The 288,358-nt window shown below is 43.7% G+C and overlaps 1 protein-coding gene across 1 annotated transcript; it reads right to left on the minus strand.

Annotated features, from left to right (window-relative positions):
• Positions 1-10,418: 10,418 nt before the first annotated feature.
• TRABD2B (TraB domain containing 2B) lies at positions 10,419-137,824 on the minus strand (the record flags this gene model as incomplete). The annotated part of the gene is made up of 3 exons (XM_082484066.1): positions 137,667-137,824; positions 136,593-137,153; positions 10,419-10,610 (listed from the first exon to the last, which is right to left on the minus strand). Exons 1-3 carry the CDS (start codon positions 137,772-137,774, stop codon positions 10,419-10,421), a joined length of 861 nt encoding a protein of 286 aa, XP_082340192.1. The 5' UTR covers positions 137,775-137,824.
• Between the last annotated feature and the right edge of the window lie 150,534 nt (positions 137,825-288,358).

Below are 288,358 nucleotides of genomic sequence, written 5' to 3' on the forward strand. Positions count from 1 at the left end.
GTGTTTTCTGGAGTATTCCTTTTTCCCTGGAAAAAGTTCAGCCTAATCTAAGCTCAGCCCCAACAATCAGACCACAACCCAATGTAAGAAGGAGACAAAGGTATACATGGGGCACCGGCCACCAGAATAATAACCAGCTGTTACTGCTATGCCAGAAGGCACCATCCCACCCCGCTGAGATGCCACGCTCCCCTTCCTTCTGCTCACAACCAGACCTCAGACCGAAAGGCCTCCTTGAGCCAAGCAATAATCCCAAGCGGAGAGATCCTAAATGCAAGAGGGCCCACCTGTGCCTATAAACTATATCGAGGCAAAGTTCCTCGTGTTTATCAGTGATGATAGTCAGAAGTGCAAGCAAGGCCCCTGAATGGCACAAGTGTTTCTGCTTCGGTCACAAAGACATCATTTCCCTGAATTTTATTTTATTTATAGGTATGCTTTTATTTTAATAGGCTTTTTTTAAGACCGTAGGCTAAGATGGCCTTGCTTCCCCAGGGGTCTCACTAAAAGCCAAACTGCACCCGACTCACCAGTGTAACTTAAAAAGTTAAGCAGCAGTTAGGGACAAGCCACCTCATTCTTTCCAGCCCTGGAATCTTAGTGCATATGAATTTTGGATACTGCTGCAAAAGTGGCACATTACAAATTAGCAACAGTTTAGTTTATTAGTCCCCAAGTGGATTTATTTATGGCACAGAAAATATTGCTATAGGTTCCCTGAGACCGGGAATGTGACGTCACTGAAATTAAAAGGGATTTCATGTGGAAGGCTGTGCCAAAATGGACTTACTCCTATTGTGCTTTCAACATGTGGTATTGTTTTACCGTATACTTCTTCAGCTTGATGTCTTCATACCTTACAAAGATCTCCTGTTGCAGCAGCTGATGGTGGATTCTGCTGAGGTTACGGAGGGAGCCATGCATAAGGAGATCCTGGACTCTTCAGCTCTCCTTCCACTTCTCCAGGGAACAGGCCAATACACGCTTAAGACTCTCGGACAAAAATATGGTGGAACCACTTTTTGCTTCACACAGTTGCTTCTCGAGGCAAAAAGAGTAGACTCCTTCCTAAGTCATGTGGGCACACGTAGGAATTGCCCTCCACTCGGCTTCTCACTTGAGACCTCCATCCTTACGGAGACATCAGCACTGTCTGCCCTTCACAGCAAGGATTCAGGACTTCAGGTGCCCTCAATCGCTCGGAGACAACAGGGCTGCATAGGTTTGTTAGCAGTGAGGCAGATGGAAAGAGGTTTCCATCCAGGGACTTAGCTTGGACAACACTCCAAGCTACGTTAATTCATTCCCTTTTGTTAGAGCAATAGAAAAAAAAATCCCTTTTCCAGCTGGGTAAACGGAAGCACACAGCTCTGCACATGCAGCCCTACTCATTGTATCAAGGAAACCATGTTGTCTCTGCTGAAGCGGTATGTTCAGAGGCTGCCTCAACAAAGGTTAGCTCCCCTGAATCTTCTTAAATGAGGGAGCAGCCAGATTCTGATACCATTTTCCACAACACCACAACTAGCAGCTCCAACATCCGAGAGTCAGAACAGGGTCCTTCACCACCACGAAACAAGCGCCCAGTAACAGAATCGGCTCTGGACAGAGTCCGGAGCCCACCACACAGATGAACCTCCAAGGAGAGTTCCTGAGCATTGTGGAAAGAGGAAGGGGGAGCCAAGGAGCTTCATCCCACTTCGTCCCCACACTGCGATGCAGCACCCCGTTATTAATGCAGCCCTTTGCTATCAGTTAGATCAGGCCCATGCTTGCCTTGAAAGAAATAAGCCAATATATGAACTTTTGGTAGCTGATGCAGTTTGATGACATACCTTCTTTTCAAAGAATTGCCAAAGAATGACCCAAGAACTCAGCATCTCCGTCTCTGGGATAGAAAGTAACTGCTGCAGGATTCACATGTAACACCCTTTATTTTAATGTCTTCCCCCTGAGCTGCTAGTATAAGAGGTTATACCTATTAGCAAGACACTACTGTTTACCCCAGCTGCGGCTTGGCCCTTCGGCAACGCAGGTGTCACTTCCCCATCCGACTGAAGGAAAAAACTGCCACGCTCCAGAGCTAAGTGAGTCTTCCAAGGCCACACACCGAGCAGACAGCAGCGCCAGGACTAGAAATCAGGAATCCCGAGAGCCCGACCACAAACACAATCCGCCGAGACCACAGCCGCCTGACACAGCCAATGCCCACTCTCACGGACTGTAATAAAATAAGTAAAAAAGCAGAGTTTGGTTTTAGCGCTGGCTGGCCTCACTGGACCGGCTCCCAGCTCCTGGGGAGGGAGCGGAGAGGACATCAGTGCTTGCAGGGGACGGAGGGAAGGTTCCATCCCCGGGTGATGGCAGCCCCATTTTGCCCCACGCCCATCACTACCTGTGCAGACTGAGCCCATGCGGCGAGCCTGTGCATGGACCCAGTGGCAGGAGAAACACAGGGATGGGTTGTGATGGGAGACCATCAAGATTTGGGTCCCTTCGTAGGCTTTCCTGCAGGGGTGGTATGTGTATGAGGCTGGCTGGTGTGAATTCCTGTTGCTGAAGATGTTTTGGGGCTTCCCGAATGCGTCCCTGCCCCTGGCTTCCCATCAAGGAGGGAGAAGGTACCGAGCAGAATGGGAAGGTGGGGGTTGTACTCCTTCCTTCACACTCTCTCCTCGGTGAGGGTGAAGCTGATGTCATTCTGGCTTTCTCCTGAGGAAACAAAACCTCCTCAGAGCTTCCTCACCCACTGCTGAACTGCAGAAGAGTTAAAGGAAGAATGACTTTAAGAGCAGAAAGCGGCTTGCACTGTGTGTGCCAGGGCTTGGGCAGCGTAGCAAGGCTTGGTTCATCTCCGCGGACAGATTTCAGGGACATGATCTTGATCTCTCTCAAAGATTTCAGACCAAGTCATGGCGAAGTTCACACAACCTGTTACCTTCTGCCTGGGACGGCAGACGACAAGACTTGACTGAAATGTTGGGCTTCATCCTCTCCCACATGAGTCAACTGGATGCACTGAATTCAACAGAGTTGCCTCAGTACATGTCCTCACCATTAGTCTCCTTTGGTTTTGAAACAACTTTTGGCATTATTTAGTACATCTGTTTCTAGTGCCCAAGGCCAAGATGCTGATTACCAAATTGCTAATTTTCATTACTACCTGGCATGTAGAAAACAAAACCAGCTACATGTGCCATTACCACAAGGAGAAAAAAAAAACATCAAAACTAAACAACAAAACCGAGAACGCTGCGTTGGAAGAGAAATCAAGTCTCCCTCTAACAAAACAGTTTCTGCGGCATTCTTCCCTTCCTGTGTTTGTGTTTCTCTTTTTCCTCAGGGCTATAAAATTTAGCATACTAGGAATCGTGGATTGCTTTATGGAGCAAACGGTTGGGTTTGCTGGAAGAATTTGGCTTGAAAGGGGTACTTCATTCTGATGGCTACCTGGCTACCCTAACTAGTTTGACTCCTGCAATTTATTAATCTCTCTCTTCCCAGAACACATGCAGGTTAAAAGCAGCAAACCTAATTCCTCTGCAAATTTGTGCCTGAACACGTAGTTCTCTCTGTTGAGAGAAATATGAAAATAAAGCTCTGCAACCTTTGGCACCTGCCAAGGAACATCAACTCTTGACCTTTTCTGAATTATTTTGAACCAACACTCTCTGTCTCTCCCCCACCTCCAGATTTTGACTTCTTCGTTGCTTCAGAAATTGGAAGCTGGCCTCTTTTCTTTCTAGCTTTTCATTGGCTAAGAAGAAGAAATTTCTCATCCAAAAACCTGCAGTGTCCTGTTTTGCCTCACTGAAGCGGGTAGATTCACACGCCCTGGAAAAATCAGAAATTTCTCGCAACTGGATAAGCGACACGATGTGGGAGCCTGCCTTCAGCCGACCTGGTTTTGGCCCTTCCTTCCACTCACACTTCCAGTCTGTCTTGATTATGAACCGATCCCAAAAAATCCGTGCTGTTTGCTCTCCCAGTCACTGAAACTGCAGAACCGAGACCTACCTCCGTCTGCCTCCTCAGCTCCGCTCTTCACCTCTGTTGTGGCAGTGAGTGGAGCAAAAGGGATGGGGAATGGCAGACCATTGTTTCAAAACATATGGGATTTGGGTTTCTTTTGTAACCAGACATAGACCAAATGGATTTGAATGATAATTCCTGCTCCAAGCATGTTGTTTTTTCCAGCTTTTAAAATCTGTTCACCTGGAGGGCTTTTTCTTCAGAGATGTCAGCATCATTTTATTGTTTGTTATTCCTCCACAGTCCAAGGAAGCAGCATTTCTACTCAGCTGGAGACCAAGCACGAAGCCTGTCTTCATTCCAAATTGAGAACAAAAAAGGCAAGTTTTCAAAACTTCTCCTGGAGCAAAACTTGGGGAATAAAACAACGAACAATGCATTTTGAACCTGCTGAAGCATTTCATTTCAGTAACAGCAAAATTGTTTCCTTTTCCTTTGACAGACTAACAACATCTATTTCTATTTCTAATTCTGGAATATAATAGATGAAGATATTTTATACCAAAATGAAAAAATCAATCAAATCAATAAAGCTAAGCCATATCAAAGCATTAGTGAAATGAAATACAAAGTCATTCACTTGCCATCAAAATCAACACAGGCCAGTGAATCATACTCAATGTCAACGAATTTGCCTTATTTTTAAGAAAAATTGTTCAGTCAGAATTTAGTTGATCAGTTCTCAGAACTTCTCAGATTCCACTGGTGTTGACCTAGTTGTGCCTTAACGCAATAATGTTAGCATTAATCTTCTTTAAGACTGCAAAACTACATGGAGGGTTTATAAGCAGGACAAGTCCTGTTGGAAGAGGCAATATTCACTACAGCAGCTTCAGTACTTCGAAAAAATAAGCAAAGCATTTGGGCACCCTCAGCGATCGTTCCTCCTTCCTCTCAGACTTCCAGATTTAAGGTCAGAGGTGATTATTAGATGATTTGGTCCAACCTCCCCTCAGATGCTTAACCTGAAATAACATAAATATAAAATATCACAAGCTCTAAGCCTGATTGCATTGTTTTGTTTTGAGGCCAACCTCCTACCTCCAACCTCCACAGAAGGGGGGGTCCCCTTCCAGGAAGGTGTTAGGTTGAATATGAAAATCACACCCACTCTAAAACTCATCAGGAGATTGAGAACCCAGCCATGCCTTTGGTGACCTGTCTCAGAGCAGGTAATCACATCAGCTGTCAGAAACAGTGTCCTATTTTTAATAAGAGTTTCAACAGCATCTGTTTCCTGCTGCTGGTGCTAGTTATGTCGTTCTTGGGTACAGACAAGGGTCACTTGGTACCTAGTACTTGTACCTGGTCATTGAATCAAGGTACCTCCTCACCTCCAACTCTGCACACTGAACAGATGGAGCTCTTCATGACTCACAGTGTAAGAAATTTTCCCGAGTTTCAGATTATTGTTTTTGCGTGGCTCCTTTTTGCCATCTTCAAATGTTCAACCTCCTTTTTTCAACAGGGATGAGGGATGTCCGAAAATCCTTCAAGTGAAATTCAGATCTCCAAGTAAGGCCAGTCACCAGTGCACACGCCTTGTGCTAGACCTCGGCATAAAGGGCGGTTTCGTCTCTGGAGCAGGACTTTGACAACCCTGCAGTAATAATATCCTATAGGACCCTCAGTGCCCATTCCATAGACATTATGAATTAATTATTCCTCTGAACTGGAAGGCATAATTAGTTATATATTAAGTAGCACATAAGCTTTCTGGTCCAAACCTTGCTATTCTAACCAAGGTGGTGACTGAGGTTCATCACAGCGCAGTCGGTCAACAACATTGCTCATTATCTACAACATTAGGCTTCGTTTCACCTCCTCTCCCAGCCAGGAGTTTCACTAGAGAGCAGACTGGGGATGTTAACTAAGTAGTTAGTATTGAGTTGAACGGGTCTACCCAGATGATGGAAGAATGACAGAATCAGTCATCAAACAGGCAAAATTCCCACTGGTGGCATAAAAATGTCAGGACTATATCATACTGTAAATGTCACTCGTTTCTGCCAGCATATTTTTATTTGCATTGTTTCTAGTATAAATACTCTTTTCTAAAAATGTCAGCGAGAAATGCCAGTTAGTTTCTGACGATGATGACAAAGAGAAGCTACATGGGAAGCTAAGTACTAGAGTTTCCCAGAAAATCGTAGGGGATTTTTCTAATGGAAAATATTGCACTTTTGTTGAAAAATCCCTAATCCTTTGGCCACCCACCAAAGTCTCTTGGAATGAACAATATTAGGTTTGGCCAATGGGCTTTCAATACAGATCCAACTTCTCACAGAAAACAGTCACATTCGGGTAAAAAGAGAAAACCCCAAGAAGTTATATTGCCAAGAACTCAGCTGTCCACCATAAAAGTTTTGATAGCATTTTTTAAATGAGCTGTATCGAATATGTCACCGGTATTGACATTAGAGTCAATGAACTCACTCCACCATAAAGCATTTAGCACCGAGAACACCAGGGATCTTCTCTGATCTATAATTCAGCCTGGCATTCTGCTGATGAGGATTTTCCAGGGAAAGCTGTAATCTACACTGCTTTGCTCTAACATTGCTGATTTATATATATGTGTGTGTGCGCACGTAGATATATGTTTATATATAGTGAAGTGTTTGATTTTCTTTATTTTTTATAAAGAAGTGTCCCAGAAACTGTTTAACGTGGTTATAATTTTTCATTGAGGATTTCCCTGCTTTTATAAGTAACTATATATGAGATTAGCACTTTAGAGAATAAAAGTAAGCTTTATGCAGAGCTGGATCATCCTCAGTCACTTCAAAGTCTTAACTATGAAGTTTCCAGTACTTCCTACCCTTGGTAATTACAGATACAAACATAGATTCACATAACTTTAAAGAAATAATTTTATTCTTATCCCATATTGTCTTCTTTTGACAAATTTAAACATGTTTCTGATGACTTTTTAACTGCCAAGCCTGATTTTCTACCTATATTGACTACAAATGAGTGCAGCATTAGCCACTTACCGTGGATTCACACCACTAAAAGTGAGCTATACTATCTGTGCTCCTATATAGTTTTCACACAGCAGGAAGTAAAGGTTATATCAAGTCCCACAATGATGTATATGTCATATGATGTCTGTGGTGTGTGGTATGCCAACCTAAAAAAAGAGTTTACATAAACTGAATATTGCTTGTCACATTCATGGAAATCCAAATGTAGAAAGCAAATTATTTAAGACATAACGTTTTTTTTTCAGGGATACACTCTAAAACTGGGCAGAAGGTAAAAGACTTCAAGCTGTATTTACAAAGTACTTGATCTCTAAGATCTTTCTTTTTGCCCTTTTCCATTAGGGCTGAGAGTAGTTGACAGTAATATAGCCTAAAGATCAGGTGGGCAGAAGCAGAGCCAGAACAAGCCCTTCATGGTCCCAGAAACCCCATATAACTCATCCTTACAAGTTTTGGCATCATGTAAGGAGCTATTCTGGAAACAAGCTCTTGCAAGGTATAATCCAATGTGTGAACGTATCTCAGCCCGTGTGAGGAAAACAACTGCTCCTAGATTTTACCCAGGCATGGGTCTGAAAGCCAACAGAGAGGGATTATACTTGAAAACCCTCCCTGCCTCTCAAAATCCCCAGTGTTGTCTTTGAAATTTCGCCATTTTTTTGGAAACAGGCACACGACTCTGTGCAGCTCAGTCTCAGTAGCACCTCCTAAAGCACCTCAGCCCCTAGGAAAAGCATGCTTCACTTTCCAAAAACACCCCGCCTACTTTATTTCAGGTTCCGAATCTGGCAATGAAAAAGGGATGCCTACGCGTCCTAGGGCGAGGTGGAGGCACTGCACCCTCGCTGCGGAGTTGCCGTGCAGGGAGGAAAGCCTCCAGCAGACGGGACCACTCCCCGCGTTGAGGTTCCTCTCCCTCCCCGCCGAGCGGAGCTGACCCCACGTGAAACCTAAACACAGCTGAACTTCCCACCAAGGAAAGGTAACCCTGACAAGGTGAGAGCTTAAATTGCCCCTCCTGGTAAAGCCGCGCTGTCCACACCTGACGATTAGGCTGGAGGCACGTTGCGATGCCGTATTCCCTCGGCTTGCACGGCTGCCAGGCTTTGACAGAACCTTGCTCCAAAACCAACTCTTCATCAAAGATGTCTTACATTCAGCTGAAATCAAAGAGCCTGAACAGATGTCTCTAAATATATTTCCTCCTTGTAATGATGGCGAATAAAAGCGGTGTCCTCTAACACGTTCTGTACAGCATCTGTAACGCTACTGCCGCAAAGGGAAATCAAAAGAAATGGGGTAGGATGTTATGTATGCTGTGTGCTCTGAGAATTTTTTAAACTCCCTTAGCCTCCGTAATGAAAACCACACCGTCTGAAAGCGAAACACTGCTGATTGTTAACTGTAGGTCTGGTGGAAATAAAGCGAGGGACACAGGGAAAGGGAATTTCACGTAAATCTAATTTCTTCTGTGTCAAACAGCGCTACTGTATTTCCTTCCATCTACAAGGATACCCTATGAAATGTGGATGAATGTTATTACAGTCTGCAATAAGCAGAGTTCAAAGCAGGGAAAATTTGGTTCAGATTTGGATTCGGCAGTTCAGAAGTTTCTTCACACTTGCTTCAAACAACCCAGAAAAAAAAATCTCAGGCTTTCAATTGCCAATCTTATATAAAAACTTTTACACGAATCAGGCTGCTATGCAAAGTAGCTAGGATTTAAGCAAATATTTATATATTTTGCTTTTTCAGCAGAACCAAACCGGATTAGTTTGTGGGTAGGATACTGACTGGGATGAAAGAGAGCTCCAACACAGTTCCCAGCTCTGTCTGTGACGCCCTGGGTGACTTTGCACAAGTTACTGCGTCTCTTTGTCCTCCATCCCCCTTTTTTTTTGTAAAACAAAGAGCCCACTTTTCCTGCACCCTTTCTTTTTCTTAACTAGACAGGAGGAGCCTGTGACACACGAGCGAGCGGCAGAAACCCCGGGGAGATGGTGGGCTGGAAGCTCTGATCTCTGCTGGGATCTCATGGTGCTATTGTGAGGGACATTAATAACAGAAGCAGCATAAGAAGAGCTCCTCATAATAATTTCCACACAATTCTGACTCTCCTAGGAGATAAGTGAAGGGCAAAGCTAACGTTCACTATGCCGAACTGAACGTCCAAATTAAAGTTTGAAATGGACTTTTAGTTCCTGAAATAGGGGGTTTCTGGCCCATCTCTAACAGATGATGCTCCCGTCCATCCATGATGCTGTCCGCTGCTCTGGACAGCAAGGCTGCTTCCACACACCGCGACTTTGGGCTCCTTGTTCTCCTTGTCTCATCTCCTCCCTGATGCCTACTGGCAAAGTCCAAACAAACACCCCAAAAGGTGCAGTAACAAAACTCAAAGCCAAATGCCGAAGCACCTTCTGGAGCACCCTTCCTCTTAATGTCCCCGTCAGCTTTCCAGCTTTCCCCCACACAGTTCTGGCACCAAAAGTAAAACATAAGCTGGTAGACATCTCCCCACCGAGAAGAAACTGCTGGTGCCTCCGTATCCCTGAGCAACTTTGGCTGAAAGATAGGAGGTTTTGGAGCCAGCCTCCCGTCCTTGCTCCCAGACCTGCAGGTCCCAACAGCCCTGTCAGCTGTGGCTCCCAGGAGACGTCTGCTCCCCCTATGCCCCAAAGCCCTCACCTTGGACACTGGACCTACTCACTGCCCAAGTTCCCTCCAGGGACCGTTAATTTTTCTTTCAGTTATTATTTTCTTTGTCAGATGGTTGGAATAAAGACCCCCAACACACATGTAGACCTGATCAGTCCTGAAGGGACTTGGGAGCTCCCTGCTCAGTCTTGAAGGGACCAACATATCCCGTTACAAAGTCCCAGACTAAATTCACTCCCAACAAAAAGTCATCTCCCTTTGGACGGGTAAAGTCTACCTCTTGAAATGTCCACATGTTGTCTCAGCAACTCTCCTTTATGGGTGTTTACATTGGATAAGAAGTGGAACACAAAGCAACATTCAGATGAAGAAAGTGCTCAGAAGTAGTAAAATACTGCGTTATCTATTTTTTTTAGCTGAATAAATTGAGCTTGCTTTGCATTATTGCTGGCTGTCTTAGCCCAGCTCCGAAAGTGAGAGAGAAAGAGAAAGGGAATCTTTAAAGGCAACTCCCGGGAGGACACTAATATTTTTAATAGTTTGTGGGTTATGAAACAAATCTGTGTTAGCAGTATTATATATCTCAGCCTGAACCACTGGGGTGTTTCCAGGCTCTTTAATGAAACTAAAGCACTAACACAGCATTGCCAAGAAAGCAGATTTATTCACAAAGAAATGTTTGCTAGCAGAAATGAAAGCGTAGGCATGAGCGGGGCTGTAGCATACTAATGCACAGTCTTGTCACTCACATTGCCCCTTATCGCACCCGCTTAACTCCGTTGTTACTGCTGGATCACAGGTCGCACGTTTTCCCCCTTTTCCTGCCATCCAGTCTTGCCTTTTCCCTGGTTTTTGGAGCCCATTGCACAGCAACGCATCCATACGGGCCGAGACCTGCGCTAACAGCAAAACTTGATCTATAGCCGAGGCGAACTGAACATAAAAAGAAAAAACATACACAAACACTAGGGACTTTTTTTTTTTTTTCATTTTACAGTGTGAAATAGGACCCAAACTAATCAATGGAGCTCAGTGGGAGTGCATAATTATTAATAGGCCCTACATGGGGCCTCAGAAAATATGCAGTTCTCTTGGAAGTTTAAAAGGTCAGTGTGAATAACTAAAACATACTTTTCTTGGTAGTTATTATGCAGTAAAAAAATAATTCATAAGGAAATCAGTTTAGGAAAAAAAAAAAAAATTCTCACGTTCTAGCAGGGTGGTTTAGGAGTGGTTCCTATGTCTTCCATGTATCTTTTCTGGCAGGTTAATGGACCATGTTTTATTCTCTGCCTTACTTCCTAAAGCTCACAAAGCCCAGTCCTTTTTCACTGTTTGCTATTACAGAACTCGAGTGCACGCTGCCCGGTGGAGAGCAAGAATGAAAAATGCTGTGCCCCTTGGAACAACCCACACCGGTGGAGAGCAAGGCCAGATGAAACACCTCTGCGCGGTGCTAATGGTTTGCCTTCTTTACTAATTACACAGCAGCCTGAGGGGTCCAGTTATGTACATGCTACTCTTCAGACTGGTTTCTGGCGACTTGTAAAACAGAGGACACGATGGGCACCATTAAGGGCTCAGACCTTTGAAGAAGCTCTACATGATCTCTAAGCATCGGCAGATGCTTCAGTGAAAAAAGCCCAACAAGCCCTGCGTCCTCCTCATAAGAGCCCAGTTGTGTTTAATGCTGAAACCAAAGAACTTATGCTCTTTCAGGAAACCTTGGGAGGTTGTGAAGAGGCAGCAGGAGATGCTGGCAGCGCTCCTGGGACACACATCAGGCACGCGAAGTGACTGGTATGAGAAAAGTCCCCCTCCACCGGAGCACAGTCAGGTTTCTAGCCAATGGACTTTCCACCCAGAGCGCATGGTAAAGTGGGGAGAGGAGTGAAGACCTAATGCAGAGCACACTGCTGTGTGCCAAGCGTTGTTAGGAAGACATTGCCCTCATCTGAGCTTCACAAGGACACATCAGCCACTATATGTAATGTGGAGAAGCTGCCTGAGGCTCAATTTGTTGCAAGTAGATGGATGATGATGCCTAAGAAGAGATCCCACACTGAATAGTTTAAACATGCAGGGAGGCAGCGACTACGGCAAAGATCTTGATGGAAGCAATAGCTGCATGAGGCAGAACCCGGGCAAGAACCACCTGGAGCCAAGCCAACGCTGCAGAGTATTCTCCAGGACCATGCAGCCCAGCTGAAAATCACCCCTGGGAGAAAGACCAGCATGGATCTTACAGCGCGTGGGGGCCAGGCCCAGCCTCAGGACAGGGATAGCTTTCTCCCTCCCTTCTCAAATGAATTACCTTCAGGCACCCTCGTGCCTTTTTCTGGATTCAGTTCCAACATCCACTTGAGTGATGTTGGAATAGAAGGTACAAAATTCAGCACAGGTGAATTCTGAATTTGTATGAATTTCAAACAGCAGGAGGAATGGCACCAGCCTGAGGGGACTGCCGAAGGACAAAATCCTCGTTTACCCTTACCTCAGACCAAGGAACGAAAGCTGAGCTGTGCCATGTCTCAGAGAGCTGCCACCAGGTGTGGACATGAAACGGGCGGAGAGCTGAACACAATGCCACAATGCAGAGGTGGAGCACAGTGCCAGGGCGGGCTGGGAGGCCGAGCAAATAAGATGTTTTAACTCTTAGACCTCAGGGGAAAGAGCCGTCAAGCAATATTTAATGCAAACGTGGCCTCCAGCTGGGGTGAGTTGGACACTGTCAGAAGGTAGGTGGGGACAGGGACGATGTCTGCGTATCTGTCTATAAATGTGCCTCTGGCCACTGGAAGCTGAACTAGCCGGATGCTTGCCCAGACCGGGTTTGATAATTTTTTATCTCATGTTTCCGTTGTCATCTCCTCTGTCGGGCAGCGTCAGGAGGTGCGTACAGCAAACGCTGTGACTCGGTACAGACATACCCACTAACTGGCCGGGTTTCAATCTGAGCGCTTTTCTCAGGAGTGAAGTCATTTTATTACTATGCTCTCTACCCAGGCACGTGCAGCATCTGGTTAATATATTGCTGGGTCGTTCCTCGCTCTCCAAGCGCTCCAGCCCTGCCACATTGCACAACACACAAAAGGCGAACTTTCCAACACTTCGCTCGGGTACCTGTTCCAGGCACTCACAGACCTGGTTAGGAGTATTTTCCAAGGAGCCAGCCTGCATTTTCCCATGCTTAGTTTAGTTATTGGAATGTCTGCCATTTATATGTGTTCTCCTTGGCTCCTGCACAGGTCAGCTACTATAAATCAGCGGAGTATCGCTGACTGTAACGGAGCTACAGTAACTTACAACAGCTGAGTATCTGGTTTATGAATGCCATTCCCGAAGCTCCATGTTAAATACAGCCCAAGGCCGGGGCATTTAAACAAAATGAAGAGGTTATGAAAGGCACATAAGCGTCTTCCAGTTCAATATTGTTTGTCCTAGATACTTACTAGGTGATGAAAGGATAAACACACAGACCCCAGGCACGGTGATGTCAGACTTTGGTTTCGCCAGTGATATTTTCTCTGTAAAAGGAGCGCACGTGAAACAAATGAAGAAACAGGTGAGAGCGAAGGTTTGGCTGCCAAACTTGGCCATAGATAAAACACGATGAAGGTATTAACCCTGTGGACTGGAACGTGAGTGGAAGAATACCTGGGGAGGGAAAGGAAATCCCCGTGGCCATCGAGAGCCCTGCCTAAGTACCTGCGGGCAGCTAATGAGGAGGCGTGCAAGAAAACTCACTTCTGAAGCCACATCAGGCATGATCCTTAATGCCCTGATCCCATCTGGTGGGGCGCGGAATTTACTTCTGGAATTCCGTTTGCTATGCTTTTCCCCGATCTTGCTCTTCTGCAATTCTGTGTGGACACAGAACTGCCTCCAAGTGGGGCTGCACACACCTACATCACAGGAGCTTCATGTTCTTCATGCAAAAGCCTTTTTCTCCAGCGACAACAGAAAGTAAAAAGGAACAGATTGCCTCCCACTGAAATGGAAACCACGTGGAAACCGTCTCCATCTGATGGAGTTTTGGTAGGCTTTTGGTTTTGCTTTGGAGGGGGCGGGGTGTTTTTGAGAAACTGGAAATTTGGATTTCTTGAAACTAAGTAATTCTGCTGAGACGAAAACACTTTCCACTTTGGGGCAGGAGCACCCATCCTACTTGCTGCACCTTTTTACACTTGCTACAGCCACAAGCGCGAAGGGCTGAGCTTTCAAACGCTGGGTCACAACTGCAGCATGGGCCACCACGTGCACAAGCAGCCACCAAGGCCAGCCAGAGCAGGGCGGCTCTCGGCACAGACACAGAACCGCAGCCAGGACCGGTATAAGGCCACACCGCGGATTTGTGTGCGGGTTCCCTGACCCGGGAAAGCACTCATCACCGGGACGCCCTCCATCCGCCAGACCTTCACCACCCCACCAAGCCCGACCCGACATCACCACTCAGAGAACGTTCTCCTGAAGACGAGATCTACAAAAGCGTAAAACCCACTACCTGCAACAGCGCGATCTGAAATCAGCCACAGGATTGGACACAGCTAACCTGAGCCGGGAGAGACCCCAGCCGGCATCTCTGCCCATCCGCGCACTGCAGGAGTGACCTTTCTGCTCCAGGTGCCTCTCTCTGCCCACGGATTACAGAGGGAAACCAAATGACCGGCTTAGACCAGACATCTAACTGGAGCGAGTGGGGCAACTCCCGTGGGAACTGGAAATACCGTGCTAACTTTCCTCAAACGCAGTGAGAAACTCTCTTCCCACAGAACTTACTATATATTAATTAGGCAGCAAGTTGACATATCTCTGGCTAGCACACGTTAAAACAACTCCACAAGTATTTACCAGCTGAGGTCTAGGAAGACGGGCACCAGAAAGAAAGCGAAAAGATTACAAAAAAAAAAAAAAATTCAGCTAAGTGGGGCTGTGGCAATTTGCCCTACCAAGCCCAGCCGCGCTGAGCAGAAGCTCCTCCTCTCTTCTCCCCCCGGGGCAGGGTTTCCCACCACTCACAAAGGTGCAAAGGGCAAACTGTGCCAACCGGTTCCAGCCTAAAATAATGCCAAATAGGGAGAAGAGACCCGACAGCTTGTGATCGAGAAGGAAAACGTTGACACGCGTGGTTAAAATCCCTTCCATCTTGCAATCCTTTGGTTATTCTGGTAGCTGACATTTTGGGAGCTAAGAAAGGGAGCAGGAGAGCATTCCTCACTGGAATCAAACAGAAACAAAATCAGCTGTTTCTTGCGTATTAAAGTAACACCACCAGCGATTTCACTTCCTAACTTACTATTTCTGTCATTGTCATAATATACAGAAAGCATTTGGCAAACTTTGCTTACGAAATTCCCAGAAAAGAAAAGGCCAAAGCCACGAACATTCTCCTACGTTTTAATAAGGATAAGTATAAAAGGCTCTCTTTTCTAAATCAGATGACTTTGCTTTAAAAGGCAAGCGAGAGTCTAATTTAGAACCACTTATTTTCAGGCATCAATGAAAACTCCTAAAATAATCTTCTGGTTATTATATACAATCTCCTCTATCCCCCTTCTTTTTCTTCCTTATTTACAAAAAGGACTTTAAAGATGGTGAAAAATTAAGAGTATTTATTGCCAGATCAAGTATAAGCAATACAAGCCCAGAAGATGTCTCTGTATTTAAGTGCTTGGCAAAGGAATTGGGTTTCTGCGTGGCTTGGGCATGCTACCTAGAGACGCATTTTCTACTGGGGTTTCCCAGCCCTGCTGGCACAGCCGCGTTTCTGGAGTCACCAACCTGAAGCCTCAGTGCAGGCACAGTGGGATGAGACGGGAACAATGCTGCTGCGGCACAGACGGAGAGGGCAGGGATGCCGGCAGTGAGCGCACAGCCGCAGCCTGGCCTCCACCCTATCATAAACACTGCCATCCCCTGGATATTTAAAAGCTCCGTCCCTTGAGACATTTGAACAGTTGCGCATTATTTTTGCAAAGAGGGTGATAAATTATAAAGGCTGATGGATTTACTACATCAAGGTAGCAGCAAGTGATTTCCCCCAGAGCAGCTGCTCCGCTGAAACGCCGGCAGAGCCAGAAGAAAGGCACACATCTTCAGAAGGCGGCAGAGTACCAGGGGCTCCTTTTCCAGAGCTGTTTCAGTCTCCTGATGACTGTATAATAGAGGTAGAACCCAAGTCATCTGCTTTCCTATTTTACGCAAGGTGACTAAGAAAGTCTTATTTGGTTTGAATAGATTTCAAAAGTGTGCCTATATATATTTTTATATATATATATATATATATGAATAAGCCTCTTTCATAAGAAAGACTTCATGAATATTTCATGGTTTTCCCCTCGGGTTTGTAAGTATCTGGTTTGCATGCTTTACTAAGTACAATTTACTGCCACCTGGGCGCAGGAACAGAAGATTTCCAGTGGATTCTGCTGCGTACATCAGTAGCCGCAATGTAAGGAGCACTACGATGCCAACAGCTCCACCATCCTCTCCGATAGTATCAGAGCCTTCTTCAGATTTTGGTGGAGCAACCAGGTGATGAAACGACCTCCCAAAACTGTGCAGCCCCCTTACCTACAAGTCAGTGTCGCCCAGTGGGTCTTTCTTTCCCTGGTTGGCTTTTAAAGAATGTTTTCTTTACCCCTGGTGCTTGCAAGATGCTGTTCAAAGGGAAAGAAAAGTACAAGGTGACCCATGGAAATCATCTCTCATCACATCCCACCACTTGCCACATATTTTTTAAAAAACGTAAGCTTGGATAGACTGGCCAGTTTGCCGTCACGTCTCCCCCTTGCAACAGCTGACAGTCAGACGTTCTCGCTTACTTTAGGGTTTGATTTATCGACTGCAATTAGGCTAAAAAGGATATTTTAAAGAATACAAAGGAAATCTATGATTACTCATAAATTGGAAGCAAAAATAGAGACGGGAAAAATTATTTCTTTATCCAAATTGCCCGACATGAACTCGTTTGTGTTTTCATCTCTGTGAACCTGTCGGAGGGCTCTCCCTACCCCCGTAAGGGGTGCTCGTCTTCTTGTGCATCTCATCAAGATGAATCAACTTCAGCTCAAACCACCACGAACTGCAGTTTCTGGTAATCACTGCTCACACTGGAAACATCCTCAACTCTAAGTGTTTAATTCAAAATGCTATCAGAAGTTTGGTGGTTTTGACGGGGCTTGGAATCTGCTGAAGGTCTCGAGTGCAATGCCCAAGATCAGCCCAAAAAGTATGACATGGACCACCATGAAAATGAGCATTCAGCATCACAGAGCCATCTGCTAAGAAATGCTGTGACCAAATACCGCAGCCAGCCCTGGAGGGACATGAATCCAAGCCGAAAGCTGGGATGGGACCACTCCAGCTTCCACCGGTTCATTGGCTGTATCTCAATCCCCACCTGAACCAGGCAGCCCACTCCACTCTCTCTCAGCAGTACAGGACATCATACGTGAACAAAAAGGTGTTTTCGTGCTATCAATGTTTGATTTATTTTGAGGGAGCAGATGAATCCAACGTAGCCATCTTCTTTGGGGGAATTCAGAGCACATTCCAGCAGGGCAACAATGACTACAAGCACCGTCCCATGGCCTTAACATGCTCCACCTGCCTAAGTGCTTGGCAAAGGCTGAGGCTGAAATGCGAAAGGGTTTCAGTGCATAAAGGCCTTCTAAAAATGAGGTTGGGTTTAAGTAGCCAGGCAAAACCCTCGCATATAATAAGGGGCATGAGAAAGGTTATGCCTACTTCACGGAGCAGATTCCAGCACACAGATCCCTTTTCTTGGCCACCAAAGATGCAGAACTCTGTGCAGTTTGGTGTTTATTTATACGAAAATAGCCTTCATTTTTGTTCCATGCCTTGGGGCTGTGCAAACTGCGATAGGAGAGGCATGGTTCCAGCAGTGATAAGCAGCAGACAAGGGGCAGTGTTTTGTCCAGCATCTGTTATCACACCCTTCCCAACCTAAACAGAGCAAATTAAAATTAGCAAGATATTAAAGAATTAACACTGTAAGCATTTATGACCAACGTCAATCATTCACTCTCTCCTGGAGCATGCAGCAGGGCGAACAAGTAATGCTGTGCTCCAGAGATTAATGGTACATGACTGAAGTCCTGATTGCTGTGGGCTGTTTAGTGGTGAAGCACATTTGCCCTCAGCCAGGCAAAAGGAAGTAATGAGCTGAAATAAAGAAACGGGAAATATGAGTTGGATAGGAGGGGAAAACATCCTAACAAGCTGCCAGGGGAAGTGCTGGTTCATCGCTCAGGTCATTTCAAATTGGACTGGATAACGCATTGGAAAGCATCCTAGTTTCTGGGAGACTGTGCACTGAGTGTGAAGGATGAAGGGGCAGAGCCGGTACGTTTCTGCCTCTTTGACTGGGTGTCTTCCATCACATGCTCTGCAAATAGAATCATAGAATCACATGGTTGTGTTGGAAGGAACCTTTAAAGGTGATCTAGTCCAACCTCCCCCGCGATGAGCAGGGACATCTTCAACTAGATCGGTTTGCTCAGAGTTCCATCCAACCTGACCATGAATGTTTCCAGGGATGGGGCACCTACCACGTCTCTGGGCAACCTGTGCCAGTGTTTCACCACCCTCATTGTAAAAAACATCTTCCTTCTATGTAGTGTAAATCTACCCTCTTTTAGTTTAAAACCATTGTCCTATTGCGACAGGCCCTACTAAAAAGTCTGTCCCCATCTTTCTTATAAGCCCCCTTTAAGTACTGAAAGGCTGCAATAAGGTCTCCCTGGAGCCTTCTCTTCTCCAGGCTGAAAATAGCTGATGGTTCAAATCAAGCCCGGGCTTACCTTCCACCTGCAACACAGAGTAATTACTGAGGAAAATAACAAATACGCTCGCTATCCGTACCCGGTATTAACCTCCCCGGGTAGCCTTCCCCTCCTCCCCTTCGCTGCAGCATTTCACAGTCCTCCAGAGCAATACAAACTAACCCCCTAGAGCATGCGCTGGCCACGGACTGGCAATACCAATGACCAGTAACGAGCTCTCGGTCACTGGTGTCCATGCGAACAACCTTGAGACAACACAAAAGAGCTACTCAAGGCTTCTGCACAGGCTCAGCTGCCCCTAAGATTTTTCTCTCCGAACTGCTCAACCTCCTTGCAATACCCAAACGAGAGCTGGGACCCCACGGGGAGCCAGCGCAGTTATTAATGGTGTTATGAGCCTCGCAGAAGTGTAATTCCTTGGACAGGTATTCAGGGATCACACATATTTTCTACTTGGAGGTCGTCTGGCAATCAGGAAAAAAAAAGTTGGGGGGTCTGCTATTTTACATCCCTTTTCCCCCACGGAGAACAAGGAGGTAATAGCCAGGCAAGGTAAGGCCCCCTCAGCCTCCGCAGGCAACGAGAACTCATTTATTTCCATGCTGATAGAGGGAACGGTGGTGATTTGGGAATGAAACTCAGCCAGCCTGTTACATTACATGGCCTTTTCAAACAGGAGCGATACTGCTTTCACGTCTGACATGCATCATTAAAAAGCAATCACTTCAAGCAAGGCTCGTTTTATTTATCACAAAAAGAAAAGGAATGGGAAAAAGTGAGAGATAATCATCACTCAACCCTTTCCCTGCTGAAAAGCGCAAGCCTGTGTCCAACAAGCACGACCACCCATCTCGAAAAGGTTTTGCAAGATTTACACTCGGCCAGCGATTTAAGAAACAGCCATCCCTGTGCCTTGCACACACATTCAGAGCGATAGTCCTGAGAGCCTGATATCCTATCTTGGAGAGTAATAAAAATCAGATGCTTCTCCATAATAGATAATGATATAAAAGTGTGTCTACTGAGAGTGCTCTGTCCTACCTGTAGACAGTTAGGATTTGGCTTATATCCTGGACAAAGAGCGTTTGCACCACATACAATGTCATGTAAGTGAGCAGAGCTACGTGGATGTCCGACTTCCCTCACACTTTCCCACGTTCCCGGAATATATTTTTAACACTACAATCTTGTGGACATAGCCTGGAAATGCCAAAGCCCTCAGCAACATTCACCTTTCTGGCAACATTTTGCAATTTTGGCAGGAGCGGGAAGCCTGGAGGCTGGCAATGCGGTGGGGTTTCTGGGGAGAAAAAAGTCTTGGCTACCTCAGAAAGTGTTCTTTATGTTAATATGATACATGAATTGTATTCCTGCTCACACGAGAGGCATAAATTAATGTAGCATCAAGGAAAAACTCCCTAATATGAGAGCCTGAAGATAATTTTTCCATGATCAGTTAGGAATTTTGGTCTAATCTGCCTTTGCAGATTGAGCGGATATTTTGGCAGCAGCTATGCAGTGTAAGCGTTGCAAACCTGGGTGCACGGAATGAAAAGATCCCTCCCTGTTCAGCCCGTTTCCAGTGCTGCTCCCTCCCCTTCGCTGCCCGAAGCCTGGGACCCGAGTCCCGGGAGCCCTAAGGCACCCACAGCCCACGCTTACAGAGAGCGGCACAGCAGTGCCTACGGGGGACTGCCAGGAGCTTCCCGAGGAGTTCAGCAATGTCTCATTGATTTCCGTTTGTTTCCAGACGTGAAACTAGATGATCAACGACGGGAATCAATTTTCTAGGTGCTGAACCCACTTTGCAAGCAAGAAATCTGCCTTTCATCACAGAGATAAAAATGAGCAAACTGGAAATCCCAGCACAAGGGTCGATCTCAACCACGAGATTGAAAACATCCTCCTTAGTATCGCTCCCATAAAAGTTCCAATCCTGCTTTGCACATTGAATTAACTCTGAGGTACGTCCATCACCTTCACCGGAGAGATTCCCAGTCTAAAGCTGAAAGCAAAGCGTCCAGCAGGAGGGTGATGCTGAGGTCTGGTGCTGCTCTCAGCTGTAACAGTAGCAGGGTCCTAAATTCAATGGCTTAGTCTGACCTATTCAAATAGTATTTTCTCTGCCCAAATAACCGATCCTTAATGAAGCCATTTATGTCAGGAAATTAAATTATAAAGGAATGTTAGTCACCTGGGTGTTGCCACACGGCTGTAATGCATGTCTGCATTACAGACGCGAGACTCATAAATTGTATACAACACACTGAATGGAGGTCTTTCGCCTGTATAATTAAGTGGCAACTACTTTCATATTAAAGATATTACACATACACAGAGGCACAAACAAAATGTCATATTCTCCATTTCCTGTGTATAAATCCCTGCTCACAGCAAAGTCGAAAAGCGTGGGGTAGGAGCAAGGGGGTTACGATATCAAGGGAAAAGGTTTGGGACAGAAAAGCGACCTACAACTTCACACCCACAGCTTTCGGGGCTGGAGGTGAGAGGCAGACACCAATCCAGAGGTACAAGCCGTTGTGACCACAGTTTCAGCTCTGAGTCTTCAGCGAGTCAGGGCAAAGCAGGCTGCTCAACATCTCCGAACAACAAACCATCCATTGCCCAGTACAGACCAGCACATTAACGGAGAAGGCAGAGCCCAAGGCCAGGTTATGCTCCCTTTCAAAAACCTGTGGCCAAAGACACAGTAACTGCAGGACAAGAGAAGGCAAAGAGCCACCAATGTTCATGTCACGTTTGACACCGAGCTGGCTGCTACAAGGAGAGCTCAGGGTACACATGGCTCACCCGGGAAACACATACGCGCACCATCTTCACTAAAATAGAGAAGGCAGATCTGCAGGTCATATCCCCAAAAAACCTGGCTGTGCACTACAGAGCTTCAGAGTGGCTCTGCAAACACATCTTGACTTCAGACTGGGGTAGTTACGAAATACATAGACCCACACAGACAATTCCTGAGCGCACCCACCTACGCTGCCAGGCGGGAGCGGGTTTCAGTCGTGGGTAGATGACTCTAGCTTGGCTCTGCATGAACACAACATGGGCACAGGGGATTAGCTATCCAGACCCCATCTCCACTCAGCAAAAAGCAAACGCACCCTCAACGTGTCTTGGATATGTGGACTATACGTGCCTCCATTTCAACAGCTCCGAAATGGCTGAAGTCAGGTGAGATATGGTCCCCTTTCACAGAATCACAGAATGGTCAGGGTCGGAAGGGACCTCTGGAGATCATCTAGTCCAACCCCCCGCCAGAGCAGGGTCACCTACAGCAGTTGCACAGGACGGCGTCCAGGCAGGTTTGGAATGTCTCCAGAGTGGGAGACTCCATCACCTCTCTGGGCAGCCTGTGCCAGTGCTCTGCCACCCTCAAAGTAAAGAAGTCCCTCCTCATGTTAGGATGGAACTTCCTATATTCAAGTTTGTGCCCGTTACCTCTTGTAACCTTTCTCCCCACCTTTAAGCCTATGCTACAGCAAGGCTTCCAGGCACCTCTGTGACCAGCAAACCCTGAACCCTGGGCTGTCCCCCCTTCGGCACACTCAGGGACCTGCTCTTCACCCTGCAAACAGCCACAGCTGTTGCTAATCCCCCGGAGGATACACCCTCACTTAGCAGCCAGTCATCAGCTTAACCATCGCACCTTAACCCCAGCAAACGCGGCAGCACCGGGCTCCAGGCGTCCCAGGAAAGACAGTTCTGGTGCAAAAAAAGTTTACGAGACACAGGACTGCACCAACGCATTCTCCTTCCCCAATGCTCTGCTGGCACACGGAGCTAATGCTTAATTATTGTGAGTGATTTATTAACTTATAAAGTCAGATTAAATGGGCATTTGGAGCTGAGCAGCTGAGAGGCTTTGAAAGGGGAAAGTGATTCATGCTATTTATCCAGCTGAGACAAAAGTCACGTGGTGTGAACCCACAATACTAACTTCTCTGGATTACAAGTAATGCATTTCTAGGAAAAGGACGTCATTAGCAATCTGGCAGATGTATCGATTAGGAAGAATGCCTGGTTCACACAGCCGTGCTGTCCACATCAGTTCCTAAACACAGCAGAGGAGATAACTTAAGAATCTGTGTTTTCTCTAAGGCAGTTTTGCTTTTACTCACTGGTTGCACAGGGTCTGTAAGGGGCTTCACACCCGCTCGGGCAGAACCAAAGCTCCAGTGGCTTCCAGACCAGATCACCATCACCACGTGACCACATCCATGCCCAAAACACAGTTCCTATCACCACGTAGTTTCTCCCTAGTTCAATAAGCAACCTAACAGCCATAACCTGGATAAAGGTCTACCCTCTTCCAAAAGGAAACTTGGGAAATTAAAAGCAGGGAACGTGACAGGAAGCAATATTTACATGTTCTTGTCTGCCACCTGGTTATTTTGTTTTCTGTGATGCTTCTTAGTTTGGGCAAGACCTGCATCACCTGATGTGTTAAACGGCCGTTTTCTTAACTTCTCCCTGCGAGCAGGTTAGATTGCAGTACTGGCAGGATACACTCTTGATATACAGTTGTACAGAAAAACAAATGGTGCTCTTCAGATTCCTTTTTTTTTTTTCTCCCCAGCTTAACTGTATGTATGGAAGCTTATCAAATAAAGAAAGAAAAGAGAGGGGAAAAAAAAAAAAAGTAAATTCTCAAGCTGACCTTGGGCCCGTGGTGGAAGTGATCCTGCAGTGATATGAAAGACACAGATGAAAGGATTTAATGTCACAGATTTATGAAGGTGGTGTTTCTTAGGCCAGGTGTTCCCTATTCCCCGCCTGCCTCTCCCCTTTTCCACTTGACCCCTCATCATCCTCCTGCGCAAGGAAGGAGGCACGGGGCAAAAGACCGGCATCAGCCAAGCAAGCACCTGCTTCTAACTAACCTCTTCCCAGGGTTGGGGGGGAAGAAAGTGCGCATCTAGAAAAGGTTTCCCTCGCTATGACTGAAGGGTAGGGCTTTGACAGGGGCAGGACCATGATCCCAAAGCAAAGAGGTGATTTGGGAGTGGCTTTGATTGAGAGGCTGCTTTTGCAGAGAGTTTGTTATACTGCGTGTGGGATGGGGGTCCGGGAAGAAAGGACAGCGAGGTGGGGTAAGGCAGCTCTCTTGCGATGTTTGAAAAGTCATGACATATAGGGCCCAGAGGTGCGCAGCGGCGTGCAAGGGTGGTGGATGTATAGCATCATCTCAGGAGCAGAGGCAGAAGATACTGCGATTCACAGACAGCACACTGTTTTTTCAATCTGAGGGTGGAAACAGGTGAGAATGAAAAGAGCGTTTTGGTTGACCCTCGGCTGGCTTTGGAGAAGATTTATGGGGGAGCCTCAGTGAAATTAAAACATATGCAAAATTTTCATTCGGGTGAAACTACACTTTTTGTTCAAGTGTGAAATAAAGTACTTCAGTGTTGAAAGTTTTCCTTTTCTAACCTTGCTTAAATTAAAACTCTTCCTAAATTACTAATTTCCAACTGGAAACAAAAACTGGAAGGAGTTTGTCTTGAAACGGTTGAAACGAGTGTTTGGGGTTCCCCCCCCCGCCTTTTCTGTATTTTTTTTTCTCCATGGAGCACAGGATGTCCTTTGACCACCAGGTGAGCTTTTATAGCTCAATTGTCTCACCTGCCTAAAAACGGTGGGTTTGTAACCGCTGACTCGGAGATGTGATGCTGAACAGAGAAAAGAGCTTGCTGCCCCTGGCGCGGGGACGACGCTCACCTCCCCACCCGCCCCATCCGGCACAATTAGGCTCCTGTATTAACGGCACGCAGCGAAGCGTCACGGCAAGCAACGTATCCAACCCCCTTTTACTACTCAGCTGCTTTTACAGCTTGTTTTTATCTTTGCCGGCAGACAGAGCCCAGCTTGAGAGCAGGGCACGTACTCGCGCTTCTGGCTGCGCGCAGAGCTTTCCTAACCACTTCATCAACACGCCCTCAGATTGGCTTAAACCGGGAGTAAATTTCTATTCCTCCCGGTTGGCCGGCGAATGAGCAAAGGTAGCCAAGCTCCCCTTTTCCTCCTGGCCCACCGATTCCCCGTCTGCCGCCAGCACGGAGCAGCGCCGCGCGCCGGGGGTGAAAGGCTGCACGGTGCGAAGGCGGTTGGAAACGCAGGTTGCTGGCTCCTGGCATGGTCCAAAATTCACGGCACAATCAAGCCCATAGAGAGTCCCCTAGCAAATCGCTGGAGCTATTTTTTTTTTTTATGAGACACTTTAGCCAACCCTCTTTTCATATCCTTTACGAGGCTGCCTTCAGCCCTAGTCATAGTAAAAACTCCGAGTTATGGAAATCATAAGAAAGAAATTATGTATGGAAAAATCATTAGGTTATAAATTGGTTCCACTGTTCAAAACATGTAGGAAATGGGGCATATAAAACTCAGATGGTGTTGCAGACTTTGATACAAGGTTCATTATTACACCGTGACACAAGTGAAATATGTGCTAACATACTGCCAGCTAATTTGCCTTTATTTACAATGCAGACCCATCACCGGGCAACTTCATAAATTTCATCCACCGGGGTGATTTCTCTGATCGAAGGTGGCAGCCTGCACAGAAGCGCGCACAGGGAAAAGCGCGCGCCTTATATCTTCAGGGCCGCGCAGTTCTGAATGCGTCCCCCCACCTGGTGCAAAAATGATAGCGATCTCCCTGTTTTCTCCTAATCTTTTTCAGATCCTCATCCCCTTACTAGACTACAGAAATGCTGTTGCCCTGTTACGCACGTGTTGTTTGTGTCTGTGTTTTTTAAAGACCTAATTGAGGCACGGAGGACAGGAGTGGTTTTGACAAAACGGTCTTTGTTAGAAAATACCAGTTGGTTAAAATTGGAAAATTTCCACGGAAATGCATTCGTTTCCATTAAAACTTTCATCATAAAATATTCTGCAGCCAACAAGGGAATTTCAACAGTCACTGGCCAATGCCTGATGCTGTCCCCTGGGAAAAGGGACATCTAAGGAGAGCCTCTTAATTGTGGTGTCTACCCCTGGGAAAAAAGGAAAACCAAGGGATTAAACTTAGCCACGGTTGTGATTTAGATCCGGTAAGAAGGGGAACAACCTGGGAAGACAAGAAACCGACAGAGCTGACGCAAGGTATCAACTGGCTGTCCAGTTTTCTTTAGAAAATCTCCTGTTTTAATTAAACAGTTTAAAAATAAAATCATAGTCATTATGAAAATATTTCTTTACTGGAAAAATTCAGGAAATATTTTTTTTAAGATTCAAATGGTCTGTTTCCATACTTCCACTGAGAAGTTTGGTTTCTTCCTGCAAAATTACTTTCTTTAAAATAGACTCTACTTTCTATTAAATTATAAGGGGTTGAAATCTGAATGAAGTGCTTTGAATATATTGAAAATGTTTCAAATGACCCAAAACAATTCTGCTTTTTTTGTTCCAACACGGAACAAAATTTCTTTTGCTTGCTTCCCAAAACCTCAACAAATTGGAAAATCCATTTGCCATGTCGTTCTACTCACAGCAAGGATGTCAAGAGGTCTCGTTTATTAATGCCTCGATGGTGTCTGAATTGAAGAAGTGCTGTCAAAATGGAAAGCATTATGAACCTCTTCAAATTTCCAGTTTGGTTTTGCAGAACGAGGGAGCCTGGTTCTTGGTTGGGGCCAAGATCTCAATGCTGCCATCGTCAGGGAGTGCTCCTGTTAATAAACAATGGACCACCATCCAAACTTCTCTCTGCCTACCAAAGCTAACCCCTAATTTTGAAGATACTGAATTTGTCGATTCTCAGGTTACAATTCTCCTGCCTGTGATGGTCTTTTTTTTTTTTTTTTTTTTCTCCCCCAGGCACGCTGACAGACTGGAGGGCTTTACATCGTGCTGTGCGTATCTTCTTTCACATCTTTCACCGTCGTTTTAAATGAAATCACGTACTGAGTGAGACGGAGGAGGGGAGGCAGCGCAGGGCAGTCGAGGAAACCCTGCTAGCCTCAGATGACGCTGGGGGGGATACGGCGGACCTGGATGGGAAACGATTTTTCACTGAGGTCCTATAGTGAAGGACTGAGAAAACCGTTACTTACAGTCTGTAAATCGGTGGGGTAAGTCTTTAAGATCCGCAAGCTTACACGAGCTAAAGGGCCTCCATGTCAGATTAAAGATATAAAATAGCAGCTGGAGATATGTGGGATCGGAGTTTGGGGGATTTTTGCTCACTAGGGGACTCGAGGCCCCACTCACACAAAGAAGCCAAGATGCCCGGCTACTATGGATGTACAAATAAAGCATCCTGCGGTGCTAATGCCACATGAAGGGCTTCCCTAAAGCAAAGGTGCTTCTCACCACCTCTTCTCATCCGCTGACTGTCTTGCTTGCCACGGCCCGAGGCTCGCAGCCGGCTCGCTCCCCAAGCCAGCGCACAGCCTGCAGCATTCGGCGCTGGATGGGGAGATGGCTGTTGGTCTGTGCTTACAGACTGGGTTTGTACCTACTGAGGACAACCCCCCAGGTGAAACAGCTCCCTTGCCATTCTGAACGAGTGCTCAGCACAGTCCCACCTCAGGCCCCACCAGTAACTATTCCACTCCCATGCCCATACTGGTGCTCCCATGCCCATACTGGTGCTCCCATACCCATACTGGTACCTGGCTACTGCTGCCAGGAATACTGGGGGTATTTTCCACGGGGCACATTTCACCAAATGGGCAATTCTCCAGAAAGGGTTCATCAATTCCCTGCAATTCGGGTACTTCCTAAGGCCCTGCAGTAGATGCGCAGATGACACAGCTCCAGAGCGATGGTCAGGAGCGAGCGAGAACTATTTGCTTGATGGGGCACTTCCCACCCACGCAGGGGCTTCCTCGGCGCACAGTGGACCTCCCGCAGCCCGTCTGCAGGCAGCCAGCGGGCAGCCTGTCCGGGCATGCCTGAGAAGGCACTAAACCACTTAAACATCACACAAACACAACGCAGGACCCCGGAGAGGATGCTGCAGCAGCCCGAAGGCTGTGCTCGCAGCCCAGCGCGCCGGAGGAGAGCCCCAGCTCGCCCTTCTGCTCGGCCCCAGCACGTCACTGGCACCACCACGGCTGATTGACCTGGTTTTGCAGGCTGATCGCGGGCGCCGGTGGGTTTCAAGACACGAAGTGCATCCTTTGCACCACAACCGGAGCAAACAAAGGTCTCGCACGCTGCCACCGGTCCCTAATCCCTCCTTCGCCTGCTTGTTTTTAGAATTGTACAAGTCTAGCAAGTTTTGCTGTGAGCACATGGCCCCGAATTCATACGATTCCCCTTTATTTTTAACTTAGCTTTTACAGCACCATTTAAATTATAATTTTTTTTTAAATAAGGAAATTGCATCTTTAACGGAAATTAATCTCCCAGTCCCCCTCAATAAACCTTTTGAAGCTCTGTATGACTATGACAGAGGTAGGTATTTTTAGAAGGACCGTGTGGTAATTTTCTCTACAGCATTCAATAATTTACAATATCATAGCCAAAGGTAAAGATTTCCCTTAAGTGTAATTTGGCATTAATCGGGCTTTCACAGGCATATTCATTGCAGACAGGGCACCAGCCTAGAACACAACTTTACCCTAAGGATGGCTGGGGAGCTGCTGAGCCGAATAATACTGCCTTATGCAAATTCACAGCGAAGTGAAGCCTGGACAAAGGCCCCCATCTCGGATGCCGCGAGCTCTCACCACGGGCCAACATCTCCCTCCGGGTGTGACCAGGCAACCCGGGGAGATGTGTGCTGGCAAGGAAGAGCCACGCGCTCAGCCCAAGCTGACACTGTCACTGAGAGCATCCTTCCTGGTAGAGAGGCACGGGGAGGAACCGGTCCGCAGCGCAGCAAATGCAGCTGGGGTATAGCGAGCCAAAATGATCTGCGATACACAGATTTATGAGTTTTTTTAATGATGCCTCCTGGACCCTCCCTTCTTTTCCCATATTATTAAAGGATTTTATTTTGCAGTAAGACTGAGAGGGCTTAAACATAACCGTTGCAAGGCTGTGCACTGGATCGTGGTAAGAACAAAATTCTATATATGGTATGAAAGAAATGCAAGGCAGAAGATAGCTGTTTTACAGACTGCTCCTAAAATGCGCGTTCTACACATGAATGAACACGCTTCTTTCCCAGATTGTCTCTCTAAAGGTGAATTCTCCTCAGTACTTTAAAGAAAAGCCATCTGAATCACAACACTATGCTCACAAGGGAATAATTAACTATTTTGTTATCTGGGCATTATGTCGTGGCAGCTTTTGTTAAAAAAGTTGAATTCAATATAGATGTATACAAGCAATGCACAAAATTAGCCTTTTTTTTCCCATGTGTCAGTTCTTGTCTATGATATCTGGAGTTTCTCTTTTGAGTTTTAAAGAAATCATTTATTTACAAGTTAAAGAATGAATTTTAAATAGCACCAGAAAGTCTGATAAAGGGACAAAAAGTCCAACGAAACTCCTTGTTTAATAAAGCAACAAACATCACTGTAAAGAGAGGAGGCTGAAGCCGACTCGTACCACCTGATCCGTTATTCCCACGTACTGCGTTAGCAGTTCTGCATGCAGTGGTGGCTATCACTAAAAATTGCCAGAACAGCGAATTGTGTGGGAAATGTCAACATCTTGGAGCCTGCGTTCCCAGGAACCAAAATTTCTCAAGAACAGCAGTTCTGGAAGTTTTTTTGTTAGAACTGTGTATAGGATTACAGGCTGTTACAACATCCAATAAAATATTACTAGTAGAGAAATACAGTAGAAGCACATAGAAAAAAATTAAAAAGGAATAATTGGTTAAACTTGGTATTTTAAAATGAATTTTTGTTTTGTTTTTTTTTTCAGAACCAAAGGTCACAATTTTCACAATGAAAATTTCCAGACTGGCTTTTCTCCGTCTGAGAAATCTTGTCAAAATGGGCACAGAACGGAGGACAAAAACTTGGGTTTAACTCAAACAAACAAACAAAAAAGCAGATAAACATGAAAAAATACTCAGCGTTTGGCTCCGTCCGAGCTGCCGGGAGACACGCTGCTGTTTATCGCAGACACATCCGGACCCACCGAGCCGTGATCCCGCGTGCCCCCTGCGCACTCAGCCCTTTCCCAACCACAGAGAGCATCTTACACCAGCCAATATCCGCCCGCTTTCATTTTACACGCATATAACTTAATACGTGATTACACCGGGCTTGAAACTAACGACTCCTGGACCCAGAAGACGTTGGATGGTGACTGGCAAGCGTCCAGGCAGAAAACATGGGAAGAGGGGACTCCTGAACCTGCGACAGCGGGCGCGTGTGTGGTGGAAAACGCTCCCAGCTCTCCTGCCCCCATCTGCTCAGCATCTCATCACAAAGGCTGTCGGTATAATAACTTTATTATGGACCTTCTGGGGAAAGCGAGCTCCCAGCAAGGGGTTTTGCTACAGCAGACAGGAAACTCATTTGCTCCCCGCTAGAGTAAAGCCCTTTATAATTAATGCTGGGTAAATAAAGTGCTCATCTGTAAACACTTTTAATTAGAAATTGGTTAAAGCTAAACCCCCGTGACCGCATTGGCCGGGGGGATTAGACGCACGTCAAGCTTTGCCCGATCAGCAAATAAGAAGCCCTTTAGTATCCTCAATTCCTGTGCTGTGGGACCTCTTTCAGCTCCTATCGCACGTCACTGGGCTGCTCCCGCCCGCTCTCCAGGCTCAATAGAGGATCAATATTTGTCTGTACTTTCTGAGCAAAAAGCCTCCTTGACACAGGCAGCATCTGTGTTTGAACAGTTACTTGCTAACACATAGCAGACTTTCACCAAAGAGATCTCCAGCCCGGCAGGTCAAGCCGGAGCGAGGGTCACCGAGCACCGGCGGCGATTTCTGTGTTTGCTTAGGGTGATGCTCAGAGCGCAGCTACCAGAAAGGGCTCGTGTGAACGCTGCTCAGTGCTCCCTGGGCAGAATATACGTTTCAGAAAACCAGTACACGGCTAGGAAAAAAATAAATAAACCCCCCTAACTACCTATATTACTATTTTCTATCCCTGTAGACGACCTGTGCCTGACGTCTCTAGCCTCCTGGTAATATCGAAGGTTTTCCATCAGCGTGCCCGATAGCGTGCTATAGGATTTCAGGGAGAAGGGACTTTCTCTTCTGCCTGTGGCCACCCCATGTAGTACCAAGTGTCACTTGTGTCGAGGGACAAAAGCAGCAGCATACAGGGATCAGAGAAGCACTTCCAGCAGAGATGGTTCTTGCTCTGATCAGATGGTGCCAGCCCGACACAGTGTGTGCGTTTCAATGGTTTGTCTCCATTATGGAAAAGGAACATGTGGGCTCTGTTGGAAATGGCACTGGAGGCACAAACCTGCCCTCCCAAGACAGCCAGCACAGCACCGACCAGCGGAAACGTGTCCTCTCCTCTCCACCTGTAGGACCATCGGTTGTCCCTGCTGTACCCTAGCTCTGCTCCCTAGACCAAAGTCGTTCCTCGTGGAGGGAAACTCCTGTCCGTGGCTTTATTCAGCTGTATTGCTGCTGACCTCTATCTGACAGCTGAACCACCAAATGCAAGTCAACACCACGCTTTATTAGATCCTCCCCTTGCCTCTGCTGCCCAGGGCCCAGCAATGGTTTGAACTGCAGGAGAGCCGACAGGTCCTGAGTGCCGCGAAACGTGAGGTCCCAGCGTGGCATAAGCGAGCACACACAGGAATAACACCCAGGGGGTCACTTTTAGAGACGGGGAAACTGAAGCGCAGGAGGTCAGGGTGACATGCCTATACCTGGCCAGCATAGGAAACCCCTTCTTCTGAGCCCCAGCCCCATGCTGCCCTGGGTAACACTCTCACATGTCTCCCATTTTCTTTGTTCAACCTTATTAGACTCTTACTTAAAAAAAAGAAGAACCTTTTTGAGCATAAGATGGGGTTTCTGCAGTACAAACACCTCCTCTTTCCCTGAAGGCCCACTGACTGAAGTCACCAAGCTGTAGGTTGAAGCGCAGCTGGGCATGGGTAAGCAAGACATCAGGACAGCGTTCACGGAGAAGAGCATGGCCAAAGCATGCCATATGGGAGAGGCAACCTTGCCTGCTGGATAATTCCTGGTCCACAACTCCCCAAACCTGTTTTTTTTTCCTATTCCCAGCTCTTTCATGGACTTTGTACATGTTTACTTGACTTCTCTTTTCCCCTTCCACGTTTTCTTTCTGTGATGGTGGTTTAACTCCTGTCCCCGGAGGGCAGGGGTGGTCCCCATGGCTGTGCTCACTTATTCCCTTCCAGCTGCAGCTGCTCCAGCCCAGAGATGACCTCCTTGCAGATGCACAGCCATGCTGCTGGAGGTGGTGCTGGCACTGGCCAGACCAGATGTGCCTTAGAGCGCTCCCAAAGCCATTGCTCTCCAAATGCGCGGAGCTAGCACATGTCCACTATGTGAAAGGTAACACAACTTACTTGGACAAAGATGGACTCAGATGCTCAAGGGAGCACGTAGAGGGGTTGTAACTTCAAAGCTGTCCCTGCTTTCACTGATGGATTGGACCAGAGACCTCTGGCGATGCCTTCCAATCTGAACTCTGCTGCGACGCTGAGGGGATTTCCACCTATTCCTTACACATGGATCCTCTCCAGCTACCCTGGCTGCAGCCCAAGGAGACTCAAGCTCAAGCCTTTGCTTTGTTGGTAGCTGAAAAGCAGCTCTCTCCCCCCATAACCACACACTTCAGAGAGAGAAGTTGCTCCAAGGGAAGTCTGTCCTGATATAACTTGTCTTGTCACCATCATCACCTGAGCTTTTGCTTTCTCCCACGTCCAGCTGGAGTCAAGGTCCAGCTCTAGCAACAGCCAGACTTATTAATGATGCCTTAGAAAATAAAGCCAAATCTACTTTATAGATCCCCAGCTGGCTTCTGATCAGAAGGCACTTGGTGGCAGCACATCAAATACACCCACGTGCAGTATAGCTGTCTGGACAGACATCCCTCCCACCCAGTTATCCATTAGGAGTCAGGAAGTGGTGTTGGCTACGGGTATCCTGTAGTTTAGAAAGATTTTTGGAGACGTGGAATATGCCAGTCTTCCACCAGATACCCCAGCACAGTTCCCAATAAATTTTTGCAAGACAAGCAGCCTGGCTACCAGTGCAAAAGAGCCTGAGATGTCAATCCCGCCTCACTCCCCATCAACACTGAGGTTAGATCCCCCCCTGGGTCTAAGCTTCCTCTGTCTTTGGAACAATAAACTTCCTGGAGTATTAGCTTCAGACATTCCCAAATTCAGCCTAACATCGTCTGCCCTCCCTAAGTGGCCTGAATGTAAATGGGCATGTGTGACACGCAGCTGCTGGAGCGACCTTCATCTGGGAGGTGGAGCCCACCACCACATGTAGGACCAAGAGTCCATCCAGGCACGACGCCCCCAGCTTCTTACAGAGCTCCAGTAATGCAGGATTTGGCTCTTCATTTGGAAATGCCCTAAAACAACCTCCTAAGTGGAGGCGGCAGCCATGGACACGGCTTTCTCCAGGGATGGCTTCAAGTCCTCCTCCCAGCCAGAAGTGAGATTTGGGGTTTTAACCACCCATGGCTGCAGTAAAGTAGCTGGGATGCTTGCAGTTTCTGCACTCCTATCCCCTAGCAGGAAATATTTTAATTTTTATTTCAAATGCATAAACTATCCCCTGATGAAGAAAGGCAACAGAGAAATTTTCACACGGGCAAGAGCCCCGCTCCAAAGATATTTGGTCCCTTAATTTATGACATACTCTCCAGATGTATTATTAATATGGCTATTATTCATTCTTTTAAAAATCTTTTTGTATTCCCAGTCCAGGAAAATAACTGAGGGTTGGCCCCCTCAGGCCTGCTGGTGAACAAAAGGGAACAGTGCCCGTTCGGATTACCTAAACCCAGCAAGAAAGCTTTGATTTAATACCCCAGGCCTGAAGCTCCCAGCCTCCGCTCCGCTGCCCTGGGATACAGTGTCATCCCTGCTCCCTGCTGGAGGGATTGGGGGCTTAATGGGATTTAGGGCTGAAAATCCAAGCTCAGCCTGAGGTGTCTGCAACACAGGACATTGCAGAGGGAAGGGGGAGAGAGCCGGATTTGTTCTTTCACTCCTCTTTCATCCGGACCCGCCTCATTTCTCTTGCCTGGGTGTGGGAGGGGAGAAGGTAGAGTTATAGTGTCCGATATTAGTGTCATTATTATCCTAATTGCCTAATTATATATCATACATGCTTAAATTATAATAATACATTTAATAGCAATTAGGAAAAAATAATTAGTCTGTTTGCTAAAGAAAACGGGAGCCTGGACGCAGTGACAGAGGAGTTCTCTGCCAGTCGTGTATTCCCCTAGTCCCGCCCCAGGAAGGTGAGCCATGGAAAAGGAGGTAGACCAGTGGAAAATGAGGATGTGGTCACTCACAGTAGGAACCGAGTGCCTTCAACGATTAAGCCGACGTGGGTCGTCACTTCAAGAATTGCTGAGACTGAACCCTGTAAACTGCTGGGTCATTGCTCCCAGATGAGTGCTGAGCTGCTATGCCAGTCCCATTTGGACTCACTCTGACGTACTCTGTCTTAATTCTGGCCCTGCTTGCAGGGAACGGATTCAAAACAAACCCTTCTGTTTCAGGACTTCAGATGTCTCCAGGATCAAGAAGGATCTCCTCCCCCATACATACACACACAATTGCCTAGTGGTTGTTTTTGTCCTAGACCTTCTGTAGAAGCTGTAACGGTGGAAGAGGAGAGCTTGAGCAGCCTAGACCAGTGCTGCAGGCTGAGTACAGAAAACTGATGCCTGACCAGTGTGCACAGTTTAAGTGTTCAGATACAATGACGTCCCTCTACCTCACCCCAGTCAAATTGCCTGGAACAGTCTGGTAGGCTTATCTAGGTGTGTATCACCTAAACAGTCTTCTGCTGTTGTGGGAACCATCACAGAGCACTGGCACAGGCTGCCCAGGGAGGTTGTGGAGTCCCCTTCCCTGGAGATTTTCAAGACCCACCTGGATGCAGTCCTGAGTAATGTGCTTTGGGCAATCCTGCTTTAGCAGGGGAGTTGGACTAGATGATCTCTAGAGGTCCCTTCCAACTCTGATAATTCTGTGATTCTGTGATCACCATGATGTCTGCTGGCAGCGCACAGTATAGTCTCCTGGGATATGTAATGCAGAGATATCTTGAGGTCTAACATGGAATCGCAGAAAATAAGCCAGTTCTTGACAGATGCATGCCTAATTTCCCCTGAAAAATCTCCACTGGTGGAAGCTCAACATCGTGCTCAATCTCTCCGCCCTACCAGAAAAGACCTCACTAAGGTCAAACCTGACTCGCCTTGGCTGTACCTAAAACCGAGTACTTCAAGTCTTGTTGAGCAGCAACAATAAATTTGCCTCCTGTCTTTTTTTGGTTGGTTGGTTTGGTTTGGTTTTTTTCCAGGGATTTCCACATCTGAAAATGGACAAACTCAGAAAGAGGTTTATCTGGACAAAACACTCCAAGAGGCAATTGCTGTCTTCTCCTTGCTCTGTGTCCCTCACCCCAGCCCAGGGCGTGAAGTGGATACAGGCTCGAAGGAGCTCATCTGTTCACCCCACCTCCGCATCTCCATCTCCCCATATGGTATGCTGCTCCTGACCTGAAGCATTTCTTGGTTCTCCGAAATTCCCATCTTCTTTTGCGCTTTGCTCCCCGGCCAGACCTGTGCTGCAGTATTACAGGAATAGTGTGATGAGCTGCCAAGAGCTGTAACAAGGGACTCATATAAACTTTCCCTCTCAGCCAGGAATAATACCCCAGGACTAGGAGTCCACTTGAATTGCAGGCGGGAGGAGGGAAGGAATGGGGAACCTATTCGCTTGTTTTGCTGTTTAAACAAAAACGTGCTCTCCTAGCTATATGCGCGCCCTGCTTAGCAAGTTTAGGAGTATTAACCGCCTTTGTTGGAAAAGCTGACAGCACAACCCTGCAAGGCATTCCTGAGCATGTGAAGTGTGCAAGACAGGGATCTGGAAATGTGCGTGTGTGTCTTTGCGTCTGTATGTGAAGAGATGCCCTTTGGGAACTTCTTTGAAGACACAAGCACAACTTTGGATTCCCTCCCATTTTCCCTTGAGAACAGCTCAAGGTGGAAGGGGTGGCTCAGCAGCATCCACAGAGCAAAATGCCTCTCTTTGAGTCTTCTGATATTTCCATCTTGCCTTCCCCGTTGTCTGTGTTCACTTCTCTCTTTTGCCTCCCCTTCTTTCCAAGACGGAGCATTTTGGAGGCTCTGTTCCAGCTGGAACAATGTTCATCTGAGCTCCATGGTTTCTCGACCAGGCAGAAGCCAGGTCCAAGAGGACTTAGGGCTTTCCTCTAAGCCATTACCAAAGCGTTAATATTACCACCCAGAAACTCTTAGATCCACTTTTTGCTGCTGGATGCTCGTTAGGCCTGTAACCTTCACTCCTTGGGGAAGCAATGGCTTCACACCAGCACACCAGCTGGCCGCCCCATTAAGTTCAGGTTCGTTGTTGTATTCTCTCCCCAGAGGAGAGAATACGGAGGGCATCAGCATCTCGCTCAGGCAGTTTAATGTATCAACATTTCATGGTGGTCATGAGAGCAGGGAATCTGCAGGATCATTACTATTCCGCAGAGGTAGGCATGTGGAAACAGAACCATCTAAATATATACAAATAAATATATACACACTCAGACCCCAAATCTCAAGTGTCCTAGAGTCTTGGCATTCCTTTAAAGAGATTTATTTCATCCATAAAATTCCCTGCAAGCTTGTGTTCTTGTAAAGCTGTAGTACAGACTGTCAAGTCCTTTCTACATGATTAAGGAAGGAAATCTACCCATGTCATCCAAGGGCAGTCAGTAGAGGCAGGCAGAACCTCATGAGTTCACCTGGCTTTGTCCAAGAGAAGCCTCTGGCATGGCTGATGGTGCAAGGACGCTCCTCCTGGCCATGGCACAACCTGTCAGGACACAAAGCTGGGAGAGGAAGAGGCATGTCTCCTTCCTTGCAATAAACCAAGCACGCCAATCACACCATGCCACTCCTAAGGAAAGTACCAATGTAACAAGTTCCAGTAGTTTTCAACTAGAGATCTCAATTTACTGAGCAAAAGAAGGGAAAGACCATCAGGCTTTATATTAGGTGGGGAAACCGAGGCAGAAATTTGCACAAAGCTTCACAGAAGCAAGCACAAGCATTAGGGAATCCTCACTTTTTGGCTTCATGGTCCGGGAAATCTGTGCACTGGGACACACATTGAATCATTCGCCTGCCCCCATGCAAACCCCTCCGGGCTGCTCTCATTAAAATGGCTTTTTTTTTTTTTTTTTTTTTGTGAGACAGAAAGCTGGGCTTGGCTCGGGGGTAAAGCAGCTGGGTTTTTACTTCTGGCTCCGCCACACATTTCTTGTGCGACCTACTCTTGCTACTACTGCCCACACAGCCAAGAATGCAAAGTAATCAGTGCCAGTCACGTAGGCTTAGTTTCACGAGAGAGGAAAACAAAGTGGTAAGTACAACAATGCTCTGTAGTGGAAAAGCCCCATAAAGACCTGCTCTTGATCATAGCAGGATTTGGCCCGGCCGGGTTGTTATCCTGCTTCCAGCAATTGCAGCTTCCAGATGCTACAGGAGAAGGTGTCAACGCCTCAGTCTGCTATGAGTGGTGTGATTTCTTCCTGACCTCAACCATTGTGAGCTTACGCCCGAAGCACGGGAACTGGTGGCCCATGTGATTTTATTTTCACTAGTGTAACTGCAGATGGTATTGCCTTGCTAAAAAATAATTGACCACAATATGAGAAATGTGTTGAAAGCCAAAGGTTAACATGGCTAAAATGTGTCAAATTCAATTACCTGGGACAGAAAGAACCATTGCTACAGGAAGAAAAGGTGAGTTGCTTATGAAAGCGATGGATAGTGGTTTTCTGCTCTCTCTCCGTTCTTTCTTTTGGGGTTTCATTGCTTTCAGGTGGTGTAATTTGACTAGCAGCTGCTGGGAAAGCCAACCTGGGATACTCGGAGACACTTCAGGATGAAGTCGTCTAATATTTTTTACTGTCAGGAGTGGTCTGAGCTTTCTGTTGCAGATGTAGCTTCCAAGTCAGGAAGTTCTCAAAATGCCTGTCTGCCCCAACCGGCCAGAAACACGTGGGAAAAGATCACTGCACGTAGATGGTGAATATCTACCACCAGCTCCTGTCTGATGGCTGGGTGGGATCGGACCCAGTTCTTTTGGGTTAACACCATGATAGGGGCAACACATCCATTTCTGAGAAGCAGCTCTGAATTAATGAGACATGGTTTGCTCAAGGGGCAGGGTGGGCTCACGGCTAGAGAAGAAGTGAGGCCGAATAATGAATGTGCACGACACAGCACTTGTGTTTTGTGGCAAACAGCTTTACTTGCTTCTCTCCTGGAACCTCAGAAGGATGCTCTGAGGCACAGAAATAGAGCAGAAAAACCATCGCGTTCACTGGTACAGGCTGCCCATTGCTCCTGAACATTCATCTCAGGGTGATGAATGTTAAAAGAGAAAAAAAGGGAATGTTTCAGGAACTGACCAAGGAAATGAAGGAATTAAAAGGGGAAAAACCTCAGATAGAAAAACACACTCCGTGCAACTTCAGAGGATTATATCATGCACTGTCTAAGCCAAATTCAGCCTGGGCTGGTTCACTGCCATCGAGGATTTGTATGGCCCAATAACAGCGCCTGTAATCAATCCATCTCACCATAAAATCCATCCCAAATGCTGCAAAAATACCTTGTGTCGTTCACTTTGAGTTCCCTTATCTGTCACTTCATCATTTCCCCTGCTCATAGGGGAACAGGGTTCCCCTTCAAATCCATTAGCCATGTGGCGAGGGTGCCTGGGCTGCGTCTGCGCTGGGGCATTTTTGTATGTATTGGCTGATGTGGAGGGACTGTATTTCTGTTTCTTCAGCTATATGAACCATACCCAGAATCAAATGCTCCATCAAAATCCTAAATTCACTTCGAACCATTAGGAAATTTCTTTCCTGGCCTTGTTAGTGGTGGCCTTGTTTCAACCCAAAGAGCAGATTTTTGATTGAAACAAAGACGGCACTTATGCAACTTCAGCATTGTGGGGAGCATTCCTCGGCAAATACCAGCACTCTTTTTTTCCCCATTTTGTTTTCGTTTCAAACGTGTCTTTCTCCTTCCTTCCCCCTTCACAAGGGAGAGGCTCACAAGGTCTGCAGAGATGTAGCACACTGGAAACCACTGCAGCCCTTCTGGTTACAAAACAACAATCAAAATAAAATAAAATAAAATAAACCCTGGAATGGATGTGGCTAACCAGCCGCTGAAACCTGAGGTTGTGCTTGACTGAGCCACGACAGAAAAAAGACCCCCAGCTACTGAGCTAAACAGCTCCATATCCACCCTGCCTTTCTCCAGCATCCTTGTCCCACATCCCCATTCACAAAAAAAAAAAACCCACGAGCAGCAGATCATTAGCCCAGGGGCTGTTTGCTTTCATTGGGGTTTCCTTTTGCTCGTAAAGCCCTAGCCCGCAGCATTAAGGGGTTCTCTGCAGCGTTGTGGTTACTTCTCCTCACAGCCATCTGTGGATGGAGCAAGGCTTTGCCAGCCTGCGTGCACACGCGAGCGCTCCCATCCCAGCTGTAGACAACGTCCATATGGCCCAGCCCTAGATGAGGTTCCTATACCACCGGTTTCAAGCTGAAAAGAAAGTCTGTCTGAACACCTAAAGGATGCACTGGGTATGGACACGCATTGTCCAAACCTCTAAGGGGCCACCCCAGTGACTCTGTACCCGGAGGGACAAATCCACTGCAAGCAACTGTGTCCCCAGCCAGGATCCACATACAAGCACTTCGTCTTGCGGAGTAACAACTTCTCGACTCCAGTTAAGTTGCAAATAATTAAAGGGCAATCAGGGGGAGCTGAAAGCACTCGTATGTCAGGAGAGGGAAGTCACTCAGATTTCCAGGCTAAAGTCTCATCTTAGGGAGGCAATGAACATCCTCACCTCCTGTGGACTCACTGTCCAAGTGAATCCTACTTATGAGGAGTAAAGCCCACAGAACAGGGCCCAGGGAAAGTTGATCAAATAGATGGTTTTTGGTTGTGCATTTGTATGTATGGCCGCGATCTCTCAGATGGAAGACAGGCTGGGACTTTATTAGAGTCACTGATGTTTGTGAGGAGAAAATCTGGCTCCATCAGCAGCCATGCTACCTCCACGACACCATCCCGGCACCACACGTTTCTCCATTTCATTTGGGTTTCATGAGCTTTTGCACCATTTCTATTACCTATGAACATCTGTGGGTCTCCTGGGAAGACTTTAGTACTCCAGACTTCCCTGGCTTTAACATTTATTACAAAGGACAGCAAAGCACTGATCCTGCCACAGTGATGAGATTCATCTTGAGACTCGGTGCAACTCCCACCAGCACGCAAGAGACCCTCTCAGCACTTTTCAGTGTTCCAGACAAGCACACCTCTACCAAGTCCATCTTCCCACACAAGGGCCTGCAGCTCCCATGGTGGCTTGTTTCAGGTATGGACCTCCAGTCACGCTCACTCTTGCCAATATCATTTTCTACTGGGATAAAGACTATAGCAGCAGCCTCTCCCTCTCTACCCAAGACGGATTTCATTAAGAGTCCTTCTACTGGCCATGGGTCTTGCAAGTCCCTCTGAATTATAAAAAAGAGATGTTTCAACAGACAATAAGTGAAAGTGAATCAGATTTGGAGAAGAAAGTGCATTCTTCAAGAGTGTAATAAAACATACATTGACCAGGGATTTCGTTTATATGGGGAACTATTGTGCCTTGGGTTGGAAGTCTTGTGAACACTTACTACAGCCTACAGGGCATTACTTACGTGTCGTAAACCTCAGCGCTTCTCAATAAACAGCCTGTGCACGTGTGTAACCATGTAAATAATCGTACGCATAACTGCATACAGAATGTAGGTTGGATACTTAAACATAGTCTTACAAGTCCATAGAACAATAGGTTCAACCAGATGGTGGTGTAGTCCCGCAGGAGAACCTAATGCACTAACGCAGAACTTCTGGCAGAAGCAGCACCATTCTAAGAGGAGGATAAATCTCTTACATTTAGGCATGATGCCTAGGCATTAACTTTCCTTTCTTAAGTGAATAGCTTAAGTAATATTTATTTTGTGAGGTAATCTTCTTGTTTCCTCTCCCAAACCTAGGTCTAGCGCTGCTATTGTCATTACATTCTCCCGGACTGCCTCCTCCAGTGTGTTGTCCTCCTTCATTCAGAGGTCCTGGACATGGTGGTAGCCTGCAAAGCCCTATGATCACCCATAAAATTTGCACTGTTTGGCCTTGCAGAGCCTGAAGATGTCCCTTCCAACCATACCATGGATTTGTCGTCTTCTCGCTAACGCCTGTTGAGAGCATGTGAGAAGAAACTCAGGTCCCTTTCCACCCAATTTCAGAAGGTGGAACATCTCAGGAACATCTCCTTGGGTCAGGCAGTCATAGCTTCAGCTTATTTACGCCTTTCCTTTGATCACTTGCACGAGGGGAAAGACCCCAGCTTGTGCCACCTGAGTGGCAAGGAGGTTGCACAATGTATAGATAGTATGGCTGGTTTCCACTTCATAGTCTCTGAGCTATTCAGAGGTACATGAATTTTAATAAAGCCTATTTTATGTCATCTCCTGCCCAAATCTACTCAACGAATTTTGTCATTCTAAGGAAAAATTACAAGTAACATCTCGCAAGGAGTTTTCGCAAATGCAATCTCTTGATCTAAGCTTTTATATAGTTTCTAGTAAATAAGAAACAATTTTCTGCTTATATGTCTGATGTCTAGAAATTTGAGAAACTGTGAACATGGCTATGTCGTATGGATCTATTTAAATTAATAACACTTAAAAACTTAAATAAATTTAGAATATTCACTGAAGTGTTTCAATGGAAAAAGTAAAATAATTTAAAACATTTTACTACAACGGTTTCAGAATAAATTATTATATATTTTTATTTCTCAGACTGACACATCTTAATAACATGTTGAGTTTTCAAAACAGTCTGCAATTGTTTTTGTCGGAAGTCAAGGAAAAACTTGTGGTCCAAAAATAGTGTTTGAATTAAAGCTATTCTTGGTTAATTTCACCCAGGATATGAAAAAAGATTTTCCTCTGGAGTTCACCCCCAAACTATTTGATTTTCAGCACTGGTAGCAATCCAACAAGAAATTAATTGCCTTAGTTCCAGCTAATTCAACTCATGGGAGGCAATACAAAAAAGATCAAATTCTAGTTCTAAATTCAGGTCTAAAAATAACTTTCTCCAAAATTTCAAAGATCCCAGTGAAAAAAAAAACTGTTATACATTCTAAAGATAAAGCATTTCCAAGGAAGAAAAATGCCATTTCAGAAATCAAGTATTATATCTGCCATCAGCCCCGTTTGTGCAACTAACTAGACTCAGAGATGCTCAGAGAACCTCAGCATCCATTTAACAGTCATAAAGCTAAAGTAAAGAAAAAAAACCACTTTTTTTTTTAGCCTCTCATGCATACCTGTAGCCAGGCTCTGCATGGCCTTGAAGGCTTTTATTGCTAATACTAATCATACCAAGTGCCAGTGGATCACAAATTAGCAATAGACATAGTGCAATGAAGGTGTTGCACATATATTAAATCTGCTAAATCTTCTCTCCAAATCATTTTACGTAGGCTATCCTATAACATAATTGGTGAGGTAATAATAAAACAGGTGACAAGTTCTGGACAGTGTTTTAGACAATAAGACATGTTTTCTGGTGATGGATGCCCTACCGAGCATGATCGAGGGGATGGCTGGGATGTGGTATCGCTGCAGTCTCACCGAGCTCATTTTCGAAGGACCACAATATTATTTTACTGGGTTTTAGTGATCCCTTGCGCAGACTTACGCCGATCAAACTGAACTCTGTAAACTCCCCTTCTGGTGCAGCTCAGTGCTACAGCATGTGCTCCAGAAAATTAATGTCTCATTCTTTGATACGCACCTACTGGGAGGTATTCGGCATTGGTAAAGTTTGGAAACACATGTGCCCTAATAGACTCTCTGCGGCCCCGTTCAGCAGCCACAAAGCTGCTGAATTTCACATCACATTATTTGCAAACATGGAAAAAGGGTCTCCTGCCAACCTTCCTAGTGTTCCCTGTAAAACACGTCCGATTTTCACTTATGGCATTGCAGTCTGCTGACAATAATCAACACCTCCACCACAGTGCAGAGGAGCACCCGTGTAAATGTGCATCAGGCCCCCAGGCTTTGCTGAACTGAACGGAGAAGCCGTCCTGTCCTTCCAGACACGGTATTGTCATAACTCCCCTCCCAGCAGCAAACTGTGCCTGGACTTACTCCAGCCCTGCAGAACAGCACAAGACCCTTAGCTCATTCTTTGCTGCTTAAAACATCCAAATCCATCGCAATTCCTTAACCAAAATTAATTGTAAGTTTCCAGTTCTTAAATCCTTGGAACCTTCAGGCTGTCCCACACCTTTTCCCAGTGCTGTATTGAAGTATGTAATAAACTAAACACATCTATGCAGAAACTGGAGAAAGGAAAGTTCACAATGCAGTCAAACTCTGGGATGTCTTTTATTTTGCCTGTTAGGACTGCTTTCCCAGTATCACGCACATCAGTAACTCCGGATGACTCCTATAGACGTGAAAGTGATCTCCAACATTTGAGAAGAAGGGATGGATACACACTGCCTCTCTGCACTTGCTCCTGGTACCACTCATCTCCATCTACTTGGGACATCCCACAGCCACCGATGGCACCTGCTCTGGACCAAGTCTCCGTCCAGTGTCATCAGGGCTGGCAGAAACAGGGCTGGTGAGTTATGCCAGCCAACAGAGGATCTGACTCTTCTTTGAACTGTATCTTAATTGTGTATTGGAAGTACAAAGTGTTTCAAAAGAAAATCAGGGATTATAGGTTGAGCTTTGGAAGGGGCTGGTACGGCAGCCATAATCAATCTCATACCACGTAGTCATCGAAACAGCATTTTTTCGCAGACAATGTAGTAAAATTTAAGAAGCTCTCTGTCTTCAGTCTGTCTCTGAATGCAAGTGCGGTTCATAATGCCTATGCACACTTCAGCTTTTGTTTAGGCCCTTGACATCTGCTTGCTCAAAAATAGCTTTGGCACAGACTTCCCCAACAGCAAATCTACTTACACTTAAGAAAACATGTTGTTTGTTGTTATGGTGCATTACAAGTATAATTCAGAAATATTCACATGGAAAAAAGAGAATGATTTAGTTCTGGTTTTCTGGCATCTAGTCTCTCCCCCCCCCCCCTCCCCTTTTTTTTTTTTTTAACCACAACATTTTTCTAAGAAGGTTTATCTTGATGGAGAACCCTATATACAGATACACACATACAGAGCCTGCATGTTGCAGGCATGCAAAAACAGTTACTAACTGTAGCATCTTTTTTAAGAAGATTTTTTTTCTTTAACCCCTGCACAAAAAGCATACATTAGCAAACAAGGAAAGTTAACATCAAGGAGTAAAACAAGAAAGGCCAGAGAAACTCCGCAGTAATTTTCTTTTGACATTTACGCTTTAATAGATTCCAGAGCCTCATAATTTCTAAGCAGTCTGAAACGGCCATTTGACAGATTTTCACCCCGATGAAAAAGTCATAGACTTCAGAGAAAAAATGCCAAATAAAAACAAACAACCTTCCCCACACACAACAGAGTGCCCCTGCAGCCTGCAAAATAAAGACTGAGCACACCAAATCCGACTCACAACCACCTACAGGCTCGTTCGGTGAAGAGGAAAAACTGGGCAGGAGCTTTGATCCTCTGCTCTTAATGGCATCCATTCCCCGACCGCCCGTGGCTCTGAGGTGAGGGGCTCTGTAGTGCTGCCCACGTCCATGCCTGTACGGGTGCAAGGACATCACCCGGTTCACGCTGGACCCTCAAAGCCAAGGCACACTCCAGCGTACAGGCACTATGGAGGGCAGGTGGCACCGGCAGAATGCGTTAGAACACTTCAAGCCAGGCATAAACGGCGGTGCTTTGTGGGTGTAGGCCAAGTCTCGTCTTATATACCCATGCCATGTTCATGCATTAGGCTCCGCTGCCTTGCTACCGGACAGTGAAAACTCGTATTGGGGTAAATCAGCACCAGCCAGCACTTAACTGGAGAGGCGCTGAGCAGTTTGAGGTCCAGAGCCTGGCAGCGGAGATCTGCAAGCTCTCAGGCTTTCAGGGCAAAACTCAGCTTCTCCCTGCTCGAGGCCGGATGGTCTCCACAGAAACCAGAAATGATGCCAACCCTCTCAAGACAGTTTGAGTCTGGATGCCCATTCATTTCTGTCGCAGTGAATTGCTGACAGCCTGTTCAGTGACTTAAATGACTTCTTAATGAGCATAAACCTCCCCATTTTTGGCCTTCCTTCCCTTTCACTTACTCCACACTCCCCTTGGCAGAGCAGCTCAGCAAGAGGGGCACAGAGAAACTCAGAGTCACGACGGACTTTTAAGAACTTCAGCACTGGCCGGCACTTGTGCCCTCTGAACAACCCTTGGATAACTACCGGGGCACGGTGCCCGTCCTCTGCCAAATGACTTGCAATGATTTCTTGGGATCTCAGGGAGGCATTTTACATTAATCCTGACTGTGCCACATCTGCACTCTGGATTAAGAGAGGCTTTTATCTTCCAGAGCTGTCAATCTGGTATTTTTCCATGCTCAATGAATTCACTTTTTCTGTAAACAACAAAAAAAAAAAAAAAAACAAAGAAAGAAGATGACAAACTACAAGGCGATTTAAGTCTTGAAATTTCTGGCTGCTTTTCCTTTCCTAGTGAGGAATCAAGACATACTGCTACAGCTTCATTCAGCAAGGTCTTATGGAAATCTCATTTTGATACTGAAATGATCTTTCCAAATGTATGTTTTGCTCATTGAAGAATTCACCCTCATTTATCTCTCCTATTGGACAGAAAAGGAACAATAAATTATTCCAGCCCCGAAAGCAAATAGCCAGTGACAAAGGAAAAATAAAAGGAGCAGATTGCCACTTGCTTTTCACTTATCTGCCTCAACATTTCAAAAAATCTTCTTATTATGTAATATATGTCTGGCTCAGCTTTGGATGGGGGCCTACTGTGGCTGCATCTCTATGGCAATGGCAATGAGAGATGGCAGCCAGAACTGCACAGCCTCAAATCACCCTGCTTTTCTTGTAATTTCGCTGACAAGGTGTGGGTTTCTCCTGCCACAAGATGTGATAACAGTAATGGTATTAGGTGATCCATTCTGTTTTTCAAGTGTTGGTTAAAGCTGGAGTTGTCTTTCCTTTGGATGAAGCTGGTAATCAAAGCTTCAAATAAAAATCCAGGGGGTACTTCAAAACTTCATTAGAAATAAAGCTGGCATAAGCAATGCCAGCTGGGGGCTAAAAAAGCTTTTTCAGGCTATCGGTCAGACAAATGGACTTGCAGAGGGTGGTATAAGTACCACAAAAAAAAAAAAATATAAAAACACGATTTTTGTTTTGCAAATATTTTTTCAGCAAGCACAGAGGATACTCTTCATGTAGGCGCACGGGCTGACATACCCTGCGAGGGGGTATGATGTGATTTGGCAGTGGAGATGAAAAAAGACAGCAGCAGAAGGGAAATCAGGACAAGGGATTTGTAATAGAGACTGGCAAGTTCCAGGGATTCAATTTTTAATGACATAATTTTAAGGAAATTCCACACTGGATATCATAAGATCACAGAAATGTTGGTTGGAAGCGATCTCTTAAAGTCTTCAGTCCAACCTTCCACTCATAGCAAGACTATTGCTGACAGTAGGTCAGGTCAGCCAACACTTTGTCTAGCCAAGTCTTGAAAGCCTCCAAGGACAGAGATACCATGACGGCTTGGGTAACCAGGAGCGCTTCCAGTGCTGCTCCACCCGCCTCGCGAAAAATTTTTCCTTATGTCTAATTTAAACCTCCCAAGCTGCAATTTTTTATTGCTCAGTGTTTCATCATGTGGCCATTCCTTAGAATTTGACACCGACATCTTTGTAACTGCACTTCAATTAGCTGCAGGAGGCTGTTCGATCACCCCTGTACCTCCTCTCCACCAGTCTAGAACAGCCTGCATCCCTCACCTGTCTCCAAAAAAAACGTGCTCGAGGCTCTTGACTATCTTGGCTGCAAATGCAGATGGCTCTGAGCAGCACCCCAGTGTGACAGCCCTTGGGTGGAGCTTGGTATGGCCACACTGATCTTCTCTTCAACCCCTTTTCAACCTAGCTAACTCTGCGTCCCAGGTACCTTCCTACAGCGATAGGCTCCACTGCTTACTGAATTACATCTTACATGGAAAAGACAATTCTCTTCATTATTTTTCAATCCAGTCTCGCTTTCCCTGAATATTCTTAGGGTTTGGAGCAAGAAGACTGACCAGACGTTTACCAACCTTCACCCCAGCATATATATTGCACTGTGTTTCATCATGGCTTCCCTTGCTCATCTAAGATAGCAGTAAAATAAACATTTATTTAAGGCAAAGGTCTGAAACACCTCAGCTTTTTGGTTTGGGTTTTTTTTTTTTTGTTTTGTTTTTAATTCATTGTGTCCTCTTGATATTAAGCAGAAACAGCAGATTACTCATGATCTCGGAGGGAAGATGCCACCCCCGAAAACCAGGCTGACTCAGTGGCTCAGCGCTGACTCAGAGGGAGAAAACCCTCCTCACAAACCTCACCATCCCTTCCTCTGGCACCCTGGATTCTCCCTGGCAATCCCCCACGCAAAGACTGATCATGCCCGAGCTTGATTAGCTGGTGAGATAAGGCGAGCGCACAGCCCAAGCAGTGATGGCTCTAGGCCAGGGAGAAGTCACACGTGCTGGCAAAACCAACTCAGGGGATTGCAAGAGAAATGGAAGAGTAACAGAGTACGTTATTCCTTAAGAATAGCAAAAGCAAGGGTCTACTGCAAAGACAAGTCAAGGTTCCTCCTTAAAGCTGTGTAGTGATTCCAGGTAATAATTTTATTTAGGAATGAAATCTCTGTTTTTGACTTTTCACATAAGTGGAAGAACAGAGCAGCAAACAAGGAGAAAGGAGTGCGGGGTCCCGGTCTGGGCTCTCCCACTGACTCACAGAGCAAACTTCTGCAAGTCCCTAACTATGGTTTCTCCTAATACTAGCTCCTTATTTAGCAGTCTCCATACTCTTTAGAGAACATTGCTTACCATGTACTTATCTGGTATCCTCTGCAGTGAGTCCTGATCTCATTTCAGTACTTGATACCGCTGTTAGTCAAAGTAATTCTCAGGATGGCAGTATTTTCACACTATTTGTAAATGCTGAAGATTTGTCCGTGTCCTGTCCTTCTTATGTGTTTGGGACTAATTGCTTTTCGGATGAAAAGAGGAAACACTGCATTCATTATTTTTTCTATTATGCTTGCGAATATTCAAATTAAAGTTCTGGGTTTGATTGTCTATCATATTCCCAATGACCTTCAAGGGCCAAGTAATTCAGCTGAGTCTTTCATGCACTGAGGATACCCTGAGTTAGCTGCACAGGGATCGACAACAGTGGGACTGATTGTATCTGATTTCAACTATCTGATAGTTAGCTGCCTTATCTCTCCAGTTTGGCTCTTTCCATCATCCTGAGTCAAGAGAGATGGGAGCATCCGGAGACAGAGGGCCAGGGCCGGCAATCTGAGGCAGCTGAGCTGAACTGCCCTCCGAACGCGTCCCTGTTGACCTCTGATAAAAAAGTGAGCCTAAAGGATGAGATACCAAATCCTGAGGTTGCTAACGTAGGATGAGATGAAAATCGCCACATCGGTCTGATTCAAAGCCTAATGAAATAAGTGAAGAAATTCCTGTCAAATGCCAGGAATCGGGTTCCACCCTGCAGTAGGATTATTAGCCAGTACACGGAACTGTCTCTGGGTCTGCTCCAAAGCCCACTGGAGTCAACAGCGTCTCACTAACCCATGTTAACAGGCACTGGATTAGGGCTTTGCTGGCATATCAATAGCATACTAGCGCAATATCTTTTACATTAAACATGTCTGGGTTTGTTTGTTCCAAGTTCAAGACACAGCGAACAAAATAACTTTACCCTTTAGAAAATTAACCCAAAGTCCCGTAGCCTGAGCAGGGTCTGGCTCTTTTTTTTCTTTTCTCTTTTACCAAATAACCACTACCAGTGCTGCGGAATGGAATTTATTTGGAAGACAATTGCTCAAAATCAAATTAATTATTCTTACTCTCTTTACTTACGAAAGCATACGCTTAAAAGTAATTCTAAGCAGTTTGGATTTCACTAGTGATGGAGAGGCACTGGGAAGTGAGGACTCTTTTCTGCTATGTTGTTACACAGCAAATGTGATTTATTCCTTTGCCATCATTTCTTATTTTAATGTCATGGTATTTTTCTGAGGAAGACATCTTTTTCTTTTCATCAACAGATAATAAGGAGAAAACCACTGTGTTTAATGTGGTGTAGAATTGTTTGATTTAAACAATAGACTCTTTTCCTAGTTCTACATTCAGAAAATATTTATTGGGAAAAGGACAGTAGCTAAGCGAGTGAGTTATAGAAGCCATAGTTGAGCTGAAGATGAGTTTATTGCTTTTCCTATTGGGTAAAACCAAGCGTATAATGTCGCTTTTGTTACACTACTTTCCCAGTCCCTATGTTTATCTTACACATGGTCCCACATTCAGAAACAAATGGGCTTTCATAACTAAGGCAATTACGGGCTGTCAGCTGAGCTGCCATAGCAGGCTGCGTGCACGCTCTTAGCACAATTGGGAACCAGGGTGTGTTGGTTCAAAATCATTTCTGGCGGTCAGACCTTCCTGGTGGTAACGTGGGTACCACGGCTCAGTGTATTGGTGGCTAGTGGGTCCTTTTTAACTGCACACATGGTCTGCTGGGCTCCTCCAAAGCAACAGGCTTCAGCAGATACTCCAGTATCTCCCACTGCTTTGTGTAGCACGACCTACCTACCAAGACTTTCATGACTCTTAGCTTTCCAGCTGTCAAATGAACCTGTCCAGTACAGTGACATAAACCTGCCGTGATCCTCCCCATCACCAGGAAGCAGGAGAGGTCGGCGGTGGAGGAGAGGTGACCGACAAGCTTGAGTTTCTGCAGCACCAGTCACCCACACACACCCTTCCTCGCTGGGTCCAGCAGCAAAATGTGCAATGAAAACTGCCACCTCTCCCACACAGAGGGACGTGGGGGAATTTAATGGCTGTTACTGGTTGATCAAAGGCTCTCAGTGAGGCTGACTCAGTGCCGAGTGAAGTCAATGGAAAGCCCTCCCATAGACTTCAGTGGGCTGTGGATGAGACGGTATATTCATAGACTATTATTATTGTAATTGATTTATATGAATGCCATGTGTGCTAAAACAATACAAAAGAGCAGAGCATTCAAAAAATAAATAAATCTTAATTACATCTTTTCCAAGTAACATGTCACAAATTTCTGGTAATCTGAAAAACTGCTGGTCCAGATGTCCACTCTCTCCCTCTCCCTTGTGTCAGTCTCACTCTATACAATATTTAGGGTGCAACTACAGGGAAATTATTGCATTATTCACAGTCCCTCTCCACAAATGTATCTTTTTCGCTTTACTTCCCTTTTCTCTCAGTGCTATTTTTTTTTTCCTGAATCACTGGAATAATTTAATAAAGACAGCAAAGAAGCCAGATGTTTCTGTTGTAAAGACAAGCTGAGTACCTGTAAGTCATGGAGGGGGCTTAATAAACATGAAGTGCCTATTCTTTAAAACGTTCCAGAGTTTTGCATTCAATTTTCATTTCGAAATCTGCCAGAGCTCTTCAAAGATTTTGTTACTTTTCAACATCATAATGTTCCTATCAAAGCAGGAACTCATCAAATCCATTCAGTAACAAAGCTACTAATCCCAACCTTTTCTTCCAAGACTTTTTTTTTCCATGTAATTTCATAGCATCAGGATGTCCTGCCACAGTTTAAGAAAGCAAGCCAAAAATTCCATGGGATATAGCTTTTTCTAAGTATGCTTTACCCCGGCTTGCCAGTTACAAAAGGATCAATTGATTTCTAGCCATTGAAAAATAAAATAAAATTAAAAAAAAAAAAAAAAACCAGAACCAACACATAATTCTAAAAACAGTCACCTTTTTAGGGATCTGTAAGAACTTTGCCAGACCAGCATATTCGTAGAATAGCAAAAACACATGGAACTTCAGTATAATAAAGATGAATAAATAGCAGCTTCATGACAGATACTGTTGAATGGCTTGAACCTTCCCCTGCATTGCTGGCCAACCAGCGGATACTAAGAATATTTTGCTGTCTGCACTGCTTTGGATGCGTATCGCCCAACTAAAGAATCCAACAGTTGCTTCCAATTCAAGTTGTGCTTCCTAGGACAAATATCTGTATTTTCATTGCAGGCACTGCAAGGTCTATATCTAACCTTATCACACGTCGTTACGCATAGGATGAAAGTTAACAAAGACAGAAAGACTTCACAACATTTAGCTTCACACACCTGTGCATTATGTGTGCACTACAAGTCAGCCTCAAGCTAACTGCTGCCCCGAAGGACATCACCAGCTTTAGTTTTCTGTCACTTAAAACAAAAATGACCCTATACCACCACCCGCACCAAATTCCTGACCAACAGCCTGCACTCTCCCTTAATCAATAAGACACCCGTAATTGATGTTACTCATCCTACAGACACCAGTTCCACCACCACCTTTCAGGGAGACATCCTGGGTCCTTTAGGTGAGAGTAATTCTCCTGCCCATCCCTCAGGACCACAGCCTGGGAGGGTGTCCTCATCTATTGGAACACTCTGTAGGTCTTATGGGTCTTCACATCCAGCTAAGATCAAAGCCTTCCACTTTTTCCAGCAAAGTATCTGTAACACATCGCCTTCCTTTCCATCCAGACACTTAAAAACACTGTCTCTCTTTACCCGTTTGAGTCCTCGTGTCACCTTTTTCCCTGAGCTTGAGATACACAGTGATTTTGGGCACATATCCCTCCAGACTCTTGCTACAAATCCCATCATTTTGATGATCTCGCCCATACCTCTGTTTTGCTCTTTTTTCCTCTTTGGCTACCAAACCCAAACTATTTGTCTTCACTACTTCAAGGACAACCTCTTTCTATTGATAATCTCTCATTTGGTATCAAAGGCCAACAGCATCCTGGTCTGTATCAGGAATGGTGTGGTGAGCAGGACTAGAGAAGTGATCATCCCCCTGTACTCGGCACTGGTGAGACCCCACCTTGAGTTCTGCATTCAGTTTTGGGCCCCTCACTACAAGAAGGACATTGAGGTGTTGGAGCATGTCCAGAGAAGGGCTACAAAGCTGGTGAGGGGTCTGGAGGAAAAATCTTATGAGGAACAACTGAGGGAACTGGGGTTGTTTAGCCTGGAGAAGAGGAGGCTGATGGGAGACCTTATCACCCTCTACAACTACCTGAAAGGAGGTTGTAGAGAGGTGGGGGCTGACCTCTTCTCCCTGGTGAAAAGTAATAGGACGAGAGGAAATGGGTTCAAGTTATGTCAGGGGAGGTTTAGATTGGATATTAGGAAACATTTTTTCACTGAAAGAGTTATTAAACATTGGAAGAGGCTGTCCGGGGAGGTGGTGGATTCGCCATCCCTGGGGGTGTTTAAAAAAAGGGTAGATGTGGTACTTAGGGACATGGTTTAGAAGTGGCTTTTGTCAGGGTAGGTTAATGGTTGGACTTGATGATCTTAAAGGTCCCTTCCAACCTCAGCAATTCTATGATTCTATAATTCTATGATTCAAGTAACTAATCACAAATTAATAAATAATGAAAAGCGTGTGCAGGCAGTTTATAAATTAACCTGTGGCATGGCTTGCATTCCCATAAATTGCCCACTGAACAGTTATGAGGAGACTTAATGTCGTTACAAAACAATATTTTTTGTAATGAATAATTTGACCAGCTTAAGACAACAGCTACGTCTGGGCATTTATTACATCAAATGCACTCATTTAGAAAGCAGACATCCAAAACCACTTCATAATTTGCAATATGGCAGAGAAGAGTTAGTGGTTATCCACCCAAACAAAACAATTTCTTTTAGCAAAAGGAGGAAATTATTGGAATGGAGAACTTGGAGAGTTCTTATGCATTGATAATGCATATTAGTTTCATATTTCTTAAATACACAAAGTGAAAAAATATGATCATATACTACAAAAATTCAGTCCTATGCAGTAAAGTTCAGAAAATGAAGTATCTGGTTTTTAAAGACACATCCCGGATATTTGAGGATTTTGTTAACTTAGACTGTCAACTCCAATGCTTGATTATGGACAAGACAAGTTTTACAGGACCACTACCTATCTGTAAGTTTCAATATATTCTTAAATTCTTTTTTGATGTACATTAAAAAAAAAAAAATCTTAAAGCATACTGCAATGATTTTAAGTGGATTTGAACAATAAAAGAAGAATGTTTACTGCCTGCCTGGGAAGCGTACCATTGTGTCTTCAAAAGGAAAAACACAAAACGCTGAGCAAAAAGCAGTAAGAGAATACTACCCGAGAGTGATAAATGCCTGGTATTTTAACTTTCTTGGCTGTGAGGTGTGACTGAACACAGCAAGGAAAAAGCAAGAGGGGACCATCTGGAAAGAAATACTGACATGACAGTAGAATGAAATTGAATGAGATGATAGAATAGAAACAGCTTTTCTAGACTTGATCTGAGCAATACTTCATGGACTGTAAGATAAATATGCAAAACGGCTGCAAATTTTCTAAGAAGCAGAACTAGCAAAAATATTTAAAATATTAACATCCAGCATGTTGTTGCATTTTTTAAAACCAGGTATTATCAGTTCTAAGAAGCCAGGGTAAATATTTACGGTGCAAAACAATGTTTGTTTAATCAGTTCTAGGAATTTTTAAAACCCAAAAATTTGAAGTAACTCTGCTAGGAAGGAAGGATAGAGGCCATTCAGTAACTCTGACCTATCAGCTCTTCAGGGAATCATCCTGCTGTATTCCCAGATTGCCAGAAAACATTATGAGAAACTGCGCCCTAAATATTCGGGTGGATCTGGGTGGAAACACGAAGGGAAACACACATTCCATCAATGGGAATACGTGTTTGGGATCCTGAGAGTGCTCATATTTTAATTATTAACCCAAACTTTCACTGCCAATGTTAGCTATGAGGTTGTCCTACCTGCACAGTGACTTTAGTGAAACACCATGTAGGATAAGAAAGTGCTCATGGGCAATAAGGGTGGGCAAACCTTGCTCGGAGACCATGGACTCCCTAAGCAGGGCTTATTTGGGGGGTTTTAGCTTGTAGAGCAGCTAAGCCATTTGGATCTTGGCCATGACTGCCTCAACAATTCGTTAACACAAATAAACAGTAATAGTGAGGTACACGGCAATGATTTCAACCAGCACCTTGTGAGCTTGGTAGCACCACCCCAGATTTTAGAAATATCGGTGATGCTACTTCCTCCGACAAGCACAGTAACCTCCCCTGCTCTTCTTTCAAATACACTCCGTCCTGTAGACCTCGGCCCTTGTGGAAGTCCAGGAGAGATTTTTCCCTTTATCTGACTGAGCCTGGATCGGGCCTCAACTTGGCACGGGAAACACCGCGGGCACACACAAAAAATGTACGTTAGGGAAGAATCCTGACTTGTTTTCTTAAAGAAGAAAACTCTGCAGAGCAGAAGTCAGGAAATAATGCGCTCATGGGTGGTTTCCTTCTCCAAAGCAGCTCGTACGCTGCAGCTGAGACAACATGAACGGCGGCACTGGAGTGGAGCTTCCCCAGATCCCTCAAATGGGGTTTCGCAGCACTAAGAGAGTTGCAGCCGGAGGTAAACGTGTTTTTTTGAGGTGCGTCCGCTGAAGGTGGAGGAAATCAGGACTCTTCTTCATAAGCTGGAGCTGATTTTCTCAATGGGATGTGCTACTGCTTGCTCTCTGCCTTTAGAAGTGATAAGTCTGCTTTTCAGTAGGCTATTTGACGTATTTTCATTCCCTGTGGTTTCCTCACAGAAACCAGACACAAAGCCGGTGATGGATAGCCCCACACCAGAAGGCCATTTCAGCAGCCTCTGCAGCAATGCCGTACGGAGAGGAGGACACTTGGCCCATGAAGTCAAACATAGAGCTGAAGATTGATCTCTTCTGGAATTCCTGCCTGATGCACTGACCATTAAGTTATGCAAACATGCTAATTCGCAACGCAGAATAAAGCAACTGCCTCCTGCCTTTCCAGGAATGTTTAATTTGGGGCCCAGCAGGGAGAAGACTTTCTGTTAACATGAACATTTTGTTAGTTTTAGCAACAGGGAATGTAAACTACAATGGAAAAAGTAATGAATGACTATTGAGAAGGAAGCTCAAGGTTAAAATTTGTGTCCTCCAATAAATCAAAGTGTGTCTGAGGGGTTAGCAATGCAGGCACATGGACTTTAAGGATTATTTTATTCTTTTGCCAAAGTCCGAAGTGTGCCAGGAGGATTATTTGTGGTCCACTGTGCCCTAAGCCCAGATCTCCAAAGTAAGCAGGAACTCTTAGAGAACAGGTATTAGGCACCTAAATATCTCAGAAGATCTGAGCCTCTGCTCACAACTCACTATGGCATTGTACCTATTGGCAGGTACTGTACAAACCCAGACAGAAAACAATATCTGCTCAGACAATCTGATACTTTAAATAAAGAGTGGATGAAAGGACGTGTTTGTACTTCCTTGGGGCAGCACTCAGACTGCTGAAGGTGGGCCAAGATGATGCAGGCATTTCCAAAGGTCATACGGAGAGACTCTGGCAGACCTTGGAAAAAGATATTTAATCACCATTTTCCTTACACTCATTCCTCTCCCTGGTTCAATGTCTCCAGCACTCGGTCCACTTAAAAAGGTCCTGTCCCTGAAAACATCGGGTGTATCGTATGATCACAGCTCTTATCCTGGCATCTAATTTGATCCTCAAAGAGGAACAGTGCCAGGCAGAACACAGCAGGAGGAGGGACACTGACATCCACACAACAGAGCTAGCAGGACATCTCATCACACCTTCAGCTTTCAATGAGGACAACCCACTCCCCACCTTGCACACTTCTCGAATCTACAGCGCCATGAACTCTTCAGTCACCTGATGATTTTCCAGTGTGCCTCCAGTGCCCCCAGAATCCTTTCATTTCCCAGGACCAAGCTGCAACAAAGAGCTCATCCATCCCGCTCTCTGGATCAGACCCTCCGCTGTTTTCTCCAGCTGCAGAGGCCAAGTGTCGATCCCTGCCCGAAAAGCCGGACTTGGTCCTATTCTTCACTCTCTTTGCCTCCACCCAGGAGCACGCTGTCAGCACAGCCCACAGCGCTCTGCTTACACAACACAACTGAGGTAAGAGGGGGTTTCCCTTCTTCCCTCTTCCAGAATTGTCAAGCGCTTTCTGCTAGATCAAAAGAGAAGCAAATTAGTCAATCACACCAGTGGCACGGCACGGCAGCTTCCCAGAACGGTTGTGTGTGCGCTGCCAGCTAACCGCAGGTGTAGCCTACTTCTACAAGCAGAGCTATCCATCATCCCTGACATAAACCGTCAAACTTGGACAGAGGGGCCCCTCCAGCCCAGCGCTGTTGTCTCTGGAGCAGAAAAGCCACAGTAGGCGTGATGCCCCATCACCACATTTGTTGGCTTAGCCCTGGCCATGCCACGGAGAGCAGGCTGGAGCACACAGCAGTCACCGGTGGGTGCCCAGTGCGGTTTGGACACCCTCTCCTGCAGCAACAGGGGTAGAAAGCACAGCAATCCCCCAGCTCGACGTTACCACACATAGGCTGTGCTAGGCAACCTTCCTGAATGGGGCTTGGCATCCTTGCCCCCTTTCCCATCATATCTGGACTTCTGGCTTTATCGGGAGTGATGACAACCATGCTGCCCTTTGGGCAGCGATGAAGCCGGTGAGTCCCAGCTCTGCCGCTGCTGCCGCTCAAGCTCCGTGATCACGTGTCAGCCAGGGCACAAATTCCACACGCCTGTGTAGACCCCTTGTCTCCTTTTAAAGCTTCACGGGCTTGATAAGTTGGTTTTGGTTGAACTTTATAAATCATTTTGTTATTTCTCTTCCGAGTGGGTGAACACAGAAATAAAGTGATGTGAGAGGCAGGAAATTCTTCTGGTTTATGTCTTTGGTGTTCAGCTGGATGTGTAAAGTGGGTGAGAAGGAACTTAATCACGGTGGTTTTGAGGTTTTCAGACTATGGGGAACAGACTAAACTGCTTCCTGACCCTGATTTACATTAAGAATTGAATCTGATGGTACAAATACCTCTGTAGTGATGAACCTCCTCTGTAACTACACCAACAATCAGCTTGGCATCTTCTCCTCTCCTTTCCCCAACTGCTTTTATAGCAACGACACAGTAACAAAACAGACATCTTTTTTTAATAAACAGACCTAACTCCTTGTTATTACATGATAACCGGCCCCAGGATGTTATCAAAACAGAGCCACACGTGTTGCTAGCAGCAGGCACACCGTCTCCAGCCCTGAGCTCCAGCACTGTCAGACAGCCTTCTTCGGAGGTAGCAAAGAGCACGAAATCACTTCTGATCAGCCCGTGTCCCCAGCTCACATCGGCATGCCTAAAAATAAACAAGTTGCGGCCTGACAAGTAATTATATGTCATTGGCGCCCAGCACTGTTCTCCCAGGGCGGAGGCAGGAGGCCAAGGCGAGGGGATCTGCTACCACTCCATCCTCCCGCAGGTTCCCAGCAGTGAGGCAGGAGCCAGTGGAGAGGAGGGGGATGCCACGCTACACCAAAGTGGAGCCCTAATTCTCCGCTTGCACTCAGCACGAGTTAAAACAACTGTCAGTCATCTTCACCGGCTGTTGAAAGAGCGGCGTTGTTGCACTGAGGCCAAGCGAGCCCCTGAAATTGCGCTCTGATGAGGATCTGCTCCTGCTCATCCTGAACCTTGTGCCTGCCAGGACACTTAAGAGACCAGCTTGCAGTGACAACCTGGTCTAGTGGGAGGTGTCCCTGCCTATGGCAGGGGGGTTGGAACTCAATGATCTTCAAGGTCCCTTCCAACCTAAACCATTCTATGATTCTATGCCTAAAGCAGCTATGCAAGAAAAATAACCCCCTGTGGTCCCCGGTTCTTTTCCCGGCAGTTCAGGCCAGTGCTGCTGATGGACGCCGAGGTGGTTGCTTTCTGCAGAGTACGGCTCAGGTGGCCGAGTTCACGTCTCGAGAGCCGAGCAGCATAAAAAATGAGAAGTCTCCTACAAAAAGGCCTCTGCTGCATGACACCGACTGCTCTCGGCCAAGAATTATTGTGAGTGGAAAGCTCAAGTGGAGTTTGGTTCAAGCTTAATGAATTATGTTCATTTTCCAGCACATTGTTTTGGCTGATAAATCACAGCTTCATGCACCATTAGCATGTAATGATTGGAATATTTAATCAAAGGCCAGCTTTTTGTATCGTTTACCTTTGAGAAACCAGATTTGCTCGCTGGAACAGTTTTGAACCATTATGCACGCTTATCAGCAAAAATCTTTGCTTTATGTCAAGTGTTGCAATATTTTAAGCCCTTACAGCCAAGCAAGGATTGGGGAAAATGAGTGGCTCTCTCAGCATGACAAAGGCAAAAGGATTTGTGATGTTATTTGAAAGGATTTCAGGAAAATCAAAGAAAAATTACAAGGAGAACAAACAGTTCTGCATTTACAATCAATTATTATAAATGCTCATTTGTTTTGGGTTTGGATCTCCAAGTAAAATCAAGACCCTTTTGTTCTAGATTCTGTAAGACGTTGTTCTGAAGACAGAGTGTATTTTTCTAGTTGTTTGTTTTGCTCAGAGGATGCCTCCCTGGCAGTAGCCACCTCTCCACCCCAGCGTCACCTCTTTCAGCCCTGAAGTCCGCACTACAAGGCTGCCCTCGACACAAACAGGAGCTCTCTAGCCAGAAAGTGGTTTGGTGCCTGACAAGAAATCCTGTCCGCGTCTGAGTGATCAGGATGGATCAAATGGGGAGGGGTTCAGCCGCTCTGCAGCACGGTCCATCGGCAGGGACCCTAAACTCAGCCCTGCTCGAGAGCGAGCTCTCAGTGGAGAGAGAGCATCTTCTCATGCCCTCTTTAATTCACCCTGTAGGCAGCCATGAAAGAGCTGGTAAGAAGGTTCTCTGTACTTGGAACATACTATTCTCTTGTATCTATTTACACTTGAAAAAGGGGAGGAAAAAAACTCACTTGTTTCTGCCTCGTGCTTTCAAAACCCTGAGGAAAAACTGTTTGGAAATGGTTTGTCAACAAAAGTATAGAGCTATCAAAAGCTAAAAATTAAAAACACCTCCTACAGAAGGGTGAATCAAAGGTATGTAAAACTGAATACAAATTTGAACTTAAACAGGGTTTCATAACTCCCTCCTGAGTACAATTTGTGCTCCTGGACAGGAATGAAGTCTCATATTTCCAGAGCAGTGGGTGCTTTTGTTTGCTTCTTGAAATGCTTGGTTAAACAGCAGTGTAGAGCTGTAAAAATAGGTTTATTTTAATGTGCTTTATGGGTCTGATTGTTAACAGAAAAGGCCCGAGGGTTGTGTGAGTCTGTGCTTGTGCACTTCTGCACTAAACTTTTATGTGTGTGATCTCCCACACTGTGTAAATGGTGTATGTGGCCACATGAACCACTTGTTGTGCCCCAAACCAGCTTCTGTTCAGGCACAGCAACAGCAGCCACAGTGTCAGTGTGGTGGCCATTGATATCCACGTGCTTGTGGATCTCCACCTTCCAAAACTCAGGCACTAAGGGACCTAGAAGCACGGGCGAGGTTGTACACGTGCAGAACATAAAGGTACAACTGAAACAACATTGGGCAAGGAAAGGGTAAATGTTTCTACCTGTCATTCCCCTTGTAAGTGCTATTTTCCTTGATCTTGTCTTCCCCTGATTGCTGAATAGCCCCCTCTCTCCAATTTTTTCTGTCTTTAAACCTACGATGAGAACCCCAGATGTGAACTCCCAAACTTTTGGGGTTTCCAAATCCATGTACAGATCCAGCCTGGATCCAATTAAGTCAGATCTTCTGCTGTGAGTCAAAACAAGAAAGACAGTACTCGGGTTTCTGATGACAGCAGTGCTGTTAATCTGGCCCTGGACCCAATTTCTCTGCTTCAGTCCACTCTGCTTATGAACATTTGCCTTCCAAGGCAGATGCGAAGACATTTCTTTCCAAATGAAGAAAAGGAGATGAAGCCCATTTGAAACAGCAGAAATTGCAATACCAGGCCATATAGCTTCGGCAAGTTGCATGCTGCAACTTGCAAATGTGTCATCCCCAGTGGGTCTGTTGGTCTGGGTGGGTCTCCAAACTACCACATGTGGCTCCAGAGGCATCAACAGAATAGTCAAAATAGAATCAACAGAATAGTCCATCTCATGCTTTCGTGATACTTTACATTAATGTTACTATGCTTAGCACAGTAAACAGATTTGTGCTTGGCACACAGAGGAGAAATAAAAATACAGTAAACTTCATTTCTCCTACGGTGACAGTTCTCCGGATCACCCAAGTTGAGTTTTCTGGAAAGCTAAGTACTTTCTACCATAGCTGTTCTTGTTGGACTAGAAGATGGCAACGTCTTTCTTTTCATATTCAGAGAAAAAGGAATAGAATTAGTTTGCTAAAAGCTTCCAGTTCCTAGAGGGCTGGCATGCTGATATGCTTTCCAGACCTTGGCACAGTCTCCTTATACTTTCCCTGGAAAATGTTTGCACCCTGACAAAATCTCCTGGTTTTGACTCCTGGTAGCAGGGCTTGACTAGAACCCAGAAGCCACCTACAGACAAGAGACTTCTGACTTGTGCTCCACGCCCAAAGAGCTGTGGAAATCCACAAACATCCATGTCCTACATCTCTGGAGTTTCTGATCACAGAGTCTAGGAGACGCTCTTTAAATTGTCTCCCCAGTCCCCTTGAGGGGCCAATCATCATCTTTGCCTATCTGATCAGTTGGTTCTTTCTCCCAAATCCCCTATCAAGGATACCGCAGGCAGAAGCTAGACGGAAAGCAGATGACGATGCAGCCTCACATGCAATATGATAGGCAAAATGAGCATTTTACTGAATCTGGCAATCTCTCTCTTTATTGGATTTGACAACAGTTTTATTGTGAAGGTTCTTCAGGGACATGACAAAGGTTTTCTTCACAGTCAGAGATGGGGAGCCCATCCTTCATGATAGCCAGGGAATGAGAGACTTCAGTTCAAACTTGCTTGACTCAAAGTTGTTATCAGAAAAGCCCTACAAGTTGTATGTTGCCTTCTGAACTTGTGCAGGATGGACAGATCTCTCCTTCTGACTGATCAAAAATTTCATCCTGAACGGAAGTATTTTTTCCCAGAGCTTTACCAAGACCGATATACTTCTCCCAAAAGCTTCCATGTCAAAGAATGAGTATTATCCAGCAACATCAATGAAAACATTCTTTTCAGCAAGTTCCCTCCCATCTCTCTGACGTTATGTGCATTTCACTCCCATATTCCTATGAGAAAAGCAATGAGGTTTTCATCTCACTTTGTGGGTGGACTGGGGAGCTCGGGCAGATTGCTCTGTGACCTGCTTGGTGGCCATGGCAAAGAATTTGTGTCCTGACTTCACATCACTCGCTCCGAGTCCTTAGATGTACTCATTCTCTAGGGAACTTCAGCCTGAAACGTCTAACCACAGACCTGGAAATGATTTTAAATATATTATAACAAATGTTGTTAATCACACCCACTCTCTTATAGTATGGCCTGTAAAACAAGAATAGAGAGTGAAGAGGACTTCCTACTTCCCATATACTGGCAGCAAATGCATTTCCTGTGTTAGAGAGCTATACATTTCACTGGGAAGGGATGCTCTCTAGTGGTTAGAGTATGAGACTGGAAAAATGAGATCTTAAAATTTTCACTTCCTGTCTCTCCTATCTGTTCTGCATACGAGGAGGCAACTCGTCCCATCTCACTCTGCTCTGGTTTCCCTACGCGTCGGTGGCTCACAGCAAACCCTCTGCCATATGGGGAAGGCTTAAATGATGATTGGAGGGGAGGTTTTAGGTTAAAGCTAAGCAGTGTCACCAAGTCGCATTAGGTGAGAGGGAAGATGGGAAAACGTGAAAAGTGGTATGAGGAAGAGAGAAGGGTCTGAAATGCTCCTGTCAGGCCTTCCCCACCTTTTATTTTAAGTCACAGAAACTGTTCTTTAACTTGACTGCTCCTTATCTTTACCTAAGGCGTCACAGATTTTTATATAATTAAAATTGCCTTGACAATTGCCAAGGATTTACAATGTGGAATGTTTCAATTTTTCTTATATTATGTCTTGGCATCAAAGAATCTGCACTCGTTTCCTAAGTATGGGATAAAGATGATTTCTAGTGGGAGACAAATGAATCAAGACCTTGACACCCCTATTTTTTTTCTTTCTCTCTCTTTTTCTTTTCCTTTCCTTCTTTTTTTAAATACATCTGGTTATTATTGAACAGAGGCTTTCATGTTTTAATGATAAATTGTCTTCTCCCGCTGTAACAATGTCCCCAGACGGCTTGTCTTGGCTGAAATGTCTTCTAAGAGCATCTGCTTTTGATCTATAGGGGTTTTAAATCTTTGGATCTAATCTCTTAGCCTGACTGACTTGAAAGCTGATTTCCACAAAAGCAGAGTGTGAAACTTGTAGAAACCCTTTAGTGGAATCACTTGAAATTGTTTAAAAGACTGTATTGACAATACTGAGTATGTCCTCATGACTCTTCTTCTGCACGTTTACATACATACACATGTATATAAAAAATATAAGAAAGAGACATAAGAAAGGAATTTCTTTTAACAAATGCTTCAGTGGTATATCCATGTAATCTGCATATGTTGTGGCTTAATACTCTAATAAAGAAGGACTGGAAGCTTTCCAGAGCACAATATTTATGCCATGTATATCAATTAAGATAATTGCCAATTATATTGATATGTCAATTAAAGTCAAGTGACTTTTAAAAGAGTTATGCCTGCTATTAATTTAGTTATATGCATACACTGTAAGTGTATTTATAAGGGTTGATCTTAAATTTCTCAATGTTGTTCACATCCAGTACATCCAACACATAATCACCATGTTCATTTTGCTCTTTCTGGTCCCCTTTAGGCTGCAGCTCACCAAGTGCTACAAAGACAGAGAAGACAAAATTCAGCACAGCGCTCTCTCCCTTGGTGGCATGGTGTTGGCACACTGTCTGCCTTCACTTGAAGCATGCCGAGTAGATTTTGATTTCACCCCAGCACAAATGAAAATAGGAGCTGGCTAGTATATGTCTGAGATTTCTGTGGCTAAGTAGAAACCACTGTGGTCAAATGAAAGAGAACCTCATAATACTGCAATATATATGTATATATATACACACACATTTGTGTGTGCTTGTGTGCGTGTATGATAAATATCCTCCAAGACTTCATTTGTCTATCAAACCCTACGCAGTATATTGTAACGCATTAACAACAGTGACAGACAGACCTTAAAGGGCTGAGAGTTTAGGTTTTGCTGGGATTAAACTGAAGTTAGGACAAATTCAGCATAGTTCGAGCAGAACAGCTCTTCTGCATGAATTTTCTGGTTAGAATATAATGGAAGCCAGACCCCAACCTCCCTGGCTTGAGGTTTGCAAAACCAAATCATAACAACTGATGAGGTTTTGCTAAACCAAAGCACCCCCTGTTTTCTCATCACAAAGATGAGATAAAAGGGGAATCTTTATTCAATCTTTTACTCCTTGCACCTCAGCAGCGGTGCTGAAATAGAACCAAATGAAGATATATCTTCATTATTTCCCATTTAGAGCCTGCATTTCCAAAGCAATAATCTTGCTAGTCAGCTTTGAAAGCCCCAGAACGCGGCCTCTCCCAGGCCATCCGTAGATTTCCCCAAAGTTCAGGGCTGAAAATGAATTTTCAGAGGCTCCACCAAAACATCTAACTATTTCTGTGGCTGACTGGGCCAGAGGCATGACGGAAACAACCATTTCATAACCTTTCAGCACTGCCGCTTCTATCCAAACCCAAACTGCAAAGCAGGGATGGGACGCAAGAAGCAATCAAAAACAACATTGGAAAAACACGAATCCATCCTAGTAGTAAGGCTCATCTTGGCTTTGGGTTTGGTCCCAGGCATGAGGAAATATTCAGGGAAAGTGGAGTTATTTCCTTAGATTCATTTGCCCATTTCTCATTAGCAAAGCATTTTGATACTCTGCAATCCAATGCCTAGCCATGGTTTCTGACTCTTTGAAAGAAAATCGAGTGAATTATTTCTAGGATGTTATAAAACTGGACTGATAGAATAAATATGTGGGATGGAAATAGGCAAGAAGCCTTAATCTGAGCCAAGAGGCTCACTTACTCTAGGAAATGAGCCCTATGTAGCACAGAATTTTTCTCTCTCTTGCAAGATGATCGTCAAGTGATAAGATTCTCCCTGGACTTGAGTGTTAATTGAAACATCTTGCATTAAGTGAATATTTTATGGGGAACTTACCAAACCGAACCATTATCTACAAGTTCTTCTGTTGTCACAATTGTTGTTGTTGCTTTGACCCAAAAAAAGTAATGTCTGAGCTAACTGGGGAGCCAAGAGTTCAATTCAGGATCCCTTCCCCAGGAGCACTTTCTATCATTTTTGCATCAGCTGCTACTAAAGGGTTTAGTTTGTGGGGTGATGAAGGAACCAATATGAAGAAAGTCCAGCCACCAAACAGAAAAGACAATACAACCCAGCCTTCCTGAGCGAGTTTCTGGCAGAGACATTAGGAACTGTGATGTGCTGTTGCTTTGTTCCACTCAACTCTAATCAAAGGGGAGATTCAACTGCACGTGACCCTAAACTTGCTCTAAATTAAAATTTGAGCCACTGAGTTATCTGTTTAATTGCTTTGCTGTGAACGCTGCTAAGTTTATCTGATTGTAAATCTCCACGTCACTTAGGGTATCATGTACAACATTTTTGATGGTGTGTGCAGAGCATTTGCTCTTAAATACTGCAGCAGAGAAGAGGCCCAAGCGTCTAAGATTACCCTGGTGGCAGACAGCACACACAGAGGCAAAGAATGAGGAGACGGGATGCAAGGAGGCTCCCTGGGATGCAGGGACAGCAGAGGATGAGACGCTTAGTGTCTCCCCTGAACAAAACCATTGCAAGGAAATGTCTGGGAAGTCTGTCCGTGGCATGGGGGAGGAATAGCCCAGTGCCTTCCTTACTCTGCCAGATGAGTTTAGGACCATCTCTAGTCCTTCCACCGTAAGGACAGGTCAAGCAGAGCGGGCGTCCACAGCCACGTGGCACGAGGGGTCTCTGGCTGCTGCATGGGGTCAGCGTGGGGCACCCATGGCCGCAGCAGGGAGCGCAGAGCCGAGCAGCCGGCCACAGCTGGCAGCACGCTTATCCCCTCTGTGCTGCGGTATCACTCTGCAGATTTGCTAACTCTCCTGTTGAGTGCAGTTACGCATTAGAGCTGCTAATACGCAGTGATTTTGCCTTAAGCTTGAAAGCACCAGAGGTTAAACAGATTTTGATATAAGAGCCTACAAGGAACACTCTATTTAAAAAGCCTATGCATCACTGGCTACAACTGAAAGGATGATGAGTGGTAGGAGGAGATGAAAGGTGGTTCAGACATGGGTACGATGACAACAGTAAAGGGAAATTAAATACACTGCAGGGAAATAGAAGTCATAATCATCTTGGGTTTGCAGCTCATGAACAGTGAAAAGCTTATGTGATGAAACAGCAGGTAGAAGTGCCTTGAGACTCAAGTTTTAAGGCCCCAAGAGTTTAAACTTGACATTCAAACCTTTTAAAGTTTTATGAGGGCATCCAATAATTCCTCCTGCTCAGCCCCCACCTCCCCGCCTGATGTGCTGGTTGTTTGATTTACACACCTTCCTGAACGTACAATGAATTCCAGGGAAAGCATGCAGAAACCATTGTAGGTCTGTAATTAAATAGCCTACACGCAGCTTAACCTCTCCGATAATGAATGTCCAGCCGCAATTCAAAAGGCCACTGCACCTCTGGCTGGTGAAAACTGACACAGTCCCGCCAAAGACTACAGGATCTGAGACAGTTTATCCAGAGAAGCACAACATGGCCATTCCCAAAATGTGCTGTCTGCTGGATGCAGGCAGGAAAATCTTGCTAATCCACACAGGGCTAATTTATACAACTGAGCATCCTCCCATGAAAATTACTAGCCCAACAACACACTCTCCACCAGCAAAGATTTCACAGCAGAGAACGACAGCTATTTCACTTGCACTGCCACCCTCCACCGGTTCCTCTGCCGTGCAAGTACACGAGCTGCCCACCAGAAGCCACCTGAAATGCAAAATGACAACAGAAGCTTTACTGACCGCATCAGATTAACCAACAGTACAACAGATCCTATACTTAAAATATCTTTGTGCTAATTTTATACATGTTCTAATTATACTAATGGCTTTTCTAATTACAGCATGCTAATTATACTGAAATTAGACATGATTATGTTCATTATCTAGTTCTGCATTAATGCCACTTTTATTAGATATATATCTCTTTTTTAGTCTTAAATAAAACTGATGATTTTTTAAAAAATTATTGAAAGCAATGAGTTCCTTTCCTTTCCTCTTCCCCACCTTACCCATGATTTCCTGTGTCGTAACTTCAGAAAATACAGATGGTCAGTGCTTTCAGTCATGGCCATTACCTTGAGATCCTCAGTAGGATGAGCACAGCTTGAGAGACCTAGCAGCTACATATAGAACACTTCAAGCAGCTTCAGGACTGGCAATAAACCCCACACGCATGTCCCGTTCCTTCCCTACTGCCATCACGCACAGGGCCAGGCCAGGCAGACTCTGGGAGATGCTTCCAATCTATCAAACATTTGGAGACTCTCTGGTAACATGCAGCCTAGAGTGCCACAGAACACAAGTGTCTGTGAACTCTGGAGAACGTGACCGCAATCACAAGAGACAAAATCCAGTCTTCAGAGAAGACGTGGTCAGCTGCTGTGCGTCAAATCGTGAACAAAGACTCAAAGGCCAATGTTGTGCTTGAGGCATTATGGAAAAGAGAAGCAGTCTATGTCAAGATCCCACTCATTCCACAAAAATAAAGGGAAGGTCGCTTTGTTCCTGGTGTGCAAAAGGACAGTTCATCCCTTGGACCATTCTTGACATTTGGGTGAACACGAAGACGGGCAGCATATCTCACCTGTTATGGGTTCCTAGCACACGGGGTTAGGGAGAGAAATCCAAGCTCCAGAAGGGGACAAAGGAGTGTTTTGTAACAGATCATTTTTGAAAAATGGGGTAGTTTGCAATAGTACATATGGATTATTAGGTAGAAAGAGAAGTGAAGTGCACATTGGACCCGAGTTCCTAACACGCTTCCACAGATGTTGCAGCAGTGTACAGTCAACGTTATCAGACACATCCCAGCATAAGACCTTGGTTGTGTTTTGGCAACACTTTGCCAACTTTTAACAAATCATACTGGATTTTTTTTGTGCAAGTGTTTTTCCCAGACAACTTGAAGTTCTCATTCAGTGCTCTTCATAGACTAATTTCCTTCGTCCTGTCTAACTGTCCTCCCTTTGGATCTACTTTCTCAGTAGCTCTCCAGTAACTTTTAACTCTCTAGGCCAGTTTCCCTCAAAATGCTGGGTGAGTAAGGCCACTAACTGCTACATCTTTCATGAACAGAAATAACCAAACAGAGAAGAAAAAAATCTGCCAAAAATCACTAAAGAAACAGCATGGCTGCAGCACAAAATTAACCCTTACTACACACTGAGAATCCAGCCAAAAATAACTTCCAGTAGAAACTGGGTCACAGTGGGTCAAACCTTCAAAGAACAACTTGATACAGACCTAAAAGGTGACAAGGATTCTGCTCAGCATCTACAAACATAGTCCTGTATGGCTGTGTGTGGATACACCATGCCCAGGGGAGAGATCTTAACAACCTATAATAGCCACACGGCTCCAAATATCAGGTCTAATTCTGTATGACCCATTGAAATGACACTTTTTTTTTTTTTTTTTCAGATGTATCCTTGTCATGGCTCCAGGTACTCAGGATGTCCCTATAAACCTACTTCTGATATCTCAGCTGCCTAACAGGCTTCCTGCACCTATGAGACGCGGGTTTTGCCTTCCAGTGTCAACACACTCTTAATGTGCCCACAAGCTCAAGTGCTTCCAGCATGCGAACTAGGAGAAAGTCAACAAACAATAAGAGCCACCCTTCTGCTCTTCCAAGTGTGAGCCAACTCTGATGCTATACACAAAGTTTCCTTGTTCTTATTCTTCTAATTCCTGCACATCTGATTGCAACATATGGCCAGTTTCAGCAATTGACAACATATTTCCTTTTCTATTTTATTTACGTCACGGCTTTCTGGAGCCACAGATCGCTTCAACCTAGCAAATGACAATTGAGAAGCGGTGGCATGCCCTCTGCGTTTAACAACAAAAAACAACAGCAACAGCAGAAACTCAGCTTCTCTCACCCACAAATTTCCATCACTTCATGCTGGATGGCTGCTGTGTTGTTTCATTCTGGTTTTGATGATCCCCTTTTCACTCATGATCTGGCCAAGATATAGCCAGGCAGATACTGGGAGCATCTGAAAGAGATTACCACTGTCTGCTGCTCTATGAGAGGCTCCAGATAACTGACAGACAGGGCAGAGGAAAGGGGCTGAAAAGATACACCGCTCATTAATAGCCTGAATACTCACAGGGCTGTATATTTAAACCAAGCTGTGTTAAAATTTGGTATTCACTCCCCAACGGACCTATCCCTAAAACTCCTCAATGAGAGGTCCAACCTAAACTCCAACTGCAATTATTATCATAATTTCCTATCTCTCATATTATACTTTCCTCAGCATATTATACTTTCCTCAGTAGATCTCACAGCACTTTTACAAAGAAAGTCGGTGTTTTTTTCCCCATCGTAGAGGAGAGGTGATTGACCCAGGGCCACCAGAACACACCAGGGGCAAGACTGCAAACACAACCCAGGTCTACTGGGACACTCATTAAATGTGACCTGGGACATCTCACACACTGAGAAGGAGGTTCGCCAACTGGCTGCCGCCCTTCACAAGACCGCAAGTACGTATTTTGTAGACAGACATGCACATCACACATCTGCGGGATCACCAGCAGCACCAAGAGAAGCTCTCCAGGAGCAAACTCCTGCAGGACAAACTGGAGACCTGAGGGAACTGAATTTTTTCTAACTGGGACAATTTGCAAGCACAGGATGGAATACTCTTCCCGCTGGTAACCAACTCGATCCCATTGGCCTTAATCATATGTTTCATGTCCCTCCAAACAACAGGCAAAACCCAGTTGTAGTGGCCTGGGGACCCAGCAGAGGAAGAGAATGTTAATCCCATCTAACTGGAAAAGTAATCTTCCTGAAAAATTGACAAAGAAAAATTTAAAAAATCTTAGTGCAATGATTGCTTGGGCATGTTGTGTTCCCTTTTTCTCCAGAGACTAAATTCCTCGCTTAAATCTTCCCCAGAGCACCAGGGTGGTGGTTGTTTCATGAGGCTCTCCGGCCAGCGAGCCTGAGGAGAGGTTTCTGTAGCTGGGAGCTCGACCCACAGAGGTTAACCAAACTACAGCTCCAAAGGGGATATTATATAAATGTACCCAAATTGAAACATTACCCTTTTTTTTTTCCCTTTTTCTTGAAACATCCTCCTTTTCAGGATTTTTAAGACAAACCAACTCCCCCTCCCACCCCCAGCTTTCAAGAAGCAGACCCTCTCCCACAATAAAATAAAAAAAAAAAAAACCAACAACCGAAAGCGTGTTTAGCTTTGCCATTTTCGAGGCCTCTCGCCGGCTCTGGGGACAGAGGGCAGCCGCCGCGCACCGCCTCCGGAGCATCAGCCACAGCTATGCTGGCCCGAGCCCAGGCCGGGGAAGCCAAAGCTGCCGCTCCTCCGAGCTTCCCTTCCCATCCAGCGCTGCCCACGTGCGCGGGGTGAGGAATGCAGCAGCTCTGTGGACTCTTAGTGTGGGTTGCCCGCACTGGTTTGGCACACCATTCGGGCAGCATACCTACACATGAACCCTTTTTTTTTTTTTTTTTTTTTTTTTTTCTTTTTCTCTTTTTCATAATTCAGGGAAAAAATATAGAAAATTTTATTTGACAGAGCAGCAAGCTTTAACATTGCGGGAGCTTTATTTTTCTTACTCCCATAATTTTCCCCTGCTGTGGCAGTAGGTGGAGGGAAAGGCAGGAGAAAGTTACTTTTCGAATTGCAGCGAGGTCTTTCCAGATTCCATCACTCCGTTTGTTCCCCCGGCATCCTCAAAATAAGACAGTGTGCAAAGGCTTTGCCTTGCAGGAAGGACTTCAACTGGATTTGCTAATAAGAGCTATGGAAGTTTTTTAGATGGGGATAAAAAGTGATTTTTCAATTGTCCTTGACTTTTTTTTTTCTCTTTAGGCCGCGATAGGAAAACCTTACTCATTCTCAAGAAATTCACTGGGACTTGTTGAGATATAAAAGACTGCATGATAAGCGTCAGGCCTCTGTTCGTAAAGTAGAAAAAGAAATAAAAAGCAATTCGTTGCAGAAATGTATTGGAATAATCTCATCCCAAAATCTTGGGGACTCTTTTCCCCATGTGATAGTGCCTGCGTTTTTGTTTTCTGTTTGGAGAGCACCATGTCAGGGATTTTCCAGATCCCGTTCCAGGGAAGAAGATTTTGTCAGGGAAGTCTAGAATTCCATGGAATTTTAGGAGCTGCCAATGATTTCTTGCCAGAATCTTTTAAAAAAGATTTTGTGATTTTTTTTTTTTGCTTGCTTTTCTGTCAGACGGAATTTCCTACTTTTTCCTCCCAGTATTTTTTCCATCACCTAAAAGACAGATGTGTTTTTTCACAATATTTTTTTTTAAATGTCTTTCTCTCTCCGAAAGAAACAGTCTGATTTTTTCTACCAGCTGCAATAAGGATAGCCCACATCAAACTTTCAGAGTTCAAATATCAGCTGACATTGTTGAAATCCAAAGCCATTTTTCAACAGGATAAATCTTCATTGATTTTAGATGTGCAACAGTAAGTCAGATATAAAGCCGTATTGAGAAACTTCCTGCCTTTAAGGTCTTGTTGGTCAGGTATATTAGTTCTACACCATTCAAAACTGAAGAAACTACCTTCTCTAGTATTTCGGGGCTTTTTTTCAGAGTCAGCTCATAACACTGTATTACATAAACCGCCACTATTCCCTTTCACCTTGGACAACTTCATATTTTGGCTGAGACGCATTCCAGGTAACTATTGCTGCCTAGTACGTAGCTGTTAAATCTAAAGGGGATATCTACGTTATTCCCAGGTTCACTGGAGAAAGACAGACCTTGCCAGAAATGATTCAGGCCAAGGGTGGTCTCAGACACCCATCTCTGGATGAAAGAAACTCCACCAGGAGATGTGTATTTCTCTCCCTTTATTATAGCAGAAAAAAAAAAAAACAAACCACAAACCAACTGTGACTAGAGAGACTCCACCTTTCTACAGCTCAAGTTAAGACAGATGTATCTACAAGTGTCACTCCTACTAAAGCTGCTGGAAAGTCCCCACGGAGGAACAGAGAGAGAAGCAGCAAAATTTCTACCCATGGAGATTTTCAGAGCTGAACTGGGCAAGGCTCTGAGCAGCCCTGCCTGAAGTGGGGTGTTGGACTGGAGATCTGCAGAGCTTCCTGCCAACCTAAATTATTCCATGCATTTATAAAAGAAGCTTTACAGGAGCTGGCATTAGAGAGAGATGTGCACAAAGTGCCCCATCAAAACATTTTCCAAACCACATAAAACAGGTATCGTTACACAATTCGCAGAAGAGCGCATGAGTTGCCAGGTCAGGCTCTTCCAGGTAGTCAATCAAATTCATTATCCTCTTCCTGCAGTGGCCGGTGGCAGAAGCTTCAGGGAGAAGTGTGTGGAGCCCCACAATAAATGGCTTTAGAATAACACGACCAAAGGAGAAATTCCTTCCTAATCCCAGGCAGCCAGTAATGGGTTGATGCCCTGAAGCATACGGGTTATTATCCTCATTAGATTTACACCTATGCAGCGTCACTGGGGATGTTCTCATCGCCCATGCCAAGGACATGTTTTCTTGGCACACATCTGAGGTGATACAGAGCTTGCTCAGGCCTTTGCTACTCAAGCTAAGCTACTACATGCCAATAAAATCTTTATACCACACCGTCTTGCGTTAGGCAATATATATTTATACAGTCTGTGTGGTAACAGTAAGGATTTTTTTTTTTTTTAAAGGCAGAAGTATGTAATAAATGACATCCCTTCAAACATACACAGACTTTACATTTCAGCACCTTCTGCCTTACAGTCCTCCTACAACCTCAGCTCCTATATTTTGTTATGAAATTTATGGGTTTATGCATACCAAAATTGTGTGTGTGTGGACTGTTACCGCCAGGGTGGTCTTGGAGAAAAGAAGCAAATAAGATGCTCAAATTTGATTACAGGATATAATAAAAGTCAAGACTTCTTCCAGCTCATTCTCATATAGTCCCTTGGAAGAAGAAGAAGAAAGAAGTCTTTCCATTTTTTTTTTTCCTTTTTCTATAAAGGAACTGCTTTCTCCCCATCCAACAGAGCTGGCAGCGATAGCCAATTTTCCTGTGTTTGAACCTTTGAGTATGCACTTCAGAACCTCACGTGGTGAAAACTAACCCCAGAATACCCACGAGACAGCTGAAAAACCCATTTCAAGGGCAATGCTTTGATTTCTTCACATACACAAAATTGGACTTCTTTTTTTTTTTTTTTTTTTTCAGTCAGGGAAAATCTCCAGTCTCTGAGTGAAGGGAAAACTGCAGCGATTACTCCTGCCTTTAGATGGCTGGATAAATATTTACCCTATAAGACCATATATTAAGGAATGAGCTTTTTCTTTTTTTTCCTCCCCAAAATACTGTTTCACTGTCTCAGCAACTGTGAATGGTCCTGGTGTCTCTCCCAGTGTGGGCGGCCATTTTGCTGATGCATCATCTCGCCTTTGCTGGAACGGGATTAGAGACCAACACCATTAACATCAGTGGCAAAATTCCCAGGCGTTGCTTCACTGTGCCCTAAATCTTGTGTTGTTGCTTATGTCTGAGAAAAATAAACACAGAGCGGTCAAAATAAGCCACTAGTACAAAATAAGAACTTTCTGCACCCACCTTGCCCTTTTTTTTCATGGTTATAAATGACCAACCAAGGGGCCAGGCTGTCATGTCTGAGACTTCACCAATGTTGGTTGTGTAGGACCTAACACACAAGGGGCGTCCCAGGCCAGCTACTGAGCCTGTCCATCGCCCTCCCTCCTTCACATCACCTTTGGAGTTAATCCAGGAAACTCCTCTCCCCATTCAAAACAAGTACATCTATATAGAAAGAAGCATTTCAGAGCCATTATTTAGCAGATTCTCTAATTCTCTTAGTCCCTGGAGGAGCGGACTTTTAATATCACTTTGCATAGGGAGGGTCAGATCGTCATAACTTCACTGATGTTACATAGTATTTTGCCCCACAAGAAGTCCCACTGGACTGAGTAACAAACCCATCTGGTCCAAGGAGAACAGAAGCAAAAAATGGAACTGGCAAATCACACTGGTTGGCTTCCCCCAAGATTTTTACCAAATCCAAAAAAAGTTGTCCATCGCGACAAAACTCTTTTGCGATAGTATTGTCTGGCTGCTGCTGAAATAAATAATGAGATAGAAAACATGCAATATCTATAAGAAAAATGCAAAGCAGTGAATTGAGCATTGTTTTCTTGGGGAAGATTGCTGTGTGAAAAAAAAAAAAAAAAGCCTATGTATTGGTGACAGCTTGAACTAATTTAGATAAAAATACAAACTTTTGAAAAGCAAAATCCAAAGAGGAAATACAAATTTGCAGGGAAAAAAATATACAGTGGATACTGCCATTTCTGCAAGTTTTTGAAAAGGAAACTAAAGTTTAATTGAAATGTTGTACAATTAATTTCATGGTATTTACTTCTTCCATAAGAAATTCCTTGACACTAGTGGACACAACATCATACAACATTGTTCTGAGAGGTCATTTCCACAGCAGTCTTTACTGGTAAGAACTATTGCTGGTGCATAATATATGATGAATCATGAAAAAAAGAAACCTGAAAGAAATAACAAATTGTTTTATCACAGAACTGTCACTACAATGCTAAAGTAGTGCCAAGAACAGCATTTGCTGCTGATGAAATTATTATTTCTATTACGAGAGAAGATATACATTGTGCATGGAAAAGCAAATTCTTCCATTTCTAGGCTATTTAACCTGGGAATTATGTTTTCCTATACTAAAAGCTTTATTTAGAAAGCACTATGGATTTCAGCGCAGCCTCTCTCTTTTTCATTCATTCAAGCAGCAGTGATGTTGGGTGACAGAATGGCATATATATCGGTTACTGGAATGACAGGGAGGGAATTCTACCCAAGCTTGCTTTCACTTTTCTTTTCTCCAATATACTTTGCATTCTTGCATTGAGCAGAAAGGTTGTAAGCACTGTGAGACAGACAGAGCATTTTCCCTTTTTCTGGCCAACAAAGTTCCTGCAATATGTGTTGTCCTCAGCATAACATCTTTTGCTCATTAAGGAAACCTGGGTTTTCTCAAGGTGATTCTTCCTCCTCTCCTTGCGTCCACTCCCCCTACCCGCCTCAACCCCAGCTCCATTCATCAAATGAGGGAAAAATGAAGCAACTTTGGTTTACCATTAAGTGCCACAGGTCTCCAGTAAGAATATAGTATAGCTACTATGTTCAGTAAGAGGGAGTGAGAGAGAGAGAGACGACAGAGCGATCCCGTTCCTTCCAAGCACAACAAACATGACGTTGAGAAATGCGGTTGGAGTAACTCTGGATAAGCCTCACCTCTGCTCGGCAGCCAGCTCCCCATAATTTCTGGATAACAAATACAGCGTTGGATTAATAGATAAGGCAGGAGGTTTCTCATCCCTTTCATCTGAACTCTTCCCTCCAGCTGCTAAGCCAGCGTTTTGGCCTCTAGACCTTGCGTCAGAACGAGTCGTTGATCAGCCCAAAGTACACGCAACATCCCAAAAGAATTAAATCAAAGACACAGACTCCACCCATCTCTAAAAAGGGCAGTCACCCGCAACACGCCGGGGACACGACATCTTCAAAATGAGGGAATCTAAAATAGGAAATTTTGGGGGCAATCCACCATCGCGGACTCCTATGCGCTTGGAACAGATGGCGAGACAAGCTGGTTTTGAACCCCTCACACCTCGCCTGATGCCACCTCCCAGCAAGTTCACTACAACTGAATATAGAGAAGGTTATGTACTTACCTAGAGACCCTTCTCCACTTGCTATCAGCACCCTTCCACCTAATATTGTGCTTCTGCCTGCATTTTATGCCCTCCACGCATGGTATTTAAAACTAAAATAAAATTATTAGGTGGCTACAGTCGTCCCACAGAATTGGTTTTCAGAGAAGACATCTAAAGCCCCATGTACCATAATGCAGGGAACACAGAAAAGCTTTATAGGCCTTCCCCTGCCCCCACAGGAGCTGAGGATCTTTGAGCGTCCCTGCATCTGTCAAGAGTGATGTTTATTTCCTCCGTGGAACAAGCTATCTTTATGAAATGAAATGACTGCCCTTCATATATTAAAATAACACCTCCTTAGGAGAGGCTTCGATGGGCATTGCCTACAGCCCACTTCATAAAGGGAACATTTACACTGCAGAAAACTTAAAAGTCAGCTCAGGATTGGAGCAAGACCAATTGGGAAGCATGGGAGCAGGACATTTTGTCTTTGCTATGAAATTACGTACCAAGCAAAGGCTGGGTTTGGGTTGTTTATCGTCAGGGATTTTCAAACCGACTTTTGCATGTTCCAAAGCCTCGTTGCTAGAAACAAAGAAAGCTTAAATGTGGATTTTTAATAGTACTGTTAAATTTAATAGACATTTTGTGCAGCTTTGCGCTGAAATTGTTTAATGCTTTATATACATGGCTGGCTTCATACCCTGGTGCTTTGACTTCATGCTAAACTATGTAAACCTTCTGCTGGAAACACAACTACTTTTGTATCCAGGAAGCAGGGCTTTGAAGCATAATGTGTAAAAGTGAGTGGGATTTCAACACACGATACTTAAATGCCATTCTTCACCCCATATGGACAATGTATTTCTTGTCAGTGCAATGAGGTTTGCAGAGAAAACAAGCAGAAAACGTCTTTAGATATTAGTCAGCTAGTAAAAGCCTGAACTTTGGAGCACTGCATTAGGTAATCAGCTGTATAAAACGAAAGCATTTGGGTGCCTTTCTAAAACCCTCACCATACATCATAAATTTTTTCCCCAATGTATTCAGAGTGAAACACCTACTTTTTCAAATGCCCCTTCTATCGCTCGCTCTTTCGACTTGGTGTCCTGCCACTGAACACTCTATTTGCCCACGTATAGAGTCATAGAATCACAGAATCATTTAGGTTGGAAAAGACCTTTAAGATCATCGAGTCCAACTGTTAACCTAGCACTGCCACGTCCACCACTAAACCATGTTCCTAAGCACCACATCTACACGTCTTTTAAATACCTCCAGGGAAGGAGGGATGCTACCAACTCATAAACTAAACGAGAGTAGCCTGGTTTTCCAACTCCTTTTTAAAATCACTTATAAAATATGGATTAGAGTTGCAATTGAGGGGCTGCACACTAGGGTACGAGAAACTTCATTTTAATTCTTGGCTTTGCCAAATAATGCTTCAGTAACCTAAGCAACCTTAGCTTCAACGTTGAACTTAGCTTTCAATCTGTCCTTCATTTGAGTGGTAAACTGGACTAGATGATCTCCAGAGGTGCCCTCCAACCTAAATTATTCTATCATTTTATGATTAGACTGTGCCTACTGGTATACCAGGAGGATTACACTTCCCTGCTGCCATAACCATTGCTGAGGAGAAATAGTAGGGTGACTGAGAGGAGTTTGCACTTCATGATGACAGAATCCATAGAAATAGACGTCCAAATTTCTCACTCTTCCCTTCTTGATTTTCCCTATGCACGTAACTGAAACTTCAAACACCACACAGTTTTGCTGAAGTATTTTTGACCTCAGTGAAGCAATAAAGACTGAATATCTCATGAGCAATATACACTGCAAGTAAGTAGTACCCTCTGAGTATCCGGACTTTTTAAGACAGTCTCAAAATATGACATCAACGCACTGATCAATTGCTTGACTGTGACAAAAAAAAAATGTTCCTCAGGATTTTCCCATCCTCTTTTGCAGATTCAAGGACCTTTGATATAGCAGGGCTGAGTTGTGGTCCCACAGACCTTCCTCTTTGCTGCTTGTGAGTATTTGCTAGGAAAGAATCGGTGAGCACATGAGGAGTACAAAAACACAGGAGAGAATTGTGAATTTCTTCAATGCAGCACTAGTAATCATTGTATCAGCAAAAGAGCACTTTATCATGGTAATGATCTGTTCGAGACCTATTACCCAATGCACAGCACGTAATCTCTTCAAAAGACGATAGCCTCCATCGTTAGTGAAAAACTGGGGACTGGTAGATCCTCCCTTAGCTACAGGCATGAATGCAAGCCCCCTAAATTGAAATTGCTTACTCAAAAGCTGTTTACACATACAGACAGCACAAAAACTTATGCGATAAGACGAAGAGTATGGCTGGGTGGTAAAAATCCTTATGCCTCATACCAATCATCCACTTGCGAAGCATCCTCTTGATGTGATGAGAGCTTTGTGCTCTACACACACTGCTGGAATTGCCCACACTATTTCTAAAATATATGTTATTAAATCACTCTTAATACTCTTAGTGTCATGATAGCATCTGAGAAATCTTCCTCCACTTCCATCAAGTGACAAGACAAACACTTAGCCCTGGTAAGTCACTCATTCTTCCCTTAGTGAATGGGACAGTCCTTTTAGAAATTTTATTTTCCCTTCTTATATGTGGAGATACTAAAAAATACACATTTATAAAGTGAATATGCGCTTTTCTGAAGTATACCTTGTCCCATCCAGAACAAGACACATCTTTACATATTCCCTAACTTTTTAGGGAAAAAAAAAAACAAAACAAACAAACCAAGCAAACGGAAAACAACAGCATTCCTCAAAGCGATTTCTTAGCTAATTCTTTGAAGGATAGAAAGTAGAAAAGCTGTATATGAGAGCTGTTATCACGTTTCAGCTCCTCCACCTGCAAGGGAAACTCTGGCAAAGAGTTCTCGTAGGTACAAATGTCTCATCAAATAGTCATGAATTCATATGGAGTGCAGTAAGCACTTTGCCATTGCTTTCATTTGGGAGCATTCAGCTCCTGGAACGACAGGCAGCAGCACCACGCTGACAGATCAGCAGACAAATGGAAGGAAAGGTGTCTGGTTCTTCAGACTTGCTGTAAGAGACACAATGGACTGTTTCTGCACCGTGAGCTTGCAGAACCCCATCACCTAACTGCTTTCCATCCATTCCACTAAAATCATATAAATGTTCCTACCTACCCACTCATACTTTAATCTTCACCTTATAGCCATAGGATTACTTACACACAATATCTGTACAAGGACAGGGTAAGAGCTTGCAAGATACTTCTGAATTTCCTGGTATGAAATGTGGAAAAAAACAGTATTATGATGCTGTAGCTTATAGAGAACATTTAACCTAGAAAGTTCAGAGAGCACTGAACTTGCAGACCCATAAATCAAGGCTTTTTAGTTCATGAGTTCCAAGAAATTCCAAAAGCAAGTGTAGGATAAAAAGTATATATACACATCCAAGAAGAGGCTTTCAGGAAAATTCATTTTGTCAGAACATAGGCATCTAGCATGGGTTTTCACAAAGCCAAAGCAGCCCACCCTAGCTCTTAGGAAACACAGGGATGTTGAACTAGTCCACATCCTTCTTCTCAGCTCTCCCAGCCATGATGCTCACTCCCCATTCCACCTGGCCCGTGACAACAGCATGCATTTAGTAGTGGTTTTGGCAGTGTTAGGATGATGGTTGGACTTGATGATCTTCAAGGTCCCTTCCAACCTAGATGATTCTATGATTCTGTGTACTCCTTTTATATTTTACTTAACGTATAAATTTAAGCCAAGAATCACCTTTTCACTGAATACCATGAAATCTATGTCTTCTGTCGAAACTTCTACATTCCTATGCCTAAAAGAATTAACCAATTCCCTTGTGATTCCTATCTTACACTCCTATCTTACACCTATATGTCCACCTGTTTCCATCCATCGCACAGAATATACCATTCTTCTTCTATTTCAGTGTTGGAAATTTGATTTCTTCTGAAATCCATTCCAGCAAGTTTGGCAAGGAGAATCGAAGCTAGATTTCACAGGCTGACCATGTGCGTTCAAGGGTTTCAAAGCTTCAGTTTCCTGCTTATAGGAGAAACATTTTCTTTTTAACTCGCTCTCAGGAATGCCAGAGAAAGCCAGGGCTATCTGACATTTTTTGGCTTGCTGTAACTAATACTTCATGGTCTGATGATAAACATAATAGGGCCGTAAGCTGGGTATTGTGTCGAAATTGTGTGTAAGGCATTAATTGTTGGGAGCTGGAATTGAAATCAGATGGCCCACTTCAGACTGACATAACCCAATGGGTTGTTCTTCACACCTGAGTGGCAAATAAATCAGTGTCAACCTCAGAGTATGTGACATTGTGCTGCTTATTACGGCACTGGCGCAAACGGATTGGAAAAAAAATACACACACATGTGGGCACGCACACATACATAAATACATGGAAATTATTCAGGCTCTGTGTTGCTGCAGCAAATACATGGAAATTATTCAGGCTCTGTGTTGCTGCAGCTGCTAAGCTTTTACATTAGGGACTATTTTAAAACTCTTTAAAAAGAAACATTTTGTCTCAGCTTTAATGTGACTGAGCAATTGCACTTTCCTTGTGTGCCAACTCGCTTTTCCTTTCTCGGGACGTCTCCCTGAGCTAAGAAGAGCATGTCCAAACCCTGCTGTACAACTCAGAAGCTTTACTAACGCAACCAGAACAATACCACCCTGTCAAATGTCAGAGCCTTTATGCAAGTGCTTCACTAGGACAACTAAGGAAATTAGTACTGGCTGGAGCCAACTGGTCTGTGCATAGCTTGGGGATGAAGGAAGCAAAAGTTAGAGGAGTGAAAGGGAGCAGGGAGAGAGAGAATTGTTGCTGAAAATTACTCTTGGTAGAAACAGGATTGCTACAACAGACTTTCAGTGTTAGAAAAGGCATCGTTAACTGGAACATACTTTTGAAAGCAAAGAAACTCGGGCAATTAAGATGGTTGTAGTAGTTCAAATGGTGTGTGGGAGGAGGTATCATTTGATTGACGTTAATTGCTTCTATTAGTGCTGTGTGTACTATACTTCAGCCAGGCACCAATAGAGACATACAATCCACGGATTAAGCAGAGGACAGTGGCTCTTTTGTAGCTCTTGGAGTGCATGTGGAGCTGAATGACAGTCCTTGAAGCATGGAGCTGAACTGCAAAGAAATCCCAATGGAGCTTAACATCACAGGTGGAAATATGCTCCTAAAAAGTCTTGCCACCTGCTCTAATCGCCGAGTTTAAATGTTTCAAGGCTTTTGCATCTGTACGCAACCCCTCTCTTAGATGTAGTCATAAAGAAAGGTCCATCTGAGCCTCTCTGGCCTGTTGGTCACCTTAGTAAATGTCTCCCAGCCAAAGACTCATGAAGACTGTAAGTGGTTGGCTTCCCTTCCTTCATGACTCCCCAGCCTCATTAACCATATATCCTCTAAATGCAGATGGCCAGAGGAGCAACATTTCTCACAGCTGCAGCACGAAGCCCAAATTCACATCTCAGAAGATACTTGGAGCACTATGCTACCCCAGAAGAAATAAATCAATTCTTGTCTTTTCTTCCTCCCCTGATAATATGGCTCAGAAATCTCCTAAACCCAGAAACAGCCTCCCTGCCCACATTCCACACCCGGATGAGAAGATCTAACAGTGGGAGAAAAAGTCAGCTACGATGTGGCTTAGACACGATGTCTAATTTTTAGATAACTAAAATTAGATGAGATAAATCAGTCTCTCATCATTTTCCCATCAAAACAATAGCGGTATTAGCACTTGGCCTGTGAGAGCGTTCTGATGAAAACATTGTGAAATGCTCAGATGCATTGTCACAGCAAGACACGGAAGGATCTTAGATGTTCTTCAGGGAACAGACCTGTAATTGCAGGAGTTGAAGAAAGACCTTGACAAAGATACCCAATAGGTCATCCCAAGGTGGGTGAATAGTTGATTATTTTTTTTTTTAACTCATTGTCAACACTAATGCGAAATAGTGGTCTAGGTTGCCTTGAGAAGACTTTATTTTTTCCTTCCAGTTTTCTTAGTTTTAGTTAAGTAAAAGTTTTTGTTTCTGGATTCTCAAACTCAAGTGTCTCACTTCACCTCTCAGAGATTTTCCATCACCTAAACAAAACCCTTTTAAAGACAAGTAGGTATAGACAACTTTTCAACAAATTTCAAAATTAATTTTATGTTGAAATAAGAAATCTAAATGTTTCTTTCAGAAAAGATTAAAACAGTGCCTTTTGCCAGGAGTGGAGCGTGCGAGGGGAGAGCAGGGATGTCACCACTTGGCACAGATTTCCAAACACTCTCAATTAACTCAAAAACGTTTTTTCCCAGGAAACAATCTTTTTGCCCCCATACATGTGGCCTCTATCAGGGGGCAGGGGGACCCCAGGTCTGATTCTGCTTCTCTGCAGGGGGAGAGCCCTGTGCTGGACAAATCATCCTTATGCCACAGAGGTGGTTTTAACTGCCTGTCCCATAACACTTACAGACAATCATAAAAAGGGAAGTGTAATCCTTGCAATTACATTTGAGGAGCGGTTTTACTGAATATTAAACAGCTTTAAACATCAAAGTATTGACTGAAGTGGAAAAATAGTATCTTTACTACCAGCCCTTTCCCCTTGCTAAAAGAGGACGCAAGGAGGAAGGGAGAGCATGGGTTTTATCGGGGATGTCAGGAACAATTTATAGGAGTTCAGTGACCTGCACTTTGAACTGGACTCTCCACCTATGGTCTGTAGCATCCTATAAAAAGATATGCCGTTATCTCCATTGCTGCAGCCAGCCATCCCGACAGGAAGGGCAGGCTGCCTGCAATGCTTGAGGAAACACTTGGACTATTAAAGGCAGACAAAGGTCCTCCTTTTTATTTTTTATTTTATGTGCAGTTTGCTGCACAGGATTTCTTTACAGTATCTCAGGAATAGCAGTTTGGGCCTTTTGAAAGTCAGCTCTAGCTGTAAAAGCTATCCAGAGGAAAACCTGAAAAGGATTGTCAGCACTGATGCAAAGATTTATTTTGGTCTTTGTAGATGAGAGCAGAAAACCACCATGGTCAATCTTCGCAGCCGTAACCTGCTTCAGGTCCTGAACCACAGAAAGCATCTAACCCACACCTCCCATAGGCCTTTAGGCAAGAAGGCTGCTTAAAGCATGCAGACCACTGGAAAGGATGCAGCGTGGCAGCAAGGGCCAGTGCGTCTGAGCCGCGGTGGGATCCCGGGGCACGCGCATCCCTTACCCAGCGCTCTTCATCTCAGAGAGATGCCCAGAGAAATGCTGCCTCTGCCTGCTGCTGAGCCAGCCCGGCAGCCGCTCCTTCCCCCAGCTCTCTGACATATGCAATACGTCCTGTGGCTCACGGCCATGTAGAAAATTTGGGGATCCCGCAGGAAGGCTGCCCACTCGTATCTCTAACCCTGATCTAAGCCCTGTGCAACACTGCGATCAGTAACAGGGTCATCCGTTCAACTGGCAATACATCATCATTGTGGCTAGATCATGACACACTCTTGCAAGATCAAGACTCCTCCTGTACATGATTACTATTTATTTATAGCATGAGATAAAAATTTACAGTACACAGGGAGGCTAGAGCTGAGACCAGGATAGGAACTGCAAAAAGATCCTATCACTGAGAATAGTCAGGTTTGCATAAGGAACAGTTTTATATGAGAAAATAGCGATACAAGAACGTTTCTCAGAAGTATGCTGATATTGGCAAAACTTCTAGCAAGGAAAATTATCAAAACCTTTGATTTCAGCAAAGCCAAAGTCCTTTATTCAACTGCCTTATGGACAAGAAGAGAGTGGGACAGAGAGAGAGGCGACTCACTCTTAAACAATTTGACGTCACGGAAATGGAGCTGACAGGTTCACTTCCAAACTTCCTGAACGCATTCTTCCAATTTTTTGTTTCACTGGAAATTTAGACATTTCAGTTTTCACTCTGACTAGCGAGGAGAAGCCTGGCTCCACGGTGCTCCCAGTGGGAGAGCGGTCAGACCCCTTTGGCAACCTTCATCTGCAACGCCCATACGTGAGTGAGACCGCCGTCAGGGAGCAGATCAAAGCGGCTCATCCCCGCGAGTCCAACCCCTCATCCCAGACCAGCCGCAGCCTCTCTCCGGGGAATGATGGCAACCTCCAGATGAAGAGAACATGCCAGGTGAGCTCAGCAACCAGCCTGCACCTCTCTGCAGACTGGTGGTAGGAGCTGAAGCACCGGCCACGGTCTGGATGCTCTGAACTGCGCATGCGCTCACCCCGGCATTTCTTTGCCTATAGCAAATGTATGCTTGGCTCGAGGAGGAAATCATTCAGCATGTTTCATATGGCTTTTGCTGTTTAGTTCTCCATTCCCACTATAAAACCCATGATAAAAGAACATAAATAACCAAACTGGAAACAGCTTCTCTAGAAATCATCCAGAATGTTTCTGAGCCATAAATATTCTGTCACTGCTGATTTAATTTCTAGTACTCAGGAAAATGCAATTACGAGAGACAAATGGTGATGAATGCTGAAACCAAGGGTATGTTTTCGACAATGGGAGACAGGACTGGCTCTCTGTGAGTTGCCGTCAGAGCCATGCCAATAGCCATCCATGTTCTAGCACTGACAGCTTTCAAAACGCCACGATCGCGCTGAATGCTACAATCGTCTAAAAGAAATAAATTAATGCAACTGCTCTACTCAGTCACTGCGTTGCCCACTTCAACAGGCAGATGTCAGAAGCCCAAATGCTGGGACAACATTTATAAAGAATCTCATCAGTTAATTTGGTGAGAATAAAAGTAGGCAGGATAGCTCTGATTCACAAAAGCACCCACGTTTGGGTTTCCCCTTGAACTTAGCACGTGCCTAAATACCACACTGAATGAAGACAATCATCTCACACAACCTGAACCACTCACGAGATCTCAGAACTGCAGCAAAGACACACTACCATTTACCTGTCCCAAATGGGAGAAGCTGGTGATCATGAGGAACCCCACACCGCCCTCCTCCTCTGAGGCCCAGCTCCAACAACAGGAAAACACCTTCACGTGGTGGAGGATGCTGTGCAAGACCTTGGGGGCTTTGCTGCAGCCATATCCACAATGCAGCAACCTCACTGCCCACCTTCTGGGTGAATGGTTCAATTTGCACGACACTATCTTTTGGGTTTTAGATCAGCAAACTGACTCTCTAATGAAAATACAAAGGATGGGGGAAAAATGGTGACATTTCAAACCGACTCTTTAAGCTAAAAAGCTTTCTCCTAGCATTTCTCCCTGGGATATCCCAGAGAGCTAACAGCATCTTGGACTGCATCAAAAGAAGCGTGGCCAGCAGGGCAAGGGAGGGGATTCTGCCCCTCTACTCTGCTCTGGTGAGACCCAACCTGGAGTACTCCATTCAGCTCTGGAGCCCCCAACATAAGAAGGGCATGGACCTGTTGGAGCAGGTCCAGAGGAGGGCCATGAAGATGATCAGAGGGCTGGAGCACCTCTCCTGTGAAGACAGGCTGAGAGAGTCGGGATTGTTCAGCCTGGAAAAGAGAAGGCTCCGGGGAGACTGTAAAGTGGCTTTCCAGTACCTAAAGGGGGCCTACAGGAAAGATGGGGAGGGACTCTTTATCAGGGCATGTAGCAAAAGGACAAGGGGTAATGGTTTTAAACTGGAAGAAGGTAGATTTAGATTAGATATTAGGAAGAAATTTTTCACTCTGAGGGTAGTGAGGCACTGGAACAGGTTGCCCAGAGAAGCTGTGGATGCCCCATCCCTGGAGGTGTTCAAGGCCAGGCTGGATGGGGCTTTGAGCAACCTGGTCTAGTGGGAGGTGTCCCTGCCCATGGCAGGGGGTTGGAACTCGATGATCTTTAAGGTCTCTTCCAACTCTAACCGTTCTACAATTCTGTGTCTCACTGAGTATTTACCATGTCACTTCTTTCCTGTCAGATACCTTCCACTGTGTATTTAAGCCATGCAAAACACCTTACTATGTTAAACCGAAACTCCGGGCTCTGTGTTCGCCCAGAGATCGCGTTCCTTGCCTCACGTGAGCCTGTAACCAGCACAGCTCACTGAACGCGGACTGCACAGTAAATACTCATTAACGGTGCAGAGTGCTGATAAAACCCCTCCTTCCCACAACACCTGGCTGCTGCGCGGTAGCTGCAGGGGAACGTCAGGCACTTCGGTTAGAGACTCATCCCAGCACCCATCTATCTCCCCTTAGGGGACGGAGCTGCTAATTATTGGGCAAATAACCAGACTCTGCTCTTTTGTGTTCCTGTGCACTGAACTACAATACAAACCCCTTACAGGGTCTGATCCAAACACCAATCTGATTTTGTGGGCTGTGAATCAGGCCTGTTGCAAACAAATCCCCACACTCCTCCAAGAAGACAACTGCACGAAGGGCAGGCAACTGCAGGGAGAGCCTCCCTGCACAGCTTCAGGTAGGTGGGAACCCAGAGAGAAACCCTCCACGTGGACGTTTCAAGCCTTGCAGGTGTCTTCTCTCCTGGGGCTCAGCCAGTGCCATGGCTTGCCCCATGACAGAGGACCCACCTGGTGCAGCACCAAATGGGACAAGGAGGGACAAAGGAGAATGTGATTTTTAGCCGTCTTTTTCTGAGTGGCGACCACCCAGAGGAGGAACCTCCATTTCACCTCCTAATCCCAGTTTCTGGTGGGAAAGAGGCTGAGAAACCAGAGCTGTGTGGGAGCCAGGGAGCTTGTGAGGGAGCTTGAGGTGGGAGAGTGCCGGGAAGTGTCATGTTTGACGGGTGGATCGTGTCCAGCCTTAGGCAGAGGAGCTGGCTGAGATCATAGTCTCAGGGCCACCACAGAAGGATGGAGCTCACCCTGTGGTCCCTCAGGAGGATTCACTCGCATCGCAGCTGTCCCTGCTGTGGGACCAGCTACCTTGGGCTGTGCTGCAACATCCAGCACCAGGAACCCAAAAACCCCCTTTTCTTCAGCCTTCGTTGTGACGGCCTTCAGGCTGGTACACAACAGAAACCCCAGGGAGGTCAGAGGACCTCAGGAAATTTGGGGGAAAATGTTCTGCCGGGACCCCACACACTCCGTCTTTCCCCTAGATTAATTCAATCTGCCTCAGCTTCCAGCCAAATCAAGATATGGGCTCATCTTGCTAAATATAGCTCTCAAGTAATTTCCTGCATATTGGGACCGAGTCATTTGGCAACTGCTAGATAATGTGTAACAAAAACACGGGGCAGCGGCGGACGCCTGTGGCTGCCCATAAACCATTAGCGGCAAGGTCAGCCGCCTCCGACCCTGATTGTGTAACCCCGAGCATTACCATTCCTCGGTTTATTTTCCCTTCCTCTCAGGAGGACGGTAGAAATCTTAGGAACAGGGAAAGGGCATCCAGCACGATCCGCCTGCCATTTCCCAGCAATCTTCTTAATCCTACTCCTTTCCGTAAGACTGCTCTTTTCCCAAGCCCCTCCTCGAAAGAGAGACGGAGGTGTCCCTTGAACTTAGAAAGTATCGCCTTAAAGTATCATCTTAAAGTCTTAGTATAATGTCTTTACATTGCCTGCCATTCCCCAGTAACTTATTCCATATGCTTAAGTACACTTTGAGCATAATATGTCTGCCTTATTCCCATCTAGCTTCTCAGGGTTTTCAGACTATCCTCCGATTCCTGAACCCCTTGCCAATGTGAGTCATCTGCCCTTCAGGAATTTCTAAGTCCTCTTAAGTATATAAAGATTAAAAAAAAAGAAGAATCAGAGTCTACATCCGTGGAGTTAACTATTCTGTCTTCCACGGTGACTGAAAGGGAAAGAGTGTAAAAGAAAAAGTCACTTAGAAAATGGTCGCTTTCCATGGCACGTCCTCCTGGTGTCTGGAAATCATCACTCCAAGGACTGCCTGAACTGGAGGTCGCATCAGGACTAGGAGCTGCTCACAGACTTACCTTCCACGAAAGTGTCTACTCCCCTCTCAAATCCATCTGTACTCTTGGCCTCCACAATATCCTGTAGCAACAAGCTATTTAATTACGTGATACGTGCCACAGTTCTGCAGTCCCTTCTCACTAGGTGAGATTAACATCCTTTAAGCGTTCCTCACGGAGACTGTCTATCACCTCATTATCCCAGACAACCGCTTCCAAAAGCAATAACGTGTGTCTGTGGTCCAGCGGCCCCTGGTCGGAGCAATGTTCCTTACGAGGACAGACCGAGAGCCAGACGCCTTAAAAGCATCACCTAGGGATACTGCACCCCATCAGTAGCCAGCCTAGTCCCCTGGCTAGTGCCTGACTCCCGGTGATGCCAGCACTTCCAGAGAAACACTGCGAGCGGTAAGCAGTTCGAGTATCCTTCTCAGAGGAAAAGAGCATTAACCCTGACGAGTCAGAGGTGAATTTATGCAGTGAAGCAGAACTGTTGACAAAACTGGATATTCTTGTTATCCGTGGAAATATCACAGGTTTGGGGGATTTGCATTTGTTTATTTTTAATTCCTGCTAAGTTCCGGATCTCAAAGGCACCTTGAAGCAATGAGATCCCCTTTTTAATTATGTACCCTGTGAAGAAGCACTCTTTTATTAGCAATTCTTTCATCACCTTTCCATTTTAATCAAACGTCCCCTTCTCCTTGCATTATAAGGCAGAGCAAATACAAGTTTCGGATCTCCAAAGTACGTATTTTCTTCTGCTTACTCATTCCAGCTCTTACAACTTACCCTAGGAGGTCAGCAGCCATTGCTGTTCTGCAGCTTTGCCCTGGGCTGTTTCAACAATAATTTCCAGATTCATTTCCTGGCGACTGTTGCTTTTAGCCCACATTTCCTACGCCGGCTGCCACATAGCTGTATAGCCCTGCCTCCCTTACACTGCATGTTTGCCACCTGCGGCTTTGCTTATCTCAGGGATCTGAGACACTTCAAACATAGTCGCACTTACTATTTGCTCTGTCTCCACCTGAAGATGGGAATGGGCTTTTGTTCCATTCACAGACTGTGCAGATACTCATATGAATATTATGCACAGGACCAGAAGGGGTCCAGTGATGCGACCCAGTATAAATGTACGCTTAACGACTTCCACCACGGGCAAGTCAGGTTTACCAACTCTCAGCCACCTGAGCTGGGCAACTCTACGTGTTGGACCACCTATTCTTCCGATTTATCACTGCAACCTCCAAGGGAGGCTAACTCTGGTCAAATTCGGTCAAATTAATCAACCTGACTTGTACCAACTGAAACTGTATCAAATGATATCAAACTGAAACTCTGTTATTCGTTAAGGTCACTAATTTACCACGTTAAGAGCTGTTATGCCGAAACAGTGATGGATGAGATTCAGGAAGCACTGGAAGATGGTTTGGAGGAAATATTCACATCTTCAGTTGCGGATTTCGGCCTAAGCAATCCTGCTGGGATTAGGGCCATATCTAGCCGTATGAAACCATCAGACTTCGCACGGTTTCCAGCTGGAGACGTAACTCATTCCAGGCCAACTGCAGGTCAAGCTCATTCCACCATTCATGCGTCCAAATGGACTCGGGTTTGCTGAGAGGTTCATGGGACCCTGAGGAACCTTGCCTGAGATTCATATTTGCAAGAGAGGATTTCCCTGCTGGAATGCACCTAAAATGTCCTTATTAACTAGTGAAATGAGAAGTGAATGTCTCCTCATTTCCTGACCACGCCGATTTTTCTTTTCCTACAGTTGTTTTGGCTATTCTTGTCTAATTTTGGATAGGGAAGCCCTTTTTGTGCAACATAAGCACCTTTCCAGTAGAAGTAAATCAAGGCTACATCCCTCCCACCAAGTGTCAAAATAAAGTGCAGGGAAACTGGTGTTTGTGCTTTTCAAAGTCCACATTTTTCTCATTAATTTCACAGAAGTTGAGCAACAAACTCCCCTAGTAGCTTTAAAAAAAAATCACATCCCACTTATCGTAGCTATCTAGCAATCTTGCGATCACTAAATTACACCTGGCACAAACACAGATGAGCAAAGGAGGAGCTAGGCAATGTATTGTCAATGAAATATTTCAGTGAAAAGGAGCATTTCTCACCAAAAATGCATACATCGTGAAAAAGTTACTGTGACAATTAAAATCAGTAATGCAAAACACATTTTCTAAAAAAAAAGGTTCAGGTTTTCATCTTTAGAAATCAGATTATTTTAAAAGAAAAGAACGTAGAAGACCTTTTTTTAACTGAAAATATAAATTGAAAACCAAAACAATTCCCCCATTTAAATAGCAACATTTTAGAGTAAATAAAAATGATACAAAATCTTCCACAATAAGTGAATGAGCATTTTTTGGTCCTCTGCACTCCTGGCAAAGATGGCATCAACTTTTGTCATTTTCAAGATTAAGTGTAGAAGTTTTCCCTTCCGCTTCCCTCTGATTGCTTCTTCACATGGACATGATACATTTTGCATACGCAATTTTCAAGTGCTGTACACCAGCTAAGGCTTTCCCCGCAACATGGGATAACAGTGACAAAAATTTTACCCTTCAACAGATTGTGATACTATATTAAGGTACTTTGAGATTTTTAATAATACATAACTCTGAAAAACCCTCTCCTCAAACCAGGTTCTTTGCCATTTTCCCCTGTGAGATGCTGAGTTCTGTAGTCTGAGCGTCCCTGTCTGATCTTGGGGAGTTACACTGCTGCAACACACTGCTGTATTTTTATTGCACATAACTACAATGTGTCAGTTACCACTGGGTAAAAACACACCCCGTTATGCCAGTGAAGACACAGCAAAAAATACTGTCATACCACTTTTAGGGTGAGAAATTAGAAAGGGCCTGAGAAGACTGAGTTTGCAACCCCACCCTCAAAAACTTGGAAAGAGTTCAGATACTACAAAGATGGGGCCAGACAGACTTTCCTTCGATATTTCAATAAACAAAATTCCCAGGCCAAATCCCTGGTCTTAAACAAATGAAAGAGAATAAAAATTCCCCTTCAGTGTTTCGGTGGAGCATTGTTTTTCAATGAACACTGTCTTTCAGTGAATGGCAAAACTGCTTCAGTAAACTTGGAGGGATTCCTCTCCAGATACACAGCCCAGCCCAGACATCGAGCTTGGCTTGAAACTACTTCTTATACTCTTCCTGCAGGGAGGGATTGAGGAGTTTGACAGTACTAATGCAGAACCAGAAGGTCTGAGGAGCTCGAGGACATGAAAACCACCTTAAGCCGAAAAGGACTCTGGAAAGGTATTGCTAAACGGTTCTGGGGCGTTATAAAACTTCTCGTATGAATTCAACAGAGATTACTCATCAGGCTTCTCTGCTGAATTCCTTTTTGTTGCTTAAGTCAATGTGAAGTTACCAGGCACTGTTTTCCACCGCCAGCAGCACAGCGAACCTCTCCTTCTGTAGCACTTGGTCGGCTCGCTCTTCAGGAAATTCTACCGCTGTTGTAGAGTGTTTATTTAGCAGTTTGAGAAAGGAGATCGAAAGACACAACAGCGAAAGGAAAAAGGGGCAAGGCAAGGCAACGGCTGCAAATTAAAAGCTGGCAACAAAGTCATGAAGGCAGAGCAGGTGAATGTCTTTCTCACAAAGAATGTCCCAAGAGAGGCTACAGATCTGGGGGCTGGTCCTCCAGGAGCCCCTTGGGATGCCTAAAATAAATGCCCAGCTTTTGGAACTGTTGGTCCAACTCCCCCAATGCAGAGATTACGTGACAGTCCATCGATGGAGGCTGAATGACTGGCAGAGACCCATCAGAGGCAGCAGAAGTCAATTAAGTCTCTGCTTACACACAGCCTTTCTGAGCCAAGCTAAATTTTTATAACCCCAAACGTTCTGTTTCAAATTCTAAACTCACACTTTCACATCCCTTCCAGTAGAAAATATGCGAATTAAACACATGTGTAACAGGCAGACAGACACACACGCTCACTCAGAGCACCTTAGGAGACCCTGACTGTTACCATGGGGGGCGGCTGCGTTGTTTTTTTCTGGGAGGAGGAGGCGTGTTTTGATTTTTACAGTGAGCAAGTAGAAGGACTTGATGTGACGGGCTGTGTTGCGTAGCTGAAAGCCCAACGGGAAAGGAACGGGTCACCGCCCTTTAAAAAAGCCAGAGGTCAAATCAATGCAAGGACTCTTCCGATCCCCAGGAGTTAAGCAGGGTTGCAACCATCCCATCGGGGTTCTCCAGGGCCCCATCCCGCGCTACTGCCATAGCTCACGTTTCGCCTTTTCTAGGCATCGCTTCGCATTTCTTCCTATTAACTCCTGGGGGTTGGCCCCAGCACAGAAATGTGGGGATCCACCTGGTAATAGCTGCCCTCAGAAAAGTTCAGGCTCTTTTTCCGTAAGCAGGCAAATGTTCAAATACTTACCCAAAAATACAGGTACAATCTGGCAGTGCAGCTCACAGGAAACACCCCTCACGTGGGAGTTTCAGCACTTGCTGTTTCTAGAGGTGCCAGAAATACTAGGGGCGGAGGGAGTGCTTTTCTAATAGTATTTGGAATATTTCTCACATCATTACGAATGTAGCTGGGAGAATAATTTATAATGAATCATTTTATTTTAATTAATTTCCCTGTTTATTCCTTGGGTGACTAACACACACCCTCAACTGCCTTACCTGTACTTAAAATTTCTTCCTTAGTAATTAGGGCCAGGAATAATGGGGGAGAGGCTTGATGACAGGCAGTTTTGGGGTTCATTTTATCTTTGAAAGTTGAGATTTTTCAATGGGTACATCTTGTGACTCACATACTGCGATTCTGCGCCGTGATGAAATGATTGTCACATTTTGGCTTGAATTTCAACACCAGCAGGTGTCCCTTTGAATCTGGAAGTGGTCATCCACAAGCATCTTGCAACTGTCACAAATTTTGCTATTTTAACAAAGAGACTTGCCGGTAATCACAGTGCACCCAAAAGTGGTTCACGCACTCAGAAGAGTTCGACTGTAACAAGAGGACACGTACCTTTTACAGTCTCACAAAAGCAATGCATAAAAGAAAAAGAGATTTCCTCATAGATGTGGTTTGTTTCACTGCGTGTGTTTATGAAGGAGGCAGTTTCACACCAAGAAACAGGGATCTGAAGACATCCACGGCCAATTCTTCCTTCATGAAACTTGGCGACGACAAGCAGATTTCAGTAAGTTGAAATACCTGCCCCGTATCTATGCAATGTAAGGACAAGCCCCTTACGGGTGAGGGGTTCAAGGCCTCTCATTACAAGCTGTTTTCCTTAAAAAAAAAATCAGCCCTGATCATCTGTTGTCATCGGAGTGCTTGGCTCTGCTTTCTGCTTCAAGAGAACAGGCTCAGCCCTGTCGCAGCCTTCTGAATGTTTCACCAGGGTGGTGACAAGCCTTTGTGCAGTTTTCTCAGAAGAGGACCATGATACTTGAACCATATGTCATCACTTGAAGCCCACATGAGTTGTAGGACTTCCTCTCTGTGTTAAGTGGAAGATATATTCTTTAGCAAAGTCTTTTATCTGCCTGAATGCAATTCAGCCAGCCTGAATTTCTTCTAAATGCCTTCCATCTGCTTTCGATTTGACTCTAGCAGGCTTTCAAGGTAGATATATTCTTCTGTTTCGTTTAATTATTTCATCCATGCAGAGATTCCTTGCTGTGCCTGGTTTACTCTGCCCGCTCTTCATTTCGGGTACAAGCTGAGTACCCAATTTTCTGAGTTTCATAAATCTGACTAGTCTCTACCCATCTCACTGTGTTCAACAGATTCTTATGTGCAGCGCATACCTTGTCTGTATGAAGCTGACTCCCAGAAGACAGCATTTCAGCAAGCTACAAAGAACAATTTGGAGGCACCACAATTTGCCAGAAGGTAATTATTTCTGAGTCTGCATACACTGTAGGAGAGTACTGTGGGTTTCTTTCTAACCTATGGAAACACAAGAATTGACAGATAATATCACCACAGTGGTGCCTCTAAACCCAGTATCTTGTCACAGGCAGCATCAGCTGCTTCAGAGGAAAAAGTGAGGATTTCTATAGCGCTCAGTTAACAACCAAAACTATAATTCTCCAACAGTCCACTGACTGCCTTCCTCCAAACCCAGGTCACAAGCATGGTGCCACAAAAGCCCATGGATGCTTTAGTCTAGCAAAAAGGAGAAGATACTTTTTTTTCCCCCAAAGAATTTAAATCAAAGTTTGATGCTTTGAACTCATCCTTCAAATCCTATCCCAGCACTGTGGATTTAAATGTTTTCCATGAAGTAAGACACTATTTTTGTTCAAGCTCTCTGCACGTCTTCCATATGCAACAAATCCATCCTTCTTTTCCATCACGTTAGTCCTACCTATGATAGCTTTCTGTGCTGGGCATTCAGCTCAACTTTGCGCATTTTCAACTCACTAAATGAGATCTGCCAGCTGGTATAAATGGAAAACACACTGGAACCCTTGGATCTCTGCCCATATACATTAGTTTGGGGTTTTTTTTTAATTCAGGAGGAAAACTGGATGAGACCATGACATCATAAAGGGTGCACTGCGTGAAAGAGATTCTCAAAACAGAGACAAAGTTTTTCCTGGAAAAACAGAGGAGAACACTTGATGTGGAGGAAAAAGGATCAAGAGATGCCCTACATAATAGAAAGTTTCCTGTGAGGCTGAGGTTCAAGAGAGATGGCAAACAGTTGTAATGGATGAAGAGTGATCACTAAAGAAAAATATGGTTTGCCCATAGGTGTTCATGGGCAACTTCTGTTCATAAGCATCTAAGGAGAAGACCTAGCCAAAAACGAAGGTGCCCCAAAGACAGCTATAGCCAAAGATTGTCACTAAACAACACAGGCATCAGAAATCTAGCCTGGCAAGTGGGACTGAAAAAAAAAACAGTTTCTTAATCAACATTTTTATCCCCCTGCCACAAAATGTAAGCCAAACTACTTAGTTAGAAAAACATGGCTTATTGCAATCTAAGTAATTTTTATTTCTTTATATACCACAAGATGTAAACTAATCTAGTTAGAGAAACATGGTTTCACTGCATTCTGAGTAATAGCCCCTGCTTGTCTACACCCTGATAGGTTTTTGTGATGCTTTTACCACTTTCTCTGCAAGCCTCATGGGTTTCACATAGCCTGAAAACCTCTTGGCCACTCCCTTCTGGAGACCACTTGGATTTCAGAGCATATGTTGGGGGTGGCATGAAAAACCCTCAATGCGCTGCAGTGGAAAAACAATTTGTAACAACATTTCCTGAAGCAATAGGTTCCAACCCATTGAAACTCTATTTACCATATGCTTGAAAGACTCCAGGAACAACAGAAAGTCGTGCATGGATGCCTCTGTGCAAACGCAAGTCAAGTAAAAATAGAACCGTCTGACCACCATCCAGCTGCACTTGAGGAGGCCATTTTTAGCTTTTCTGAGTACCTAATCACTCCTCAAAGCTCATAATTTTATACCTAGGAAAGAGTTGCTCTTACCCCATGGGAAGACAATGGAAAACATTAGGGCAAGTTCCCAGCTGATTTCCGTGGGGCTTGCAGGCACATACACCAGCAGAGGAACTGCTCCTGAGCACTCAGGGCAGAAGAGTGAAGTCTGCACAGAGAAGGTACACACACAAAAATGCAGACATACTGCAGCGCCATATGCCAAGCGGGTAAACATCCCCACCCATCAACCTCCCACATCCGTGCAAGTGTCTGGCGGGGCAGGTCAGGTTCCCCTTGCTGAAGCAACCTCACAAGTGCTTGAGCGCTGTACGTATTTTCCATACACAGACTCAAGCGTCTGTTTGGTTTCCGCAAGTTTGTCCCCAGAAGAAGGGGAAAGTTGACTTCCAAAAGCTCTCATTTTGTTGTCATTCGTAAGACAGCAACTCAAGTGAGTTTCCTGAAACCAAAACCTTCTAGGAGAGAGATGCGGCCAATGTCTACACAGCCAACTGCCCACTAACGTTTACCAACACCTAGAGTCTCTGGTCAGACAGTTTTGTTTTGCAAACGTTGCCCATAGAGGTCACAGCTTAGACAAGTCAGAATTTCTGTTTGGTTAGGATGAGTATTAGGGAGCATTTAACCTTTTTTTGGTTTGGAAAGTGCATTAAAAACATGAAGGAATGGATTCATGAAAGGATTTACTATTGGGCTAGCTCTGCCCTCCTGGAAATTACTGATAAAACTGCCAGTGCTGGTTAATAAGTTGTGTTTGGGTTTGGGGTTTTTTTAAACCAATACAAGTACTTCAGTGAGATTTTTTAAAAATATTTCTTAGTTGAGTACCCAGAAGCAAAGGCGAAGGGAGAGAGCTAACCACTGCCTAGAAAGCGGTTATAGAGAAGATGGAATTGCGCTCTTTTCAGAGGTGCATGGAAAAAATGACAAAAGGCAATGGAGACAAACAGCACCAGGTAGGTTGGAACTGGATATCAGGAAACAAAAATGTTCATAGGGAGAATGGTCCAGCACTGGAACAGGGGTCCAGAGAAGTCCTTGTCAAATTCCTCCTTGCAGATTTCCAAACCCCAGCTGGACCAGGCTCTGAGCAACCGGACCTGACTTTGAAGTCAGCCCTGCTTTGAGCAAGATGTTGGATTGGAGACCTCCAGAATGCTCCTCCAACTCGACCCATGGACCAGGAGAAAAATACTCATATTTTTTATATTGTCATTGTAAATGTTCTTCACACCTTCCCTCTCAACCTCTTCCCTTCAACCTCTCTGGGTGTGTTGGTCTTATTTCTGGGGAAAAACAAAACAAAACACCCAATTGCACTTTCAATTAGTATTTTTAAGGCATATGTCCAAGATTCTAATATTCATGTGTATTTCACCACATTCTGCCAATGAAAGTTTTCATTTACTCAGAAAACTGTTTCAATATTTTAAAAGTAAATATTGCCAAATCTGAATAACTCATAGGATATGGACCCACTGGTTGTAGATACCGTTGTCGAATGCAGGTCACATCACTAGTGCTCGAAGGTTTTTCCATCTGATGCCCATTTAAAGGATTCCAGGAAATAAGCTGCTGTGCATACACATCCATGCCACAATTTATACCAATTAGCATCTGTGCCTGGAGTCTTGACAGTAGGGCTAGCTGAAATGTTTTTAATCAAAATATGTTTGACAAAAAGTGGGGAGTTTGTCAAAAATTAACACTTCATGGGATTAACATAAATCGTTTGCATCAGAATTGTCCAATCCATCAAAAAAGGGACTGAAACCAGAATATTTATTGTAAAGGAAAAGGGGGGAGAAGTGTGTAGAATGGAAGCTTTTTAGTATGTACCACATAAAATGTATACACAGAACACACCCAACATATATTTTTTGCTTCTTAATAAATAAAACTATCTTCTTCCATGAGTATAACTACTTTTATTTCAGTTTTCTGTGAAAAAAATTGTATTCTTGGCCCAGTCCACCCTAACGGAAAGGCTGAGGGGAGAGATACGTGGGAAAAGAAAGGCCTCTTTTCAGAGGTGACCTTCCAGGTAAGAACTGAAGCTTCTTATACCGTTGCCAATGAGTTGCTTGATCTATGAATAACGAATGAGAGAACATGAATGTCTAAGGCTGCATGGTGAGTTAGCACCTCTGGACAGTTTGAATTCCCCATAAATATAAAGATTAAGGCAGTTTTTGAAAGAAAGTGTGGTAACATTTACTTGTATGTGCCCAAATGAATGGAGAAGCCAAAGAACCCCTGGACTCAAACACAGAAATCTCCTGGTTCATCACAGGCACCCCCTCGCACTCAATGTATAACAACATTTATTCAGAAAGGTCCACCAAACTTGACTCCACATAACTCTACACACCACAAGCCACAAAACACTTCCACGTAATCTATAACAACTTAAAATCTTTAATTTGAAAAACCAAAAGCCACAAAAAATACAATGTGCTACAGGCAGAAAGAAGAAACCCTAAGCCCCTGCAAGAACAGGTAATTTGTTAGGCGATAATGCCTGCTGGTCAGAGAAAGTGGCCCATTCCCCATGCTACTTAGGAAACACACAAAAACAGAAGGAAAAGAATGGCTTCTGTCAGTCTAACGTAGGGAAAAATTCTTCCTGACCCTAAATCAGACAGTGGTTTCACCCTGAGCGCATGAGTGAGACACAGCCACGAGGCACCTGAGCGTTTTTATAACTCCAAAGGGAGCAATGGATGGGGTCACGTCTATTCTCTTATCTCCAGGGATTCTAGAGAAAGAGGGGAAAAAAAAACAAGACCAACAAAACATTCAAGGTTAGAAGGGAAGACGAAAAATAATAAATAACAAATAAATAAAATCCTCTCCTTCATAAGCAGCTAGTAGAACCAAAACGCATCAGACAAGGGCAGGTCCCATGAGCCTGCAGTCCCATCCCCGAGAGGAACCGTTAACTGATGCTGACGAAAGTGAGACCCACATGCCCTGGCCTACCCACCCATCCTAGTGGAGTTAGGGAGCACTTGCCTTCACAACCAGCTGCCTAGCACCTCTACTTGAATTTGCAGTTTCTCAGGTAGTGACTACAATGAGAAATGAATACATAATCAGACTAGTTTCTGAAAAAGAAAGAAGAAAGGTGTGGGAACCTAAAAGCCTAAGGTGTTTTACTTGTCTTCAAGTAGGTTCTTGCTCCTCTGCTGGAAGTGGAGAAGAAAAAAAGTGGGTGTAATCTCTGTTGCTAAGGGCAAAGTCATGTACAGTCAAGGTGGATAAATGTTGAAAGGTTTGGTCTGGATAAGCACTCAGGAGTTGGGATGCTTATCTACATCTTAGCTTATCTGGAACACTTCGATCAGCAGCACTGAGCCAGGAATCATGCCACAGAGTGATCTTTGGGCTCTTCTCAGAAGGTTCCCAGCACTGACTCTTCACTATCCTGACCAAGTCAGGGATGTCCAGAGATGAGATGCTCTGAGAACAACCCAAGGCTCCTGCATCCTCATCCCTCTGTGAACCAAGGAGAAGGTTGCTTGTGTGGCAGAACAAGATATATATAGTTTGGAGAGTGAAGGGGATTTTCATCAAATCCAAGAGAAGATTCTGTTCAAGTTTGGGCAGGAGATTCAGAAATGTTCAGATTTTTATCTAATTGATTTGCATGCCCCTGTTTATAAGGATATTCCAGACGTGGAACTACAGACTGTTTATTATTGCTTGCACAACTGTCATTTTCAGACAGCTTAAATTCCACCCAAAGTTCCTGGGGGTGAAATTCACTTCCCATACCATTAGCTGCCTAAAACTTAGGCGCCTAGTCTAAACTCTTTGGCTAGGCTCCACTGACAGCCAGCGGAGAGAGGCTGGCACCTCCAGGGAGCGATTCATCCCACGTATCTCAGACACCTATCTTCCGTGGAGATGAATCACCCACCAGCAGGGCCTGTCCCTCCCCAGCGACTGAGGAGAGAGGCTGGGGGACTTGCTAAGACTAGCCCCGCTGTCTGGAGCCCCAGACAAATGCCCTCGTGCTCCCACCGAAGCAGGCAAGCGTTGTACTCGGTTTCCCAATAAGCCACGGGAAGAACCAAGTGGGAAGCGCTTTATCATAAAGACCTTTAGCTGTCTAACTCCAAAGGGAAAGCAGCGCACCTAAGGAGGAATAAGAGGCTTAAATCAACTTGTGGATTTGGGCCTAAGTGACTTTCCCCAAGCTTTCGTACTAATTTAAAACACTACTTTCCCCCTCATGCTTATGATTTTCCCCTGGCTGTGGTCCCCTTTGAAGATTCTCTCCTGAATCTTTTACTGAAAACATCTATAAACTCCTGGATAACAAAAAAAAAAAAAATATATTATAAAGAGAGAAACAGAAATTAGCATGAAGGAAAGTCTCCAGCAGCACTCACGAGGCATCCTGCTGCACAACGTCTTGCCAACAAAGCAGACAAAGCTGTGAGGCCTTTCCCAGCCACAGGCTGGAGGAGCAATCGCTCGCACCAACTTTCAGTCCGCTGCCCCTGAGTCCGTGAGTCCCACCTAGTGACCCAGAGAAGAAAGCCACCCTGCCCTCTGCGCTCAGCCCCCCGCAGCGCTCCTCCCCATCACATCCCATTTAACTCAGCACAGTAGCCTGTAAGAATTTCTGGGTTTATTCTTATGTTCCTTGCTGAGAACGAAACATTTTTATTGACATGGAAAGATTGCGCCATGTGCATAATTGCTGCATACAACAAGATGGAAACCACAAGCAATAAAATACTCCATGGGCGATGACTCGTGTTTACAGTAAATAGGAACGATGCTGCCAGATGTCAGCAGCACCAAATCATGTGTTGCTTATCCCAGGTCTCCAGAAGAAGGAAATAAAACCCCACCATGGATATTTTTATTTCTGGCGAGGGGATGACTGCTGGGTTGATTGCATCTCTAAAGCTCTGGGTAAGTGGCAGAGACAGGAACTTATTTTTGTTTCAAGAATTCTTGTACATTATAGTGGGAAAATGACTTTAATAGTTTTTCAAATCCCAAAATTCAGAAATACCATGTTCCTTTGTCTAGATCTGCTAGTGTGCTGAGCCTGCACTGAAGCCCAGGGGAGCAATTGAATGCAGAACATTTGTTCCATATGCCACCCCTCCCCCAGACCACAAAACAGCTCCCAAAAACCTATAGTTTGAGACTCTGGTGAGACACCAAATGTCACAAATGCAACTTGCCAGGAGAAGGAAGTAGAGAAGATCAAAGGCATCGCTGCTGTCCCTGCAACCAGGGTACATCCTCTTTCTAGCAAAGTCTTTCAAATCAAGGCTGCAGTCTTTCCAAACACTCTGCTATAGCTCGAAAAGAAGCGACGGGCTCAATTCCTGAGTAAGGCCCACCAGTTACACAGAAGGTTGGACCAGAGAGCTCTTTATGTATTATAAAACCTATGAATTTGTGCAGCTCCAGCCCCTCCTTTAGGACCCACAGGATGGATTTTAGGACGACATTCCTGAAAAGAGTCTAGCTATTTTGAAACACTCACTTTAGGATGCCTTAGAAGTCCTGATTTGAAAGAAGAGCCTGAAAAATAAAAATTCAGGAGTTCTCTAAAAAGGATTCAAGTTGTTCATTGCAGCTAAAGCAGCCAGTACAACTGGCCGGGTCTGGCAGGTTTTGCCTCAACTGCCTAAGCCTGAGCATCCAATTTTCAGTCTCCCTGCTCTAGTCTGCTATCCTTTGTATGCCTGGTATTAAAAATAAATCCCAAACCCTATTTTTCAGACTGCAATGTCACAATCTACAAAACACAGTTGTCTCTGGGTATGTCTAGATGGAATTCACCAGCAGATGCGGTCTAGCACTTCCTTTATGCTCCAAATTGGCTAGAAATAAGCCAGCTCCAAAACAAATGCTGGCTGTGAGTACATAGCTGGGCATACCATGCTGAAAGCCATCACGCACTGTCTCAAGCTCACAGTGGAGTTAATGTGCCTATACAATGTCTGTTCAGGATCAATGCAGGCAGAAGAGCCCGCATCTGTTATGCAGCGACAAAGTGAATTTGCCTGCATCTAGACATACCCCAGTGACACCAAATATCTGAGTGGAAATTTTAAAACATTAAATTCTCTCAGGACCAAAATTGTTTGTCTTAAATGAACAGCATCCAATTAAACCAGTTGGATTTGATCCTTAACGTCAGTATCAGAGATAGCTGCATTTGGAAATCAGGCAATTAGGGAAAGAAAAAGATATAGCAAATATACCAGAAATGGGATGTCTGTAGACCATCATTTTTTAACTAGACTGATAGCCCACTGACTGCAAAATCTATGCCTGTCCATCACAGGGTTCAAACTGTCCTCTGAGCCTTCCCTGTCAATTCACATAACTCCTGGTAATGGTTTCTTGGCAGCTTCACCCTGGAAACTAATAAGCAGGCAAATTACAGTGTCTTGGACTTATTTCAGAAATACAAGTACCTGATCTCATTCAATAATGCATGACGCTAACAGTCCTTCTTGCAGATGTGATTATCCTGGTAATGATGTATTGTGGAGACCACAATCTGGCATATGACCTCATCCTTATCTGCAGCTGCAAAGTACTACTGGATTCAAGGTTTAGGCTACAAGTGGCCTCAATTCAAATATGTCCAGTACTCTGAGACTCTCAGTCCTAAATCCCTCAAAAGACCAGACGGTGACCTGCTGTCTGAGCCAAATTCTCACCTAGTGTAAGTAAGCAGGAAAAACATAAATTTCCAAATTGCCTTTTTTTTTTAATTTATTTTTCCTATCCACAACACTGAAACTAAAATATTTCCAAATCTACCAGTCCCAGCAGACTAGCATGTTTCATTAGGAATTGTTGTCTGTATAAGAATAACATTATCCTGTCAAATCTAAGTGGTTTTACTTAGGTTGAATACACTGAGTGCAACTTTTCTAACTCAAAACTCTCCTGAAATTTTCATTTCACTGCATCTTCCACCTCCTTGGCAAGTATTTTGACTTCCTGCTCTTATTAAGAAAGTTACTTAGAAATACTGATATTCCCTGTCCAAGGAAAAAAAAAAACAAAACAAAAAAACAACCAGTTGCGAAGCAGTGCAGTGTAAAGCACCCATAACTAGCCAAAATTTGTTTGGTGGGTAGGACATAGCGCACTGGAAGAGTCATGACCCTGATGCTCACACCCAGAGAAGCCCTTCTAAACATCCTTGCTCTGCAGCTTTTTTCCGGCTCAAGATTAGGCCTGTGTCCATTACACGATTCCCTGCACACACGTGTTCCCACCGCACGACCCCTGGATGCCTCGAGTCAATACCCCACATCACGTGGCTCAAACCTTTGGCTTATTCCAGTGCAATAATCTGTTTTTCTGCTACTTCCTACAGACCTAGAAACTCGTCTTCTGTTTGTTCACAATGTTCAGAAAAAAATGGCCTCCTAGTTGTCACTTTGTTCACTCAGGTCTGAGGAGCACCTGTTATCCATCAGAAAAAAACTTCTCATATCACTGGCAGCCTTTCCCTCTTTGCAAATGTCTCTCTCCATAAACAAACACCCTGGTCTCGGTTTCATACTGCCAGAAAACATGTTGTTTTTTCTCCTGTACACAGTATTTGCCTTGTATTCCACTGACCTTCACTGACTGTCCTGTCTAACCACAATTTTGATACAATGGGGTTTTCTCCACACGTCTGTGGCTTCGGGGCGACATTTTAGCACACTTACGAGCTCCAAGTTGGTTACAGCAAAACCTCAGTTACTCCAGATCTCAAATACCTATAGCACTCTGCTACTCTAAGGAGACTTGTGTTCCCTCAAGGTCAGCTAACAACATTGGGCATTCCCTCAATTAGCCCAGACCTTGGCAGAGCAAGATATTTATTGGTCCTAATGCACACAGATGAAGTTCACAGGGATGGCAGTTTACCTCTAAAGGCACCCGAGTTTACCTCTAGTAAAGGAACCTTTCTCCTTGAAAGTCGGCTGCCTGTATTTTTCCACCTTCAAGAAAATTCTCCACGCCATCAGCTGCTCTCATCCTGCCTTTGCCTGCCTGAGGTCCCCTTAAGAAGCCACCCCATAGCTTCTAATGCCTGCAAAATCTAGACAAGCATCATAGGTGCAAATTTGAAAACAAGGGTGTGATTAACCATTCAGTTCCCAAGAGAAAAGGTGGATCATCTTTTCATCTCTTCAAAATCAAGACTGGCCAAGTCTCTGGAAAATATGCTTCGGCCACCCAACCGCTATGGGTTTCACCACTGAAGTAATGAGCTGCCACTCTCAATGACCTGTGATAAACAAGGGATTGGACTTGTTGATTAATGGTACTTTGAGCTGAATGTAGAAACCTTCCCACACACAAAGACCTGTAACCAGAGCTCCTCACACCTCCAAATATCCCTGCCCAGCCAGAAGAGTACTGCTCTTAATGGCAAAACCTTTCCTGCAAGTTCCAGCTGATCTACATCTCATTCACCTGCATCCCCATCACTTCCTTTTAGCACTAGCTAATTAATACAGTCCTGAACATCAGTCAGTGCCACAGCAAGTTCTTTCTCCTACATTTTCCCCCTTTATCTCAGTGTCCTTAACTCCCCATCTTTCTCTATCTCACTGCGTATTTTATGCCTGCTCATCCACACATAAATGCTCCTTCTTTTCCCTTCTTCCTGTAAAGATATATGTGCGTGTGCATCCAGAGCCAAACCAGTCCAATTTGGTCTTCCGAATGTTCAGCAGAAGCCATTTACTCAAGGGAAACTCCTACAATAATGCAAGAGCTGACTCCTGTCGTGCTTTGATTCCTCTGCCTCAGCCAACTGCAGTAAGATTTTCATAACCCCTCCTCAATCAATAATGGCATGTTTATTGTTCACGATGGGAAAGATAAATTGCCAGGGCACACAGGGTTCTTCTGGGGGCTTTTCCAAGAATAAAAATACAAATCCTTACCTAAATTACAATTAAATGAACAACAGCACTCTCTGGCTGTATGTCCAGGGCACAGCACGCACCAAGGATGTGCTGCATCCATGGCTCAGGTTCAGGTCCCCTGAACAGGCTCAGCCCTCACAGCAGCCTGCACAGGACAGGCTCACAGCTCCAAACGGCACAGGGGGGATGAGCCACTTTCTGCCTTGTGCCTGAGCTGCTCTGCTTGGAAATCCGCTCCTGTCACTCATAACCAGGAACAGCCTCGGCCAAGAGGAGGCAGCCTGGACACTGGGGACACCGGTCAGGGGTGTGAGCTTCAGGCTGGATGTGCCCCATGTGGTCATCCCAGACAGAAATAACTCTTACTTTTGAGCACCAGAACAGCTGGCTTTGAGGAGAATTCAAAGGTGGCTCCTCATGGAAGATGCCCCTAATTTAATAGTTGTAGCTTTTCTAAAATGTCTGTCCCCTGAAGGCAGACTATCAGCCAAAGGATGCTGTATTTCTGTCCTCTCGCCAGCTCCCCGAGGAGGATCCATCCCTCCACAAGAATTCTGTCTGCCCAAAATCCCACCGAACAAGGCAGCGGCCTGTTCTGCCCATCACTCACAGCCGGCGGGGAAGCCCGGAGTCACTCCCGAGGCTTGTGTCAATAAGCACCGGCAGAATGTCCTCTCTGTTTCCCTTTAGCACAATAAACTATGCCTCCCCCCTCCCCTCATCTCTTTCCTCCGCATCCAGACACGCGCACCACAGGGATGGACCCCTGCTCCCCCTCACTGCCCCCAGAGTCCCCCCCCCATTTTCCTGTCTCCACTCCTGAGGAAGCGTCTCTTACATATGGGGGCAGTACGCAAGTGGCTTTGACTAATTTTGCATGGGCAACAGATAACGGTGGTATGAAATTCCAGCAATATCCTGGTGAGGGCCAGCAAAGGACCCCTGTGACTGCTGAATATAAGATGCTGTGAGCCCTTGCTCACAGACCCCAAAGGTAGCTACAGAGACAGCGAAGGAACAACACATTAACCCAGAAATATTTATTTCACATCCAGGAAAACATCTGTTTAAAAAAAAAAAAAAATTAAAATTAAACATCTTAGTCTTGGAGTAAGGATTTATAAAGTACTGAAAAGAAATCTAGGTTTTAGACCAGGATGTGAAAAAGACATTAGAGTCTCAAACTAAATTTTTGCAACAGCTTTTATAGCTAACATCCTCTTTACCTAAATCAAGTCATGCCCTACAGCCTACACAGTTCAAGCACATATACCTACTTCTCTTTCTAATACATAATTTTTTAACCTATTTGCTACTATCAGTATGTTCCAGATTTTACCCAGTATGGCAGTAATTGCAGAGATTACCTCTGTAGCAGAAAGCCAAGTATTAGGAAGCAATTTTTGGAGAAAGCAAGCAGAGTATCTTTCTTCCTTAGCCCTCTTGTTAACGTAACAAGAATAACTATAACTAATAGCAATTAAGCCCCATACAGGTGTTCCTCTTCAACGAAGATGCAAACAGCCTGCCTGTGAGGAAAGTGCACTTAAACCCTCACCTGGGCTGAATGACTCATCCAGAGGAAGTATAAAAATGAATGGCTGTGGCTTGCCTGGGCTTTGGGGGTCAGGCTCAGCTGGGGAAAGAAAAAAAAAAAAAAAAAAGGTAAGTACTCACTTCTGGGATGTGTTTTAGATGATAGCTTTGTGTGAGTGTTGGCTGGGGACTGGCTTTGGGGATAGTTTCTTTGTTAGCTTTGCTAATTAGATGAAATATTTTTTCTTCTTTATTTATCTTACTCTTTCTCTAGTTATTCTCTTGTATGCCTTATTCTACCTGTTGAACAGAGGTTTCTTAGCTAGCTCTCTACCCTGAGTGTGCATCTACAGACCTGACAAATTATAGAGGAAAGGTATGGAGGGCTAATGGGAGGAAGTTAGCCTTAAGGCTCCTGAGATAGTATTGGGGTGAAGCTTTGTTAAGTCCTAAACTTGGATTAGGTGTATAAAGGAGCCAATAGGACTCCATAGAACTACAGCAAGAAACCTAAGGCAAGAACCAAGACTCTTCTGAGCTCAGAAGTTCTCTGCATGTTGTTGAGGGCATGGAGGAAGCAGCTGTGAGAAATTACTGTCTGTAGAGCTGCTCCTCTGGTTCTTTCTTCCTTGTTCTACACTTAATCCTATCTGACTTAAAAAGAAGATTCAAAGCTCCCTTCCTACTGATGAAGCTTCTTGGATGAAAGGTGGGGCAGAAACCCATAGCAGATGAAGCTTGCCAAGGTTGATGCTTGTCTTGATCTCAGATCAAATGGAACTGGGCTATTTTTTTGTAGCAAACAAGCAGCTGGCTATAATGTGCAACAAACAGTGATGTTCAGGGCTTTCCCTGCCCAAGTGACATGGTCGCTGTACTCTTCCTGCTCTTGGAGTACAAGGCTGTCTCTTACACTGAGTACCAAATCCTTGCTCTCCAGGATTCTTCATGTGCTTTCTTCTGAAAGGGAAAAAGTAGGATGAAAGGGACTAGGTCCTTGGTGCTGAGTGTCTTTACAGTAACCTGCAGAGATTATTCTTTTCCCCAATATTTACAGCGTATTTATGTCCCCTTCTTTCTTGCTTAAATGTAAGGCAACTTAAAGCAGGATATTAGCCCCAAGGCTTATGAGCTGTGAACTGAGGGTGCCAGCAGTGAAGTGGTGACTAGGGAGTGCCTGCTGCTATGGCCGCATCCCAGTGCAGAGGAGACTACAGCACCCTCGGCTTCCCTAATAACTATTCCCTACCCAGCTCTTCTCCAACACACTAGTGAGGCACCGTATGACTTGCCTCAGCTTAGTTTTGTCAGGGCTGCAGGATTCGCCATGGCTCAAGACAACCTCAGCTGGACCATTACTCTTTCTCCTCAGCTCTGGTCTTGACGAACCACTCACCATCGGGTCACGAGAGGTCACCTTGGTGGCCCTGTGAGACAGGCTGGCCTGCCCACTGGGTAGCCCAGTGGTCTCATCACACAATAAAGCACTTGCTGCTCTTAAGGTACTGCTAGATGAAGAGCTTGGCTGATGGAGCTGCAATTTAATACTCTACTGCTATTGAGGGCAAGGGGCTTGTTTGCTACTATAAACCCGTCAGGCAGTTTAAATTGGTGGCCCTTCTGGAAGCTACATCCTTCCTAATGACCTCAGACAACCTACTCTAAAGTTTTTTTTATATACCTTTCTACACTGGGTACAAATTGTACCTTTTATACAATAGGAAGTCTCCTGAATAAAATCATATTCTGTAGCTGACCTCAAGTGTCAGCCAGCTTGAGATCAGAAGGGATTAGTGAATTGAGGCTTGCACCTTCTTGTTTGGTGTCTTCCATAAAGGATTTTTCAGTAAGCTAATGAAGCCTGTAACAAAAACAGAATTTAAAGAAAAAAAAATATCTGCAGCTCCTTCCAAATTTCAGCTGAGTAATGAGCACAGGAATAATTTAGTTCTCTAAAGCTAAGGGAGATGCAACGTAAAACTTGACATACCAAACATGGAAGCTAATGGTACTGGACAATGGATATCTAACACTAACAAACTCAAAGGAACATTTTGCCAGTAAATATAAAATAAAAGTAACATGAAAAATAGCTATGGAAACTAGACCATATATAAAGCTTAAAAATGAAATTGGACTTTAATTGGGCTGTCCAAAACTTGCACTTGCTTTCTGAAGTGCAACCTTATGCCCACTGGAAGTTTTATAACCCTCCACAGTGAGAAATAAAAGGAGATATTTTGACTTGTGACACACAGTGTCTGGAACTACAATCTCAAGTAACAGCCCTGCCCATTTACACTGCATTTTTTTAAAATCCATGGATCACAAAGCATTTTAATGTTCCTAACTAACACCACGTGCATCAACACAGAGTAGCACAACTCGCCTCTGATGTAGGCGGTATTATTCCCATCAGACAGGTGAGTAAACAAAGTCACAAAGAATTAAGTGTTAGGGTCCGAAAGGAAGTCTGTGGCTGAGCTGGGAACAGAACTTGTCCCCTGATACAATCCTCTTCCTTAACCGCAGGGTAATCCTTCCCTGACCCATGCATGCAACAGTAGATCACAAATGGGATATTTTTTCCTATCCAAAACATAAGCGTTTTCAATTTTTTCTCTTCTCCCACATCTCCCCGTGATAGCAGGCTGAGCCTCCTCTTTCAACAGGCACAACTGTTTTGTGGCACATAGTTAAAGCCTGACAAGGTGAAAAGGGAAACTGAGCACAACTGGCCCAAGGTTACATGGCCTATTCATGGCAGAGAGCAGCTGGATTTCTTCCCTCAGAACAATATTTCACCCACTGGCTTGCACAGCACTGACTGTCCCAGGACAGATGTATTTAGATGGTCCCTCGCTGCAACAGGAATCTTAGTTTTCTATAATGGTATAGCTCTGTAACATGCAAGGAAAAAAACCCAAACATCTAAATAATCCTAGTGCAGAAATGCCTGTCGGGCTTTCTGCAATCTTAGGAACAGTAGCATGAGGTTGTCCCTTAAGCTTATGTGTGACACCTCCTTTTAGTTCCTGCAGCTTCATCTCTGGGAAGTGGAGGAAGCACCTGTGACACCAACGCACACAAGAAACGGCTCGAAGCCTTTGATCACTGATGAAGTTCTTAGTCAAACCCTGTTTTTACTGTAGATTACCCAGAGAATGAGACCCATCCTATTATTTTTGGCAGTTGCTATGTATGGTTGTGATCCACACACTGCGTTTCCGATTTTATTTTATTTTTTTTCCTCTTTCCCACCACTCCAACCTCCAAAACAACATGACCTGTGATACAAAAGACTACATCAAAATCCCTTGAACTTTCAAGAAGAAGAAGGACCAGTCCTGCTTACCTGGTCAGAGGACAGCTTTTCAGCACAAAGGTGCCTCCATGCTTCTCTGGAGACTACTTGGTTCCTCTGAGCCTTTTCCAACCAGAGGCAGTGCAACTCTGACAATATCAAGAAGGGGATGCTAATACCAGGCCACCACCTTCAGTATAACAGGCAACGGAGCGATGGAGGCTTTTAGCCCTCCAGCAAAGCCATGTCTGCACCCAGCTGTACTACACAAGCTGATTCTCAAGCTGAGCCAAGTCATCACTGGCAGATACGGGGAACTGGATTTATAAGGATAAGTGATCTGATCCATTATGACAAACCTTTTATGTTCTTTGGCAAATCTTGTGAAAAGACTTTCTTAAAAAAAAAAAAAAAAAATAATAAATGTGGGTATTAAAAACCAAACCCCAGTAAATTGTACTTAAGAGCAATTCTCGGCTACGAAGCTCATTCATCCCTCAGATTACTGGGAGATTTAAGAAAGTGAAACAGTTGTTATCACTTGGTCTGTGGGATTTTGCTGGCTTTTGCAGGCTGATCACTGTATTTAAGGTAGAGCTGCTGTGTCAGAGTCCCTGTGGGCCAAGAACAATATATTCCAATTATTGACATCCCAAATGTATCTTTTTTGAGGGATAGGATATCTCAACTAGCTTCAGAGAGAGAAGAGGCACAGGATCCTGAAGGGCTTAGCAAATCTAGCAGGCATTGCACTGCAGAGGCACTTGGGTGGAAGTGATTGGAAGCTGTGATCTCCTTGCCTGCAGTCTCCCCACAAAATGGAGGTATAAATACCATCCATAACAATTCAGAGTGTTCCTCGGCAAGCAGGCAAAATTTGGAAGAGTTGAAATGACTTGCCCTGGTCAGCCAGCACACCAAGGACAATGATGAACCGCTGAACTGCTGATGAAACAGCCAAGTCCCAAGCCAGCACCTGATACAGTAGACCCACAATACTTCCATACAAAACAGTATAACATACAAAGTAAGGTCCTCCTTGTTTCAATGTTGGGATCTCTGAAAAAGAACTAAGATTCTGTCACCAAAATCAAATTTACTTAGTGGAGCCCACTTCCATTTTGCATTGAACCTTGATTCAGCAGAAACTCATTTTTATAAGGTTTGAGAGAGAGTTTTTATCTTTTCTCTTGCTTCAGCATGGATTCCGCTCACTCCCTGTTTTGATGGAGATAATTTTATCTTAGCTCATTCTGAGGGCCAGCCTGTTCATGTTCCCCATACATTTATTAAGCTTATTGAAAGATTCACAGTTTTTTGAATGCAGATACATTCTGAGTTATCTTAGAGGTTAATCAGCAGATCTTTTAATTGTAACTCACCAGGTTTTGTGTGCCCACCACCTCTTTGCAAGTTTCTTAACAAATTGGAGTATTATCCCTAACGCTTACAGAAATCACCTATGATAACAGAACAGCTTCTAATGTTGTCCTGTTTTATATGCTGTCCTCCAAAAACTCGCTTGTCTAGCAGGCTCCTTACAACAATTGTTCTTCCTCAGTACTTAACAGCTGGCACTGACCTTTCTTCTTAATGCAGAAACATTAAGTACCAAAATACTTCAGAAAACAAACATCAGCCCCAAGCCCATCCTAGTAATGCCCAGAAGCTCTTGAAATACATCTCAGAACATGAAGCCAAGCCAAATATTGGGCTCCCCATCCTGGATGTGCTTTTAAATTGCACAGAACAAAAGCCTTTAATTTATATTTGAGCTTAAAAGTCTAAGAGCAACAATAAATTAAGCAAATAAACCTGTTGCCCAGGATCAAATAAGCTCTGAGAGTGCCTAACTGGGAACATGACTGGCAGTTAATCTTCTAATGATCAGTAGAAAATAGGCCACTGAAACTGCCCCCTCTCAGAAGAGGCTTTCTTTAGCTTCTTTTCTTCTGCCATTTTTCTTTGCCAAATCACTTACTGAGCCTCATTTTCTCATGTTGTGAGGTCACTCCAGCTCTGCTCCTCACACTGAGTTACCTCTGTGGAGGAGTCATGATCCGAACTCCCAGCTTTGCATGAACCATCTGCCCCCTTGCAAACACCCAGCCAAGCAAGATTCCCAGCTGTGCTCACATGCTGAAGGAGGAAAACAAAGAATGGGATAAATAGCTTCTTTTGTAGATCTGTTTTTCTAGTTTCCTTCAGCATGTGTGTTTCTCTGTGTACATACGCAATCAAGCTGTAGCTGTTAGTAACTGACTTCTGAATTTCATGTCATCCAAAGCTGAAACCTGGCAGAGCCTGACATACCTTAGGGATACGAAATGCAGAACGTAGAAAGAACCTGCAGATTTGAAGCAACTCATCTGCCCTGTCAGCTGTTTCTTAAATACAAACCCTGAGGCAAGATCATACTTTTACTCACGTACCCGTGATAACCTAACCTCTTAAAAGTAGAGTCTGTCAGTATAGGTGCAATACTACGTACTGCCTGTGTCATGAAATCCAGTTACTCTGCAGTCTTATACAGCAACTTCTCTTTATCCTTTATCTAGGGATAAACCGGCTCTTAAAAAGAGCTCTTAGTCTAAATACTAAGGCAAAACGATAAGTACTAGTAAATGCTGTGCCATAGGAGAGAACTGAGAGTAGCCCCTAATTGTCCAGGTTGTCTGAAACAGCTTAGCGTCAGGGAGGTGGGTTCACAGAGGTACGAGTGTAAGGAAAGATATTTCTGAACAGAGCATATAGAGAAACCAGTTTAGCACAGGCACATATGCAAAGGAACTTTCACCAAAAAAAAAATCCTTTCTGAAGCATTTGTGCCTTGTAATTAGTCCCCCTTATTAATTTTGCAATGCCCTGGCCAAGTGTTGACAGCACTTAGGAAAAATGGCCAGCTTCCTCTGGTCCAAGCAATGCCATTTAAACACACAGTAACTCCTCTGTGCATGTAGGATGGGGATAGCCAGTAGCTGAAATGCAGAGAAGTATCTGCTCAGTGCCATAACCAGCTTTGTTTCCCAAAGGTAAGTTATCTTAAAATGCATGGTGGAAAAAAAAAGAAAAAGAGGACAAGCCAATATTGAGCTAAAGCATATAGGTTTTCCATGGAAAGACATGGAGTAACTGGTAACTGCCTTTTCACGTTCAGATGCTGATCTGTGGTTACTGCAGAGGTTAAGAGGGTACCAATGAGGAGGGACCCAAGAGCAGCAATGTTCCCTGCCCTACATAAGGACTTAGATAGTGGAAGCACTGTTCAAGCATATGCAAAAAATGTTATGCACAGTTGGTCTTTCTGTCCCTTTTCAGGAATGGCTCACTAATCAGATTAGAGGTGTCCCCACTGTGATTGGTTACCAATTACACACCACTAATAACAGGAGAAATTAAACATTTCCTGACTGAGCTCCACATGCAAAAACTGTTCTCTTAAACATAGCTCACAAGTCACAGAAATCAGACTTACTTTCTTTTTTAGATCTTAAGCAGGTCAGGAAAATAGGGCTGAAGCCGCCCGTAAACATTCTTTTCAGCCAGCAGTTGACCCAGAAGACCCTACTAAGGATATCTAAATAGTGGGTAAGGGCAGGTCAGTTCAGATCACATACAAACTCACCTCAATTTGTGCTTAAAGTGCTGAAAGAAGTGCAGAAATCAACTTAATTCCCCCTTTCCTGACAGCAACGGTCAGTATCTGAATGCTACAGACCAAGGCAATGTTTTTCTTAACTTTTATAAGCAGAGCAATGTCCTGGTTCAGAGCTTGTGCAGTACTTCCCAAGGGGCTTCTCTGGTCCCAAGGAGGACAGTACATGGTCAGAGGCTTGAATCTCAAACCTCACACTTCTAGCTACAAAATTCTCATGGGTGTGAAATCCCTCAGTGCCTCTGACATACAGTTCCCACTAAAACCTACTAGTTTGACCAAAGAGAATAAAGCTACAACACGTCTAGACATGGTTTGTTTTCCTCCTATTCAGGCATACCTGAAGCCAAAATCCCAGGAGAGCATTTTGGGAGGGTGCAGAGGACATGAATTTGGGAAGGTACGATTCTAAAAAGGCCCATTTCCCAGCTATACACTGATGATGTCTTTTGTAACAACTGCTGGAACATTTTTAGGCTTTGGCTGTTTTTTCCTCAGGGTGCTAATCTGTAGGGGTTGCACAGTACTGGCACCTCTCACTGCTGATCGCTTCTTATTTAACAGCAGGGATTAAAAAAAAAAGGCAGAATACTACTTGCTTCAAAAGAAACCCATACAAGAAGGAAAGTATCTCTCTTGCCTACATACGCATGTTCACAGTTTATTCAGATTAACAAACTATTCACAAATCTCCCCCCTCTGTCTCCAACTATTAGTGCAATGGTATTACCTATACTTCTCCACATCTAACACAGGAGTTTAAAAACCCAGACAAATATAATTCCAGAAGCCATACATCATTCCTACATATATGAAGCAGAGATTAACCCAAATCTCATTCTCTCCATGTAATAACCTTCTGCTCTGGTTTTTTATTTGGGTAACCCAATGCTGTGGATTACATATGGGAATTTATACCAGGACTTGAGAAGAGGCACAGAAATATGTGGCATGGCAAGCTCTTTCCCCATGGTGTGAGATGGACAAAGTGAGGCTGAGAGCACACAACCTGTAACGAGAACACAGAAACCCTTGTCCTGAAAAAGACAGCTAGATCTGTTGGATGCCTGTTTTGAGAAGTATCTTCTGTCCTTCACAACCTCTGTCCTGTCCAACTCAGTGGCTCTACATCAAGCAAAGACTGGATCTCAATGAAGTCCTCAATAACAGCATGAAGAAACAGCATCATCATTAGATGACAGTAGTTTATGTGCTATATGATGCACCTTGGTGGGACTGGACATGTCACAGGTCAACCAGTCAAGTGCAGGGAAGGCTGAATCATAGCTCTGCAGCATTGGCTATTCTCTCCTTCAGGCCTGTAGTGAGTACAGGGCAGTATCTGAATTGGAGCATCCCTGCAGGAGCTCTAAGTAATGCCAGGTCCCTCACAAGAGCCCAGGCAGCTGCAGATTACAGGAAAATTAAAACATCACTCCCTTTTATTCAATTAACCTATAAGTGACATGAGTTTGCCCCCTTCCCCTCTTTAGCCCTGGGCAGCAAAAGCTGTCTCTGTGTCTGCACAAGCAGGCCATTGTCAGTAAGTGCCTCCTGTTCTCCATGCAGATACGGAGCACTGGTAGCTGCAAGGGATGGTGGTTCCTACCTCACATAAATGAGTTGTCAGCAGGACCTCACTTCTTTACCTCAAATCAAGCATCCGTGCAAACCCAGCAGTTTATCATTAAATCAATCTCAACCAAAGCAGTACATTCAAAACTTTCTGAAATTATTCCCGTTTTGATATCCTTCTCCTTTTAACTTCCTTTCATGTTTATGAAATGGAAGGGGGTGGATGAATTCTTCCATAGCCCATCTCCAGATTCCTCCTTACCCCTGTGGGATGACAAGATGCTGTCTCTCCTCTCAGCAGAAAGGGGCAATCAAGAAGTGTCTCAAGTCACTGTGTTACTCTTCTGTCAGTTCCCCTGTGTCTACAGCCACTGTTTTAGGAACATCCAGTGGTCTGCCTGTTGGCTATCTCCAGGTCCAGTCAAACGGCATGCAAACACAGACAGGAGCTTTTAAGGCCATTCTCAGGCTTCTCTTTTTGGAGGTGTTTGTACCTTCTGGTTTTTGGAAGACACGAAAAGTTCAGCCCAGGCACACACAGAGAAATTCCAACAGGGTCTAGGTTTAGTTTTGCTTTCCAAGCCTAGATGACTCTTCCTGAATGACAAAAATAGAATAATCCTGTCTCAATTTTGAGAGCACTGGCCAGGTAATAGGAGAACCAGGAGCGCATTTCAGGAGGGTATTAATCTTTACCTGCTGACTGCAAGCTACAAACCAAGATGCTCAGAGAAAACTGCTGCTCTCTAATGGCTACTGAGGGACACACCAAGCTCAACCTCCACCCCTCGTGTCTCCTCTCCCAATGACTGGGAAAGGCCCTGCCTACAGCTGGTTTGCACGCCGCTGGGAGAGTGCAGAGACCTGGAGAGAGCTGGCGGTCTGCACGGCGCTGCCTCTGTTTGCAGGAGAGAGGCTGTGTTCAGGATGCTTATCTAGGCAATGACTTTCTGTGAGCCCAACACATCATAAGTTTTCTCCTAACGCTACCAACATCAAGCCAAGAGAGAGCTGAGCTGTGTTTCCCCTGCCCGGAGAGGGAAAGAAAATAACCCAGAGGTTAAATTTGACCTAGTCTCTGATGGACTAGAGAACTGGTCCTTGCTGTCCCCAGTCCCAGATTAAAGCCCTATCCACTACACCACTCTTCCCCTCTGGTGCGCCTGCTTTTCAGCTAGCTGGAAAGAAGGGGATTTTTGTCCTGCACAACTCCAAGAAGCCCCTCAGAGCCTTCGCCCCACCTTCCCCATGTGTAGTCAGTGTACTCAAGCCTTGCAGGTCGGTTCCTGAATTTGGCCCTTTATGAATAGATCACTATGCGGGCTGCTCCCAGACGTACACAGCCAGTTGTATGTGGGGGAGAATCGTAGGCAAGGGCAGGAATGCTTGTTTGGCAGCCTTTCCTGGTCTCCGAGTGTCTGATGACTTCTCTCTTTTTTTGGGGGTGGGGTTTTTTTTGGTTTTTTTTTGGTTTTTTTTGTCTCTGCCACCTCATTTTTAAGCCGGGTTTTGATCTTCTCTGCCAGTGTAAATCAGGAGAGTCGCTCCAGACTGACATCAAGTGGGCATGAGCGTGCTTCAGAGTGCTGCTGTCTAACTGTCTGGACACGGTGCAGCAGATGGGAGTTGGGATAGGTGACCGCACATCTCTACCTGCTGTCTTAGCCCTGGATCAGCTGGGGCCTGTTCGGTGTCTGTTTAGCCAGCAGTCAGCTGAGAAAAGACAGGTCAATGATGAAGAAAAGAAAATGCTAAGCAGCCCTGCTATTTATATACAATCTTCATACTCTCACCCACTCTTTCCATATATATTATATCTTGCTTCGGCAATTAAAACACATTACTTAAGGAGAAGATAATATTTCAAGCTGAAGAGTAAATTGGAAAGCTGTGTTTTTCATTTACATGAGTTAAACGCACAAGGGACAGCTGGAATGGCAGTTACAATTAGACTACCCATTAGGATGCATTAGATGACATTAACCCAAGACCTCTCAGGTCCACCGCAAAGCTGGCGGGCTGCAAGGCAGTTTTAAAAGCAACCTAGAGCTTTAAAGTGACACTCATGTTCAGTGCAAACATTGAAAGGGATTTTTTTTCCTCATCGTGACATGGCACACGATCAGTGTTGCTGCTTCCAGACTACAGGGGCTTGGCACTTCTTTTAAAGCCTTTATAAGGCTGAAATCAAATGCTGCAATAACCCTTTCACAACTGCAAAAGTATTCCAGAAATGCTATGCAAAATGCCTCAGCAAGCACAGCCAGACGAGGGTGTGACCAATCAGACACCCTTCCCAAATACTGCTTATTCATCTTTCCCATGCACGGTCGTTAAAACTGGAAATTATCCATCTTCCTGGTAAAGAAAGAAAAAAAAATACTGAGGTATCAAGCCACTGAAGAGCTACAGAAGCACTACTGCTTTTGCAATATCTACCACGGCTACTTATCGAGGCTGTGATTTTTCTCCTGGGATCAAACTTCATGAGTCACCAAAGACAGACCATGAAACACCATTCAAATATTAAGAGACTCATAGAAAGCTTGAAATGAACTTATAACTGCAGAGCCCCTGCAACTCTGCGTACCTCCTGAGATTTCACTCGCGTTATTTATTCTCTGGATTATTAACTAAAAAAAGAGTGGTGTGCGGAAAAATGAAGCCACTAGCTTGTACAGGGCTAGAGATCTACAGGGATTAAGAAGACATTTTAAAATACCAACCTTTTTCCAAGTGTCTCCTTAGTTATGAGAGGAGACTTGCCAATGGGAGATCATGGATGCTTTAAGGGAAAACAATCATTCACAACCAGATGTGCTGCTGAGACGTGTTTGAAGTCCCAGAGACCCTACCCAATCTCACTTGCATCAAACTACCTGATCCTCTTGAAATGACTAGCGAGCTCCTGTTTGTAAAGCTACAGAAAATCAGTCATAGCTTTTCACAAAAATGCTGAGTTGTCCATGTCAAGAAAATTATAGAAAGTCAGGCTATGGGCAGGAGGGGGAGAGGGTTAGAAAAAGAGAGCATTGTTTATGGAACATGAAAAGCTCCAGCGACACAATATATGGAATTCGGAGGGAAACAGGCCCTCCTTTCTTTCTGTACAATTCAAATAATTCCAATGGCAGGCTGGATATTCCCCGAAACGAGTTAGAAAAGCACAGGGCTGTCAAAGCAATTTAGAAAGGGAAAGTTGAAGTAAACATGGTGACTTTTTTTTTTTTTAAGCCTTAATGCTTGGAAGACCTGAATGTTACCCTAAATAGTGTATGCTTTTCATAGAATAGAAAGCAGTATTAGCTGTATATCCAGCCCAGTGCAAGGAGACTACGTGGGTATTTAAGGAAAATGGGTGGAAGTACCCCTAGATACGGTCTCAGTTCAAGCATGATACTCAACACACACACCTAGCTCTAACCTTTTTTAGGCAGTCTTAAATTAAGGCAAAAAAAATCTTTATGAAGTCCGGCTACTGACTTGGAGTCGTCATCTTCTGTAATGACACTCTTACTTCCCCGAGATGCTCTAGAAATCAGAACAGCAGACAGATATTTTTTATTGCTCTCATATGTTCATGAAGATGGGGATTGCCCATTAAGAGCAAAATATCCTGAATTCATAGTTTCCATAGCTCCTTCTTGCTACTGTTGTGCTTCCTTATTCAAGGTGAAAGTAGGAACTAACCCTTGAATTTGAGGGACTCTTTGGACCTGTTGACTGATTTCTCCAGGGAAAACCTCTTTCAGGCTTGTGCAAAGCACATGAAGGACTTTATTCTCCTTTGTTATGGAAAGGTGGTTTCCAGCATTTTGTATGATTCAGTTTTCACTGAGAAAAGGAGAGGTAACAGAAATGACTATTAGTTCAGGACTATTTCTACTTCCTTACCTGTCCTTTTGATTTATATATACACACATATAAAATTGTGATTTGATTATGGTATGATATGATTTTGAATAATTGGATCTAATCATGTAAGACTGAAATTACAAGGCCTCTATTCAGCTGGGTCTAGAGCAATTATATCCAGTAAAATTCCTTGGTGATATACTTTATTATTCTAAGGGCTTCTGTGCTTTAAAATACCACTTTCATGGAAGAGTTTCTATCAAACAGAAGAAAAGCTGCACACTGCCAATTCTGGGAGATAGTGGAGTCAAAGTCTTGCTCACTTACCATTTGAAAGACTTATTGCCTGGTGAGCAATCTTACCAGGACTCACTTGTTTAAATTATCTACATTAATGGATGACCTGAAACCTAAAGAAGTCAGTCTGGCTTTCCCTTGCATAAAGCTTACTCTAATTCACTCCTGACTTGTGTGTTTGAAGGGAATAGGGCTTAGTTTTTTGCTTTTCTGACACTGACTAGCATGGCTTTTGACTGAGAAGCAAAGAATCGCACCAACAAACTGCATTCATGCAGTCTGAGCTGCCCTCATTACTTCTACATTATTTCTACAGAATGGGGACAGTGGGAGTGTAAACTGAAGTACGGGAATCTAGGAACTAACCAATTTTTTTTTTTTAACTTTTAATAGAAAATCTCCTTTGATAGTTTTACTTACACTCAGGCAGACAACATGCTGCTATTGTTTTTGGGGGAGTGGTAAGTCCACTTCAGAACAGATTTCCTTACTCGTTTCCATCAGAACAGGACCTAAAGTATTTCTAGCTTTTAATTAGCAGGTTGGCAGCCTCCCTCATAACTCTCTCACAAATAACTCTGGATGTTAAGGCTTAGTATAAATCAATCTGACATGGTTGCGATGCGCTCTGTAGAGCTCCTGACAGCCACGAGGTGTCTCTACGAACTGTCCCACAAAGGGTGTGAGTCTTGGTTAACAAACAAGACAAAACTGAAGTTCAATCTCAGCAGAAGCCTGTTTGTTTGTCTGTAGATGTAAAAAAAATTCTTTAATAAATTACTCCTAAAAGAGAGAGCATGATCTTGTGCATCATGACAGCTCTATCCAAATAACTGAGCAGTACTAATACCAGAGAAAATATATTTACGGAGTCAAAGAATGGTAAAACAAGGGACTACATCTGGAAGTAGTAAAGAAAAACCTTAAATATGTTAGGAAAAAGTTCCAACAGTGGAAGTCACTTAGACAAAGGAATACGTTGCTAGTTGAGAATGCATGAGGCAACACTAGAAAGAGGTGCTTCAGAGATGAATTTTGAATTTTATCATAACAACACTATTTGGCTGTGTCATCAAGAGCATTAAAACCCATGCTGGTTCTCACAACTTGAAATCTCATAATCTGAAACCTACATCTGCATTTGGGCAGCAGCAAAGCATACAGTAAGTGCTTTCTGCACAGAGCAAGTGATTAGGACCTAGAATACTGTTGAAAACTAGGAAACAGAGCCTATTTCAGGGAGACGTCATTGTCCCAATAGTCGCTGTGTCCAAGAAATTAGCCAACACGGACTTTTACTGAATGGCTCTTTTACACCTTACTCTGCACTTACCAGTCAAATACAACTATGCATAACTGAAACAGAACAGGGAACAGATACGGAAATTGGTTTAAAACCAATTAGCAAAGACAAATCAGCATTGCAAGCAGAAGGCTAAACTTTTGACTCAAGAGCTGACTAAGCAGCTATTCTCCTAAGTGACAGAAGACACTTCTTGGCAGCAAAGAAAAAGATGAGGGACTGAAAGTCCAAACCATGATCACCTCTTCAATCTGTCTCTCCAAGTGAAAGGGTAAGTTGGTTGTCTGTGGTCAAAGAGTAAAGGCAAGAGATCTGGGTCATGTGAGCTACAAAGAATGAAGTCCTGGAGCTCCAAGAGATGCAAGATCTGTATTTATACTTCAGCCTATGTGGCTTCCACGTATGTGATTTTTATTTCTGAAATGAACTTTAAGCTACGACAACATAAGAGAGACCTCCCTGCTGAAATGTTGAGGTGAAACTGCCATGTCCTGCCTCCCATTTTGATCCAAAACTACTTCAAGAACAATGACTGCTCACAGCATGACACTACTAAGTGTGAGCAGAGACAGTGTGATCTGAGCCACTGGAAATCAGATGAACATGTATTAAGTCTCCTATGGTCAAGCTGGACCACAGGAGTTGTGTTAGAAAGCTCCCATTAAGGAAGTACCTGAGGACTTTCTCCTCCATTAACATATTCATCCAAAGCTGCTAAGAGACTTCCACCTCTTTTGCTTTCCACAGTTCAGCAGGGAACAACAATTGTATCTCAAGAAAAGAAGTTAAGAATTCAATCTTTTCTATCTTTAATGTGTTGTTATGAACTAACAGCACAAAAATGTCCATTCAAGTCAGTCACCAGACTGTTGTTTTACTGATGAGACTCCTGGGTTTTTCTAGCTTCACTTTAAATTTGAAATTGAGACACTTGAAGGAACTTGGTTTTTTTCCTCAAAATACAGATAATTACATGAGCACTGTTTCTATTTAAAAAAAGCATTTTACAAAAATAAATAGCTCTAATATCTTGCCCATCTTGCATGCAGAGAACTGAAACACAAAGGCCCACATCGGGATTGTCTCTGAGGCCCCAGACAAGTCTTGCCTCCTGCTAATACAGCTCGTCTGCAAGCACAGCCCTTGATAAGCTTGGAGTCGTGCACGTAGAGCTCATGGGATCCAGGTGGCCTAGCATGCTCCATGGATCACATGAGGTATATCCTACATAAGGAGAATGAGCAGGAGAAGAAAAAGCCATGGGCTACTGCTCTTTCAGAGTCTCATATACCCACCAAGTCTTTGACTCATCCCACAACGTTTTTAGATGCATGAAGTTTCATTTTCCTGGACTCTGCATACTGTTACTGATTACCCGTTCTGCAGGTTACATCCAGCTGCTGCTGTAGCAGCTTTGCAGTTACGACACTGCACCCTGGGCAGAGCAGCCACAGGGGTGACAGGAGTCTGGTGTAATTGTCCCTGTTTTCCGTTGCCTCTGCCTTGCAGCATTGTCCATTGCATTCCACTCCTAAATCGTGGGCTGCCACAAGAGTCCTCGCCTTGACCTTGCAGCTCTCCACTGCAGTCTCAATGGTCCTATTTTGCTGTAGATTGAGTGGAGGTACCGCTGGATGAGTAGGTACCAGCATTGTATAAGGCATAGGTAACAACCCAGAAGGGAACCACAGAGCCTTAGTGGGACTCATTGTCCACACCAAATACTAACCCCCCTGTAGTGCTGAAGGCTCCCAAGAGAGGGCCAAAGTTTGAAGCAAACAGCTTTTCTTTACAGGACTAAGGGACTGGTTTGGTTTTATGTTGTCTAGAATGAGCCTGGTCTCATTTTTTCAGGGTTGGAAATGGCTTATGCATGTTTACATGTTGATCAAGAACTCTCACTCTGTCTGTAAATTAGGGTTCAAATCTGGTAAGGGCCAATGAGCAACCTGGTCTAGTAGGAGGTATCCCTGCCTATGGCGGGGGGTTGGAACTTGATGATCGTCAAGGTCCCTTCCAACCTAAACCATTCTATGATTCTAACTCAGGATATTAAAAAGTGACAACAGGTAAACTGAAGCACTGCTGGATAATTCTTTACACCCTGTGGCCTGAATTAAGTGTGAATCAACGGCACCTCTTGCATTTGGACAAGCTGCAGTAACCCAAGTTAGCCTAAAACATCTCCTTCACTTCAATCCTCTGTGTCTTACACTTGGACAACCCTTTCCTCTTCATAGTCTCCTCATAGAGTTCCATGACTTACACTACAAATGCACAAGGCAGATGGGGGTCAACATTACTCATTCCTTACAAACTAGGGGTCCTGTTCAGGGGTGCCTGCCAAACTGGCGAAGGAACCCAGTCAGCCTTGAGGCAGATGAGTTCTCATGAAGAGGAGGACTAGACAAACAAGACCAAGGACATACTCTTCCATTGATCCCAAATGTGGCGAGGAATTCAAAGGGCTTCTGACAAGAGGAAAGGCACGTTTGCTGAAATAAAAACAGTATTTTCACTGTTTTGATAAGCACGATGGATGATAAAAGGTCTTGGAAGGCTTTTACTTCATACTGGAGTGCTGCTAAAGCCAGCATGGCAAGAGACTATAACCCTGTAAACATATGTTGTGTATTAGATTCTGATCTGGCAGCTTGCCTTAATTTTGTTTTTTTAAGGCTCCAGCGAGTTCCAAATACACTTCCATGTTTGTGTTCCAGCAAATGAGCGAAAGGCAGAATGCTTGAGCGACAGGGACCCTGGAATGCACTGGACTATAAATTAGCAAAAAAAAGAAAGCCGCCATTAGTGTTGGCACACCAGGCAGAGGATGACAAAAATATCAGTAAATTCTTTTTTGAGTCCTTTTCTCCCGGTTTTTTGTTTTTCCAGTGTGCTCTTCACAGCTGCTGAGAACTGTAACAACTTTAGTCTCCTCTATTTTAAGTATCAACATCAACAGAGGTGACAAGGAAACACATTTCTAGACAATTTTAATACTCCCAACTCCCCACCAAAAAAGCACCCCACAGAGCACGCTCTCAATAGCAATTAGGCTGGGTCTCTGTAGGCACAGACGGAGAAATTCTTTTGAGAGGCGTTTTAGACTGCTCAGGATTGAGAGTTCCGGTTCATATAAACAAATACTGTTACAAGAGGCAAAGTTGATATGGATTTATGCAAGGAATGTATAGACTGAATAAGCAATTTGATAATTAATGGAGTTGACAGGCACTTTCTAATAGTACACAAGTATGTGCAGACTGAATGGTTTCATGTACATGCTGATCCAAAGACAGTATTATTATTTTTAACCCATTTTATACCTAATCACTCAGATGAAGGAAACATGCATTTTTTTTCCTCTTGGGTATTAATCTTGACCTCCCAAAGCCTGATTATTGGGAAATAAATCCTTTGCACTTAGTACTATTGCAGACAACAAACCCGCAGATGTCTTGTACAGGATGATTTTTTTCACAAAGATTGTCTGAAGAATGAACTTTTGATTACTTTCTAGGCATTGATTACTTCTTTTATGTCCCACAGCTTAAATGCAGCAGTTTTGCTCTTAACAAAGAACTGCGAGGTTAGCTGCATGAGTTTGGGGAATTTCTGAAGAGACCTTCTTGGCTAATACAGTTTCTTTTATTACTGGCTTCCAAGCAAGCCAAACCACTGCTCCTACAAGCCCAGCTGCAGAAACTAAAGACGCTTAGTAAGGTCTTGAGCAAAGCACTGTCCCACCTGGCAGGAGAACATGAGAATTCATTGTGCATGGAAGATACTGTGACATTTTGAACTGCACGGGGAGAAAGGAGTAGTGTTGTAACTGCTCCCACACAGGAAGGAGATACTCAATGTTTTCTCAGTCTGGAGCAGGTTGAGAGATGAAGTCTTGATATGCTTCACAACTTCACCCCTCTTATGATCAGGAAATAGGCATCTAACCACATTTGTTTTATGGCCTCATACCCTAGACAATATAAAAATGTTCTAAAGGTTGCCCCCACGATAACCACCTACGGAAATAAGATTTGGTCAGTCTTTCCTTACCCGTGCCCACCCCCTCCTTTAGCAAGGAAACAAAAAGCCGGACCAAACTGCCCACTTTCTAGGGCCTACGACCTCCGTTAAGGCACTGAGAGAACGGAAAGGGCTATATGGAAGCACGTTGTCTCCAGTCATATTCAAGCTGTAGGTAATTGCAAAATAACCTCAGTTATTACAAAATAACCTCAGTTCTCCAGCAAGAGGTAGATGAATACACCTAGAGGTAACGGTTGATGAATGGTTTTAAACTGAAAGAGGGTAGATTTAGATCAGATATTAGGAACAAATTATTTACTGTGAGGGTGGTAAGACACTGGCACAGGTTGCCCAGAGAAGTTGTGGATGCCCCATCCCTGGAGGTGCTCAAGGCCAGGTTGGATGGGGCTTTGAGCAACCCGGTCTAGTGGAAGGTGTCCCTGCCCACAGCAGGGGGTTGGAACTAGATGATCTTTAAGGTCCCTTCCAACCTAACCCATTCTGTGATTCTATGAACAGCCATATGGAGTTAGATCTGAGGTGTTTCAGGCCCATTATTCTGTCCAGCCAATAGCTACAAGCAGATGCCTGGGGAATAATATATTAAACATATCCCCTATTAAAAGCCTTGTAGATGGGGCACAATTCCGCCATCCTGTTGGGAATCCAGCAGCAGGTCAACTTGCTACGACTAATCAAATATCAAATGACACACTGCTGTGTGCTAACTGCCTCCTACCCCAACCCCAGCTGCAGCTGCCTTTGAAGAAAGGTGCAATGCCTTCTGCATGGATGTACATGCCGAATAAAGTCTTTTAAAGCATGTGAGAATGAAAGCTGTCATCAAAATGTACTGAGCAATTACGGGTTGAAGGTTGAACTATTATTACTTCATGCCCTCCCATTCCCCTCCCCTCCAGGGTGGGAAGAAGGGGGGAGGATTATTCATTTGTATTCGAGCACTTCATTAATGTTTATAAGAGAATCCAAACACGCAAGCAAAACAAGGACGAAACACTCGCGCCAGACGTGTGATGCGATAAATGTCACTGGAGCAAATATTTAGATCTGTTTACAGAGAGGCCTATTAAGTCCTTTTTGAAAAGCTGTGCAGTGTTGTGGCTTGGTCTCTGCCTAGCAGCTCCAGCGTAAACAAATGGAAGATGGCTAAGTCGCTCTCTCTCATTTTGTTATGACATCTGGAAACCTAAGGAGGTTGGGAGAAGCCAACTGGCTGCCCTACTGCGATGTCTAGCAACAGGGTCTGCTTGTTGAATGATGGCAGGACATGCAAAGTGGAACTGCTGAGTTCTCCAGCCAGTGCCAAAATCAGTAGATTTTCAACACAATAATCAATCCCTCAACAAAAGTTGTTGCAACACAAAAGCCTTTGGTTCATTGCTAATGATGCAATGCTATGCTCTCTGCCATTTTTAAAGATCATTTGGGTTTGAGAAAATCAGTCTCATTAGGGATTAAAATAGAGTTCAAAGTTGGGTGGAGCTGCTCTGTTCACCAGGGAATGGGGATGTGTCCCATAATCCCTCGCCTGAAGAACTATAGGTTATGGAGTTTGCAATCAGCCTAGGTGTCTCCTTCGCATGACAAGTCCCTCCACATACAAGTACTCCTTTTTCTAAAAGTATTAAATAAATTGAAAGGGATAAGTGAAATGTATAGATGGATAAATCATAGTCTCAGCCCCAGATGTAATAACATATTTGGGATATTTCGGCTCCTGAAGTCATGCCACAGTTTCCAACATGTTATGTAAATCCTACAGATATAAAATTGTCCTATATGTATACACTAATGATCAGGGTTCCTTTTCTAGACGATCAGCTTGCTTCCTTCCTGTTCGGAAGGACTGGTGCTCAGACCATACAGAGGTACAGGACTCTGTACAGTGATCTCAAGCAGTGCTGGCCGAACCAGGAAAGGGAAGGCTAAATCAAAACACTTTCAGTTTGAAACCCTCCTTCTGATTTAGTATGTTTAGTTCACTTTTTTCATGGCATCAAGAATTCAACATGAAACCACAAGTAACTCCACTCAGTCTGCTTTTTAATCCCATCTAAGTGACAATTAAATTAGAAGAATAATGATTAACTTTTTTTTCTTCCTAATTCTCTTAATGAATTATTTGGCTACACAAACCTCTTTTCTACATAAACCAGGGGAAAGACACCTTGCCCAATTTTGAGGACCACAGGGATACAGGTTTGGGTTCCAGGTTCAAGGACTGCATAATTGTTTAATTTGTTTTAACGGGAACTGCACTGAACTTTACCACAGAGAACGGGTACCAAGTCTTTTGGGGATTCTCCTATTGGTATCTTCAAAGCTGTACTCTCAGGTCTAAGGCATCTCGACAAAACACACCCCTTCTTTCCCTGACTGATAGAGATGATGGATTACTAGACGTGACGGTTGCTAGGCTTGTTTTTTTCTTAAGGAATGTAAGAAGGGTCTGATACTTTGGTGTGTTGGAAAAACAGGAAAATGCATGTGACCGCCCAATGAAACAGTAAATAAACGTTGTTTGTCCCTACTGTATAACAGGGATCAATCTTTTCAGACTTAAACTTCCAAGAGGAATTTTTTTTTCTTTCTGACTTTTCTTTTTTAATTAGTTCCCCTGACTAATTCTTGCAGAAAATGCGACAGCTTAGTGGCTTGGTCTCAAACCGCGGTCCCTTCCATGACGCCACAGTCAGCTGTACTCTCTGCTCTTGGTGTGTTTTACTACCCTTAATACATTCGGCTCGTTAGGAGTGCCAGGACTTGAAACCTTGTCAGTAGCATGCCCAACATCCACTGGGAAGAGAGAGGAATCCCTTCGCCTATTTTTGTTTAGCTACCTCCTGCTCCTCCGCTTTAGAGCTAACCCTTGGGGTTATTTATGTTGCATGACCTTGAGATAAATGGCATTTGGCAGGCTGCCGGATGACTTTGTGTTTCAAATCAAACGTTCTCAGTTTCTCCCACTAACAATGGGAATAATTCCTGACTGCCTTTTCGGGGGTATTTCTTCCCATCTCATTGCCTGCCATGGAGTTCTTTGGTAACTACGTCAGGGTTGGTGAACTTTAGCTTGACTTTCTTGTTAGATGCAACTACCAAGTGGTGTGTGTGGTTTTCTTCTGTGGTTTGGTGTGTGTATGTGTTTTCTCTTTGTCCCAGAGTGTCTGCACTGCTGGTATTAGAGCTACAATTGTTCTATATAAAGCAAAGATCCCTTGAATGATCTGCCAAAGGCTTTATCTCTGAACAATCTTTGTCTGTACTTGCTTTGCCGTTAACCAGTTTTGACTCTTCTCCGTAATGGCTGGAGTTGCTTTGCCTTAACTGATATATATCAAAGAGAACTGCTAAAATTAACTGCTCATGAACTGTGTCCAGGATGTTAGATTAACTCATCTAGAATCCTTCAGTGAACAAACTGATTTACGATGTGTTATGACATTGTTACTTGATGTGTTGCACAACAACTCAATTTTAAAAAATGAAGAGTGCTCCATTAATAAGAGATAAATCTTTCCAGTGTAATTCAAATGAATCTGCAACAGCTTTAGAGAGAGCATGATAAGGGATCTTGTGTGGGTTTTGGTGATTGTGTTTTGCATTCCTAGGGATATCTTCCACTGGGATCTCTTTGTCAGTAATGACAAAATCCATCCCAAATATGCCAAAATATGACACCTTTTGGGAGATTACAGCTCTTTGTACCTCCCAAGACACAAAAGGGTACTACTACAAGTGATTCTCAACAACTAATACTTTCAGGTTGGAGAATGCACATCAAGTGCACCCAACTACGCTTTCTTTCAACTTCAGAGCCATAATTTGCTGAGGTCCCTACACGGCGCGTCCCTTACAAGTTTATCCAGCCATAGTTAACACACAGCAAGTGCTCAAAGCAGTCAGTTTCTTTCTCAGAAAAAAACACACCGTTATACTTGAGATATAAATAAAGTATTTTTTTTTAAAGCAAGCATTATTCCATTACTGGAACATGAACCAGTGTAAATGCTGACCTTAAATTATTAAGTTTCTAGAGCGTGTTTCAGATGCATACATGTTAAAGGCTCAGGTCTCTCCGGATACCCAGCTTCAACAAAAATGCCTTTGAAAGTGAACTTGAATTATATACTGTACAGTATGTCTCATTTCACAGCCAAGCCACTTGAGTTAATAAAGAAAATCCTCCCTGGCCTCACACAATTAGCTGGGTAAAAAGCTAGTCAGCACAAGTCTGCATACAGCGACAAACCAATCCATGGTCTCATGCCTGCGAATGCTTCCTGCCTTGACCCTCTGAACTTCATCTTGCCACCAGAAGACTTGGATTAATTCAGGATGGTATAACCTGGTCTCATGGCCTGATGCTCACACTCTTAAGCAAAGAAAATACCTCCCTGGTGTTCTGCAAATGGAAAGGAGAAATGCTGAAGGAACTCAACTTCAGTTTGCTTGCAGCAATCTACCAATCGAGCATGCCAGTTGTTTGAAGGCCAGGCCATATTACAGTTGTTTTGGCCATAGCTTGGTACTAGAAACTTGAGTTTGATTCTATGTCTTAGTGAGTTATTTTTCAGCAAGCAAATAATGAGCTTTTTTGAAAATGGTCTTTCTAGCTTTTTCCTGTATTAATCAGGAAAAAGAAGTCATTATGAAAAAGAAGGGGTCTCTTACCAAAAGAATAATTTTGAGACCTTTTAGCATACTTGCACCTCTCTTGCTCCTGTGATATCCCGAAAATAAAGAATTACCTGAGCTTGAAAACAAACTACATGTTAGCATCCCAGTTGGCTCCCAGTATGTCAGAACCAGCCCTTCACATGGTGCAAGGCTTAGCTCTTTTCCAATTAATAGTTCTGTGATGATTTTACCAGTGCTTTAGAACCAATGGGACACACTGGGATGTGTCCCATCACACTCCACCGCTGGAATAACATTAATCTTGATGACAATTTCTAAAATTGTAAATCAATCACACGCCAGAAATAGAAAGACCTTCAAAAAGTTGGGCATGTTTCTTAAATCACCCTTTTGCCCTCTCCCCCTCTGCCGACTCTGCAAACTCCTATACTGTGAGCATTTTGTCTCCCATTTAAATAAATATTCCCCATCACTATTATGCTGTCACCTGTAATAGGAAAAGCCTGCAAGAAATCAAAGGAAGGCAAAATTTGTGCGGTGGCAGAAAGTGTACAGAGAATAATCAGTCTTCATTGTGATTGTTAACAAAAGTGAGGGAGCCTAATGGAGACCTTGGATTTAATACAGTCTCTAAAATATTGAGGGGTTACTTTCAAGACATAGAAACTCCTACTTTAAAGAAATATTTTCCCTGTGTTCCTCGTAAGTTGACTTTTATTAAAATGGAAAGAGGTTTGAAAGTAACTTGCAGGTTTCTGTTTCCTTTTTCTCATTCCTTGGCTCACAAAGGGAGCCTGATGAATACTGCTTTGCTCTATGAAGGCAGCTTCTTCTCTGTTTTATGTATTGGGGATATCTGTGTCTCCCGACAGGTGCCCCAATACAAGAGTTAGGGTAGAAGAAGCAAGTTTGAGGCAATCTGGGGAAAACGTAAAGCATCTAGTGTGATTTCCTTAATTTTGTGGTTACAGCTAACATGTTGGCTATGACCGAATTGCTAGCTTTGTTCCATGCCCATCTCGGTGAACTCTGTGATTCTGCAGGGATACCCAAGCATGAAGAACCTCTGGACTGGAATTTATTTGGAAGGTTTCATAACTTCCATGTTAACTGAGCCTAAGAAAAGAAGAAAACAGAACACTTTCTTTTTCTTTTTTTTACAATCCTTTCTCTATTTGCCAACAGGAGTTTCTGGGAATGGTCCAGTGTTATCTCTGGCTTCAAGGGATACTCTGGAATGAGAACAACATATAGGATTTGATTCATACCAATGGTCTTTCACATCTAACACCGCTACCCACTGGCATGGGCTGCAATCCTGATTTTGAAGAAGTCAGTAATAAAACTCCCTTTTGACATCTGCAAGACTCTTCAGCCCTCAGTGTTATTGCACTGCCTGGACAGAGGTGATCAGCAGTGGTCCACTGATAATAAATCTAATTACAGTATTTCAGGGATGATGATTTCTTCAGGCATAACTGGCCTATGGGAGTCTATGTACGATGAGAAATGGGGTGTCTAGGCCTATGGTAAATGACCCTCAGAGTGGAAAATCTAGGGTCTTTGATCTCACTCAAACTAAAAATACTTTTGCTAATGAGCCTCCTCAAGTCATACAACATCTATCCCAAAATGCTGAACACATGGCTTTAATTTACAGTTTTTAGCAACTTTCATTTATATTGTGCTAGAAGTCCTGAAATGACTTGCAGCAGAAGCTCTAAAAATTGGAAATCCAAATGGTAAGGACTGCTGTTGGAATAATTAGTGATAAAAGTAGCAGTCATCTGTGGTAATTCCTGCTTGAGCTTCTGACACAGGTATTAACCGTGTCAATTCTAATTCTCTGTGCACTTAAATGACAACTAGATCCAATAAACAATAACAATGACACAAGGCAGCTATAACATTCTCCACAAAAAACAAATCCACGGAGATGAATGAGATGCCGTAACTACTAGCTGTTGCAACAGATACAACCAGTCATGCATTTTAGTTGCACGTCTGTTCCCTCTCTGCAGAGAGCATAGCCTTGTTCCAGTTCCCATCCAAGAACTGAGATACTAAGGTCAAACACTGATATCTGCAGCTTTCAGCTCTGCAGGCACCAGTTTAATTGTTGGTGTCTCAAGCAAGCTGGAAACCATAATGCTTTATGGGTTATAGAAAGAACATTAGGTTCACAAATTGCTGCAATGTTCAGAAAAATGTCTTAGTGACTGCACCCTATAAATAATTTGAGAGGTTCAGAAAGATATTGAAGTTTTGTGATCAACCTGCAGTGCTTTCTGCAGATTTTAAGTCTAGTAGCATCTAGAATCTGAATTGCTTGTCATCTCGAAAGAGAGATTTGGGAGAGTATGTGGACACAAGACAGATATGTTTCCCTGCAAAATGGGGCTCTTCTAACGCTGACTCTTGAAAGTTAAAAAAATGAAGTTTCCAAAACACTGGTCATTGCTCAAAGTCTCCTTTTTTGTGCTTCCCTAAACACTGCGCTCTGGGGAAGTCATTTTACAGCCCCTCACCCAGGCATGCAGGGAACCCCCTAATAGGACCAAAAAGATGAAAGAAATCACACCCATTTCATATAGCTCAAGCAATAACTCTGTGATTTCTTCTGCCTTGTACCTGTCTCATCAACTCCTAATGACAGCGAAGAGATTAATAAGCGTTTGCAGTGTAACGCCTAGCACCGGGGAAACCTGTTATTTTACAGTACGTCCCTCTGAAGTTCCCAAATATGCTTTGCAGGAGCCCTGCCGCTGATCTCCATCTCCGCAGGAGGGCAGGGTGAATGAGTGCCCTTGCTTAAGATCATTTCTGGCCTTTTCAATACAGGAACCTCTGACTAGCCTGAATGATGTGGGCTGGCTTTATAACGCGGATTGCTACTCACTAGGGAGCTGAGGGGAGGCTGTTAAAGACTTTCTGAGGACTGTAGGTTGCACTATACTTGAAGTTGAGGTTTTTAAGGTCAATGGTTCGTTCTGTTTATAAGCAAAGCACTCTGGGCCCAGGGCAGGATCCTGACTGCTGTTGCAACAGCATCAGAAACTGACAGCTGACAACAAACAGAGAGCAAATCATGGCTGTGGAAATACCGTTTACTAAAGAAGGCGGTATTTTGCACTTAGTGGGTAAGCAGCTTGAAGGTGGCAAACTGCTCCAGGGGAGATCCCACAAGGATTTGAAAGCAGCGTTAATGCCTGAGTACGGGGATGGATTGGGTCATCTGTCCCTCTTCTGATCCCCTTCCCCGAAGAAGAGCTTGGGGAGTGCATCTCCTCCAGGGAGCAAAGCCCACGCCTGGGTGCTCCCCATGCCCCTCGCCCTGCAGCGGGACCAGGGCTCCCCGCCGCTGGGACCAGGCATCTCCAGAGCCAGAGAGACCCTGCTCTGACCTCAACTCACCTCTCGCCACACACACACAGAAAAAAAATGCCACAATTCTGCAATTCGACTTCTATATATCGGCAATATTCAGCTGCCTCAAACACAGTAGGGACCCCCTAGAGTGCCAGGCTTGTTTGCCACTCTTTTCTGGGGATTTATTCCTTTCAAAGTTCACCTTACAAAGGTGCAGTTCCTGCCTATAACCGGTCACAAGCAGCACCCATAATTCTGCAAACAGTTCGACCAGCAGAATCCTCTTCAGATCTGCTCGTGGGTGGCAGGTACACCTGCCTTGGGCTTGGATCTTACCACGGGAGGCGTGAAGGATCAGAGGGAAAGGAAGGGCTCATATCTAACTTGTTCTAAAAACACTTCTTGCAGTTATATACACAATAAATACAATAGATCAATTGCCAGCTGCCCCTCGAGCCATCATTAACTGACTGGGGCTTTTTTCTTAATAGGCATCAAATGCCAGTGTGGGCCTTTCAAGGGGGCTGTGGTGAAGAAGCACACAGTAACTGGCTGTAAAGAGCAACACGTACAGTTAGTTACAGCTATAAAACGTCAGCTGCTGATCCTTTCAGGTGTTACTGTGACTACTGTAGTTTTAATACCTGCATAGTTTCACCCTCAGCAGTTCCCCTGGTAAAGACGTAAAGCAGCTCCACTAGTATTCAAAGGGAATTAAATGGAAGGATTTCTATTGCTGCTGCATGAATTTCTACCCCAAGGTTAATTTTACTGGGGGAATTTTTTTACCCTGGGGTGTGGGGGGGGGGGTGGGGGGTGAAGGAGGTGATAGTTTAATTAAAGCCAGAAAGCTGAAAAAGATGTGCGGTATGTATAGCTATGTATAAGCAAAACTTTTAACAACGTTTCTTTCAACAATATTCAGCAGCCAAAACAGACGATACTAAGCTATTTTTGATGACTCTTGCCCTTTTCATGAAGCCTGATTTTTTTTAAAAGCAAAAAGGTACAAGTTCTATTAGACAAAACCCACTTTTCCTATTATAAAAAATAAAATTAAAAAACCAAAAATCAATAATACTGCCTCAAATAAACTACACAGACCATCAAGAGTCAACTAGCTCCGAAACGGAGCCCTTTAATCCGGTTCAGAAAACTTTGAGCCTGGATCTTTCGTTAGTATAAACAGGCAAATTTCCCTTGAAGTCAGCTATACCGGTCCCTGTCAGCTCTGAGGGTCCCAACTTTGTGATGACAGAAATGTTTAATTTTTCAGGTGGACAGGGGAGATGGAATAGCAAGTCCAGGCCATGGCCCTGTCTATGTATTACTGTGTTGTGCTGTTTTGCCACCGAAGGTCCAGCTCCAAGACTGCAGATCTGTCAGTGACCAAACGTGATGGACCACCCATCGGCCTTTTATTAACCAGCACTTGTTCCCCCTCTAATCCTATCACTAGAGTAATCAAAGCTGCCATGTCCCAGGGTTTGATGGAACAGCAGGACCTGGGAAATGAAGACTGATTTTGTTAACAAAGTCATTCCTGCCCCTTGAATGCTGTCTCATTGGTAGGAAGCAGGGAGACAAAGTTTATTTGTGCAGAGAATGAGGCGGCAAAGAAATGAAAGGGGAAGAATGGTGAAGTGTGAAGTTTAATCTGGCACGGTCTAAGGTTTCTTTCTTTGAGGCCGTCTCTGATCCAATCAACACCGGTTTGATATTTAACATCTCCCCCTGCAGTTGGAAATGATACAGGCCGGAGAAGACCGGAGTCAGGGCTCTGCAAGCCTGGACCAGCGGAGGCAGAGGAAAGGGGGTGCCGGCAGCTCCTGACGGCTTCCCCCACTGACAGGTCAGGACGGAGTCTGGCCCCGACACAAAATTCCCCTCACAAACCTTGGGATTCAGGGCGTCTGGCACAGGCTGAATGCAGATTCTCCCTGAAGGGAGCGAGCTCGGGATGGGATGGGAGAGGGGGATGTTATTTCTAACTTGGAGGCAGGGATATCAGCGCTGTCTCTGTCTGGGGATCCTGCTGAAAGATGGGATTAAAAACACGAGCGAGAGCTACCGTCCACCTCCCCAGGGCAGAGCAGTTGGGGTAGAGGAGTAAGACCTTCCCCTTGCCGACCACACAGGCTTTTCATGGCGGGGGGGGGGGGTAGGGGGGATGCTGCCCAAGGGTCCCACCACAGCCCTGGGTGATCAGGGTGGACACAGACAGACCCGAGCAGCTGTAGGAGTCACCGTCACCATACTCCTTGCTCCAACAACAGCCTGGGGAGAGCTTTTCACCACAGGTTTGGGTCAGGGGCACAAAGAGGAGGGAAAGCTTAACCCTTTGCCGAGCTGGCCCTCGGAGGACGCATGGACAAGTCTTCATGGCCTGTCATGGCACCGGCTGCAGTGCCTCTGCCAGGACCCCAACAAGAGAAAGCCCTGAACACCATCTGCCCCTCACCAGCTCTTCTCAGTCCTGGCCCACTTGATTTGGCACTTTTCTGGCCCCTGTGCAAATAAACATCTGTGCTGCCAGACAGAAAAGTTGTCTGCTTCCCCTTCTTTGCGAGCCTCTCGGCTCCTTCTGTCCCACCTCCAGTGAAAATCCGGAAATTTCATACACCGAGGAGCGGTGAAATTTCAACCTGACCCAAACCTGACCTGAGTTCCCCCCTCTTGCCAGGCTCCCAACCCGGCCTTTTGCTGCGATTCGGATGCCTTGCCACCAGCAACACAATACCAAGGACCCAGACGTTGAGTGAGCAGAGTCCCCAGGGGCAGCGAGGATGCTCGCTCCTCCACCAGCCACGCGGGAAAGCCACCGGTCCGCAGGAAAGGAGGGCGATCCCAGCGGTGCCGGTTTGGGAGAGCGGCACCAAACCCGGAGCGGAGATTTCAGAGGGAGCGGAGCATCAGACTACAAAGTTTCGGGGTTTACAATAGAAAACAATGCGCTGTGCTCTACCTGCCAGAGCTGGCTCTCCAGGAAGCAGCTAATTATATGAGCCACCTTAATCTTTTCATCCGGCTAAGACAATCAACATTTCAAAGCCACGCACAGAACGTTTTCAAAGATCATTCCTGGTCAAAAATGCAAGTGTATCCGCTTTCTTTCAGAGCAGATCAAAACCAAGTACCACACCAGGACCACTCCTAGATTTCCTCCTCCTCGCGGTATCAGATTAACCGATTTGGTGCATGTAGTCAGATTAAATATTTGCAGTAGCACAAAGCTGCCTTTGAGGGGAAGAAGTTAAAAAAAAAAAAAAAAGCTTTTTTTCTTTTCTAATTTGCTTAGGGCAAAAAAACTGGACTTTGGGGACGGGGGAAACAAAAGCATTGACATGATTCAGCACGGCACAGTTTCAAAACTTGAATTCCGAACGGAGAAATTACGTGCAGTATTCCCGTAACAGTAATGCTGAAAACAGGTAAAAACTGTTGATGCCCTTAGCAGATTTGGGACTGTAATTTATCACAGATGTTCTCATCAAACTGTGCAAACACGCCACAAGACAAAAGCTGCTCAATTTCTGATTTCCATTTTGGTGTGTTTTAATTATGTGTTGCTTAAGGAAGGCTCCAAGACCTGAAATTGGGAGGCAAAACCTAGCAATAGTAATCCACTCCACTAAATTAGCACAGTAATACAGCAAGCAGTAGGACTGCCAGACAGTGTGATAACATTACAAATTACTATTGTTAAACAACTAGCCAGGTGTCAGGATGCATGAAATCTAGAGGAAGCAAGAAAATAAATATCTGGTTTGTTTTGTTTAATTTTGTCTCATGTTGTTCTGGTGGCCTTGTTCCCAGAAAAAGCTTCTATCTAGGAAAAATCCTCCTGAACACTGATCTATTTTAGCAGCAATGTCAATTCTCTGTAATAATTAAAATGTAATGTATTTTTTTAATCAGCACAAACTTTTTGCATAAATGATTGCCCTTTACGTGCCAATTACAGTAATACCTTTGCTGGGTTTTTTTGGACTATTATTATTATTGTAGCAAAACGAAGGGGAAATTTTTGTTTCTATTTAAAATTTAGAGAATAAGAGAAAAACAGAATTATCGTAAGAGCAGCAGAGTTTTGTACTCTGTCCCTTTTCCTTCCTCTGTTGCGCGCTCGCTCGCTCTCTCTAAAAAGAAAAAAATGTAATATGATTCACATTTAAAAGGCTTCCAAGTGGTACACTTTTAACCAAGTGCTTGATTCTAACTGCCATTTTTGACCTAATAAAGCCAAATGCTATTGGATGCCTGGAATGGTTAATTATTTTTACCCCACCTTAAAGAAGGGGTTCAACAGAGAGGATAGGCACTTAAACCTTTCAAACAGAACAGAGTAAAACGAATTCCTTGTTGTGCGTCTGTGTTAATGAATGCGAAGTTCCTGAGGGGCTTTCTTTTAATTATTTTTGTTGACAAACAAGAAAATCCCTCCAAAAGTGTATGCAACCAATCTTCTCCTCTGAAGGCTGTATGCAGAGTTAGACTTCTAGTTGAAATATCAGATGAACCAAATGTTTGTGAAAGACAGACTTTTTCCCCTTAAAACAGTTCCCACTAGACTTCAGGGGAGAAGGGAGTGAAGGCACTCTAAGGACATTTTTATCACACCAAAGATCAGTTCTTTAATCCTTATTCCCACAACTCCAAGAATTTTTTTGCTCAAACTAGGACAGCAAGACAGAGCTGGAAATTGGCTGATCCAAAACTAATGATGAAAAGCAGGTTAAAAACGAAATATCATTGCCGTAACTGACACCATCTTAAATTTCCCCTCGATTATTTGTTTTCTTCCACACACATTCATTTCCTGAATTTCTAGTAAATCTGATTTCATATAAACAGTTTCACAAAGCAAAGTCAATAGCTGTGACTGTGTTCCTGATTAATCCACTGAAATGAAATAGATTGCATGGCTTAGTACTTGGTTGTTTCAGGCTAAATCCACTGAAAGAATTCTGGAGTCCAGTTACACCAATAACTTTTGTTTCTTAATCTACATCCTTTTCTTTTTGCTGAACTTTACCTGTTCTAAAATAAAAAGAAGTCCATGCAGATTGAGCCTTAATTTCTCCCACTACATGATGGCAACATGAGCTGGTTTGTTTTGACCTGGAGTGACTACTAAAGAGACGACTGACAGCTTGCACGTACTTAAATCTATTTGAACAATATTGAAATTTCTTTTTTCATTGTTCAAGTTTCATCCTCTTCCTGACAAGTACCACAGAGCTGCTTCACTTGAAAAACAAGCAAACAAACAAACAAAAAAAATCAGCGCACTTTTTACCCAGCTCCAGGACAGGATGGGAGGCGTGGAAGTTTCCCTCGCAAGTGGCAAGGCAGAGGACACACACATTCACACCCCAGACATTTGCCTCTCAAATGAATGATACACATGATAAACGCGCAGCACTGGCTGTGCACGTTGCAGGTTTTTTTGCAGGCAGTGTGGATCGGCGCGATAGAGAACAGGCAGCCCGACGCAAAGGCTGCTGGAGCCCACGAGCAACCCATCCCGCTGCAACAGCGTTGGGGTTCGCGCCCATAAAACCCACCAACACGCACGGAGAATGGCCCCCACCTCCTGGGATAAGCCACGAGGCCCAGGAGCCTCCTTACCTGGGAGAAGTTGAGCCCGTTCAGCGGGTGACACTGCTCCTCCACCCTCTCCACCGCGCCCGTCGTCTTCTTCATCCTCTCGGCCTCCTGGGCGAGGTAGAGATCGAGCACCGGCACCCCTCTGGAGCGGATGTCCGTCTCCGTCAAGGAGTTCACCATGAGCATCACCCAGACAGGCCTCTTGCGCTCCCAGTTGCCGGCGATGGCGTTGAAGAGGTAGTCAGCATAGAGCCCTTTGCCCCGCTGGTCCGGGGTCATCCAGTGGGGCAGCATCAGCTTGATGTAGTCCAGGTGGCGTTTGAGGCGGCGGTAGAGCTCCCGGGGCAGCACGTCCTGCAGGTTCTCCCCGTGGGGCAGCATCTGGCAGCTGGCCAGCCCGGAGATGGTGTAGGGGTCGGTGAGGTCCAGCTCGAAGTAGACGCTGGAGCTGGCGTGGAAAGCGGCCTTGGAGTTGTCCGGGATGAAGTCCCACACCCGCGTGTAGGGCACGTGGATGGTGCCGAAGAGGTAGGCGGGGGGGTCGCGGCGGATGGTCCAGAGGAAGGAGTTGAGCTCTCCTTGCTGCGGGGGAGGACAAGTGGGTGCCGGTCAGTGGCGGAGGGACGGAGGAGCAGGAGGGGAACACCACCCTCGGGGGGGGTCCCTCTCCCCCATCTCCCCTGGGAACAAGCAGAGCCCACGGGTGCCAAGGCGCCCGCGTGGGGCAGAGTCCCGCGGTGACCCCCACGAGCACTCACCCACCCGCCGCATCCCTCGGGGGACCCGCACCAGGGGGGGTGTGGGGGGGTGGAACGGGACACGGGACACGCGGGGCAGCGCCACACCTGCGGGGACACGCGCGTCCGCGTGGGCCGCGCGCACACGCACGGAGGAGGAAAGGGGGGGGGTGTCCCTCCCCTCCCGCGTCCCGTCCCCGTGTTCCCCGTCCCGTTCCTCCCCCCCTCCCCCCCCCCCCCCCCCAAAAACCTCCGCGCCCCGGCGGCTCCCGCGGAGCGGCGCGGTGAGCCGCGCATCCCCGAGCGGCCGCGCCCCCCCCCGGCCCGGCCCGGCCCGGCCCGGCCCGGCCCGGCTCACCGAGCGGGGCAGGTCGCACTGCCCCGTGTCCATCTGCTCCCGCCGGGCCGCGGCGTCGGGCAGGAACCCCCCGAAGACGAAGCAGATCAGCGTCAGGTTGAGTTGCATCCCGCTTCCTCTCGCTCTCCTCTCTCTCCTTCCCAGATGAGCCTTTTTGGATTTCTAGGATCTTTTTTTTTTTTTTTTTTTCCTTTTTTTCCTCCCTCCCTCCCCCTCCTCCTGCTCTTCCCCCTTTTTTTTTTTTAAAGCCTTTTTTTTTTTTTTTTTTTTTTTTTTATTCAAACAAACTTTGCCAGTCCCATCTGCATCTGACAAGTGCAGGGGGAAGGACTGGCCGCCCCCTCCCTCCCATGCTCCCCCCCCCTCCCGCCCTTTCCCACCCCCACCCCCTCTGGCTCCGGGCTTGTCAGAGGCGCTGGATGCTTTGGGGAGGACGGTTCTCATCGGCAGACTCCGCCATGCTTTGATTTTGCAGACCGGAGAAGCTCCTTTCCCGCCCCGCCGGTTCGGGAGGCGGTTGTTGCAGAGGAGGAGGGGGGGGGGAGGGGGGGAAGCGGTGTGGGAGGAATAGCCCGACAATAAAGTTTAAAAATCAGATTTTTTTTTTGCCTTTTTTGGTGTTTTTTTTTTTTCTTAAATTCGGCGGCGGAGAGGGGCAGCCGTGGCGCCCCCCGGGGAAGGCGGGCGCTGCTCGCCGCACGCCGCACCGGGGGAAGGCCAAACTCGGGCTGCGGCGGGGAAAGTTTGGCGCAGCCGCCCCGGCCCGCCCGCGCCTCCCGCCGCCGTTGCCCGGGGCCGCCGCCAGGGGGCGATGGTGGCCCGCCCCGGCCCGGCCCGGCCCGGCCGCGCGGCGGCGGCGGAGGCAGAGGCTGAGGGGCGGCGGCGTTCCCGCCTCGCTCGCCGTCCCTCAGCCGCGCCGGCACCTGCGTGGCGCTTCCCTCACTCGAAACAAAGCATAAAATGGGAAAGTTTCGACATTCCCGCACTCAAAAAGACACAAAATCACTCAGGCGGCGCTTGTCCCCGGCGGGAACTGAAAGCAGCCGGCTCCTGAGGGGATGCCCCGAGGCGCCCCCCCCCCCCCTTCAGCCCTCCGCCGACTGACCCCGCTCGGCTCCCAGGCGTGAGGCGACATGTCCTCGCAGGCGCCGCCTTCCTCCGGCCCCTCCGAAACCAGGCGCAGCGAGGCCTCGCTGAGCCCCGGGGTGGAGGGCAGGTCAAGGACGTGGGCCCTGCGTGGCGCTGGCAGCGCCATACCCCGTTGCCTCAGCTATCCTGGGCCGGTATGGCCGCCCCAGGGGGGTCCCCCCATCTCCTCGGCCTCACAGGAGGACGGAAGGAAACCTCTCTCCGTGTGTTTTCACAATGTGCATCCGTCCCGCTGGCGTCGTTCGCTATCCAGCTTCCACTCGGACCCAGAAGCCTCAGGTGAAAGCATCTTCCACCAAGGAGACCGGCGCTGGTTCCTACTGACGGAGGCACATCCAGGAGCCCTGAGGGTCTGGAGCTTTCTCCGGAGGTTGTTGCAGCAGCCAACATTCCGTGGCTCCAGCAGCTGCAGCTCCGGCCTCCTCCCCAGTGCCCAGCGCTGGTGAAGCTGTGGGGTTTCAGAGGAGAGGACGGGCGGACAACGCCTGTCGCTGCCACTTGTGGGGATTCCTGACTATCGATCCACTCCGGGCAGGGATGGGGGTCGGGGTGCTGGGCATCGCCCCTTCTCCCTGTGGGACACCACCCCCAGCCCCTGTTTCTGCCATGGTGTACTTTCTTTTGAATAATTTCAAAGACCCCAGTGGATTTCAGTCTCTGCGTCTCTTACGCCTGTAATAAGGAACTCTGGCTGACCCACTGACTCTCCCAAAAGCTGTCCCGTGTCAAAGCTGGAAGCGTAAGAACCCAGCTTCTCCTTTTGCTGTGAATGAAGCTGAAGGTGTCTTCTGCTCCCGCCAGAGACAGCAGATGAGATTCAATCTTTTGTACGTTACAGATCATAGAATAATTTAGGTTGGTGGACCCGGGTGTCTCTGCCGGCCGGCCTGCTGTATGCAGAGCATGCAGCAAAGTGGTCTGGACCCTCACTTTCCCGCCACCTCCACGGCTGCAAACCCTTTCCAAAATTGGGAAGTTCCTCACTGTATCGAGAGGAATCAAAGCTACCAAAGTATTCTTGGTGAAATACAGTAATTACTAGTATGAGGCGGGGTCCTTGCTCTGCCGGAACTCAAGAGTGGAGCCAGCAGGGGTCTTGCCAAGGATGATGGCAGGCTCCAGCCTAGCTGGCTATCAACATGGCTTCCCGACAGCCCCGTGGAGACCAAGGGGGACACCGCTTGCTGTGGTTACCAATGAATAAATGCAGCTACACGGGCTGCTGAAGGGACTTGCAAACCACCATGTGCGCATCCCACAGGCTCTGCTCCTGGTCTCCAGAGGCAGGAGAGCATTCTAACTGTGGCGTCAGGACCAGCGGCTCCTTTCTAAGTGGAGGCTCTCATCCTCTTCTCTCTCTCCTCCCAGATCTTCCAGCCAGGTAAAAATCATGGAAAGGAGCAGGGGATTGGGTTTTCTCATGGTGTTTCTAGTTTCTGCAAATAAATACTTAACTTTCTGGATCTACCCTGAGGTTTAAGGTTCGTATGAGGGAAAGACACAGAGGGACAGAAAGAAGCAGAAAGTTTTTTAGCCCACGGGGTATCCCATCATTGCGGCACAGGACGGTCCAGTAAGACAACCGAGTCATGGCCGCACCAGGTGCTGGTGGCCTGGAGTCACCCATGGCCCCATGCTGTTGGGACATGGGGTGGTGGCAGCAGGCGGGCGGGCGCTGATGTGTAGGCAGCGAGCTCTCACGTGCCCTCCCCGCCCGGTCTGCCCGTGGGGTATGTGACACCAGGGCCTCTCAACTTGCTGCCCCGGCTTTGCCGGTGTGACAACACCACCCCGCGAGAACAGGGAGGGCAGGGCCCGGCCGCACATGCCCACACCACCTCTCACTCTCCAGCAGCCCCACCTGTCTCCCAAACGTGCCTCAGCACTCGCTGCCAGCCCACCCACAAGCGTGCGTGGTGCCAGACGGTCACTGTAGGTGGCTGTGCCCCTACCTGAAATGAAGTATGGAGCAGGAAGGGTTGTGCAGCCCATGCCCCAGCAGATGTGATACCACAAGGGCTAATTTCAATCACAATACTGTATCCGGTTGTTTTTCCCTGAGCTGACACAAATCAGTTAAAAGCAACAGGGTTTGTGCTGTTGTGACACTGTAGCATGGGGGTCTGCTGCATTTGTTCACAGCTGGACCAAACTGTGTCCTTGTGCTCAGCAAGCTCCACTTCCAAAGTGACGTGGCTGCGCGCGCCTGCCTGCCTGAGTGGCTTTGACTTGGTCCACCCTTTTTCTAGCTCCTTCCCAAATCTCTTCCAAAGTAGTAAAAGAACAGAGAGGCCTTATCAGAAGGCTGGTGGGGACATCTCCAGTGACGTGACCCAACATCTCACACACTGGAAAAGACGTCTGGGAGGTCTATAAGGAGATGTGAGGCCCTATTTGGTCATGGGTGCCGTGTTGTGAGGTAGGGTGGTTACCCTCATCAATGGCATACATATCAAAGCACCTAGGGCGAGAATAAACAAACATCTTTGGCACTGTGCTGGCTTCCATTAGCCAAAAGGCAGGTGTGTGTGTGTGGGTATAGCAAGTTTTCCAGCCGTTTCCCTGAACTCAGCCCTGATGTTGCAAGAACTGCCTAGCTGTGAAAACACAGCCTCGCCTTGATTTATGCCGCTTGTGGGTAAGATGACTAAGAAGAAGAAGGGGAAAAAAAAAAAAGAAAAAGAGCAGAACAGGAACAGAAATCCCAGTGGGAGCACGATGCGGGTGTGTACCGATTTGGTGGGACGGTCAGGTTGGGGAAACTGCAGCCAGAGCTTCAGGCAGTAGGAAGAGGAGACCACAAACCACATGATATGTATCATGATGTTCCACCTAAGATACAAAGGCATGCCACAAGCTTTTATGAAGACAACTCTTTGGTAACAGCAAGGGAAATTAATTCTTTTGTGTAATTGTAACATTTTTTTCTCCTTCAGATGAGTTCCATATGTCTTCGTGATTTTTTTCCTTTAAACACAGCAGTTTAGAATGAATCTTAAGTAACGTTTAGCCTGCTTCTAAAGTAAATATTTACAAAAACATTAAATAATGGTTCTGATCTTTGGAAAATGTATATTGCTCCCTACCTGCTACTGTTTTGTGCCTATTTGGAGTAATAGAGAAGCTCTGTAGTAAACCCCAAGGCTGTAAAAGCAGTGTAACAATGTGATTAGCAGTAATCAGATGGGAAATACTGACTATTAAAAACTGTGAAGAGATAAGAGGGATAAACTGCAAAGGGAAGGTTACGTTATTTTGTTTTAACAAATTTCAAGAAATCTAATGGGGGAATAGGCTTTTAATCTTACAAAAGCTGTATTGTTTTTTGCAAGCATAATAGTGTTAGCTGATATTTATGTCATGTATCGTCTTCAAAGAGCTTTACTAAATAAATATTAATCATTTCACCAGCCACTTAAAGGCAACCACTTCAGGGGTGCAGTGAGGCAACAACTTAACAAGTAAGTTGTACTAAGACAGGAAGTGAAGACAGACAGATTCAATAAGGAGTCCATGTGGGTACAAAAAAATATTTGTGGAGGCTTTAACAATATCTTTAATCAGGCAAAACAAAACCCCATGGAATAGAGGGCAGATTTCTTTGTTAATGAGAAGTTGGCATTGGAACTTGTAATTACAGCATGTTTCCAACAGGTAAAGAAGATTACTAGATCTGAGAGGAAACAGCTTGTGAGGGATCAGTATTTGCATGCAGGGAAGCGTAACACTTTTTTACCAGAAAATGCTCCTTACAGGGCAACTACCCTTTCGTCTCTTCCTCTCCTCTCACCTTCTTCCCAGGAAAAATACCATATTGTTGGCCTGTGCTGTATCAGTATTTCACCGTTTCTGCTGTGGTGTACTTTTTTTTGAAGAATTTCAAAGACCCCAGTGGATTTCAGTCTCTGTGTCTCTTATGCTTTTTCTGTAATAAGGAACTCTGGCTGACCCACTGACTCTCCCACAAGCTGTCCTATGTCAAAACTGGAAGAATGAGAACCCAGCTTCTCCTTTTGCCATGAATGAAGCTGAAGGTGTCTTCTGCTCCTGCCAGAGATGGTAGATGAGATTCAGTCTTTTGTATGTCACATATCACAGAATAATTAAGGTTGGAAGGGACTCGGAATCATAGAATCGTCTAGGTTGGAAGGGACCTTTAAGATCATTGAGTCCAACCATTAACCTAACACTGCCAAAACCACCACTAAGCCATGTCCCTAAGCACCACGTCTACCCGTCTTTTGAATACCTCCAGGGATGGCAAATCCACCACTTCGCTGAGCAACCTGTTCTAATGTTTGATAACCCTTTCAGTGGAGAAATTTTTCTTAGTATCCATCCTAAACCTCCCCTGGCACAACTTGAGGCCATTTCCTTTTGTCCTGTCACCTGTTACTTGGGAGAAGAGACTGACCCCCCACCTTGCTACAACCTCCTTTCAGGTAGTTGTGGAGAGCGATAAGGTCTCCCCTCAGCCTCCTTTTCTCCAGACTAAGCAACCCCAGTTCCCTCAGCCGCTCCTCATAAGACTTGTTCTCCAGCCCCCTCACCAGCTTCATTGCCCTTCTCTGGACACACTCCAGCACCTCAACGTCTTGCTTGTAGTGAGGGGCCCAAAACTGAACACAGTATTCGAGGTGGAGCCTCACCAGTGAAGTGACTTCATGAGGTCTCTCGTCCAACCACCTTCACTCTGAGCACGGTTAACTTCGATCTGAGATCAGGTTGCTCAGGTCCAATTAAGGATCCTAATTAGATTTCTTTCTTACGCACAGGTCGCATTATATGTAGCTCTCCTGGACGCAGAAAGTAATAAGCCTAAAGCAGTTGCACTGCTAGCTATTATGCTATGACTTGTTATTTGCCATGACACCCGTGCTGTGATGTGTCTAGCAAATACAGATCTTCCTGCAGAAAATTGATTTTGATGTTAGCAGTTGTATTCACATATAACATCATTGTTCAGCTGTGCAATTCATGATTTGAAACGCAGTTGTCAGAGGAACAAGCCTCTACTACTTAAGGCTGTCACACTGAAACTGCTGAATTATCCCAACTGTTTTAACATTTCACATCTTTTTTTCCTGTGTGTTGCAACCGATATGATGTAGTCACCGTAGTCACTCTTATATTTCCTTCCCTGTTTGTCCTCAGGTCCAATTCAGTAGTTTTTTGTCTCAGCGTTCCAGAAACAACCGATCTAGTTCTTGAAGAAAATCCACTCTCAAACCTAACATCCTCCCTTCTAAGGACTAGGTATGAATTTCGCAGACCAACCAGCATTAATAGCTTGTATTACATTTTGCAAAGTCTCACCTTGTGCTGTGGCCTCTGCAATGACAGACCACATCCTGCCTGAGACTAGGCGTGTAAATATGCTGAAGAAATCCTTTCCCAGTGTCAGACTCTGGTATGCGTTCTCCCTCTGTATAAAGTTTAGTCTGCGCTTGTGTATGTATATAATATTACATATGCACACACCTAGAAAGGTGTATGTATCTGTGTGTGTGTGTTTATATATATTAATGTGTTTATATATATATATATATACACACACATACACACACACAAAATGATGGGACAGAGGAGTACTATTAATGCTCCATTATATGCTTTTCAGTTCTTTTTCCCATCCTCTCAAAGATATTTTGAATCTGAGCCCATGGAGGCAGAAGCCTGTCCTTCTCTGCTGTCCTTCTACAACAAGTATGGTGGATCCTGTCTTTTCAACATCTCCTGTCTGCAACTTAAGCAGAACATTACTGTTCCATTCCTAAAGCATATTAAATCAGAGCGATGGTGAAAAAAAGGTCTGAAAGCAACTCATCAACCTGAACAGGAGTAATCTCCCTGATGTATAGCAAAGGCTGTAGCTGTATAGCACAGTATATTATCTCCTTGAGGCCTAATAAGCAAAGAATTTTCTTCCTGTTCAGTATGGTTCATTGTGCAGTTCCAGAAGCTCCACTTAATTTCATAAACAGTTCAAACCTCTTTCATGTTTGGAGAATGACTGGGAGTTCAGCTGCTCAAGAGTCCTTTAAATGTTCCACTCTTTATTGTCATTCACTATGTTTTCTTTTCCTGGTTTCTAGATTGCCATTGGTTTCTGCAACCTTGGTATCATATTATGTTCAGTGGCATTTATTAATGAGAAGCCTGAGAGGAGTTTTTTAAGTGGGATTGAGTCTTTATTATAAAACAGCTAAACCAGCTCTCCAAGACAGCACTTCTGAAAGAGGAGTCTATGCATGACTGTCTTTCTCCTGACCTGGAGCAGAATATTCCAAGCAAATGCAATAACTTGGTGCATATGTATGAAACAGCTGATTTACCAACAGCATTCCTGTTCCAGGGGCTTTGAACATGCATAATGGACATGCAAATGTGCCAATATTTTGCTAATTTGGTTTAAAAACTGCTGCTTTTTTTTCTTTTGGAGATGGTAGAATATGGCTTACATTTGTTGCATGTGTATGGGCCTGCTCCTTATTAAACTTATGGTCCTTTTTTCCAGTAACCACTTCAGTGCTGTGAATCAACACAACTGGTTCAGAAAAACACCATCTGTCGATTGGATAAACAAAAGTCTAGTTAGCTGGAAGTTTAATAGATCACAAAGCCTCACCAAGTCCATTTTTATGTTAATAAATTCCACCATGGAATATTTTCTGATGTCACATGGCAAAACTGCCCTAAATAAATAGCAGCTGAAGCATTTTCCATTATTTATCTTAGTATTTTGTTAGCTTAACAATAGAAACTGGCCAGTATCTGAACTTCCTTGATCTTGAAGTGCCATATGGGTCTATATGTTGGGTTTCATGAATCTTAGACAAGTAGGTTTAGAAGGGATCTCATCTAGCCTGACTAGAGTTGGGTCAGATGGGCCTCCACTATGCCAACCAGATGTCCATCTCAGGAGTGGGGGCTGGGGTTAGCACTCAGTAATAGCCACTGACCTCATTTCATCTATCCTGTGCCCAAATTATTCTTTTACTTATGATTCCTGGGTGGTGCTATAGTGTGAGATGTCTCATCTACCACCTGTGCTTGGAAAGACCTCCTCCGAAAGTCAGCTCTTTCTTTCCCTGCCAATCTAGTCTGTTCTTAAAAATTTGCCCCGGTGGAGATTTCATGCATCAGCAAGTATAGCTCAGGTGGTTCCTTCGTGTCCTGTCCCCATTTTCTTGAGCAAAAGATTGGGCCTACAGGTGGATTCTAGGAAAGTTCTTCCAACAATAGACATTTAACCTTTCTGAGCTATGGAGTTAGTCAGAGATGGTCTAGTTGATCTCCCCATGAAGGTAATTAGACTCTTGAGCTGCCAAGTTTCACTAAGAAGCTTTCATGTCTTCTGAGAAGGGTCATTCAGACTCCCTGCTGTTTCAAATCAAGCACAGGCAACACTTCCAAGGCTATATTTAAGTCCAAGATCCTTCCTGAGCAAGACTATGGTCAAGACTGTACCAGTTTACCAGTTAGTATAGAAAGGAGTGATATTGACTGGCTGCCTTTTGTGTGGCCACCAGATCCCTTTTTGGTTCTGGTCATCTGCATACATTTTTAATAGCAGTCCAGAACAAAATGTACTCTTGCTGCTCTGGACCTGTATGCAAATGAGACCTTCCAAGTCATCCTAAGTCCATTAAAAAGGGGGAAAAACAGATTTGCCTAAGAAGTTATAAAATTAGAGAGGAGATTGCTAGACTAAGGAGGAGAACTCAGCTCTAGGCAGCACTCCTAGTGGTGCTGAGAGACCCTGAGGCTGGAAGGTAACTCCAGCACTACAGCAATGCTTTTGCAGCATTGTCACAGGGAATGGTATTCTCTCTCAATGTCAAGACAGGCTTTGGCAATGTTTCCTGCTAAATGGGGTACTGGGGCTGCTGCAGCCAGTGTGCGCTCCCCTCTCTGTACATAGCCTTCTAGGGCACCTGCTGCAGGAGAAATAAGGCTGCCTCCCTTTACGAGAAAACCTGGTATCCCTTGTCCTCTCCCATGGGAAGAAAATGACAGGGAGCTTTTTTGATACCTGTAATTTTCTTGAAACACTGCCAATTCTCTGCCCAAATGCGAAACGTGATTTTGCCCTATGTTTAGGAAGCCTCAGGTGAGGAGCAGGACATACGCATGTTGTACACCCACACACAGTGTGTAGTCCTACTTATTTCTTTCTGTTCCCTGGAAACAACTTCTCTTGGTTTGAGTAAAACATGTAAATATACTTAATCATGAGGAAGAAGCTTTAACATTTCAGATCATACTAATCTTCCTCTTTCCTTCCTCCTGTGTAACTCAGAGTGGCTTATATATTTGAGATCCAGCTGTGCATGCTTGGATCTGTGATACTCAGATTGTGCTTTGAAGCTACTCCTGCCCTGAAATCACACTGTGTATATCCATTACAAGCTGTAGGGAAGAATTAATCAAATAAAACCTGATGCTACGCTATGCTAAAGCACATCACAACTTACCTATCTCTTCTTACATTTCTTCTGATTATTGCAGAACTGTAAAGCTCTTCTTTTGTTTCTTTGAAGCAAATTTACAATAGCCTCAGTAATCCTATTGCACTTGAGAAAATGTAAACCTTTCACACTATTGCAAGTCCCTAAAACGCCTACAAGGGCTCCTCTGCTGAGCTCTGTCCTTACAGGTATCAAATGTTAGTTGTGAACTGGAAGACGGTTTGTGGCCGGGTCATCTTTTATCTATGTTGTAGGATCCCAATATCAGTTTATTACAGAATTTACTATTCTCAGGAGTTTTTTCAGTGCACTCTTTTTTCTAAAACATTTTCAGCAGATAAAGAGAAAATACAGTCTGTTTTGAAAGTATGTTTATAGTGTACCTTTGGTCCCAATTTGTGTCTAATCACTATTAGTCTGCCTGCATGAGGAGTTAGGCTAGTCTCTCCTGGTGCTAGCATTGGTCATGTGGAGAGCACCAAGAAAGCAGGGAAAAAAGAACAGAACATGAACAATGTCATAATTTGGCAAGAAGAATGAGCTTTCCCCACTTTTTCAGAAACTAGCCTTGCTTTCATATGGAATTAGATCTTGCAGGCAATGTAAAATCTGAGCTTTCTGAACATATCCTTTTGTTGAATCTCTATCTATAAATGCCCAGCCCTATGATGATAGCTGTTCTATAAACGTGAAACAAAAGGATGGATTATGTATGTATTTTTGTCAAGAGCAGAGAAATATAGCCACAATAAACCCAGAAGTTTGCAGGGTGAAGTAAAAAAAGAGACTTTCTTTTCGGAAGCAAAAAGTTACGACTATTTGAATCTCACTGGGATGATGTTCATTGGGATCATCAGTCATACTTTTTGTTGTTGTTGCTAACTTACACGTACACACAGAAACTGCCTTTCATGGATGAAAAATGTCTTGCTTATTCACAAGCCCTGTAGAAATAAACATCATTTTATATATATGTACTGCTGGCAGTGAGGATTTTATTTTTCATGCCATGTGCCAAGCTTTCATTAGTCAAAGTGTGAAAAACCCCATTTGCTGTGTTTCAGAGAGTTCATGTTGGCAGCATTTAGAGAGCAATTCACTGATCTTTCAGTCACTGGAAAAGGGATCACCCTGGGAGGTGGCCAGCCACCTGGGACTCAGGGGTTGTGCTTTAATCCTCGGTTTTGTAACCCACCCTTTTCTTGACTTTGGGCAAACCGCTTCATTTGTCCGCATCTTGGATCTCCAATGACAAGGATCAGGCTTTCAAGTCATAAATTTGTTCAGTAGTATAAACTTAATATATCTCAGATACTAATATGGTTGTAGTCACATGGTTAGACTCTTCAAGCTAAATAAGCCTGATAAATGGAGGCAAGTCTCGGTCTGAACATAAGCTTTGGAGAAGCTCCAGAACACAAGCAGCATGAATCCTTGATTTCACTCTACACCATCACACAAAACCAAGCACACTTTCCTGCACACTTGGATCTCTCCCCCCGGTGAAGTCCAGGTCCTGGTCTCTTCATCCCAAGCCTACCTCATTTTGGGGCTGATACAGGGAGATAAGATCCCTGCAGTGTCCTCTCTAAATGAGGTCGCTGTGGAGACAGTAAAGGATCATGGAATAAGTACAGCTGCCCTGGGAATGGCATTAGCTTAATGGATTTAACTCCATGAAGCTGTGTATGTACCCATAAATACGTAAACCGAACATGAATTTGAGGTCCCGTTCCTACCTGTGCTGGTGAACTGTCTCTACTGCCCCTATTCCTCTGGGTAAAATAGGAAGACCATAAAAGCCAACATGAGTAAGATCAAACCCTCTGCTTATTCAGATGGAAAGTATTGCTGAAGTCCCCAGGGTTACATGAACTAAACCTAGGAGTTTGCTTTCTGTCTTAGAAGTAGTGTTGCCAAGTTCTGGACAGAATTTACAGAACAAATCTCTTGGCATCGTAATTCATTGCAAAGGAGACTTAAGTTTATCAACTGAATTATAGATGATGGAGCCTTATATCAATTATTTAATTGTCCCTTTTGGCTTCTTCTTGTATTCCTTCTCTGCCCTCATCAAGATGCCCAACGAAAGACTTAAATCCATTTTCACCCTCTTTAAAGGCACTGACGATAAAGCAACTGTAATATTATTCTTTCTGAGTAGTAAATTTATAGCAGGCAATAACAAATCCATGAGAATTTATATGGCCTTTTGCCAAAGAAACCAAGGATTTGAATCCATATGCTGAAAAATATACGCATATCTATTCCGCTGTTTAAGGAGCTGTGGGAAATCCATTTTTTTTAGTGAAATGAGAGAAAAGTACCCCATATCACCTATGACCCTCCTTTTAAATCCTGAGTGTCATCAGAAGGTTAAAGCTTTATTAAGACTTTCTCATGCATTCAGCTCCCTGACATATCTAAGGGGACGAAGGTATGAGAAGAATGAAGGCATCACAGCATCAAACAGCCAAGCTTCCCATTATCCATGTACGGGACAATGTGACTGGAGGCCCAGTGTCAGTGTCTGCCCACTGAGATAAGGACTAGAAGCCTTACCAGATCCTCCCCTGAAGGAGCCATGGAAGATGGTAAGATACTCCCTTTGAACTGAAGCAACATATATCAGCGTTCCTAAAACCATGCTGGACCTGGTCTCCTGCAACCTCTGTTCATTATCTTTCGCTAGTTTTCTCTTAGCTCCCCACAAAAAGCAATGTGTTATCCTTCCAGTAAGCTGCATGTTCACTGGCTAACCACTCTGCTGGATTTCTTTTACTCCTCCTATTCTCCTCAGTTGCTTCTCTTGTGCTTTGGTAGGAGGATAAATGAGACATCAATATTAAACCAAGCCAGAGTCCACTGAGATTTCCTCCTCCAGTCTGGGATTGGAATGACTGGCTACCACAGTGTCTTTTTTTCTTGTATTGCTCGGTCAGCTCAGGTCTCCATGGCTCAGTGGTTAAGGAAACCTACCAGACCTCTAGATGGGTATTTCTCAGGCTCCTTACTAGCAGTGCACAGTTGTGGATGATATCTCCTGCAGAGTTTGCTTTAATAGTTTTGGTAAATCTCACCATGTCCTCACCAGTCTTCATTTGGCTATGCATGTGGAAGTCTTCAGACATGTCTGCTAGCCGTGTTTTCAATCAACACGATTCAGTTTTAAATTATAGCTCCAAGAGCATTTCAGGCTGTGCTGACAAGCCTGGTCCTTTAAAAAAAAAAAAAAACTAAAACAAAAACAAAACAAAAACCAAAAAACAAGCTCTAAACCAATGTGCTTTGGGGAGAAGGGAGGGAAAGTGACATCCATTCTGGGAATGAAGAAGCAAGAATAACAAAATCTGGCACCCTGGTCTGTGTTTGCTCTAATGATGCATCTCCATGTGCTTTGTGTCCTATGGTAACACTGCCCTTTCCATGCCACGTCGTGGATCGTCAGATGAGGAAGCTTGGCCCAAAATAAACGCCAGGCTGCTTTTCATCTCAGGGATTTGTTTGTGCCAAGCGAACAAAGTGACTTCTTTGTGGCTGTTTGCATTTGTTGTTCCAAGTTGTCTGAGCACTAGGTTATAAATACACACCACCGATTGATAGCCTCAATATGTCCAGTCGGACAAGCTTTGCGTGCTGGCAAGAAAAGGATTTGGCTTGCCTTAATTATTTTTGTTTTAATACTTTTTTAGATGTTTGATATAAATCAAAGATACTGTAAATACAACTCAGGAGGAGGGGGTTCCTTCCTTACCAATTTTGCAGACTGGGTTTCTGACCAATAATTTTACCTAAACTTTCTGTTTCATGTTTGTATTCTTTACAGGCATGTCTGTAAAGGGATGCTGCCAAGTTAGGTATGTAATTTAACAGCATCAACATTTTGAGATTGCTTTTAACGCCGAAATAAAATTAAGTCAGAATTTTATCAACTCTTAGAGTAGATGCAAGGTATGAGAGGAACGTGAAAAGCTGAGTTGTTCTGAGCTCTGCCTTAAGAGTGCCAATGGTAAGCCAAGACCCCGCCGTCCTGGGCCCGTGACAAGGAGGCGCGTTAATCAGTGGTGACTCTGAGCAGACTGAGCTAAACCCGGAGTCTTGGGGACTGTTAGCCAAATCCTGACTACTTCACTGGAGAATGTTCAACCTTCTAGACTTGACTTTTTTCTGTGCCCACCCCTGGCCCCCACCACTGAAAAACAATGCTGGTGAAAAATGCCTCTTTGGGAATTTAATTTGTATGGAAAACATTTTATTTTTGTAGCCAAATCTTCCAGTCTGTGTAGGTTTTCCATTTGCTTTCAGCAAAGGCTATTTTTCACTATTTTTCTCATCCAAAATTCTTATTAAGAAGCTGAATGCTTTTACCAAAAATGGGTATCTTTTCCTTTCCCTTCCCCTTCACCCCCTTCTCCATTCATAACATCCCCTAGACCTTGAAAACAAGCTAATTGAAAGAAAGCACATTTCTTTTAAAAATTTCCCATGGAAATGATTTTGTTGTGGTTAATGTCTGCTTTGTCTCTCTTCTGTCTGGGGCTGGAAGAAAATTCCTCGAAAACATTATCAGCCAGTGCATCTCTACAACGCAAGTGAGGTTCTAAACATCTCATTTATTCATTTATATGATAATTCAGTAACCATAATTGTGGTCACTGGCTTATTTGCAATACATATACTGAAATAGTTGTGCAAAGGCATTTGAAAATTGGATCCCTGTTCAAAGATCTCACAGCTTCAGACACATTTCAGGAAGAATGCAGCGGTATGCTGTGTTGTATGTATACATGCATACTGACTTTTAAATTAATATGCACATATATATATATAAATACATATGGTTGGAAGCGAAAGATGATGAGATGAGCTTTCTGTGCCTGATTTTAGCTTTGCTTTGAAACAAGCGTTTCCAGGGTCACCTGGAAACAATGTCCACCCAGAGCAGGAGGCAAATGGACCCAGGTCAGTTTTATGCAGTGGTTAATCAGTTTCTCTGCCTCGTGCTGGTGCAAAAAGAGAATATGGTGCCCTGTACATGCATGACAGCATGGGAAGGTCCGTGCTGTATCTGCGTGGACTGAACTGGCCAGCTTCAGTCTGCTCCAGACATTCTGATAGACAGTGAATGAGCCTTCGCAGAGTCTGATCCACGTGTAAAAAGCATGAAAGAAAAGAGACGTGTGGATCTGTGTCCCTTTGTAAATCCGGTTTGCAGAAATGGGCTTCTTACTTGCACTTATTCCTGTGTGTGTAAGTTAGGAGGCGTGTAATATAAATTGAAGCCTAATTTTTTCTTTGAAGCCATTAACACCCACCCACAAGCAACAGGAAACAGACTTCAACGTTAATTAGTACCAACACATTCAAAATTCACCCTATACTTGCCTTCAAGTGCAGCAAAGCAGCTTCAAAGCTAAAAGCTTCTTCACTTTCTAAGTAATAATGAGGTATTAATGAGGCAATTAGGGGCTTGTAAACATGGTGTCAAAGAGATATGAACTAATCACCAGCAACAGGAAAAAGACAGATCCCTCTGACTTCAGTGCTCTGCACTCTCCCTAGCCCCCTGAGGCATTCTGGGCTTGTAAACTAATCCGCAAAAATGTTCTAGATTAATTCAAAACACTATCCTCTTTTTAATTCCCTGACTGTCTTCAGGCTTGTTTCTGAATAGATGCTCTGTGTGAAGGCTTTTAAATACTCACTTTTGTTATTGCAATAAAACCCAGATTGAAGTTCTCTTGCACTAAGCTGTCAATTTATATTTGGCTCCCTTCTTAGATACATATGAAATACTTCTAAATCATTTGTTAGAATATTTCTTCCAGTTTATTTCCTTGTAGGCTATTTAATTAAAAAAATAAAACGTGTAATTTAATTAGAACTAACGAACACTTTTTTTTTTTTCTTGAATGTAAAATGTTAGTGTTGAAAATGAACGCTTAAACACACCAGTTAAATCTTGGGGTGATGCAGATAGGACAGGGACAAACGTTTTCCCCCACAGATGTTTTAGCTGGAGTGTTGGATCTTATCGCACTAATTTGCTGCAAGATGTTATGAGAATCGCTTCTATGATTCTTGTTTCTTTGCAGCAATGCAGTTCAGATCTGATCTAGCCGGTGCCTGAAATCAACCTGTCATGCTGCTTTCTGTTGCTAAAGGAAAAATCACAGCAGATTTATCCATAGCAAGATATTAGATGTGGTCCCACCTTCATAATGCATTTTGTTGTTCCTATTAGAAAACATGATTCCAAAGAACTTTTTATATTCTAAGTAGAAGTAGAGAAAAAGAAGAGCAATAGAAAAATGTCTCGGATATTCAGGAGATGCTAGGCGGCGAGGCTTTAGGAAAAGCACCAACTGAAGAATTTCCTAAGTTGGGAGTAAACATATCCATACCAGCATCCCTGATACATACACTCCAAATCTTCATGTGACAGTTGAAATTCTGACCTTGCTCCTTCCTTCGAATTATGTCCACAGATGGTATTGCTCCACAACTGAGAGTACTACTGATTTGAGAGAGGATTTTTGGATATGGCCTGTTGTCTCCTGGAGATTAGGGTGAAACTCCATATCCTTTCTCTGCGTGATTTCATTACAGTCAGCTCTCTAGGGGTGAAAAGTGAGTTCACTAAACCAACTTATTGTGAAAAAATATTTTGAAACATAACACATTGTGGTTTGATCCTGCGTTCTCACAGGTATATGTTGGAAATCACTTGGTTGAAGTCAGTAACATGTGTGTTAAGCTCTCAGAAGTGAAAACAGAACAGAGGCCCTAATAGTTTTTCCTACATCAGGAATTTGATCTAATCCACAGGAAAATTGTACATGAGTTCAACAGTCCAGCACTTTGCCTAGGAGTGTGCAGTTGATTATAACTCTGGAATTGCCCCTCAACAGACCAGTTAAAAATGGTCTCCAAACATTTCTGAGAATTCTTACAGAGATGGTGGTGGTGAATCATGTCTGCAAATGTGAAAGCCAGTACTGGTCTCTCCAGAAATTCAGCTTATTGTTTGAACTTTCAGCAGTATTTTATTCTAGACATGAAGGACCTCCCATAGCAGCTGGTTATGCAGGTTATACATGAACTTTATGTGTTGCAGTAGAGATTCGTGAGTGTCCAATACTATCACAAATGGCTCTCCTTTAGAGCTTAGCCACCAGAACTTCATTGAGTGTCTCCTTCATCTAAGCCCATTTAATTTGTGGCTGATTTAGAAAACTTTGGTATTTATTAAAACCTCTGGACTATGAAGAATCAGACACACCCTGTGGTCCTGTGCAGTCTAATAATGTCTCTCCTCTCCATATTAATGCTTACAAAGCTTCAGCCTGTGCATGGATACAACTGATTCTTTTTTCTGGACATAAGATTTTGTTACGGCATCACTGGCAAAGCAAAGCAGCTCTTGGCAATCCCATTGTGTTTGTGGTGGCAGGCTTTGGGGAAGATACCACCCATTCCATGTTGCATGTAAATTCCCAGACCACAAGCACGCACGCTCCTGGCTTTCACCCAGAGCTTTGTGCCTGGGAGCTCATAGCCACGTGAAGATTTTGGTGTGTGGTTGTAGGGCTAGGAAGGTTGACATTTGGGTAAAGATTTCCCTAGCTCTCAGTAAGAAAACACACATAGGCCAGTGTCACGAACTTTCCAGCATTTCTTTCCCTAAGCATAAGAGCCAGTATCTCTGGTCATGTTAGGAAGAGACCATAGCTACAGGCATCAGCTGCAAACACATCTTGGGTGGTTCCTTCAAAGCAGACAAAGAGCCTGAAACCTCTGACTCCTACTAAAGGAGTTTGGGACTGGTGACCCTAAATGCAGCTGGTCAGTAAATCACAGCATCCCAGAGAGGAGGAGAGCCCTGGCAGCCTGCCGTGAGTGCATGAAGCAGACACCGAGGTGCGGGGGCAGCTAGAGCATCCCCATTTCAATGTGTGAGACGCAGCAGACCTGCCTTGTTAGCTCAGGGCTCTCTAGTGCTGGGGACATTACCTTTCCTTCACCCCTTTCCTTCCTCTCCCCTTGCGTTAATCCTACATAACTCTCTCTGCTCTTTCCATCTGGGTGGGGATCTTAAAGACCCCTACAGTTCTTCAGGGCCTCTCCTGTTTGTGTGTAATAATACAGGATGGCTGGACCATTAACACCTTCTCTGAGCACAGCATGTTGGAGTTGCAACACTTTCCGGCCTGGGCTCCTTTGCCAAAGGGTATTGTGTGTGTGCATACTCAACTCTTCTTTTAAAATCCCAAATAGGGTTTTCTTTTCTCTTTTTCTTCCAGTCTGTGTGTGTGTTTGCCATTGGTATCCATGGGACTTTTCCTCTAGTGGTTCCTTTAGAGGTAACAGAGTCTGGGGTTGGTTTTGTTTGTTGTTCCCTTTCCCTCCTCCTCCCCACCGTACCACAGTTTCTGGGAGGATGGTGACCGAGAAGGAGAGGCTGAATGAGTCTGCAGAATAGTAGGCAAATGTGGATCCCTTTGCTTTGAGGTCATTAGTTCAAACAGAGATGAAGTAAGTGACATCTGCAGGGTTTTGCCATCTGAGAGCTGGTAGCTGGGTTTCCGTCACAAAAACACAACGCAGGCAGGTTACTAGGGATTTATGACTGAGTTGGATTCTCTGGGATATAATAAGGTTAGTCGCCACTGAAACCTTTTCCAAGACTGAGACATTGCTAGTATCTGTCATGTATGTACTTTTGGGGATCTAATAAGGGCCAGCTCAAATCACAGCTGTGCCTCCTGGGTTGTCCTGCAGCTGCCTTTTGGAAACTCTCAAGGTCAAGGTGCAATAGCTTTGCAGAGAAGGTCTAAGGCAAGTAAAGAAAATTATGTTTCATCTATTTACCCCAAGAATACAGCTTCATGTGTTCACACATAGGTATTGGAAACGTATAAACAAAGCTGATTAAGATCTGTGATATTATGGAAATGGAGACCCAGAGATAGATGGCCAAGAATGATCCGTAAGCGCAGGTGAGGTTGATCTGAAATCCAAGTAAGCCGTGAGGAAAAAGCATTCTGAGGAGGAGGTATCGCTACAACAGCAGAGGTGTTTGCTACCTCCCTTCATGATGATCCCCAGCCAGTTAGCCACAGCAAAACTGGGGGGAGGAACTTCAGATTGGCAAGGATATGTCTTTTGGTTAGTGACAACACAGCTTTGTTGCTAAGTAGATGGGCATGTCTTTGTAAGAATCAAAACCTGCCTACATGCCTCTAGCTTTCTGAGGCAAAATCTTGCTCCCTCAAAGCTCGGGGTCTTTCTCTTCACTTGGGTGGCTGCAGGAGTTCTGTCTCCTCCCTTAAATAAGGACGGTGATACAAGTCACCATCTGGGATAGGCCAAAAGCGTCTGTAATATAACACTAGCAAGAGAGAGCAGTTGCCATGAGTCATCTAGGAACCTGCACTGCAAAGTGGTGGAGATGACGTGCCCAGAGAGAGGTAAAAATTTTGTTAGTGACTCGGGAACAGCAGCATAGTCTTCTGTTGAAAGGCAGCATGTGCCATCTGTCCTGATGCACAGGAGTGGCAGTTCCCAGCAGGGTGAATCTGCACAGTACACCTCAGGCCAGTAACCCTTCACCTGAAGAGAGCCTGCCCTAAATCACACGGATGGATATTTGAGCTGTGAACCTGGAGCACTGGTTGGCTGTGAGGTTAGAAACAAGCTAAAGTGCAGAATGCCATCAATGACTCTTCTGTGGGTGAAGAGTCTCTCAAGGATCTCTTCATGTGGCAGAATGGTCACCTGAAACGCAGCGAGAAATGACCAGGCTGTTCTCTTTAGCATCAGTCAAGAGCTTTGTTCCCTCTCTGCCCCGGGCTCCCGCAGTCGCTGTCACTAAACGGCTTGAGTTTTCCACGCTGCAGTTCCCTGGCATGGGAACGGGTTAACACTCTGTTTAGCCGTTTTTTTTTAGACTACAAGCTTTGTGTATGCATATGCTGTGAGAGATTTGTCAGAGTGTTTCCTGGAATGGGGTGCTGATTAGCCTGGGCCTCTTGAGAACTCGTAATGGTAATCAATATAATGATTGTAATAACTAATGATAACAAAGTCAAGAATGGCAACAAAAAGCTTCAGAGTACAGTGTCTTTTGATTTTGAGGCTTTTGAAGGGGAGCAGAAAAGAATGATTTGGGGACATAATAAGGGAACCCCCTCCCTTTCACAGATTTCCTCCTGGGAAAAATATTTTATTGAGAGAGGGTATGTTAGCCAAAGCAAGACATAAATATTTTACTTATTAGAGCACAGGCTGTTTCTCTTCTCCTTGGCTCCGTTGCCAAGGCTGGCCTCAGACAGAAATTTGCAGTGTCCGTTTCTGTACTGTGTGGTGGGGGAGCTGGGGGGCATGGAGACCCAGGCCGTGGATCGAAAGCCTACCAAAAAAAAAAGAACAAAAAAAGCCCTTCTTGCAGCAATTGTCTTGCTCATAAAATGTGACATTTGTATGGCAGCTGCCAAGTCCCTGTTTTTGTCTTCATAAACAGGGCTTTGGAGCAAAGATGTGGAAAGCTCAGTGTAGATTGAATTGGGCAAATGGACCAGGTCTCAGCAGCCAACTTGACAACAAAACCAATTACCCTGCAAGGGCAGAACACATACTGCCACCTTTCCAATACACACCACCCTGTGTGAGTTCTCTGATGTCTAATAGGACTTAGGCTGAGCATGTTTTCTCTCCCTGGGAGAGCTAATAAGATTTTATCCCCCTCTACCTGTCTATTTCCACAAGATGTGGAGAAATGTAACATCACAGCTCTCCATCTCCATTGTGCTTCATTGAATCAGGCAATGCTTCAGAAAGGAGATAGAGGAAGGCAGACATGCTCAGGCAGCTGAACTCATGTAACGACTGAAATCATAGGTGGATTTCCCTCCCATTAGAGTTGCTCGATCACTTTTTAAATCTATCAAGGTAAGTAAACTCTGTATCCAGTCTCTGGCTCAGAATGTCCTTACACTGCAGATTGTGGGAACCTGAGTGGCAGTGGGCAGTTGCTGAGAGAAGCAGGACTGTATTTCTGTCTTATGCTCCCTCCTTTAGCATGAGCAAGTGTCTGGTTCTGATGGATCTTTGGCCTGACCCAGGGTGACAGCTCTTGCGTTCTTATACCCAGTTTCTTAAGGATCCCGTCTGCACTGGCAGTTTATAGCAGATGCCCAGGGAAAAGTATAAAGACAAGGCAGATGATATCCATACTTCCCCAAGGCGTTCTCTCTCAGCTTCTGGGAAATTGTGGTTCAGAGGCTTTAAGCCAGAAGTGGTATCTGTCGTGTTTTAATACCTCTGCAATTGATTTTTCTTCCATGGTTTCGTCTAACTAACTTTTGATCCCATTTAAATGGCTGCCACGTGGCAGAGAGCTCCACGGTTTAACTGCCTGTGGAATTGTGTAAAGACCTGTCTCCCCTTTTCTGCTCTGTACCCACCTCCAGCTCATTCCAGCTGATGTCCTGCAGCTCTCAGAACCTGCCAAGGTATTGTGCATCCCTCATCACTCACTCAATGACTCAAAATCTCCCTGTAGTTTTATAGACCTTGAGCATATCTGTCATCTTTTCTACCTTCAAGCATCTTAGTCCATTCTCACACGGAAGTTCTCCAGCCATTCTCTCCCATACCTATTCCAATTTTACTATGTCCTTTGATGTTCAGTGAAAAGCTGGATGAAAACTGCCTGTTTCCCAGGGCCAAGCCAAGGATTGTTTGGCTTGTAACACCACTTAGAGCAATTTAGGGTTTGTTCCATGCTTAAATTCCTACTGGTGAGCTGAAAGAGGGCAAGAAAAGGTGATCCAGAACCAGATGTGGCTGGTTCCTGCTCTATTCTATCAGGTTAACTCTCCAGCTGCACTGTCTGGAATGAGAGCAGGTTCAGTTCAATTGGAAGTGGAGAAAGTTTGTCTGTGAGTTGGCAGATTAATTTTGCTTTACACCATAGAAACAGATATGGTAGTAGAAATCATTGCCAGTCGGTGCGCATTCTCTCTAGCTCTATTTGCCAATGACAAGATACAGCAAAAGCCAACTTTGTTCTTGCCTAGTGATCACATTATGAATCTGCGTAACCACGTAGTCATTCCCTGATCTGTGAATACTTTTCACGTTGAATATCTGTTGGTGAAAGTTCGGAGGTGACTGGTTTCTTTTTAACCCCTGGAAACTGCTCTCAAAACCCTTTTTGCAAATGCTGCATTTTACAGTTCTCTTTCTTTCCACCCAGGGAATTCAATCTGGGCACAGGGGTATCTGCTAGGGGCTTGCAAAAGGTTATGCTCCAAAGCTAAGCATGTGTTTTTATGAAACGCATGAATAGCTTTGACCACACTGAGGGAAAATCCACTCTGTAAAACTTAAGCCATTGCAGGGCAAGCTGCAAAGCTGGAAATGTTGTGCTGTCAAGAAAAGACAGTTCCTTCAGTCTTCCAAGGTGAAATCCTAGCCTTCATCTAACCATATGAAGCTGGTGGCAAATTTCCCAGATTTCAACAGGCCAGGGTTTCTCCTACAGTTGTTAAGGACTGCAGGGACTGTAATGGACTGGACAGTGTTAACTCTGATGTCATCCAGGCAGTGGGATTTTTCCTAGTGTTTTCGGTATGTGGGTCCAGGAACTTGCTATTGAATTAGAATCTGTCTAGGAGGAGCGCTGGTAATTGCAGAAACAAATCCCAGGGGTTGCCATTTAATCTACAAGCTCAGTTTTGTTTCAATTAGCTGTAAAGTTGGCAATGAGCACAAATGGGGAACCATGAAACGAAAGCTCCTCCAGTGAACACTATATCCACAAACTCTTCAAATCGCTCACTCTCATTAGAGAGCCAAGGGAGGGGAGAAAATAAAACCACAAACAGTGAGATCCAATTATGATCTTTCTCCTTTGTTCTTCCACCATCTGGAAATGGCTGTTTTATGTTCCAGAAAAGGGACATGTTCTAGACCTGGTTGTGCAGTCACTCTGCAGTGATGTCGTCTGTCTGGATTGAGAGAGAGAGTGCTGAGGTTTCGTTTACATGGGACAGAGGTCCTCTCCCATTTCTTTGCCCAGGATTTCTGTGCCCATTCAGGCATAATGACAGATCGTGCTGTTTCCACGTGTAGAATCAGCTTCAAAATAGAACTTAAGCCAGTTAATATTGTGTCCAGATTCCTCCACAGAGCGGAGCCTAACCTCAGCATATTTGAAGATGTAGGATCTGAGAGCTTTTCCCCAGTGGCATTTACTTGTTGAGCCAAACTGAATGTTTAATAAAAATGGAAACTTATCACCCGCTTTCTCTGCTCATAACTCCTTCTGGGCTGTCACATGCTAATGTCCCTAATGTCAGTGTGAGCCTGGCAGACAGAGAACAGTCAGACTGTGCTCAGAGCCCTGTGTTTGGAAGCGACCATCCTTGCTATAGTTCCGCTTTCAAGAAGTATCTCTGTTTTGCAAATAGAAGGGTCAACTTGCTCATTTCACCAAGCCCCGAGCTTGGGCTTCATTAAACATAGAACTTTTCAAGTCAAGTAGGATTCATGTAAATACCTACTGAAAGCTAAAAATGCTGCTTCTCTGGCAGCTTTCACCTGACTTTGTTTCAAGAAAAAGTTACGTTTATATCTCAAGCATCCAGTCCTTTGAGCAGGACTAAATATATTCCCAGTTAATATAATAACTTGTATTTTCTGAGTTCTCGCATAGAGATTTTCATCAGTACATCTCAAAGGACATTTTGCAGATGAGGGGAAAAAGAGGACACAGAACTAAAGTGAATTGTCTGAGGTGACAGAGCAAGCCAATGTCAGAGCTGCAATCAGGATTCCTGACTCCTGGGAAGTGTTCTATCCACTAGACAAAGCTCTCTGTTACTGCTGCTGAAGATGATGATAACATTTTCATTAGGCAATTCAAAAAGAACAATCATTCTATTCAGCATTATACAGCAAGAGAATGTATATCCAAAACAGAGCCAAGGTCTGGCTGTTAATTCCTTGTTCCCAACCCACTGGATGTTGCTGCCTTATGAAGACACCTTTATTAATTTCCCTAACAGGAAAAGCAATAAAACCATCCTAATCATCAAAGATGTTGCTATTACAGTTCCCAAAGCTATCTCCATCATATTATCTTTCCTTTTCCTCCAGGCAGATCCTAGTGGAACCCATAGAAGTTTTGTGGCACGAGTTGGACTAGAGACCTCCAAAGGTGCTGTCCAGTCTAAGTTATTCTATGGTTTTACAGGCTATGGGTCATCAAATCAGCCTTTGTGAGAAAGGTCCTGTGCCAGAAAATACTTGTTTGGGAATACTGAAGTCTGTAGGGGCGAGGTTTATCTTTGAACAATGTGACTGCCAGAAACTTGGCTAGAAACAGTTCACCAGTATGGCTTTTTTTAATGTTTATCCCAGGTTCCTTTGCAATCATAAGCACCTTTTTTTTTTTTTTTTTATTCCATTTGCAGGCTGTTTACCCAGTGCAAAAGTGGTGGGTGAGCTCATGTCATTCCCACACCAGGTTTTTTTCAGAATGAGAAAACTGTGTGTTACCTCATGTTCCTGTGGCTTTGACCGAAGCAGCAGTCTCTGACAGATGTTAGTTCAGAGATCACAGGGTACAGAGTGACTAAAAAAACGTGGTTCGGGGTAGATTTACCATGTAGTATCTCAGATGTAGCAATAAGAATTTGGGGGTAAGGAACAAATGGCAGGAGTTGAAAGACTGCTAATAAATAGTAGACCTTTCACGTGCCCTCACCTATTAATGCAGATAATGCTTAGAGAGAAATAAAGAAACACAGAGAATTCCCAGAGTTTTGTTTCAATTGATTATAAGCTCTTATAGCTTCCATGGTATCTTATCTTTACCAGGACATTAAAGACAACCTAGTCTCTAACACTTTCTCCTTGCTGCATTCCTGTGTAGGAACGCTGTGATACCCTGCCCATTTTATAAATGAAACACTGCAGGGTTGAGGGACTGCCTCAGGGTCATGCAGGGAACCAGTCTTAGAGCGGTGAATTAAACAAAGGTCTCCCAAATCCTGATGAGTGCCTTAACCACTTTTGCCTCCCAACCTAGCATGCTTCAGCACACAGAGCAAACTTTAATTTGATGCTGAGATAGACATATGCACCTCAGGCACTGTATGAAGTGGAGCGTGGGAGTCCTTTCAGAAGTCTTTCTCTGGTGAGTAGTTACTCTTTCAGTCTCACTGACTTCCAAAAGTTGCTGGTGTCAAGAGTGGCTCAGCATTGGCCTTTCTCCATAAGCAGTCTCACGGTCAAGAGGACTATTGAAGTGAAAATGCTCTGGAGTGTAAGTCACAGGATCCGAATCTGGCCCAAGGAAAGAGAGAAAGAGTGTCAGCGCTTGTCAGGGAAACTCATCTGAACACCTCTAGCAATTTAAGGAAAGTCCTACAGACATGCCAGCAAAGCATTTCACTGGTCTCCATTAAATAGTTATCACAGATCCTGCTTGCAAGCAGATCCTTTTCTTAATATATAAAGCAGTACGGCCACAGCCATTATGTATTAAAAAAAATAATCTGTGAGTTCAGGAGCACTTGAGCAAAGCAATAAATTCTCCTTTGAACCATTAAAATTTTTGTTAGGCAACATCATAGTGCGAACACCGCCTTGTCTTCCGACAGTGGATTAGTCCCCCAAGCCCTCCTGTGCTCTTCAGGTCACTAATGAGCTATTCAGCCCTCAGTAAATAAACTGTGTGGCAGCCTTCACCCAGGAACCTCCATGCCCCTTTCAGACACATAAATACCTTTATTCTCATTTTATAAGTGTGATAACACAGGTCAAGCTGGAAATAGGATTCTAGTTTCATTAATCTAATTGGACAGCAAGGTGGATTAAAGGATTAAACTAATAAATGGAGATAACAGACTTTTCAGCTGTTTCGGACTGGCAGAGCAAGTTCATTCTAACGTAGCTTAACCCTGTAAGCCACATTTTCACCACCTTGCACCCCTCTGAGCTGATGGTTCTCTAACATCCTGCAATGCCATCTCAGGATAGCTCTGCTAATTCCCGTGCCAAAATATTAGCTGCCATCCTTTACCCTCTGTAAGTTATTGGTTCTGAGCCAAGAATCTGTCAGCATAAGAGAAGCAAAATCAGATGGTGCGAACCTGATTACAGTCCGTTGCTGTCTCACCCAGCCCTCCCACTGGTCGTTTCTCAGCAGACTCAGTGCTCCGCCAGATTGTTCTCCTGCCAGTTCATCAGTCGATGACATTAATAAATGGTGATAAAGATAAGTTCCATCTTATCCTGAAGGCCTGCAGGTGATGGAAAAGATCCCTGCAAAAAGAAAGAGATGCAAGAGGTGGTCTTGGCTTGGGGCTTTTTTGCTAGAGCAAAGGTAGGCAAGACCTCACTGGGATGCAGTATGCTCCACAGATTCAGAAGGAGTGAGGAAGGCTGTGATGTGTGATCTCGGTAAAATCCCTCTGTCTCTGATTTTTCTCTAATGCTGCTACCTACATCCAGTAAAAGAAGACTGTCACACACCACACGGCTTGCCATTTCCCTTTGGAGGTCTTTGCTACAGCAGAAAGCGGGATCTGGAGCAGACCCTTGTACCTTTTTCACTTTTCCACATGCAAGTGCCCTTGGTAAACATGGCTTTGGCAAAACCTGACCAAAGTTATTTACATACCATCACATTTACACAGGATTTTAAGGTCTTAATCCTTTGAGTGGACTCCCCGTGTGTTAAAGTTTCTGAGATGCTCCCAGGCTAAAACGTAATGGGGTCTTTGAATTACACAAGCAACATCACACAGTTCCTCTCTAAAACAGGACTGTGCTTCCCTTTACTGGTGACTGAGGTGAAGGAGTAAATAACGTTGCTGAAAACCTGGCTTTTCATGACAAGCTTTTTGGTATATGGATGGTCTCTTTATAGGACACAAGTTGTACTAAGTTAACCATACAATTTCCATAGAACCCCTTCCTCCTTCTACCCTCTCTAATGTCTTCTGGATAAAATTAATTTCACCTCCCACGTTGGCCTTTATCTTCTGTTCCTAGGAGGATTCTTAGCCTCACACTGCCCTTTCTGACTGAATGTTCATCCTTGTGCACAAGAGTCAACATTTTCACCCATGGACCAATTTCATCTGAGCTCCTGGAGCAAAGAAAGTGCCTTGTAGCATTCTTCCTTTCTGCATATCCAGCCACTGGGGCTGGGAATTTGAGAGGAAAGATGGTGTTCCTGCATCACATGATATACAGCTCCACATTCATTCTGTTCGTATGTTGGGCCAGTGGCCAATCCTTCTCATAACTGCCTGATCTTGTAAGCCAGAGAGTCTTGGAGCTGTCTCATTTCTGGGTGGGACCAGATATTGAAGATACCAGCCAAGGTGTCATGTCCTAATGCCAGACCACAGGCGTAGAGTAAGGCTTAATTTAGTGCGATTGTCATCACAGAGCCGACAGACTAGGAATAGCTCTGCTTGCAGGCAACACATGGGAAGCTTCCTCTGAATCCATACGGGAAATATTCTCCCAGGCGGGACCCATTTCAGCCAAGCCATTTCTAATGAGCCTCAGGAAAAGGCTGTGGTCAAAGGCAGAACCTCCACTAGCTCACCATAAGATTGGGGAGGTCTAGGCACAGACAGCAGAAAGACTTTTCCTCCCAGCTGGCAGAGACATCGCCACAAATTTCCCTACAGCTCCTGGAGCAGAGTTGAGAACGGGAGTCAGAATATGGCGGATGTGAACTCTCTCTGGGGCTTTGGCAGAAAAGACATGCTACTTTGTCAAATTATCAGAATTTGTGGTGGAAATGACCTATTAAACCTCTTTGCTCTTCCCACTGTCGTCACCCTGGGTTCTTCCTTTCATAGATCTGTTAATGCTTTGTCAAAAGGCAGAAACACAGCTCTGACATAAAAAGCTGCTGTTTACAGTTGACGGAAAGCTTACATTAGACTGGGCCACCTGAACCCCCTCACCCAACATAAACAGAATCTATCAACACTGCTTAAGCCATTAACCCTGACAACTGAGGCTTTCCAGGGAAAGCCCTTATCAAAAGGGGGCTGCAAATGAAACCCGACGAGAAAAATTCCCGTTGCCCCAAATGTATTCAAATAACTTCCATGAGAAGATGCGGATGAGCCTTGTTAGGCTCACCCTAATCCCTTTGACAAGCCCGGGATTCCTTCAGGTTGGAACACAAATCCTCCAGGAATTTCAGTCTTCAGCTTCCTCTGCTCTATATTGCGATGGCAGTTATAATTTTTTAAAGATCATTATCTGATCAACGTGGGATAGGAATGTTTGGGGTTGAGTGTCTGAGTCATTAATGGAGAGAGGCCCTTCCATACCCAGTGAAGTCTGTTCAGAGAAAGCTCCTGAGAGCTCCCCACGAGGTTTGTGACCCCTCGCTTGTACGTGCCTGGACTCCAATAATTTCATGGAGGTGGCTTGGAAAGGGCTGTCTGAGGGAACCCACATGGAGAGTATCTCCTGAAACTCTTCCTTCTCATGAGTATTTACAGCATAGGGTGAGGTGAAGGGAAGAAGCCTGTAAAGAAATCTTCACATGGGCTTTCCAAATGTGATCAAACTCCTATTACCTCAAACATTTGGCCCCTGTTTCTAAGACAGAAGACTTCTGGAAAGAAGCATTTTCCAGCACAGTGCTGACTTTCCATCTCTAAATTGAGACTCTGGAAAAAGCTGAAAATTAGAGACAACAAATAAAGAGTAACAGGATTTTTTTTCAACTTTGTGATTAGTTTTTAATTGTATCCACACAGGGTTTCCCAAGGATTCAAGGGAAACAAGGTATTTTCAGATTCCAAATGCAGAAATCTTTTTCCTCTTCATTCCCTCCACTGTTTTGAGCAGGAAACAAAAGTGAGTCATAAATAAAGGGAAACAGTAGATCATAGAGCCAATATTGCAAACACTTGTTTAGATGCATGTAGAATTGCTTTCTGAGCTATATATCTCACTGGTTTTCCCAAAGGAAATCTAGCACACATCTACCTCCACCTGCTGGAAGAAGATTAAAAATGTTAATGATTCTGATTTTCAGATTTGAGACTGAAGATCTTCTAAGTATTTTTATGATGCTCAAAGAGGGGGGAAGATAACTTCTTATAGCGAAGGGAAACTATACCAAGGCCACAGTTGCTAGATTTAGCAAGTCTTCAGTACATGGTAATAGTTAAACATTTAGCATTGTAGGGCAGGGGGAGACTTGTTTTTGTACTGAGTACATTTTTGACTGACTTTTCTCCACGTATTTTATATTTAGGGAACAGTATTGGCCTCACTGGACAGTGGTGGAAATCCAATGGAATTTAGCTAAAGGCAGAACCAGGCCATCGGTATGTGAACTGTGCAAGGCAACTGAGCCTTTTCCTCTCTGCAGATGGTAAATTCACAGTAATTCAGGACAGAAATAGTCTCATTTTAATGGTTTCACTGCTGGCTGCAAAAATGCAATATGTAATCTTTTTGATCTAGGTCTGAAAACCAAAAAATTTCCCTTTTGTAGTTTTAAAGAAGGTTGGCATTTTCCGGCATTTTTTCTAACTTTTATGGTAGTTGTAAAGAATATCAGATCAGTCATGAGGAAGGATTCTTCATGATAGTATGCTAGCCTGGACTTTGGAAGATTCAGTTTTGAGTCCTTATTTCACCACTGATTTCCCTTGTGGTGGCGGCGGTGGCTGTAAGCATTTTGTGAGATCAGTGACACTTTTAGCAGAAATATCTTTTTCTCCCAAATTTTCCACAGGCATTTGAGCTAAAGATGCAGAATGGCAGAGAGAGATAATCCAGATGATGATGGAAATAGTCTCAAAAGAAATTTGCTAGTGCTGTCCCCAAAATTAGGATTTTACAACTCCAAGAACGTGTTTTTAACCTTCTGGATTGGTTTTGAATCAGGCGAGAAAGGCAGGCAGACTGGAATACCTAAATTGGTAATTATGGGGACTATCACTGGATTCTTTGACTGTATGTCTTTTATCTTGAGAATAAACCTTTGTTGGTAACCCCAGCGATAAGAAAATATGGACCCGAGGGAGAAGGGGAAGGGGCTGGCAGTACAGCAGAGCTGCCAAGTATCATTTTCAAATCTTATCTCTGCCCTCAGAAGCTAGACTTTTCCATGCGCATTACCAATGGAATGCTACATTTTTGCACAAAGCATCCATGGGTCGTTCACATCTTCTTTCCTCATCCCAGGAGGACACATGGAGAAACCAGAAATCTGACAGACCCTCCTAAATCTAAGGACTCTCCCACCAGATGGCTGGTCCGCAAAGCGCATCGTCCCACCACAGACGCTGAGCAATTCAGAAGGCGTGACAATGGAATGTTGATATTTTATTGCTGCCACATCCCACTCCACTATTTTCTTCCCAACCAGTTAAACATCGCATCTGTCAAAGCTCAGCTTAGGTAACCTTGAGTATCCATTTAAAACTGAGGCTTAAAAATAGTAGAAAGTATGCGTACTTTTTCTTTTTTTTTCCCTTTTTTCTTGCAAGTCTCCAGAGAATCTTACACACCAAAGTGTGTTTTCTATTATAGTTTACATCAACAAGCTGATCTTGGGGACTTCTGTCTGTGTGTGTCTCTGTTACTGATGTGTGTGTGTGTGTGTGTGTGTGTGTGTGTGTGTGTGTGTGTGTGTGTGAGTCTATCATGGCCCTTGTTTCCTCTGGAGAAAGGAGACAGTAAAACCCACTTGAAAATTTATACACACAGTGTCAGGAGCCCAGTTCATTCATCTGAAGACGCTCCTGCTGTGTTGGGTAAAATGCCCAGAAATATTCAGAGCTGTGTTAACCACAATTCTCCGCTTCCACGTTGTGTCTGATGCCATATTTGGAAGCTGTGATTCCTTTGCTCTATGCGGCTGACTCAGAATTTGCATTTACTTGATACCAGCATTGATTTCCCGTCCCTTTGGGTAGCTGTAATGGATGGAGTGGCCACAAAAAGTTCAGCAGGACAAGTAGAGAGAGTTAGTGAGCTCAGTGGAGCGGTATTAAATGTCAGCCAGTGGCTGCTCAGATGTCAGTGATGCCGATTCAAATGCTGGAGTCTGGCAGACGCGTGACCCATGGGTTGCAATGCGTTGTTAAAGAAATGAAACCTACCCGAGTTATTCATACTCACTGTGACATATTGCTATTGGCAGCCTCACGCTGGGTCTACCCTAATCACTTGCCAGCATAAGTTAAGAATGTGATTTCACTTCTAATGATACTTCTAGACTAGCAAAAGACTTCTTTGAGGGAGTGGCCTACTTTCCCAACCCTCTCTGCCTCATAGCCTCTTCGTGTAGCCAAGAGCCACGAGACTCAAAGTAGATCCTTCAGAAAACAGGATTGCTTCTCAGCGAGAGACAGTGGCTCCCTTCAGAGTCCCACTGGGGAGTATCTTAAAGTAACCCATCTTTTTCAGACTCAGCTGTCCCTGCTGGCTCATTTCCTGCCACAGCTAGGAATTTGGACTACCCAGCAGCTCTCACATGGAAAGCCACACTTGGACTGCTTACACTCTAGAAGCATCTTGAGTCATAGGATACTATCCTTGTCCTGAGAAGGGACTAGCAGAAAGCTTTTACCCATTTTGGGGGAGGATTATTTCATTCAGGGTAGAAGTTGTAAGGCACGCTGTTGCCGATGCTGAAGATAGTTTGCCATCATGACATTTTCCAGGGTAGGCTAAGTGATTAACAGAGATGAAAGCTGCAACTTTGGCTGCCATTGAAGCACTGGTGCTTGTGGGAAACTACCACATAGCTCCTACCATTTTGTCTGCTTTCAGCATTTCTGCAGGTTTGTGTGTGCGGCATGTAATGCAGAAGCCAAAGGTGCTGGGAGAGAGAGGTCACACGTAATTTTTGTTGCATTACGAGAACGCTCAGAAGCCCTTGTCCTGGAGAAAAGCAAACTCTGCTGGTGCTTTGTGATAAAGGCAGTGTACATAAAGGCAGTCCCTGCTCAAGAGTGAGATGAGAGACAACAACAGATACAGCTGATGAAGTAATCTTTCATTGTTTCCTCATGAAAAGGCACCAGTCTCAGTCTGTCAGCCTATTATCAAAGCTTTTACATGCATTGCAGCTTTGAAGGAAATCAACAAGTTGCCTCTATGGCTTCATGGGAACGCCCTCCCTAGCATGATGGCAACACACTGAAAAGACACAGTCCATCTTTGGTGGGTTATGAAGGCAAAGACCTGTGCCACAGAATATGGAGAAGGGTGCAAATGGAACGTTAAAAGTCAGAAAACTATGTTTAAAGCAGAAAGACAGAGGAGGGCACTAAGGGAACACAAAGAGAAGGGCTACATGTTTAAAAAGTATGTGCTAAGAAAAGAATTGTATCTGTCAGACTGCTACCCATAGGGCTTTCACTCTAGGACAAATTTGGAGGTTCAGTTTCAAGCCATGTTTTTCCTGCTGCCTTTTTGTACCACAAAACTATGCATAAGTTGTACTCTTCACGCAAGTGTCTTCCTCCAACATCCATAACCCATATTTCATTTAGTAAAATGTTAAACAGGTTGCCATGGCAATCTGCCTCCAGATCCCATTCTGGGTTTCAAAATAAATGGGAAAACCTATGAACATGTCATAACATTTTCAGACTCACCCAGGATTGGAAAGAACCTCCAGGAAAGAAATCCTGAAACAAAGGGAAAAGCAACATTTTATCACTCTTGGCAGAGAGAAGTTCAGTTGTACAATAGCATGTTGGGGTTTGTTTGGGGTTGTTTTTTGGTTTTGTTTTGCTTTTCTTTATCTCTCCCAAAGAAGCAGTGTGATAAAGTAGAGAGCAAGAGACAAGGAAAATGTCACAAACATATGCTGGAGATGCAGAAAACCTTCTGGAGCAGATGGTCTTGAAAGCTTCTCACTACATTTTGCATAAGCTTCAAAACTGCTAGATGTTCTGCTGCATTCACCCTTCTATATAAAATATAAACCACTTTTGTTTTAATTAATGAAAAAATATTTCCGTCCCACACTTAAATAAGCCTAACCAGCCATCCTATAATGTGTGATAAAATTCAGGCTCTGCTGTACTATGCAGATGCAAATGTTTGCAGCCATGCTGATGAATGTCTCTCCAGATAGTCTTCAAGAGCAGTGTCTAGAATTGAAGAATGAGCCCAGTGCACTTCTGACTCTCATAATTGAAGCATTACATAGAGATTCTCTTCTTTCTAGAAGGGGGCAGCAGGACAGCCAGCAAATAACCTTTTTTCTTCTGTAACTCTGCACAGGGCTTTAGATCAAAGGTTGTACAGGTAGAAAATGTTGTATGGGAAGAAGTAACCATCAGAAGAGGGAGCAAAGTGTCTGAAAGCTGTTGGGAACTGCCTCTTCCATCCAGTTGTCAAATTTCCAGCTTTTTGTCTCACTTTATCTTTGCAATGAAGTTCAATGGACTCTTTCTCTTTTTTTACTGTTCCTGTACAGCTTCAGATTATGAGGATGAAGCTAAGCTGAGTCATTGACAGCTAACAGAAGAAATTGTATTTCCATCAATATCTGTAAAGGTCATAAGGCATAAAAATTCATGTGTGTTTCCTGCAGAATAGTCAGGACTTCCAAGGAGTCTGCATTATAGATCCTTCCAAACCTGAGCACACTGCATCAAATAGTAGCCAAGCTTTGAAAATAGCTCTTCCCTGAGAGGGAAACTTGTTCTTACGTGAAGAGCAAAGATAAAGTATGCCACACTGGCAGTCCTCATATGGTTTAAGAATTCAACTTCAATAACAGATGAATGTCTCAGTTCTGAAAAACACCACCGAACTGAGAGAGAAATGGGTCTTTTCAGAGTGCAGTTTATCCCATCCTTACAAAGACGTCCAAAATAGCTCAGGAAAGTCACAGCTATAAGTACTCATTTCATCTTGTGGAAACAGTGCAGTTAAGTATCTTCCATTTTTTGTATTTTTTCTCTGTAGTTCTCTGCAGTTGGAAGAGGTGGATCTTATTCTCGGTATTCTTCATCATTGTTAAGTATTCAAATACCACTACAAGTCTGATTCAATGTTTTAGGTGAAGACAGCAAAAGAGATGTTTTAACAACCTAACTGCTGAGCAATCGCAATCTTTGTTTCAGTCCTTTAAAGAAAAAAAAAAAAAGACATTCATCAAATGACATTCATCAAAAAGGAACAAACTTTCTATGTGAAGATTTGCACACCCTAACCTCAGCCAGCCACATCCTGATTCTGCAGTAGATGTAGCTCCCTGGCCTTGAAATCAAAGAGATTGCTCCACTGTAATTAGGGACAACTGGGAAGAGTAGTTGATCTTGGTGGTTTGTGCAGCAGTGCAAGCCTTCCGTCCTTGTTCTTCTATTCCCTGTGGAAGTCCGGATGGTCATCAACAGGGCTGAGGTGCCTGGGTGTCACCTGAGCTTTCTCACTTGTAGCAGTCTTTTGAAATCAACATAGCCATGCCATTTAAACCAGCTAGCATTCTTGCCCAAACGGTTGATAAGCAAAATATTCTCTTACCTTATCTTATAATATATTTACTAATGTATTATTTGTGGTTGATTTGCTGTCATGCCTAAACTGCTCAAGGAAGAACTATGGACAAAAGACCTGTATTTTAAAGTTGTGCCCCATAAAGGAAAGCCTGGGTGATCCTTTCCAAATAGCAGCTGGGAAAGCAGGGCCAGAAAATGGCTGTCAGGTTCCTGTTAGCTGAGAGCAGGGCTTGTCCTCTCTGACTCTTTAATTCCAGTCCACCAGAGTAATACTACAGAGAAATGTCTTATTCCAGAAGCTGTTCGTGCATTTAATGAGAGGCAACCACAGTCCCAGTAGCCAGGGCTGCCTTTCTTGAGGTGATACCCTGGCAGGTTTCCCACGGTAGTTCAGTAGCTTGGCTATTTCTTTTCTAAATTTACAAGCAATCTCCTGTTACATAGAGGGGCCAGCTTCTGGGATATCAAGTGGTTTTTCAGGTGTTGTATTACAGTGGGCTGGAAGCTTTTATTCACCAGGCTATGCATGTAACCAGCGTATGTTCAAATGACTGTGTCTCCAGTGTTTCTTTCCGCTCTAATTCATTGCTCAGCTTTGCATCTTCCATTGCCCCCATTTCTACTTCAGGTTCCCATCTATTAAAAAAAAAAAAAAAAAAGGTGTTTGTGGGGAAATAAGGCTTAGCTCCAAGAAGTGACATCCCACTTAATCACAAGTCCCATGAGCTCCTCAAAGGGACAGTGTTGCAGGAGGTTTTAAAACTGATGGCACGTCCAATTTCCAATTTATGACAAGGAAACTCAAAGTGTAAATGTAGTTCACAGGACCGTGGACCAGTGTCTGGTCCACGGTGATGAAGAGATTCTGACTCTAAAATGTTTAGGACTGGTTTTGTGTTGTGAGTATCTGTCTAACTGCTTAGTTGAATTAAACAAAACATCTGAAAATGATCAGTCCGCCCCCCCCCAGGTCACTGTTTCACAAAAGAAGACGCTGACTTACCAAAGATTATAATATATACACATGTGTTTTATCTCTGCAAGATGTTTTCAAGAGGTTGAATAAGCCAGTCTATGTGCTGACGTGAACTGTAAGCAGAAGATCAGCTTGAAATATTAGGCCAATAATATGGATAATATACATCCAGTTGCACTGCAATCCATCTCACTAGGTGACTCGGGTCGTGGTTTTGCCAACTGAAGTTAAAGTGCACCATCTGGGAAAATCCCACATTTCACATGTTCTTGCTTTGTTTTCTCATTGCTTTGGAGTTCTTTTGTAACTCCAAACTTTGACAAAGCTGCAGCACCACTGTCTTTGAGAGGAAGACATTAACTGGGCTTTATCCCAGCTTGGTCATTCCAGTGCTATCTAAGGGTCAAGAACAGCTGCAGAAAGCAAGCTCTCCCTGGAGTTGTGTCTCTACACGGGTGGCAGAGATTCCTCTGCTGTGAGGGTCAGCTGGCTATTGCAGCGTGTGGTTTGTATTTACCAAGGCATTGTTTAGAAGAAGACAATTTGTTTCAGGGACAGGGAACTGCTGGAGCGAGTCCAGCGAAGGGCAACTAAGATGATTAAGGGATTGGAGCATCTCCCTTATGAGGAAAGGCTGGAAGAGCTGGGACTCTTTAGCCTGGAGAAGAGAAGGCTGAGGGGAGACCTTATTATGGCGTACAAGTATCTAAAGGGTGGGTTGAAGGAGGATGGAGCCAGGCTCTTCTCCATGGTTCCCAGTGACAGGACGAGGGGTAATGGGCACAAGTTGGAACATAGGAAGTTCTTTTCAAATACACGGAAAAACTTCTTTACGGTTCAGGTGACAGAGAACTGGAACAGGCTGCCCAGGGAGGTTGTGGAGTTCCCTTCTCTGGAGGTTTTCAAGACCCGCCTGGATGCAGTCCTGAGTAATGTGCTCTGGGCAATCCTGCTTTAGCAGGGGAGTTGGACTAGATGATCTCTAGAGGTCCCTTCCAACTCTGAAAACTCCATGATTCCGTGATTCAAAGGCCAGTTCGTTTGAGACATGTAAGGGTTCCACTCCGCAGGTCCTGTTGGTACTGTTCACTGTTCCTGTCATCCTGCTTTCATTCTGCCACAGGGATGCAGGGTGAATACCGTGCCCCCACACTATCCTCATTCTAGTTTACAAGAAAGATCAGATAAATCAGTGTAGACTGGACTTCATCCTTGGGAACTCTTGAAGATAAGGCTAATTGTGCATTACATTATTTTTTTTCACATGAGTTCATGACAGCAGGCCTGTGAAATAGTTCATGATCTGACATCCACTTTCAGTATATCTATGGTACAGAGAAAAATGAAGTGTTATACCCATGACCTCTAACAAGGTAGATAATTCAGATAAAACTTGTAGTGAGCAGAAAAATCTCATTTGTCATAATTCTGGCACAGCCAGAGACTCCATAGCAGCAGAGAGGCTGATGGGTACAACATGAACGCATTTAAAATCTAATAAATTGCAGCAAGGAAATAGTTGAGTCATGTGTAATTTCCCCCCCTTTACTGTCGGGAACAGTCTTTATTTCTTAAGCGTATCTTGTTAATGTGACGTTCAGCAACCAGTTGCAGAAGGGACTTTTAGTTTGACCGGAAAAGCAGGGAGTGTTGTGGCACCTTTCCTTGGGTTACCATTGCTCAAGCTTTCAAGCTACTCTTGATTTCTAGCAAAGCTCACTGCAGAAATAGAGAAGGTATTTTTGACAAAACTATAGGCTATTTGCAGCCACTTAATGGTCGTTGGTCTGCAGTCAACACTGAGCTGATTGATTGAATTAAAGGTGATTATTCCTCTAATGGATTTAGTGTAAATCTTGTGTGGACAGTCTTACATAAATAAGTTTCTGGTAATACCAATTTAAAATAGTTAGGAAAATCTTTAAGATCAACAAAAGTAATTTTTAATTTAACTAAATACTCATTATATGTGGTTTTCTGCTCATTTAATAAGTCAGCTTAAGAACTTAAATGAAACTCAAGTGATTTCTGTATGGACAGGTTCCATTCAAGGCAGGGAGGGAGCATTACCTGCTGGAAAAATCCACAAAACCGCTTTGCTTTGTGCTCTCCACAAAGGAGAGTTTTGGAAAAGGCAAGACACTTCTTAGCATCATCATTGTAAAATATTTATCTCATTGAAATACACTGCTCCTTCTGTTAAGACTTCTGTCCAGAACATTTTGGGACATATGCAACCAGAGCAGGTCCTGGGAAAGTCACTCTGCAGTAACTCAACAAGCTGCTCCAGCTTCTTAGTCAGGGCTTTTCCTGGATTGTTTGTCCTTAGAAAGGTCTGACAGTCAAACTGAGAGGTGGTCTCTCCTCAGCTTGGACTATATCATCTGTTCTTTAGTGAGCATCTTTAGAGAAGCGGGATACTTCCCCTACTGAGATGATTGTATTTCAATGTTTTACACTGATAGACTGGGAAGCAAAACAGTCCTTATATCTTCCGTGGTGCCAGTGGAAAGTCCAGCTGGAACTTCATGGGAAAATACTGTATGTGAAGGAGTTTCCTAGCTCAGTTTTGGAAACACAGGTGAAGCTACAGGTTGAATCTTACCAGTTTTATAACTTACTGGGGTGAAGAATAACCACTGATGCCAACTATGTTACTGCAGGACCAGGAGGACTTGGCCAGCATGAAGTCTTTATTGTACTATGTATAATGTACAGTGACTGAACACAGACCCCGATCAGCCACTTCTTTTCAGGTACCATGAAAATGGGGGACATGCCTGACTAAACCATACAGAGACAAGTATGGGAAGAAAATAGATCTGTCCAAAGCCAGAGAGAAGGCCAATTACAGAAGTAAGGTTAGAACTGCAAGTCACCAAATTCCCACCTCAGTGTCGTAGTCCCTAGGACTGACCCCCTCATTCTCAGCCAGCATGAAATAGCATACACCTTTTGTGACCTGTCATAGACAGGCAGGGATAAGGAATAAACACACCAAGGATTCCCCTGTATTAAAATTGACCTAGGATAAAAATATGTTGAAAGGGTGTATGCTATTTATGTTGGTATGTTTCAGCACTGGTGTCATCCATGGATTTGGTTGGCAGGAGGAACTTTTTTCCCTTTGGACACAGTAATATTTGGGAGTCCTGTATGTTCATGAAATAGCCATGAGTGCTATTGTCAAAAGTAAAAGACGACTGTAATAGGTATTACTTGTATGGGCTCAAGGAGGATGTTCTGTAGCAGATGCTAATGAAGCCCCATCTCTGATGGCAATGGTGAAGGGGGGAGCGCCCTAAGCCTGTTCATCTCTCTGTCACTCAGAATTAATGGTAATGCAAACAGCATTGCCTAAACTGCGACAATCCCTTTTCCATGAATTTGTCCAATCACTTCCTGAACCTGTCCATATTCAGGTGAGATCCCTTCTGCTCCAGTCTGGGCTTCTGTCCTGTCCCCAGTGATGAATTTTCTGATGTTGCATCACTCTGCTCTTCTGCAGGGACACCAAGTTTCATTTCCCAGAGCTGCCACAGCATTAGCCTGTGAGGAAAAAAACGTTTTTACAAAGGGAGGAGAAAGAGTAAGAAACTTGAACGGGAGAAGCAATGAGATGATTTAACAACCAGCAGCTTTTTCCTATTTGGTATCCCAAAATTTTAGGAGTAGATGAAAACCACAGCATGCAGGTGATCAAATGGAGTACTTTCGCTCCTAAATCAGTGTAGGGAAGAGGGACTAGCTGGCATTTGTCACGCCCGCCAATTTGGTTGAAGTGGAATTTGAACCACGCTGCTGGAGATATTAGACAATTTTCTTTCATCTGGTTGTGGGTCGTGTCACATGGTCACCATATGTGTTGTTCCCCGGCACGCACACACACACCTCTCACTCTACACAGCTGTCAAAACAAACATCAGCTGCCTTTTTTCAATCCAGGAGAATTTCAGCTCTGGAAGCAGTGGAGACCCGTAGGCTTTTCTAACAGGATTTCACATTGTAGATTATCTTTAATCCAATTCATCTCTGACTGATACAGTTTTTGGAAGCCTGTGGCCCATCTGTAGAGTTTGCTAGATGGAAACTTCTGTCAGCTGTGCTGAAACCGCTTTCTCTACTGGGCTGTAATAACAAGGAAAATCCTGTAATGATCTTCCTCAACCATTGAAGGGCTTTGTTGTGGTCGTGAACAAATCTGAATTTACGGCAAGTGCATTAGATTGTATACAAGGAATGGATTTTACTTGACCTCTTGAAGTCTTGCATATTAAATTGGGCTTTTCTCAGTTCTTCTATAAATGAATGCCAGAAAAATACATATTTTTTTTTTTGAAGTATTGCTCAGCCTTAGGATTGCACCAAAGATCTGGGAAGTCCAAGGCAAAATGTTCTGTCACAATGCAAAACAATGGAGATCTTTCCAATCCCTCAGGACAGAGAAGCCATCACAAACTGCTGTGTTGTCCTAATATCTCTAGGAAAGGGACCAGTGCCACAGCACAGCATTGAGAAAAGGACTGGGATGCTGGAAGATGCTGTTCTGATTCAGGCCACTGTGGGATTTAAAATGCAACAAATGCTTTCTCTCTCTCTTTTTTTTTTTTTTTCTTTTTTTTTTCTTCCCTTTCCTTTTGAGGTAACAGCCAGCTCCCTCAGAAAGAAACCTGACCCAAGAAGTAAAAATACTCTGGCTGGAAGTTTCCAGTCATACTGCAGCCAAAGCAAGGGGAGTAGCTAGGGCTGATGGACGAGGTAAGATGCTGCTGGGCAGAAACAAGTAATCTGTGCTTTAGTGTGGTGGTGACAGAGGCTCTACTTTTAGTCTTAGTGCACTGCTGAGTTCAGGAGCAGGGTTTCTTTGGGGTTTGCTTCATTCCTTACTGGTGTCTCCAGACTCAGATAGAGGATTCCTCCGACCTGCTGTGGGCCTGTGAGCAAAACCACAGTGGTTACAGGAGTGCCGGGAGAAAGGAGATTTAAGCAGGGCCAGTAAATGACGCATCCCCCTCTGCCTGAAACCCCACCTCCTGTTTTCCAGCAGGGAGGAGACAGGGAAGACAGAAGCGTTTGTCCTGAGATGCTGCAATGTCTTTCAGATCCTCTAAATGCCAGAATTTCCCTTACATTTTTTCCCCCTGTTGTCATTTAACGTTGCCTGTTCCATCCCTAGCGACAATCCCCATGAAAACACCCATGCTTCCAAATGCTTCTTGTTCCTCTATAGCCATGTTTCCATGCCGTCCTTATCACCACAAAGTTTTAGACTTCTGGTAGTAGAGGTGACTTGTGTCTATGACACTGTTCGTTCTCTTCATCTTCTTATGGGGGTAGATTAGCTGAAAGCAGTGGACTGCTTGTTTTGATAGGGTTTTATCATACAAATGATGTATGTGCTTTGTGTGTGTGGGAGGGTGTATGTGCTGATCTAAGTTTGTTTTAGAAGAGGCCCTCAGTTCATAACAACCCAAAACTGCTGACCTCCAAGATACGGTGTGTAATCGATGGATTTCCTCAGGGTTTGAAAGGGATGAGGAGTAACTGGTCCTATTAAGCTTTTTCCTTGACAGCAGGGCTGAACTTGTGCTGCGGGATTTTGTATTACTACTGCTGTTTGTCTAAAAGTGAAGCCCACAAACCTGAGACAAGTTCTAGTAGTAGCTGTAGCACTTAGACCAGCTCTAGTACTGTGCAAGGTGCCATACAAACCCATGCCAAGCAGATATAACTGTGCCCAATGCACTGGAAAAATGATAGCGACACCTACCTTTTTATCAGTTTATTGTTTTTTGACTTCTGAGATTTTCCTGCCAGTCATGATCATATTTATACTTAAATCTTAGTTTTCATTAGAATGAAATAAGATAGCAATGGGTAAAAACAGCTAACATTTTTAAAGGAAAATGTGTTTTGAAAAAGTGTTCTGCCATAGAAAAAAAATACTGGAATATCTTAACAGTCACACGGTAAGGAGAGAATAATGGCATAAACTTATTCGGTAGTTTATTATAGAACTGTGCTAACAACATAAGAATTCAATTTCTAGCAATCACAACATTTAGACTGCAAAAGACACTCGGTGTGCTTAATCATCCTACTCCTTACAATCCCAGGGACTACGGGAGCCTTCCAGAGGGTAAAAGTTTTCCCTATAGAGAAATTCACAGCCAAGGTAGGCAATTACATTTATACAGGAGGAGAAGAAGCTCAGAGACATTAAAGGTGAGACATCTGAAAGCGCTCAAACAATGCCCCCTTTGAAACATTCTTTGACACCATCAGAGTTAGGACAAGTAACATACCCTTTGAAGATACCACTTAAAAAGCTTTCCAAAATCTGTCAGTAATTTGAACCTCTTCTGCCCTATCTCAGACCACAGAATCCACTCGTTCCCTCTCTGGCAGTGTCAGCAACATATGAGCTACTTTCTGTCTCCCATTCACATGGCCGTGACCCGCAGCACTACGGTCAATGTGCAGTTACTGCACTGTAACGAGCCCACTAAGTGCTTTTTCAGAGCAATGTTTAGGATTCTCCGCATGGCCCGGGAGATGTCTCATCCCTTTGACAGCAGAGGGTAGTGGGAGAGTCCAGGGTGGTGGCTGGAGGATGGTGGGGCTCAGCCCTGCTGACACAGAGGCCACCAGCTGGCAGCCGTTGGGAACTAACATCATTGACTTTTGTGTAATTACCCCTTCGTTCCAGGGATATCTCCGAGCTGGAATGGCATGAGAAGCCTTCTTCCCCCAGCTGCCTCCCTCCCCCAGCCCATCCAAGGAGGGTTCCGCATTCTTTGGTTGCTAAAGTGGTGTGGGTATCTGTGTGTGCGTGTATTACTGTGCTAACAGATACATCAGGAAAGGAACCTCCTGTTAAGTTAAAATGCAACCAAGAGAAGCTTCCCTGCAAGTTCGCATATGTTTTCCTTAAGATAAGACTTTAGAGGGATAATATCATTCCCCGCAAAAAGATTTTTCAGCTCCCATGACACCTGAAGCAAACAAATGTCTTGTGGCCCAGCACTGATAGATGCAACATTAAAAGCAATATGATACCCTCTCCAAGGCTAAAAGGCAAGAGCCTTCTCACATGCTGTACCAGGGGACTCGTGATGAGGGAGTTTTGTTCTTCCAGCCCTGGGATTCATTCTGCTCTCTTCCATTAATGTGAGAGTGAAGGGAGTTGCGCTACTGAGAACATGAAGAGAATGAAGCTTTCTGTTGTGACAAGATGTGGAGGAATGGGAGATGAAAAATGTTCCCTGAAAGAATTGAAAATCTCCTTTAGACACAGAGAAATCGCTTCCATGTCAGCCTTCTGCTCCTGTTCCCCTCATTGAATGATATTAGTTCCCCACATCCATTTATCTCGTCTTCATCTTAGCCTTTCCGCCACTCCATGCTCCCAAGGTTGACTTGTTGCTCTTCTGTGGGAGGAGCGCCTCAGCCATAGATTCTTCTCCAGCCTCAGCTCATATCACTACTGCATGTAGAGATGTGGTCTCATGCCAATTCATCTATTTCCTTCTATATATGATGTGCCTGAAAATGGCCTCCAACTCCTAAATCATTGCTTGTGTACTCTGCTGCCTAGGCTGCTCTTGTTACTATCACCACGAAGAACTTGTGTTCTGCTTTCCTGAGCTTTCCATTACTTGATGTCTCTGTGACCCTTTTTATTGGTTGTCTAGGCTCAAAGGATCATTGCATGATCGGTACTCTCAGAGAACCCCCACAACTCTTTCTGCATTGCAGGGTCTGTTCAGAGCACCATTCATGGGAGAAGCAATACCTCTCTGAAAGGGTGACATCTTATATATTTAATTAAATAATGGAAGTCCTTGCCTTGTGAAGCAATAGAAGTGAGAAGTTTATATGAGGGTCAAAATATCAGGTAAATTCATAGAAGAAAAATCCATCAAGTTCTTTTAAAACCAAAGACACTATCACTGGCTCCAGAATTGCCTGAATTTATGATTTCTGAAATTTGGAGAAGCAGGGCTGTCTTTGTGTTGGTCCTAGACTACCTTGTAGCTCTCTGCACCTGGATGCCCTGGGAGAGAGCATATGCTGGTAGATTGGCCTTAGGTCTTGCTGGCTCCAGATGTTATTGTATCCACCTGAAGTTTCCGTTGCATAACCCTGCCCAAATCCATCTCTCAGTCTCTTTACTCCACTAACTTTCGGTCTCCTGTACCAGTCTGTTGCAAGAACCTTCTTCCCTACAGTCTCCTTCCAGCTTTCTGTTTTCCTTCTCACTCCCATCTCTCCCCCACGCCGTGCTTAATAGCTGGGGGAGAAAACAATTACTTATCATGTAAATCTGCAAAACCTCTTAGGGTTCAAGACAATTTGCATAACAGAGGCCGTGCGCCTTGAAGCAATAGCGGTCCCTCCGGGCGAGCTCACGGAGGAAGTTACTCGTTTTGCCGTTCAGTCAGTTTGCCCAATGACTTCACATTTCAATCCACAGTTTGCTAACCTCTCCTTTGGAAATGCTGATGAAAAATCTCGTGGAGTTCAGTTGAAGGTTTCTGGATTGTAGTCCCTGCAGGTGACTTTTACTTTTCAGTCTGTTCGGCTACTCCTTTTCCCCGGGGGCTGTATTCCTCCCTGCCCACCACCCGGTTGCGCAACAGGCTGCGGTTATTTACAGGCTCCCTTTGCGTTGACTCACTCGGTGGCTGGATTCAGGGTGAGGTGCAGGACGCTCCTCGGTGTTTGCCGGGGAACCCTACCCTTCACTGCAACTGCAATGCCGCCGAGGGAGGGCTGATAAAATCACTGCATTGTTCTTCCCTGGGATCCCTAAGGATAGTGTTTTGGGGAGGAGCTCTTGAGGGTATCTTTTACTAGTGAGCAAAGCAATAAAAGAGCTATGGAAGCTTCTGCCTAAAACTCAAATTCAAGCTTGCCCCCCCCCCCCCCCCCCCCCACACTTTATTGTGGAGGCAGTTAAACATTTCCTTTTGGTTTCTTGCTGTTCGTGATGCTGGAGGGATAGGAAGACGGGGGTCGATCAGTTGGTCAGTTAAATATACACTTGAGCCCTTTTTATCCCCTTGTGTTATCTTTTTTGCTTTCCTTTTTTGCTGAAGTTGGGACAGGAGGTTTCTGGAACCTTTTTCTCCTCTTTTGTCTCAGTGTACAGGCTGGACCTCTAAAGTTTTCTCATAGCAGCTAATACCTCTTGATGTATATTCAACCCTACAAACTTCTAAAAGTTCACCAGTTCTTAGTGGATATTCAGTTATATTTCTTCTTACAAATACAGTTCATTTCCCTTCAGATGGTTAAAAAAATCATGCTAATACTGACTTCAGTAACTACATTTATGTCATCTTTCACCTGAAGAATCTTGCAGGCAGAGTTCAGGATGCAGGTATCTGCTGATAGTGTGTATGTTAGATCTATCAGAAAGTCTACCAGAAATTCAGCTGCTGTAACTATCCTAAACATATAAGAGGTGTAATATGGAATTAGGTGATTATTTTGACAGTAGCCAGTTCATAGCAAGGATCTGGAACACCTTGCTGGAGGAAGTTATGTTTGCTAAACACCTAAAGGGGTTAAAAGGATGACTGGACAAGTCTATGGGGAAAAATCTGTCAAGGGCTATTAAATACAACACAACCAAATCTGGCTCAGGAAGCCCTTGGAGGCTGGCGGGTTTTCAGAAGAAGCGTTGCCATATATTTTCTCTGTTCTTGTTCTTTCCCCAAGACATTCATTGTTCCCATTTGTCTTCTCCTTATAAGTGTCATCAGCCCATCCCTAAAAAAACCTAAGAGCAATACTTGACAAAAGGGGTTTAAAGAAAAAGAAACTGAGGAGAAATCAAACAATTATAGAGATAATAAATGGAAGAACGGGAAAAAATATTATCTAAAAAAAAAAAACTAAGAACAGGGGTGTGGAGAGGGACACTGAAGGGGACACTCCTTATGCAGCACCAGTGACTCCCTGAAGTTGTCCAAGGAGCCATGGCAGCAAACTAGGGCTGGAGACGAGTGGGACTTGGCAGAGAACACTGGTCTGACAAGGCAGCTCTTCTCATGTCCATCCTGCTGAGCTCATCTTCCTGAATATTTCATGCTACTCCAAACTTCAAATCCATTTTACTGGAGGGGAAATGGGCCTGCAGGACATTGTGATTGAATAACCTATTTCAACCTGATGACTCATAGGTTGGTTTGTTTTTTTTGTTTTCCTTCTGCTTTTCCTAGAAGACCAACTTTGTGGAAAACATCTTTTCATCTGACACCAGTTCAAATATAATTTAATTTTAGTTTTGTTGACTGACCTCATCCCATGCACTAGTTGCTGACTTGAAGCCCCGTTATCCTGAACACATTCATATGTGATATGCACTACAGACATCTCTTAGCCTACAGCAGGAACCTCATTAATGGCAGGAAAAGCCCATAGGCTTTCCAGGGAGCCATTTTCACAAGAGATGTTTGCCTAAAGCTTATTATCTGCTTAATGTCTTTTTTGTCCATCTGTCTGCCTCCTGTGTTTGAAAACATAGCCCTGAATGTAGGTCTTTATGTGGTCCTTTGATGTGTGCTGGTGACCTGTGAGCCTCACCTCTTGCAAATGAAGGAGTCTCTGCACCTGCACGCCTGGCAGACCTGTTCAATAGGTGAGGCAAGTCAAAGGGAAAGCACTAGACCTTGCAAATGCAGCTGTTTTATCCAGGCACTGGTTCAGAGGTATAGCTTTGCAGGCAGTAGGGAGATGACTTGGCAGAAGAGACCTACAGCTCTACTGCGAAGATGGGAGAAGGACATAGCATTGTTTCCTGCGCTCAGTTGAGCCAGCTGCTGGAGAAGAGCTGTGTGTGTGAGAGCACTGGGGAATGCAATTGGGTTGCACTGGTTTGAAGGCAGCGGCCGTGGTTCTGATGGACTGGGTGGGAAGAAAACGGTGTGCTGAGGATGGCTAAGTCAGAAAAACAAACCTACCTGCTTTCTTTTTCCACCCATGCTTAAGGGTCTGCAGCTGTGCGAAAAGGTGAACACTCCTGATTGAGGCCAAAGCAGAAAGAGTGGAAAGAGGGAAGGTAGTGGAAGAAGGATGAGTCATCTCTTTTGAGGGATGTCATAGTGCAGTGGTTCCCAACATGGAGTCCCTGAAGGCAGTTAAGTTGGAACAAGTTCCCCGAGCCACAACTCTAAGTTTTGAATGGCTGTAAAGTGTCCCTGGGTATGCAGAGAGCACGCTGCAGGAGGGGGTGATGTCCACATCCTAGTACTCACTTCCTATCTGGGCACCTAAGCGTAGGTCATAAGAGGATCTAGTGCCAGTTCCCAACTGCTTTAGAAGTTGGATTCCTATGCTGTTTCCCATTGTCCTCAGCCAACCCTCTAAGCAAAAAAAGGTTGGAGGGGACAGGTGGGGACAACCTAAATGGAAAAGAAGTCGAGGAAGCCAAATGAGAAATAGAGCTTTGGAAATTTAGCCAAGTTCCAGAGAAATCCCTGGCAGAACGTTTGGTATTGGGTCTGTTGGAAAGCTCTGAACATCGTGAAGTTTAAGAGTCTGAAAAAGTCATCCAGAATATCTCGATGCAGAGCAAGGTGGCAAAATGAAGGACGCATCGCTGTGATTACCTCATCAAAGAGCCTTCAAATGACTGTGGCCTTAGTTGCACTTCCAGACCCAAAGGAGAGATTAGGATGTCTGTATATTTGGAGTTTGTGCTACAGGGAGGGTCTCTGCCTTGTAGATCCACTATCTGGAGACTGAACTCAGGAAAGGAGCTCAGGAAAGATCAGCCTAATGCCAGGAAAGACTCCCCCACCAGCCAGAGCAGAATTAAACACTCCCCTGGGAGAAGCTTGGTTATGCAACAGGGACCTCTGAGAAGATCTAGAAATTGAATCCTGGGGAGTTTTGCTCATCAGCCTTAGAAAAAATACTTCTGTTGGAAGGCTCCACATTTAATTGCTGGGGAAACTTGATCAGAGCAGAAAGCAGATTCCCAGCCTCTGGCTAAGCTGTTGGCTTTTCTCAGTGGTTTCTATCAACCATGTGCCTTCTCAGAAAGTTCCTTTCAGGTGCATCTTTCCTGAAAGATTAAATGCCTCTGTGCAGATTACAGTGCTGGGGATTAATTGCCCCCTGAGGCTGAACAACTGATCTCTTAGGCCATGTGCACAGGATGCAAACCACGTATAAAGCAGGAAGCACTGAGGGTTTGCCACACAAAACAGTTGGGAAACATATTATTTAAGGATAACCTAATCTCTTACTTAAGGAAGAGAAATGGGGGATGAGTACAGAGCAAAGTCTGTCCTAGCAGTAAGAAATATTTTGTCCTAGACAGACACCCAAATTCTAGTTGATGCAAGAATCTGGGGCTTAATCCAACTCCACTAAAGCTGATGAAAAACTTGTCAAGGTTGCAGCCTCCATGTTGCAGGAAGTGAAGAGACATTGGAAAGATGGGAGACAAGGGGGAGTAAAGGTTGCTGAAAATAAGAGAGATGCCTGAACTGAGAAATTCACAGAAGCAAGCAGTTTTCAAACCTGGAGAGACTTGGAGGGTCTGTAATTGAGGATACTAGTTTGGACAGTTACCAAGAGAGAGGAACTGCCTCAATATTTTGATCCTAATCTTGCTTCCGAGTCTGGTGTTCCTGCCCTCCCTTCCCCAAATTTATTTAGGTTTACCGAGAGCGACTTCCTAGATGCTATCTGTTTAACTAGCTACATCCATGTTTGTGTAATGGTAAGTCCTTATGCAGCTCTCTGTGTAATATTTTAGTCTTTGTAGGTACTTCAGATGTGCTGTATCGTAGGGTGCATCAGGCTGTTGCTGGTGTGAGACTGCCGAGCTCCTGTTTGCCCTGTCAGATGTGGAAATGAGCTTCGAAAAGGCTCTGCCTGTAGGACAGAGATCCATGGGCTGCAAGATGGGAGCAGATGTGTTAGATGAGATCTAGAGTTCACTCACAGATTAAATAAACCATTGTGATAATATACCAGGACTTGTGGTTATGGCAGACAGCACATTTCTCACATGAGAGTGAGTCACACAGTGGGTTTGTTTTCTTCCCGTCCATTTACCTCTCATTTAGCACTGGTGGTGGGTAAATAGTGAAATGGGTTTCTCAGAGTGTGATCTTTACAAAGGCCACTGAAACACTTCCTCTGGAGAGCGCTGATTTGAGACAATTAGGGCTGGGGGGGGAGGATGTCCTGTTTGAACATTTTTGGTGAAAAATGCAGATTCAGTGACACCAAACTGTAAATTAATTTCATTTTCTCTTGTAGAAGGGAAAAAAGAAGTCAGAAGTCAGAACACTTCTTTTTCATGCTTTCCAAATTAAATGCTTGGATTTTCTCATGTTAAGAGACTTTGTATGTTACAGATTATTTTTTGTGTCTTGTTTGAATTCTTGAAATGGAAAAGAAAATATTTTAGCTGATTTTTCTCCCGTTTCACCCGATACTTGAGAAAGAAATTTCAGATCAAGCCAACATTTTATTTCAATATTTAATTTGGAAGTGACAGGCAATTGAAATACCCATCATACCAGTAGTTCAGATTAGAATTCAAATTTTATATTTCCATGGAGCTCCCACTCCTTATCCCGGGAGTCCTTAGCCCTTTGCATAGTTATTGGGGAGGACAGGATAAGCACCTGGCCAGTGCACTGAAAAATGAGTGTCTGGTGCCCTCTATGGGTCCATACAAAGTGATGGGCCTGAGTCTGAACCCCGTATTTCAGCTTTCATGCCTCAAAACTAGATTTAGGAGGTTGTGAAATGAGCAGCTTACCCCTCTGACCAAGACAATGTCGATGAATAACTTGAAAGTTCTTTTTGAACCAATATTTGAAATTGAGCTTTAAAAATGTGCCTTTTGCCCCAGAAAGCTGAAGCATAAGTTTTTGGAAGACAAGAACTGATTTTTTTTTTTTTTTTTAAGAAGTTTCTTGGCTCCTAATCAGGTTTAATGTGGCATGAATGAAACGCAACAGGTAACTCCCAGGGAAACAAGGCAGCAGCATCTTGCTCCAGGACATTTCCCTTAAACTAGATCTGTACTGCAGCTGAAGGTGCAAAGTCTCTATATTGGCATACCTAAGCTGGGTTAATTTACTCAATTGGGGTAGTACTAGTGACAAAGCTGACTTTTTGAACAGCCTCTGCTCGGAGGCAGCCTGTCTTATTTGGCAACTGGAGTCAATAAGCTGGCTGCAGTATCACCAGACCCCAAGAGATGCTTCAACCTGACAGTGTAGGAACAGCCCTCATTTTCAGTAAAATGCTCAAGGTGGAGGGAGCTGAGAGGTCTGGTCTGCTGAATTTTTTTTTGCAAACCGATTTACAAAGGTGCCAGAAATAACATGGAGTGCTGGCTGGGATGAGAGCAATTTTTGGTACTGAGACTTCCTGTGCAGTGCTGATAAAATAAACTCTACTTACCTTTCCCTGCTTCCCTACACTGATGTGGCTTGTTACAAAGTTCATCTCTCCCACCTCTTCTTTCTCATTTATTTCCTCCAGTGAATATGAAGCTGGCATGGGAAACAAGATTGACAGACTTGAAAACTGAAGGTCTCTATGCTCAGACCTGGCAAAGTCCAAATTACAAGCGAGTCTACAGTCTTCTCTCTTCAGCTTTTGAGTTGTGCTCAGAGAAGACTCTCAAAGGGGATCTAAGACCTATGCGTGTCACTGGTACCCAGCCTCTCTCAGGGTATGTGGGGCAACCAGGCTCTTCCAAACTGTGGGTTGTGACAGGATAATGATCAAGATGCCGAGGGCTGAGTGTGGTCCTGAGCTCTGGCAGTAGAAGGGACAAGACAGCAATGGTTGTGGGACCAGTGGCTGTGGCAGACAGATGGTTCCCACAGTGGCTGCTGCTTCCTGAGTGAGTTGTAGCAAACCTGAAAGCTGCACCCTGCCCCTCAGCCCATAGTGACCCAAATCCCCAAACTCTTGATGGCATCTAAGCTCTGTCAGCATGTGGCAATCCCGTTGAATTTCTGTGGCCACAGCCCATCTCCATGTTGCCAGCAGCAACTTCCCATCATCCCTGTGCTTTGCCAGCACCGGTCCTGAATGGAAGAGATTGTATATTCACCTAGAATTGAATTTTTTTCTTTGACAGAAAGCAAGAGAGCTGCATATAGAGTCAAACTTACAGGGCCTGATTGATTTGAAAAAAGAGAGAAGGAAAAAAAAGTCTTAGGTGTGGTTTGCCTTGTAAAGTATGTGTTTCCCTGCTGGTAAGGTATGTATATGAGTTTCCCTCCAATTCAAAGCAAGCTCTGTTCATCTCTTAAGCTCCTGTGTTGCCAGGATGGGCACTTTATGAGGGAGCAATCCATTCTGGGACTGGGAGCAAGGAAGAGTGAGGTTGCAATGCGCAGCTGACCAGAGACATTTTCCTGCTGCAGGTTATTGGGTCAGATGGTGTGGCTCATTGCTAGGTTTCTTCAGCGATGCAGAGGCCTTAATGCCAGAAATGGTTTGCAAATGATTTAATCAGATCCCTTGCGTGTCACTGACTGATGGATCCCACCTTGTGCTGACCTGAATCATATGAGAATTCGCCACTTCCCCTGGTAGTTTGTCCTAAAATAATCATCCTCTCCGTTCAAAATGTGTCTTTTATTTCTCAGTTTCTGTCTCTGCCTTTCAGGCAGGGTCTGTAACTATGCCTTTCTCTGCTGGCTGAAAGAGTCCTTTCACCTGTGGTGTTTTCACTGGGTGAAGATATTTTTATTTCTTCTAATCAACTTGTCTCTATCGATTTTGATGACCAATCAAGCTCTAATTTAATTTTTAAGAAGTGTTTTGTCTATCCCTTTACTTCTAGTATTGTGTTTTTCTCCCCAAAAAACCCTCTCCAAACTTTGATATGTATTTTAATTATTCACACAAGAACTGTCTTGGTGTTGTACCAAGACTACACAAAGAGAGAGAACCACTGCCTATATGGCTGTCTGTTCCTCTGTTGATCTAATCCAGTAAAAGTCATATATTTAGTTCCTTTCCATTTTGTCAGTGTGTCCTCTCTAGAGTCTTCTGCAGATCTCAAATAACAACTCTTTGCCTTCATCATGCCTTTATCAATATAATGCCAGTTAGTAGGTGGAATGTTGTATTGTGTACAGTCAAATACATACTCAGATTTCACACATTATGATTACCGACCATCTGTCCCACTGATAGAAGGTGTGCATACTGAATTCTATTTTCCATAAAACTTTCTTGACTGGCATGAGTTTTATTTTCAGCTTTCCATTCTTCCTTTGCCTTTCAGCTGAATCATCTATCAGCTTTTCCATTTTTTTTTGCCTGTGCTGGTTTCAGGCTCCTGGGATTGGAATTGGCAGGGCAAAAATGCTTTTTCTTTCTGAAACTCACTCTGTATTTGCCATGTGTCAGTTCTGTTGATTTTCTCAGCTTTTTAGGACATGCCAATCATCCACTGACATTTGGCTAAGTCTTCGGATGTTCGCAAATGCACATAGACCACACTCTTTACGGTTAAACATCCTTCTCCATATTGCTGTCCTCCTTTATAAGTATTCCAGATCATGAACTAAACTACTTCCTGATTTTTTTTTCTTTTCTTAGGTGTCTCTTATCAGCAATTTCACACTCTCCAGTTAGGTAACAGGCAATTGTAGTTGTTAGAATTTCTGTTATTACATTCTTGCTTAAGGACTTGTCTTTGGCTTTCACTTTGCCAGCAGTAATTTTCCTGATATCTTTTGCCTCCTTTATCAGTTACCCGCAGTTCATAGCTTCTAACTGATATTTAATGCTGTCTATTCCTTCTTTAAAAGAATAGTTTCATGTAGCTTTTTCTATTACTGTTGTCTTTGTGTCTGAGTTTGGCTTTTAGCCAAAGCTGTCCTTGTTCCTTGATTGGGAAATTAGCGGCTTATTAAAATATAAACAAATAAAGAGGAGGAGGTGGTTAATGATGCAAAAGTTGGCTGAAATAGTGATCCCCTTTAAAAGTATATCCTATTCCAAGAAAAATATGCGAAGGCAGGTCAGAAAGACCCAGCCTCAATAACTGTGTTTCGGGAACATGTGAACACACAGAGATAAGAAGTTATTATGCATCCTAGGATGGTTAGGGAATAGCTTAATAAACTTAAGCCTTTGATGGGAGGTAGTGAAAGAGCAGAGGAAAGCAGCACAGTCCCTCTTCAAGTTCAGAAAAAAAAATTGTAATTGCTGCTATTGCTTTTCTACTGATCTGTTCTGGGGCTGCCATACCTTAAGTGGATCTTCTTGTCCGATTGGATTTTTACTTTTATCATGAAAATCAGCAGTACAGGTTTATAAAAAGTTAATCTTGTCTGGCAAACCTGTGGGGTTTTTTTTGTCTTGTTTTGGTTTGGTTTGGTTTTGTTTTTGTTTGTTTTTTAACAGATTACTTCAATTTAAGGGAAATATGTAATCACAGTGTCTTGCAACGAAACCTACTTAGGTAACCAATGCAAAGTTGTATTGGAGAGAAGTACTGTTGCTGTGCTGAAAATGTTCTCTAAGAGAGTAATGATAACAGACAGCTTTAAGATGCAGGGAGAGGGTTTTTTTTGGTGGGTCACTGAAGAGATCAGTATAGATCTAGGTTCCTGACTTGCAGAGCTGATTTTAAATAAAACAAAACAAATTTCCAAGACCATTATATGTTTTTGGTCATGAAATCTGCTGCAGTCTTTAACTGGGAGATGGGATGATGGCTGATAAAGACAGAGATGGGTTACTAAAAACAAAGATAATGCAAGAGGGAGAGTAGCAAGCAAGCAAGCAAGAAGACTGTGGAGAAAATAAATCTGAAACCAATCTATTTACTAGGAAAAGGAAGCTTATGCAGCAGCAAGACTGGTGGAAACATAGCAGTGTTTCTGGAGAGATCATTCTGGCACATACAATGATTCAATGGGATGCAAAAAACCCCCTCAACTAAAGTTTTGCAAAAGGCATCATCTTACAGAGCAAGGAAGTAATAGCTCCTCTGTTGTGGCTGTACCTGGCATGTGGGGCCAAACACTGAATTCCTAATATTGACAAATTGGAGACAGTTCAGAGAAGAGCAAGAAAAAAATAAAGATTAAAGGAGCTAACTTTGTTGTTTTACATGACTAATAGTCCGTGCTGAGTCCAGTGGAGTTACTGTGCGTTCACATCAGAGTGAGTGAGACCAGAGTCTGGGGCTCTCCTCTCTGCATGAGCTTCTTTAGTTCCATCCACAGAAGACATTTGTAGGCCCATTTGGCTGTTCCTATCTGTCCTGGGCCAGTGTTTCAGTCAGTGAAAATCCAGCCCATCTCCCTTGTCAGCAGTGCTATAGAAACCTCCACCAAACCAGGTACCTGTGGGAAAATAGCCACTCCCCATACCCAGATCAAGAGCGTATCCCCATCCCCTGCAGGACATGTGGAAGTCATCACTGAATGCTACATCAGCTTGCAAAGAAGCACCTATAGTTGCTTTGACCCTTGTCATCACACCCCCATGTTGGACCTGCTCTGTAAGAGCTGATCAATTGCATACAACTTTTGGGACTTGCTAGAACTAGTAGGATACCATTCCTGATTGCCAAGCAGCCAGCACAGTTAGGAAATTAAATTAAAAGCAGCACCATTACACCACTAGTTTGCAACTATGGAAGAAGTACCCTCTGTACAACTCTTACTACATAGAAGCATAGAATCACAGAATGGTTTAGATTGGAAAGGACCTTGAAGATCATCGAGTTCCACATGAATCATGGCAGTGAAATAACTCATTTGAAAAGCAAAGAGCAAAATAGTACTTGAAGTGCAAAAGGACAGTAGATCCCACAGGACTACAGTGTACTTAAGAATATGTCGCAGCATTACAGAAAAATGAGCAACAAAGGGTATTCCATAGGAAAGCTTCTTGATAACATGATGTACTCAGGGGATGGCTATTTTGGGAAATAGAGGGGTCAGGAGTAAATGCCGTCATTAAAATTGCATTATAAGGATCCTGAATTGGCAGGATGAGTTAGTGGATCTGTCCCATCTACTGCTGTAAGCCATGCCTTGGCAGATGACAGTGCTGGCTCCACCACTCAGTCTGCAGGTTCCTAAAGAGGATGGCAGTTTGTACTGACTATCTGGAGCACAAGGACTTGAAAATATTTAGTAGCCTTACAGGTGAGAAAGAAAAATGAGTTTTATAATGCCCCAATGCAGCAAATACAGATTTCTGAGTGTCTTACACCTGCTTTCCTGACTTTCTGATGGTTGCTTTCCTGTGTCACAGGTTCATTCTGAACCATGTCATTACTCGTCTTAGCCTGGGACAACTCAGAATGTCTTCTGTCTCAGCCAGGGTTGTCAGCATTGTTCCCTGTGGCTCACGGTCTGCCTTAAGCAGGGGTTGATAGCATTTCTTCAGTCTTTCAACTCTTTCCCCTGTCAGAGTGGGCCATCAGAGATGGCTTTGAACTTGCTGTTAACTGACACGTGCCCCAGATTTCCTGAAGAGCAGAGGAGGATTGGCAATACTCCGAGATCTCAGTTGTGGACATCTCATCATGCCCTTCTATACCAGCCGAGACTCGGAGGCATTGCATGAAGAATTGACTAGACCGCTTGCCATGACAGCTATAAATTGTCCCTTCTTTTCGGGCATACAAAAGAGTAATGACAACTGCGTTGTAGACATTTGCTTTTGTGTGAAGTCGGATGTCGCCTTTATTCCAGACACAGTGCATTAATCTCCCCAGGGCTACCCTGGCTTGTGCTCAGCAGTCATGCCTTTCCAAGACAGCACATTGCCAGGGTAGCAGTTTCTTTACTGATGTCAGTACTGCATTCTAAACTGCCTTTATATGCTTGCCACCACGGCATTTTTTTTTTTCTAATGCTGGCATTTGGCCTACCTAAGCAACTAGTAATGATCAGAATATTTCTGAGTGTGTGTACAACCAACAAATCATAGAATCATAGAATGGTTTAGGTTGGAAGGGACCTTGAAGATCACTGAGTTCCAACCCCCCTGCCATAGGCAGGGACACCTCCCACTAGACCAGGTTGCTCAAAGCCCCATCCAGCCTGGCCTTAAACAGTGAAAACAAATGGTTTTTTGAAAACGACAGATTGCAGGCCAGCAGCTCTGTGACTTTTTGCCATGAAGAGCCCCATGAGAATGGCCAATAATAGACCTGTCCACATTTCCATCGAACTCAGAAACCTACGTCTAGTTGTGGCTGAGAGTAGAGAATTAGCAAAGGGTATGAGAAAAGGTTAAGTGCATACTATATCTCTCCCTAATGCATTCCTGACCTCTAACTATTATCATTTTGAACATGCTAAGGCAGGCACAGGCTGGTGGCAACCTCAGTGGATTTCTCTTCCATGAACTTGCTCACTCCCCCCTAGAGTCTCTGTCAATTCCTAGTGTCCACAATGCCTTGTAGCCAGGGCTTTAGTGGCTCTTTTATCTGGTGTATGCAGAGACACCTTTTTTTTTTATCATTTTTGTCTTTGCTTCTAATAATGACATTTACTGCCTTTTAGTGTTTGTAGTGTTGTACTCCACTGGGTAGCAAGTCAGATTGACACACCAATGACGTGCAGCTGCAGAAATGCATGCTGGGGTATCATTGTTTACCTCCCAGCTCACCCACCTAGTAGAAAAGATTACTGACTTCGTATTTGCTAACTGAGATTTGCCAGCTATAATAGTTCTGCAAGAAACTTTTGTAGCACTGTTCTAGTGACCACAGTCATAAGGTAGAAGGTATCTAATTCTCAAGTCTGAGATATTTGTCAGATATTCACATTGCCTTCTTGTCCGATTGTCTCTGCAATGTGCATACCATCATTCTGCAAGGGAATAAAGCTAAAGTGTTCCTCAGGGTTGTGCTGAAACACCAGTAAGACAACTGCACAGTCTTTATTTTTTTTTTTTTGTGCGTGTGTAATCTTGAGATCACTTTGTAATTGTCTTTTGAATAAACAAGGGCAAATGAATGGGAATTGTACATATTGTGTTAAATATTTCCTTGGTTGAAGCATTCATGGCAGGAGATGGGAGTTATAAGTACTATGCTGTTTTCAGAGAAAATTTTTACTAGCAGTTCACTGAATCAGTTTCCTGACTTGTCTTTAAAGAAACCGGAGAGTACCAGATCTTTACTTTCGCCATGTGGATGCTGGTGGATCTCTGCCAAGCTGTATCAGCTGGGAATCTAGGCCAACTCTTTTTATCTTTAGGTATCACTTACTTATGTCCTTGAATGAATAGGTAAATCTAGAAACAGACCCTTTTCAAGAAGAAATCATGAACTTTTGCTTCATAGCCTGTAGAGAAGACATGTTGGTCCATTCCGTGAGCCTTCACAAATAGTTCAAAGAAGTACAATACAACACAAGCAATAGAAGGAGTAGGAGAACTACCATTTATCTCCAAATTCCATCAAATGACAATGAAGATATGTCTGTTGGGGGTCATGGAAACACAGCTTGCTCTAGTCTACCTAAACATGCCTACTGATAATCTAGTTGTAGCTCAGTCCAAGGTACATTAACTGTCTGACTGACTTTCACGATCACAGTGTAGCTGTACTCTGTGAGTGTGCGTAACGTCTCTTTATACTTTTTTTTCTGGAAAGAAATAGTTCATTTAATGAATGCCATCATCTTCTTCATAGGCAGAGTCCTCATGGTTTGCTCAGATGTCATCTTCAGTCCTGAAGATTTTATTTGTTCACTCAGCCAGATTGCTCCTAGCAGTGCAGTATTTGAAATTTGAGCTGTGCTGTGATAAGCATATGATGTCACTTCTCTTCCCTGATTAAAGGAGTGTATTTCTCAAGTTTTGATTTCTGGAGTGCATAATACATTTAAAATTCACTTTTAGGGTCAAAGTCTTAGCTAGTATAAATTGATGAGGCTATGTTATCTGAAATATATAATAGACAGCCAGGATATACCAGATAAATACAGCACTGCCAACTAAAATAACAATAGTCCTGTGAGTTTTAGGCCTCCTTTTAATCCACAACACTAGTCCAACATTTTGCTGTGATTTTTTCAAAACCATATGGGTCTCATTTTCTTCTCACATATACTGCTTATGTACAGATGCAGTACCACTGAGTTCAATGGAGTTATGTTTTGATTTAAACAGGTGTCAGGTCTCAGTCTAGCAAAGCACTTAAGCACGTGCTTAACTTGAAAGCAGGAATGTGCTAATACAACTTCTGATTCTGACCTTGAAAATGTTCACTATCTGCTTGAATGCTTACCATCATAAATGAGGATCAGGAAAATAATTACTTTGTTTCAGCCACTCAAGAAATCAAATAATTGCTCTAAAATCGTTGCCATTGATCTACAAGGAAAACTGTTGTTTCACAAAACAATAGTAATATTTGGGGTTAATATAAAATGGTTTATATATAGATTATATTTTTTTTAAATTCTCTTCAGGAAGGAGGAAATGGACTCAACCTGGGCAATTTTTTGAATGGCATGTTTTACCTTTTTTGATCTTTTGGAAATGACATTTCAGTTTGAATTTTAATTAATTTTATAATTTTTAAAATTGTGTTTCTCTTCCTCTCTGGCAAATTAATTTACTGGATGCTACCAGAAATTACAGATTGTCATGGTAAAATTCTAAACTTAGCTGGGTAGTGCAAGAGGACGCAGCTAGAATAGAATACTACTAATATGGGTTCCCTTCTGAGCGTGTGCAGAAAATTCAGCAATACCTAGCCCAAACCTGTATTTTGTTGGGAATTTATAAATTAACCATGCAAATTATGTCTTCCTTTTAGTTAATTCAAGAGGTTCCTATGTGCAGGGTGCAGGCTAAAGGTATTTGGTGGTTCAGTCTCCACATACCATTAGCAAAACCTCTGTGCCAACATAAATGTAAAATATTGTATAAATATAAAATACAGTAATTACATAAATCCATAAAGCATAGTTGAATTCCAATATAAAATTCAGAACTGAGGAGGCTCTTCTTGACCTATCAGGCAGAAGATCTATTAGACATTTAAAAACATCTTTACCTCTCTTTTTCCTGGAAATATGCTTAAGGAGAAAAAAAATCCTAAAAAATGTTTTAAATGTGCCTAAAATTTGAACATTAATAGTTTTATGGCGCACGCTTTTTTTTTAACCTTTTATTTGTGGAGTTCCTCTGTGGAAAAAGATGATATCTTTAAGTTTCGTTTAGTTTACCATTCTTTTGGGTGGTGAAGGTTGGATTCAAGTTAGTAATGCCAACCTGATGTTGTACAGAGCTCTCAATAACGGTCAGCTTTCTCAGTTGTCTCTCGCCACTGGCAAGCTGTTTAGCTCCTTGTTCTGTTCCAGGGTCTTCCTTGCCCACACCATATGCATTAGCTTGAACCCAGACCCACACCCAGAAGGATCTGAGCGGTCCCCTTGTTGAAGAAATCCAGGCGAGCAATAGAGGCTAGTTTGCTCAAGTGTCATGCTCTGTCTTGGTAGGAGACATTTGTACCAACAGTTTTATGATGATATCAACAGGGAGGATAAATTCTCCAAATTCTTCATCTATCTTGGCTTAGGCTGCTTTATTTCTTGAGATTTTAGAAACATCTTTTCTCTATGAAGGCTATATACCAAAATGTTCTTCTTTCAAACCAATAGTTGACGAGCACTGGCATATGAATATGAAAATCCTGATTGTGCAGAAATGCAAGGATTTCTACATGTGAAAAAAGGTAAAGGAATATCAAATTGTCTTTGCAAATTCTTGTTTCAGTTAGTCTACTGCCAGCCATTTTACTGCACTTAGCAATATTTCATGCAAATCTGGTTGTCCAACAAAACAGCTTAGGCTAAGCCCATGAAGCTGGACAACATAAAATGCCAGTTCAAAGTTTTGATAAAAGTGTTAGAAGTATGTTCCGTTCCCTAGTTCATCATGAGAAACTTCATAACACTGATCTGCCAGTTTATAGTACTGACTGTAAATCTATAGAGAAAGCAAAACAAAAGCCACTGCTCTGAAAGAAGCTGAACACCCTCAAATAATGACCATCACTAAGGTTTTGCCTTGAGTGCTGTGGGCAAGGAAGATGCTAGTGTCCCATAGCATTTTGGTGTGGGATGCAATATAAGGAAGGAGGACAATTCACATGACTGAAACACATCACCACGTTTAGGGAGCCTGTTCACATAGGTGCTGTCCTCAGTCAGTGAAGAGAGAGAAATTAAAGAGAGCAATAATCTAAATACTTAACATTGCTTACCAGAGCTCTCACCTAGGAGGATAAGAAAGTAGACCGTAGAGCTGTTACATCACAGGTTACCTTTTACTGATGAGACTTATCCCCTGCAGTTAAAAAGACTCCCCCAAATTACTAATGTAGAGCCTTTCTGCTTTACTGTGACAGATGTATTTTTGAGCTCCTAAAAGACAATGTGCTTATTGGGGGATGGAGAATGGATGCCAGACAGTCACTGCCATGCTGTAGGAACCAGGTCTGATGTGTCCTTGGAGCAGGATGTCCTGATGCAATACTGACCCCTGTGCCCCGCAGGCTGGGGAGCAGTCTCCGGGTGGCAGTCGATAGGTGGGCACAGTAGCAACTACAAGCATCGTTATGTTTCAGCTTAGACTTCTTTCTCAGCTTCTGTGAACACAGCTGTGCTTATCTGGCCTCAGATGTCCTCTTCTTTTATGTGTGGCAAGTCTTGTCACAGGAAATGGGAAAAGGGTGGATATTGTATTTGCATAGTTCATGTACAGTCACAAGGCAGGGTGGACTTTGGTTTTCATGCTGCAGTCCTTGCTGTACGAACATCTATCAACGAGCATGTCCCTGCTTCCATCTCTTATAGTCCAAATGAGACAACACAAGGAGTATTTTCAGGGGTGGCTTGATGTTGTTAGCACCTTTGGGACCTTCTTGTTGGTTTCTGCAACACTTGACTTGTTGGCAAGCCCACGATGTCTGCTCTTTACCTTTGGTCCCCACCTCACGAAAGGCAAGAAGGAAGCTCCATGTGCCAGGCATTAACCTGGGAACCTGACCTGAGGAAAACATGTCCCATTTATGCAGTTCAGTGTAACAGGAAAACATCTGTCCGTCATGTCACGCGAGATAAGGTGATTTGTGAGTCCGTTTACCTCAGGTGGATTCAATTTTTGATCTTGGAAGGAACCCAAGCCAGAGAAAGCTGTCTGCATACTCCGCTGTCCAGCCCGCAGAGCATGCACTGAGCAACCGGCTGCTGGAGAGATCCTGTCTCCTGGATGCTTTCTGGAGCCGCTTTGAGACTCCCTGCCCCTCCCCACCCTCCTCTCATCACTAACAATAACCAGATACCCCTGTTTGCCTGCAGCATCTAAAAGAAGATGCCTCAATTAAACTAAATGTTTCCCGCTATTTAGGCTGATATGGAAGTTTCTGTTGTTTCAACCTTGTCATGATTCATCTGTACAATATTTTGTTTCTCATTGTTTGGGTTTGTTCGGGTTCGTGTTTTTTTTTTTTTTAATCTGCAAAACTTTTGTTGATTCTGCAATAGTACTCTGTTTTAAGGGAAACTACATGGAAAAAGTGAGTCTGAGTAGAACCAGTGTCAACCCCAGTGCCACACACAGCAACCAGACAGGGATGAAGTACTGCCACGTACTGTTGATGGCCAGAAGACCTTGCAGGTGAAATTTTCAAGTGCTGCTTGCTCCCTGCTTTGGTCTGACTTAGCTTCTGTGGAAGCCAATGATAGTTTTATCACTGACTTCGTGCCAGCAGAGTTAGGCAGCTCTGTGGGATCGTGCAGGCTCGTCATTTCAAAATGTGAGTTTCTAGACTGCAGTTGACAGTGAAGCACTTAAGTTCTTTCAAGTCTTGACTCAGGTTTTCTAGAAGAGCAACAGAAATACAAGGGGAGAAAGGGAATTGTGGTGTTGCTGGGGGCAGCCGAACTTCTCCTCTGGAGGATGCACATTAGGTCTGAGATGTGCTGGGGGCTCACTGTGAAGGGCTACTGAGAAGCAGAAGCAGGAATAAATGTGTCTGCAACTATACATAAAATCTGAATTCCTCTACTCAGAAAGGAGTTCTTAAAACAGAAGCCTGTAACTCTCAGCACCTTAATTAATCTAGAGACAGCTTTCCTTCAACTGCTTCGTGGCATGGCTTGCCAGAGTGAAAGAAGATAAGTGAAACAGGAGTACAGGATGTGACATGTATGATTTTAGAAATTTTAAATGTCAAGATGCTTAGGCAATTTAGTCAATTGACAAGACAAAATGATGTGGGAAAAAATGTATTCAAACACTGTTCCTATTGGAGATACACCCACAAACAAAGACAAACAAGAAATGGTCATTTCTAAATTTTGACTGGTGCTCTAATTTAGTGCAACCTTCTCCAGGCATAGCCAGGTAGTAAAAAGGGACAGGCTACACTTTCAGAGGAAAAAAATCCTCTATTCCATTAATCCTATTTAGTAAGAATATGTGTTCAAGCCTTCAGCTTGCCTTACACACTGGGGTGCTCAAGACGTCCTTGCTCATTCACAGCTGGCACCAAAACAAGGGGAAGTGGGAATAAAGCATGAAAGCACAGCTGAGGGGGAATGGGAGGCAAAATATGGACATGAAGAAGTACAGGAGTACTTCATGTCTGCCAAGAAGGTGGAAAAATAGGAAATCTGGAACATACCACCTGTAGCAGGGTCTTTGAGGGCAAAGAAAGAGCAAGAACAGTCTCTCTCCATTTTCCACCTACAGATCTTGAATCCTTTGCAGAAGAAGTTGCTGTAACAAGGACAGAAGATAGCCTGAGATTAAGTGGACTTCTTCTTAAGTGGACCTTCTTCTGCCTTACTTGGGCTTTTGGCCAGGACTGGAGTCATTCCCTCCAAATCGAAGTCAGATATGAGGTCAACCTCAGTCTCAGGCTAAAAAACCACTGGAATGCCTTAGAGACAGTGTTACTAATGGGACCTCCCTGCAGTAAGGAACTCTTTATGCAGGCTTGCACAGTCTCAGATTGCCAGCACAAGGTGCAAGGAAGAAGGGAATTTGGCTGTAATTTCCTGCTCTTACTTCATACTAGGTGGAGCAATTCAGGAAGTCAAACCTAGTAGCAAAACAGCCATGCCTTCGAGCGTACTGCGTGTCTCTGTAGCCAGAAGTACTGAGCACAGTGAACCAAGGTACATTTCTTTCTCTGGGGTCATGGAACTTTTGTCCAGCCAAATATATCTCTCTCTCTATCACCAAGAGCAAATTTTATGGAGATCTAGTGTATACGTTCTTTGTGTCTCACTGTCTGAAACATCATGAAATCCCATTGCCCACTTGATGGCACATAAGAGCTGATTGTAGTCCATGTTCAACAAACGATTCGCCAGGAATATTTTAATGGGAGTGAGCCAAGGAGCTGGGTGAACACTCCAAGGCTCTAGGCCTTCAGAGCTCCACCACAGTAGGGACCGGTAACTGTGGCTTTGAAGCAAAATACATAACAGACCAACACCCTTAAAACTGCAGCTCTGCCTGCCTCCCCCTGCCCCACCTCCCCACCCCCCTGCATCGCCCCCATCCTTTCTTTCAACACGACAGAAAATGCTTTCTTACAAGAACCCTCCATATCTGAGTTACGGCTCAGTGCATCTGGGAATAAGCACTCCAGCTTCCTACTGTCCATCTTATAATGCGTAGAGATGCACAACTTAGAAGAGCCTGGAAGCTCTTGTTCTTTGTTGCCTGGACTGTTCTCGTCCAAGAAGAAAGGATATTTTCCTCTTTAAATACCATTCTTCCCCCAAAACACACTGGATGATGGAGAAATCAGAATTTAACAACAACTGGAGATCACCCTGCATTTTGATCTCCTTCTGAATTACATTGTGTTGGGATCCACAGATGTCTTTATGAGTGGACAAGTGGGAAATTCAGCCAATACAGCAGAAAATTTGGTGCACTGCATAGACCTGGTGTGTTGAGCGTTACCTGCATATGAAGTCCTATATGATGGGAACTCCTTCCATTCCCTGTTAAAAACTTCAACCTCTCTCCTAAACATGCCAGACTGATGTTCCATAGCTCTCCAGTGTGATCTTGGTTTTCCTATACATCATAAGCTATTTGGCATGTAATCCTTCTCAGGGTTGGATACCTAGCAAAGGAGGGTGTGCTTGCTTGTTTGGGCATAGGGATATTTCTAAGAAGAGGGGAGGCTTTAATGTAAACTGGGAATAGACCCCAGCTTTTTAGAGCAGGAACTGTCTGTATCATGTCTTTGGAAAGCACGTGGGACAATAGGATCTCAGTTTTTTACTGGGACAACAGGATGTCAATTTTTTACTGGGACCACAGCAAGTCAGTAATGTTAACAGTTGTGTTCAGGGTATATAGGTAACATGTATTTTTAGCCTCACCCAATTGTATTTGCAACTGTAAATTTGTGTTGACAGTTTTTAATTAGAGCAGATTTTTCTGGCAAATACCAATCATGTTGTTAATTAATTAGTCTTCAGTATCTGTTCCAATGCCTAAGCATGGGACCATGACTGTCATGCTTCCTTGATGTGTGAGAAAGGGAGATGTGGTTTTGTCTCAGTGTCTGCAGATGACAGAATTTCCCAGAAAAAACTCAATTTTTTTGACCTGAAAGGAGAAAAACAAACATGAAAACCCCAATATCTTCAGCTACTGACAGCTACCTTCCCTGTGGTTCTCCTTTCTGAAAGCTGCAGCTTAAAACCCACCCATGCAGAAGCAATACAGCAGTATGCACTGATAAAGGTTGAATTGTCTTTGCAGCCTCTGGGTTTTGGGCTGCTCTGGAGGTCTAAAGTACTCTCTGGCATAGTTTTCACCCATCAAAGCAAAGCTCAGTCCACTTCCAGCACTAGAAATTGATGTCTTGTCATCACACTCCATATCATGGTGCAAGATTGTATTTTGGGGGCTTGTGCATAGAGAGAGGTAGGGGAAGACCATGTAGGTCAATGATTTTCAGCCTGTGGAGCAGGCTTCTAAAAATGGGGCAAAATCAAGCTGTACTTTGTGATACAGAATCCCACATGTGAATTTTCTAAACATTCTTCATGCTCACTGGAAAATTTTTCAGGGTCCTCAAACAGAAAAAGGTTGAAAGCTTATATTCTAATATAATGGAAATGATTTGTATCTCTGTCTCTGTTCCTACCAAGCCAGAACAGAACTTTTTCTACAGCAATAATAATTTAAATTACATTAAATCATGCTAATGCTTTATTCTAAATAGTGGGTAAAGATCTGTGATTATTTTAAACCTGCATTGTTAATTAAAGTAAGATGCTATGGTGCCAGTTTTACCAAAGGGCCTTTTATTCTTTCTTTTTATTACACAGAGGAAAAGAAAAGCCCTGTTTATAGCTTAGAGAACAGAGAAGTAGAAAGAAAGGTTAGCAAAAAGACATTTGAAAATTTATTTCAAATGCAGGTTCATTTATCATCCTTCAATCAAAGGACCTCAGAACTTCTTTAAACTGCTGTCAAGTACCCCACAACTTACCTTTGCTGTAGGCATTGTTAAGCCTGCGAGAAGCTGAGGTTCGGGCAGTAGGTGACTTTTCACTCAAGGTTATTCTGAGTGTCAGGAGCAGGGATAGGCAGACTGTTCTGTACTTGATATGTGCTTTGGAGAAGCATTAGGCTACCACAGTAATGCACGTGGGAGGGGAGAGAGGCAGGACATCTGTGAACTTCATCACAAGAAAGGATCCCAGCATCGTGGGACCCCAGACAACACAGGACGAATTCCTGATCCAACACAAAAGATGAGAAATACTGAATCCCACTATTAACGTGTTGTTCCCTCCCATGTGTTCACTCTTTGTATCATTAATTCTGATTTTTCTGAGCTTATATATCATTATTCAGTTTTGATTTTTAATGAACTTTTTTTTTTCTCCGGTATCTCTCTTCCAAACACGATCAAGCATATTTGTACAATGATAATATGAGTTACAATGGAGAAACAGTATTGTCACAGTAGTAGTATTAAAAATGGGCCGGTTCAGGTGGACATCTTAAAAAGTGGGCTTTGATTTCAGATTGTTAACATCAGCCCCACTGATATCTCTGAAACTGGGCAATCTAGAAATCAGGGACCTCAGCTTCTAGTGGCTTGGAAATACACTTGGCATTTACTTTTTATGAGAAAGCATGAGAAAATGTTCATTTCTGTCCAGACCCACTGTAAAAATCTTAGAGGTAAAAGAAGCAGTGCCAGTGCTGAAACATCTTCAAAGCTGAAACGTATGTTTGAAGTTTTTTAAAAAAAAAAACACAAAGCCCTAAATTCAGCCACTTGTTTTCAATAAAAACACTTACTAAAATATTTTTTTTGCATGCATTTAAAGAAAAGCCATGGTTCTGTAATGAAAAATGACAGCAAGTTCTAGACAGAATTAGAAGCCACTTCTGTTAACTGGGGGATGAGAGCCTTTGCAAGGTCAACGGAAGATCATGTGGCCAATGCTGGAAGGTATTTTGGCTACCCAAGGTCCCAAACATATAATGCCTTCATCAGAAGAGAGTAATTTGTCCCATTGGAAGATGAAGGGTGACTATCTCGTTGCACTAGCACATTCCCTCCATCCCCACAAGAATTTATTGTTTCACTAACTACATAACTGCAGTTAACATTTTGAATGCAGAAAGTGATTATATCTGCATCCAGCCCAACAAAAGCAGCTTTTCTGAATAAATAAATAAATAAATAAAATTTAAAAAAATCTGTTTTTCAGAAGGGCTTCACATTTCAGGTTACGCATGTAACCTGCATTAAAAAACCCCCAACACTAATATATATAGAAAACAGTTGCTTTACGATCCTCTGTATCTTCATTGCCCAGATAACACCACCATTTGTGAGTCATGCAAATGATTCAGCACTCGGGGCAGCAGCACAAACCCAGTGGTGTGTTTTCTGTTCACCTACAGATCAGAGAACACGGTGTACTTATTTTCAGAGGTATCAACCTGCTAAATAATGGCTCTTCCCCAGCATATGCTGATGCTGCTGAATGGTGAAGGCTGAGACCTGCCCACGTGCGGAGGGTGAAGCAAGTTGTCCCAACGTAATTCTGATCTTTGGCTGCCTTCAGGGAGTGTTGTGAAAGGGAATTATTCTCGCTTTTCCTCCAAATGGGCTCCCCACCCATGCTCCTAACTGACAGCTCAACTTGAAAGAGTTCACCCGCAGGAAACTATTAAACTGATGATCATTCTTGTGGTTTATGCATTGATACAAAAATGTTTCATTTCAAAAAGAAAAAAATGCTGTGGTAATTTTCATAATGACTTTTTCCTCCTCTTGAATAAACTTGGGCAGGATCCCAATGAAGGTGATTGACTGTGTTGGATGAGGATAGATATTTTTCAGCATAACAGATTTGTGAACATTAGGCAACTGAAGGATTGTGCCTCACAGCATAGTCAAATATATGGACGGCTGCTTTAGGATAAGGCCCAGCTCAGCCAAAACAAGTGCTAGAATTCAAAGCAAAATGCTTCCTGCCCAGGCTTTACCAATGTCAAACACAGCTGTGGCATTTTGTTGAAATCTCTCTGGAACCAAAGTTATCTCACCTCATCAGAAGGCTGTGCGTGGTGTCTGCTTTCCCAAGCTCGTTCCAGGGGAATAGGAAAACAGCAAGGTCGAACTGAACAATTGGGAACTTCTCCCACGAGGAGAGGAGTCAGGAAAATTTTTGGGAATGTGTTTGATTGTATTTGAAGCGTGGCAGTGGCACAGAGCCAGAGGAAGGATGCTGTGCAAGAATGAAAAGATGGTCCTTTCACCAAGAACATTTGGCTTAAAAAAAGCTGATTCTAAATTGGACCTCCTCGGTCTAAGAAATGAGCTGGGCAGCTCCTAGGAATTTCCCTGAAAGACTCTCACCTACCTCTGGGCTGTGGCCAGGTCAGAGAGAGCAAATGTCTTTCCTTATCAGTCAGTACCTCAGTCTCGCTCCTATTTCCTCTGCCATCGCTCCGTGGCTGGTTTTGTCTTTTCTTTCCCTTAGAGAGCAAATGGGCTCTGAGACTGGACCCAGACCAGTTCAAAAGACAGCTGAAAGGACATTTAAAAGTACTAAACTGGCAGCTACAACAATCACAGACAGATTGAAAGTCACTGACTTGATCAACAAGTTTTCAGAAGCTTCCCATGGCCTCATTTTCCCCTTCTGTTTTTCCTGTTGGTTGTCCCTTATCCTCTCCCACCTGCAAAAACAGGGCTCTGCCCATTTATGTCTGAATCCAAGAATGGCAGGGGTTGGAAGGGACCTTCGGAGATCATCTAGTCTCTAATTGTTCTTTAATGATTTGGGAGTGGACTGGAGGTACTGCTTGGGAGTAATGTTGTTAGACTGAAAACAGTGTGCAACGCACAGACTTTGAATACGGTCCACATGTTGGTTGTTGACTTTAATACTGATCTTTGCTTTCCTTGTGCTCCTCTGATGCACCCTGCAGATGCTGGCACAGAGCTGGCACCCACCAAGATGTCATTGGCATAAGTGATCCGCTACTGACAGCAAATAGTGGGAGTGGTACCACAGTGGTGACGTGGGCACTGCCAAGGAGAGCTGGCTGACACGGGAGCTGGAGAAGATGGTTTCCATGGAAATGAAATCTTCTGGCAGGAATCTGTGATTCCTGCAGAGGCAGATCAAAGCATCATTTGGGTGATAAATAATAAAAGGCAGGAGCACATCTGTCTTACTACCAGCCCCATCCCCTTGCACACCAGCTAACTCTTCCAGGGACTTCCAAGGAGAGGATGAAACAGTGCAGTGATTTGCCTTTCTACTAATACGTAACCTTATTAATGTTTTGAGGTTAAAGTGTGTAGAAAGTCCGTCTGAAGCCTCTCTGTGTTGGTTTGCTCTTTTCAGTGCCAAGCTTCCTCCTTTGACTAGGGAAAGAAAATGCTTAAGATGTTTTGGGATCAGGACTGACTTTGGGGATAAGCAGTTGAACCACGAGGAGGTAGAGCTAGACAAGCACATCTGTACCATAAGAGTGCTCAAAAGAGGCTCTGAGATTCAATGGCTCACCCAGGCTACAGTCTTAAAGGAAAAGAGACTTAAAAATCAGACAGAACCCTACAGCAAGGTCTCCTAAATGTCATGTGAATGTCCAGCATTCACAGGCAGATACCATGAAATGATAAAACAAAGAAATAAATACTATCAAGAAGATTATGGAGCAATTTTTGTGCTTGACCAATTAATACTTAGAAATCCACAGCTCCCATCAAACTTAGAAGTGTTTTGCAATGTTAGGAATCATTTCTTACTCTTGATGCCTTTTTTTGCTTTAGTTGGGGAATTTCAGTCCTTGAAAAATATATGCAATTCATTCTGGTCTGTAAGTCACATCCTAATTTCACTGAGTTAGTTTACAAACCTATGATATATAACTTACTGTTAACTTATTGAGAAAAAACTTACCTGTTTGAGCATGTGTGTGGTTTTGTTTTTGTTTTTGTTTTTTTTTTTTCTCTTCAAACTAAAGAGCTCCCTGGGAAAGTGTTGCCAGGTAAATTACTGATGTGTGTCTTGCAGTGACAGTTTCAGGAACGTTCCAGCTCCTGTCTTCCTTTTCTATATTTTCAGTAGGTTAGTCAAGAGATGACTTGAAGAGGCGGAGTCTGAGATAAAAGAGTACATAAATCAGATTACAAAAATGTATGCAGAGGCCTTTCCTTAACTGTTCCAATTCGTGAATGTGTTTAACCCCAGGAAGTAACTTGATGGGTAAACCTTAGATCATACTTAGAACCACTAATTTTGCCTGAATCCGGTGTTGAAAAGGGGAATTATCCACTCTAAAACTTTATCCTCATCATCTGACTTGCATTTTAAGAAGTAATTCATCTTTTTTTTACTCAACCTCCAACAAAGGTGTTAGTTGTTGTGTAGTTTAAGAGGCTGGATAGAGATGACTCATAAAAGAGCAATAAGCTCTTTTTCTTACTTTTCTTTAGTAAGGGGATTTTCTTGACATCCAGCTCACCAATTAAAACTCCACTCCAGCAGAATGTGGTAGGGCTCTGCCATCTTTATCTATTAAGATTGGTTTCCTAAGGAAGTCAGAAACATGCCATTACATGTGCCATACGTCTGTCATCCCCTCCACCCCCCGCCTGCCCCAACAGTGTTAAAATCTGCTGATTTATTTTAACCACAAGTATAACAGAGGAGTGCAGTTTCCAAAAATATAAAGCTGCTAGAAATGTCATGGAAATCAGAGGCTGGGTAATGTGAGACAATTTACAGGGCAAGCTTACTCTCATTAGACAGTAAAGAAATTTGGCCTTAGACATTCATCTGTAGGAAACCGAGTTTTGCTACTTTTGCTACTCCTAGAAATACATGTTTATTTGTTTTATTCTTAAGAACAGTTATGTCCAGAGATCACATTTTGATATCAGGCATATCAAACTGTTAATGCTTCAGTCCACAGCCAGAGATCAGTAGTACTAAGACCTCCCCTTGACAGCAGTCTACCCAAATTCCTGGTGGGTGTTTCTTCTTGATTTTTGGCTACAACACTATGCAGATTTTCATACAGCTTTTGTCATTCACAACCTTAGACTAGTTCTGATAGAGCCATTTTGCCTTGTCATCTCCTGCTTTGGATAGCTACGTTGCCCCAAGGAAGGTTTTCAATGCCTTCTCAATAAGGGCAGAGAAATTAGGCACATTGTATTTGGTTATTTGGCTTATTGGTCCTAGAAAAGCTGCAGAAACGAAGACTTATGTTGCTCAAATACTTGAGTTGTATTCCAAGTTTTAAAAGGAAGTTCTTTCAGCCGTGTCTCAGAAAGACACTGAAGGTGGTTTTTGAATGCTTAGTTGAAGATCAGAAACATCCTAGGCTTCTCCTGTCACGTAGAGTACTGAAATGATTCAGGTTCTCTGTGTTGATTCAAAGAAATTCAGAGAAAGGATTTTGTCCAGGCAGATGTTATGATAAAATAGAGCAGACAAATCACATTAGACCCTATCTAACAGTATTCTGATTCAGCCTTCATCTATCTTCTTGCAGCTGGTGTACTGCCAAGTTAAACATCAGATCGCATGCCCGTGCAACAGTGAGCTTCTCTCTGTTCTCCATTAGAAGTGTTGTTTCTGGAAAATGTGGTAGTGGGCACCAAGATTGGTGGCCACTGTCCTACTAGGCTTTTTGTCAGCTATATCTCTGCTTCTAAAGCCTCCGCTCCAAGGAGTGACTCCTGGCTCCATATAGAGAGAAGTGGTTTGCATCCACAAAGTTCAAAGCTAGCCTTCTCCAAAGCGAGCAGGCCTTGTCTAGTGCTCCACAGTACTTTTCTTGGTCCCTTCTGAGCCACATGTAACATCTCTATGGCTTTGAGATATAAGAAGAATTTATTTGTATGCTTATTTCAGGTAGTTTTGCATGGAAAAAGCTGCAGACTGTGTCATAGCTTGTAACAGTAGCCGTGTTTTTGTATTAAGGATATGTTTCACATCATGGGGCTTGAAATCATAGAATCATAGAATTGCTGAGGTTGGAAGGGACCTTTAAGATCATCAAGTCCAACCATTAACCTACCCTGACAAAAAACACTTCTAAACCATGTCCCTATGTACCACATCTGTCCTTTTTTTAAACACCTCCAGGGATGACAAATCCACCACCTCCCCCGGCAGCCTATTTCAATGTTTAATAACTCTTTCAGTGAAAAAATGTTTCCTAATATCCAATCTAAACCTCCCTTGACATAACTTGAACACATTTCCTCTCGTCCTATTACTTATCACCAGGGAGAAGAGGTCAGCCCCCACCTCTCTACAACCTCCTTTCAGGTAGTTGTAGAGGGTGATAAGGTCTCCTCTCAGCCTCCTCTTCTCCAGGCTAAACAACCCCAGTTCCCTCAGTCGTTCCTCATAAGATTTTTCCTCCAGACCCCTCACCAGCTTTGTAGCCCTTCTCTGGACATGCTCCAACACCTCAATGTCCCTCTTGTAGTGAGGGGCCCAAAACTGAATGCAGCACTTGAGGTGGGGTCTCACCAGTGCCGAGTACAGGGGGATGATCACTTCCCTAGTCCTGCTCACCACACCATTCCTGACACAGGCCAGGATGGTGTTGGCCTTCTTGGCCACCTGGGCACACTGCTGGCTCATATTCATCCGGCTGTCCACCAATACCTCCGGGTCCTTTTCTGCCGGGCAGCTTTCCAGCCACTCCGCCCCAGTCCTGTAGCACTGCATGGGGTTGTTGTGACCCAAGTGCAGGACCCGGCACTTGGCCTTGTTGAACCTCATAGCATTGGCCTCGGCCCATCGGTCCTGTCAGTCCAGATCCCTCTGCAGAGCCAATCTACCCTCAAGCAGATCAACACGCCCGCCTAGTTTAGTGTCATCTGTGAACTTACTGAGGGTGCATTTGATCCCCTCATTGATAAAAAGATATTAAAGAGAACCGGCCCCAGCACTGAGCCCTGGGGGACACCACTTGTGACCGGACACTAACTGGATTTAACTCCATTCACCACCATTCTCTGGGCATGGCCGTCCGGCCAGTTTTTTACCCAGCGAAGAGTACACCTGTCCAGGCCATGAGCAGCCAGCTTCTCCAGGAGAATGCTGTGGGAAATGGTGTCAAAAGCTTTGCAAAAATCCAGGTAGATAACATCCACAGCTTTTCCCTCATCTACTAAGTGGGATATGTTTCACTGTGATAGTGTTCAGGGAGCTGGACAGCATGCTGCTACCTTCTTAATGGCAGGGGTTGCTAGAACAAGCTGCTTCTAGAGATGCACTGAGATTCTTCTGAAGGAATTAACTAGTCCACTCCCAAAGAGATCCCAAAGGAAAGCACCATAGACAACTGAAGAATCAGGATCTGACAATAAACCAGGGAGCTCAGCTATTTGGCAGCGTAGATGTTCTTACTGCTGTTATTTTTGAACCAAATCTGGTTTTTGTTGTGTAGCAGTGGGAGTTGACTCTGGGCATGCTGCTCCTGTTCACAGCAGGGCTGTCTCATAAGTACAGTGAGGGGAATTTTAAGTGATCTCCTGCAGGATTATTCAGTTAATTGTTAGTGAGGACAGCTGGGTGACTTAGGTCCTCTCAGCAGGGAGCAATGTATGGTTTCACTGTGCTAGTATGCCAGGCACTTTGCCTGTCCTCATGGTGAGAGTCTGCAGTGATACGATCACTGTAGAAAATGGGAGGAAATACAAGATTTCCTGCAATAGTGCAGGGGATGTACGGATGGGACTTTTAGTGAGATCAGGGTAAAGTATTCCTTGGGACCTGAACCCAAATCAGGTGCCATGTCTTGATCAATGGCCTCTAAACTTCAGCCTTGAACTGAAGTGGTTATTTGGTCCAGAGTGCACCGGTTCACAAAGGAATTGTGAATGGCCTCTCATACAATGACGTGCCCTCTCTACCTAGTCTTAGGTGGGATTGATCCTGGAAGTTGAATTCCCTTTTGATTGAGTGTTTAATGGACCAAATGATTATTGTAAAGTTTGGGCTAGAAGTAGGACTTAGGACATTAGAATGCTCAGAACCAGCATGTCTCAGTGGCAGATTCAAATGCAGCTTCATGCCAAACAGTTCAGATCTGCTCCCTCAGTCCAAGTCAAGTCGTGTCATAACATAGGGCATGCCCTTATCTTGGATTTGGAGGGGTGGGGGTGAAAAAACATACCCTGCTGTCTCGAACAGCACTATGAATGCCATGAAAGCTTACTGAACCCTGATGCTGTACATTAAAGCTAGCATAAACCTCGCAGAAGAATTCGAGCCTCATGGGAAATATTATATACAAGGATGTTTGAGAACTAGGGCTGAAGGGTTTAGTTTGATGTCTTAATTGGGACCTGATGCACAGCTGCCACTGGGTTTCTTTGCTCCCTAATCTTCATTTCTTTTGCTTGGCAGACACCCTGCAGACAAGCAAGCCTTCAAAAGCTGAACAAATGTGTTCTAGGTGAGGGTCTAACAGGTTATATCCCAGAAACCTCTGCAGGATGTGCATAGTTAAACAGACTTTCCCACTGAGCTATTAGCAGTGTAAAGCCAGGCAGAGTTTTCTTTGGATGAAGTATGCATTTCTGTCCCTATCCTGATCTCCAGGCCCAGGCCAAGAACACTTGGGTAACTTTTTTTCCTTTTACAGAGTCCTGTGACCTGCAGGAGATTTATAGTTGCTGCAGAGAAACAGGTGCCAGAATGACCATGGTATATTGGGAAATTCCATTCTACTGAGAGAGTGCAGATCCAGGAGATGGTCAGAGCAGGTCCAGGATTTGAAGAGAGCACGGTCAACTTGAATGCCAGCTTCTTTTTTTTTTTTTTTTTTTCTCTTTTGTTGCAGAAAGCCTAGGAACTGATTAACAGAGTTCCTTATGTCTAAGTGGTGATGGTACAGGAGGGAATACGGGGACCCCTTGTTTTTGCCAATAGTAGAAAATTATTTGCATCATGAATGATCAATAGCTGTCTTGTAAGAGAGGTTTTTCCAAGGCTAGTTTTCAATCTTCCTTCAAAATGCTTGCCCTTGCCAGATTCACCGCTGAGCCCGGCACCACCTGGATGTCTGAATGATAAATATGCAATGTGGAAATTCACCTGTTCCAAAGTCACTGTGTCTAGGTGCCACGTAAGTGCAAAGAGAGAGGTTGTCAGACAGAATAAACCTCCAAAATGGAAAAGCAAAGCAAGAAGTTTACAGGAAAGATTCTCTGCCTATGAGCTAGACTTATCCTGGAGAGATTCTTTGCTTGCAGACTTGACATCTGGCTGCTCTAAACTGTTGGGTTTGGGGCGTTTAAGAAGTTGTCATCCTCACATTGTGTATTGCTAATTTCCCCAGGAACATTCTTCTGCCTTGACTATTCTGGTTTTGCCACTTCCTGGGGTCACATTTTCCCATATGACTTGTGGCCTGGTCTCCTCCTAGTTCCTCAGTGTCATAAAGGAGATCAGAAGCTTGGGCATACACTGCATCTCCCCACAGTACTGTTGGCTCCGTGTCCCCTGGAGCCGTTTCATTCAACCAAGAGGTAGTGATATTTGCTTTTGCCTTTCCTGCCACAAAAAATGACCACCCCAGAGTCAGCTGTTTCTCCAAACCAACCAGACTGCTTTATGAAGTCCTAGAAATCTGGGACAGAAAATGCCAGCTGGCTCAAACAGCTGGGGATTTCTCTAAATCTAATTTGTTCTTCTATACCATATCTACAGTAATGTGTCTGCCCTCAGTTCTCTATTCATTGGCCTCCTGCTATAGTGGGAAAAAGAAATTTAACAGAACACACTCTCTGATCGACCGAACTTCTTCTTATTTTATTCTTTTAATAAAGTTGCAGATGAAAATTTGGGGAAACAATGGTGAAACTTGTCCAAAATGTCAGACCATGGAGCAGAATGAGATGCTGAGATCCAGCTGTGAAATTCCACAATGGATCTCCTCTCAGAGATCTGCCAGAGAGAAGCTGGGCTGTGCGACATGCAGCTTCGAGTTAACTCTACGCTGAAAGTTGGCACAAAGAGGAAAAATGTCCCTTTTTCTTGCACTGCTAGCATTTTCCCAGCGGGAACCAGTGGCCAGTAGCCAGGTTTCAAAGAGAACTGTGATTGATGGGTGAATATGTAATGGAGAAAATATCTTGCTGCTTCCTCATGTCTAATTCCCACTGCTTTTGCAGGCTGTATCCCAAAGCACTGCTGGGAATAAACAAGTGAGTTTCCTTTCTTGGACATCTTGATGCTTATGAGATGGACAGTTCAATGTGAAATCAGTTCAGGCTCATTAAGTGATGATTTGTCATTTCTGTACAAAGGTACATAAGCGGAGCTTCCCAAATAATCAGATTGAATAAAGACTCATTGTTAATGGGGGAAAATATGGCTTGCAGTGATCAGATCTAATGTGGGTGGAGATCAATGTAAGTCCTATACAGTCCTCCTAATGTCATTAAAAGCGGGTTTTCTTTCATTCCTGTTGTGGCTAGCTCCACAGCGGGGTCACTAACAGCCTTCTTGCAGAATGCCAGGTGGACATTTAAATAGTTTTTGCCAGTGACAGAAAGTCACTGAGATGTAAAGGATAGTTTTGCTGCATTTTGCGTTTTTTGGTATGGTTAAGACTTCTGTCATGCTGGACAATACTTTCTACCTTGGGTTTTGAGAAAACCTGCTCTGAATTGTAGGAGTGGACATTTTAGGACCAAAAGGGCTGCTTGCAATAAACTGATAAGCGCAGACTGCTTCTAACGTGGAAGAGTGTATTTAACGTGTTTGCATGGTGCCTGTCCCACTAGAAGGCTTGTTTGTGTGCATCTTCTACAGTGCCTGAGAACGAATGGGTGAAACGTTCGAATAGCTGAGTAAGTGGTAAAAGACGGAACCTAGAAGTATAGGCATCACACAAATGAAAACTTTCTTGATGTTAATCTAGGATAGTTTGTTGGGTATTTTTTGAGGGCAGTTGGTTGATTGGTTCTCTCTTGCTAAAAGGAATAAATTTTGATGAATTACCCCCAAATCATTACATCTTACATTACTCAAAAAGAAATGTCAAGACCCTATGATTAAGTGAAAAAATATACCAGTGGCAGGAAGGATCTATTAAGGATTTCCCCCCCCTACACACATTCTGATTTCACTGTTCCTGCTGTGAGTATTTGGCCATACAATTTCTTTTTAACCTTCAGATTAATTGAGTGCCAATGATTAGTTGTAAAAGAAAAAAATCTTCAGATGCCTAGATAGTGTTCTGCAGATGTTATCCACTGTAGGTGATGCTGTCTTGAGGTTAACTACAAAATAATAAAAAAGCCAACCTCAGAGAGAGTCAGAAACCTCTTGGGAGTGGTAATGCAGTACAGAGCCTTTCACCCGGAGGTCAGCAGGTCAAACCCATTCCAGACCAGGAGTGACCAGCAGTTATTACATGTCTGCATTTGGATTCGCAGAGATGATTTGCCAAGTGTTGCTTTTATTAGTGCTACTGAAGGCCATTCACGCACCTATATTGCAAAACCTGCCGATCCATGTCCTTCCTAGACATGGGAACGAATACTTTATAACTGTTCAGAAATATGGGCTTATTTACAGTACAAAAATCATCAGAGTTATCATCGTTTGCCCTTTTGTGGGCCCGCACAGTAGAAGGATCAAAGATGCAATTGACCGCAATTAAGGGCTTTATTCTCTTACGTCTAGATGTGGCCTCTGGGGTCAGGCTCAGAACACTAATAGCTCCCACCACAAAGCTAAGTCAGTCTTCATGGGTAGTCCCCTAGAGATGTGTATCGTCGAGAAGTGTCTGAGAATCTTAAATCAGTACAAATAAAGCTGTGCACGGATTGAAAGAGCGAATGCAATAAATGGTTTAAAAGAGAAAAGCAAGAAATAACAATTAAAAAAAGAAAAAGAAAAAGCTGAAAACGTAAGAAAAAACTCATCAGTCTCTGTAAGTCTGTTGGGGCAGTGCTGACACACACACTCACCTTCCACAAGAAGCATAGCTGCAGGCAGTACATTAGACATGTGGAAGGAGTACTGCGTGAAGTCAAAGAAAATCTAAGCTTCTTTTCCTCTGCCATAAATCATAGCGCATGTTTTATTTTCCAAGGCAAGGTGAAAGATTGATTTTTGCACAGTGTAGGGCTGCATATATTAGCTTCTGATTTTCAAGGAAATGGCACCATTTCTGAATTACGTGACATGCATTATGTTGTCAGTTTCAACATGTGCAGTAATACCTAAACCTACTCCATCCTATAACCCTGTTCTCTTCTCTTGTGCACCATCCCTTCTCCCTGATTGCTGCTTTTCAAGCAATTTCTCCTCAGCAGCTTTCCTTCTCATTTTTCAACTGAAATTTGAGGCTGTGAAAGATATTAACTTCTCTGAGGCGGCAGAGGAATGAAATTCACCCTTACCCCCGCCCCAGATTTAGGACGCCAAATGCTTTGACCAAAGAAATCAGAATAAATCCACGCCATGCAGAGCAGCACTGTACAGATGTACTCAGGATGGCACTGGCATTCTAATAAGCGGTGTAACTGGATCAGACTAATTAATTCAACTAGAAGCTAAGCATTAATGCCGACTTTGCATCACAGTGAAATCTAGTTTTGGGGATTGTGCATTGCTCGTTACCTATGGTAAACAACGCAGAAGGATAAAGGAGAGATTAGTCTCAAAGAACAAAAAATAAAAAGGAGTAACTGTAGAGGTGAGGATATGAGTTTTAGGAGGAAGAGGAATGGGACTGGAAGAGCACAGAGGACATGGAAATCCTAGGCTTCATTAAACCTTGACAGGGGAGTCTATTGGGTTTTCTGCCATAAAACCAGTGGTGCTGATGGGCCACACGGTTCGCCACAATGAGGTGATTCCCTCATTGACAGTATCACTGTAGGGGCCCAGAACTGTAGCGATGCTGGGGGCTTTATAACAACTTACACACTGGCGTTTGTGAGCCCTTCCTATAGCACATCTTGCCCAAATATTAAGCGCAAATTTCATTTGTTGTAACAGGAGAGCAATGGTGGAATTACTTTCCAAAGTAATTTTCAATGGAAAGTAAATAGAAACCATCTTTCTCCATCTCAAGGGTTAAAGTAATTCCCTTAAAGCCAGTGGTGCTCTAACAGTAGGGGCCTTGAGTCTGTGCCTAAACCACCTGCCTTTGTTAATTATTATCATCTATCACATCTCTGAGGATAGTCTCTACAGGCAAACTTTTTGCGTTGGGTACGGACTGATACGATTAATGGGAATCTCCAACCCAAGCAGTGGAGCTCTCCCAAGTTAATTTCATCCATTTCTCCACCTCTGTGTAAACCCTGCTTTAAGCTTCACTATTGCCTGTAGTTTGCACCAGGCAATGCTCTGAAACATTTAGAGACTTTCGGGCAGTTTCATTCCAAGTTGGCTTTCTCTGAATCCACATCAGTTGGGAGCTGGCTGTGCCAAAAAGATGGCATAAAAAGAACATTTTAATAGTAATCCATTTTCCTAGCTGACCTGAAGTGAATCAGGGTTTTTCAGATCTATTATTTTTCTCCAGATTAGTGGATCAGTCTCTGCCACAAAACTGGTCAGAAACCAGCGTGCAGGCACAGAGGAGCCTGGCACCCAACATTTAGGCTGAAATGTCTCTCTTCCTGCTTCCCCACCCAACTAACCTGCAGCTTTGCTGAGTCGGCTGTGTGAAGCTGCCCCTTCCCTCAAGCTCTGTGAGCCATCACCACCTCTGAAAATCTGGAAGAACCAAGTGGGTATGTTCATATGCCCGGTTTGCTTCTCCAGCCTCAGCTTTACGTACCCACCCTCCTTCTGCTGCTGGGCAGCTAGTTGCTTAAAGAGCTTTTTAAATGGTGAATTTAAAGAAACACAGACAAGGTAGAAGCAAGATTACAAGGTCACCGAGGTGAGGTGAATTGACCCCATCTGCGAATGAAGGAAACGTGAGCACAGAGTAGATGCCGTCTGTGCTCTGGAGTGGTGACCCTGCCCTGTGAACTGTCTGACACAAGGCTGCCCAAGAGCGTGCCCTTTCAGCTGATTTCACTTCCCAGCTCTTCCCACCATCTAAGGTGCTATGAGGAGGTACATATTATCTTACCGCACGTTACTCAACCCCTAGGTTCCCCACTTTCTGATGGAGGGCTCCTACAAGCTCTAGCAAATGTGGGAAGCAAAATGTTTGTGAGACCTGCTTCTTTGTGGCTGTTTATTGTCATAGGTGTTTTTTGCTTAGAACTGGACCTGTACAGTGTGGCAATTGTTGTGTTTGGTTGTTGTGTTGTGTTTGTGTTTTTTCCTGTGAGGCTCGGAAATAGAGCAAAGAATATTTAAATCCCCCATAGCAGGAAAACCTGATCTGCTTGGGTGAAAATCCCATGAAAACATTTCTGTTTACACAAAGGAGGGGCCAAGGATAAGCCTTAATTTCTGTCTCAGCTAATGATGAAATTCATTTGAACTGAGAATTACATGTTAAGTGATGACTAGCTGCTGCGGTCACTTTCTCCACAGTAGTAAATTCTTCCCTAACTACCCATTGGATTCAATGCTTTACAAGGAGAAAAGTTTAATTTAGGAGAAATGCAATCCTCCAAGAAATTGAACTCATCTTTTCCTTTGAAGCTTCATCAGATCTGCAGAAAGAAGGCCCTCTAAGCCCAACACGGAGAAGATGTCATTAGAGAAATAAAAATTAGTAGGAGCGATACAATAAAACTACGTTGTGTGGAGATAGACTACCATGCTGCCATATCTGTTCAAAGGCTCACCCCCTATCTTAGGACTCTTTAAAAGGGAAGATATTCAAAGGGAAGATATTCAATTAAATGAAGGTTACTGCTGTTATTTCAGTCATGCATTACTTTTCCCACTCTGATTACATTAATCTTGCTTCAGAAGAGGGTTAGAGAAATGAATTCTTGATATCTTGTGCTGTAGTTGAGGGCAGGGTGACCTGAAGAGTTCCTTCCCCCACCCAATAAACATGCTTCTTATGGTCAAAGAGAACTAAGTCTTGGGTGGATCCCAAACGTGCAAATGTCAAACAACACCCCAGCTCCTCGAGCTGGGCCCTCGGGACTCTTGTGTGGTTTGAAAACAACAGAACTTGTTTCCCAGTTGCAGGCTTTGAGAGAGCATATCTATTTGTGACAGATTTCTTTGGACAAGCCTAGATCTCTACTACTTAATTTCTGTTCATGGGTGGATACAGCTGGCATCTGCTGAGTGTATTTCAATACTGTAAACTATTTTACTGATACAACTGTCCTTTTCAAAGCTTACCAGTTGCTTAAAAGACTTTCTTGGCTGTGAAACTGGGTAGGCAATATTATATCCTTCTCTACTGCTCTGGTTTATCTTGCAGTGACAACTCCCTTCCTCCTCACTGCAAATTGGTATACGTCCTCTCCTTTGCAAGGAAACTATCTGAGATGGTCCTTTTTGTGTCTCTGGGTGATCAGCTCTCCATCCTTCTTCAGTTTCCCAAACAAATATTTTTTCATTCTTAAATTCTGAGTTATTGTTTCTCTGCTCTACACTTATATTGAGGGACAGGGCTTTTCAGCTTGTATGGATTTCCATTTTTTCTCCCACTCCCTCCAAATATTTGGCTAAATTGGACCAGAAACTATTCTCCTTTTAATTCGTAATATACCAGAAGTTCCCCAGACCCTACAAGCGCTCTGGGAAATTATCGTCTTTTTAGTTTCTGAGCAAATGGCAGCAGCACTGCTGAGAGGAGTATTGTTTTACAGAGCAGCTTCTTTGGGGCTTTCCTGGTCCACTGTCTGAAGGACAGGCCCATTAACAGAAGGGCTACAGCCAAGGATCAGCACATCTAAGGTCTCCAGCCTCAGCGAGACCCCCAGGAATCTGGGCAGACTTCCATTGGAAGCTTGCCTTGGAATCAATAAAATTTCATTAAACTCCTGCTGTGCCAAATGTAGCATATACGGCTCAATTGAAAAAAAAATAAAAATCACTGGCTCTCATAATTTTCCCAATACAATTCTCTGGCCCATACTTTCTATTTCTGCTGCCTCCTTGCCTTTCATAGTAAAACTAGCTATTGCAGACAACAGCCACAAAAAAAAGGACAGCTAAACTATTAGCCAAGGGCCACTAACTACTGCAATGAATCAAAGTAACTCACAAATAACCCTGAAAAATTTATAGCTCAAACAGATTTTACCATAGTTGTCAGCTATCTGTTGTAGACTTCTCTGTACTACTTTTTTTTAGGATATTATCAGCCTATATCAGTTTTCCTTTCGTGACTTTTAGTGCTAGAAGGGGTTGTGGAATATGCTGTCTTCAAAATGTGGCTACTACTTTGGGAGATCCCATCACAGTTCCTATATTTGACAGTAAACTTAGTCAAACCAGTGGAGCGCAGATATTAATAGCAGAAATACAGTTATAGAAGGCTGGAAAAGATACGAGAATGAGCAATGTTGGTCTGAATCTAGAGAACATTCATTTCAAAGGGGAGTGAAAGGGTTGGGTCTTCTCTGAAATCTTTTCCCAAAATAGATGACTTGATCTATAAGCTATCTAAACTTTCTACATGGAATAACTGCTTTATTCTACACCACCAACAACAAAAACCCTTGCTAGATCCCATGACTCGAAATTGCAGCTTGTCAAATCCAGTCTAAAAATAAAATGCAGAACTTCAGTTTTGCAGGTGACTGCAGAACTGGAATTATGTACCTGAAAGCATTGGGAATTGTCTCTAGTTTGCTGTCTGGATGTCAGGATTTGTATCTTGCAATGTTGTTTTTTTTTTTTTTTGTTTCAGCTCAGACAGAAATTGTAATTGTAGTGCAAGAATTCTTGAGTGACATTTTTGTTTGGGTAGTGCTTTGTAGAAGGGGCAGATTAGAACAGTCTCTTCTAAATTAAAGATTTAAAGTCTATGAAGTGTTTGCAGCACCCGTGTTATGCAAGCTATTTCGTGCTTACATATACCAAAGCCCTGGGGAAATTCAGTCCTAACATTTCCTTACCTGTTTACTTAGAGGAACACCTTGATCACACCAAAAGATGTGTACAGGAATAAAATAATAAAGAAGGTACAATGCATAAAAAGAAGCTGTAATTAATTTCCCTTTGAGCTTAACTGAATAAAAGCGCTGAATCATTTTATTTTTACCGGTAGATTTTTTACAAATAGACTTAAAATATTTCTCTTTAGATTTGTGGCTCCAACAGCTGCAGCTGAAACCAGCAATCAGCAAAGCCCCTTGTTTTTATTGGAGCTGAAGTGGCTTGTTGAAAATGGATTGGATTACAGGGATCAATCAGCAGCAGGTTGAGGATACAGAGGGAACTCTGCCAATGCAGCGGGCTGCCAGGAGCAGCCAAATCCTTGGGCTAGTGGCAAGTCCTTATGTACTGGAAAATCCATTGTTTTACCAAGAGCTTTGGAGATAGGAAGTAGATTGAGTTGCAGAAGAATGCAAAAATAACAATAATTCTCTCCCAAGTTCCTTTTGTTCCTTTGCACGTGACTGAAAGGAAAACAAACTCCATGGAGATGATGCCCCAGAGTATGTCTAGCCAGTGCCAGGAGATGATCAGAAATAGGACAGACGCTAAAGCATGATCTGCCCTGAGTCATAATTTAGGAAATGGAACATTTCTGAATTTCAATAGTAGTCATATTAGAAATTTGAAAGCTTCTGTATGGTTCTGTCCTGTGCAGTTCTGGATTATCCCAGAACGGTGATGATTGCTGTTGCTTTCCATTAAATTAGAGTTGAATAATCTCATTGTTCTGGAGATGGTCAGTTCTCAAAGTATTAAGCCTTTGTTAACGTCAGGATGAGCTGACACCCCTTTGTGTCCCCAGTTACACAGCAGATTCATTACACAACTTGCTGGGAATATTACTAAATAGACTAAAAACAGAATAATTAATAACTTCTGCCTTCAACTGATTTAGACTTCAGTGATGGTTCTCTACTTGTCATTTACAAATTAGACCCCTCATTCAGTTGGAGCTGTCTCATTGCCATCTGAAGTCTGAAACCACGGAGAGACGGTCATGAATCCAGCCTGGCCTTGTTGACACAGGAATCCGAGTTTCTAGATGAAAGACAGGCATTTGCTGATCTACACTCAGGAGTATTTGGGAATATCAACCTCCAGCTGGATGCTGAATAGAACAGTAGTTCGCAATTCCAAGAAATGTTTGCAGCGTGTGGCTTATTCTCTTGAACTCTAGTCGCATGGCAAGGTAACACAGATGTTTTCCTCAAATATTGCCATTATTAAAAACAGGTAGGTCTGCTAGAAGCGCAGAAGAGGAATGGATCTATCTGATGACATCTATTCCTGTGTCAGTGGCAGGATATGGTTCCCATGAGACTGCGTGTCAGATATTAAACTGATACTGCTCTTGAACTTAACCAAACGTCTGGCATGAAAGGGTTAGAAAATCCACTTCACGAGCAGAGTTTATAACAATAATAAAAGTTCTTGAAACTTGGGAGCCTAATGAAAATCCACATAACAGTCCAAGAAAAGCTGAACAGTGGAAAAACTGAGTCATTTGAATATTCTCCCTCTTTCTGTGTTGGGCTCTTGTACCCTTGGTGGGACTGACTCTTAGGTGTTGAAGAGCTTCAGTTCCCCTCGGAGGAATGTTCTCCTTGTCTGCTTGCAAAAGGCGAGCTTTTACATTGTAAAATCATGCAGAGAAGAGAAAGTGTCAGAGATTTGTTAATTCTGATTTGAAGTAGCAAACCGTAAAGGAATTTGGGGAGTAAGTTTTTTTGGGACAAATGGAAGTATTTCATTCTGAGGTAATCAGCATGTCTGATTTCAGTGCTAATTCTTAAAGCCTTGTGGGATGCAAGATTTTAAAAATGTCGAAACAACATGATACTTTGAAAGGAAGAAGTGAAATGTTTCTTTCTCAAACTTGAAGGCTTCTGAACATATCTCTGTCCAGAAAAAAAGTGCCAGCAAAATGGAAGACAGTTTTTCCTTCTTTTCCTTATTTTTTCCACCACTTTTCTCTACTGCTTGTTATTCCATATTTGGGACGTGAACGTTAGATGATTTGGGAAAGGAATGTCTATTTCTAGTTGCTCAGTGGAATGCCTGAAACACTTTAAAACATTTTTGGACAGTGCAATAATATAATGAAGTTCAGAGATCTTGGGATATAAGATTTAAAGTGGAGGGGATTATTTCTGTTTCATGTAATGTCAATTTTCCAAGGTTGTGATATCAATGTCTCTCCCAAAGCATAAAATATACATGAGTAGGTAAGAGGGCTGTGTTCTGTTGCACGTTAAGCTGAGGATAACCAGAAAAATTGTTCCTTTCCAAAGTTTTGTGGTAATGCTGCCAGAAAGAAGGGCATTATAAGGTAACTGTATCCCCTTTTTTTGAGGACTGTCTCTCAGACCATATTTCATTTGAACTGCTTTCTCATCCCAAATGCTCAGGGGCATCTTCTGGAAGGAGGCACACTTCCAAACAGTGAAGTACCTCACATATCCTCATACCATACAGTGCACAAACAGTGAACTTCTGCTCGCTGCCAGGACTGGCTGTTCATTTATTTTTCGTATTCATAATACACTGTGGGCATCACTGCCTGTCAGAGAATATACCAAGACCTCCCAGGTCAAAGCAAAACTTTCTGCCACTCGAGCTGGCAAAAGTGCTAAATTGTTATCCTTAGGTAAGGAGTCAGGAATACAAAGCACATTCTATTTTAGTCCCTGAGTGAGCCATCTCTAAGTATGCATGTAAACTACCAAACCCTGTTTACACCTGCTGATGCAAGAGCATCGTGTACCTGTAACTGGTGTATGTGGATTTCATCGGTTAATATCCCTTTTGCATTTCAGGCCTAAAGAGCTGAACGGCAGAGTGGTTTAGCCATCCTTCTGCAAGAGTCTGTGAACATGTAAAAGACATATACATATTATTCTAATTTTGCAAACAAAGCCCACTTTATGTTGAAAGATTTAATTCGTGCGGCAAGGTTTCGAACGGAAACATAACTTGACTATGTGTGGTAGGATGAATAGCATTTTAAGTGACTCTTCAATGGCTCCCATGACATCCTCTTAAACGATCAGAGGCACAATAAACTGGTGATTTAGATGAAGAAGTTTCTTGGTGGAGAAATAGATCAATAGAATTTAATGGAAAAAGTCACTAATTTTTACTCCAGAGTAAACACTGATGATGTGACTGGAAACTGGATAGTTCCTAGGTTGGATTCTCAAGCATCTGACATGTTCACGTGCAAGATATTAGTCATCTTTGCTCTGACAAGGATCTTCCTTTCTGCATTTCCCCCATCTCTCCTGGGAATCAGGTTTGGCTAGCAGGCATCTACCTAACTTGCATTTCATATTTGTCATGCTCCAAAGCAAGACTCAGCTTTGTTTACAGTGACCAATTGATAAAACATGTTTACCAGTGCCTTTGCCAAAGCATGAAGACCCTGGAGATTTCATGATGGCGGAGACTTTGTGTGACAATTAGGGGTCTGCCCACCTTTTTCCAAATCTTTCCCTAGACAATGGAAGCCTCTGAGCTTTCAAAGAGAATGAGAACAAACAGAGTACAACTATATCTATGTCTCTGCAGTACTTTCTACTCGGGCCTCTTACAATTTACCTGGCCAGCTCTGCAGAGCTCCTGATGCTTTCCCCTCTAGCTGCACAAGCTCTGGGGATTTTCTGGGGCTATTTGTAAAGTCACATCACCTGGCTGTATGCACCGCCCACGTAAATCCCTTATGCTCTTGCCTGGACAGCAAGATTCTTTGCAGCTACTTTGAACAGTAAAACAGCAACAACACGAGGCAAAGTGTGAACAGCCTCGGCTGTCTGCCTCTGCCTGTGCCAGACCCGGCTTCTGCCTCTGCACAGTTGTGTCGGTGCACTTGGGGCTTCGCTGAGCCCGAGACTCCTCCATCCACCTCCTGTGCTCTGCCCGGCACCGCAAAGGCAGTCACTCACTTCGGGATGGTCCCCCTCCTGCAGCAAACCTACGCGCCAGATGGGAGGAGATCTTTGTGTCTCAGAGGACATGATGCTGCACTTCTTGCATCAGTTGCTAAGAGGGGAGAACAGTCTCTGCTGTTTGCCCATTGGGATTAACAGATGTATCAGCCAATCCATTTATGTTTTTAGGAGTTCAGCCTAGCATGAATTTGGCTGCTAAATTTCTGTAGAAGCCACGAACGAGCACACGGGGAATCGGCGGGTTGCTCTGGATCTGGGTGATATTCCACATCTGTGGGGAACTCAGAGACCCCGTGTCCTCAGCAGGATTTACTACATGACAGGCTGCAAGATGAGAAAAGTCGATTGTCCGTGTCTGCCCTGCAAGGCTGAGAGAGAGCTCAAGAGGGGTGATAAAAACGCTCAGCTGTGAGCTGTGTGCTCTCCCTTGCGCTGTTGAGTGCTGGTCTGGCTGCAGCATGGGCTCGAAGCAGCCACAGCTGCGTGAAAGCTGCTGGGTCTGGGCTGCCTCCTTTGAACTTGCTCTAAGGTGCTAAGGGTGTTCAGGTCTTTTCTGGAGAGCTCGGCAGCTCAGGCTGCATCCCGAGTTCATGGTTGGCGAGAGCTGCTTTGAGGCTGTGTTTGCAGGCGCCGGGTGCGCCTCCGTGTGTGTTACATGGAGGGTGTGAAAATGTTTTAATACTTCTATGTGGGGAAACCTGTTCTGTTCATCATTGCTACCCTGGACATTTTATATATGAGGAGAAAGCTGAGATCCCCACAGCCTACTGGGGTCCTTGGGAGCGCAGTCCTAGGCAATGCGTCCTGATAACTGTTAGGAAGGCCACTGCAGAAAGCTAGAGCTGATAACAGAGGCTGGAAAATGGCACTGCAGCACGGAATTGCTGTGAGAGAAAAGGGTGACTTACGAGGTCAGTAATAAAGTGTCCAGATCTCTCCAGGTAGCAAGGCCGTGTGTACAGCCAGACATCAACCAGCAGCTAAGAAGAATTTGGTAAATTGCTTCCATTTTATGGCATGAAAATCAAGCTAGCGGCACAGAGAAGGCATAAAACTGCATCTGGTTAAAACTCAGTCCTTTTCCATTTTTTTTCCCTTGAAAAATTAAATGCATTGAGTTAACAAGGTCAGTGTTGGGATGGTCAGACAGGAGCTGAGGATCTGAGCAGCTCAGTTTGCAGTCCTACCCTGAAGTGAGCATCTCCAGGAGGAATGACAAGACTTTGGATGCTGTTCCCTGCAAATGAGCTTTGCTAGTTCTTTTTCACTCAGGAGCTAAGAGACCTCTGAGCTTCCAGGATTTTACATTTTAAGATGTATGTTTTAACTGCTCACTCATAAAAAGCACAAACCTGGCTGGAAAGAAAAACACTGCAATCTATTATTTGTTTTGTTAATTGATTCAGACGGCCAGCAGAGAACTCATGTATGGGGAGAACCAATCTAAATCACTTTTATGAGCAGAGATAGTCAGTAGGGAATTTTGTTTTTACTCTGATGCAGTTGGATATTTGGTATCAGGCTTCCTAAATAGACTTAATCTCAAGATTATAGTTCTCTATGGAGCCATTTGGGTCACTTTGTAATTACCCAGCTTTCCACACTTTAGGTGATGAGAAGGACATGCACAGGAATGGCATTCTTGTACTCATTTCATTATAGGAGGGACCTTTCCAGAAATGGAGGAGGTGCCAGTTTGCAAAGACTGGGGTGAGGAAGAAAGACCAAAACACAGACATCCATGTATTTTTAGAAGTCCTGATAAGTAACCCTGGGAACAGTATATATGGACTCTGAAATTATTTCTTCTTGTGGCTTTATCACTGTGCTGTGGTTGGATTAATTACAACTGTGGCTTGCCCGTTTAAAACCATCACTGCTAAGCCATGGACAGGAGGGCTAGAACAGATAGCAAATTTTTAGCTGACTGTGATCAGTTAGCCTCAAAATTTATCCCTGGATGGGATAAATAAAGGATGCCAGCAAGTTAGACAGCACCCAGAAGGAACATCTAGACATCAGCTTTACAGTCTAGCTTTATTTCTGTGGCTTAGAAACTTTGCTGCATCCTGAAGTAGTCTTTAGGAAAACAAACGAAAAAAAGCCCCAGGAAAACAAAATACAAACCTGAAATAACAATGTAGAAATCAAAGCAGAGTTTGGGTCATGGTTTCCAGTAAAACCTGCAAACAACTTGGAAGTTCAGTGATACGGGCAGAAGTTAAGAGGAGATGAATACTTTCAGCCCCACAAGTCAGATAGAAACTGGGTATGGAGTAATTGTAAGGATCTAGCTCTCCAAATGCTCAGGCTTCATTTCCTTTTCCTTTTCTTGGGTTCCATGTTGTCCATGAATGTGAGAAATAGTTAGAGAGGCAGTAAGCCGCAGCACCAGTGATATTAGATTTATTTTCACATACACCAAAATAGACCAAGGAAAAGAACAAATCAAACTTGCCCTTTCCAGAAGTAGGGAGGCTCCTCCTTGATGTTTAACTGCAGCTCTCCATGCTTTGTTAGCATTGTGTATGGGCATCATACATCTGGGAGTTTAATTGGAGGAGGAAAAAGCACAAGAACCGAAGGTGGAGGTGATCTATCAGCCTGCTTCTGCCCCCTATCACTCACCTGACTGTACACGCACAGTTCTCAAGGATAAACCTCTGAAAAAGGGTTTGGGCACATTAGCAGAGGAGAAGGTCAGCACAGACACTTAAACATGACTTGTCCAAAGGAACTATGCTGCTTACTGAGAGCTTGAAGGGTAGAGGGGAAACTTTACAGGCGTTGCCTTTTTCTGCTTCTTTGCATACTGGCTACTGGCTGCTTTAAAAGGCAGCGTATGGGACCAAAGGACCTCGTTTTGTCACTCAGTATAGCTCCTCTGTCTTTGGCCTTTGTAAGATTTTCTGGCAGACTTAGGAGGTTGATCTTTTGAGGAAGACAGCATATATGGGTATGTTGTGCTGCTTTTTTAACAAGGCATTTTTATCAGGAAGAAGGAAAAAAAATCTCAATTAATTTCATTTTACTGTTTTCTAAGTGAAACTTTTCTGTTGTTGACTCTTGAATACTTTCAAATAAGGTTTGTCTGAATTGAATATTAGACAAATTAATATGGAAGAAAATTGATGTCTGAGATGGATTAAGTACATTGTTCATTGTGTGCCTGGTCAACAAAATAAAAAAAGCAGTTAGCACTCTTTCCTCTCCTATGTGCATATGTAATATTTAGGTAGTATATGTAATATAATTAAACATATTCCTAGAAGTTTATCTGTGAATACATGTTAAAACATATTACACATATTAAAAATACATGTATTTATATAGTTAGGTAAATCAAAATGTTAGCTGCATGGTTTAGTCCTGTGTAAATAGTGCCCTTGAACTAGACAGAACTTCAGACTGTGAAGTGCATGTAACTGCATGGCTTTCTCTGGTTTTACACTGCAGGTGTTACTATACTTCTGATGAGTGATCTGTATTTGTAGAGTGAGGGTTTCTGAGTTTTGTCCTTGCCAGTGACTCTGAAGTTTGTGCAACTGTGGAATTGCTGAAAAGTTAAAATCACCATTGCTGGAATGTAACCTCAGAGTCCAAATCAAGATGACTCTTTCAGGACCTCACTCGAAAGGCAAGCAGGACTCTGTTTCTTCCAGGAGACTGAAACAGAAAAAAAATAACCAAGGAGATGGAAGCTACGTCTGCAAGTTTTCAGAGGGATAGTGCTCAGGTTGTTGTGTAGATGGTGAATTCCCATTGAGTTGTGGAGGAGAGCTCCATAGAAGGCTATGAAACTTGCTGGTTAAAATGCAACCTCTCCAGTAAGTCTGTAAACCAAGAACTGAGAGGCAACGTGAGGGGAAGGATTACTCTATGCTTGCCCAATTACACTCTTCACTAAACATCCAGCACTGTCTACTGCCAGATGCATCTTGTACTAGATGGACCTTTGGTTTGACCCACTATGGATGTCTCTGTGTTCTGCTGCGATCTATGAAAAGCGTGATTACAAGTGAGGTAGTGTTGTTACTAAACGGTTTTTGGAATGGGAAGCCTGTCAGCAATTTTTAGAACAAAATTTTTACAGAAACCTTTTGAGTTTTGTTCTGTTTTGGAAGAAAATTAGTCCCCAGGTCAGTCTGTGAGGTCACTCAATCACTCAGCACTTCGATGCAGATAGCCTTCCAGAACACACTGCGAAAAGCACGAGCAGAAAGCTGGCTATTTGTTCGTGTTTCACACCTCCTTAATTACCCACCTGTGTTCCTTTTATTATCAAAGCTTGAATAGGATCGCTCATAAACCGTAGGCCGAAAGGAAATTGCTGGTTTGCTCAGATTGCATCAGCAGTGTAAAATGGAATCATTTAATATCTGAACACTCTGCCCCTTTAATTTTAATTTTAATTTTTATTTTTCTTTCAATTTTTATTTTTATTTTTATTTTTATTTTTATTTTTATTTTTATTTTTATTTTTATTTTTATTTTTATTTTTATTTTTATTTTTATTTTATTTTCATTTTCATTTTCATTTTCATTTGTTCCCTCCATGCCACTATGAATCCTTCCCACCCAACACTTACGATACACTGAGCAGCACATGCCTATTAGGGAGAGGGAGACATAATTTTACAGTAGTATAACTTTTTTCCCAGTCTAACACCTAGATTTCACACAAATCACTGTTTTAGTCCGATGAGTTACTGGAAAAGTGGTGTCGGGTCTCCTCAGCTGTAAGGAAATGTTCACACATCCACTTCCAGTCTGGTTGCTCTATGAGAGGTATTTGAACAAACCAACAGCTTGGATTTGGAGGTTTAGAGAGTGCCCAGTCTCTCCTGGTTATGAGTGGCTTCTTTCTTGCTAGTTCATTTCTAGAAGAAGAAGAGTTTGTAAAATGTGTAGTTTTTAACCAGTACATGGCGTTTCTGTAACCTGGATGTGTGAATGCATCCAATCCAATCCTATATGGATTCTTACGTTACAAAACCTGGTGCAGTTTTATAACCCAAGTATGCAGGACTGAAATGATGGGTATTTTCGCACTGTGCATGTTTTACTCAGTTCAGAAGATTTTGAGGATTTACTTTGTGTTGCTTTCACTCATCATGTTTTCCATCACATTTATATGGAACTGGCTTTGGCTAGTCTGACCTTTTGGTATCTCCACTAAGGGCAAAATCCTGACATTATGGAGAACTTGTTTCATGATCTAAGTCTGTGTTAGTTTAAAACAGTGTGCCGTGAGCATCGCTTCCAATGAAATCCTGTGAACTTGTGCTTCAAGGGTGACACACTAATGTGGATTTTCCAATGGTAAGGGTGGAAATATCCATGCAGTCCTTTCGTGAGTGATTTGCCTCTACCCGGTGACCTCTGCTCAAGAAATAGGCAAGAACATAATTTTTTATTTTTCCACATCTGTGCTAAATTTGGTTGGAAGAAACAGACAGACTTAAAAATTATTGGGAAATACTATCTTGTATTTCATGTCATGGACAGAGACAAAAACAGGACAGGCTCATAAGTTTCATTTCCTTGTGAAGCCGGTCTAAAAGTAAATCCTGACATTTTTGTTGGGTTTTCCTATATCCAGCTGCCGCACCTCAGTTATTCCATGGAATTCCATTTGGAAGTGCAGTCAGTGATGCCTTATTGTTTTCACCAAGGTGGTCTCCTAGTTCTGTGAGAGCTGTATGTTGACTGCACGCTTGGCCCACCTCACCCAGACCTTTTTATCATACCATTCCCCTTCTTCACACCAGAAAGTTGCCCTCTTTCCCATTTTCCCCAGGAGCTACTGGTCCTAACTTTCAAATTTCTTCCAAGTAGCAGAACATACATGATTTCTATGTATGATGGAGGGAGACACAAAGAATGCTAGAGATATAAAAATATCTTTTTTAATATTTCTTAATCCATGCCTCTGCCAAACACAGTGCAGCAGGAACAGCAATGTGATCTCACCATCTGTGTCTGTGACAGGACAGCAACTGTTACCTTTAGGGTATAATAGTTCACGAATCTCCCGATGTTAAATCAGGGTCAGCTTCAATGCCAAGTAGTTCCTTTTGTGATGGCTTCTCCAACAATGGGCTTTGAAGAAATTCCCCCCAGAGGGACAGGAAATGGGAGTTTTTCTTAAAAAAAAATAAAAAAGAAGAAGAAAAGACAAACAGACCATGCTTTACTGGCACAGTAATTGATGAGCTTGAAGCTAGTCTGTGGCAGTAACCTTAGGGTTTTGCCTACTTCACCCTTTGCTCCTGTTCTTCTTGCCCGGGCCATTGCATCTGGTGGTACGTCAGAAAGGGAACGTAGAGGTTCAGGCTGTGCCTCCGCTATGAGGAAACACCATGTTCCTCTGGGGTTCACTTTCATGAGGCACCTGGCCTGAGGTGAAAACCTAGTGGAGACAAGTTTGTTGTGTGAACAAGCGTGAGCAGGCCACAGTAAAGGTTATGGGGAGAAGCCAACATTTACCTCTCACCACATACTTTTACGACTGCCGCTCCATCTTCACTGGCTTTGTCATTTTACTTCCCATACTGGCAAACTCAAAAAGACACATGCCTCTTCACTCAGTGAAAAAAAGCCTCTGTGGCTCTGAGAAAACACTCGTGTAACATAAATCCTTGCAATTCTGCCCTTTGCTATTACTTTTGCTATGAGTAAAGCCAGTGTTTTCCTTCTCAGCTGAGGGCCTTGCAAATCACTTGAGGTGCAACCTAAGAGCCAAAACCAGTGACTATTTCCCAGCTCAATGACATAAATGCCAAATTATACCTGTCTGGGTGGCAGCAAGTCCAAAAGAGGTCAATTCTCTTAACTCTCCTTTCGGATACAGGAGCAAAGGGGCAAAAGTCAAGGAGCAGGGTCTGGCAAACTGCAAGGGACAAAGCTGTGGTAATGGAGGGTGGAGATAAGAATCTGACTCTGTGCAGGTTTTGGCAGGTTTGTGTCATTTTATCCACGCAAGGCGAAGCAAGAAAATCACAAAGGGGACAAGCAGCAACAGGGAAGAACTGTTTTCTCTTTCAGGCTCTTCCTGTGCTATTCTTCTTGTCCATTTTAGCCTCCCACTTTCATGAAACAAAAATGATGGAAGCAGATAAGAAGTGAATTCAATTAAGGCTGATTCTTTCGTCCCCTTAAAGAGGAATCCCAGCAGCTCTCCACAGCCTTCTTTCTCTCTTTGAAGTATTGACTTATCATCCTCCTCCCATTAAAATATAATGGGCTAGCAGTGGGTGTGCTGGGATTTGACACCCAGTGGGGAACTGCACCTAATCCTACACCATCACCTGATCCGGTTTGGCATATTTTTGCAAGTCACTGACCCCATCTTCACCATTCAAAGCAGAAGAGGGGGAAGACCAAAGAATTATTGTGGAGGATTTAGTCCAAGCCAGCCAGTCTCCGCATAGGTGTCACAGAAGAGGGCTTCAAACACGGCCACATAAACAGATGCCTGCAGGAGGGACTGCCTACAGAACCTCCATGAGGAGGAGAGATGGAGGAAGGATTTTATCAGGTGTCTGGGCACATTTGATCATGCAGTGCTCCAGATACTGCCTTTATCTTCCCAACGCAGTGGGTTGCAGTGACTCACCAGCCACTTAGCGGAGTGGAAACAGCTTATGGGTCACGGCAACAAACAAACAAGGAAAGGAGCGGGGGAGACAGAAGACATCTGCTTTAACACCACTGGCCTTATCTCTGTCACTGGGCTGTATGCACAGCGCCTTGGGTTTGGCCTTGTTAGCCCTGTAGGTAGCAGAGATTTGGCAGAGCTGCCGTAAAGCTGGGGGTGCTGGGAGAGAAGGATATGGAGGGCAGATGGGCTTTATGCTTTCACGAATGGCTGTGCCTTCCTTAGGAGACAGACAGCTGTTACGACCTCTAGAAACCTTCCTATTTCCTAAAGAGAATGTCTTGAATAATCTTGTCTGATTGTTTTTTTTCCATCTGAGCAATGAACAACACCTGAGCAGGATTTCACCGTCAGCTTCAGACTTCTCCTTCTTCACCAGTGGAAGGGCAACATGAACTGGGGTTGCACTCTGTGCACCTCTGTTCTGGCATGGCAAAACTAACCTTGTCACGGTGCTCACAAGGGGCAGTCCTGTAAATGTCTCCTGTAGAGAGGAAGGCTGCTCTTCTTTTTACCTGGTATGTGGTGGGCAATGTGTTTTACAGACCCATCTAGGGGAACAAATCTCAAATATTACACGAGATAATCTGCACAGGAACGCACTGACCCTGGCCCATTGGCTGTCATGTCACATCCAGACACTTGTTCTGGTGGCTGCAAAAGGCTCAGATAGGGCTGAGACTGAAGTTGTTCCCTGGATGGGTTGAGAGCAAGAATGAAGAAGATACGATGATTTTTGGAGCAATGGCTGTTCTCTCCTCTTCCCTCTTCTCCTGCTTTTGCTTAATTTTGCTGTCCTAGCCCTGGATGTTTGGGAACATTTTTTTCCAGCTAAAATGAAATGAATTCATCTGAGCTGTAGATTAATAACTCCAGTTGCCGTCGCTCGTCACTACTTGTTCACAGATGGCGAAAGGAAGGGCAAAGGCAGGTAATTGCAGGCATTTGGCATACCTGGGCTTTTCCCAGGCCTGTTTCTGTTCTCTTCTTTTCTCTCTTTGTCCAGTCAAAAACAAGGCTGTGCTGTTCACTCAACACGGCCTCGATTTTATGATTATGAAAACAGCAGCAGGCAGAAGGTTTCCAAGAAGAGCACAGTCGCGTGCACGCCTGTCTCATATGTGAGATAATCTGTAATGATTTTGGCTTCTGACAGTGGCTGTCTGCAGTTGCAGAGATCAAAGTCCATAAAGAGACTGTACCTAAATACGCAAGACGGACTGGTAAGTAACACCAACACCTCATGAAAATCAAAGTAAAATGTTTGGATTCTTCAGTTTTTTGCAGAACTTTTTATTTCAAAGTCAAACTAAGAAAACCAGAAGACAAAACATAATGTATACTTTGCGCTGGATCATAAGACTTGGTCAAAAAATGTAACTGAATTGAGGGAAGAAATTCCAACTGGTTCTAGCTAGCACGATAAAGGTTCGCCAGACTCCTTGGCCAGCTATAAACAAGGCACGATGAGCATTTGTACTGGGCTGCCTCTGGCTCCCCAACAGCAAAGCCCTGATATCTGGCACACCTCTGTTAACAGGGGACAGCTCTTCTTAGCAATCCAGAGCAAGGCATAACATCCTATCTCTCAAGATATGGCAAGACATTGGGATGACTCTTTCTCAGGACCGTTTTGGCTCCATGTCTGGGTTTTATTGTTGCTCTTCACCTCACTGTCTGGAACACAACATCCCAAGCTTCTCTTTACCTTTTTTTAAACCAAAATTGAGAGGAACTCAAATCCAAGCACAGTAACTTAGGCACATCAGCAGCCAGAACTGAGCTGGAAAAGCAGATCCAAATACCATTTCTGTCAGGCTGACCTTTGTTATTTTTATCTCTTTTGGTGGTTTCAGGGAAGGGCTTGCCACCCACAGGTTGTTTCTTTGTTGTTTATTAGTTGTGTTTTCTCCCTAATTAGTTGACCAAAGGTTTCTACATGGAAGACTTACTACCAGTGACCATGAAATTTTATAACAAGTTTGTATCAAGTAACCGTTTATGCCAAAGTCTTTAAAGCTTTCAGGAATTATTAATTTTTACACGAATAATGGTGGATTTCTTAATAACTTCTGCTAACATGACGTGGTGAATAACAGGGAACTGAAATCATCAAGGAAGTAAATCTGTTATGGACTCAAACCAGTCATTTTTTAACTTGAGTTCTGGTCCAGCTACAGAGAAAGTTTTGCTCTGTTAGTTGGGTTTTTTTGAGTCCCATATAGTCTTCAAAGTAAGAGTGTAGGTTCAGTTCTGAGTTTGAAAAGAAATAACAATTCAAATCAGTTTTCAATTTGGGTTTGGGTTTGATTCAAAGCTGTCAAGTATATTCACAGAGTGATTAAAACTGTTCCAACGGCTCTGGCCATGAGGAAGCTAAGGCAAACCCAGAGGACATGCAGATCTGGACAAGTACTCTTGTTATTAGCTAAATTTTTCTGTTAACTAAGTGTTTGCACAGACCAAAGCCCCATTGTTTTAGGCAGGGCAAGAAACAGGTAGTAAGAGATTACACTGGCCTGAAAAATCTTCCGGTCTGTAGACACAAAGCTGGTATGGGATGAGAAAAAAGGAGAGATATCTTCTTTCTCAGATGAGGAACTGAGGCATGGAGAGGTGAAGTGACTTGGCAAAGACAGCGCAGGAAGGCTGTAGCAGAGCTGGGAGGTGCACCCGAGTGCTGCGAGCCCCTCACCGCAACCGCAGGCTGTCCTTCCTGCCTCACCCTCCGCCTCTGCTCGGCCGGCTTGTACGGCACCTGTTCAGATCTCCATAAAACAAGGCAGAACAGTCACCCAAGCGGCTGGGGAAAGAGGGGAGAAAGAAAGCCCGTTTATTTTTCTTTCTACTACTTTATCTCACTTCAGTGAGAGCAGTTGAAAATGTCGAGGATAAATGAAAACAACTGTTGGGCATCAGTCCAAGTGGTTAACAAAGAACCCCAAACTCTTTTAAGTCCTACAACTAAAAGGTGCTGGCATAAAAAGAATAGCATTTTTCTTTGTAGAAATCATTTGTTGAACTCTCTAGTTCTGAATAGGGCTCCTTGCCTTCTCCCCCTTCACTTCCCCCACACTTTAAAAACAAATCACACAAAAAAATAATATTCCCCTCCCTATATTCTATATTAGATGTTTCCTGAGAAGCACTATGTTGTCATTTGCATGTGACATCCGCCTAAGGTCCTGCCCTAGATGACATTCGTTCAAAAGCCAGCATAAGGGTCCCCCTCCCCGTCCCAAAATCATGTGTTACTCTGGAGTTGGGGTCAAATGCCAGGGCAGGGAACTATTTTCATCCTCAGCTGGACAGAAGATTTCCTGCTTTTTGTGGGTCTGTAGTGCGTCCAAAAGCACCTGTCCATCCCCGACAGGTAGGAATGCGGCACCAGAGCAGGAAGATGGGAGGGTTCAGTGTGAAGTTACTCCTGATAGCATGGTGAAAATGCTTTGGAAAATTAAATCAGAAGCCAAGGGAAAATGTTGGACTTTTGAAAGGAAATTGCCAGTGCCATAAAGCCGAACAGACAACCAGAATAGGTTTAGTAATGCAGTAAAGAGGCTGACCTGTGTAACTTGGGCTGTAGAAGAGGTTTGCTTGATGAGAGAGACTGTGCTTTCTGCAGCACTGGGAGCATATCGGTGCCGGGGTAGAAGCATGCAGGGAAAATTTGGCCTTGAGGCTTTGATGCCTGCAGCGGGGAGATTTTTAAAATGAGGAGGCAGCTGTGAATTCTATCTTGGTCTGCATGGTGAGGCTGAAGTTGTGTTTGTGCCTTCAATATTGTTTAAGGAAGGCAGTCTTTCAACTACTCTGTTGTTAGTACAGGTCAGGGGGATGAGCACAGCTGTATTATTAGGGTGGGCCAGACCTTGTCTTTAAAAACTCTGTTTTCTCCTGTTTGTAATGTAGCTGAACTTCGGGTTGGTATCAAACAAGTCGGGTGCCAACATTGACCTTATTGCACTAAAAGAAAGCAAAAACTTCCCAGAATGTGTGTAGAGGGGAAAAATACATTGTTTTGCCTATGTAAAACCCACAAATATTCCTCTCAAAAAATCTGAAAAGCACAAACTCAGGGGCCATTGTTTGGACCTGGCACATTATGGCCCATGAATACCTCTGCCATCTCCTCCCTCCCCCTAAATCTTCCCCCTTCTAGTTACAGTGCGGTGAAAGAAACAGATAATTTGACATTTCCAATTCCTCTTTTGTTTTGAATTTCTGTCAGGGGAAACAGAATGAGAAAAATGGAGAACTTTGGAAAGAATGGGAAGAGACCACTTACACCACCTCACTCGTATACCGGCTTGGAACAGGGCCTGTAATACCTGGCTTTTCCCATTCCTCAGCTGTCAGCAGAGACCTGGGGTCCCAGGGGCAAACTGCCTTTATTAATGTGCTCTGCTGAGATGACAACTTGTGGAGCTGGCTGATCTGGGCTTTGTTCGATGGCTGAAGCCCGTCCCATCCAGATAATGCAGTCTCTGTATTTCTTTTGTTAGCTCTTTAATAATGAAACCAAATGCCCCTGAAAACATCAGTTCAGACTCTTTTTATGACAGTCTTTACTGTCTCAGATGATTATATGCATGATCCTTCCAATCCCCGACTCTAGTCCTTTCTTTAATGCACAGGAAAGTCTCACTCTGCAGATTGAAATCACTTATATTCTGGACACATCTGTCTCTGCTGCCAGCAAAGTCCTAACTGGGAAGGTCAAAAACCCTTCCCAAACTACACTTGTAGTCCCTACACGTTGCCAGGCATCACCTGCATTAGAAGGAGGAAGTAGTGAAAGAGACAGCAAACTCTCAAATATTTGTGAGCTCAGAGATTCAGAGTGGGTTTTCCATGGTATGGGAATCTGAACCACATTCAGTACTCCCTAGGAGGCTCCAGGGAACCACTAGACACCACCTGTAAAGCATCCATCAATTGTCTTCTCTACAGTCTTAGAGATGCCTATTTTGGCCATGCTGATACAGAGGTCTTGTAAGACTGGAGGTGCAAACGTGAGAAAGGGGGGAAGAAAGCGCAGCCAGAAGCTCAGTTTGTGGTTCTGAAGGAGGCAGAACATGCTACTGTGTGAATCTTTAAACCAGTTTCTCATAAGGAGTTATGTAGATGAATTCTGACTTTGCAAAACTTGGGTTTATGGAAGTCCTGAACTTTCACAGTTTTATCTGTGGTAAAGGTAGTCAGAACATATGCAATGAGCCAGGATGCACTATCAGCTGAAAAATCAAATCACAGGCCATTTAAATTTCTCAAGCTTGGGGGAAACGTGGATCTTAATACATCTGTGTGTTCATTACCCATCCATGAAGCCAAACTAACTCCTCACCAGCAAGCTGTGAAAATAAACCCATTATCATCGCCACTTGTGAAATGCTTGGATTCCTTTGTGATAAACGACATAGAAGAGTCCACAAGGAAATGAATAATCACAACTTCAGAGCAGAGTTTGAGTAGTGTGTTGAAAAGACATGACCTGGAACTACATGTTGATCATAGATGTTAAAGTAAAGTATTCAGCATCTGCATATTAAGCTAGTACTCCTTGTAGGCTGTTAAATGAGGCAAAGATGCTACCAAACCAAAAAACAAATTAACAAGGATATCTCTCAGCCACTGGCAATTCCATAGCTGCAAGAACATCCTTCCTCAGTTTCTGGACTGGCATATGCCTAAGCAGGAAATATCTAATGGAGTCAGAAAGATAAGAGGGTGGGCAAACACGCCCAACGAAGGATTTACGTGGTAATAGTGTAAGGGTAGTAAAGCCCATCCATTCAGTAGCATCTCTCTTGCTTCTTTCTGCATTCAAACTTAGGGTATCTCATCCCTTCGTTGGTCTGAGCAGTTCTTTTCACACTGTGTGCAGGAGGAAGGGGAAGAAGAAGCAGCAAAATCAGCTGGCCTGATTTCCCTTTCCGATTTCTCTTTCTGATTTCTCAGACCAGAGTAATTCCACCAAAGTGCAATTAATTCAGAAGAACAGTGAGCGAGATCAGAATTAGCCTCTAAACATTTATTTAGAATTCCCTGAGGATGACAGAAGGGAAAAACGGGGGGTGTGCTGAAACATTGCCCCAGGCACATTCAGCAGTTATTAAAAAGAATTCACTTCCATGCAAATTGTATTTCATCAGCTAATTAAGAAGGTATTTATCCTCTGCTTTAATTAATATCTTGTATCTTCCTTCCGAAATACTTAATCATGGAATGAAATCATCATAGAAATATTGCCCTGAAGTTAGCATCGGCATTTTATATCTCAGCAAATCTCACGTGTGCGTGTGTGTATGCATACATATATATATATATATATGCGTGTGTGTATATTTTAATAGCAGTAATTATAAACTACTCTGCCAACTTATAGGGCTGCTTTACATTTCTGGCTTGCTGCCAGGCTTTTTTTTTTTCCCAGTGCCTGATGAATAGCAACTGTTGTGTACACTAGATCTGTGCTCCATTTAAGCAATATCCCCAAAGAAATTGGTCTTCTTAGCCGTTAAGCACAACTTTGTTAGGCAGTGCCTGAGGCAATTGACAAAACCCATTTGTTAACTAAAAACTGTAATCAGTGGTTTGTATATCAGCAGTGTATACTTTCAGTAAGGCCACATTATAATAGATGGAAAATCGGTTATTTCCTGAGCATCAACAACCAATTTTCCACCAGTTAGGCTAGAGATGTATATCCCAGAGGTATGTAGGAAACAGAATTAACTGGTATCAGCTTAAGCATGGGAAAGATACTAGCAAAACATGGTAGTAGACTTTCTAAACAATCAAATTCCATGCTGGAATATTGTGATTGCCACCTGTATTTCAAGTACAAGTTACAAATCTTCCTAGACTATTAATGTTGCATTGAAATGGAAGAAATTTTCTGGGAGAAGGTACAGTTCTTGGCATTTGGAATATCTCAATCCAGACCACTTACAGTCCTAAGAGAGGTGTTACAACCAGAAGTTATGGGCTTGAGGCAGGTGCTGCTGAAAACCTTTGTCACACAGGAGACCAGTCTGAGGAAGATAATCCCATCTGGTCTTAAAAATAAATTTACGAATTTATGAGATGAATCCTCACTTCCTTAACCAAGCCGTACTCTTGCCATTAAATCAATAGGTAATGTTCAGTCTGTTCTGCTGGTGGAGCACCACTCATATGAGCGCTGTCTTCCCATCCATCTTGGAGACATTCCTCACCCAGAATCCTTGATTCAGCTCCGCTAATCCATTAATATAAATAAAAACAAACACCAGCAGGATGTAGCTTATCAGTTATTTCTGAAATGTTCTTATCTCTTCTAGAGTTTCTCACTGGGAAATAATGTGCAGACTTTTTTTCCCCCTTCCCTTTCTGTCAAACGTATGGCTGGAGTGCGCTCTAATTGGTAAACTGCAAACCAGCAGTCACAAGCCTAATTGGAACAATTCATTTACTTACTTCAGTAGTCTTAGAGATTTTGTGGAGTTTGATTCGAGTGGAAAATCAGGTCCCAGATGCAAGCGATTACACGTGTCACCAGCCAGTGGCACAGAGAGGTCACAGGACCTGGGTTTCAAATGTTTTAAGTGTGGGGAAATCTCACTGTGTTAGCAATTCCCTTCTTTATTTCTCTAGTTAACATGATAAATTATTAGAACATTATTAAGTCAACCATTTGTTAGAGAGCATGATAAATCCCTAACTAAGTGAAAGTGGGATGCTGTTGGACTGAGCGGGCCGTGGATCTTGCTGTTACAAAGAGAATGATTGCAATTCTTTGTGACGTTTTTCACTGAAAAGATGGATTAGTAGGCAGGCATGTGCTGGAGCTGTAAGTTACAACTTATCTCAGAAAGTTTTAACTTTATGCTTTTGCATGCCTAAGAAGTAATTTTTAAAGACAGCTTTAGGCTTTATGAGTCCCTGTGGATCGCTGCACCAATCTGTAGCTGCGAAGACTGTCCAGGCTCTTTGATGAGGGCCTGGGAGTTCAGACAGGACAAGAGGAGTCACAGCTCAGTTTCTGTTCCTGAGAGCGTCACCGACTCTGGCCGTGTCACTAAAGTTCTCCAGGCTCCAGCTTTCCATATAGAACAGGCATACTAATATCTGGAGCCTTTTAATGTTTTATTAATACTCAGAGAAAGGGTTGGCTAAATGGCATCACCAAGAAGTACAAAGAAGTGTTTCAGATCAGTGCTGAGTTACGGGACGCCCGGTGTCCACGCCTTTGTCCTTCCCTAGGCTTGCTGCTGAAAACAACACTGTAAAGGGCTCAAAGGCCTGGTGGGGTTGGTGTGAGGTCTGATGCCAGGAAACTTAAGGGCCCACTGTCAAATCCACCCATGTCCATGCCTTGACCCTCTTCTTCCTCCCCTTCAGAGCTCAGTGCATGGTGTCTTCTGGACAGTGGGTCCCACATCTTTTATGCTAGCTAAACAGTTAAGAAATCCATGCCTCTAATTCTGTGCCATTTCCGATCAATATGATCAGGTTCACTTTAATTACTGTAGCTAGGAATTGGTATTTATTACACAGGAACAGTCTGAACAGCCAGAAGTTCATCTCCTTGTCTAGTACTCTCCCGACATTTCCATCTGCCAAACTTAGAAAAAAAATAAGACCAAAAATAAGAATTCTTGGGATTTATCCTGGGGACAGACTTATTGACAGATCACCGGGATAAGCCCACCACCTCGCAGCCCTGGAACAACAGAGCACTTTAGACATTTTAAAGGCTTTCTTGATTTGTTCAGGAGTCTTTTCAGATTTGTCTCAGTTCTTCTATTATCTGATCTGCTCCACCCAATCAGTCCCCTCATTAAGCAGTGGAGATGGATGCTGCTGGGAATTTTAGTAGGAACTTAGGATGTGGCAGACGTCGATTGTTTTTCAATCACAAGAATGACATTCAAGTACCAAGGAAGAAAAGACATGGATGTTCAGCTGTGTGATGAGAAGGGCTGAAGCGGAATATTCATGTGTATACAGAATGTATCTGCAAACCAGGCTGTGATTTACTGCTAGGCTTAAAAATGCTTTAAAGACTTCTAAGCACAGGAAGAAATATGCTGTAGTAAAGCTTCTGTGTTATCAGCCGAGCTAAATAATGATGTGCAATGTGTCATGTGTAAAGAATATATTAATGCTTGGATAAATATTTTCCTAATGTCTGCTTGGTTGATATCTCCTTGGCATATAACCAGTGGATAGTAAATAACACTCATGACTCTGTTTACTTAAGGTCTATTTTCACTCGTCTTTTACATGGGCAATAATTTTGGGGGCTACGGGGGAAGAAAAGGCAGAGGGAACTGGAGCCTTATAAAATGTTTGTTTTCCTTGCAAATTTCACGAGAAATAAACTGTTTATGCTTTAGTTTTTCACTACCATGGAAATGTTAGATGATTTTGTGTGACCGTCAACGTGTTTAATGTGTAGCCAAGCAGTAGCATTAAACAGAGTGAGAGGGGAGGAAAATGAGAAGCTGAAGGAACACAATGAAAAAAACAAATGAGTCCACTTTACCTTGTAGCTCCTAGCACGTTATTTTTCCTTGCTTGTGGGCATGACTTAATGCTGGTTACTCCCCTTGGCTTCGAACTGCATTCATTTTAATCATCTGTTTTGACAACCTCTTTCCCCCTCAGGCTCATCTCTAATTGAATTTGTCATGCAATCCTCACCTCCCTGAAAACCTTTGTACGGGAGGGGGACTGGGAGGCAGCTGGACCCAGGTTGGTTTCTGTAGTGTTACCTCCACAAATCGGTCCATTCCAGGCCTATCTTTGCAGCTGAGAGGCTTAGAATTAAGTCTGATATCCCGCAAACGTGGCTGTCGTATTTCTAGATCTAATCTGATACCTTCACACAGGGATCAGTCGACTTTCAGTTCAGATCCCTACCAACTCCAGCAACTTTTCTGCTGTCTTCCATGTCCCAGGGTAGACATGCCCTTAAAGAGCTATTTATTTTGAGATATTGAATTTTCCCCCTGCATTCACAAAAATGCATCTTTCCAGCTAAATTCTATCCTTTATGACTTCCTTGTACATGGGGGGATGTCAGTAGGGTGCGCAGAGTGGACTTTAGAGTCCCCCAAGCAAGGATGCAGACTTGAAATACTGCAGTTTTACAGACTACATGCGTCAGGTGCAGGCAAAATTTGGCATGTGATGTTTACTGAGCCCCCAGATGTGATTTGTGCTAGCAGTCAAGGTGGAACTTAGGAAAAATATTTCTTAATTTTTCACACTCCAAATGTCCTCAAGCCTGTCAATCTCAAATACTGTGCTTTTATTCTTAACAAAGGAAAAGATCATTTAAAAAAAAAAAAACAACCTGAAGGCAAGTTCCCATGCAGGTACACATTTTTTGTATAAAAGAACTGGCTACCCTTTTGTCTCTAATTCTGCAATAACAAAATGAAATTCTTCTCGTACCCAAAATAAGGTTTGTTCGTTTTTTAACATTTCTATTGCTGAATTCATCTGAGTAGTTCCATCTTGCAAGCTCAAGCTGACAGTGTTAAGCGTGGGGGGGATTAACATGAGAACACTCATCTTGTTCCTTAGCATAAGTGGAGCCATCATGTTGTCTTCATCTACTCAAAAGCGCTGTGTCAACATGTCCCTGCAACAAAAGTGTTCATGGTGTCCAGATAACACATGTCACGTGTTTGACACACCACTGTGTTATCTCATCTGGCCAAACACTAAAGATAAACAGTGTTGTGGAAGTGCACACGTGCTTTAGACAAGGTCTGTGATCAACTCAACTTTACAACCTTTATATCTGACTGCAGCATAAACAAAAATATGACAGAATTATATTTTCTACAATTTAAAGATAACCTGTAGGAAAAGTTGCGTTATAAAATCAGAAGTGTTACGCTTAGGAAGTCAGAACATTTCCCAGCAGAATCTACAAAATTTCCTACCTCTCCCTACAGGGTGCCTAAGTACAAAAGAGATACTAGTATTTTAACTAAATGCTAGTTAAGTATCTGTTTTGCTTTCTAGAGGCAGTATAAAGTGCTTGTCTAAAAAGTATAAAGTGCTTGTCTAAAAATCATCAATTTATTCCATTGTTTTCAATAGATTCTTTGCTTTGAACAGCAAACCTCTCCCTCCCCACTTTGGCCCCTCCTCAGAAACAACTCCTTTTTTCCTTTGTATTGCCAGACTAGAAAGGAAATACTTTCAACCCTCCAAAACCCCGTTGTTTCACTAATGAATCACAGAATTCAAGGGTGGGCTAAAGAGGTGACTTTTCCTACAGCAGTGCAATCTGGAGTAGATGAGAAATCAAACTACTTATGGCAATGCCATTGTAAAGTGGATAAATATTTCCAGATAGTGGATTCCAATTTGATATATTATTTTCTTTCCCTTTCTTATATACAGATGATATGAGGGCCTTGCAAATGAAAGACAAAATGTCAGGGCAACAGAGGTAGGAAATGAAAATTAGTTTCCTTTTCTTCTGTCTTCACCTCCCAGGAAGAAGTTAATTTTGGCTGTGTTCAATCCAAGTTCATAGAAGGGAGAACACTAAAAAGCTTACTTCTTGTAAAAGTCCATTGCCAAATGAAATGGAAAGAAGAAACAATAGCAATAATAATAAAGACCAAGTTTGAATAAGGGGGGAGAAGCTAATATCCTCTCCAAAGTTCAGCTCTCACCCCTTTGGCATCTTTATTTGCCAATTCATTAGGAAACATCTTCTCAATATTTTGCTCTAATTTAAGTGGACAGATGCTCTTTCTCCACAAAAGGAAGTGGTATGAAGAAAGCCTGTCATAGTTTGGCATTTTCTTTTGTTGCATTTTATGTTTATTGACCTTTTTTTTTTTTTCCTTCCCACAAATGAACTCAATAAGATAGACATGAGCCCCTTGGCAACAAGGAAACAGAAATCATGCTTGTAGGCGTATGCCGTGGTCTACAGTCTCAGAAAGATATGCCAGGGTCCAGGTTTGACAGACCAATATTACATATATCTTTTCCACGCTGGCAGCAGTCCTTTTTATTTAAGATAAACTGAGTACTGAGTACGCAGATATATTAGGGCTTAATCAAGATACAGCATGGCAAGGCATGGCCAAATGATATTATATGCACCGTGGTGCAAAACATCTGAAGCTTGTGGGGTCCTGTGGTTGAAACTGGCGGAAAGTCTGGTGGAACGCCAGCCAGCCCTGCTCTGAAGGCCTACCCTCATTCTCCTCACCCTCTTGGCCCACTGGCAGGAAACTCTGGGTGAGGTTTATGGACTGTTTTGCAGGAGGTCAACCGAGAAGCTTGTAAGTCCCTGATGGCCTTAGAATCCAGCAGAGCACGACTGGACCTTGTTCCCATGGCCCTGCTTACTGGCTGTTCTGAAAATTAAGTCCAGAAGCTTCCAGAGCAGTGCAAGCAATAGATGTTGACTAGCTTATGCCTGGCCTGGATAAATATCCACTCAGAGGCTTGCATTCAGCACAGCTCCCAGCTCCAGAGACGGGATACACCCGCATCCAGGTAGAAACCAAACAGGATTTCCCTAGAGATCAGCTCTTCTTAATGGGACATGCAGAGGAGCAGGGCGGGTCTCCAGTGCACACTGAACATTGGTCTGAATCCCCCATTGCTGATGTAGCTGATTACCGCCAAAGTCACTCTCCGCCTATCCATTCCTTGTCACTTTGATTCAACCTCTTCAGTAACACCACCTCACGTGCCTGAGCACAGCCTTGCTGAAATCACTGCTGTGCATTAGCAGGCTGCTGGAGCATAATGGTCCGGTCTAAAGCCCATCAAAATCAACATATGGATTCCCGTGGGCTCACTGGGGCTTTACAGGGTCTTCTCAACATATGGCCCTCTTTTCCGTCTGCAGCAAGCTCATGCAGTAAAGCAGCACAGTGAAACTGGTTTGGAAATCGCAGCTAGCAATGACTGACATGAGCTTACCTTAATCAGAGATCAAAGTAATTGCCAGAATCACTGCTCTAAACTTCACCGACTGAGTCGAGTCAAGGCGAGCTAAGCTGTTAACCCAAAACGTCCCCCTGCACCTTTCATACACACTGTTTTATTGTGTTATGTAAAACAGCGGTTAAATAAACAGCCCTCATCTGCTCCGTGTAAAGGAAGAGCAGTGCATATCAGGAGAGGAGAGCCATGGATTTGCTCCTTACAAGGTTATGCTTGCTCTCAAAAGCGTGCATACCTCATCTGGCAAAACACAGCCCCAAAAGGCCACAGCAGAAAGCGGCGGAGCTGGTCATTTCTTTCTAGGACAGACACGAGGTGGTGCTCTTATGTACACAAGTCATTGTGCTCTTCTGTATGTGAGCCATGGTGCTCTTAGGTCTGCAAGTTGTGGCTGTCGGGGTGAGGAGCGGAGCCTGCAGCTCCCTGCGCAGCGTGGCCTGCCAGCATGGCTGGGGACCAGCGCTCGGCAAGGCAGGCAGAGCATCACTTCGGTTGTTCTCTGTGTGTGTGTGCCCAGAAATGGACGTGCGGAGACGGAGTTAAGGCAGTGCAGACGCTGTGGGGTGTGATGAGGTGATGCGGAGCAAATAAAGCTATAATTAGTGCACAGTGACCCTTAACAGTAATTTCCCGTGTGACGAAATACCCACCGCAAGTGATCAAAACTTAACACTTAATCACACAGCATTTCTCTTGGAAATATGCGTTTACTTTGAGCTTTCATGTTTTTCCGCTTTTTCCTCAGGGAAAGGGTAAAACATACCTCTAACACAGACTTGAAGCTGCAGTTGCCCTCTCTGCTCTTAATTCTCATGGCCAGCACTGTTTTTTCCCCTCCCTGATTTGCAGGTGTGACCCTGAGAAGTTTTGCAGTGCTGGGGAGTGAGAGCAGGACCCAGCTCAGTATCAAATGACTCATTGATAAGGACTTTGAGCATCAGTAAAGTGTGCTGTACTCTTCAGCATATCTGTCTGAGGGGCAATATGGGACCCCTCTAGCCCCCCAAGGCAATGAATCTAGTGACCCTGGGTGAGTGATTTTCGAAGAAAGGGTCACTCCACAGTGGAGACACAAACGGCACAGGGAAACACAGGGGAATTTCTTCCAGCCTTTGTGTCTTTCCTCCTCCACTTTCCAACTTCATAAGACATTAAGCCAACCGGCCCGGGGTCCATGGTGAAGAACGTGTGGGGATGGATCAAAATTTGGCGCTCTCTCCCTTTCTATCCCTGCTGTGAAGTGGGATGACAGCCTAAGATGAGAGAAAAGAGAAAGGACAAAATGTGTCAGTGCTGCTGCTTCACAAGGAAGAGCAAAAGTCACTGGTTAAAGCAAGATAGCCACAGGGCTCAGTGACAGATGGGGAAGAGGAGACATCTCTGTGTGGGTGTTGACAAGATAAAGGGTTTTGAGAGCAGGCTTTGGTGGCATCTGGCATGCAGAAGCTCCTGGAAGGGGGACTCAGACAAGGAGCGCAGTGAAGTCCACCAGGCAGTGCAGGCAGATAAAGAGACCTTGCCTGAAGGTAAGGTATTGAATTTGGAGTGGAGGGAGTTAGCTGGAGAAGACTGGGGCTGTTTTTGCAAGAAGGAGTAGACAGGGGGAGGATGTTGCTCAGTATGCATCCTTATACTCCAGGAGACCCTGTGTTTAATTGGCAGGGGAGATATTTGGAGAGAGTCGGAAGGGAGCTTAAAGACTACCTAGTTCCAAGCCCCCTGCCATGGGCAGGGACACCTTCCACTAGACCAGGTTATTCAAAACCCCATCCAGTCTGGCCTTAAACACCTCCAGGGATGGCACCTCCTTGACTTCTCTGGGTAACCTGTGCCAGTGTCTCACTGCCCTCACAGTAAAGAATTTCTTCCTCATCTCAAATCTAAATCTACCTTCTTTCAGTTTAAAACTGTCACCCCTACACTCCCTGATAATGAGTCTGTCCCCATCTTTCCTGTAGGCCCCTTTTATGTACTAGAAGAGGCTATAAGGTCTCACCTAAGCCTTCTCTCCTCCAGGCTGAAGAACCCCAACTCTCTCAGCCTGTCTTCACAGGAGAGGTGCTCCAGCCCTCTGATCGTCTTTGTGGCCCTCCTCTGGACTCGCTCCCAAAAGGTCCATGTCCTTCTTATGTTGGAGGCCCAAGCACAAACTATCAAGCACAAACTATTGAGAAAATGAAGTGAGCAGATGACTCAATCACAATGTTTTTAAGTGCTTCTATGCTGGATCATCCCAGAGTGAAGCTTCATGGTGACAGTCTTGTCAAACATGGCGTCTTTCCTGTCCGGAATCACTAGGGCTGATCAATGAAACTCACATATGTCTCAGCAATGTCCTCAGCCATTTCTACTTTTCAGTTGATGGTGTGTTCTGGCCCACATTTCCTTTCAGATTGTAACTCTGTGGAGCAGATACTGTTTTTCAGTGCAGAGGTTCATGTGGCAGATCTGGGTTCAGCCCCAAACCCTACTTCAATGCAAAACCACAGCAGTCCTAACAGACCAGGAGCCTGGGACTCTGGGTCCTGACACAGGCTTCTCTGATGTCTCTAATAAGATGCAGACTTGAGGTTTTTTTTTGCAATTGGAGCACTTGAATTCCTCTCAGGAGATAGATGTTGTCTCAGGTATGTAAAAGCTGAGATTGCACTGAAAGTGTTCTCCCAGGAGGGGCATTAAGCACTCCTCCCTTCTATCCATCTGCCCTATGTTTGTGAGATGTAGGAACTTAATATGCACAAGACTTCTCCCATGTGTCCAGTTTTGTTGAAATTGGCCCATGTGTTCAGAAGTTGTAAGGGATGGGGTGGAGTAACAGAAAAAGAAAGGCAGGCTGTATGGATTCATTAAAAATTCATCTGCAAAATAATGCTAATTGCACGCTCCCTTACTGCCATAAGAATTGGGGTTTCCGTTAGAAAATTAAATCCACTCCCAGATGAGATACACCACAGATGAGATTCAGCCACAGCTCTGCTCTCTCTCTCTTGAAAACTTTATGAATATTGCTCTTTTCATTTCCCTTGCTAACAGGGCCTCAAACGACAAGGGCCGCAATTGCAGAAGACGCTGCGAGAGCCCGCTGACAGGTGATTAACAGCTCCTGGATGCTGTGAGCCTGACCACACTTCTGACCACGGGAGCAGTTAAACAAATTATCAGCAGAGCAGTTTTGTGGTTAACTAACCCTTTTCTCTAAACAGGTCTGCTAATGACATTCCCAGGCCTGGCACCCCTATGCTCTTGTGAGCCAGGCACTATGTGCTGACACATACTGTTTCTTATATCTAACAGACTCCTTTAAAACACGACGACGACAACAACAACAACGACGAAGATCAAAGTGGAAGGCAGAAAGAAGTCTGGACTCTCAGTAACAGGCACAGCAAAAACGGAAGAGTGCATTTTAATAGACTAGTTCTTTGGGAAGTCTTTCAGCCAGGCAAGGAAGCTAGACATTGTCGGGGCAATCCCAAGCACAAACACAGGCTGAGCAGAGAATGGATTAAGAGCAGCCCTGAGGAGAAGGTTTTGGGGGTGAAGGAGAAGGTTTTGAGAAGCTTAACACGAGCCGACAATGTGTGCTTGCAGCCCAGAAACCCTACCTCATCCTGGGCTGCATCAAAAGAAGCGTGGCCAGCAAGGCGAGGGAGGGGATTCTGCCCCTCTACTCTGCTCTGGTGAGACCCCACCTGGAGTACTCCATCCAGCTCTGGAGCCCCCAACATAAGAAGGACATGGACCTGTTGGAGCGGGTCCAGAGGAGGGCCATGAAGATGATCAGAAGGCTGAAGCACCTCTCCTATGAAGACAGGCTGAGGGAGTTGGAGTTGTTCAGCCTGGAGGAGAGAAGGCTCTGGGGAGACCGTGAAGTGGCTTTCCAGTACCTAAAGGGGGCCTACAGGAAAGATGGGGACGGACTCTTTATCAGGGATTGTGGTGATAGGATGAGGAGTAACGGTTTTAAACTGAAAGAAGATAGATTTAGATCGGATATGAGGAAGAAATTCTTTCTTGTGAGGGTGGTGAGACACTGGCACAGGTTGCCCAGAGAAGCTGCGGAGGTCCCATTCCTGGACGTGTACGACAGGCTGGATGGGGCTTTGAGTAACCTGGTCTAGAGGAAGGTGTCCCTGCCCATGACAGGGGGGTTGAAACTAGGTAGTCTTTAAGCTCCCTTCCTACCCAAACCATCCTATGATTCTATGAAATATTTGTGCCCCGTTTATTTCAGGGTAGTCTTTAGCCAGAGCTTTCTATCAGAGCCAATACTCTGCTCTCCATCCCAGCCAGAGTCTGAGACAGTGGGGTAAGTCCCTGACATTTTGGACAACTCAGGAGTCAGAATCCGAGAAGGTGACTGAGATCCTAAAAATGGGCAGTAATTGAGCAAACACTTCTCCATGCTACTTGTCCAAAGCTCTTGTTGGAACCGATCCAGGGGGTGAAGGGACAGGGGCGGTCACACCATGGGACAAGAGGGAGAGGAATTCCCTGTCAGCACTGTGAGGTGTTGACTGTATGGGAGAGGGAAGGAGGGACGCATTTAACCCTTTCTAGGGTCATCGTGGGCTTTGTAGAATGGTGAATGCAGAGAGCATGACAGTAAGATTTGATTGCAAATAAAAGTCACTGCCGTGATAGATAAAGGAGATAGCTGAAGAAGGGAGGTGGCATATGTAGGCCTATGGTCTGGGGACCTTCAGAGGGGAAGACTTCACCTGGAGTAGTAGGGTGCTCCAGAGCTGCTTCTGCCTGCTGCTTGAACTATACTCATTATTTGGCATGAACTCACACTTTTATTGCTGAAAATTCTTTAATTATTAAGCCAAAATTCTTCTCCAGGTTGTTTGAGCTGCAGCTGTCCTGAGGGACGTACCGCTAAGATGCTCTTAGCTCCACACACTGGGTGTTTGTCTGCCATTCCTCAGATAATTAATGAACTTGGTATGTCACAGGGGTTTGTTCTATCACCTCACCTTCCCCTCACACAGGAGAGATCCCTTGTACCTGAAGGAATGTCGCTAAGGCTCCAGCACCACCTTGAAGCAGTATGAAGTCAGACTACTCTCTACCTTGGATGCCTCCCTGGTGTATCTTGCTCAAAGTGGTATTTGATGAGCGGAGCTAAGGGTGGAAGGGACCTGAGGAGATTCCACACCCTGGGGTCCACATCTAGTCATGTGGACATCATCTTTGTGACTTTGCAGAGGCTTTGGTCTCTTGGCACCTGAGTATCTGACTGAGATTTTAGTCCTCTCAGAAAAGGGGTGCTTAGGGCTAATCTCAGTCTTTGCACTTCATTTAGAGGTGTCTGGGTGAAATTGAACACATGAGGATGGAGGACACAAGAATACCCTTCTGGCTTTAATCATTTAGTTAAGAATTTGTGGTGACATTTGGGGAGATTCCTGTCATACAGTGTGTCTTAGAGCCAGTTCTTAGGAAGCTGTAGTGATCCAAGGTCTAGAAACAGCTTTTACTCTAGCTCTACTGAAGATCCAGGTAGTTTTCAAGAAGCTAGGAGCTCCAGGACTGCTGCCCATTTGTACTCCTCCCCATGCTTCCTGGGCTTGTCTTTTCCTGAAACTGATGAGAGAAGAGGATATTCTAGAGATCATCAGATCATACGTCAAGGAACATGCAGGGTGCTACCTTGATTGTTTTGGGTTTGAGGAGACAGCAGTTACCAGGAGAGATGGAAAGTTGTAATAGTGCAGGTAGTGTGTCAATTTTAATTGTAGCCTCTCCTCTTTTGTCTTTACTCTTTTGTTACAATGTAGGCAAGGAATTTTTGTCATGACAATGAAATCAATAGCTTTCCGAGGAATAAAAGCAGATGGTTTCACGCTCTTACACAGTGAATTATGTAAGTGAGAGAAGAGTCATTAAGGGCAATCACTGGTGAGAGGTTTTTAGCTCCAAAAACTCATTGAGGTGTGTGCAGAGAGCACAGAGAGTGAGTACTTGCCATATTTAGGCAGATAGTGTTTGCTGTGTAAAAAATAATGCGAACCTGCCTTTTTTTTCCTTACAGCTAATAGAAGCAGGTGGCTGTACAAAGTCCAAGCCTGAAGTGTTTTCTCACTTTGAAGGCTTCAGGATACAATGCTTCCTTTTTCTCCTTGATGCATGAAGGAGAAGTTAGGTCTGCTGGCAACCTGGCATAGCCTCTGCATACTTAACCCTGTTAAAATACTGGCTATATTTGTTCAGAATTGAGAGGGAGGAAGAAAGCAAAGTTGATGTTATATTCAGGCTCTTCTGGGCCTCTTCTGCTGTGTCCTGCCATTTTCGTTTCAGAGAAAGAGTGTTATGCCTTCAAACAGGCAAATAATATACTTTTGAAATCATGCAGTGGCTTATGCAATTTATACAACAGCTTGAATAGCTTTTTCTTTAAACAAGTTATCAATGTATCTCTAAGTAGCTTTTTTGTTATGAAAAAAAGCTATAAAAAGTAAGAAAACATTCTGAGGAGAAGCTGTAAGTAACCTTTGTTGCTTTACCTCAAATAGTAGCTGACCCTACTTCAGGAGTAAAGTCTAGAATAAGCTGGAGCAGCTGCAGTGTCTTCCCTACTGGAAAAAAACAAATCAGAAGCCTTCTCTGATTTATCTAGGTCAAATGCTGTTGTGGGGAGTGAGTGTAGCATCTGTTTTTTCAGGTATTTTGAAAGACAAAACCCTCACACTCTTGCTACCAGGAAGAATGAACAATAATTGCATTGTTCTTCTCTGTCTTCTTAGTCTGGCAGTCTTCTAAACTACCTTCTGCCTGCCAGTCTTTCCTCCCATCAAGGAACTGAGGTTGATCCTCAGAAACAGAGTGAGGGATAGTAGCAAATGGACTCCTGCCATGCAACTGAGAGGAGTCCTTCCAAACCTGAAGGCTGATTCTCAGTTTCCTGGGATGTGCTGGAGTCAGTGAAGTCCTTATATACCTACCAACTTTTTAAATGCCTTCTTCCCATCACAGAATTCAACCCCCCATGGCTGAAAAATCCTCAAATCTACTGCAAAATCTACCTTCTAAGTAGGGAAGTAATCTACTAGTAAGAAGTATTTGAAGTCCTGCCTCACTCCAAAACTCAGCATGGGACACATGGGTCTCAGGATCTCCTCATAAGGAAAGACATTGATTTCTGTTCTCCAGCAAATCTCATCTGGGCTCTTTTTTATTTTAAAAGAAAACACCAGAACAACAATTCACCTTCTCACCCAAGAGGTTCCTCAGGAGACCCTCAACCTTGCTGTGGGGCACCCTTCTCTTCTGGTGAAGCTTTGCAGAGGGGAATCCAAGACTGATGGATTTGTCCCTTTGTAACTGGTTCTAAGTCCCTCAGCTGGAAGGTGGATGAAGCTAAAATTTATAATGTGAACAAGCCACTATCAGGGGGAACAAAGCTGTTTCTACATTATGGCCTATGCCACTGTCATGAAATAATGAAGCTGTAATAAGTAATTTAGCAAAAGAATTTTGCTTCAGCTAAAATGAATGTGTGCTTGCTATGGCTTCAGCTAAGATGGGTGTGTGCTTGCTATGCGTTTGGAAAAGGGATAGTGTTAGATGATAGGATATCAGATGAAAGCAACAGTTGGAAGTACTGAAACTTGCAGAACAGAGGGTGGTGTAGTTAGCTAAGATAACCACAGGAGTGTAAAGAATGAAGAAGTCACAAGAAAGACATGGTGATACAGACTTCAAGCTTCCCTCCAATGACTACCAGGAAGACCCGAAGGCAGGGGGCGTGCTCGGGGGTGGGTTGCATTCCAAGAACTTATTGATTATGTAAATTGGGGGGTGGGTTGCATTCCAAGAAGTCATGGATTATGTGATTGAGGGTGGGTTGTGTTCCGAAAACTCATTGATTATGCAAATTATGTTCCAAAAAGAAACATGAATAAGTATAAGGAATACAAAATAAAAACAAGTGTTTGTGAAGGAAAAAATGAGCCACAGGAGGAGAAATCCCCTGTGTAACTCCCAGCGCAGTAATAAATATTCTTTGCTCCACCGAATTTGCCCCGGACTAAAATTCAATACAGCGAGCGTGTTTCTCACAGAAACCATAACTGAAGAGCAGCTGGCATGTTATGTGATTTGTAACAACCCTGCGGTCTCGCAGAAAGTCTCTCTTCTTTCCAATGGTCCTGAAACCTGTCTTCCTTTCCTATTTCCTTGCGCAGGGCATCTCGTACCATGAAGGCCTCCTTTGCAAAAGGCATTACATGTGTTTGCTGATGGGTGATTAACTGCACCAGGACATCGCTGCCTGACCACACTTCTGACCGCAGGAGCAGTTTAACAAATGATCTGCGGGGCAGGTTTGTGTTTAACAAGCCCTTTTGTTATAAACAGCCTGCTAATGAAAGTGCTCATTTTGGCATCCCCTTGTGCTGCTGCTCTTGGAAAAGGGAAAGAGAAGTATTTAGGGTAGTTTTGTTACTCCTTCCACATAACAGTGCTACTGAAAATTGAAAGCTAAAGAAAGGGAAGAGAAATTGCCATCTCCTCAGGAAGGAATCCAGCAGATTCCTTCTAACCAAGAGAAAGGGCTTTTACCAGGCCTATTTTTTAATTAAAAAAATGTGTGACCATGATACCCAGTGGGTTGCAATAGGATTCAGCTATCTAACCGTGTCTAGTGCCAGAAGGTATACTTGGGGCTTTCAGCTGCCATTCAGATAAATGTGGATCCACCCTAGGTCAGTACGATGTCTGCCTGCCCTTTGAAGATGCTTCAGATATCATGGGAAATCTAAAATGTCGTGACGACTGAATTATTCAGAACTGCTTTGGTTCTTTTCTTTTCAACACAACATTGTTTCAAAGTGTTCCTTAGTTTTGGAAATAACCCTAGTATTTACATACAAATTATCCTGAAAGAGGACAAGTGTGTTCACCTGCAGGATCCACCGAGAAGGGCACTGCTAGAGGACAAGGGAGTTTTTTAAGAGAGAAATTTTATGAGGGCCCTTGGTTTCCAAAACAAAAGCTTGACCAACATGAAGGCTCCATTTCTGAGACAGGAAGGGCAACAACCCTTCATTTGCCCTATAGGCCCTAAAGTCAAATGTTTCTCTAAGACAAAGCCAATGCAAAAGTCCGCTAAAGACTGGTGGTAATTTTAAGTAATAGATGTGCTTTTTTTTTGGTTGACAGCAGTTTTTTTAACATGATTAAATGAAGAATAACATGCAATGCATAATTACTAGCATGCTTTCTGAGTAAGGCTTTTTAAAGCAAAAAATCATGTCAAGAAGTGTAAGATTTTTTTTCCGAGTTTTCCTGCTCTCTGATATGTTGTTACGACTTTTGTTTTTACTATGTTGGACCCATGGGTTAGTTTTGCCAAGAAAAATCTACATGTTCCTGTGTGTCTCTACAGCAGTCAGAGCAAGTTTCTAGGATGTTGCTTGCTTTTGCAGAGAGATTTGTTAGCAAAAACTATCTCTGTGTACTATAGAAGGACCATGAGCAAACAGCATTTCTGGATAAAATGTGTTGCTTTCGAATCAGGCGTAGAAAGATGAGGTCACTTGCAGGTGAGCCTATTGGTCAGACCTGCAGGAAAAATGGATTTCCCCCCCACACACACACTGGTCACAAGGAGAAATTAGGAGAGGGAGGGAGAGAATTGCATTTTGTCAGACCAAATCATAACATTGTCGGCCATTTGGTGAAACAAGGAAAATAAAATCAGTCAATTTGGGCCACTCCATTTCACTTTCAGGTTATTTAACTCTGAAGCTAATGACAACAGTTTTCAAAGAATGATCTCAGAACTAGCAGAGCAGACTTCAAAAATGCATAGATACAGAGGAAAAAAAAACCCAACCTGCATGGTCAATTTGTAACTGTGTGTTGGAAAGACAACATGATTTAAGGACTAAGTTTTTCTCAAAGTTTTGAAAGCCGACCCTCCTTCAAAAACAGGTGAAAGCCCTCCACCCTCACCCCCTGAGTATGAAAATCCAGCAAAGGCTTGCACAGCAGCTTTTGTAGCACTTCATGATGGGCCTCTTTTTATATTTCAAGTGGGGAAGCCAATAAAAAGCAAGCCCTGAGGGCAAGGAGCAATTTGGAGCTACTGTCTCAGCCTCTTTGCAGACTCCGGGTACCATTGCTGCCTTATTATTGCTACATCTGTTATGGGGTTTTCCTACTTTATATGCTATAGCAGAAAGTGTTTAAAGTCTATAGGGTAGATGTAAGCAAATCTGAAATATATGTAGCATCATAGATTATGCCTTCCTTTTTCAAGAATATCTTCATAAAGTTATTGGCTGGGACCTTAGGTGCTTCACTTTAGGTGTGTTTCTGAGGATCTGAGACTATGAGTCTCTAAAGGAGCTGTTAAGAGGCCTTTCTGTTTTCCCCCACTCCTCTTGCCTCCCCACACCTAGAATGGAAGAGTATTTTGTGAAACTGAATTACATTGTTTATGTCAGGTGCTTGTGTTTCAGACCCAGCACTGCTCTTGATCCCCTTGTGACCTGGGGCTTTTCACTGCTCATTGCCTGAGTTTCTGCATTTTTGGATAACTTACCATGAAGCTCCTCACCCAACACTTGCCATAGCGGCTGACTGACCGCTGATGAGGTGCTTAGACCAGTGGGGACTGAAAACACTGCTGAGAGAAAAGGCTTATTTGATCAGTGCTGAGCTGTGAGATCTGTGTGTGAGTGACACAGAAGGCATATTATCCATAAACATCTAAAGGAAATCTCTGTTGGAGAGACACTCCCAAAACAATCTATTGAACCTCTGCATTTTATATTTCTAGTTCCACAGACTGTCACAGGCATCTCCCTTGAACTTCCTGTTTTACAATTACTCATGAAACAAATGACAAGCCTCATAAGCAGCTGTCAAATGTGTTCAAACTCTGCTGCCTGCTCCTAGGCAGCACTGGTGGTGCTTTTGCAAGTAGCGTGTATCTATTTGTATGTAGGTTTGCAGTGATGAGAGGACATGTCACAGGGACCGGCTTCAGCAGTGGTCTCTCCTGTCTCCTCTGAGAGGTCAAAGGCAAGCCTTTAGCACTCGTGTTAACCATCATCCCCAGTGAGGCTGAGAAGGGCTTATGAGCCTGGAGAAGAATAAAAAGTCTTTCCTGGGACTGTGGGACCAGGAAGGTTCGTGCTTTCCAAAGGATGATCTCTAGGGTCATGGCCCCTTCCCTGTTCTTCTACTCATATACCAAATCAACCAGAATTTTTCTCTGGAGTCTTGAGTCATTATGATAGATCCTCCTGAATTGCAATACCAATGCAGAAAATACAGGAGCTACAGCAGTTTGCCTCCCCTACATAATTGAGGCTCATCCATATTACATGCTCGTTCCCATTTTACACAGAATAAGACCATGGGCAACACTTCCTCCATTTGGTTTCTCTCTCTGTCCAGCAAGCCGCAGCCCTGGGTATCCACATGTTTATGTTTGACTACAGCAGATTAAGCTCTTGTTACAAGTCAATGGCCAGTCTGTTTTCCCAGATATATTTTCGAGGAATTCTTTTCCCCTCCCCAGTTCCAACACCCCTGAAGCTTTTGCAAAATATTCCTTTTTGGCTTTTGACAATCTTGGTTTCAGATTCCTTTTGCCAGCGAAAGGATTTCTGGGCAGGTTGACAGACATAACATCTACTTCTTTTAAAAAGAGTCCATATACTGGAGTGATGGGTTGGGAGCTGTGTTTGTCTTAACTCAAATTGCAGAGCTATGGCTCAAACTGGGAAGATCTCCCTCTCTCAGCTCTTTCTGAAATTAAAGACAGCCTGCCTCCATCTCTGTCCGGGTTACTTTAAAGTTCCTTCTGCATTTTTCAGGAGCTGATTTGGATGTAGAAGAGATCCTTACCACGAAGAGTGATTTTTATAAAACATACTGATGCAAAGAAATAAAAAAATCACTGCAAGAGAGTCTTTATAGGCCTCGAGTCAGCAGTGCCACCTTTCTGGGTGACTTGGTCTGAGCTAACGTGTGGGTTGTTCTGCAACTGCAAAGAGATTTTTGTTACTTTCTGAGCAGGTCAAAATTGTTTGAAAGACCTGGTAGATACTGGCATGCGATTGTGCATGAAGCATTTCACAGGAGCCTCAGTGCTTTAAGGAAACTAGCTAGCACCAGGGATGGCATACCAGAAGCGCTTTGTTTCCACTTACTGTAAATGATCATAAATTCTACTGCTACTTTATTGTGGTGGCTGTAGTTCTTGGAAGAGTAAAAGGGGTGGGGAACCAGTTCTCAGTCAGTTTTATAAAGTAAAAGGTTGCTTGTATTGGTACCAAGTCCAAAGTGCAATATTTCAACTATGAATGATTGGACGTTTTCCCAGATTCCCATAAAGTCATTAAACACAGTGTAAAGGGTCACCCATAACATAGCCAAAAGATCAGTGCATGCAGAACTGGAGCAGATTGTCAAGACATCCCTGGTTTTCAAGGAGGTGAATACACACTTTCAACTGCAGAGCCTTGGAGGTAGCTGTTATTGTGAAAATGGGCCTTGCAAAGAATTCTGTGGTAAGGTCTCTTTTATAGCTCACTGTGGCTTCTCCAGATACATCTCATAAGAGCAGCGGCCAAGAGCTAAGAGCTCTTCCTCCCCTAGGGAAGTCGTTTCATGTGGAACTTCCCTTTGGAGAAATCTTCCCTTAAGTAAGATCCAGTCTTGGATCAATCCCCAGTGATCTTCCAAAACTGAGAAAACAGTAACTATCATGCTTATTTTTTTTTAATGCATTTGTAGCAAAGTATCATCTAAAAGAATAAGGATGATACCCAGAGGATCTACTAACGTTATTTTAAACCTCTCCATGGAACTAACAGGGAATTGGATTGTCACCTATGTTTATTGAACCATTCCGCATGAATTTGATAGCAGTAATGTGATTTGGAGAAGAGAAGGCTGAGGGGAGACCTTATTATGGCGTACAAGTATCTAAAGGGTGGGTTGAAGGAGGATGGAGCCAGGCTCTTGTCAATGGTTCCAAGTAACAGGACGAGGGGTAACGGGCACAAGTTAGTACACAGGAAGCTCCATTCAAATACACGGAAAAACTTCTTTACGGTTCAGGTGACAGAGCACTGGCACAGGCTGCCCAGGGAGGTTGTAGAGTCCCCTTCTCTGGAGATTTTCAAGACCCGCCTGGATGCAGTCCTGAGTAACGTGCTCTGGGCAATCCTGCTTTAGCAGGGGAGTTGGACTAGATGATCTCTAGAGGTCCCTTCCAACTCTGAAAATTCTGTGATTATGTGTGATTCTGTGATTTTTCTATTAAACTGTATGACTGTTCAACAAAATAGTGGCGAAATAATTATTTTCTAGCCCACTCTGGTAGAAGGTGACAGCCTACCATTGGCAATAGCTGAAGGTATTCTGCCTGCAAAAACAATGCTCCTACAGGAAGAGCTCTCCAAGAAAAACTGAGGAGACATCATCAGCTGGAGGGGACATTGCTAAGCATGGGGAAGTGCACAGCAGCTCAGCAGATGATTGAAGTTATGTCTTTCTGATCAACTTCACCAGTGGAGGGTCTCCCTCAGTGCCCTGGAGGTCCAAGCCTGCTGCCTCAGCAGAACGCCTGGCTTCCAGTGGCGTGGGAAGGAAAAGATGAGACTGGGAATGGGCTCTTGCTTTCTCTCTTGGCAATACAAAGCATTACCAGTGGAGCAACGCAGGTCACCGTGCAGATTTAAATATTCACAAAGAGTTTGTTTTTCTCAGGAAGTACTTGGTCCAGGATGGAAAATAAACTTCTTTAATTTTGCTTTTGACATCTGCTATATAGACAGCTCATTATGGAGCTGCAACAAGAGGCACTTCCAAACTGAAGCAGAAAATATTGGTCCGTCTGTGACACACAAAAAGCCTATGCAGCCCATTTCAAGCTTGTTTAGGACAGCAACAGACATGGAAGCAGAGACTGGATGCAGGGTTGAACTTTTCACAGTCCTGGGTGTGTTTGTGTAAAGGCTTTGGCTCAGTTTGTTATGCCAAAATACAACCAGGCCATGAATCTGAATTTTCCCAAAGTTCAAATGCAGCTGTATTCAGACTCCTCAGACCCTTGTTTATTTGGCATGTTGTGACATTTACACACACACAGAGGGACTCATTTAAACCATCCAACTAAAATCCTCCTACAGCCACAAACGCATAAAATTTGAATGCTTTTTTTTCAGACATTTTGGCTGAAATGAAACTTTTTTACAGTAATAAATAACAGAATAATTATTTTTACTTCCTACACAGGAACTCAAATGTTTGATTGATTTTGCTCTTTTTGGCAGAGCTGATAGGTCTGAAATAGTTTTCCCTGGCATCTCAGCAATAACGGTTCCCATTAACCCTGAAGACTCCCAATGACCTAAACTCAACTTCAGGATTTGATTTCTCCTTCTCCCTCCTACCCACATGGGAATGCAAGAGGAAACATAACACAGCATAGTAGTGATTAGAACTTAACTTTTCTTTTTGCTGTCCCTAGTGTCTGTGCAGCAGCTTAAGGTAACTTTACATCTGTCTTTTCATAGACATATGCTTGTTTTCTACGTGGCAGTCATTTTTGGTGGAACCTGAGGATTTTTGATATTTTTCTAGTATTTCCTTATCCAACAGGAAGAGCAGAGACCTACTCTGCAGCGATTAAAGGAAATCAACTGGTTGGACCTCCCTTACGCCTGAAAATTCCAACCATTTCTGGTGCCCACAGCCTTGTGCTTCCTGGAAGCTCTGGATTGACTGTGCCCACACTCTACAGAAGATCCTTCAGTGTGCAGTAAGCCATCTGCAAACCAAAGATGTTGGTCTTAAGAGCCTGTACTGAGTAGCTGTATGGCTTGAGACTTCCCAGAAACCTTGGGCTGTGTGTGTGTGTGTGTGTGTGCGCAGCACGCACTGTCTGCACACATACTTCTGTCTGGGAAATGCCAGGTTCCACTCACCATTGGCAAATGCTTGCGTTTAATGAGAACTACTGTGCTGACAGATCTTTGGCTGCTCTGATTACATGTGAACGGTAAAGACATTATTGGTCTCACTAGTGTGTCTAGACCCACATGCTTGCCTGCCCTGGCTTGTTCCAAGCCACTCAAGGTTTGGTGGCCTGTGTGGCACACATTTGTCTCATCACTCATCTGAGCTGATTCAACTACCACCAAGCAAACCCAGCCCATATCCCGTTTGTTCTCTCAAGCATTGGCCAATTTTATTGTTCACGCACCCAAAATGATACAGTGATCTCCTTTAACCTTCTGGGTATATTTATATATGGCAGAAAGAAGTAGAAGAGTAAACTTTTATTAATTTAACCTGGTTTAAATAATTAGTGAAGAGCTCAGAAATCAGGGAGCTCCACGTGGAAGAGACAGTGAACACCATTGTGATTATAACAGCTTTGAAGTGCAAAAACTAACAGGAAGCAGACTAACATGCTGGAATAATGTTTGGAATATGTTTGGTGTCTCTACATTATGGATGGAGGACTCTTGGATCCATTTGACCATCATTCTAACAGCAAATTGTTCCAGTTTCTGTGGTCTGGAATGCTTAAGAAGCAAAGGATGTTCTTGGTGTTGGAGAATGTCCCTCTTCCCACTGCACTGAAATGTACAGCAGAATAGGTATTTAGCTAAATTACTGTACCACCAGTGGCTGTGTTTTCCCAGCTCCCATCCCATCAGCCAACACAGTCTCTCTCCTACCTTAATCTTTCCGGTTTGAACTTTTTTTAAAAAAAATGTAGACACCTTTCACTTGTCATCTGAAGTGCTCTAGAAAAGTTGTATGAAATGAGGCAATAGCACGCCCATGTTCCCTGACGCAAATCAGACTCGTAGACGGGGACCCTTGCAGAGAAGACAAAGACACAAAAAGGTCTGGAAAATAAATTCAGTTATAGTGGTGACTTTAACTTTGTCTGGCCGTAGATATGTCAACATCAACTGCTGAATCTTTTGTGCTTTGCTGGTTCTGCAGGGAATCTGTATAATTCCTGGAAGGTTCTGCCTTCCACGAGCAGTTCAGGTCTTTGGTGTGCTTAGGCACCTTCTGGACATCCGAGTTTGTCTTCACTAACCACAAGAACCTCAGGGAGTCACTTAACTGTAGGCACTGTCTCCATCTAGGCCAGTGTGTCTATATTTCAATCTCTCGTGGGGAGATCGTCACTGCTTTACCCATATGGTGGCTGTGAGGATAAATATGTTATTGGAGATATGTAGGAGGGATAAGTGGAGGGCTGGAGAAGCATACGTGATAGAGTGGCTGTTGTGTATGAGTAGGAGATTGTCTCTGTGTGTGTGCATAATCTCATTCAAATTATACAGGCAGGATCCAGCATCTGAGAATCATTTTCTCTAAGGATCGTAATTGTAAAGTTTAACCAAATAAATATTGAAAGACATTATATAAAACTCCCACACAGGGCCCTGCAACCTGAAACATAAAATATACATACAGCAGATTCTGCTCACCGCAAAACTATGCCAGGAATATAAGAGTATCTTTTTATACAGATTGGCTTGCATCCCATTCCAGGGTCAGAGACATGACGTCCCGATAAACATTCATGGATTGCTTGGAAATCACAGGCATCTATGAGCTGTCTTGCTGGCCCTCCCTATTTCAGCTGAACATTTAGTGCTGAGTCGATAAAGCCCCTCACTCCTTCCTCATCATTCTCGTCTCCTTAATTCCACCAGGTAATTCGTATGGTGCAGTTTCACCAGCTAAATCATTTTTAAATAGTTAAGCCCCTTTTGGGGCTTTTAAAACAGCTGGCTGTAGGACTGACTCAAAGTCTAATCTGTATCTCTCCTGAGAGGATACTTTTTTTCTGCCTCTCACTTTCTTGATGACTACAGGACCCAATAAATACAATACTTTCTAAAGTTTTAGTTGCTTGCTTGCCTTCCTTCTCACAGAGGGAGCCACTATGCTGAGAAAACAGCAATAAGAAAACTCTATAAATTCAATATCTTATACATTCAGAGCCTTGTAAAACCGACCAAGGCATGAATTCCTACAGGCACTGTGTTCCTCTGTAGCGGTGTGCAGAATAAAGCCCCCACCATCTGAATTCTCATGCCATGTGATTTCTGCTGGCAGGCTCCTAGTAGCACCCAGAAGTAGCTTTGGCCTTTCTTGGTTTGGAAATTAGTATTAATTTCTATTCTGTACTAGCTAGTGAGCGGAGAGGGAGGCCAACAGCTAGACCTAGTTGTCCACCCCTTTCACATAAATGCATATCTGTCAAGTTTCTCCCACTTTTATCTCCCACGAATAGAGAAAACTAAGAACTATTCATTGATATATCTCCAATATGGGGACATATTGCTGTTTATCATGGAGATAACAGGTCTAAAGACTTAGCTCGTGCTAAAAGACAGAGGTTCAGACTCTTCTATCACTGCCCTTGTTTTACCTTTGCCAATCAGAGATAGTTAAATAGTAAAAATGTTATTTTATCCTGTGTTACCTCTGTGTATTACAGACACATGAATAGGCTCCTTCAACCTACAGTAACACACACAAATAAAAGCAATATCACTTCTCACCAAAGAAGGAAAATGGGAGTGTTGTGAGAATGGGTGACCAAAGGCAAAACTTGGACGGGGTAGAGCTGGAAGACCAGATGATGTTTGATTCATTCCACTGTATGACTTCAGCAGAGTTCACCAGCATACAAATGGGTAGAGGTGTCCAAACGGCTATGGAAGTAATGCACCTGTGTGAATAGAGACTTACACTCACATAAGATCACGGTTATGAATTATTTCAGTATTTTTTTGTTAGAGGAGTATCAGGAAATGCATTAGAAGGACTGTTATATCACTGCCAATATCTGGTGGTTCTACTGTTATGAAACCATCCATCCCTCTTGCAGGCAAGCCTCTCATGCAAAGGGGGTAGGTTATACAAAGTGTGGGGACATCTCCTTTCTGTAGTCACCTGCACAAAACTTGGAGGGACCGGCACAGTTTTCTGAGGAGAAGAGATGAGAAAAGCATCTGTAGTCAGTCCTTATAGGTGGGCACGACCTGTCTTCAGTCATGTTTCTGGGAATGAGAATGGTTTCAAAACTTTAAAAGGTGCTCTTCAATCTGCATGTAAAACACAAGGGCAGGCAGGTCAGTTGGTTGTGTTGGGCGTTATTCTAAGAGCTTTTGGGGTGGAATACTAAGGGCTTTCAGGGACAGAAACTGAATCCTGAATTCAGTGGCTGTTGTCAGGTTTGGATAAAGATCCCTCATGTGCTTAGATCTGCCTTCTTCTGACTTAACCATGTGCAGATCTGGGTCTGTCTGTTGGAGCACTTGGGGACCCAGTCCTGAGAGAACATGGTTATGCAAACCCAGCAGTAGCCCAGCCAGTGCAAAGCAGTTGAATGAGTCACAGGCTTTGTGGCATACAGAGGCTGCAGATGGAGATTCGTGTTCACACCGAGAAATGCAGCCTTATTCTGTACTTGCTGCCATCTGGAGACAGAGAAATCAAATATAACTGGCATGTGTTAAAACCCCTCCACCCTTTTGTATGGTTTAATCTTGCAAATTGTATTTTAGCAGAGGAAAAATGTATTAATTGTTCTGCAAATGTGACTAATGGTGGTTAGTCCTATTCTGCTGTCAGGAAAAGGGCTGCAGTTGACTGCATTTAACTCCTGCTTGAAGCTGTCCTGTTTTATGCAAAGTTTTCAGGCTTTTGCCAGCTTCAAAGCTGGCATTTCCCATTCAAAGCACTCTGGGGTTAGCAGAAAGACCTGCTGACACATACTGCAGCTGACATAAGTTCAAGATCTCTAGAACTTGGAGCAACTGAAGAGGTCTGAACACAAAACAGTTCCCTTCCAAATGGAAATACCTGTGTTTCTCATCCAGCCTGTTGAGGCTGATCACCGACTCCTTTAGCATTGTGCTCTTCAGTGACTGGATGACAGTAATATGGCCTTTATATCCAATCTGAAGCTGGTAGAGTGCGCCACATTTTGTTTCTTAAGCATGATAACTGCAGGCACATGACGTATTCGTGGCTTAGAGGTTGCAGAGCTGAAGGTCTGATCTGTACAAATTATGTTGGGATCCCCCTCATTGATCAAACTATCCCACTTTCAATGCTGGCAATTTGGAAAAGGCATTTTCTACACTGCTGGAAATGTACAAATAATAAATGTGTCTGCTGAGGGATAAGGAAATGTTGGGATGTCAAACCTATCTACAGTTCCATTTCATATGTTTTTTTTTAATCCTCCTGCTTCCATCTCTGTCTATGTCTTATAATGCATTCACCACCACAGCTGCATAGTGTGTGGCCAAGAGCACATAAATATGGCTAAGAAACACCACACAGAAATACAACGTTATTAACATTAAAGGTCTCTGGGTACGTCCAAAAAAACGCCACAGAATGAAGATGGGACAGTGCTTGCACGCAACTCCTTCTCCTCCTTATATGAGATGCAAAATAAAAATCCTATATAAAAGGAATGATTTCACACAGTCTGAGAAGGTGGGATCAGTGTAGTTAAGGAAAGGAAGCTATAGGGACATAGAATAGCTTAACAGAGAGATCTGTTAGTGGGAAAATCTCAGAGAAATGGAAGACTTCTCTCTGCAGCCTTTGAAATTGAGAATATTGAAGAATATTCACCAGGGCACAAACACCTGTGATGAGAACAGAGGTGCACAGGAAGAAAAAACTCCTCTTACCCGGTAGTCTTCATGCAGAAAGAAAGGTGGATAAACAGCAATTCCTTCTTTTTCTAGGAGTTCCTCTACCAAGAGGTCAGACTGACTACTGTATGTGGAATGTGATCCCATCCTACAGCCACCCTCAGCTTTGTTGTATTTGTGCTCAGCTTCGTTGCTGCTCCCTTTGCTTATAGGATTGAATGGAGAGCACAGAACTGGTAAATCAGCATTGACAGCCTAGGAAGCCAAGTAGTCAAATTTCAGCATCAGTCAAGTGCTTTCTCAGGGGAGAATTTGCAAAGTAACAAGTTACATATCTTTTTTTGGCATAGTCCAGAAGGAATAAACAAACAAAAGGAGCAGCATGTCTTCTGTCTGCTCTGCAGCAACTTACACAGATTTTCTCAGTACCACTTTAAGCAAAAGAAAGCTGCCAAGGTGGAAGAGAAATAAAAACCTGAAATCAATTTTGGCCTGCTTTATCAGTGTCATGGAATTTAGGATCTCTTTGCAGCTATCCTCTCAGGACTGGCTGAGATATGAGTACCTCTCTTTCTGCTGTTCCTTCAATGAAGCGGCTACGCTCAGAAACTTAGGGAGGGTTGTGGCCCCTCTGGGTATGCCAAAGGCCTTCCTTTATTTTCTCCTCGACTTGCCAGGCCTTGCCTTTGTACCACATGGACTCCAACTATAAAGGCAACAGAACTCTAAATGATGCATCTCACGGGTGTGGCTTCTTTGCCGCGGGCAGCAGAAGCACATTGCCAACTTTACTGCTTTTTCCAGTGATCTTATTTAGAAACAGCAAATTAGGGACTGATGTGAGTCAAATCAGATCATTGGATTTCTTCAGAACTGTGTACCTCCGACTATTTTAAATCATGTTCCCTACACACTAAGGAATGTGCTAACTGAGTGGAGACCTACCTGTATTTTGTTAACCACACAGTTAGCCTTGAGTCTAGTCCAGGCCTGACAAGAACCAACTGCTCATTGTCTCACCTTCATGACCATCGCTCTATAGACTCTGCCATTCACTCATTCTGTATTTTCTCTTACTGTAAAGGGATTAAATTAAGGGACAAGTGATTAGAAACAGAAGGGAACTTGGCTTTAATGATCTGGACTTTGTTCACAAAATAACTCACAAACCATTCACTGATACCTTTTGATTTGCAGACCTTCCTTGCAGGCTCTGAGTCAAATCAGTGATCCAGAAGAGCTCAGAAAGGAGACATTTTTCCCCCCCTCAAAGCAAGGATATTGGAAAAAGATGTGGCCCTCTGCAGCTGTCATGGCCTTTGATATCCAGCTACATGTTGTTTCCATATTGCATAGTGAATTGTGAGACCAGATGATCTCCATAAATAATGCAGTCTTGTGATTTCCTCAATTACTGTTCCAACAGAAACTTCCAAAGGGTCGATGCACCAGGGAACACTCATGAGCACATGGGGACACCTAAACTTTTAGAGTACTTGTGAGCATGGATGAGAGATGTACCCCTGTGAGAGGCAATCTAGACATAAACATCCAATCCTGTACAGGGCTTTGACACTTAGAAATAAATCTAGAACAATTTGCATTGCGGAAGAGTATAGTGCTGGGCATTGAGAGTTCTTAATGACTAGTGCTGTTAAGACAGTTCTTTTTTTCTCATCTGGGGCCGTTTTACATGTGAGATTTCATTCTTGACATGATAAATTGTGGACATTGACTATGAAGATTCCTTTCTCACCTCCTTCTAGAAATCTTCTAAACCTCTTTACAGAAAATTCCCAGATGGAGCTTTTTTCTATTGTGATGTCGTTGCAGTTGTAACAGAAACTTGTTCGATATTCTTCTTCTACATAAGAAGGCCCCTAAGAAGTTCCTTTCCTAAAGAGCACTCAATAAGAAGTCTTCCCTCACCAAGACATTGACCACAGGACTGAGAAACACATATGACTTACTAACACCTTTAAACTAAATAAAATTAAATTTAATAAATTTCCCTTTCCCCATCACAAATTAACACCTTTGTGCCTCCTCTACCAGCAGCTGTAAATTAATTTCCAACAGCCAGACTTGTCTGGTCTCCAAAAGTTCCTCTTTCCAATGAAAGACTACATCATCTCTAAGCAGAGCCTTTACCAGGTTAACTGAAGGCATCCTTGAAAGACTGAGCCTTCTGAAAGGACCTAACAGGGTGTAGTGAATGGTCATGTTTTTAGAGAAACAGCAGAGCAGGATGTCAAGGCAGACAGCACTGGCAGAGCTGAGCAGATGGGAAGGTGCGCTGAAACAGATCACTTATTCACTCAGGCCCCAGCTGAAAGTTGATTATACAGAAAGTTGTGTGTAAAGTATTTATAGTCCACCTTCAAAACTCAAAATCTATTCCAAGTGGGATTGTTTACATAGTCAAATATATTCCCATTAATAAACCTGTATTTTCGTACTAAGATGCTTTGCTTGGGTTTGGGGAGACAGTGTTATTTTTTTTCTTTAAAAAAAAAAATTAATTACTCAAACAATATCATCCTGTGAAATGTTCTTACTGAAAAATTCAAATGGTCTAAAAGGAATGAGAACTCCCACCTAACTGGGAACAGATTTATGCCTGAATTCAGCCCCAAGTCTTGCCTCCCACAGGCAGTTCCCAACAGAAAAAGTGGTTGGGTTTCCTTCTTTCCCTTTCTGAACCTTAGATGCCACATGCACATGGGTGCTTGTTTGTAGTTATGCCTTTAATTTGATGCATGGCATGAGAGCATATGGTACCATAAACCCCACCAAAAATAGCAACCCAAGTATTGGCTGCAAAAATCACAAAAGACTTGGAAAGCTCAGTGATGACAATTGTGAGAACCTGTACGACATTTTCCTGAAGGGTAGGTAGGTCTTCTCAGAACAAGACGCAAATTCATCTGCACACTTCCTAACATTTATGTGTACACGCATGTGTTCCAAATAGACACTACATTCGAAATTGCCTTTTGTAGTCTGGTATTACAGCTGCGTCGAGGGCAGCCTGGGAACATGATAAAAGAGTGACATGTCAGATCTCTCTGTTATACATTTTCTGAAGGGTTTTCACTTTGATACTTTTCAGTCATGTTTTGGCTGCTATGCGTATATCTTCACATGCATAGGCATATCTGTGTGTGCATACAAATGTTTCTTTAAAAGGGATATGTGTCTTCTCTATTTTGTTTGTCTCTAACACTGTGATCTCCAGAGTCACATACCTTCCCACGTTTGGTTCTTGTATACAGATAAACGCGTTGTAGTAATTCCCCTATTTTCCCATATGCCTAGAGCCTAATTTATAATGGCTCAAAATGAGGGGAGAAAGTCTTTTTCTTAGTATGGGTTTTGCTGAACTTTCAGGAGAAACTTTGCTGCCGTGTGACCTGAGACACAGAAAATGTTGATACCAATAAAATCCTAGCAGAGCATGCCAAGAAAATCAGCATTTAGTTTACCTAGGATATCCCAGAGGAAACATACAGTTAATACTGAAGTTTAAAATATCTTAGTCTTGGAATCTTAAAACTCCATCAGCACTTGGAAGAGGAAGAAGAAAGAGTAACAAAAAATGCCGTAGCAACAAGGAGGTTAAATACACACACGTGCAAAATGTAGCACAACTCAATGCATCACTTTTAGCGGCTACAGATTTTGTCTGACACGGGTTTTGGTCTTGTTCTCGTCATATTTGTAGCATTGCAGAAAAAAAAATTAATAAAACCTTCCCCTTTCTGAGAGTACCTTATAATGAAAACAAGAATATTTTGAAAGGAAAGAATAGGAAATATTGACTGGGGTGTCCTGCTGCTTTCTAAGTAGACCAGCTCCCAAGATTTATGTCAAAAGCAACAGAAGGTTGGAAATGAAAGAATGCCCTTGAAGTTATGCTCTGTAACTCAGCCAAGCAAGATGGCTTTTTCATTTACCTTGTCGAAAACCCAACGTGAAAAAAAAAGGTTGGAGATAAAAATCTTACACCATTACTGGAGATTTACAAATGATGTGACAAAATAAACATGTGTGCCACGCATGAGAAAAAGTGCTCCATTCAATGATATAACAGCTCCCCCGCTCAAGATAGGTGGTGCTTAGTTTTAAATCTGCAGAACATTGCCTTGAGTTGCTGAAGTTGTACCCTTTTGGGTTGAAGCAATCCTCATACATGGGCTCTCAATCAGGCTGAGGAACTCGCACAGTCCTGCCGACCTACAGAGGCAATGGAGCTCTTCCTTTACTGACCCTGGTGCTCGTGGATCTTAGAGCATAGGTTACCTTCTCGGCGTTTGAATTCGACATCGTCCCATATGTTTCACTGTCCCTGCCAGGGCAGATATTTCTGAATATGAGAGCAGACATTGGTAGGGTTGATGCCGTCAGATTAAACAGCCAACAAGAGACAGCGATAGAAGTTAAATAAGTAGAAGGGAACAAGGCAGCTGTGTGAAGAGTGTTATCGCCTGGGATAAGTCTCATTTGTGCACACGTGTGAAGATGTCTCCACTGCGTATTTCAGATTCACACAGCACCTTTAAGTCAATGGTATGAAAGAGCTCCCGTTGGCTTCAGTTGATTTTGGACTTGCAGCATTGGTCTTAGTTGATTTTGGACTTGTGGTGTTTTTTCGTAACGGCAGCAGGGTCCAAAAGTCATTGTGCTGAGGTGTTAATGATTTTTTTTTATCCCATTGCTTCAGCAAAACCACTAAAGCCTGGAAGCAGCTTTCTTTCCTCGGGAACCCAGGCCTCCTGGCACACAGGGAAGCGCATATTTCAGATGCAGTATGAGGCAGGTGATGCTAATACCTGAAATAAGAAGGGCATGCTCTGAATGGATCAATAGTTAGTTTGAAATCAATTATTAAGTGAAGGCTGTGCCACGTGCGTAACATGGGCACTTCCAGAAGCCTGAAGTGTGGAGTGCATAATTCAGCCTGCCCAGCCTCAAACTCATGATTATTTTTGGTCTTTCTTAAGATTTCTGTATCTCAGCCTACCCGTATATGATAATGATACCTAGAGAGTAATATCAGAAAGGGCTGCCATGTTTATACAGACTTTTGGCAGAGCACAGGTGAGGGAATGGCACGTAGTTTTTACCTTTAACTTCAGTCAGTTTGAGCTGTAACATGTGTGAAAGATCACTTTGGTCTCTGAGAAGTAACTACTGTACTGACTTATGCAATGCATATGTAATTCATTATAGAATATTATATCAGTATTAATGCTGATATGTAGTGTATCTAATTTAGACACCTAGAACTTAGCATTTCAGCTATGTTGAAACCTTCATCTTCTGTTTATAGTGTAATTCAAACCTCCAGAGCAAACACTCAAGTGTCTTCTGTTAGTGTAGGGTGGCAGATCGCTCTGGGAGCCTGCAGTGACCCTTCTACCAAGACCAAGTGTCCACCTCCCTCCTTGCAGTTTCTTTTACAGTAGGTAGGAGATCAACATACTATAAAGACATATCTCTGTTCAGGATACAGTTTGTCAAGGCTTCTTTCCACAAAGATTCCCAAACAGGGCTGGTTCTTCTTAAAAAAATAAAGCACTGGTAACAATCGTGTGGCCAGAACATTTGTCCCAGAGGATGGATACAGGTTCTAGGAAATCTGAACTAACACTACAGGAAAGGTCTTTAACCAATACACATCATCATATTGAAATGAGTTTGCTGTGTTTAAGACTATTATTAATGGCTCAGAAGTCTCCAAGTCTTTAGGTACCTGTGGCTGCCAGATCACAGCAGAGTTCTAGGTGGCAGATAGGTATATGTCCATAGACAAAATACTTCTGAGCCGTGTTGTCCTCTAATTCCAAAGTCTGGAAAACTTTCAGGCCAGTGAAGCTGGTCATTAAGGGCTAGACACTAATGGATTTGCAAGTTCTGAAAAGTAGGTGGATTACATAGTGGATTTTACTGTGTACATTTTACATAGCCAAACCCCAATTTTAGAGGATATGAGGCTGAATCGTTCCTAGCCTCACATCTTTCTTCCCAGATAACTGTTCAGCATTTTGTGGTCTTCAATGCCACAGAATCTAAATACCTATTACTCTAAAGATTCAAACGACATAGCTGTTGTACATGTAATATGACTTCAGTGCGTGCCCCATAAAAACAGAGAAATAAGAAGAGGCTAAACACTGCCTTGAAAACACACCCAACCACGTAAGAAACAGAGAATAGATATGAATTCCAGTTTACTTCCTCACTTCTCCCTCTGTAATGGGCCAAGCCTTCAATCCAAACAGCCCTCAACTGTGAGGAAGTTCAGATCCAAACTCTTAAAAGCCAGGCTATTTCTAATTATTTTTATTGCCTCATTAAATTTATTATGTTGAGCCATTTCTAGTGACCTCATTAACTCTCTGCAAAGAGTTTGTCACATACAATCCTTAACAGATGTCTGATTTCAGGCATTGTGAAGTCAGTCATCTGGCCCTTTCCTCAGCATGCGTAGACCCTTAGCTCTCCAATCCTATGCTCTACTCTGTCAAGAAGGATTTCATTTTGATGATGCGGTATTACTGGAAAATTTGCTGTGGTCCTGCTTGGGCCAGTTCTTATGCCTTCATCCTCTAGCTATGTCCCACATATTTCTTCTCATCTGCCTTGTTTCCTTCTGCATTGATCCAGATGGGTTGTATACCAGAACTGCACTCTCTCCTGTGGAGAATATCTTCTGGCTTCTTGACTCAACAGGGGTTTTCAATGCCCCGTTGGGGTTAGGCTGTAAAAACCCTCTATTATGTGTGCAGCTGGGCTCAGAGAGCAGATTTCACTTTGTTCTCTCTTTATCCGTGATTTAAATGGAATGGATAGCATGATTATTAAATGCTAGGGTTCTGGACCACAGCCTTGAAGGATTTTGAGTCACTCTGCAGCTGAGGGCAGGATGTGGGACTGACAGGATCAACAAGGAAGGAAGGAAGCTACCATGTGAACCTGAGAGTCAGCCAGGTCTCCTACAACTGGCTTGCTGGGTAGGCAACACGCAATGCCAGACATCTGGGGATGAACACAAGTCGACAGTTGTTTTTGGAAGAACATATGGATTCTGCAGTCATACCCGTTCCCAGATCAAGAGATGCAGACATTGCCCCAGCAGGTTGCATCCCATGCATTGACATAAGAACAACCACGTGTGGGCAGGCCAAAGGTTCGCCCCCCTGTTCAAAGTCAGCCTACACTGAATGTCCAGGATAATGGTCCAGGGAGCATATGTAGGTATCCACAGAATACCCCACAGGCTTTGGCATGGTACAGTTCAGGTGACTTCCTGTGTTGGAATACGTAACGTTTCTTGATAGATTTGGGCTTTTCCCCCAGAATAACTTTTTGAGCTCTTGTAAACCTTTACTTTCCACGATCTCCTGTGGCAAGCATTTCCACAGCTTAACTACATGCTCTATGAAGAAACAACTTTTTTAAGAACTTTGTCTACAGCTTTCCTGTTTGTTTTATTCTTTCCTGTTCTTGTATTGGAAGACAGTGAATAATTAATCTGTTTTCATCTTCTGCAGGCCAGTCAGGATTTTACAGACATCTATTCCTCCCCTTCTCAGTCATCTCTTCATGTTGCTCCTGTATCAATTTGCCGTCTTACTTCTGGCAGGTTAAGAACTGTAACAGGCTGAGGATTGGGATGATTTTTCTGTAGTTTCAGTGGCGAAGGAGAAACAGGAGTTGGGGAGGAACCTGGACAGCGGTGATTAGGTTACATATTTTGTTGTTAAGGTGGTACAGCTTTTTCTTGAAAGAATATCTAGTTTTGCAACTTAGATTTGCTAAGTTTCAGAAGCTATAAGCATATAAAAAGAGGAGGACAGGAATTTATGCAAACCTTCAATTTCCACATAAAACTTAAGCCTATTTCTCCTCTTACCTTTCATAAAAGTTGGTCTGTAATGTGATGCTAACTTGAATTATTGCAGGGATTAGAAGGTGAGATGCATCCAGTTCTCAGTTCTTCTCACTTCTTGGTTTTATAGAGGTGCAGCTCTCCTGGATTTGTATCTGATTTACACCAGCACAGACGGGAGGAAAGTTGGGCCTATTGTTTTTACACTCCGCTTTTGACAGCGCTGAGAATCTTCATGCTATAAAAGTGTCCGCGCTGTGCCGTCTTCCATCTGTATTGCATATATTGTATCTGTCATGCTGGTTAGGAAGAGCTGATATTTTTGGCAAGCTTTCTTTCTTGTACGACACATATAGCATCACGGCATAAAAAATAGCAATGGGTAGGAAAAAATATCTGACTCATGGGAAATTCACATACTTGTTTTATCCCATGTCAGAGCGGAAGAGGAGAGTACCAATTTTTCCCCCAGTGGAATGAAAGGTATTATCAGATTTCAAGTAGTTCTCATCCAAATGTAAGGAGTATCCTGAGGCACTGGGGCACTTCAGTCACAGGAGGCTTGGATTCATTTTCTATAACTGTAGTTGTCTAAAAGTTGTCTTCTAAAATGAGTGAAAGAGAGGGATGAGCCTGTCTAGAGTGCAAGTCATTTCATCCTGAACAGCACATCTCAGATACAACAGATCACTGCATATTTGGCGATGCGTTGCTCTCTGTACTGACAAGCTAAGGAACCCAGACCTGCCATTTGACTAACTGCTTGCCTTTTAGGCAATGAAAATTAGAAAAAAAACAACCCTTCAAATATTTTTGTGGGGATAATTTTCAGCTCAGGAGAAGACAAGGTCACGACAAATTCAGAACTGCAACTTTCATGAGGAACACCCTGGCTGATACAGAATGCAACGCTGATGGCAAAAAAATCCTTTAAAAATCAACCATTTCCTAGGGAAGACTTCTGAATGAGATGATGCCCTGCCTTCTCATGGGAAAAATTTGCACTCAGAAATTAAGAAACAGCTTCAAGAAGTTAAAAAAATAGTACAAAGTTGCTTGCTAATGAAGCATATAAGTGGCAGCTGATAGATTGAAAGCCGTAATATTTTCAGCTTCAATAGCCAAGATTTATGAGCGGCTTTTCTTTCACACCGACACTGACTTTACCCCTGCAAAATTTAGACATCCAATCTAGGCAATGTTTGAGTTCCTTCCATGCTCAATGTAAAGACATAGACACCTCTAGAGAGAGACTCCTCTCACTGATTTTATACCTGTGTTAAAATCTGAGGAATTTGGATGGCTGTGAGTAAGGAAGATGCATCTCACAATGTATTTGCACCATTTTAACTCCACTAAAATACTTGAGTCATTCCCACCATCAGTTTATGAAGATGGTGTGAATGGATAAGCTACCCAGCACAAGATGTGTCTCCCACCCCCAGAAGAGGCAGGGAACAGCTCTTTATCCCTAAAGATTTTCCCACAAATGAAGAGGTCCAGGGAGAGGCAGCATGAGAGAGACCTAGAAAGGTTCTTGATTAGATCCACTAACTGCAGCTGACAGAAATGTCTTAAAATATAATACATCAACATTACTATGTTAAAAAGCAGCTTCTGTCTCTGGAAATGGTGTAGTCTTTAATGTCACTGGATCAAATTTGGGTGGATTTTCATATGACAACAAAAGGCTGCACCTAAAGATATTTTCTAGCCAAATTTCAAGAGTTTGTTTCAAAAGAACAGATTCCCTAGGAGGATGGAGAAAGAAGGAGGACTTCAGTTCAAATGATGAATGTCTGGCAAGATCAAGAGCAACTGGCTGGTGAGTGTTGAGATGGGAAGCGCCCAGTGATTTTCATAGCAGCACTGATGCCAACCTCCCGATGGTGGCGGTCTAGAGGGTGGACAATGCGTCTTGGTGGCTGTAAAGTTTCACTGAACCTATGAACAAACCTCTGTGTCTAAAGCATCCCAGCATGGGGTGAAGGGAGGTGGCAGGAAGGAGACACTGCAAATTTGTCAACTCATTTGTAGTATGCCAAAGGGGAGAACAGCAGTAACGCAGGAAGCTGGGAAAATAAGCAGTACCGCAGTCTGGCATTTGCCTCCAAACGCTGTGCCTGCTTCGTGGTGTCAGAAGTAGAAACAGACATCCAATATTAGATTGGATGTCTAAGACGGACCCCTAGATGGTTGTTGATCCTTAAAAGGGGTTAGTGTGCCACACCATGTGCCCTCATTTTATTAGCGTGCTAAGGAGGGACACATGGGAGCTGATGTCCTTGCAAGATGAGTTCTCAGTAAACACTGATTGCTACCCTATGACTGAGATTAAGAGTTTTTACCCTCAGTGACCCATAAACACATACCCCAGGACCTTTCCCCGGAGAATTTCAAATGACTTTACCGACTGACTTAAGTAGAAATGCAAAGAGGCCTTATGCCTTCAAAGCCTGTGAATATATTTTCTACCCGAAGCAGAAAGTTCAGGCACTGTTTATCCTGTTCTGCCCAGGGCTTGCTCTTTTTGTTTTGCACTGAATTTCTTTCCTGTTAGACATTGTTCCTGAGCCAAAGTTTTCTTTGGAACGCCAAATGGGAAAGGACCACCTGGGTTAGGAATTCCTGTCCTCTGGAATTGCAGGCTGCTGTGCCAGTTTCATCATTTTTTTTTTGTTCTTCTCAGAAAAGAAGAATGTAGTGCTGGCTGGGAATGTGTAGAAATGCTCTTCCCTTTTGCTACCAGTTGTGGATGAACGCAGAGGGGAACCTCCTTCCAAAACAAGATGTATCATACTGTGATGGCCAAGGTCTCTCCCTGTTCCTACCGGTATCAGGAGGTGGCAATAAATAAGTTAACAGTAGATGCACCTAATCATGGCAAGGCTAGGAGGTAAGTCCTAGCAAAGGCAACAGGGTCAGTCTGGTATTCAACTACAGCCCTCCGTAGTCCCAAGGAAAGCAGGTGGGTATGAGGAAAGAGCAGGATTAGGTCTATGGCACTGTGTCATCCTATGGGCCACTCCTGGTGGGCACATGGAGAGGGAGCAAGATGCCCATGTGAGCTGCCATGGTCATGTCTGTGTCTTGTCAGAGCCAAGGAGCTCAGGCCACAGCACAGGCATGTCAAACACATTGTCAGAAGGCGCTGAAGTGGCTGGGTTTATTTTAATCTGGAAATGTGGCCCTTGCTGCCTTTTATGATGTGCCAGTCTAAGCTGCCTCTGGCAGCTGTGAGAATATTGGTTTTGGCAGACAGCTGCAAGGAGCAGCAGACTGGAAGGAGTCAGCAGCAAATGTGATAAAAGGGGAAACTTGCTGACGCCGGGAGGAAAAGCACAAGGTCCCGCTGATTACCAGAAACCCTTCAGGAGCTGTGAGGAAGAGGAGGTATCCTCTGACGCTGGGATGGATGGACAGAAAATGGCTAACCCTCTCCCCTTGACTTAAGTTGAATTGCCCCACAGCATGTGTAAGATACCCCACTGGCTGGAGGGGAAGGATGCTCCAAAGGAGATGGCAGGGAAAGATTTCTCTCTTTACCTGGCATTTGGCTGAATTGATCCTCTTTGATAAAAAGGACTGGGTCCTGGCCACCAGTAAAACATACAGATCTGTGGGAACTGAAGATGTCCAAACTAAAGGCTAAAACCATAGTCATTGCTATATTAACAGGTCCAGTATTTCCCAGCACTAGACTTTTATTGCAACCCCCTTCCCCCTCGCCATCTCTGTCTTACAATTACAACGCTCCTCCTCTGTGGTTTCAGGGATGGGCTTTTTTTTTTTTTTGTTTGCCAACTAGATAACAAGCTCTTTGGGACCATGATTTTTTTAATGTGTTTTGTGCTCACAAAGAGGGTGGGATCTGCAAAAGGTCCCAAGCCCTTGTGAATGTTAAACAGTGATGACAATAATACGACTGTGAGTGAAATTCCCACAGTTCCTCCTCTAACCAGCAGGATGTAACGAGAAAGCTCATCAGAGATCTCTGTGGGTCCCTGGAAGGAGGAACAGTTTAGATGTCAACTTGAGGATCCACCTTGCTTTTTGTCATTGCAGTTTCCAGTTACATCCAGAAATGAAAGGGACTGATTTTTCAATCAACCTGCAGCTCAGATCACCTCAGGACAGGAGGTTTTGATGCAGCGGGTACAGTGCACGAAGCTGCCAGCTGAAAAGGCGTATTCCCAGGCAGCGTTGCCCTTGATGCAATGAAAGGGTATACAACATCCATGAGGCAGGACCAGGATTCTTCAGAAAAAAAAAAAAAAAATTTGAAGGGCTGGGTTGGTTTGTTTGTTTGGCTTTTTCCCAAGGCCCGAGATGCTCTTTTACACCAGGATTTATTTTTAGTATAAACATGAAAGACTTCTGTTTAGGAGAGTCATACCCAGCAAAGCAAAATTCTTAGCTGAAGGACTGCTTACCCTGGGAGTGCCGGGTTTGTGCCTGGCTGCCCAACGCCTGCATGAACACAGCAGTGAAGGGCAGCAACTGCCCATAAGCCCACCGTAGCCTGCCCTGGGCGTACCAGTCCTCTGGCCTTTTTTGAACTACAGGAAGTGGTGGAAAAGGTGAACTGGTCAATATTTTAGCTGTATTCAAAAACAAACAAAGGGCAGAATCTCCTTTGCTGTCAGCATGCCCTGCAGAGGGGCAAGAAAATGCAGAGATTGTCACAGTGACCCTGCTGTGCACGGTCTCCTGCACAAGGACAGAGATTTAAATCAAGTTTCTCCTGAATGGACCCCAGTCACTTGGGTTTGACTAAACTAGGTCTAAACCAGGACTAAACTGGGATATTTTGCCCATAACTCCATGTGTGCCCTTTTAGTATGCAGTGGCTCAATTTTGCTTTCTACTGCATTTCCTATTTCTGATCAGGGCCAGCAAGAGAGAGCACTAGAGGAATCATCTGAAACGCTGTTCTTCTAATTTCAGTGCAAGAAAAAGTAAAAAAAATATATTCAGGTATAGAAGCTTTTTGTTGGGATATTTCTAGCTCAACTTTGCAAACTGAAGACCTTTAGGGGAGAGCCAAATAAGTCTCTGGAGCATATATAGCTTATCTGAAATAAAAGCGCACTCTGAACCTATCTGAGATATGCCTGTGACTAACTTTCAGAGAGGAATTTACAAGCCTGGAACAGTTTATAGCCAAGACAGCTTTCCAAGAAATAAACGTAGAAATAAATATTTACCTCCTTTCTCCAAATCTCCATACTGAGACTTGTACTGAAACAGTTATCTTCCCTTTTAAGTTGTATTTATTCGGAGATCTATGTGGCATGAAAAAGCAGCCCAGATTTATATAATAGACACCTTGTGGTGTTGTATACAGAGGAACCTCATAAATGTTAGTCACCCTTGGCGTGTTAGATCTGTCACTTCATGGTGACTCTGCAGAATATATTTAGGAATATAAGAGATGTGGTAAAGTTTGTTGCTTATGATACTAGATCAGAGTAGTTTAGAGTTTTGTATTGCTGAAATGTTTGCTAATGACCCAGATGGAAATAGCATTCATACCACAAATTAAAGACCTGGTTGGTGGTTTTCATATAGTTAGGCACATTTGCTAGGCATTCTTTTTTTTCCCAACATTTTCAGACTTTCAAACAGTTGATCTTAATAAAATAAAAAAATCACTATTTTGACCTGACAAGAGAACTATGCCCCCCAATATTTTTCAAAGGCAAGCAACTTCCTGAGAAGTTTCCTACATCCCAGTGATGTTTTGCCTGTAGACCTCATTCTAATATTTTTTCATTATAATTCTTCTTTGAAAATAAAAGAAAAACAAACAAACAAACAAACAAACCCAAACCCAAAGCAAAGGGAAGGGAAAAATAAAAAAGCGCCTTTCATGCCAATGATCAGCTTGGGCTGACTATTGTTACTTAATGTCTCCGTATTACAACGTAGAGCCCTGATGTCTATGGCTGAGTTGATGTTATGTCAGTAACTTCTGGTGATCTGGTTCATGGCATGCTGTTGTTATTTACTAAGGGCATAACAGCAATGCCACACTGCCTCAAATGTGAATTGTGCCAGCCGGTACATGTGCACCTGGAGAAAAATCATTGCAGCTACAAAGATAAAATCAAGAAAGCGGCAGAACGAAGACAGTGTGGTGGTGGCTACATAAAAGAGAATCCAGCAGAAAATGACAAAGCTGATGAGAAGGACTGAAAATAGAACTTCTGTGGAAAAGATTGACAGAACTTGGATTGTTTAGTCTAGAAAAAAGACAACTGTGAGACAGTCGTGATAACAGTCTTCAAATATGTTAAAGACTGCCGCAAAGAGGGAGGTAATGAACTCTTCTCGATATCCACTAGGGATAAGGCAAGAAGTAATGAGCTTAAATTGCAGTAGTGGTGGTTTGGGTTAGACAGGAGGGAAAAAATTTTTAAGGCAAAGGAGAAAAACCACAGGGATAGATTGCCTGGGAAGGGTTTGGAGTCTTTGCCACTGTAGGTCTTTCAAAGCAGGATGGAGGAAGATACAGTTGGAGACATCTCTCAAGATCTTTAGCTCTATAGCAGGCTCTGTGATTTACCTGGTAGAGAACTTAAGTGCAGAAAATTGAAGCGACTTGCTGACAGCACAAAGGGTAACTTGGAGCAGGAGTAGAAATCGAATATCCCGAGTTTATCGGCTTACTGAGCAAAAAAAAAGAACAGTGTTAGGGAATAATATTAAAAATAAATAATGACCCAACCGTGTGGTATCAAATAAAAAACAAATTGAAATTGATCCAAATGTTTACATTTTGAGGTTTACTCATATGTGCTCTTAATGAAAACTGGCCAAACCCCCCAGATTTCCAGTCTGCAAAGAATTCAAATATTTTGAACTATCTTTATTGGGAATCAGCTTCAAAATAATGTGTTCCGTTCAATGCTGAAACGTAACGCGGTATGAAAGGATGCACACATTAATGTACTGTAATAACTGCTGTGTACTATACATTCAAACAGCAAATGACAACATTATCACTGACACATAACATTTTAGCTTTTAAAGAACAAAAGGAAAGAAATCAAAATGATTAGTTGTTATTCTGCTTATGCCAAAAATGTCGTTGTTAGTATAAGAATGCTTTGCTGGGCCAAGCTGCATTCAAATTTGCCTATTCTAACATGAAACTATGCACTGACGTTTTTTGAGCAGCTCTGTTCATGTATTTTCCATTATTCCCATTATCTTTCTCTGCTAGAACAAAGTCAGAAGGGCCGGGAAAAAAAAATGCAGGGAAAAGCTGCTCTAACTGGAAGCTGGGTTACCTGATATAACCCCAAAGGACCTGATCCCTTCACATTTCCAATCAGTGAAATTACTGAGTTGTCATCTGTTTATTTTTCTATCAACATGTTCAACACAATGAGGTCAGCTTACCCCTCTGAAAAGGCAAAGAACTCTGCTGGTATCCACTAAACATTCGCTTTTTAAAACACATGCAGGAAACATGATAATATGAGCAGAAATGTCGGCATGTGGATGGCTCGCTCATATTTATCTGTGTGTGTGGGGGTGTGTGTCATGTTGTCTGTGTCTTGTGTCTTGTCCTTCACAGACAATCACAGAAAAGCTAATGCACTATAGGAGTAGCTTTTTATCTTAATGTCGTTTATCTGTCCGCCTCTTCAACCAGATGAGAGAGTAGGCCATTAAAAGCCTGATTTAAGAGAGATGCTCTGAGTCGTGTACCAAGGAGTGATAAATGCTGGGGTTAGTAAACAAGATCCAGAGGTTCCCAGTGTGTGCAGGGCCAGGCACTCTGGTGCAAAGGGTAAGAGCGGGAGTGCCTGAGGACCAAAATTAGAGATGTTCTGCCTGGATAGTGCCGGGAGAAATCCTTCAGTGACTTCCCTCGTGCACTGGCTATTTTGCAAAATAATTGCATTGCTCAACCGGCGCCTTCCCCATTAAATCCACTTCAAAATGGTTCCATTGTAAGACACGTACCCCACGTGTGGCACAAAATGTACAACATGCACAAGTCCTGTGTTGCTATTATCGCTTCACGGGTCTGACTGGCATATTGTCAAACATTTTACAATCTAACAAGTTCCCAAATAACTTGTAATTAAACAAACCGTTCCTTGCATAATGCCAAACAATTAAACAGGTTTATATTTTTTTAATCTAACACTGCATCTGGTTTAAAGGTCTGTTTTAAATATCAAAGTCTTCTGATCATCCAATGGCAGCTGACGGCTGATGATGGGGCATTTCACCCATCCATACTGCAGTGTCTGGAGAATTCATGTTTCTTCTATTTTTTTTCCTCCCTCAGTGTATTCGTGACAAGCACAAAACCTTTTGTCGCCATGGCTAGGTTTGGGGAATCACCTCTGATACCCAAGATAGATTAAGATTCCTCAATATTTCTGGAGAGCTTCCCTCCAGGGATTAAGTCTATGGGAGCAGGACTTGTTGAGTCACTCATTTGAACAAGAGCAGACACCCATGGCCATTTTAAGGACCAGATCAGGCAGTCAGAGTACAAGCCGAGCAACTAGGCTGGGCTTGAAAAGGCTTTCAGTGTCTTCAAGGTGATCCATTTCGATGTTCAAGGTGACCCATCTGAATTCCCAGGCTCTACCACATCACTACTTGCAACATCTGGGCCAGACCCCATCAGAGGGAAAGAAAAGAGACACTGAAGCTCTCTGGAGAGCGGATGTGAGGAGGGAGAGTGCCTCAAAAGTGATCCCCGATGAAAGCTGAAGGTTATGGCTCACACCTGAACTATGAACAGAGGTGTTCAGCCAGAGCTCAGGCCCATAGTGGTCAGTAAAAACTGAAGTCTATTGACACTGGGACCATTTATAGAAAATTTCACAATAGCCAGGGAAGGAACTGAAACAAGTTGCTTTACACCTCCGTGGCAACCAGAGGGTCACGTTTACTCAGTGACACTTCTTTTTGCTGTACTACAGTGCTCCAGCAACGCCTTTGCAGTATGTTGCTACTTTCTATTGCTAGTCGTCTGTCTTTTCACAAAGATAATCTCTCAGGTAGAGGTTTAAGTCAATGTGGGAGGCAAGCCAGCACACCAAACCGTAAAGAAAACAATGGTTGGTGTAACAGCTGGGCATGTAACTGGAAGAGACAATGCCTCTACAACCAGCCAGGCCCAGCTCTATTTACGCAGGTGTGAAAGGACTTTTGCCATTGGAAATAGTGTGCACTCATTGTATTACACATTCTTTCCTCTGTCGGCATCCTGTTTAAACAGGCTGAGTGCAAAGGGGTGTCTGCTATTCATTTGCGGATGCCTTGTGATGATATGAAACATAATTGTATAATTTATGCCGAATAAACCAAGAAATGGCTGCTGTTCAAGGGAAGTAGCAAGGCCCCAAAGTACTTGAAATATTGGAGCAGGCAGTAAAGATAACAAAGCCTGATCTTTCTACTGGTCCTTTCGTTAGGGCTGCTCTTGTACAGGGGGAGAGGAAACGGTTAGCAAAAGAATGTGATTCAGATGTGCTTGGATATGGCTGGAAGTGAGAGAAGCACAATGGCTCTGCAAACCTATTGAGTAACTCCACCAAAGCCAACGTACTTGCCCTGGGAATGAATACTGGCCCCTGGACTCTTCTTTCTGTGCAGCGCAGCTCTTCAGATGTTTGTCAAAATGAATGTGCAATTGTTTGTTTGTTTAGAGCCAACAATGTCAGGCTGCACATTATGGCCCTGCTGTGTTTGGCTTGTTCATGACTTCTCTGCCTGAAATAATTTTGTTTTTATTTAGCTGGAAGAGGGAGGAGGACTTTGGGGACTTTGTTTCATCTTGTAACGCATGATTCAAGCCTTGAATGTTAAATCTGGGGCTTGGCTCTGAGGCAGGTCAAAAGAGAATAACTTGGAATAAACTGCTGATGCGGAGCCTTGCTTTCTACGTAATGGCAGGATGTTTTCATGCTATGAAGCTACGAACAAGTCCTCTAGAATTACTACAATATTACCTTCCAATGAGATTTTCTGGCTTAAGCCTAAGATCTCCTGATTTTGACTTCCTGAGCAGGAATGTTATCGCTACATCGAGGTAATAAACTCCCAGGCTTTTCATGTCAGTATTCTGATTCGTTTTACAAGAAATTTTAAGCTGGGAAAAAATAGTCAGAAACGAACATGTGAAAGTGTTTCAAACTACACTTGATGTGCTGCAGTTCTCTCTGGCTCAGTTCTTGTGAGACAAAAACTTAGTTTTTCTTACTGTTCAGCAGCTTCCTTTAGAAAACCTGGATCATTCAGTGTTTTCCCATTAATTGGTTCAAACGTAATCAGTGCTCAATTTTTGTAACAACACCACAATGTTTGTTCAAGATGCAAATCTGCACTGAGCAAAACATTAGGTGTTTAAGAAAGGTGCAGCCAGCATACCTGCTGGCGAAGGGCAAAGGCAGATGGGTGAAAGTGCACCCAAACCCACCGTTTGCTCAGCTGGTTCACGAAGGTTCCAGTCTGGTCCCATCTTCTGCTTGAAGTTGGGTTTGTTCAGTATCTTCTCTGTGTGAAGGAGGTTCTGAGGATATTCACTGGGTCAAACTGAAACTTTAGTTTGCTGTCCTGAAATTTGTGGTTTTGGTTTTTTTTTTTTTTTTTAGGTGGAGATAAATGGCTGCTATTTAGAGAGCTCCTTTGGTACTTTCTAGGAAATCTAAGCCTCAGGCCCTTGTCCCAGTCAGTCCCCCTTTTCCTGAATGTGCAGCTCTGTAGCTGTGCACTATAGAATTTGTTCAGATCTGTGAAAAAAAAAAAAAAGTCTATTTTTTTAAGTATTTACATCCTGTAAGAGTTTAGGAGTTTTGGTGTTTTTTTTTTTTTTTTTTTTCTTCACTCTTTGACTCTAGTGGAGGCTGAAATACAAATGTCAAAGTTATGTTGTTTACTATAAGGACAGAGATGGCCTTTTCCAATCAGCTGTATTAATGAACCGCATCAGAATGTGGTGTTACTAGGCAAAATAAAATCCCGTGCCCTTGCTCCGAGAAATATATATATGTTGAGGGATATATAAAACTGACATTTTCAGAATACCATAAAAAGGGCATCGAGACTGTTTTGCACTCATGAGAAATACTGACAGTAAAAATGCCCCAAGCTTTTGTTATGGAAATATGGTCACCCTAAATAATAATGTTCCTTTGGCCGTTGTCTCAGAAGGGCCTGAAAACAGTCATTACTAAAGCTCTCAACATCCCAGGGAGGTGGAAAAATGTCTTGCTTGGGTGAAATCTGTTGCATTAGAGGCATTCCCACACATGCCTACAGTCACACAGTGTATTGAGGATGGAGCCGGAGACCGCAGTGAACACTATGGATGGGTCTGTCCTGCCTGGTGGTATCCTGATCTAAACATTGTTTCTCTTTTTAAATTGGGCAGTTCAGCCAAACTTAGGCTGACTGACCTTTGCAGATTTGCTCAGAACAGAGAACAAGATAGATCAGAACCATGTATTCCTTAGATTGCCATGGTGTAATTTAGATTGGAAGGGAACTCTGGAGCTTCTGGTCCAAAACCCCTTTCAAAGGCCACTCAGAGTCCTATTAAGTCAGGTGTTGAATAGCTCCAAGAATGGAGATTTCAAGGATTTCAAGGCCTCTTTGTCCCTTTTCCATAATTTACTACCCCCATCATTACTTTTTCCTAATTCTTATCATACCAGACTTTCCCTCCTTGCAGCTTGTGCCAATTGCCTCTTGTCCTGTCATTGTGCACCTCTGAAAAGAGTCTGTTTCTTTCTTCCCTATAGATCAATCAGTAGCTAGCTGAAGACAGGAGTAAGATCCCCCAATAGCTTACTATTCCTGACTGCACCAGTCAATCTCCACATTTTTCTGGGAAAACAGCACTAAACCCTTGCCCTGCTTTTATTTCCTTTCCCAGAAACCTAATGTCAGGTCTGCTGGGGAATGAACATGCGGACTCTTGGCGTTAACTCACTATTGCATTCATGTATCCTTAGGAAGGTCATCCATACCTTGACTCAAATCCTTGGATCCTTTCTGTGAGTCACAAGGCTGTGATTGCAACTAAGCAAGAACATTTAACTTCTAGCGGTTGTTTTAGATGTTTAACATTTCCTAATGTTTGAAAGCCAGTGCAGTGCAGATGCTTTTAGGATCATGTTCCTTGCAGATTGAATTGCCCTGACATTGGCAAAGTGATTTGCCTTTCAGTGTCTGTTTCAAATTCAGAAAATTTACAGTAGTCGTATCTGACCACAAAGTGCTTCTATCAACTGCTCTGCAGTCCTGAAGCAAAACCCACATTTCTATGTTTTTATTTTCACCCAAAAGCATTTAGCACATGGCACAAGGTTATGGGACAGTATTACAAGATGGCAGAAAACAAATAAAACAGAAAGAGAGAGAAAACTCATGGCATGCTTTTTCTTTTACCAACTTCTTCCGCTCTGCTGGTGAGATAAGCATAAGAAATCTTCATTAGAGCAGTTCTATAGATACTCTGGAGGGGGCTTGACTTGGTGCAACACTACACTTTTTGCTTAAAAAGCTGAAACAGGAGGCCTGCAAGGCATCTGCCGGTTCAATGGATTAAACAGTAGCAGAGCACTTCTCCACTTCGACCATCTCACCTGGCCTGGCCCGGCCTTGCCTTTAGATAGGATAGGAAATTCTGGCCAGGCTACACTGATTAAAATAAACAAACAGAAGTGCCTGTAAAAAGGATGTATTTGTGTAGTAAATTCCAGAGCATTTCAGCCTGATTTTTCTAGAGTTAAGCTGGTTTCAGGCATGTTTACCTCCACAAACTTCTTGTCATTAAACACGATGAAATCTGTTCAGATTTGGGGTTTGACTTTTAGCATTCAATGACGAGATAAGATGACTGAGGTGGCAGGAAGAAGGAGAGCAAGAGGGAGGTGGTTACAAGGAGATGAGTCGCTTGATCATGTTGCCCGTTGGGCAGCAAAAGTTGGGGCTGCTTCTGGAAAGCATTTTGGCAAATACATGAACCAATTTGCAGCGCTGTTGTGAAATATCACATGCAATTTTTACCTCGTTATCTGTGTGTATATATATGTATGCATGCTTATGAAACATTTATTATCAGGTAGCATTTCCTCTGAGCTGTGCTGCTGAATCAGGTCTCAAGAGATCTGGCTGTATGCCACTGGTTTACTGGGTGATGCTGGGCAAGCCCCTGCCTTTCCCTGTCCTTCGTTTTCCCCCCTCTGTAAAAAGAGACCCTGATTTTCTTTGCAATGTGCAGTTAGGAATTAGTGCTTATCAGTCTGATGGTTATTATTAGCAACTAGAAATAAGAAACGATAGCAGCAAGTGAAACAGGGAAAGGGCAAATGTCCCAAATAATTTCCAGTGATGACTGCTCCCACTAAGCCTGGGCAGAGGCTGTTGCTCTGCAGTATTTCTCCGTAACACCAGTACCAACAAGCAGGTGCTTTCTGTGGCATCAACCCTGAAACTGGAGGAGGAAAGTTATTGTTGTTACCTCCATAACAAGGCGTACCACGCTCAGGGTGAAAACTCCTGCCAATATCAGGAAAGGTTTGATCAAAGTTGTCAAACTTTGTGGCTTCACGTCTCAGTAATCGGGTAGGAAACCGGAGAAGATGTTATTGCAGTTGAATTTCTGCCTGATCACCAAACAGCCCAGCAATTTTGTGAAAATTGCCCAGCCCTCCCACATGAAAAACAAAATCCTCTCTCAGCATGAACAATTGTAAAGGGTCAGCAATTTTTAATATCCGGTAATTCCTTTTCTCTCTCTTTCTGCACTTTTCTCTCTCCACCGTGCATCTCTTTGCACATTGCAGTGCTGGACTGGAGCGGGGATGGCTACTTGACACCGTATAATTCATCCAGAACAAAAGGGAGGGACAGCAAGGGAAGTCCAGCAGTTGGAGAAAATCCCTTTTTAAGGAAATGCTTGAACACTTAGAAGTGTCTTCGCTTGGGGAAGTGGGGAAGGGAAAGGAAAATCCTCAGCTCTGCTCTCTCACACACGAATTTTGTGACAGAGACGAACAGAAAGCAGGTGAAGGAATAGATGTAGTGAGAACAGAAAGCATATGGGTAAGGAAAGCTCAGCACCTTTCTCACAAATCTTTTTCCCAGGGGAATGAGCTGCTGCTGATTTTGGCTGTCAGCAGTGTTGGGATTTACAAGGTGCTGCTGGGCTTTCTCATCCTCAGTCAAAGTGCGGGAGGCAACAGCATACCGTCATCCTTGTCATGGCTTAATGAAAGGACTGGCTAATTGCCTGATGAGGGTATTTGTGAAAAAGTGTTTGCTGCTTTATGGTTTGTATTCTTTAAAGACGTAAAATGCCAACCTGACTTTCTTGGTGGTGGAGAATGGAGAAACTTGCATTAAATCTTTTTTCTTTAGAAGGAAGTGCTAGACAGGGTTGGGCCAGACTTGGCTCATTGGAGTTTCCCTCCACTTCTTTCTGAGCTTAATTCAGCAGTGATATTTCTGTTCCTTTCAGACCTGACTCGTTAGCAAAATGTCTGCAGGGTTATTTTCACTGGCGAAGAAGAGGGTGCTATGTATGTTTATATGTGAAGAATGTCGGTATTGCTATGTTTTCCCAAGAACAGCTGAAAACAAGCAGATGAAAACAAGCAGCGGGAGGCTGTTTCTTTGCACATGGCGCTGAGTCTCTTTCTGCCTGCAAAGCCTCTGCTTTTCCTTCCTCAGAACGATGCTACTAACTCTCCCCTGGTGGTCTCTGGTGCTTCTCTCATGTTTTCTCTGAGAGCTTCTGGGGCTGTTCTGCCACTTCTCTCTCAGATCAACCTCCTGCGTTGTACTAACCATCACCTTCCTTGGAAATGCCTCCCGTCCCTCCATGCCCCAGCCAATACTCAGTTACTTGCTTGTCTCAGTTATCACTAAGCACAGATAATTTAAGATTGATTATTTTAACCAGGATGGAAGGTGGCTTTCATGTCCTGCAGCCTCACTCAGGCGATAGGTAGCAGGAAGCAGACTGATGGGGTTCATCTCTGTTGAGAGATTTTTGGAGCCGAAAATGGGAAGTGGTCTGCTGCTCCGTGTGGCAAAATACACAGCATTTCACCCGCCTCCTGCATTATCATGGCCAGCGTAGTTCCCTGGCTAATACTAACCTGCATTGAATGGCACGTGAGTGTCCTGCTCACTCACAAGCCCAACTCCACAGCAAGAACTTGTTCCCTTCCACTGACAAGAAGTCATGTGGACAGTGATGCAGACATAAGCTGAGCGGGTTGGTACTGTAGGTGGGGATCAGGAGCTGGAGATCAGCCGCCCAGCCTCAGCCTACACTCCTGGACATCTTGGTGTAGCAATAATCAAAGTCCCTCCTGAGACGCAGCCGCTTTTCCAGTTCCTTGCTTCAGTTCATTGGACCAGGTTTCTCAGAGGTGAAGGGCCCAGTCATGCGTTTTATACCAAATCTCTATTGTACGTTGTCTTATGTGTCAGTATTTTCTGTTATGACATCCAGGCAGCTTTCTTGTCCCATAGCTGCTCCACGAGTCCAATCCTGTGTGCTTAAGTCTACTGAAGAGGAGCAAAGAGAAAAGAAAAAGGTCAGAGGAGACATCAATGATAGCAGACATCAGAGAGGGTGTGCTGCAAGGAAAGACAAAGTAGTTCAAAGTGCTCTGAGATGCTGAGGTGCCATGGGGAGGAGAGAGTAGAAGGTGACACACCAGACTCTGGCAACAGAAAGGCTGTAAAGTGTTTGGAGTGCATTGGAGCAGAAATGATGTGCCAGTTGTTTTCAGTTCCCCAGATGTGAGAGGCTTCATGAATTGATTCAGAGAATACACAAGCAAAAGAGGTGAGTGTACTCTCATGCTCTTGACCAAGTCGTGCCCCTTCGCTCTTCCTGCCTTTGTTCAGCTAAATCCTAAGATTGTTGGGCTGGGACTACTTTTCAGTATGTGTATACCCTCCACCTCACACCCCAGGATCCTCCACAGAGTGCTGGTGAGAGAAATAACAGCTTGTGTTAAAGGGAAAATGGTCTGGGGAACGGCTGGGGCACAGCCGCAGGGGTAGCTGTGATGTCCAGCGAGGGATGCAACAATATGCACCAACTCTTTCACTATCTCCATTTCCTTGAAAAGGAGAGGGGAAAAAAGCCCCCCAAAACCCATGAGACACAAATGTGTTATTTTTCCTTTTTTTGAAAACAAATGGTCTTTTCAATTAGACTGATTTGTCCCTGAGACAATCAATCTGAGGTTTATAAAAGCAAACACTTGAGTAATTAGTTCTATCCAGGAAGAATATTAACTCTGTTTATCTTTGTGTAATTAATCACTGACCCTGCCAGCTCTACAAAGCCTCCTTTGCACAGATGGGGCAGTGAAGGAGGCGAGCAGAGGGCAGGAGCAAGGCGAGTAACATGTGATATACAATGAGAGCGTGTCAGGATGCCATAACATACATCTTTGCCCCACGCACCTAAACAAGTGCCCATGTAAATTCTGTGAAACCGTATCCTCTGCTACTTGAAGAAACAATAAATAACATTTTTTAATATAATTATTTTTATTAACCTTTTAGCTGTGGGGACGTTCAGCTCTTCACCGTGGCTCATTTCCCGAATTGATAAAGCAGTTGCAGTGTTTTCCGTGCGGCACGGCTGTATCCAGGGCTCTAGCAGCCGGCAGGTGAAGCAGCACTCAAATGCCTCCAGCCAGAGGAACCGCAGCCTCTGGTCTGGCTGGGTCGAACATTGCCAAGTGCCACCCCAGCGCTGGCTGTGTGTCAGTGGCTGTGTTAACAA

Source organism: Vanellus vanellus (assembly GCF_965231255.1).
Source record: "Vanellus vanellus genome assembly, chromosome: 5".
Classification (NCBI taxonomy): domain Eukaryota; kingdom Metazoa; phylum Chordata; class Aves; order Charadriiformes; family Charadriidae; genus Vanellus; species Vanellus vanellus.